Source organism: Dama dama, chromosome 19, assembly GCF_033118175.1.
Source record: "Dama dama isolate Ldn47 chromosome 19, ASM3311817v1, whole genome shotgun sequence".
In the NCBI taxonomy this organism is placed as follows: Eukaryota; Metazoa; Chordata; class Mammalia; order Artiodactyla; family Cervidae; genus Dama; species Dama dama.
Genome location: NC_083699.1, coordinates 59,660,208 through 59,931,413, shown reverse-complemented (window position 1 = coordinate 59,931,413; position 271,206 = coordinate 59,660,208). Strand labels below are relative to the sequence as shown.

At 39.1% G+C, this 271,206-nt stretch overlaps 5 protein-coding genes, 2 non-coding genes and 2 pseudogenes across 24 annotated transcripts; 6 read left to right on the top strand and 3 right to left on the bottom strand.

The window, feature by feature from the left end:
* Positions 1 to 12,483: 12,483 nt before the first annotated feature.
* Positions 12,484 to 12,590, bottom strand: LOC133074353 (U6 spliceosomal RNA). Its single transcript, XR_009697187.1, has one exon. It is a non-coding gene; the product is annotated as a U6 spliceosomal RNA (small nuclear RNA).
* A 15,445-nt stretch (positions 12,591 to 28,035) lies between these two features.
* On the top strand, positions 28,036 to 28,142 carry LOC133074350 (U6 spliceosomal RNA). The gene has a single exon (XR_009697184.1). It is a non-coding gene; the product is annotated as a U6 spliceosomal RNA (small nuclear RNA).
* A 4,795-nt stretch (positions 28,143 to 32,937) lies between these two features.
* On the top strand, positions 32,938 to 137,560 carry GRAMD1C (GRAM domain containing 1C). 10 transcript variants are annotated; one of them, XM_061167180.1, is made up of 18 exons: positions 32,939 to 33,086; positions 39,392 to 39,549; positions 59,069 to 59,153; positions 74,626 to 74,729; positions 75,311 to 75,406; positions 81,007 to 81,087; positions 100,149 to 100,267; positions 103,449 to 103,581; positions 108,201 to 108,360; positions 117,457 to 117,594; positions 123,258 to 123,376; positions 125,003 to 125,145; positions 125,917 to 126,020; positions 127,421 to 127,612; positions 129,080 to 129,137; positions 131,213 to 131,323; positions 131,726 to 131,831; positions 135,890 to 137,560. In XM_061167180.1, exons 7-18 carry the CDS (start codon positions 100,224 to 100,226, stop codon positions 135,959 to 135,961), a joined length of 1,380 nt encoding a protein of 459 aa, XP_061023163.1. In that variant the 5' UTR covers positions 32,939 to 33,086; positions 39,392 to 39,549; positions 59,069 to 59,153; positions 74,626 to 74,729; positions 75,311 to 75,406; positions 81,007 to 81,087; positions 100,149 to 100,223; the 3' UTR covers positions 135,962 to 137,560. The 10 variants fall into 10 exon arrangements, with proteins under 10 accessions (XP_061023170.1, XP_061023163.1, XP_061023165.1 ...); XM_061167182.1 differs by lacking the exon at positions 59,069 to 59,153; XM_061167181.1 differs by lacking the exon at positions 75,311 to 75,406.
* On the bottom strand, positions 60,601 to 61,821 carry LOC133073554 (high mobility group nucleosome-binding domain-containing protein 4). The gene has a single exon (XM_061167188.1). It carries the CDS (start codon positions 61,619 to 61,621, stop codon positions 61,349 to 61,351), a length of 273 nt encoding a protein of 90 aa, XP_061023171.1. The 5' UTR covers positions 61,622 to 61,821; the 3' UTR covers positions 60,601 to 61,348.
* LOC133073553 (elongation factor 1-alpha 1-like) lies at positions 65,584 to 67,369 on the top strand (annotated as a pseudogene).
* Positions 117,066 to 117,164, top strand: LOC133074286 (U6 spliceosomal RNA; annotated as a pseudogene).
* Positions 137,561 to 138,199: 639 nt separating the features above from the next.
* ZDHHC23 (zinc finger DHHC-type palmitoyltransferase 23) lies at positions 138,200 to 152,250 on the top strand. 5 transcript variants are annotated; one of them, XR_009697003.1, is made up of 6 exons: positions 138,200 to 138,460; positions 139,057 to 139,223; positions 143,286 to 143,996; positions 145,568 to 145,735; positions 146,278 to 146,543; positions 147,390 to 147,525. XR_009697003.1 is itself a non-coding variant. In XM_061167176.1 (5 exons), the coding sequence occupies exons 2-5, from the start codon at positions 139,069 to 139,071 to the stop codon at positions 147,655 to 147,657; spliced, it is 1,293 nt and encodes a 430-aa protein (XP_061023159.1). In that variant the 5' UTR covers positions 138,200 to 138,460; positions 139,057 to 139,068; the 3' UTR covers positions 147,658 to 152,250. The 5 variants fall into 5 exon arrangements, 3 of the variants coding, with proteins under 3 accessions (XP_061023159.1, XP_061023156.1, XP_061023157.1); XR_009697004.1 differs by lacking the exon at positions 147,390 to 147,525 and adding an exon at positions 146,701 to 147,382; XM_061167176.1 differs by lacking the exon at positions 146,278 to 146,543 and having other exon boundaries at positions 145,577 to 145,735; positions 147,390 to 152,250.
* Positions 152,251 to 153,717: 1,467 nt separating this feature from the next.
* On the bottom strand, positions 153,718 to 245,822 carry CCDC191 (coiled-coil domain containing 191). Of its 5 annotated transcripts, none has more exons than XM_061167168.1 (17): positions 245,686 to 245,822; positions 243,511 to 243,549; positions 237,745 to 237,886; positions 233,051 to 233,194; positions 229,609 to 229,787; positions 227,917 to 228,140; positions 224,767 to 224,917; positions 208,650 to 208,840; positions 200,849 to 201,095; positions 192,153 to 192,598; positions 191,269 to 191,375; positions 189,170 to 189,252; positions 187,010 to 187,111; positions 172,270 to 172,413; positions 167,713 to 167,865; positions 167,050 to 167,195; positions 153,718 to 155,241 (listed from the first exon to the last, which is right to left on the bottom strand). In XM_061167168.1, exons 1-17 carry the CDS (start codon positions 245,776 to 245,778, stop codon positions 155,097 to 155,099), a joined length of 2,736 nt encoding a protein of 911 aa, XP_061023151.1. In that variant the 5' UTR covers positions 245,779 to 245,822; the 3' UTR covers positions 153,718 to 155,096. The 5 variants fall into 5 exon arrangements, with proteins under 5 accessions (XP_061023151.1, XP_061023154.1, XP_061023155.1 ...); XM_061167171.1 differs by having other exon boundaries at positions 192,153 to 192,334; XM_061167172.1 differs by having other exon boundaries at positions 192,153 to 192,331.
* A 237-nt stretch (positions 245,823 to 246,059) lies between these two features.
* QTRT2 (queuine tRNA-ribosyltransferase accessory subunit 2) lies at positions 246,060 to 270,615 on the top strand. Its single transcript, XM_061167167.1, has 9 exons — positions 246,060 to 246,175; positions 251,615 to 251,836; positions 252,592 to 252,647; positions 254,300 to 254,376; positions 257,539 to 257,751; positions 261,913 to 262,112; positions 264,476 to 264,627; positions 266,717 to 266,834; positions 268,473 to 270,615. Exons 2-9 carry the CDS (start codon positions 251,637 to 251,639, stop codon positions 268,702 to 268,704), a joined length of 1,248 nt encoding a protein of 415 aa, XP_061023150.1. The 5' UTR covers positions 246,060 to 246,175; positions 251,615 to 251,636; the 3' UTR covers positions 268,705 to 270,615.
* Positions 270,616 to 271,206: the final 591 nt, after the last annotated feature.

The following is a 271,206-nucleotide window of genomic DNA, read 5'->3' as shown; positions in this document are numbered from 1 at the left end:
AGGGATCAAACCTGCATCTCAGCTGTGTCTCCTGCCTGGTAGGTTGATTCTTTATACCATTGAGCCACCCGGGAAGCCTGCAAAGAGACGTAGGTGCCAGCAGTTGGGAGATAAACTAGTGGGCACTGAAATGGTAGTCATGGCCAAGGAGATTCAGGCGGGGCAGTCCTAGCAACTACTTCAGGCCTCTTAAGAACCCAGGGGGAGAAAGATCATTCAATCAGTAACTGAAAAGCCATTGTTTTGCAACATAAAGCAGCGCCCTGTAAAACAGGACACTCTTGGAAAAAAGTGTTTAAAAGAGAATCTCTTCAAAAAGATGTTTATTAAAAAGCAGATAGTACACACACCAATTATAAATAGGCAGATATGGGGTTTAATGCTTCTGAAGGTAGAGCAGCTTCTTGGACAAAAGGGGATTTTCCAACCCCCTCATAATACAGAAGAGAAATGGAAGTCCAGAGAGGTTAACTGATTTGCTCTGCGTCACAGAAAAAGCTTCCCAGCGCTTACTCAAACTTACGTCCATCGAGTCGGTGATGCCATTCAACCATCTCAACCTCTGTCATCCACTTCTCCCGCCTTCAATCTTTCCCAACATCAGGGTCTTTTCCAATGAGTCAGTTCTTTCCATTAGCTGGTCAAAGTATTTCAGGATCGGTCCTTCCAATGAATATTCAGGACTTGTTTCCTTTAGGATTGACTGGTTGGATCTCCTTGCAGTCCAAGGGGCTCTCAAGAGTCTTATCCAACACCACAGTTCAAAAGCATCAATTCTTCCGTGCTCAGCTTTCTTTATATGTTCAACTCTCATATCCATATATGACTACTGGAAAAACTATAGCTTTGGCTAGACAGACCTTTGTTGGCAAAGTAATGTCTGCTTTTTACTATGCTGTCTAGATTGGTCATAGTTTTTCTTCCAAGGAGCAAGCATCTTTTAATTTCATGGCTGCAGTCACCATCTGCAGTGATTTTGGAGCTCCCCAGAAATGAAGTTTCTCACTGTTTCCACTGTTTGCCCATCTACTTGCCATGAAGTGATGGGACCAGATGCCATGATCTTTGTTTTCTGTATATTGAGTTTTAACCCAACTTTTTCACTCTCCTCTTTCACTTTCATCAAGAGGCTCTTTAGTTCTACGCTTTCTGCCATAAAGGTAGTGTCATCTGCATATTTGAGGTTATTGATATTTCTCCCAGCAATCTTGATTCCAGCTTGTGCTTCATCCAGCCTGACATTTCGTATGATGCATTTTGCATATAAGTTAAATAAGCAGGGTGACAATATACAGCCTTGACATACTCCTTTTCTGATTTGGAACCAGTCTGTTGTTCATGTCCATTTCTAACTGCTGATGCATACAGATTTCTCAAGAGGGAGGTCAGGTGGTCTGGTATTCCCATCTCTTTCAGCATTTTCCACAGTTTGTTGTGATCCATACAGTCAAAGGCTTTGGCGGAGTTAGTAAAGCAGAAATAAATGTTTTTCTGGAACTTACTTGCTTTTTCGATGATTCATTGGATGATCGATAGGATCATCAGGGAAAGAAAGGAACTAACTTAACAAACTTCCCAGGTAATTCTTCCCATGGTACAAGTTTGGGGCAACCAAGTATCTTTATTCAATATTTAGATATGAAAGGTAACACAGGAAATTTAAATAAATACCTTCTGACTATTAACAGTTCTACTGCAATCTCTACAGGAAGATTTTTCTGAACCATTTATCTTTTAACATGTCCATAGTTATTGCCCTTAAACAGTGCTCTCCTGATTTTTGTGTTTTCTGACTAATTTAGATTCAGAATTGTCTGGAAGTTTGACACAGTTTCCCTAAATCATGAAATTGGAGCAATAATAATTGTTAAACTCATGGATTTTAGACAGGATTCTGTTGTAGTGGTTTCAGGTATATATTGAATGGACTGCAATTTCTCTTCTCATTTCTTTCTATTCAGGAGATTTAAAAAAGGAGTCAAATCCTGTGACATATTTTAATTTTTTCCTTTACAAGCTTAATTTGTAAATAAAATGATAGAATATAATTTAGTTTCATGTTTTTGAAAAAATAGTACTTGTCCTGAGATTCAAAATTCCTTTTCCGTTAATCCATTACAATAACTTTTAGTTTGATTTTCACCCATCATCTGAACAACTCTTATACTGTTATAGCTTCCAAGTAGTACATCCAGCATTTACTAGATGACTTGAAATTGCTCTAAGAGTCTTGAACACCTTGTATAAAAGCCAGGTTATATTTCAGTCACACAAAATCATATTCATGGACTTTATTTTTTTTTTTCATTTATTTTTATTAGTTGGAGGCTAATTACTTCACAACATTGCAATGGGTTTTGTCATACATTGATATGAATCAGCCATGGAGTTACATGTATTCCCCATCCCGATCCCCCCTCCCACCTCCCTCTCCACCCGATTCCTCTGGGTCTTCCCAGTGCACCAGCCCCGAGCACTTGTCTCATGCATCCCACCTGGGCTGGTGATCTGTTTCACCATAGATAGTATACATGCTGTTCTCTCGAAACATCCCACCCTCGCCTTCTCCCACAGAGTCCAAAAGTCTGTTCTGTACATCTCTGTCTCTTTTTCTGTTTTGTGTATAGGGTTATCATTACCATCTTTCTAAATTCCATATATGTGTTAGTATGCTGTAATGTTCTTTATCTTTCTGGCTTACTTCACTCTGTATAATGGGCTCCAGTTTCATCCATCTTGTTAGAACTGATTCAAATGAGTTCTTTTTAATGGCTGAGTAATATTCCATGGTGTATATGTACCACAGCTTCCTTATCCATTCGTCTGTTGATGTGCATCTAGGTTGCTTCCATGTCCTGGCTATTATAAACAGTGCTGCGATGAACATTGGGGTGCACGTGTCTCTTTCAGATCTGGTTTCCTCAGTGTGTATGCCCAGAAGTGGTATTGCTGGGTCATATGGCAGTTCTGTTTCCAGTTAAGAAACCTCCACACTGTTCTCCATAGTGGCTGTACTAGTTTGCATTCCCACCAACACTGTAAGAGGGTTCCCTTTTCTCCACACCCTCTCCAGCATTTATTGTTTGTAGACGTTTGGATAGCAGCCATCCTGACTGGCGTGTAATGGTACCTCATTGTGGTTTTGATTTGCATTTCTCTAATAATGAGTGATGTTGAGCATCTTTTCATGTGTTTTTTTGGCCATCTGTATGTCTTCTTTGGAGAAATGTCTGTTTAGTTCTTTGGCCTATTTTTATTTTTTATTTTTATTATTATTATTATTATTTTTTTTCCAGTGGGTTTTGTCATACATTGATATGAATCAGCCATGGAATGGATTTACATGTATTCCCAATCCCGATCCCTCCTCCCACCTCCCTCTCCACCCGATTCCTCTGGGTCTTCCCAGTGCACCAGGCCGGAGCACTTGTCTCGTGCATCCCACCTGGGCTGGTGATCTGTTTCACCATAGATAGTATACATGCTGTTCTTTTGAAATATCCCACCCTCACATTCTCCCACAAAGTTCAAAAGTCTGTTCTATGTTTCTGTGTCTCTTTTTCTGTTCTGCATATAGGGTTATCGTTATCACCTTTCTAAATTCCATATACATGTGTCAGTATGCTGTAATGTTCTTTATCTTTCTGGCTTACTTCACTCTGTATAATGGGCTCCAGCTTCATCCATCTCATTAGGACTGGTTCAAATGAATTCTTTTTAATGGCTGAGTAATATTCCATGGTGTATATGTACCACAGCTTCCTTATCCATTCATCTGCTGATGGGCATCTAGGTTGCTTCCATGTCCTGGCTATTATAAACAGTGCTGCGATGAACATTGGGGTGCACGTGTCTCTTTCAGATCTGGTTTCCTCAGTGTGTATGCCCAGAAGTGGTATTGCTGGGTCATATGGCAGTTCTATTTCCAGTTTTTTAAGAAATCTCCACACTGTTTTCCATAGCGGCTGTACTAGTTTTCATTCCCACCAACAGTGTAAGAGGGTTCCCTTTTCTCCACACCCTCTCCAGCATTTATTGCTTGTAGACTTTTGGATAGCAGCCATCCTGGCTGGCGTGTAATGGTACCTCATTGTGGTTTTGATTTGCATTTCTCTAATAATGAGTGATGTTGAGCATCTTTTCATGTGTTTGTTAGCCATCTGTATGTCTTCTTTGGAGAAATGTCTGTTTAGTTCTTTGGCCCATTTTTTGATTGGGTCATTTATTTTTCTGGAATTGAGCTGCAGGAGTTGCTTGTGTATTTTTGAGATTAATCCTTTGTCTGTTGCTTCATTTGCTGTTATTTTCTCCCAATCTGAGGGCTGTCTTTTCACCTTACTTATAGTTTCCTTTGTTGTGCAAAAGCTTTTAAGTTTGATGAGGTCCCATTTGTTTATTTTTGCTTTTATTTCCAATATTCTGGGAGGTGGGTCATAGAGGATCCTGCTGTGATTCATGTCAGTGTTTTGCCTATGTTCTCCTCTAGGAGTTTTATAGTTTCTGGTCTTACATTTAGATCTTTAATCCATTTTGAGTTTATTTTTGTGTATGGTGTTAGAAAGTGTTCTAGTTTCATTCTTTTACAAGTGGTTGACCAGTTTTCCCAGCACCACTTGTTAAAGAGGTTGTCTTTTTTCCATTGTATATCCTTGCCTCCTTTGTCGAAGATAAGGTGTCCATAGGTTCGTGGATTTATCTCTGGGCTTTCTATTCTGTTCCATTGATCTATATTTCTGTCTTTGTGCCAGTACCATACTGTCTTGATGACTGTGGCTTTGTAGTAGAGTCTGAAGTCAGGCAGGTTGATTCCTCCAGTTCCATTCTTCTTTCTCAAGATTACTTTGGCCATTCGAGGTTTTTTGTATTTCCATACCAATTGTGAAATTATTTGTTCTAGTTCTGTGAAAAATACCGTTGGTAGGTTGATAGAGATTGCATTGAGTCTCTAGGTTGCTTTGGGTAGTATAGCCATTTTGACAATATTGACTCCTCCAATCCATGAACACGGTATGTTTCTCCATCTGTTTGTGTCCTCTTTGATTTCTTTCATCAGTGTTTTATAGTTTTCTATGTATAGGTCTTTTGTTTCTTTAGGTAGATATACTCCCTAAGTATTTTATTCTTTTTGTTGCAATGGTGAATGGTATTGTGTCCTTAATTTCTCTTTCTGTTTTCTCATTGTTAGTGTATAGGAATGCAAGGGATTTCTGTGTGTTAATTTAGTATCCTGCAACTTTACTATATTCGTTGATTAGCTCTAGTAATTTTCTGGTAGAGTCTTTAGGGTTTTCTATGTAGAGGATCATGTCATCTGCAAACAGCGAGAGTTTCACTTCTTCTTTTCCTATCTGGATTCCTTTTACTTCTTTTTCTGCTCTGATTGCTGTGGCCAAAACTTCCAAAACTATGTTGAATAGTAGTGGTGAGAGTGGGCACCCTTGTCTTCTTCCTGATTTCAGGGGAAATGCTTTCAATTTTTCACCATTGAGGGTGATGCTTGCTGTGGGTTTGTCATATATAGTTTTTATTATGTTGAGGTATGTTCCTTCTATTCCTGCTTTCTGGAGAGTTTTAATCATAAATGGGTGTTGAATTTTGTCAAAGGTTTCTCTGCATCTTTTGAGATAATCATATGGTTTTTATCTTTCAATTTGTTAATGTGGTTTATTACATTGATTGATTTGCAGATATTAAAGAATCCTTGCATTCCTGGGATAAAGCCCACTTGGTCATGGTGTATGATTTTTTTAATATGTTGTTGGATTCTGTTTGCTAGAATTTTGTTAAGGATTTTTGCATCTATGTTCATCAGTGATATTGGCCTGTAGTTTTCTTTTTTTGTGGCATCTTTGGTTTTGGAATTAGGGTGATGGTGGCCTCATAGAATGAGTTTGGAAGTTTACCTTCTGCAATTTTCTGGAAGAGTTTGAGTAAGATAGGTGTTAGCTCTTCTCTAAATTTTTGGTAGAATTCAGCTGCGAAGCCATCTGGTCCTGGGCTTTTGTTTGCTGGAAGATTTCTGATTACAGTTTCGATTTCCTTGCTTGTGATGGCTCTGTTAAGATCTTCTATTTCTTCCTGGTTCAGTTTTGGAAAGTTATAGTTTTCTAAGAATTTGTCCATTTCTTCCAAGTTGTCCATTTTATTGGCATAGAGCTGCTGGTAGTAGTCTCTTATGATCCTTTGTATTTCAGTGTTGTCTGTTGTGATCTCTCCATTTTCATTTCTAATTTTGTTAATTTGGTTCTTCTCTCTTTGTTTCTTAATGAGTCTTGCTAATAGTTTGTCAATTTTGTTTATTTTTTCAAAAAACCAGCTTTTAGCCTTGTTGATTTTTGCTATGGTCTCTTTAGTTTCTTTTGCATTTATTTCTGCCCTAATTTTAAAGATTTCTTTCCTTCTACTAACCCTGGGGTTCTTCATTTCTTCCTTCTCTAATTGCTTTAGGTGTAGAGTTAGGTTATTAATTTGACTTTTTTCTTGTTTCTTGAGGTAAGCCTGTAATGCTATGAACCTTCCCCTTAGCACTGCTTTTACAGTGTCCCATAGGTTTTGGGTTGTTGTGTTTTCATTTTCATTCATTTCTATGCATATTTTGATTTCTTCTATGATTTGTTGGTTATTCAGAAGCGTGTTATTTAGCCTCCATATGTTTGAATTTTTAACAATTTTTTTCCTGTAATTGAGATCTAATCTTACTGCACTATGGTCAGAGAAGATGACTGGAATGATTTCAGGTTTTTTGAATTTTCCAAGACCAGATTTATGGCCCAGGATGCGATCTATTCTGGAGAATGTTTCGTGTGCATTTGATTAAAAGGTGAAGTTGATTGTTTTGGGGTGAAATGTCCTATAGATATCAATTAGGTCTAGCTGGTCCATTGTGTCATTTAAGGTTTGTGTTTCCTTGTTAATTTTCTGTTTAGTTGATCTATCCATAGTTGTGAGTAGGGTATTAAAGTCTCCCACTATTATTGTGTTACTATTAATTTCCTCTTTCATACTCATTGCCGTACATATTGCGGTGCTCCTATGTTGGGTGCCTATATATTTATAATTGTTATATCTTCTTCTTGGATTGATCCTTTGATCATTATGTAGTGTCCTTCTTTGTCTCTTTTCACAGCCGTTATTTGAAAGTCTATTTTATCTGATATGAGTATTGTGACTCCTGCTTTCTTTTGTTCTCCGTTTGCGTGAAATATTTTTTTCCAGCCCTTCACTTTTAGTCTGTATGTGTCTCTTGTTTTGAGGTGGGTCTCTTGTAGACAGAATATATAGGGGTCTTGTTTTTGTATCCATTCAGCCAGTCTTTGTCTTTGGTTGGGGCATTCAACTCATTTACATTTAAGGTAATTATTGATAGGTGTGGTCCCGTTGCCATTTACTTTGTTGTTTTGGGTTCACGTTTATACAGCCTTTCTGCATTTCCTGTCTAGAGAAGATCCTTTAGCATTTGTTGAAGAGCTGGTTTGGTGGTGCTGAATTCTCTCAGCTTTTACTTGTCTGTAAAGCTTTTGAATCCTCCTTCATATCTGAATGAGATCCTTTCTGGGTACAGTAATCTAGGTTGTAGGGTATTCTCTTTCATTACTTTCAGTACGTCCTGCCATTCCCTTCTGGCCTGGAGGGTTTCTATTGATAGATCAGCTGTTATCCTTATGGGAATCTCTTTGTGTGTTACTTGTTGTTTCTCCCTTGCTGCTTTTAGTATTTGTTCTTTCTGTTTGAGCTTTGTTAATTTGATTAATATGTGTCTTGGGGTGTTTCGCCTTGGGTTTATCCTGTTTGGGACTCTCTGGGTTTCTTGGAATTGGGTGGCTATTTCCTTCCCCATTTTAGGGAAGTTTTCAGCTATTATCTCGAGTATTTTCTCATGGCCTTTCTTTTTGTCTTCTTCTGGGACTCCTATGATTTGAATGTTGGGACGTTTCACATTGTCCCAGAGGTCCCTGAGGTTCTCCTCATTTCTTTTGATTCTTTTTTCTTTTTTCCTCTCTGCTTCATTTATTTCCACCATTTTATCTTCTACCTCACTTATCCTATCTTCTGTCTCCATTATTCTACTCTTGGTTCCCTCCAGAGTGTTTTTTGTCTCATTTATTGCATTATTCATTTTTAATTGACTCTTTTTTATTTCTTCTAGGTCTTTATTAAACATTTCTTGCATCTTCTCAATCTTTGTCTCCAGGCTGTTTATCTGTAACTCCATTTTGTTTTCAAGATTTTGGATCATTTTTATTATCATTATTCTAAATTCTTTTTCAGGTAGATTCCCTATCTCCTCCTCTTTTGTTTGACTTGGTGGGCATTTTTCATGTTCCTTTACCTGTTGGGTATTTCTCTGCCTTTTCATCTTGTTTAGATTGCTGTGTCTGGAGTGGGCTTTCTGTATTCTGGAGGTCTGTGGTTGCTTTTTATTTTGGAGGTTTTACCCAGTGGGTGGGGTTGGATGATTGGCTTGTCAAGGTTTCCTGGTTAGGGAAGCTTGCGTCAGTGTTCTGGTGTATGGAACTAGATTTCTTCTCTCTGGAGTGCAATGGAGTGCCCAGTAATGAGTTTTGAGATGGGTCTATGTGTTAGGTGTGACCTTGGGCAGCCTGTATGTTGATGTTCAGGGCTATGTTCCTGCGTTGCTGGAGAATTTGCGTGGTATGTCTTGCTCTAAAACTTAATGGCTCTTGGGTGGTGGTTGGTTTCAGTGTAGGTATGGTGGCTTTTGGACGGTCTCTTATTACTTAATGTTCCATGTAGTCAGGAGTTTTCTGGTGTTCTCAGATTTTAGGCTTAAGTCTCCTGCCTCTGGATTTCAGTTTTATTCTTCCAGTAGTCTCAAGACTTCTCCAACTATACAGCACTGATAATAAAACTTCTAGGTTAATGGTGAAAACATTCTACCCCATGAGGGACACCCAGAGAGGTTCGCAGAGTTACATGAAGAAGAGGAGAGGGAGGTGGGAGATAGAGATGAGAAGTAGGAGAAAAAGGGGGACTCGAGAGAGACAGATCTACGCAGTTGTCTGTTCCCAGAGTGTTCTCCGTAGCCCAGACACCCACAAAGATTCACAGAATTGGATTGGGAAGAGAAGGGGAAAGGAGGAAATAGAGGTGTTCTGAGGTAGAAAACGGAGAGTCAAGACTGGGAGAGAATAATCAACACACTCCTGAATAAAAATGGGAACTGAACATTGGATTCTTAAATGTCCACAATTTATATCGTATACTGAAAAACAAAGATTAAAAATCTATAGTAGAGGTTAGCCTCTTAAAAATACAACATTAAAAACAAAAACCAAAACAAAAAAATTTTCAGAAATATATATGAAGATCGGTTTAAAAATAGGGCTTCTCTTTTTTTTTTTGCAAGGTTATAGTGAAATGAAAATGAAAATTAAGGAGTAGTAGAGGAGTAATAGAGGACTTTAAAAGGAAATAAGAGAAAAAGAAAAATAGAAAAAAGAAGAGAAAAAGGAAAAAAAACAAATTTTTTCCTAATTAAAAAAATCATAAAAATCTATGAAAATGAAAGTTAAGGAGTAATGGGGGAGTAATAGGGAATTTTAAAAGAAAATAAAAGAGAAAAAAATTTTTTTTTTTTTGTTTTTTTTTTTTAGTTTTTTTTTTGTTTTTTTTTTTTATTATTATTTTTTTCCAGTGGGTTTTGTCATACATTGATATGAATCAGCCATGGATTTACATGTATTCCCAATCCCGATCCCCCCTCCCACCTCCCTCTCCACCCGATTCCTCCGGGTCTTCCCAGTGCACCAGGCCGGAGCACTTGTCTCGTGCATCCCTCCTGGGCTGGTGATCTGTTTCACCATAGATAGTATACATGCTGTTCTTTTGAAATATCCCACCCTCACATTCTCCCACAAAGTTCAAAAGTCTGTTCTATGTTTCTGTGTCTCTTTTTCTGTTCTGCATATAGGGTTATCGTTATCACCTTTCTAAATTCCATATACATGTGTCAGTATGCTGTAATGTTCTTTATCTTTCTGGCTTACTTCACTCTGTATAATGGGCTCCAGCTTCATCCATCTCATTAGGACTGGTTCAAATGAATTCTTTTTAATGGCTGAGTAATATTCCATGGTGTATATGTACCACAGCTTCCTTATCCATTCATCTGCTGATGGGCATCTAGGTTGCTTCCATGTCCTGGCTATTATAAACAGTGCTGCGATGAACATTGGGGTGCACGTGTCTCTTTCAGATCTGGTTTCCTCAGTGTGTATGCCCAGAAGTGGGATTGCTGGGTCATATGGCAGTTCTATGTCCAGTTTTTTAAGAAATCTCCACACTGTTTTCCATAGCGGCTGTACTAGTTTGCATTCCCACCAACAGTGTAAGAGGGTTCCCTTTTCTCCACACCCTCTCCAGCATTTATTGCTTGTAGACTTTTGGATAGCAGCCATCCTGGCTGGCGTGTAATGGTACCTCATTGTGGTTTTGATTTGCATTTCTCTAATAATGAGTGATGTTGAGCATCTTTTCATGTGTTTGTTAGCCATCTGTATGTCTTCTTTGGAGAAGTGTCTGTTTAGTTCTTTGGCCCATTTTTTGATTGGGTCATTTATTTTTCTGGAATTGAGCTGCAGGAGTTGCTTGTATATTTTTGAGATTAATCCTTTGTCTGTTTCTTCATTTGCTATTATTTTCTCCCAATCTGAGGGCTGTCTTTTCACCTTACTTATAGTTTCCTTTGTAGTGCAAAAGCTTTTAAGTTTCATTAGGTCCCATTTGTTTAGTTTTGCTTTTATTTCCAATATTCTGGGAGGTGGGTCATAGAGGATCTTGCTTTGATTTATGTCGGAGAGTGTTTTGCCTATGTTCTCCTCTAGGAGTTTTATAGTTTCTGGTCTTACATTTAGATCTTTAATCCATTTTGAGTTTATTTTTGTGTATGGTGTTAGAAAGTGTTCTAGTTTCATTCTTTTACAAGTGGTTGACCAGTTTTCCCAGCACCACTTGTTAAAGAGGTTGTCTTTTTTCCATTGTATATCCTTGCCTCCTTTGTCAAAGATAAGGTGTCCATAGGTTCGTGGATTTATCTCTGGGCTTTCTATTCTGTTCCATTGATCTATATTTCTGTCTTTGTGCCAGTACCATACTGTCTTGATGACTGTGGCTTTGTAGTAGAGTCTGAAGTCAGGCAGGTTGATTCCTCCAGTTCCATTCTTCTTTCTCAAGATTACTTTGGCTATTCGAGGTTTTTTGTATTTCCATACAAATTGTGAAATTCTTTGGTCTAGTTCTGTGAAAAATACCGTTGGTAGCTTGATAGGGATTGCATTGAATCTATAGACTGCTTTGGGTAGAATAGCCATTTTGACAATATTAATTCTTCCAATCCATGAACACGGTATGTTTCTCCATCTGTTTGTGTCCTCTTTGATTTCTTTCATCAGTGTTTTATAGTTTTCTATGTATAGGTCCTTTGTTTCTTTAGGTAGATATACTCCTAAGTATTTTATTCTTTTTGTTGCAATGGTGAATGGTATTGTTTCCTTAATTTCTCTGTCTGTTTTTTCATTGTTAGTATATAGGAATGCAAGGGATTTCTGTGTGTTAATTTTATATCCTGCAACTTTACTATATTCATTGATTAGCTCTAGTAATTTTCTGGTAGAATCTTTAGGGTTTTCTATGTAGAGGATCATGTCATCTGCAAACAGTGAGAGTTTTACTTCTTCTTTTCCTATCTGGATTCCTTTTACTTCTTTTTCTGCTCTGATTGCTGTGGCCAGCACTTCCAACACTATGTTGAATAGTAGTGGTGAGAGTGGGCACCCTTGTCTTGTTCCTGATTTCAGGGGAAATGCCTTCAATTTTTCACCATTGAGGGTGATGCTTGCTGTGGGTTTGTCATATATAGCTTTTATTATGTTGAGGTATGTTCCTTCTATTCCTGCTTTTTGGAGAGTTTTAATCATAAATGAGTGTTGAATTTTGTCAAAGGCTTTCTCTGCATCTATTGAGATAATCATATGGTTTTTATCTTTCAATTTGTTAATGTGGTGTATTACATTGATTGATTTGCGGATATTAAAGAATCCTTGCATTCCTGGGATAAAGCCCACTTGGTCATGGTGTATGATTTTTTTAATATGTTGTTGGATTCTGTTTGCTAGAATTTTGTTAAGGATTTTTGCATCTATGTTCATCAGTGATATTGGCCTGTAGTTTTCTTTTTTTGTGGCATCTTTGTCTGGTTTTGGAATTAGGGTGATGGTGGCCTCATAGAATGAGTTTGGAAGCTTACCTTCTTCTGCAATTTTCTGGAAGAGTTTGAGTAAGATAGGTGTTAGCTCTTCTCTAAATTTTTGGTAGAATTCAGCTGTGAAGCCATCTGGTCCTGGGCTTTTGTTTGCTGGAAGATTTCTGATTACAGTTTCGATTTCCTTGCTTGTGATGGCTCTGTTAAGATCTTCTATTTCTTCCTGGTTCAGTTTTGGAAAGTTATACTTTTCTAAGAATTTGAAAAATATGGAACGCTTCACGAATTTGCGTGTCATCCTTGCGCATGGGCCATGCTAATCTTCTCTGTATCGTTCCAATTTTAGTATATGTGCTGCCGAAGCGAGCACAAAAGAGAAAAAATTTTAAAAAAAGGAAAAAGAATATTTTTAATTAAAAAAAAAAAAGTAAAAATATATCTAGGAATTTCTCTGGAGCTGTTGCAGTAAATGTGGGTTCGGTTCAGTTTCAGATAGCTCCTCGTTCCAGCTTACACTTGATATCTACAGGCCCCTTCCAGTGTAGTCGGTGTTTTCTACAGGGATTTTAATCTGTTGCCCTGGTCCCTTCTGAAGCGGTTCCCTTTGTTTATTTGGCTTCTGTTTGCTGGGCTCTTCAGTGCCTAATTTCCGCCCTGACACAGGCGGGCGGAGGTGGTCTCTTATTCAGGTCGCTAGTTCCGTCGTGCTGCGGGGACGGACTGGCACTGCTTTCCACGTCTATGCTGCTCAGGCTCCCGGCTGATCTATATGGAGCGTGCCCTGCTCTGCGTGCGGTTCCAGTCCTCGGGTGTTCCACAAAAGCGCGGACTTGGCTGCGCCTGCTTTTTGTGCCTTCCCCATCGGAGCGGCTCAGGCAGCCAGGAGCTTGACGGGCACACTCTCCCCGGGTGCGGCGCGCCTTCTCTGGACTTTATTTTTAAATTGCATGCTTTATTTCATAATCTTTATAAAGACCTTTTAACAGTCTTCCTAAAAAAACAATTTAGAACAATATTTTCTCAAGCATGGTATCGCAGTTTGGGTCCTTTCGAAATGGATGCTGAGCTAGAGATGGAGGTACAAGTTGCTTATTTAGAATCAAGAAAGGGAGGGTGCAAAGCCGCATTGGGCATAGGGGAAATCAAAGTACAAAGCAGGCTGGACATAGCCTTCGCCCCTCCAGTGAGAAAATTCTGGAGCAAATATTGCCAGTCAGAGTTGACATGCATCAGACTGAGAGAGCCAGGCCTTAGTGTACTCCATGTTTCTCCCGCTCCCTCTTACAGTCAGGTTCATGCTGCCCTGGAAGGACATGACCTGAGGTGACATGGCATCTGTAGACACAGCCTAGCAGGAGCTGACGGCTGGCAGCTGTCTGCTAACCACAGTCCTGGCAGCTGGGCATCAAGTCTTTCCTTGAAGGGGGATTGCATAGCACAGCACTATTTCTGTGTCCATGAGATGGGTGAATAATATACATTTTAAGGTATAGAAGCAAATATGTACTTCATACCCAAGATCAAGGATTTGTTTAGGGAGCAGGCCAAACTAGTAAAAAAATTTTTTGAAGTGAGTCATTTTTAAAGAAAAACATTAAGTACAGAAAAGTGCAGGCAATTAATAAGGTATAGCATGATCATGAAGGTAATCTTCAAACCAGAAGTTTTAGCAACACTGTTATAAGTGAATAGCCAGACTCTTTTAACACTTGTTAAAATGTCAGTGCTTACTAAATCCTTTTGAAAGGACCAATGTTAGCCTGATCCTATATAGAAATTCATTATCAAATGCAAAACTCTTCAGCAAGTGACTAATTCAAAAATAATAAAACATTGACATTTGAATCAAGTAACTTACCTAATTAAATAGAATGAACTGACAAGAACCATTTCAAATACATTTCTTCTAGCAGCATCTCTTGGTATCACTTTGGTTAAACTACTGCCCGGTAAGAAGTAATTTTGTGATAAACATAATTAAATAAGTCTCTAGTATTTATAGAGTTGCTCAAGTAAGAAATAGCACCATGTACTTCTCCAGCTATTTATATTTATATTTGAGGTGTCTTTTGGACTTCCCAAAGCAAATTTTGCATGTGCCACATTGCTTGTGTTTTACCCCAAACTCAGTGGGTAACTTATTTGAACTCTCCGTTGATTAGATTATAACTTAGTTACAATTCTTTGTCCATGCAAAGGGGGCCTATGTCATAGCAAGAATCACCTATATGATATCCTCAAAATGTATGTTCATGAGAAAATTAAATTAATCCCTAGAAACTGCAAACAGAAACCCAGGCTATAGAGTTTATATACTGGGCAGTAGGGGAAACATGCACCTTGATTTTACAGCAATTTGGATTGAAGTAAAAGCAATGTCCATTTAAATATTATGAAGTGAAAATTTTAAAATTACACTTCAATAAAATAACTTACCCCATAAACACAACAGAAGCAAAAAGGATAGGCTTGCTCTTTTGGAAAAGAATTCCTGAATTACAGCTATATAACTGGCTTCTCAGGTGGCACTAGTGGTAAAGAACCCGCCTGCCAATGCATCAGAAGCCAGAGACACAGGTTCGATCCCTGGGTTGGGAAGATCCCCTGGAGAAGGAAATGGCAAGCCATTCCAGTATTCTTGCCTGGAAAGTTCCATGAACAGAGGAGCCTGGTGAGCTACAGTCCATGGGGCCACAAAGAGTCGGACATGATTCAGTGATTGAGCAATAACAACAATATTAGATGACTTAATTTCTCACAGGATGTTTAACTAAATGCATGTACATGTAAATTTCTAAGCTTTGAAACATAAGCAGTTCTCATTTGTACTGAAACTTGCTCTCAACCAATAGTAGTTGCCACACATGGCAGTGCCTGGAAGGTGAAGCATTCTATGTCTGTGCTCCCACCACCCACACCCAGTGTTCCCATTACCCCACACCCGGTGCTCCCCACCACCCCACACCTGGTGGTCCCTACCTCCCCACACCCAGTGGTCCCTACCTCCCCACACCTGGTGCTCTCCACCACCTCACACCTGGTGGGCCCAAGCTAAGATGAGGGAATCAAAGGCCAATCTTCTTGCCTCAAAGTGACACAAGTCAGTGATGACATTCCTGCTCTAGCGCTCCCTGTGGGATCAGTATAAACTTCAGTTGCATCCACGTGTCCACTTCTTCACCTCTCCTTTCCTGCTTCCCTTACAATTTTCCCTGAGCAGTGCTCCCTCAGCAAGTCACTTGTACTGCAGTCTCTTTCTCAGGTTCAGCTTCTAGGGAATGGCACCAAACACATCACCTTCCCTTTCCTCCCTCTGGGCAATTTCCTCTTCCACAGAAATTCCCTCTGAGTAGAAATAACTACCATGATTTTTCCAGCCATGTTCACTACGGTCAAGCATTTTGTTCTGAGGCATTTTCACTGGAAAAGAAAAAAAAAACTCCATGGACTGGTGGTTCAGTGGTTAAGAATCCACCTTGCAATACAAGGGACACGGGTTTGATCCCTGGAGGGGGAACTAAGACCCCACATACTGAGGGACATCTAAGCCCATGCTCCATGACTACTGAGCCCATGAGCCACAATTAGAGAATCCATGCTCCTCAGTGAAAGATCCCGCGTGGCTCAGTGAAGATCCCATGGGGAACAACTAAGACCCAACACAGCCAAATAAATAATAAGTAAAATATTTTAAAAGTTCTTCACATTGTAGCTTTCATTTTGAGAGGATTGAGAATTCAAGTCCACATATTTTTCTTCTATGACCTTTTTCTGTTCTAGGATCTGAATCACATATAGATGCTGATCCCCAGGGGTTGGACTTACTTTAAAATGCACCTCTGTGTGGTCCAAGGCAAGATCCTCACTGATACTAGTATTCTCTTTTCTGTCACCAACAAATATAGCTACATGAAAATTACTACATATTTTACAGCTTATATACATTTAACATTGAGTTCTAATCACCATGAGCACAATTTGTATCTTTCATAGGCAGAATTAACACTTATCCATGAACTGTTATAATTCAATGCTAAATTATTAATGATCTCACTAGAGATTAAAAAATAGTGTTCCTGTGGCCTGTTAGATTCAATAAAATAGATAATATAGTTTCTGGTGGTGATTGTAGTTTAGTCACTAAGTCATGTCTGACTCTTGCGACCCCATGGACTGTAGCCCTCCAGGCTCCTCTGTCCGTGGAATTCTCCAGGCAAGAATACCGGAGTGGGTTGCCATTTCCTTCTCCAGGGGATCTTCCCAACCCAAGAACTGAATCCAGGTCTCCTGCATTGCAGGCAGATTCTTTACCAATTGAGCTTCAAGGGAAGTCCCCATGTCTAATTTCCGGGAGGAGGATTATATAAAGGAAAACATTGTCTCAACATGTTTAATGATCTCTGAATTTAATTACACTATCAATAGTCTATTAGAAAACATCTACTTGTATCTTTGTGAAAGCAAAGCATTACTAGTTAAAGTAGCAAGGCTAAAATTGTGAAGTTAGTAGATATCATTAGGGCAAAGGAATAGGAGAGGGGTGTGAGAGATGGCAGGTCAAATTTCAGTTCAGTTCAGTCACTCAGTCATGTCTGACTCTTTGCGATCCCATGGACTGCAGCACGACAGGCCTCCCTGTCCATCACCAACTCACAGAGTTTACTCAGACTCATGTGCATTGGGTCAGTGATGCCATCCAACCATCTCATTCTCTGTCATCCCCTTCTCCTCCCACCTTCAATCTTTCCCAGCATCAGGGTCTTTTCCAATGAGTCAGTTCTTTGCATCAGGTGGCCAAAGTACTGGAGTTTCAGCTTCAGCATCAGTCCTTCCAATGAATATTTGGGACTGATTTCCTCCAGGATTGGTTTGATCTTGCAGTCCAAGGGACTCTCAAGATTCTTCTCCAACACCATAGTTCAAAAGAGTATGAAAAGGCAAAAATGGTCAAATTTAGATGTGCTTTTTAATACCACAGGTTATAGTGCTCCATTAGATAATATAAGACACCCCATTTCAGGAATTGACTCAAAGTGGATTTAAATAATTCATGGTTTAATGAAATGAAATCTAGAAACCCAATACCTTTAGCAAATGACATAGGTGCTCTCTCAGCTTACTCTCCTCTTTTTATTCTAACACAAGCTTCTTCACATGTACCCTTAGATTTTGCCAGTCTCTAAAGTTGTACTGTCCAGTGGATTTTATGCTATTCTCCAAGGAAATGTTACCCTTTTCCCTATCTTGAGCCTCTTTTTATCTTTTGGGTCTTTCCTATTAGGCTAAAAATACATTCAGGTCACTCGCATCTTACAAAAACGATTCAAATCAAAACCAAAATCTTTTTGTCAATCCAACATTTAATGAGCATCATTTAAATAAAAATAGAATAGCTTTTAATTGTTTATTTTTATTAACTTAAAAATAGTATGGAATGTGTCATGCATACAGAAGAATATACAATATTTACTTGGACAATTTTAAAAATAGTATAAATATGTATGTACTCATTACTCTGGAGGAGGAAATGGCGACTCACTCCAGTATTCTTGCCCGGAAAATTCCATGGATAGAGGAGCCTTGCAGACCTCCCATCCATGAGGTCACAAAGAGTCAGACATGACTGAGCGACTGAGCACACACAGACCCATTACTCAGATTAAGAAATAGAACATTCAAGGAACATAGAAACTCTGTGCCTCTCCTCAGTTATATCCATCTTCCTCCCCACAATGATACACATCACTCTGAATTTTGTTAATCAATTACTTATCTTATTTGCATATTTACCATCGCCATATGTATTCCTACATACCATCCTTAGTTTTAAAAAAGAAGGGACATCCTTGGTGGTCCAGTGGTTAAGAATCCACTTTCCAGTGCAGGGGATGATTTGGGTTCAGTCCCTAATCAGGAAACTGAGGTCCATGTGCTGCAGGGCAAGCCCACTCTCTGCAACTACTGAGCCTGTGCACTCTGGATGCTCAAGGATGCACAGGGAATACAGCCAATATATTTTAATAATTCTAAAGTGAAAGCAATTTTCAAAATTGTATAAAAAAATTTTATGAGAACACATTCCATTAGTGTTTAGGAAGATCCAAGCACTTCCTAAAGATGCCACCTTAATATTACCATCACTTTTGGGATGATTCAACATATGAATTTGGCGGCGGGGGGGGGGGGGGACACATTCAAACCATAGTACTTGGCGATTTGAATATCCACTAAGATTATATGTTTATTTCCTGGCTTTTTAGTTCTTTGATCTCTCTGCCTTGATCTTATTGCCCACTCTTGGCAGCCACCCACTGTCATGCTCATATCAGAGAATTTTATCTCTATTGCAACTTGTCACGATCTGTTTCAAGGACTGTTCCTATCTATCCAACTCATCATCTTCCAATTTTTTTCTTTAAAAAATTTATTTGCTTGTCAAAATGTCTATGAATTTTGCCAGATGAGAAATGGGATGAGCTTCTTTCTGTCACAGTATTGTTTACATAAAACTTTTAAAATTGTAGCTGTTACCTGCAATCCTTCAAATACAATTAGATTTATCAATTTGCAATCCCAACACTTTTCATTGTCCTTCACACTCTTCAAACTTTGCTTCTCACCCAGGTTGGATTCCAGGGACAACCATTATTGCCATACACCTGTATACACACTCATCTCCCTTGCTCCTCTTGTGCTTTGGCATACTCACCTGGTAACAATCAACTCAAATCAACTGTAATTAAATTCAACTCTGCCCACCCTGTGCTTTCATTTATGCAACTGCAGGGGAAAAAATACACCTAAGCAGGATGCACTCCCTTTACACATTTATTTTTGACTGGCTTTAATAGTTTTTAATTATTTGAAATATGGAAAACTTCAAGAATAGTACAAAAGTTTCCCACATACCCTTGATCAGATTCTTCAAATATTCATGTTTCCATGATATCTCTGTTTGTTTCATGATTCTTTCTCCATATACAATTGTTTTCTGAATCATTTGAAAATGATCCAAATCTAAATACAGGAGTTGTTGCTGTTTAGTTGCTGTTGTTTAGTCACTAGTTGTTGCTGTTTAGTCACTCAGTCTTGTCTGACTCTTTGACACTCCATGGACTGTAGACGGACAGGCTCCTCAGTCCATGGGATTTCCCAGGCAAGAATACTGAAGTGGGTTGCTACTTCCTACTCCAGGAGATCAGTTAAACCTAAATAAATATTCATCAGTATATTTCCTAAAACAAAGACCTTTTCTTACCTCGTTCAATTCAGTTCAGTCGCTCAGTTGTTTCCTACTCTTTGCGACCCCATGGACCACAGCATGCTAGGCTTCCCTGTCCATCACCATCTCCTGGAGCTTACTCAAACTCATATCTATTGACTCGGCAATGCCATCCAACCATCTCATCCTCTGTTGTCTCCTCCTCCTCCCGCCTTCAATCTTTCCCAGCATCAGGGTCTTTTCCCATGAGTCAGTTCTTTTCATCAGCTGGCCAAAGTATTGGAGTTTCAGCTTCAACATCAGTCCTTCCAATGAACATCCAGGACTGATCTCCTTTAGGATGGACTGGTTGGATCTCCTTGCAGTCCAAGGGACTCCTAAGAGTCTTCTCCAACACCACAGTTCAAAAGCATCAATTCTTCGGTGCTCAGCTTTCTTTATAGTTCAACTCTTGCATCCATACACAACTACTGCAAAAACCATAGCCTTGACTAGATGGACCTTTGTTGGCAAAGTAATATCTCTGCTTTTTTACTATGCTGTATAAGTTTGTCACAGCTTTTCTTCCAAGGAGCAAGAGTCTTTGAATTTCATGACTGCAGTCACCATCTGCAGTGAATTTGGAGACCCAAAAAATAAAGTCTCTCAATTTTTCCAGTGTTTCCCCATCTAGAAATGATAGGACCAGATGCCATGATCTTCATTTTCTGAATGTTGAGCTTTAAGCCAACTTTTTCACTCTCCTCTTTCACTTTCATCAAGAGGCTCTTTAGTTCTTCTTCAATTTCTGCCATAAGGGTGGTGTCATCTGTATATCTGAGGTTATGATATTTCTCCTGGCAGTCTTGATTCCAGCTTGAGCTTCATCCAGCCTGGCAGTTTGCATGATGTACTCTGCATATAAGTTCAATAAGAAAGGTGACAATATACAGCCTTGACATATGCCTTTCCCAATTAGGAACCAGTCTGTTGTTCCATATCCAGTTCTAACTGTTGCTTCCTGACCTGCATACAGATTTCTCAAGAGGCAGGTCAAGTGGTCTGGTATTCCCATCTCTTTCAAAATTTTCCACAGTTTGTTGTGATCCACACAGTGAAAGGCTTTGGCATAGTCAATCAAGCAGAAATAGGTGTTTTTCTGGAACTCTCTTGCTTTTTCAATGATCCAGTGGATGTTGGCAATTTGATCTCTGGTTCTTCTGCTTTTTCTAAATCCAACTTGAACATCTGGAAGTTCATGGTTCATGTACTGTTGAAGTCTGGCTTAGAGAATTTTGAGTATTACTTTGCTAGCATGTGAGATGAGTGCAATTGTGCAGTAGTCTGAACATTCTTTGGCATTGCCTTTCTTTGGGATTGGAATGAAAACTGACCTTTTCCAGTCCTGTGGCCACTGCTGAGTTTTCCAGATTTGCTGGCATATTGAGTGCAGCACTTTCACAGCATCATCTTTTAGGATTTGAAATAGCTCAACTGGAATTCCATCACTTCCTCTAGCTTTGTTTGTAGTGATGTTTCCTAAGGCCCATTTGACTTTGCATTCTAGGATGTCTGGCTCTAGGTGAGTGGTCACACCATTAAGGTTATCTGGTTCGTGAAGATCTTTTTTGTACACTTCTTCTTGCTACCTCTTAATATCTTCTGCTTCTGTTAGGTCCATACCATTTCTGTCCTTTATTGTTCCCATCTGTGCATGAAATGTTCCCTTGGTATCTCTAATTTTCTTGAAGAGATCTCTAGTCTTTCCCGTTCTATTATTTTCCTCTATTTCTTTGCATTGATCACTGAGAAAGGTTTTCCTCTCTCTCCTTGCTATTCTTTGGAACTCTTCTTTCTTACCTAACCATATTCTTTCTTACCTAACCATAGTCTAATTATCAAAAACAGGAAATTAGCATTGAATAACTATCAATACTGTAATCTAATCTACAGACTGTATTCAAAGTTTTCCAGTTGTGTTCTTTATAACAACAAAAATTTTTTTATTTTTTGTTCAGAGTTCAGTCTAAGGTCACCCTCTGCATTCAATTATTATATGTTTTTTGCCTTCTTTAGACTGGGCAATATTTCAGTCTTTCTGTGCTTTTATGAGTTTGACATTTCTGAATATTTATGTAAGTTGTTTTATAGAATGTTATTCAAATTGATCTTGTCCGGTATTTCCTCATGATTAGATTCATAGCATACATTTCTGACATTATACACTGTGCTTTTGTTGTTTAGCAACATTTTTTTTTATCTTTCTGTATCAATACATAAGAATGTTATCATTGTGTCATTATTTCATCAAATGTTCTTTTTGTTCCTTTCTCTCTTTCCTCTCTCTTTCTGGGATTTCCATTATGTACAGACTGGTGCATTTAATGGTACAACACAGATCTCTCAGTTTCTGTTCATTTTTTGTTTTTTTTCTTTCTGTTCCTTAAACTGTATATTCTCAATTGAACTATCTTCAAGGTTGCTGATTCTTTTTTCTTCCTGTTATTGGATCTGGTAGCAAAATTTTCATTTCAGTTACTGTACTTTTCAATTCTGGACTTCCTACATGGTTCCTTTTGTAATGTCTTTATTGATATTCTCTGGTGAGAAATTGTTCTCATGGTTTCCATTTTTGTATATGGCTTCCTTTAGCTCTTCAAGCATATACAAAATGTTTGATGTAAAGTTTTGCCTGTCCAGTGTCTGAGCTTCATACAGACTAGTTTATCTTAATTTTTCCTTGTATATGACCATATTTTCTTGTTTCTTCTTACAAAAGTCCTGGAATTTTTTGTTGCAAACTGAACATTTTGTACATTATTATAATGTGGCAGCTCTGGTAATCAGATTGTCCCCTCCCCAGAGATTGTTGTTGCTGCTTGTTTTAGTTCTATTTGGTTTTTTGGTGACTTTTATGAATGAATTTTTTTATTCAGTAAAATACATATAACACAGTTCAATGGCAGTAAGTGCATTAAAATTGCTGTGGAGCCATCACTGCCATCCACCTTCATAAATTTTTCATCTTCCCAAACTGAAACTGTACCCATTAAAAAAAACAAGATCCCCATTTTGCCTTCTCCCCCTAAAACCACCATTCCACTCTCTGTCTCTATGAATTTGACTACTCTAGGAACAACATAAGTTGAACTAATTTTTGAAAGTGTGTATTCTTTATCATATGTGGGCATGAAATCTCTGTTCTGTTAGCTTAGTGGTCAGTTAGAGGTTGGACAGAGATTTCCTTAAATTCCAAGGGAAAAAAAAAAGTAAGAAAAGGAAACAATTTCCCAGTCTTTGCAGACAGATGGCATATGTGTTTTGGGCCTACCTTTAACACTCAGTTAGGCAATTTACAACTCTGCCTTAGCTTTCCCTCACTGCAAAGACAGAAGTGCAGCCCACAGTGAGAGCTTAGGACCTTAGGTCTTTTCTGTGCATGCTCCAAGCTCTGAAGTGTATGTGTGTGTGACTTTCTAGGTTCCCTGGAATTTGTGGGAGGTTTTAAAACTCTTATTCCCTAGCCTTTCCTCCAAAACTTCTCAGATTGTCCATTGTTTGCCTCAGCTGTTTTCCCTTGTCCCAAATGGCAGTGGTTAATACTCTATTTAGGGTTTCCCAGGTGGCTCAGTGGTAAAGAAGTTGCCTGCCAATGCAGGAAGTGCAAGAGACATGGGTTTGATCCCTGGGTCAGGAAAATCCTCTGGAGAAGGAAATGGCAACCCTCTCCAGTATTCTTGTGGGGAAAATCCCATGGACAGAGGAGACTGACAGGCCACAGTCCATGGGGTCACAAAGAGTCAGGCATGACTGAGCACACACACACAAACACACACACACATAATACACTATTTACCTTCGAATGTTTTCCATAAATCCTACCCTCTTCCCCTCTGTTTAGGCAGAGTCCTAGGAGAGTTCTGAGTTAGGTAAAATAAGGCAAATCCTTGCGTTGTTCCTTCAAGGAGCCACCAAGACAGGTCAAAACAAAATCCACATTTCTTTAATAAGTTCTGTGCAACTCCTCTAATAGTAGGGACCAGTTCTAGGGATGTGGGTTATTGTGAAGCAGGGGGTGGTACCTGAGGAGTAAATGAAGATAACACAAAGCTCTCTTACTGAGACTCAGCTGCTTTTTCTTAATTAAGCATTCCCCTGACTTGTAAACTTTCAGATGGATTCCAGAGTTCTGAATAAGTAGGTCCTGACAGTTTTTGCCAGCTTAATTGTTGCTTTTGTAAAGGTCAGACTTTCAGAATTCCCTACTCTGCCATTTTTGTTCGTGTTGCTCCTTCTCACTCTTTTTTTTTTTAATTAAAGTATAGTTGATAGGTATATAACATAGAAATCTTCCTCTCATTCTTAAAAAAAAATTCAGGCTAGAATTCCAATGGGTAGATGGACATAGTTTATTTATCCAGGCCATCACTGATGAATATTTATTTTCAATTTTTGATAATGAAAATAATTCTCCAGTGAATAACTGCATGTTTTTTCATGTATGCAATTAAATATATAGGAAAAAGCCCAGAAGTGGAATTGCTGTATCTGCATTTTGTGATTTTTACAGCTATTGCCAAAGTGTCATATTACTTTACACTGCCACCATGAGACTTCCTGTATGTCCAACAGATTAGTCAACAGCATGTGTTATCAAATGTTTATACTTTGTCAATCTAGCAGGTGAAAGTGATATTTCAGAGTGATTTCTTTTATTCTGAGAGAAATTGAGCACTTTTTAGTATTTTTTTAAAGAGGCACTAGTTACTCAGATGATAAAGAATCTCCCTCCTGCATGCAGGAGACCTGAATTCAATCCCTGGGTTGGGAAGTTCTTCTGGAGAAGGAAATGACAACCAACTCCAGTATTCTTGCCTGGAGAATTCCATGGACAGAGGAGCCTGGTGGGTTATAGTCCATAGGGTCACAAAGAGTTGGACACAACTGAGCATGCGGACATGACGATGGAATGACCTTGATTTTGTCTTGCTCTACCATGGGCTTCCCTGTTAGCTCAGCTGGCAAAGAATCCTCTTGCAATGCAGGAGACCCTGATTTTATTCCTGGTTCAGGAAGATCTGCTGGAGAAGGGATAAGCTACCCACTCCAGTATTCTTGGACTTCCCTGGTGGCTCAGATGGTAAAGAATCTGCCCATAATGCAGCAGACCTGGGTTTGATCCCTGGGTTGGAAAGATCCCCTGGAGAAGGGAACAGCTACCCACTCCAATATTCTGGCCAGGAGAATTCCATGGGCAGAGGAGCCTGGCAGGCTACATACACTTCATGGGATCACAAAGAATTGGACATGACTGAGTGACATTCATTCACCAAGGTTACAGAGTGGCTTTGTTTACCCCTTGTGTTGTATGAAATTTTTTAGCTTTGACAGAACATTGTGTATTGTCACCCTGCTTATTTAATTTATATGCAGAGTACATCATGAGAAACGCTGGGTTAGAAGAAGCACAAGCTGGAATCAAGATTGCCAGGAGAAATATCAATAACCTCAGATATGCAGATGACACCACCCTTATGGCAGAAAGTGAAGAACTAAAGAGCCTCTTGATGAAACTAAAAGAGGAGAGTGAAAAAGTTGGCTTAAAGCTCAACATTCAGAAAACTAAGATCATGGCATCTGGTCCCATCACTTCATGGAAAATAGATGGGGAAACAGTGGAAACAGTGTCAGACTTTATTTTTGGGGGCTCCAAAATCATTGCAGATGGTGATTGCAGCCATAAAATTAAAAGACGCTACTCCTTGGAAAGAAAGTTATGACCGACCTAGACAGTATATTAAAAAGCAGAGACATTACTTTGTTGACAAAGGTCTGTCTAGTCAAGGCTATGGTTTTTCCAGTAGTCATGTATGGATGTGAGAGTTGGACTCTAAAGAAAGCTGAGCTCTGAAGAATTGATGCTTTTGAACTGTGGTGTTGAAGACTCTTGAGAGTCCCTTGGGCTGCAAGGAGATCCAACCAGTCCATCCTAAAGGAGATCAGTCCTGGGTGTTTATTGGAAGGACTGATATTGAAGCCAAAACTCCAATACTTTGGCCACCTGATGCGAAGAGCTGACTCACTGGAAAAGACCCTGATGATGGGAAAGATTGAGGGCAGGAGGAGAAGGGGACAACAGAGGATGAGATGATTGGATGGCATCACTGACTCAATGGGTATGAGTTTGGGTAAACGCCGGGAGTTAGTGATGGACAGAGAAGTCTGGCATGCTGCAGTCCATGGGGTTGCAAAGAGACATGACTGAGCGACTGAATTGACTGAACATTGTGACCTGGCTATCAGTGCCAGGCTATCTCCTGGCTGTCAGGGCTGCCTTAATGCAATCAGTGGAAGTTCCACAAAGCCAGGAAGAGAGTCCTTATTAGAAACTGAATTCAGTGGGACCTTGGCCTTGGACTTTTAGCCTTCGGAACTGTGAGAAAATACATTTCTGTTGTTTAAAACACTCAATCTGGGCTATATTGTTATGGCAGCCTAGGCTAATATAGTATTGTTACTATCTCTGTGTATTAAATGAGGACATAGATAGCAAGAGATTAGATGAGCTGCTAATATACATGGTGGAGCCAAAATTTGAACCCAGACAATTTTTACTTCAGGGCCAGCCATTTGTTCTGCATGGCCAATGGAATCATTTACTCATATCCTTTGTTCATTTTACCTATGAAGGATCTTATTTTTTAAAATTAGTTTTATTGAATATTGATTAGATAGAATAATTGTGAGGCAGGAGGTAGATCCCCCCTGCCACCAGAGTAGATACTCCAAGACCTCAGTAGATACCTCAGGACAACTGAGGGAGGAGGCTGAGCCTTGTCCAGATAGAAGACAAGAGACCATATATTTCTCATTATTGAAGTCAGGAGACCTTCCCAACCACACAGGCACAGAAAGACTTCTTGGAAGTCAAAAAGGGAGTGATGCTAAGTGATACTAATTTCCCATAGGCCTCTTTGGTAGAATCTATCTTGGCTAAGAGAGGCATGTGAACATATGGGAGGACACTGAGATATACCAAATATGGTCTCTGAACCAGGCAGATCAATATGATTGGGCAGGGGCTTCCCTGGTGGGCTAGTGGTTAAGAATCCACCTTCCAATGTAGGGGACATGGGTTCAATCCCTGATCAGGGAATTAAGACCCCACATGCTATGGGGCACTAAGCCCATGCACTGTAACTAGAGAGCCCACACACTGCAACTACTGAGCCCACGCACTTTGGATTCCACAACAAAGATCCTGCATGCTGCAACTAAGACCCAACACAGGCAAATAAATAAATAAATATTTAAAAAGAAAAAAAGATTGGCCAAAGGAAACCTGGAAGAAATGCCCATAAAAGTGATTCAAACTACCATGAGAGTGCAACTCTCTGAGCCCACCCATGTGTCTATCCTCACGTAATGTACTCTTTTCCTTCTAATTAACACTTGACTTGTTGCGCTACTTTCCATCTTTGTGGGAATTCCTTTTTTGCAAAGCTGAAGAGCCAGGGCCTTGTTACTGACCACTAGTCTAGTGGCTAGGATCCAGCATTCTCACCACCGTGGCCAGACTGCAATCTCTGGCCAGGAACCGAAGTCCCATTTCAAGGAGTTGCACGCTGAGGCCGCTGTAGATCAATTACATGATAGAATACACACACACACACACACACACACACACACACACACATATGTGTAAGGTAACCAGAATGACTGTACAACAAACATTTTTATATCTCTGCAGTCTGAAGCTCCCTATGCACTTCCCTGATTCTAACCCCTCTCAAAGGGAAACTATTTCTCACTTTTTGCTTCTTTTTAGAGTTTTATTATATTTGTGTCCTTTAACTGTATTTACAGTGTACTGTTTGGTTTTAGATGATTTGAAATGTTATCAACTGAATCTTGCCATATTTTTCTGACTCACTTCTTTAACTCAACATTATGTTCTTGAGATTCATCCTTGTTGTGTGTTTTAATGTTTAATAAATTTCTATTCACATAAAGATACCAAGCTTTTAAAAAACATGTTTTTTTTTACCTTTGGAATTTTACATTTTAATGGATTCTGTTAATCTTTCTCTTATGATATCTTCTATATTATTTATTAATCTTGCTAATCTTTACCCTTGCAGAAATTTGATATTCACTTCTCTTCTTTTTCTTATACATTTCATTTTTTAAAAACAATACCATCCACTGTAAATTGGGTCTAAAACCTAAACAGTGATTCGTTCAGCACAACTTCATTCCTTTGCCAGATGATTTTCATCTTTTCAGCCTTTGCAAATAGTTTAAACTATTTAGTGGGGGCATCACTGTGAGGGGTTTCAGGACAAGAGCAGGGTGGGGACAGTGAAGGATGCAGTGACTGCCATGGCTGGCCAAGGGGTGTTAGGGAGAGATGGATGAGGGAGGGGTCTGTGCAGAGGACAGATTGACAGGTTTAATATTGCACATATTACATACAGGAGGTACGGCAACTAATTGTAACATGATTTGGGACTAGATTCTTTTTCTATAAAGGACATTATTGGGACAATCGGTAGAAGTTTAATGGCATGTGAGAATTAGAAGGTGGTAATACCATGTTAATTTCTCAATTTTGGTGCTCGTTTCGGCAGCACATATACTAAAATTGGAACAATACAGAGAAGATTAGCATGGCCCCTGCGCAAGGATGACATGCAAATTCATGAAGCGTTCCATATTTTTGGGCATACACACTGAGGAAACCAGATCTGAAAGAGACATGTGCACCCCAATGTTCATTGCAGCACTATTTATAATAGCCAGGACATGGAAGCAACCTAGATGCCCATCAGCAGACGAATGGATAAGGAAGCTGTGGTACATATACACCATGGAATATTACTCATCCATTAAAAAGAATTCATTTGAATCAGTTCTAATGAGATGGATGAAACTGGAGCCCATTATACAGAGTGAAGTAAGCCAGAAAGATAAAGACCAATACAGTATACTAATGCATATATATGGAATTTAGAAAGATGGTAACGATAACCCTATATGCAAAACAGAAAAAGAGACACAGATGTACAGAACAGACTTTTGGACTCTGTGGGAGAAGGCGAGGGTGGGATGTTTCAAGAGAACAGCATCGAAACATGTATATTATCTAGGGTGAAACAGATCACCAGCCCAGGCTGGATGCATGAGACAAGTGCTTGGGCCTGGTGCACTGGGAAGACCCAGAGGAATCAGGTGGAGAGGGAGGTGGGAGGGAGGATCGGGATGGGGAATACTTGTAAATCCATGGCTGATTCATGTCAATGTATGACAAAAACCACTACAATATTGTAAAGTAATTAGCCTCCAACTAATAAAAATAAATGAAAAAAAAATTTCTCAATTTTGTTTGTCATATTGGGACTATTTAGGAGAGTGTCCTTGTACAGTCACCAAAGTATTCTGAGTTGATAGTTGACTCTCAAATGGTTTAGGGAAAAGGTTACTGTAACATATTTGCAACTTTTATGTGAAATTGTTTCAAATTTTTTAAAAAATTAAATAGTTAAAAAATATATACTGATCACATTCATCTTACCATTAAAGTACCATTAAAAATACTGACACTATTAAACTCTCTCAATCCAAAGAAGAATTCTTGGTGTGGCTTCTAGTTCAAAGAATAGGCAGTAGTTTTTTCTTCAGCCTGTTCTTGTATATAGCATTGAAGGAAAACACAGCTTATGCAAAGTTTTGCAGGATAAGGATCAGGACCTGTCTTGATTATCTGATTAAGTAATTTGTCCTTTAGCATGTATAAAAGTGAAAAGTGAAAGTGTTAGTCACTCAGTCATGTCCAACTCTTTGTGACTCCATGGACTGTAGCCTGCCAGGCTTCTCTGTCCTTGGAATTTTTCAGGCAAGAAAACTGGAGTGGGTTGCCATGTCCTTCTCCAGGGGATCTTCCTGACCCAGGGGTTGAACCTGGTCTCCTGCATTGCAGACAGATTCTTTACCATCTGAGCCACCAAGGAAGCCTGTTAGCATGTATAATATAGTTTAAAAATACACTCAGCACCTGACATCTGACTTTTTGTGGGAAAAAAAAAAAGTCAACTTCCTTAACTTTACATTATGATTATTTCCAAATGTACAGAAATAGAAAAAGACTCACTGAACAGTGGTATACTTGCCACACTGATGTTGTTACCATTTTGCTATTTTGCTATCTATCTGTTGTCTCAGTCTATCTGGGTTGCTATAACAAAATAAAACAGACTGGGCGGCTTAAACAACAAACATTTATCTCTCAGGGTTGTGGAGTTCGGGAAGCTCAAGATCAAGACAACAGCAGATTCTGTGTCTGATGAGAGCCCACATTCTGCTCATAGACCGCCCTCTTCTCCCTGTATTTTCACATGGTGAAAGGGGATTAGGTGTCAGTCCATAAATTTGAGTGGACACATCCACTGTCTGGCATCTATCTTTGCTGAAGCATTTGAAATCAAGTGGTAGGTATCATGACATTTCACTCGGAAATACTTGAGTACAAATTTTCTATTAATAAAGATATTCTCCAACATAACCAAAAGTATTCAGTTAAGTTCAGTTCAGTCACTCAGTCGTGTCCGGCTCTTTGCAACCCCATGAACCGCAGCATGCCAGGCCTCCCTGTCCATCACCAACTCCGGAAGTCCACCCAAACCCATGTCCATTGTGTTGGTGATGCCATCCAGCCATCTCATCTTCTGTCGTCCCCTTCTCCTCCTGCCCTCAATCTTTTCCAGCATCAGGGTCTTTTCCAATGAGTCAGCTCTCCACATCAGGTGGCCAAAGTACTGGAGTTTCAGCTTCAACATCGGTCCTTCCAATGAACACCCAGGACTGATCTCCTTTAGGATGGACTAGTTGGATCTCCTTGCAGCCCAAGGGACTCTCAATCTTCTCCAACACCACAGTTCAAAAGCATCAATTCTTCGGTGCTCAGCTTTCTTTAGAGTCCAACTCTCACATCCATACATGACTATTGGAAAAACCATAGCCTTGACTAGACGGACCTTTGTTGGCAAATGTCTCTGTTTTTTAATATGCTGTCTAGTTTGGTCATAACTTTCCTTCCAAGGAGCAAGTGTCTTTTAATTTCATGGCTGCAGTCACCATCTGCAGTGATTTTGGAGCCCCCCAAAATAAAGTCTGACACTGTTTCCACTGTTTCCCCATCTATTTTCCATGAAGTGATGGGACCAGATGCCATGATCTTAGTTTTCTGAATGTTGAGCTTTAAGCCAACTTTTTCACTCTCCTCTTTCACTTTCATCAAGAGGCTCTTTAGTTCTTCTTCACTTTCTGCCGTAAGGGTGGTGTCATCTGCATATCTGAGGTTATTGATATTTCTTTGAGCAGTCTTGATTCCAGCTTGTGCTTCACCCAGCCCAGCGTTTCTCATGATGTACTCTGCATATAAGTTAAATAAGCAGGGTGGCAGTATGCAGCCTTGACGTACTCCTTTTCCTATTTGGAACCAGTCTGTTTTTCCATATCCAGTTCTAACTGTTGCTTCCTGACTTGCATACAGATTTCTCAAGAGGCAGGTCAGATGGTCTGGTATTCCCATCTCTTTTAGAATTTTCCACAGTTTGTTGTGATCCACACAGTGAAAGGCTTTGGCATAGTCAATCAAGCAGAAATAGATGTTTTTCTGGAACTCTCTTGCTTTTTCGATGATCCAGTAGATGTTGGCAATTTGATCTCTGGTTCCTCTGCCTTTTCTAAAACCAGCTTGAATATCTGGAAGTTCACAGTTCATGTATTGCTGAAGCCTGGCTTGGAGAATTTTGAGCATTACTCACTAGTGTGTGAGATGAGTACAATTGTGCAGTAGTTTTGGCATTCTTTGGCATTGCCTTTCTTTGAGATTGGAATGAAAACTGACCTTTTCCAGTCCTGTGGCCACTGCTGAGTTTCCCAAATTTGCTGACATCTTGAGTGCAGCACTTTCACAGCATCATCTTTTAGGATTTGAAACAGCTCAACTGAAATTCCATCACCTCCACTAGCTTTGTTCGTAGAGATGCTTCCTAAGGCCCACTTGGCTTCACATTCCAGGATGTCCGGCTCTAGGTGAGTGTGAATGATCACACCTTCGTGGTTATCTGAGTCGTGAAGATCTTTTTTGTACAGTTCTTCTGTGTATTCTTGCCACTCTTCTTAACCAAAAGTATTAATTATCCATAAATAAATATCAATAAATTTATCTGCATCATTCATTATTTTGTAACACTAGCTCTAATAAACATTTAGTATTCAGTATTTCTCAATTGTTCTAGAGTTCTAGTAATGTCTTTTATAACTTTTTTGGAACTAGGATCTGCAACAGTCAATATCTTTTTATCAATAACTTCTATCGATGATTTGAAGGAACCAGCCCTTGCAATGCAATTCCCTTTTTCGCACTCTGGAGCACAGTATGTAGGGTGAGAAGTAGAGTGGAGGCTTTGGGAGAAGTGACTTGTGCTAGAAGCCATGCCATGGTAGGCACAGGCCTTTGAGGTTGAGAGGTAGGTATGGGCAGGGACTCATCCTGATTGCTAGTAAATACAGGCATGCTTAGTTGCTCAGTCCTGTCTGACTCTTTGTGACCCCATGGACTGTAGCCCACCAGGCTACTGTATGCATGAGATTTCCCAGTCAAGAATACTGGAGTGGGTTGCCATTTCCTACTCCAGGGAGTCAAATCCACGTTTCCTGCTTGGTAGGCAGATTCCTTACCACTGTAGCCACCTGGAAAGCAATAAATAAACCATTCAAACATTTAAAAATTACATCTCCTCTTTAATACAGCCACCAACATCCGGCTTTAATTATCCGTGAGGTTGCCACCAACAGTGACCCCGGGAGAGGGTCCAAAACACTGCATTCATTTCCAGAATTAGGATGTTTCTGAAGTAAGGCTTTCTCACGGAATAAAGTGTTCAGTGTCACAAAACAGTTAATTGTCCTGACACACCTTAGCTGCAATGACTCACAGATGACGGTGAGTCCATACTGTGAAGTGAGGTAGTGAGACGCAGCAACAGACAGTCCAGTGTCCTGGACCTCGCATGGATTTGCCTCCAAAAAATAGCTTCTCCAGATCCAGTTCCCCTGAGCGCGTGGCCAACAAAAACCTTTGTGCGTTAACCCTTGATTCTCATACACGAGTCGGTAAACCAGTTTGGAAGAGGTCATCTCTCCCAAGCCAACTAGAATCTTCTTCCAAATGTCTCTGACGCGTCCCCATGGGGCACCTGTCAACACACTTTGAAGTCCTCTTGGGTATTTTTGTGGAAGAGAAAACACAGCCATGGTGTTTCTCAGCCACGCTTGGCAAAGTTTACGCCACCGTCACGCTCAAGACATCCAAACATTGACTCAGCCTGCAGGCTGAGTCAGTACATCCTGAGGGACGAGGGGGTGGGGTGGAGGCTGGGAGTCCTGAACGGCCTCCAGAGGGCGCCAGACACGCCGAGGAGACCCAAGGTGCCCCTCGGAGAGCTTGCGTGCGGGACTCCCGGGGCCGGGATCCCAGAGCGCGCTCCGGGAGAGGGCGTGGGGCGCGCGCGTGATCGGCCCTCCCCGCGGCGGGGCGCGCGTGCGCGGTACTCGGCGGCGGAGGGATCCGCGATGGAAGGCTCCCTGACTGTCCGCCTGGTAAGCGGCGCTGTTCTGGGACGAGTTCCCAAGCGAGGGCTTTACCCGGCAGTTCTCTTCGCGAAGGTTGTTAGAACCCTCTCGGATTGTGAAAAGTATTTCCTCTTTTTCCTTTTCTTTTTCTTCTTGCTCATTGGAGTAATTTGAAGAGTTGTTACCGAGGAAACGGTTTCCTGTGCTTCCCGGAGCCTTTCGCTCTGGGCGATGCGGGGGGAGGGTCTGTTTTTCTGGGGGCTAAGACTGGCTTCTCTGGGGCGTGGAGTGTGGCATTGGGTCTTGAAATGTCCTGTCCAAACCTCAGGCCCCGCTGTCGTGATTCTGACCCCGTATCAGATTGATCCAGCCTCACGCCGTCCCCTTAACTCTCAGCTCTTGATTAAAGGGCTCAGAACTCTAAATAGTTTAAATCACTGTGTGGTGTGAACCACGTTTTCGGTTTCAACTACCTTGGTTATTTGTTTACTACCTTATCTGATTAACGGAAGGATTTGCTGATTAATCTTAAGGGTGAAAGCCCACTTTTGTTGCAGGAGTACTTGCATTTCTGAACACTGTCCTCATTGCTTTTACGCTGGTTGTGTATGTATTTTACTTTAAGAGAATCGCAGTTAGAGCAGTACCTTTTAATCGAGACCATTTTACAGTTTACAAAACGGTAGAGGCATTCAAATAATTGTTGGATGAACAAATGAGTGGACTTGGTATTTCAACTGATTCTCAGAACGTTATGGTGAAATAGACCAGGTAAGATATTAATGAGCCCAAGCAGTAAGTCATTAAACTATGTTCTAGGTACTGCGTGTTTGGCATAAATGGTGAGCAACACAGACATGATCTCTGTTCTCAATGAGCTTATTGTCTAGACTACAGAGAGTTGTTGCCCCGACTGTAGAGTGGAGAAAGCAGATTTAGGGAAGTTAAGTGAAAGTGAAAGTGTTAGTCGCTCAGTCGTGTCCGACTCTTTGAGATCCCATGGACTGTAGCCGGCCAAGCTCCTCTGTCCATGGGATTTCACAGGCAAGAATACTGGAGTGGATTGCCGTTTCTTACTCCAGGGGATCCTCCCGACCCAGGGATCAAACCGGGGTCCCCTGCATTGCAGGCAGTTTCTTTACCATCTGAACCACCTGGGAATCTTAGCGAGGTTAACTGACTGCCAATGACCTCGCAGCTGATACCTTAGAGAGATAAGATTCTGTTGTGGCCACTCGGTAAAGCCAGAATGGACTCCTACTCAACATTTGATTTGGAGATGGAAAGTGATGAATACACACACACACACACACCCCACACACACCCCTTGAAGAGGTTTATTACTTATATATAAAGGCTTATTACTTAGTGAAGTACATAGTGGAGTACACAGTACATAGTGAAGAGGGAAGAACAGGACAGTCTTCTTAAGCAGATCCAAAGTGACTTGAAAGGACAAGCGAATGAGGCTGGCTCTGGGCTTTTTAGGGGGTGGGGTCAAGGGTTCCTGCGTGTGGACAGATTGTTGCTTTGTTTGACTCTGGCATCCACACCAAAGGAAAGGGCACCCAGACTTTTTTTTTCTTAACCAACTTGCCCATTTGAGAGACAGGGAGGAGAAGAAGGGGTGAAGTTTAAAACTGTCATCAGGCAAACATCAAAAAATTGAATGAGACTCATTATAATTTACACTTGATGTCTGACTGATGACTAAAATGTACCATTTTTCACTTAGTTGAATTTTGAACTTAAGTAAGCCATCCTGGCTCTTGTATGAGGCCTAGAGACTGAAGTCAGTAAGGAAAATAAAAGTGCCACTGAATACCTTGTTCAGGAGTCCAATGGTATGTATTTTGAGGAATAAAACAAGTACCTTGGCCACTGTTAGGAACGTCTGGAACTCTTGATGGGGATAAAGAGTGTTCTGGCGAGGCCTTTTATTGTGGCTTTATTATATGTACTGACACTTGTGACCTTGATTTATATTTTGAGTATCTGAAAACAAGAGAGTTCTTTATTCCAAGTGGTGCCACTGTTAGGCATGGCCCAAGAGTCTGTAAAAATGCACAGATAAAGCCAGTTGTTGGCCGAAGCATTCAGGGTTAAGATAACTGTGGGCATTTCAGTCAGTTTTGCTGACCGCTGGGTCCTTTCCTTCGTTAGGGACATCCTGGTTAAAGGATGAAAAGCAGTGGTCTCCAGTGGCCTCCAGCATGTGGAGGGATATTGATGCTGTCCACCAAACAGCAGGTTTGTCCATCAGACTAACAATAGGAGTTTAGTGTTGAGCTCCTACAGCTTTTCACTCAGTTGAATCCAAATTGGTCTCCAGGTATTCAAAGGGTGTGAGAGAGGGGTGACTTCTTCTTGTCTCATGACAAATGACAAAGGAGTGAGAACAGGGGAGGCCATGCCCGCCAGTAGGTGGGATATGTTGGAAGGCCCAGATGTGATTCTGTCCTGCAGCAAGGAGACCTTGGTGGCTGTGCTGAGCTTGAAAGATCCTGCTGCCGGGATGGGCAGCTCGATGTGGAGGGTAGGCTCAGAGCTTACAAGAGCCTCTGCTTCGAGGGGGGTCCAGTGTGCTATCAGTCATTGCTGTTCAAATGACTTATTGTGTAGGGGTAAGGAGATAATTTGTTGTATTAGAAGCCTGTGGACAACTTAGAGGCATTATGAGTGGCTCAGAGTCTCCAGGAGTCATGAAGAGAGGCTGCTAAAGTACCTAAAGTGAAGGATTCTTTGTATGTGTATTTATGTGCTTGTGTGTTGGTTTGGGGGAGGAAGTAGCACTACTGGGAGTGTCTATTGTATTATAATTTTGGCAACTTTCAGAATCTTTTTTGGGAGGGAGCCCTGTTCAGGGTGGACTGACCTGCAAGTAACAGCATAAACAGGCTTAAGTAGAATTTGTGAACAACTAATATATCACCTCCAGGATCCAAAAGGACCTAAAAGATGTTGGATTTGTGTGTGTGTGTTTTTTTAATTTAACTTATTTTATTCAAGTATATTTGATTTACAGTATTGTGTTAATTTCTGCTGTACAGCAAAGTGATTCAGTTACACATTTTTTATACTCTTTTCCATTATGATTTATCACAGGATATTGAATATAGTTCCCTGTTGAACTTGTTTTAATGTTGTTTCTTGACATTATCAGGGATGGAGTCGCCCTTAGTTTACCAAATAGTTTTCAGGAATTTAACCAAAGTAGCAGGCCTTATACTGAGTGTGGAGCAATGGCCCATCTTCTTTTCATAAGTATTTGTATGTCCTGAAGGAGTGTGTCAAAAGAATGCCCTTAGAGGAGAATGTAACATCAATCCTGTGCTCCTGGAGAGACCTGGATACAATTACCTGTAAAGGCTGTATGGAGTGGCAAGGCTTTTGAGATACCCTGTGTGTAGCCAGGTAAAGGTATATCGTGACCCTCTGAAGGTGAAGGCAAACTGTGACCAAGAGGTCACTGAACAGAGCATGCTTATCAAACTTACAGCCTCAGAATATTTATCAGTTTCTGATTGAATGGTGTCAGTAATTTTAATAGTATTGGACAGAGGCACCTTCATGGATAGGACCATGGTGTCAGAGACACACTCATCAACTGTGAGGCCCTATTCTTCACTCCATCTTTACCACGCCACACTGGGCTACTAAGTGGAGAAACAATAAAGATAATTACTTTCATTAATTGGGTCTTATATAATAAATCTCAATCTTTGAAGGCCTTGTTTTATTTTACATTGAACTATGTTAACTGTTTTAACTAGAGTTGAGGGTAGTACAGAGGGTCTCACCTTTATAAAAGCCATCTTGCAAGCTCCAAAGACTTGATTAAGATTTATTACTCATTGGATCAGAGCATCCTTTGCCACTGCATGATATTTTAGGACAGTGTGTTCCGTGATCAGGGAGAATTTAGGCAAGGTAGTTCTGGTAGTTAAGGTGAGACATACATATTTGTTGCCCATTTAATGTTGAGTATTTTCCTAAGATTATAGAGAGTAGCTTGTTTAGATTTAGTTCTTTAAGTCTTCAGGGATAACTCTAGTTTGAGCCCAGTATTGACTAAAGCCATGAATATTTGCCAGTCAGTGCATTTTAGCAGGTGTTGAAGTTCATTCAAAACCTATGCTGTAAATCCCACTCGTGGCCATATATCTGGAGAAAACTCTAATTCGAAAAGATACATGCACCCCAGGGTTCATAGCAGCACTATTTATAATAGCCAAGACACGGAAACATCTTAAATGTCCATTGACAGATAAATGGATAAGGAAGAGGTGGTACATGTACGCAATGTACTTCTCAGACATAGAAAAGAATGAAACAATGCCATTTGCAGCAACATGGATGTACCTAGAGATCATCATATTAAAGGAAATCAGACAGAAAAAGATAAAAATCATACAATATCACTTATATGTAGAATCTAAAAAAAATAAATGAATTTATTTACAAAACAGGAATAGACTTACAGAAATAGAAAACAACCTTATGGTTACCAAAGGGGAGAGCAGGGTGGGGAGGTAGGAAGAGATAAATTAGGAGGTTGGGATTAACATATGCATGCTGCCATATATAAAATTGATAAACAAAAAGGATCTACAGTATAGCACAGGGAACTTTATTCAGTATTTTATAATAGCCAATAATGGAAAAGCATCTGAAAAAGAATATAGATATATAACTGAATCATTTTGCCTTATACCTGAAACTGACACAGTAATGTAAAATAACTATGTTTCAATAAAAAATAGTTGTATATATTTAAAAACTCTGTGGTGTAGAATTTTGTTGTATAAATTATTTTAATACATTTTGGATTTCCAACTGAGTCAAATTGTGGACTTGTTTCAATTTTTTTGTTTACTTGTTTCTTCTTCCTGTATACAGCTGTGTTTCTCTCTTTCTCTTTTTTTGGTGGTTAGAGAATGTACGTTGGGTAGAGGAGGTCCTTTCTATCTTTTTATATTTATAAATTTCTTCCTCCAGAGAACCTCGAATCAGTATCACTAGGGTTTGGGGCTTCACCCCTGGCAGTGTTTACTTCATAGAATTTAGGAAACTCAAGCTTAAGTTTTTTATTTTTTAGGTCAGAGCTCAGGTTTGTTTTTTTTTTTTTTTTTTAAATAGAAATATAATTGCTTTACAGTGTTGTGTTAGTTTTGCTAGTTTCTGCTGTAGAACACCTGTGAATCAGCTCTATGTATACATGTATCCCCTCTCTCTTCTGCCTCCCTCCCACTCATGTAAGTTGAGTTTGAATTACCCTTTGCTGTGCTATGCAGGTTCTGTGAGTGCTTTTCACTGTAACCCGGAGGATCAGCATTTTTGTTCAAAGAGGCATAGGTGGTGGCTGCAGTAGTGGCCGTGGCATTTAAGAGTCCTGGTGAGCTCTGTGCTCTTATAATAGATGCCACTTCACCTCACTTTTCTCTCTTTTTTTAGCTCCATGGTGACTGCTTTCATGAGTGACCACCTCATGGGCCCATATCTTGCAATGGATGTAATCTTTTCCCTAAGCACTGAGGTGGTGCTGGTGGTTAAGAATCTGCCTGCCAATGCAGGAGACGCAGGAGACACTGGTTCAATCCCTGGGTTGGGAAGATACCCTGGAGTTGGAAATGGCAATCCACTCCAGTATTCTTGCCTGGAAAATCCCATGGACAGAGGGGCCTGGCAGGCTACAGTCCATGGGGTTGCAAAAGAGTAGGACATGGCTAGCATGTGCCCATAAGCACTCTATACATTGAGGCCAGTGCCTGGTTGAGATACCGGATTAATTTATTTTATTTCTTTCATTGTTTGTATAAATCAGAGTTAATTTACCAGGTTCCTTACCAATGGACAGTAAGAATGTTTCCACTTTCTTTGTATTAGAAACTTTGTTGACCTCATGTGCACATTAAATTGATGAATTGTAGTACATCTATACCCATTTTAAACCCAATTGCATTGCAAATTATTCTCCAAAGAGGTTGAACCAATGGTTACTCTCATTACATTGTATTTATTATTATTATTATTATTTACTGTCTAATTGTTACTCTAGCTGACTGAACTTCTAGAGGCTAAGGACTTTGTGTTTTAGTCATTTTTGAATCTCTAGTACAAACTAAATTACCTAATAAATAGTAGTGGTTGGAAAATATGTAATGTGTGTATAACTATATGAACTGCAGAAGCAAAAACATTAATTACTGTTTTCTAAAAGTTTAAATATTGTCCTTTTCACAATAATTTGTGTATTTTGAGCATTTATTGTTTTCTTTTTAAAATGAACATTTCTCAGTAAGTAATTTAAATTGTTTGATACTTGTTTCCAGGTAATAAACGAAAGGAATTCAAGTTTTGCCACTGGGTTAATGAAGAATTAGAGAAAATCATACTCCACTTGTGGATGAGAGTGATATAGTGTCAGCTAAAGAACAGGAGAACAGGGGCCAAATATATATAACTGGAGTGGTGACTGAAGCTTTTTATGGTAATTTATTTTCTTTCTTATATCTTCATTTTAACCTTAAATTCAAGATTTCTTTGTCTGTAGCAATTCTTATAACTTATAATATTTATAATATTTTCTTGTTCAGTTCAGTTCAGTCCAGTCGCTCAGTCGCATCCAACTCTTTGTGACCCCATGAATTGTAGCACGCCAGGCCTCCCTGTCCATCACCAACTCCCGGAGTTTGCTCAGACTCATGCCCATCTAGTCGGTGATGCCATCCAGCCATCTCATCCTCTGTCGTCCCCTTCTCCTCCTGCCCCCAATCCCCCCCAGCATCAGGGTCTTTTCCAATGAGTCAACTCTTCTCATGAGGTGGCCAAAGTATTGGAGTTTCAGCTTCAGCATCAGTCCTTCCAAGGAACACCCAGGGCTGATCTCCTTCAGGATGGACTGGTTGGATCTCCTTGCAGTCCAAGGGACTCTCAAGAGTCTTCTCCAATACCATAGATCAAAAGCATCAATTGTCTAAGTTGGTCATAACTTTCCTTCCAAGGAGTAAGCATCTGTTAATTTCATGGCTGCAATCACCATCTGCAGTGATTTTGGAGCCCCCCAAAATAAAGTCTGACACTATTTCCACTGTCTCCCTATCTATTTGCCATGAAGTGATGGGACCAGATGCCATGATCTTAGTTTTCTGAATGTTGAGCTTTAAGCCAACTTTTTCAACTCTCCTCTTTCACTTTCATCAAGAGGCTTTTTAGTTCATAAGGGTGGTGTCATCTGCATATGTGAGGTTATTGATATTTCTTCCGGCAATCTTGATTCTAGCTTGTGCTTCTTCCAGCCCGGCGTTTCTCATGATGTACTCTGCATATAAGTTAAATAAGCATGGTGACAATAACAGCCTTGACATACCGCTTTTCCTATTAGGAAAAAGTCTATTGTTCCATGTCCAGTCCTAACTGTTGCTTCCTTACCTGCATATAGGTTTCTCAAGAGGCAGGTCAGGTGGTCTGGTATTCCCATCTCTTTCAGAATTTTCCACAGTTTATTGTGATCCACACAGTCAAAGGCTTTGGCATAGTCAATCAAGCAGAAATAGATGTTTTTCTGGAACTGTCTTGCTTTTTCTGTGATCCAGTGGATGTTGGTAATTTGATCTCTGGTTCCTCTGCCTTTTCTAAAACCAGCTTGAACATCTGGAATTTTGCGGTTCACATATTGCTGAAGCCTGGCTTGGAGAATTTTGAACATTACGTTACTAACGTGTGAGATGAGTGCAATTGTGTAGTAGTTTGAGCATTCTTTGGGATTGCCTTACTTTGAGATTGGAATAAAAACTGACCTTTTCCAGTCCTGTGGCCACTGCTGAGTTTTCCAAATTTGCTGACATCTTGAGTGCAGCACTTTCACAGCATCATCTTTTAGGATTTGAAATAGCTCAACTGGAATTCCATCACATCCACTAGCTTTGTTCGTAGTGATGCTTCCTAAGGCCCACTTGGGTTGACATTCCAGGATGTCTGGCTCTAGGTGAGTGAACACACCATTGTGATTATCTGGGTCGTAAAGATCTTTTTTGTACAGTTCTTCTGTGTATTCTTGCCACCTCTTCTTAATATCTTCTGCTTCTGTTAGGTCCATACCATTTCTGTCCTTTATTGTGCCTATCTTTGCATGAAATGTTCCCTTGGTGTCTCTAATTTTCTTGAAGAGATCTCTAGTCTTTCCCATTCTGTTGTTTTCCTCTATTTCTTTGCATTGATTGCTGAGGAAGGCTTTCTTATCTCTCCTGGCTGTTCTTTGGAACTCTGCATTCAAATGGGAATATCTTTCCTTTTCTCCTTTGCTTTTTGCTTCTCTTCTTTTCACAGCTATTTGTAAGGCCTTCTCAGACAGCCATTTTGCCTTTTTGCATTTCTTTTCCATGGGGTGGTCTTGATCCCTGTCTCCTGTACAATGTCACGAACCTCCGTCCACAGTTCATCAGGCTCTCTGTCTATCAGATCTCGTCCCTTAAATCTATTTCTCACTTCCACTGTATATTCATAAGGGATTTGATTTAGGTCATACCTGAATGATCTAATGGTTTTCCCTACTTTCTTCAGTTTAAGTCTGAATTTGGCAATAAGGAGTTCATGATCTGAGCCACAGTCAGCTCCCGGTCTTGTTTTTGCTGACTGTACAGAGCTTCTCCATCTTTGGCTACAAAGAATATATAATCAATCTGATTTCGGTGTCGACCATCTGGTGATGTCCATGTGTAGAGTCTTCTCTTGTGTTTTTGGAAGAGGGTGTTTGCCATGACCAGTGTGTTCTCTTGGCAAAACTCTATTAGCCTTTGCCCTGCTTTATTCCATACTCCAAGGCCAAATTTGCCTGTTACTCCAGGTGTTTCTTGACTTGCTACTTTTGCATTCCAGTCCCCTATAATGAGAAGGACATCTTTTTTCGGTGTTAGTTCTAAAAGGTCTTGTAGGTCTTCATAGAACTGTTCAACTTCAACTTCTTCAGCGTTACTGGTTGGGGCATGGGCTTGGATTACCGTGATATTGAATGGTTTGCCCTGGAAATGAACAGAGATCATTCTGTCGTTTTTGAGATTGCATCCAAGTACTGCATTTTGGGTTCTTTTGTTGACCATGATGGCTACTCCATTTCTTCTAAGGGATTCCTGCCCACAGTAGTAGATATAATGGTCATCTGAGTTAAATTCACCCATTCTAGTCCATTTTAGTTCACTGATTCCTAGAATGTCGACATTCACTCTTGCCATCTCCTGTTTGACCACTTCCAATTTGCCTTGATTCATGGATCTAACATTCCAGGTTCGTGTGCAATATTGCTCTTTACAGCATCGGACCTTGCTTCTATCACCAGTCACATCCACAGCTGGGTATTGTTTTTACTTTGGCTCCATCCCTTCATTCTTTTTGGAGTTATTTCTCCACTGATCTCCAGTAGCATATTAGGCACCTACCAACCTGGGGAGTTCCTCTTTCAGTATCCTATCATTTTGCCTTCTCATACTGTTCATGGGGTTCTCAAGGCAAGAATACTGAAGTGGTTTGCCATTCCCTTCTCCAGTGGACCACATTCTGTCAGACCTCTCCACGACCCGACTGTCTTGGGTGGCCTCACACAGCATGGCTTAGTTTCGTTGAGTTAGACACGACTATGGTCCTGTGATCAGATTGGCTAGTTTTCTGTGATTATGGTTTTAGTGTGTCTGCCCTCTGATGCCCTCTTGCAACACCTACCGTCTTACTTGGGTTTCTCTTACCTTGGACGTGGGGTATCTCTTCACGGCTGCTCCACAAAGCGCAGCCACTGCTCCTTACCTTGGATGAGGGGTATCTTCTTACCGCTGCCCCTCCTGACCTTGAACGTGGAGCAGCTCCTCTCAGCCCTCCTGTGCCTGCGCAGAAGCTGCTCCTTGGAGGTGGGGTTGCTCCTCTCAGCCGCCCCTGACCTCGGGCATGGGGTAGCTCCTCTTGGGCGTGGTCCCTGACCTCCGGCGTGTGGTAGCTCTTTCTTGGCCAACATTTTAGATATTTAAGTTTTAATCTAGAGCCCCAAAGACATTTCTGATTATACTCTCCTTTGGCCACTAGAAGGCACTGTTGTCTGGTTTGATGGAGTTGGAAACTACCTGCTTCAGTTTCCCTGGGAGAAATCTACACCACAGAAATGGATTCCATTTACATTGTTGCTCCTTATATTGGCAAGAGACTAATATTACACAGAGATTATAGTTCTCAGTGTTACTGAGAAGCCAGCTATTTTACATAAATTTGATTGAAAGAATTGGTTCCTGAACCTAAAAGGAAGTTTAACAATGTTTGACCTGTAGTATATAATGATTTTAAGATAGGTTTTAAAACTAGAAGTTTCATATTCTGTTTGCACTGTGCTCACCTGGTTGCATATCCTGGATATGCTTCAAATTTCCCTACTGTAAAATGAGATTCCTTCTTCTTGATTAGGAGCACAGTCTTTTGTAAGAACAACATTTCTGTTACCATGTGAATGCTTGCAGCTATTATTTTAAAGGACTCATGCTAAATTTTATGACAGTTATGAGCCATTTGATACAATCTGGTATAATGCCACTGTAAGTGAAATTTATATAAGATTCTAAGGCATATGTAGTTCCAATAGTAGTTCATTAGAAAGCTCATCTCTTCACCAGGCATACTTGGGAGCAGAATTTCTCATAATTTCAGAGTAGACTAAAAAAGACATTAATAAGTATAAGGATCAGTTTAAGCACCATCATTCTGTTCATAATTAGCAGCTCATTTATTGAATGCTGTTGAATTTTAACATTAATAACACATTCTTCTTTCTTACTAGAAAACTTAAGATTTTTTGAACCATATCCCTAAGGAAACTATTTGGTTGCTAAGAAATATACAAATAAGTGCACATCCTAAAAAAGAATATGTCCTCTATGTTGATTGCATTGTTTTGATCACATTTTGAGAGAGTTTGACTGTTGTAGTATTTTTGTCTTCCTGCATTGTGTTTTATAGCTTACGTTATTGTTTGGAAAGCCTTTATAACTCCAAGGGCTAAATGGTTACTATGACAGACTTAAAGCATCAAAAAGGGTGAAGCAAGAAAAGAAAAAAGCGAACGAATGAGAGAATTTAGAGATAGAAGGAAAGAGAAAAATAGAATTTTGTTCTAAGCTTTACTACTCTGTAGTATATGGACCCAGCAGACTTGGCAACACTTGATTCGAAATGCAGAGTCACAGGCCCAACCTTGCACTTACTGGATGAGAATTGTCATTTTCACAAGATTTCCAGGTGATTTGTATGTACATTCAAGTTTTAGAAGCGCTGATTTAGTGCTGAATGTCCTCTTTGGCCCAATTTAAGTCTCTATGATGATTGTAAACACAATTTTTATATGAATTCACATGGAATAGATTTAGAGACAAATATAACATCTCAGAAATTTTACTGATCTTTCCAAAGATCACTCTTCCAGAAACCAGAACCACCATAACTTGAGAAGCAAACAAAATTCCAGCTGAGCTATTTAAAATCCTAAAAGTGCTACACTCAGTATGTCTGCAGATTTGGAAAACTCAGCAGTGGCCACAGGACTGGAAAAGATCAGTTTTGATTCCAGTCCCAAAGAAGGCCAGTGCCAAAGAATGTTCAAACTACCATACAATTGTACTCAGTTCACATGTTAGCAAGGTTATACTTAAAATCCTTCAAGCTAGGCTTCAGCGGTATGTTGAACTTCAGCGGTATGTTGAACTTCCAGATGTACAAGCTGGGTTTCGAAGAGGGAGAGGAACCAGAGATCAAATTGCCAACATTTATTGGATCATGAAGGCAAGGGAATTCCAGAAAAATATCTACTTCTGCTTCATTGACAATGCTAAAGCCTTTCACTGTGTGCATCACAATATACTGTGGAAAATTTGATCACCTTACCTGTCTCCTGAGAAGCCTGTCTGTGGGTCAAGAAGCAACAGTTAGAACTGGACATGGAACAGTGGACTGGTTCAAAATTGGGAAAGGAGTAAGACACGGCTGTATATTGCCACCTTGCTTATTTAACTTCTATGCTGAGCACATCATATGAAATGCCAGGCTGGAGGAATCACAAGCTGGAATCAAGATTGATGGGAGATACATCAACAACCTCAGATGATACAACTCTAAAGCCAGATAGGTAAGAGAAACTAAAGAGCCTCTTGATGAAGGTAAAAAAGTAGAGTGGAAAAGCTGGCTTAAAACTGAACTTTCTATCTGATCTTACTTGAAAAGTAAGATCATGGCATCTGGTCCCATCACTTCATGACAAACAGAAGTGGAAAAAATGGAAACAATGACAGATTTTATTTTCTTAGTCTCCAAAATCACTGGGGATGGTGACTGCAGCCATGAAATCAGAAGACGCTTGCTCCTTGGAAAGAAAGCTATGACAGACCTAGACAGTGTATTAAAAAGCAGAGACATCACTTTGCTGATGAAGATCCATATAGTCAAAATTAAGGTTTTTCCAGTCATGTATGGATTTGAGGGTGGACCAAAAGAAGATTGAGTGCCAAAGAATTGATGCTTTCGAACTGTGGTTCTGGAGAAGACTATCGAGAGAGTCCCCTGGACAGCATGGAGATCAAACCAGTCAATTCTAAAGGAAATCAACCCTGAATATTCGTTGAAAGGACTGATACTGAAGCTGAAGCTCCAATACTTTGGCCACCTGATATGAAGAGCCGACTTATTGGAAAAGACCCTGATGCTGGGAAAGACTGAAGACGAAAGGAGAAGGGGATGGCAGAGGATGAGATGGCTAGATAGCATTAGTGACTCAATGGACATGAATTTGAAGAAACTCCAGGAGATAGTAGAGGATGGAAGAGCCTAGTGTGCTACAGTCCATGGTCACAAAGAGTTGGACACAACTTAGTGACTAAACAACAAATGACATCTCAGAAGTTTTACTGACCTTTCCAAAGGTCACCTATCCAGAAACCAGAACTGTCAACAACTTAGAAGCAAATAGAAACAAAAAAGAACCTGAATAGCTAAATGAGAGTTCACACTGATGGATCTTGTAAGAGGAGAGTCCCTAAGCCTTCATATGGGATTTCTTTATTTTTGATTTTTTTTTAAAATAAGCCTAAATAAGAAGATTCCCACTGGGTAGTTGAATAGATTATTTGAGATCTGAATTATCTGGTGATAACATATGGACAGTAGCAAGAGATGACAGGAGCCACTCAAGGAGTTTAGGAACCTGAGCCTCTCAATGTGACAACCAAAGGCCTGTGCAGATCATTGACTCTAATATAGCACTGTAACTGTTAAAAATGAAGGTTAAGAAGTCTGGAAAATAAATAATACATTTTTTCCCCCCTCTGCCATTTTAAGTCCATATGCTTCCACCACTCACTTCATGTTGCCATTTTTATGTTCTCCTGGCAATAAAGTAGGGGTTGAATTGAAATGTGAAATCATTGGGTGGTGCTTTGGGTGGGATGGGGGTGGGGACTCTGAAGAGCTCCAGTCCTTTATGTCTCAGTGCAGAAAGAATTCAGTCAGAGGCAGAGTGATAGATAAGTGATTTATTAGACTAGGAACACTTGTGAGGCTTATAGGCAGGAGGGCGAGAGGGTGCCACCTGAGAACTTACTGGGCTACAGTTTTATAATCAGAGGAAAAGTGGGGAGGGGGAAAAGACCTTCTTTGTCATTCTTGAATGGATGTCATGCTTCCATCATCAGTTCCTCCCCCAGGTTGGGTAGGGGAGTTTTTTGGTCCCTATATGGTAAAGCTAGGTCAACAAATTATTGCTTCCTATTAATATGTGTGCAGAGAGCATGTCTTGACTTACTGAGTTCACTGAGCAGGATGTGGGTCTCCTGTTACCATTGTTTCATTGTTTGGGGCATGTCTCTTGCTTCCCTTGCATTGTTTTGTTGCCAAACAAGCCTGCTTGAGTTTGTGGTTAAGCACACCTGCTTTCCTGAGTAATCATTAACTTAAAGGGTCTCCCATGTTTTTTCTACTTACAATCCCCTAGCGGGATTAATGTTTTAATCACCTACTTTGTCCCTTTACTCTGTCCCTATCAGAATGAGTGCAGTAAGATGGCAAGGTTCACTGAGGGATCCAGAATTAACACAAGGAAGACCAACAGCATAACAGGAAAATATTCATGAGGCACATGACCTGGTAGTTAGCAAAGAATCAGAACAGTGTCTGAGCTTCCTCAGTGGCTCGGTTGTAAAGAATCTGCCTGCAGTACAGGAGATGCAGGAGACACAGGTTCAACCCCTGGGTCAGGAAGATCCCCTGGAGAAGGGAATGGCAACCCACTCCAGAATTCTTGCCTGGAGAATCCCGTGGACAGAGGAACCTAGCGGGCTACAGTCCATGGGGTTGCAAGGAGTCGGACATGACTGAAGTGACTGAGCACAAGCACAGAACTCTTTCACCAGAACATCTGAGCAATCTAGATTTGGGCCTTTTCACTTTGGGAAAGTTTCTACCGAAGAAGATTGTTCACTCTGTAAAGTTTTGGTTATGTAGAGAGTTAAGCCCCAGGAATCTGAAACATTCACTCATGTGGAATACCTCGTGTATTCTGGCCTGACTACCTGTGTTGATCTAACTGTAGTGAGTTTATGTTTAATTTTACCTTATTGAAAAAATTTTGGGGGGGGTTTTGGGGAAAGCTATGACGTGTGGTTTCTTAGTTTCCCAACCAGGGATCAAACCTGTGCCCCCTGCAGTAGAAACATGGCATTCTAACTAAAGTGAATTTAGAGAGTAACATGATACAATTAAACGGATTGGAGATCAGGAAGAAAACACCTAGGATGGAGTGTGTGCTCTGCCCCTGGTGATCTCACTGTGTAGTGCTCTTGACTATGTTGCTTAACCTGTTTGGCCTCAGGTGCTTCACTTGTAAAATTAGACATTGGGCCATAGCATTGCAGCTATGTCTTGAATCACGAAAGAGTGTGTGTTGAATCACGGAAGAGGGTTATGGCTAGCAAGCGCTCATAATTTACAGTCCTGAAAGAAAGTATGTTACATGGGGAACACCTTCTCTTAACATTGTCCCAGTGGTAAAAAAGACTGAAAAATTCTAAATAAGGAGACATACTATTTCTCACATTGGAAAATTGTTCTGATGCTTCCCCACACCTAAAGAAAAAACATTGTGAAAACAAGAGGCTACACAAAAGTGAACCAAAGTTTATTGTCCCCCCTTCCCACCCCCAGGTTGACTTCTTTTAGGCCCTATCTATCTGTTCTTATGCTGCTTAACAATCTGGCTAGTAAGTGTCTTTCTGATAGTAGGACTTTAAATTAAATCACCACAGCAATAGATACTGAAATCACCAGCTACCGATTTTTTATTTCCATCTTACAAACATAGGAATCCTAGTATGTGGGGGATGAGTTTTATCATTAATTTTTAATTCCTAATGTAACAGTAAAACTTATGTGAAATGAAGAAATTAAATTTAAAATGAAGTTAATAGCAAGTAAATATTTGTGCTTTGCTCTTTAACAGTTAGGAAAAATACATAGTGAAGGGCTTCCCTGGTGGTTCAGTGGTAAAGAATCTACCTGCCAGTGCAGCAGACATGGTTTCAATCCCTGGTCCAGGAAGATCTCACATGCCTCAGAGCAACAACTATGCCCACACACCACAACCATTGAGCCTGTGCTTTAGAGCCTGAGAGCCACAATTACTAAGCCCATGTGCCCTAGAACCCATGCTCTGCAATAAGAGAAGCCCCCAAAACGAGAAACCTGCACACTGCATCTAGAGAGTAGCCCTCACTCTCCACAACTAGAGAAAAGCCCACATAGCAGCGAAGACCCAGCATAGCCAAAAATAAGAGATAAATAAAATTATTTTTAAAAATTTTAAAAAATATAACAAAAGAAAAAAAAAAACCCAAATCAAAACCCTTATTTTCTTTCCTGACTAAAGTGATGATGTATTCCCCATGGGTTAGGTCCCAGAGGAAAAGCATACAGAGCTCTGCAACAAAAGCATTTATTTAGTAAAACCTCTTAGTGATGCAGAGCTCGCAGCTATTGGGAGTAGAAAAAGAGATTTTCTGTTATGTAGGTTTATAAGATGACATCCTTTACTGGATTTTTTTTAATACAAGTATTAACACTTTGGGTTAAGTAGTTACTATAATATTAAGCAGTCTTTTGTACCTTGGTATTTCATTACTATTAAGTTTACATTTAAAAATATTTGTCACTTGTATATGCATGCATGCTAAGCTGCTTCAGTTTTGTCCGACTCTTTGAGGCCCCACGGGCCAGGTCCCTCTGTCTGTGGGATTCTCTAGGCAAGAACACTAGAGTGGGTTGCTATGCCCTCTTCCAGGGGATCTTTCCGACCCAGGGATCAAACCTGTGTCTCTTTGTCTCCTGCATCACAGGTGGATTCTTTACCACTGAGCCACAGGGAAACCCATGTACAAATAAATAGTATGCCTATGTTTTAGTTAAAATATTTGGATTTGATTTTTTTTCTAGGTCATGGTCTAGTTTTTCTGATTGTACAGGAAATCAGAAGTCTTTCTTGTGTGCTTTGTCCTTGACTTATGGTGTGATCATAGTATTGTTATTCATAGGTGAACTTTTCCACTTGTAGGGGATGAAACTTGTCACAGTCCTGGTCTATAGGTACATCATGATGATTAATTAATGTTTCACTGTAAAAATTGTTTTAAAATGCCCAAGAGGATTAATTAGTATGTTTATAACATACTCTGGCAACTTTGGAGAAGAAGCTTCCTGTAATACGTTGTCCTTTACAACATACCTTGAATTTTTTTCAAGCTAAAAATGATATTTTGGGTTTTCACTTTGGAAATTGGTGAAAAGATTAAACTCATTTTCCAATTTCTGTTGCATTAAAATATATTTTAGGAAATTAAAAGTTTTAATTGAAGATATCATTTGAAATATCTATGTCTCTGAACACTTTTAGACTTAATTATAAAGAATAGGAACTAACACTTTCAGCAGTATGAAGAGAGGACTATCTAACTTAAAAGCTCTTTTGCTACAAAGTGCCTAGAAATTCTGGATGAAATGTTACAAACATATTTGTAATCAAATGCTTTTCTGGGCTCACAGGTAGCAAGGGAAATACCTAAGGGCTAAAGGAGAAGAGGGAACTGATTACCAGATTTGTGAGCACATGAATGTATGCCAAGGCAGCCCTGAGGAGTTCATTAGTCTCAGTAGCCAAAGGTTTAATGGCCACACCGGGTTAGGGGATGGTGCCTTGAATTTGTAGAAATTAAAACTGAGAACTCTTTATAAAGCCATGTCTCTTGAAGAGTTTTACCTTCTGTGGAAGGTCAGGTTGAAGACAAGGAAGCTTATCTGTCTAAACTTGGGCTTGGGTTGGTGGGAGAAACTGGGACTAACTATAGTTCATCTTTCATGAAGTTTTGGGACTTGGATTTAATACTTTATGAGTGAGCAGAAAGAAATTCAATAAATAGCATGTTAGTGCCTCCAAAACTTCATGTCAAACTACCAGAGTGAGCTTCTATGACCCTAGTCATTACATTATTTTAATTACATTATTTCTCTGATCAAGATGTTACTTAGTAATAAGTAGTAAAGTAGTAAAATGGCCTAACGATAGTCAGTAAAAATAAGGGTGTGGAGTATTGACATCTGGAAAAAAGTGTGTGAAAGTGTTAATCACTCAGTCATGTCCAACTCTTTGCAACCCTAAGGGCTGTAGCCCACCAGGCTTCTCTGTCCATGGCATTCTCCAGGCAAGATTACTGGAGTGGGTAGCCATTCCCTTCTCCAAGGGGTTCTTCCCGACCCAGGGATTGAACCCAGGTCTTCTGCATTGCAGACAGATTCTTTACTGTCTGAGCCACCAGGAAAGCCCATTGACATCTGAACCAGCATTATAAGTACTTTAAACATTTCCCCCTCTTACGTAGAATTAACACCTTCATTCTATCCCTACTAACTTTTCCTTTTTTTCCTCTTTTTTTTTTTTTTCCACTTGTAGTTTGAGATAAATACTATTTTTCCTTTAAAAATTGGTTTTTTTTTGGCTGCACCTCAGGGACCTTCATTCCCTGATCAGGGATTGAGCTCGTACCCTCTGCACTGGAAGGTGAAGTTTTAACCACTGGACCACCAGGAAAGTCCCAAGATAACTTTAGATTCACCTGGTTCTAAGAAATAATGAGAGACTCTGTATGCTTTAAAAAGTTTTCCCTAATGATAACATCCTGCAAAACTGTAGTACAGTGTCATAGCTAGCATATTGATAGTGATAAGGTCAAGTTATGGAACATTTCTATCACAATAAACATCTTTTTTTTTTAATAGATTACAACCCTTTTATAGACACAACCACTTTCTTTCTTCCCCTTGCCCCTACTTAACCCTTGGCAACCGCTAATCTGTTTTCCATTTCTGTAATTGTGTCATTTCAAGAATATTATATAAAGGGAATAGTACAGTTATGTAACATTTTATGTTGGCTGTTTTCACTCATCATATTTCCCTGGAGATCCATTCATTTTGTTTTCTCTACATTCTGTTCATTCCTTTTTAATGCTAAGTAACATTCCATGGTATGGATGAATTCACCATTCATCCATTGAAGAACACCTGGGCTATTTCCAGTTTTTTATTATGATAAATACAGCTGCTGTAAACATTGATGTACAGGTGTTTGTGTGAAAATAAGTTTTCCTCTGGGATATATGCCCAAGAGTGCAATTGCTGGGTTATCTAATAGTTGTATGTTTAGTTTTACAGAACTGCCAAGCTTTTCTAGAGTGCTATACCATTGTACATTCCCACTAGCAAAGTGTGAGAGATACAGTTTCTCTGCATTCTTGCCTCCTCACTGAGGGTTTTTATCATGAAAAAGGCCCTTTATGTAAATCTGAATTTTAGAATATAGCCATACCTTGTTTTATTGTGTTTTACTTATTTGCATTTCACAGATACTACATTTTTTACAAATTGAAGTTTTGTATGAACCCTGTGTTGAGCAAGCCTATCAGTATCATTTTTCCAATAACATTTACTCACTTGTGTTTCTGTGTCACAGTTTGGAACTTTTTCAATATTATATTTGTTATAGTGATCTGTGATCAATGATCTTTGATGTTACTATTTTAATTGTTTTGTGGTGAACTATAAGGAAAGTTATGACCAACCTAGATAGCATGTTAAAAAGCAGAGACATTACTTTGCCAACAAAGGTCCGTCTGGTCAAGGCTATGGTGTTTCCAGTGGTCATGTATGGATGTGACAGTTGGACTGTGAAGAAACCTGAGTGCTGGAAAATTGGTGCTTTTGAACTGTGGTGTTGGAGAAGACTCTTGAGAGTCCCTTGGACTGCAAGGAGATCCAACCAGTCCATCCTAAAGGAGATCAGTCCTGGGTGTTCATTGGAAGGACTGATGCTGAAGCTGAAACTCCAATACTTTGGCCACCTCGTGCGAAGAGTTGATTCTTTGGAAAAAACCCTGATGCTGGGGGGGATTGGGGGCAGGAGGAGAAGGGGACAACAGAGGATGAGATGGCTGGATGGCATCACCGACTAGATGGGCATGGGTTTGGGTAGACTCCGGCAGTTGGTGATGGACAGGGAGGCCTGGCGTGCTGCAATTCATGGGGTCGCAAAGAGTCAGACACGACTGAGCGACTGAACTGAACTGAACTGAACTAAGACAACCTCCTTGGTTGTGTGGCTTGTGGGATGTTAGTTCCTGGACCAGGGATTGAACCCACAACCTTGCCAGTGAAAGCTCGGAATTTTAACCACTGAACTGCAAGAGAATTCCCCAGCAGCAGGGTTTGAGAGGATTGACAGTAGCCTCTTGCACCAGGTTTTTTTTTTTTTTTAACCTTTGTCAGTCTTTTTAGAGGTTTTCCAGTTTCACTGATAATTTTTAAAAAATTATCTCTTTTTTCATTGATACTCTATTTGTTTTTGTTTTTCTGTTTCATCGATTTCTGTTCTATATGTAATCTTTATTATATATATACTTTTTTGCTCATGTTGGGTTTATTTTGCTCTTCCTCTTCTAAGTTTTTGAGTTGGACAATGAGATTATTACTTTTCCTCTTTCCTAATGTGTTGCATTTAGTGCTATAAATTTGTTTCTTAGCTTTCATTGTGACCCACAGATGCTGATACATTGTATTTTCATTTTCATTCAGTTCAGTATACTTTTTTATATCCCTTGAGGCTTTCTCTTTTATCCGTGGATTATTTAGATATGTGTTTTTTAGTGTCCAAATGTTTGGAGATTTTTGTGCTCTCTTCCTGTTATTGATCTGTGGATTGATTTCATTGTGGTCAAACACACTCTATATAATTTCACATCTCTTAATTTGTTGAGATATGGCTGAACATATAGTCTATCTTCGTTTATGTTCTAATACAGTGAAATGTGAACAAAATGATGTGTGTTGTTTCTAGAAGGGGGCCTTAGAGTTGGTACACTATTTGCCATCTTCCTGTCCTAGGATGGTGGAGCCCTTATTAGCATATGTCCCTATGTAAGGACAGTGTGGAGCTAAGGCTTTTGCCAACCCACATTGTTCATTTACATTTAAACAAGACATAAACTCTTGTTCTTGTAAGCACTGAGACTTTGGGGTTTGCTTTTTGATACAGTACAATCTAGTCTTTTATGACTAATGTACCAAATTAATTTACTCTTTATTTTTTCACTTTCTCTTATTCCAATCTGTTGCCAAAACTGCCTTAAAAATCCGCTTCTGAGATTATGGCGTGAGCCACAGATACTAACTGAGACTCTCCAGATCATTTTTGATTAGCTAGGTGTAAGCCATTAAGACTTTTGGACTGCAAGATGCTAGTTTATTGAATTTTACTGTGTTTGCATGTAGAAATATGCACCAAAACTATTTGAATTACTTAGAGTGAGAGGATTGTTATTTTTTTGAAAATAATGTTAGAGAAAGAGGAAATTGGGACCTTTAAGGACAGATACTTAGCATTCTGATTATAATTATACAGTTAATAGTACTATATTAATATACTTAAAAGTTGCTAAGAAACTAGATGTTAAATGTTCTCACCACAAAAAGAAATGATAATTATGGGATGTGATGGAGGTGTTAGCTAGTGCTACAGTGGTAATCATATTGCAGTATATAAGTGTATTAATTAATACATTGTATACCTTAAATTCATTCAAGTATATGAATAAATAAAACTGTATAAATTCATACAGTTAAATGTCAATTTTTTGATCTTTTTAAAATGGATAAGATTTTTTTTTAATGGATAAAGACTTAGTGTTTTCTTCCTAGAGTATGAACATTGCCTTCAGTGTAAAATAAAATGAAATAATTTTGAAATTATAATAGTTTTTCAAATTATGCAATTTATCTTATTAAATTTTTTTAACAAATAATTTTTATTGCAGTATAGTTGCTTTATAGTGTTATATTAGTTTCTGCTGTATAACAAAGAAAATCAGTTATACATATACATATATCATCTCTTTTTTAGATTTCCTTCACATTTAGGTCACCACAGAGCACTGAGTAGAGTTCCTTGGGTTATACAGTATGTTCTTGTTAGTTGTTTATTTTATACATAGTAATGTTTATTTGTCAATCCCATTCTCCCTGTTTATTTCACCCTCTTACCCCCTTGGTAACTATAAGATTGTTTTCTACATCTGTGACTCTATCTCTGCATTGCAAATAAGTTCATCTGTACCATTTCTCTAGATTCTACATATAAGTGGTATTATATGATATTAGTCTTTCTCTTTCTAACTTATCTCACTCTGTATGTCAACTTAAACTTTGAAATTTAATTTTTTGTGTAATTTCAATTTTTATAAATTTTAAGAGTTTTTAAAAATTTGAAAATAGAAAATTATACAAAGAAGAAAAGTGAAATTCCTTGTTTTCTTATCAACCAGAGAAAACTATTTTGAGATATTTGCTTCATTTTTCTCTATGTGTGTGTGTGAACTTTTTTTTCCTTTGGTATAATTGGCATTAGTATGTTTTGTTGTTCAGTTGGCAAGTCGTGTCTGACTGGCATGACTCCTCTATGCTCCGTTATCTCCTGGAGTTTGCTCAAATTCATGATCATTGAGTCAGTGATGCTATTAATGTCTAACCAAGTTATCATCTTCCATCCTCTTCTCCTTTGGCCTTCAGTCTTTCCCAGCATCAGGGCCTTTTTCAATGAGTCAGCTCTTCGCATCAGGTGGCCAAAGTATTGGAGTTTCACCTTCCGCATCAGTCCTTCCAATTAAATTCAGGGTTGATTTTCTTTAGAATTGACTGGTTTGATCTCCTTGCAGTCCAAGGGACTCTCCAGCACCACAGTTCAAAGGCATCAATTCTTCAGCACTCACTGTTCTTTATGGTCAGCTCTCGCATCCATACATGACTACTGGAAAAACCATAGCTTTGACCACATCGACTTTTGTCAGCAAAGTGATGTCTCTGCTTTAATACGCTGTCTGGGTTTTTCAGAGCTTTCCTTCCAAGGAGCAAGCATCTTTTAATTTCATGGCTGAATCACTGTCTGCAATGATTTTGGAGCCCAAGAAAATAAAATCTGTTATTGCTTCCACTGTTCCCCCATTTGGGGGACCCCAAATGGGACCCCACTTCAGGTCCCATGAAGTGATGGGACCTGATGTCATGATCTTAGTTTTTTGAATGTTGAGTTTTAAGCTAGCTTTTTCAGTCGCCTCTTTTACCCTCATCAAGAGGCTGTTTAGTTCCTCTTCCTCATGTATTGACTCTTTTATTGTTATGAACATATCTTAATCTCTAGTAATATTTCTTGCCTTAAAGTTTATTTCAGCTGATAGTGGTATAAGAACTCCAGTTTTCTTGTGATTACTGTTTGCATGATGTATATGTCCATTCTTTCACTTTCAGCCTCTTTGTGTTTTTGTATCTAGGTTGTGTGTCTCTTGTGGATAGAGTATAGTTGGGTCTATTTTTATCCAGTTTGACAATCTCCATGTTTAACTTATTTATATTTAATGTGTTTATAATATATATTTACATTTTAATTGGAAATTTACAAACTAATTGGAGATAACTTGGATTTACAAATGGCCATTTTGTTGTTTTCTCTGTATCTCATATATATTTTTGTTCCTCTGCTCCCCCTTTATGTGTCAAATAAATACTTTTTAGGATACCACTTCAGTTCCTCTTGATTTAAAAAATGTATTTGAGTGTTTTTAAAGGATTGCTTGAGGGATTACCATGTACATCATAACCGCTCACTGTACACTTCAGATTACTAACTTAATTCTGCTAAAATAGTGAATCTTTGTTCTATCCTAGCTCCATTATCTCTCCCCTGCCTTTATATATATATGTCTCATATGTGTTTTATATATATGATACATATATATGTTTGTTCTGTGTGTATATCAATTTTGCTTTAATGGGTCTAAGTCTGAATCTCTTGTCTTTATTTTATTTGGGATTCATTACTCTTCTTTGATTTGTACATTGTCCTCAAATTTTGAAAAATTTGACCAGTATTTACATATTCTTCTGCCTTCATTTTCCTTCTGATACTCTCACTTAATGTTGCCACAGAGGTCTCTGAGTCTCTTGTTTATTTTCTTCAAACTTTTTTGTTTCTGTTCTTCAAATTGGATAAGTTTTATTCATCTGTCTTTAGTTCACTGATTCTTTCTCTGCCATTTTGAAGCTTCTTTTTTTTTTATTTTGGTGATTATAGTTTTCAACTTCAGAATGTCAGGGTTTTTTTTTTAATTAAAAAAAGTTATTCATTAAGATTCTCTGTTGAGATTCTGTACTTGTTGATATGAGTCACTGTCATCATACTTTTCCTTAATTCTTTGAGCGTTGTTCTCATTAGTTCATTGAAGATATTTTAAATAATTGCTTTGATGTCTTTGCTAAATCCAGTATCTTGGAATCATGAAAGACTCTATTGCTTGCTTTTTCTCTTCTTAATATGAGTCACATTTTCCTATTTCTTTTTATGTTTCATATTTTTTTTGAAAATTGGAAACTTAGATAATGTATTGTAGCAGCTGTGGATTCTGATGGCATCCTTCCTGTCCCTAAAACTTGTCATTCCTGATTTTTGTTTAGAATTGCTCAGAGTAAATCTGTGAAATACATTTGTCCTGTGGTGTGTGGAAACAATGATCTTTGCTCAATTTATTATCATTGTTGTTGTTTTGTTTTTAAGGTTAGTTTCCTGTGTCACTCCTTGTATCAGTCAGAAATTGTGCTTAAATACAGAGAGCCATTAAGGCTTTCTGTTTCCACTGACAGATCTGTGTATAGATTGGGTAGTGCATTCAAAATTCAGGTCATTTTAAAATTTGTCCCTATTTTTATGTTCCCTTGAGACTTCTTGTATCTCCATCTAGGTGTCTTGCTGAAAGTATTACTTTTGTTTCGGGTTTGGAGGACTTGTTAACAAAAGTCACTTGTTACACACAATAAACAATTTCAATATTTAATTGAGGATTAGTTGACTTAATTTCAATATACAGTCATTAAAAGAAAAGAGAAATAGAAACAATAGTGAAAAGTACAGCACATACATCACCAAATTGGGCCAACCAATGTGCATGTGTGTGTGTTCAGTCGTGTCTGACTCTGTGACCCCATGGACTGAGCCTGCCTGGATCCTCTGTCCATGGGGTTTTCCAGGTAAGAGTACTGGAGTGAGTAGCCATTCCCTTCTCCAGGGGATCTTCCCAAACCAGGGATCAAACCCAGATCTCCTATACTGCAGGTGCATTCTTCACCAGGGAAGCCTGACCAACATGTAGACTTAAAAACAGCCCTAAGAAGTCCCATGTAACAGCTATTTGAAGTCCCAGTTGGGAAAAGGTCCTGGGCACTGCATCCACTCCATGGATGAGACCTCAAATTGCAGTTTCTGGGGTTCCCACTTATAATCCTAGACTGCAGACTGATATCATCAGTTTGCATGCAAAAATTCACCTCTGGTTTTACTTTAACATTTTTACAATGCTGTTTGTTTTATATTGTGAGTCATAGGATTTCGTCAGACCTCACTGCAGTTGGCCAGACCTCCAGGTACTCAAGAGTTCCAAGAACCACTCCCTTTCTTATCTAAAGTGCCACTTGACTCTCTGTTCTTGCAGGCAAGCACGGAATTTGGTTAGTGTCCAGGCAGGTTAGAAGCAAAGTCAGGGGCCTGCTATCCTGCTTCTGAAGCCTGAACAAGACTTCCTCCATATTAATTTCCCTGATACCAAGAGTGTGTGGATAGTTTGGGATTTCTCCAATCTCTCTTGCACATGCTTGTAGCCCCTGTTTATCTAGGATGACATGATGAGTGTATTAAGTTCATCTATGGCTGCCTCTCCTCTACAATCTCTCTGTTAAGTCCCCTACTAATCTGACAGTCTGCTTGTTCTTGTCCTAATAGAGATTTCAACCTCACACTTGCTTGGATAGCTTCAGAAATTTTCCCTTCACTTCTGGGATAGGTTTTCTGTTTTCCACTCTGAATCAACTCAGCCCTGCTCTGTCAGCCTCACTGCTAGTTTTCATGGCCTGTTCCACCTTTGCAGAACTACTACATTGACCTAAATTGTGGGGAAGAATGAGTAACGGGAGCAGGCACAAGAAAGAATGCCACAGACTTCTGATGTTCATACCCAGATTCAGTAGATTTTCCTGATGAAATATTTCTCATTTTATTGTATGCCTCTGGTCAATTTCTAGTCAATTCAGATGATTGTTTTTGACAGTTTTTCCCCCCCCATCTATATGTTGATTTTGCAGACTAGTTGCCAAAGTTCTTACTCCATCATCCTGGAAGCATCCTTTGCTTCTTTTTGGGTTTTTTTTTTTTGAAATATTTATTTTATGTGGTTTTTCATATAAAGACATAAGAATATTGCACAAAAAGGGTATAATTTTAAAGTCCATTTTAATTTTATTTTCTAAGATACTACAGCTCATTTATAATTAAACAGAAAATTAATTTTTTATTGTTGCAGATTTCAAGTTCCACCTATAAAGACAGGAATGAAGAGTATAAAAGATAGTTCGCACATCTACCTGATACAGAGAAACTGATAGCAGGTAAAAAATTAAAAAAAAAATCAAGAAGGTACAAAAACTCTTTTACTACATCATCAAAATAGAGTTGATGAGTAATAATATTCATAGAATATTTTAGCCTTTATGCTCAGCAGAAACTGTTTTTCAAGATAAACAGCCTCTTATCATCTGTCATGAGACAATATAAAATGAAGTTGTATAGATATGTGTGTCATTGACACTGTATCTGGATAGTACAGTTATAGGTGGCTTTACATTTCTACTTTGTCAATGTCTATACTTTCCAAATTTTATACAATGAACAGGTTTATTATAGCAGTGAAGAAAAATACTAAAATTGTGAATTTTTTAAAAAGCACATATACATACTGAAAAATACGGACAAAATATTAACCAAAATTACATACCTATACAAATTAACCAGAGACCCATCCAAAGGACCATCCCTCTAGATGGGTCCATCCTAAAGGAAATTAGTCCTGAAAATTCATTGGAAGGACTGATGCTAAAGCTGAAACTTCAATACTTTGGCCACTTGATATGAAGAACTGACTCCTTGGAAAAGACCCTGATGCTGGGAAAGATTGAAGGCAGGAGGAGAAGGGGATGAGAGGATTAGATGGTTGGATGGTATCACCGACTGTATGGACATGAGTTTGAGCAAGCTTCAGGAGTTGGTGATGGACAGGGAGGCCTGGTTGTGCTGCAGTCCAGGTGGTCGCAAAGAGTCGGACATGACTGAGCGACTGAACTGAACTGAACTGATACAAATTAAAATATATAATTGGGATCATTCTGTACAAATGGCTTTAACTTCTTAGATTTAACCACATATTAGATCACTGTCTTCTGAAACAGAGAATCTTTAACCTTTAATTTTAAAAAACAACTCACTGACATTTCAAATCCACAGTTTCATACTTTATAGGTTAGTTCAATTAATATTTCTTAGTACTCAGTCTGTGCCAGAGACCATGATGTTTCTGAAGAACTTGGAGTCTCGTGGAAAAACATCATATATAAAGAAATCACTATGATTCAGGTTATATGAACAGTTTTAGCAAGGTACAGAAGTATTACCTGGAAATAAAGATTTAGTGTACACCACAGTATCCTTCTAACTGATCTCTCTCCTAGTCTTACATGTCTTCATTCTATTCAGGGCTATAGGTATAGTGGTTTTTTCGAAGAAGCACATCTGATCAGTTTAAAACCCTTCATGAATGGTATTCCAATAACCTTAGAATAAAGCTTGACTGGCTTTCTATGTGCCTTTTGTTTATGTTAATTATCCTTTCATCTCTCTTCCTTTATCAAGTTCCCTTGAGTCTCTAGTCTTTTTTGAAGTCAGCTTTCTTTATGTATGTCATTTCCTTTTTTGGGGGCGCTTTTTTACTTCATTTTACCTAGAACTGTTTTCCCTTTTCTATACCTGGTTGTCTTTTATTTATATATATATATATATATATTTTTTTTTTTTTAACTTGTATCCAGCTTTATAAGAGACTTTTCAAAAATAGTTATTTCCAGCAGGACATGGGTGACATTCCATAACATCTTACAACTTTTCAAACTCCCCTCTCCAAAAAGTCAACAAAGTCTGTTGTTACAATAAACAGGAAAAATTTTCAAAAAGGGTGATTATTTCACATGAGGCATTTAAGAGATTTTCACAGGTCAACTCTGACATGGAGGAAAGGAACTAAAAACTCCAGGATTATAAATGAGATGATTCACAAACTACAAACAGGAATCCTGGTTCTTCTGAGTAACACCATCTTGATGTCATCACCAGAAAGCCTGAGTATTGTTACCCGATGCAGCTGATTCTACGGGTGTCAAGGCCGTATCATGACGCCTGGTTTCAGGAAGTCAAGAATGTGCTGATGACATCAAGAAAGGAGAAGACATGAAGTAATTTTTCTCCACACAGTAAGGCTTCTGAGCCATAGTGGCTGACATGTGTGAATGTCAGAGAATCTCTCCCGGGAACCAAGAATAATCTTCAAATACTTCTATTTCCCCCCATTTCAATCCAGCTTCTGAAACATTCTACTAGTGGTTATTTGCCCTTTCCACAAAAGACAACAATGAAGTATCTCATGTGCTAACAACATAACTTAAAAAAAAATCTACATTTTTATAAAAGTTGATTTAAAAATAGTATTTCAAACAGTAGAGTCACTAGAAGTACAGAGCTATCAAAAAGGTACACTTCATTTGGCATCCCCAGTGCCTTCTGCTTTCTGTGACTGGACTGTAGAGGCATCTCGGTTTTTCGCAGGGTTGTTCCCATCCTTGCCGACTTCTGCTTTCCCCTTTCTCCCTTTGGCCAGCTTCTCTCCCTTCTTTGCAGGGGCCTTTTTTGGCCTGGGCTCTGGTTTTGGAAGGGCAGGTTTAGCAGACAACCGTGCTGATCTCCTCTGTGGTTCATCCTTCACCTTCCCTTTGTCACCTTTAGCATCTCCTTTTGCCTTTCTCTTGGGCATGGTGGCAGCAGTGCTTGGCAGCCCAAGGGGTTCTTCTGTCTTTCTCACTGTTCCTAGAAAGATTTCCGAGTCTCGCGGCCGTCCGAGGGGCGCGGGACTCCCAGCTGCCGGCCTGCAGCGCCGGTGCCCGGGGCTGAGGCAGGGCCGTCGCAGACCGCAGGCTGGCGAAGAGACGCCCGGAGCTGGGCGCTGCCGGGAACAGGAAGCTTATTTATATATTTTAAAATACATATTAATGTATTATGTCTATTTGCATATAACTTTTGTTTATATATTTCTCATTTAGGCATGCCTTTACTGTAAATTTGACTGGGCTGGTACAGCTCTTATATTCATCTACTGCTCACCAGCGTAACAGCAGTAGTAGTAGTAGTTAAAATGTAGAAACACTGAGCCCCCCAAGTGACTCCTCACACCTTAGCTGTCCCGGCTTCTCTTGTAGGATTCCCAGGGCCTTCACATAATCCAGCAATGAAAGGTTTTATATCTGATATAGAAAGGTCCTGATCCAGCACTGTGGTTGGTGACCAGTGTTATTATTGTAAATATCACCTGTGGATAGATACCTCCAGTATGTACTCTTGTAGTGTCCTTCACACTCCTGAGTCCCTTGGACTGCAAGGAGATCAAACCAGTCAATCCCAAAGGAAATCAGTCCTGAATATTCATTGGGAGGATTGATGCTGAAGCTGAAACTCCAGTACTTTGGCTACCTGATGGGAAGAACTGACTCACTGGAAAAGATCCCGATGCTGGGAAAGGTCAGGGCAGGAGGAGAAGGGGACAACAGAGGATGAGATGGTTGGATGGCATCACTGACTTGATGGACAGGACTTTGAGCAAGCTCCAGGAGTTGGTGATGGACAGGGAAGTCTGGTGTTCTGCAGTCCATGGGATCACAAAGAGTCGGACACAACTGAACGACTGAACTGAACTATTTATATTACTGGGCTTCCAGGTGGTGCTAGTGGTAAAGAACCCACCTGCTAATGCAGGAGACATAAGACGTTAAATCCCTGGGTCGGGAAGATTCCCTGGAGAAGGGCACGACAACCCACTCCAGTATTCTTGCCTGGAGAATTCTATGGATAGAGGAGCCTGGTGGGCTACAGTCCATGGGGTCACAGAGAGTCGGACATGACTGTGACTAACACTTTCACTTTTATCTATATTATTTGCTATTGTAACCCTAGTACAGAGGTCAGTATTCAACATACTATAATGGGTACCCAGTGATTGAATGGATGGTTGATGGATAGAGAAATGAGGGAGTAAATGAATTATCAGTGTCACTTAAAATCAGCAGAATAGATGAGCTCAACCATGGATAACATATAGAGTTAAAGTAACACTAACAAAAGAATCATGGCATCAGTAGAAGAAGAAAATCCAGTAAAAATCAAATTTAGAAGGAAAGGTCAAATAATGTGTGAAGATCCAGAAGAAAGTAGTAGCACAGTATTTTTGCGTATAAAGAGTTGTTAAGAATCATTATAGTTTAACAGTGTGAAATACAGATGAACTAAGTGAAAATAACAATTTGTGAAGTTGATCTAAAGTAACTATATAGAGGAAATATTCAGTGTTAAATGAGCATTTTAAAAAATGAAAAGAAAGTAGAATCAATAACCTAAGATTACCCCTAACAAATCTATAAAAGATGAGGAAATTAAACCTAAAGCTACCAAAGGGAAAGAAATGATAAAGACTAGAGCATAAATTAATGAAATTGAAAACAGAGGAAAAAGAAGAGAAAATCAATGAAGCCAAAGCTGGTTCTCTGAAAAAATTGATAGGCCGAGAAATCTGGTTAACCAAGAGAAATGATAGGTGACATGTATTACCAATATCAGCAATGGAAGAGGGTTCATCACTGCTGATCCCCTGAATATTAAAAGGATAATAAAGAAATACTGTGAACAACTCTATGCCCATAATGCAATAATTTAGATAAAATAGACCAATTTCTTGAAAAACACAAACTGCCAAACCTCACACAAGAAGACACATATAGCTGGAATAGCTCTATACCTATTAAAGAAATTGAATTTGCAGTTAAGAACCTTCCATAAAAAGCTCAATGTAGACAGTGTCAGTGGTGAATTTTATCAACCATTTATGTAAGAAATAGTATCATTCCTTCCAGAAAATAAGAAGGATAACTTCTCAACTCATTTTATGAGACTAGTGTTACCAAAATACCAAAACCAGACAGAAACATTCTAGGAAGAGACCAATATCTGTCATGAACATAGAAATAGAGTTGAAACCAAATATTAGCATATGAGATTCAGCAATTTATAAGATTATGGATTATGACCAAGTGAGTTTCATTCCAGGAATTCATGGGCTGGTTCAGCATGTTAAAAAAAAGAAAAATCAATCAATATATTTTATCATCCTAGGCCAAATATGAAAAACCATATAATCATCTCAATAGATGCAGAAAAAGTATTTGACAGAATTCAACATTCTGTCATAACAAATCTCTCAACAAGTTAGAAATAGAACTTATTCTACTTCCTTAGAAGAAAGTATGAAAAACCTCTAACTAACATTGTACTTAATGATGAGAGACTGAATGTCTTCTACCTAAAATTAGAAACTAGGTAAAGATGTCTTCTCTCACTATTCTTACTCAACATTTTACTAGAAGTTTAAGTGTAGTTAGTGCAGCAGACTTCAAATAAAAGGCATATACATTAGGAGAATAGGAAATAGAAACTAACTTTATTGCCAATAGACATGATTATTCATTTAGAAAATCTCAGATAATCTACAAAAACTTCTGGATTTAATGAATGAATTTAGTGGTGTCTCGGTGGTAAAGAATCTGCCTGCCAGTGAAGGAGATGCAGATTTGATCCCTGGGTCGGGAAGATCCCCTGGAGAAGGAAAGGGGAACCACTCCAGTGTTCTTGCCTGGGAAATCCCATGGACAGAGGAACTTGGCAGGCTGCAGTCCATAGGGTCACAAAAGAGCTGGACACAACTTAGTGACTAAACAACGATAACAGAATTGAAAATCATTTGAAGATAAAAGAAACATGTATATACACTGGCAAAGAACAATTGGAATTCAAATTTTAAAAATAACATTTACATCAGAACTTCCCAATAATGAAGTAAGTAGGTGTAAATCTAACAAATATATAGGCTCTATATGCTAACAAATGTAACACATTAACAAAAGAAGTCTGAATAAATGTTTATAGATTAGAAGACTCAAAGTTGCTGAGGTCTCAGTTCTCTCAAATGAAAAATCCCAGAATACTTTTTCATAGATGAGGAAATAGATAAACTGATTTTAAAATTTGCATGGAAAAAACAAAGGATTTAGAACAGCCAAAATAATTCTGAACAAGAAGAACAAAGCTGGAAGACATACATTACTCAATTTCAAGACTTACTAGGAATCTACAGTAATCAAGACAGTCTGAGATTTGCCAAAGATAGACATTTAGATAAATGGAACAGAAAATAGCTCAGATATAAATTCATGCAAATATTGTGAACTCACTTTTGACAAAGGTGCAAATGCAAAGATAACTTAATGGAGAAAAGTTCATCTTCAACAAATGGTGCTGGAACAATTAGATGTCCATATGCAGAAAAATGAATAAACTTTGATGCAAAACTCACACTATTTACAGAATTTACCTCTAAATGGATCATAGAACTAAATGTAAAACTAGAATTTGTAGAAGAAAACATCTGGTTTTTTTTTTCCTAGAGGAAATCTCTGTTTGGATTTGATGATGAATCTTTAGATGTAACACCAATAGAATGATTCATACAAGAAAGAATCGATAAGTTGTACTTTATCAAAATTAAAATCTCTTGCTATGCAAAAGATACATTTTAGAGGGTGAAAATATAAGACACAAACAGGGAGAAAATAGTTGTTAATCACATATCTGATTAAAAAAACAAACACACACGTCTATCCACAATAGAAATTATTCTTAAAAGTTAACAGTAAGAACACAAACAACCCTATTAAAAAATGGGCAGATTAGCTTTTTCGCAATGGGTTTGCTGCCAGCACACAGGTGTCATGAAAACCACCATTAAACCTAAGCAAAAATGGGAAAGGAAAAGACCCACATCAACATTGTTGTCATTGGGCATGTAGATTCAGGGAAGTCTACCATGACTGATCTACAAATGTGGCGGGATTGATGAGAACAATTGAAAAGTTCAAGAAGGAGGCTACCAAGATGAAAAAGGGCTCCTTCAAGTATGCCTGGGTCTTGGACAAACTGGAAGCTGAACATGAGCGTGGTATCACCATTGATATCTCCCTGTGGAAATTTGAGACCAGCAAGTACTATGTTACCATTATTGATGCCCCAGGACACAGAGACTTCATCAAAAACATAATTACAGGCACATCCCAGGCTGACTGTGCTGTCCTGATTGCTGCTGCTGGTGTTGGTGAATTTGAAGCTGGTATCTCCAAGAACGGGCAGACCCGTGAGCATGCCCTTCTGGCTTACACTCTGGATGTGAAACAGCTAATTGTTGGGAGTTAACAAAATGGATTCCACTGAGCCACCCTACAGCCAGCAGAGATACAAGGAAATTGTTAAGGAAGTCAGCACCTACATTAAGAAAATTAGCTACAACCCTGACACAGTAGCATTTGTGCCAATTTCTGGCTGGAATGGTGACAACATACTGGAGCCAAGGGCTAACCTGCCATGGTTCAAGGATGTAAAGTCACTCGTAAGGATGGCAATGCCAGTGGAACCACCCTGCTTGAAGCTCTGGATTGCATCCTGCCGCCAACTCACCCAACTGACAAACCCTTGCGTTTGCCCCTCCAGGATGTCTATAAAATTGGTGGTATCAGTACTGTCCCTGTGGGTCAGATGGAGACTGGTGTTCTCAAACCTGGCATGGTGGTCACCTTTGCTCCAGTCAATGTAACAACTGAAGTGAAGTCTGTAGAAATGCACCATGAAGCATTGAGTGAAGCCCTTCCTGGGGACAGTGTGGGTTTCAATGTCAAAAACGTGTCTGTCAAAGATGTTTGTTGTGGCAGTGTGACTGTTGACAGCAAAAATGACCCACCAGTGGAAGCAGCTGGCTTCACAGCTCAGGTGATTATTTGGAACCATCCAGGCCAAATCAGTGCTGGATATGCACCTGTGCTGGATTGTCCCACAGCTCACATTGCTTGCAAATTTGCTGAGCTGAAGGAGAAAATTGATCGTCGTTCTGGGAGAAAGCTGGAAGATGGCCCTAAATTCTTGAAATGTGGTGATGCTGCCATCATTGATATGGTTCCTGGCAAGCCCATGTGTGTCGAGAGCTTCTCTGACTATCCTCCCCAGGGCCATTTTTCTGTGAGTGACATGAGACAGACAGTCGCTGTGGGTGTCATTAAAGCAGTGGACAAGAAGGCAGCTGGAGCTGGCAAGGTCACCAGGTCTGCCCAGATAGCTCAGAAGGCTAAATGAATATTATCCCCAATACCTGCCACCCCAGTATTAATCAGTGCTGGAAGAATGGTCTCAAAACTGTTTGTCTCAATTGGCCATTTAAATTTAGTAGTCAAAGACTGGTTAATGACAACAGTGCATCATAAAACCTTCAGAAGGAAAGGAGAATGTTTTTGTGGTCCATATGTTTTGTGTGTGGCAGTTTAAGTTATTTATTTTTAAAATCAGTACTTTTTAATGAAAACAACTTGACCAAAAATCTGTCACAGAATTTGATACCCATTAAAAAAAAGTTTAATGAGAAAAAAAGGGGGGGGGGGCTGATTCTTTACCAGAGGAGATACATGGATGGCAAATAAGCATATGAAAAATTGCACACTATCATAGGAAAATACAGATTAAAAGCACAGTTAAATAAATGACATATCTAATAGAATTGCTAAAATTAAACACTAAAACAATGGACAACACCAAGTGATGATGAGGCTTCAAAGATATAAGACTCCACTGTGTTGGAAGATGTGGGTGAGTTTGACTGACCTCTACCATAGAGAACTCACCAGTCAGTTACCTGATATTGGTCCCTGTTCTAGCTGTCACTCTTTGTGATTCTCAGTATGGAGTCTCCCTGGAGTGGCATAGCTTCAACCTTCTCGTGTATTTTTTGAGCTGAGACTTTCTCCACACTGTGGCTTATCCATTCGTGTCCAGTTTCTCTCTCTTAAAATTTATCAAAACTTCTAGTCAACCAATGTACCCACCCATTCTATCTACCCCTCAGCATTGCAAAAGGAACAGAACTAGACACTCGTGTCAACTTAGACCAGAAGTTCCATGGACTAGATTTGTTCTATGTACTATTCACACTTGTGAATATGATTGTTGCTTTGAATGTATTCTCTTGGGAGAACGTATACTTTTTATAGTGATGTCATTGCTCAAAACATTTTTTAATGTCTCTGATTAAATGAACAAGGTAGATTTTTACCCTAGAAAATGTTGCACTGGGGAAATATAATTAAAAACAAAATATCCTACCCACCCAGAAAACCTCTCTACAAAAGTAAAAGAGAAAGAAAACATTTAGTTTTATTATTGAATAAACATTGAATTAGAATGTGATGGACATCATAAGCAATCTGCAAAAGAGAGTGTGAAGGCAGAAAGAAATTTCCTCTTTTTATGTAGGCAGGCAGATACAACCATTACACATATTCTAAAGATAAGTAATAACTAGCCCTCAAGTTAGAAGACTGAACAGTGCCATATGTCATATCAGTTTATCCTAAATTCATCTGGTAATTGGGGCAGCTGTGTTAGCCAATTGGCTTTATCCAAAGGGAAAATAAACTCACTTCTTAAAGACAGGAGTTAGTTTGCAACTTGAATCAAGGCACCCATGGAAATAACCCACTCAGAGAAACTAGGAGATGGGGTCTTATCATCCCTGTTGTTTACATTTGAAAGAGATGGCTCCCAGGTCCTGGAGGAAACATCTGGGTTATAAAATTGGCAAGAAGCTTATTTTGCTTTTTAAAAGATTCACATCTCACAGGTGCAAAGAAAAAATTTACAAGATTTCTAAGGAAAATGCTCTAAAGAGAGGAGGGGGATCTCTTTCCCTTTTTTTTCACCAGAGAAAGTTAATTTTTTCTTTTTCAGTTTGCATCTGCCCTTACATTTTGCTCAGGTAAAAAGCAAAGGAAGAAAACAAAAACAAAAAGAAAATACCAGCTATGTAAAGTATAATAAAATGCGGATGGTTATCTTTTGTAGTTTATGTACTAAATTATAATAGAAAGCAATTCTAAAAATGTTGTTCCAAAGAGTCTTGCTTAAGCAATATCATCTTTCTTGGACTCCCAAAGAGGTAGGAGATATATGGGCTTCTGATTGGAAATTTACAATCAGCCACCCTTCTGCTTTCATTTCTTGAGATAAGAGATAGGTGGGCTTCAGTTGAGGAACTTACAACTAATAAAAACAGAGTAAATAGCCGGTGTTTGTCTCTTACCTCAAGGAAATAATCATGGCAAGGACAAAGTAAGGACAAAACCCTGTCTGATAAGGGAGACACTACGCGCACGGAGAAAGGCTCCTTGGAGTAAAAAGTCAGAAGATAATTCGAGGCCATAATGAGTCATGCTCCTTCCAGAAGCGTTCACTTGGCTAGGGTGTGCGTGTACACCCCAGGGAGGGTCCTGAGACAAATTAACCAGGAGGGACAAAGCAAGGTGATTGGCCTGAGGGAAGACGAAGACCTGGAAGACTGCCCCTTTATAAAGGATTTAAATTTACCAGAAGGCGCGACTTTATCTCTGAGCTAGTCCATGTGCCTTTCTGCGTGTACTTTTCAATAAACTTTTTACTTTACTCTTTTCCGCCTCCTTGCCTGAATTTTTTTTTTTCCAATAAACTTTTTACTTTACTCTTTTCCACCTCCTTGCCTGAATTTTTTTCAATAAACTTTTTGCTTTACTCTTTTCTGCCTCCTTGCCTGAATTCGTTCTTGACCAGGCAGGCAAGACTAGGGACCTTAGCCCTAACTTCTGGCTCCTGTGGCCCCGTGGTTAGGTCTTGGAAACTAGGAGCCTGCTTTCACCTACCTTTTGCTGCTACTTGCTGCAAGCTGCCGCTTATTGCTACTCGCATCTGAAATCAATTGCTGCTAGAAAAGAGTAGTTTGGGATGTGTATTTCCCGCCACTATTGTTTAAAAAACACATTCTCTTAATTCATCATCATCTCCCTTACAGAGCTATGCCGGGAGCCATTATGGGAGGTCCCGCCCGTGACGAGGTCATGAAGGAAATAGCGGGCAGGCAAGGCCGTCCGGGATCCCATCCAAGACGAGGTCATGAGGAAAATACCTGACAGGCAAAGCCATCTAGGATAAGGGACCCTCCAGGTTGGCCTCGGCTTCTACCCCACCCTGTATCCTCCCCCCTTTTCTGCTGTTGTTCTTATTTGTCCTGCTGCAGATTCTTGTGTTGCCTGCCGAGAGCTCTCCTGCTCCTCTTTCACTGAATAAAGACCAACTTAAAAGCTAATTAATAAATCTCCTGGACGCTGGTACCCTATGAAGAGGCCAGGGATGAAGGAAATGCTTCAATTCAAACCCTTTTGCTGGCATTCTGGCTTGTTTGATAAATGTGTGCTCTCATTGCACAAAATGCTCATGATTGTTCTAAACATCCTAAGCACAGTACACTAAGAAAAGAAACTATTAAGCATAGGTCCCTCTGCGGGGTGAGAAAAGCTCCACAAATATTATAGCCACAAATGTGCCTAATAAAAAGTAGTTTAGATAGAGATTAGCTGGTGACTTCTTGCAGGTAATTAACTTTTGAACTAAGAGCCTGTTTTGTGCCATATCTGCTGTTTTTGCAATCCTTTGCATTTCTGTTCTGTAAAAAATGCAATCCTATCTAGTTCCCATGGAGATGACACCTAATAGAAAGAAAATAGATTAACCACAAAAAAGACAGGGTTGACTACTGAAGTTGCTTAAAGTTGCACCAGGTGCAAGCCATAAATTGTCAACAGGCCTGAAAGCCAAAAGATATTATACATAGCGATTAACCATTAAAAAGGCACTAATAGGCACAGAGCCCTTTGGAGGGTGAGGAAGCCCTATTAAAAAATACAAAACATATTGTTTTAAAAGTGGTTATTGGATCAATGTTTGATTGATGTTAATGTGCTGAGGTTGTGCAGTGGAAACTATTGTTAATATAGTTGGAGATCTAGAAAAATAAAGAGTTTAGCCCTAGTGTAAAAACAATAAGATAATTGTTAATTTTAACCAGGAGTGCTAAACAGGGGCTGCCTCACCAGAGCCACAGAGTCTTTGTGTGCTAAACTTTTTAGATAAATTTAGCTGAGAATTTCTGCAAAAAGACTGACTTTCATGTTAACAGGATTGTATTTCTATTATGTTGCAACTTGCTGTACCATGAGACTGCCAATTTTCTGTTTTCTGCTAACCTCAAGGCCAGAAGATAATGTACAAAGAATCTATGGGAAAAGACTCTCATAAACAAAAAATATACAGAGCACACCTGGTTTCGTGAAGGACAAGCTGATATAATGTTAAACTAAGTCTGTATGCTTATCTGCCCCTTAGAAATGTACCGACTTAGGGTATAAAGGCTACGGTGAAAAATAAAACAACTGCCAGACTCTGCTGCATATCCTGGTCTGGTCTCTCTCTCTCCCCGGTGCTACGTGTCTCTCTCTCACCGACCGATGCCGTTCATCCTGAGGGTTCCCCTGGATCCTGCTGGGGCTGGACCCCGGCAGAGCTATGCCTAAATTCTTCTGTAAAATTAAATAGTACATAAATAGTACATCTTGTTTGTTTGAAAATGGGTGTACTATTATTGTGCAAGCTTACTCTGGGATTATATAGTGCTGATTCACTCCATCTGTATTCCTGTTAACACTTTTCACATATTTCCACTGTATCCTTTGTTATATTTTAGTTATTAAAGTAAATCTTTAGGCGCTGGAGCCATTCACTTGGCTGAAATTGATCATGTGAAAACTAGTAAGTTGATGTTAATACATGCATCAAAGTGACCTGTGCTCCTTGGTTAATTTACTTAACTTTATTCAAATTTTCCAGTAACCAATTATAAAGTTATAAAAGGGACTTCCCTAATGGCTCAGTGATAAAGAATCCACCTGCAGTGCAGGAGATGCAGGTTTGATTCCTGTGTCAGGAAGATCCTCTCAAGGAGGAAATGGCAGCCCACTGTAGTATTATTGCCTGGAAAATCCCATGGACAGAGGAGTCTGACAGGCTACAGTCCATGGAGTCACACAGAGTTGGACACAACTGAGCGCGCGCACACACACACACACACACACACACACACAGAGTTATGAATACATAAAACAATTTTTGACAAACATTATTCAATTGTAGATGAATCAGATTGTTAATATGACTCAAGTCAGGTAGAAGATTGCCTTCTGAAGTGCCGATTAGTGTTGTGGTTATAGGCTTGTTAATCAGTAGGGAAACTAGGAGGAAAAAAGGTAAAATCCCTTTGCTTTTTAAAAATTGTTTTGTCCATTTCTTGTCTGGGACTTATTGCTAGGAAGCCATCTTATAAAAAAAACAACTTTAGTGAGGTAAGAGTTTATTACAATAAAACATACCTCTTTTAGAGAGATTGTTTTTAAAGCCACTGAAAAAAACTTGTCAATCTATATCAAATAGTCTTCAGTTAAAATGTTAGCATAGCTTTGAATAGAGTTAATGTAAAATAGAGCAGCGGTTCTCAAATTGTGGTCCACAGACTAGCAACATTGACATCACCTGGGACCTTGCTGGATGTGCAGACACTTCCCCCAGCCCAGACATAGTTAATAGGAAACTTGGGGAGGGGCCTGGCTATCTATGTTGTGATTAATCTATCAGGTATGTCTTTTTTTTTTTTAATTAAAAAATTTTTTTTGAACTTTTTGTTTTATATTGGAGAGAATCCGACTGCAGTTCAGGAGACATGGGTTCAATCCCTGAGTTGGGAAGATCCCCTGGAGGAGGACATGGCAACCCCTCCAGTATTCTTGCCTAAGAAATCCCATGGACAGAGGAGTCTGGCAGGCTACAGCCCATGGAATCGCAAAAGAGTTGGATACAACTTAGCTACTAAACAAAAACAGCTGATTAATAATGTTGTGATAGTTTTAGGTGGACAGCAAAGGGACTCATCCATACATATACATGTGTCCATTCTCCCCACAAACTCCCTTTCCACAGACTGTCACATTATATTGAGCAGAGTTTCCTGTGCTATACAGTAGGACTTTGTTCTACCACATATTTCTGATCTGATATTTGAGAGGAACTGAATTAATGTTTCAGTGGTTTAGATAAAAATTTCAGAATACCTTAAGATGACCTTTAGCCCTATCCCTGTTTTAAAGATGCATACTAGTCAATGAGTAACTTAATCTGCTTAATTATTTACTAGGATTTTTTTCTTTTTTGGTTTGGTGGTGTCTCAGTTCTGTTTTGCTGGAGGAAGCACTGTGAAAGACTTGGGTTCCTTTGTTAAATTTTTAGTATTTGCTTAGAAATTTAACATGAGCAAATTTAAATATCTTGGGGTTCATAACCTCAATAACTTTTTCCTAAAATTACTAGTCACTTAATATCATTTTAAAATATATTAATTAAGCTAAATCTCCTCAAAGCAGCTCTTTATATTTTATATTATTAATAATTTAGCAATGCTGTTTACACTAGCCACAGAGCCATGTCTTAATCTTAGAGGCATGGTGTTAACTTACTCGTGAGTGAAGTGAAGTCGCTCAATTGTGTCCGACTCTTTGCAACCCTGTGGACCATAGCCTACCAGGCTTCTCTGTCCATGGGATTTCCCAGGCAAGAATACTGGAGTGGGTTGCCATTTCCTTAGGCAGTGGCATTTATCAGAGTCCTCTTGATTTTGCTGGATTTTAGAGCTAAGTTAGGACCAAATTTGAAGCTAAACTTAAAATGTATAAAATTTATAGTGTCATCCTTGCTCCCTCCCTCACCCTCATCCAACATCTAATTAGTTACCAATTCCATATCCGTGTGTGTGTGCAAAGTCGCTTCAATCATGTCTGACTCTTGGTGACCCTATAGACTGTAGCCTGCCAGGCTCGTCTGTCCATGGGATTCTCTAGGCACAAATACAGGAATGGGTTACCATGCCCTCCTCCAGGAGATCTTCTTGACCCAGGGATTGAACCCATATCTCTTGTGTCTCCTGCACTGGCGAGTGGGTTCTTTACCTCTAGTGCCATCTGGAAAGCCCCTGTCAGTACTACCCCTTAAATATCTCTGAACCTAACTACTTCTTTCTCTAGTACTGCCATCTTTTGGTCTGAGCCACCATCAGTTTCCCCCTGGATTTCCTAATGATTTATCTAAATCCATTGTCACAGTGTGAATTATTTGGTGTTTAATAACATACATCTGATTATGTTCCTTCCCCTTGATACTCACTGATGGCTTTTCATAAAGTCCACAGTCTGCCATGGCCTGTGAGACCTTACATGATCCAGCTTCTCTAGCAAGAGATCTATCTTTGTATAGTTGCTTAAAGGTATTGTTTCTTTCTACCACAGGGCCTTTGCACATCCTGTTCCCTCATGGTCCAGCTGACCCTTTATTGATCTTTAGATTTTGGTTTAAAAGTCACTTTTTCTGGAGAACTTTTCTATATATATTCTCCCCGCCCCATATCCCATACCTGTATGCTCCTTGTACGCTCTCAGCTTTCTCCACACTTTGGTCATTAGGCTTATTTTTCTATTTGTTTATTGTATACCTTCCTCACTAGACAGCATTCCACAAGGGCAAGTTTTATTTCTGATAACCCTAGTGACTAGCAAAAAATATCTGGTGTGTGGTGCTCAAAGTATAGAAAGAAGGGAATGAATGAATGAATGAACTAATGAACAAAGTGAGGACTTTCCATGGTTAAAGTTGTATGAGATTTGTGAAGTTGGCACAGTTTTTAGTTACTAAGCTGTTCCTTATTTCTTGTGTATGTAGATTATGCTTGTGCTCTTCAGAGGGACATTTTGCTTCAGGGACGACTCTACCTTTCAGAAAACTGGCTGTGTTTCTATAGCAACATCTTCAGATGGGAAACTACAGTAAGACATGTTTTCATTAGATTTGCTGATATAAGTAATTGCATAGACAGAAATGTGTATACAGTGCTCCTAAAAAGTGTACTTTAGATTTCAAAGTAAGTTGATATATATTTATCTATACTTGTATACATCCACATTTATTTATGTATAGTATAAGTGTGTAATATATTTTTCTTAATACACTGAGCTCCATTTGTATATATTTAATATAGTTGGGAAAGAGATTTCAGGTTGAAAAAAGCTTAAACACACCTCCTTTTGACTGCCAAAAGCATGTCTTATGTGACAGACTGAGTTTTGTTTGTGTCTCTGTGTGTTTTAACGTGGAACATAAACACTCGCATGTCTTTTTATACTTTATCCTAATATTAGATAATAGGAGCTGATGGAGGAAATTACTGAAGGAAAGAATGTCTGTTCACCATGTTTTCCTCTGAGAATGCAAACTTATGCTTATTAACTCCTGCAGGTTTTTAATCTGAATATTCCGGACCAGGTTGATGTAATACTTGATATTTTGTGTTGTGTATGTTTCTGAGAAATTTGTTTTGCAGTTTTTCATTATTTTTTTGTATGTTTAGATTTCTATTGCTTTAAAGAACATAACCTTCATAACCAAGGAGAAAACTGCTCGACTCATCCCAAATGCTGTCCATATCATTACAGAGGGTGAAAAGGTGAAAAACTACCTTTGCCTTATTACATAATGTGGAGAAAATTTGCCTCATACTGATCATCAGAGTTGGGAATATAAGCAGTTCTTGGAGTTAGGCGTATCTGATAGAGATACACTGTATTTAATACTAGATTTCTGTATACTTAAATACTGATTTTTTATTGACTTTAAATAACTGATCAGATTTTTTGTAGTTTATTATTTACAGAAAAGTTTCTCTCATGTTTTTCATTTCTTAATTATAAGAGGTAGGTGGGATAAACCTTGGCAAAACATCCTTATTATTTCTAAATACTCTAATAGTTCTATAATTGTTGTTTAGTCAATAATACCTTCACAGTATCAACTAATAAAAATGAACAGTTCTGGTGAACAGAGATTTGGTAACATATAAGTAAAGACATAATCATTACAACCCAATCATTACAACCCTTTTTTAGAATGGCAATTTGCTTTAGCTGCCTTCCTTTTTTATTATGCACCTACAATATCTATCAGTTCTTGGTATGAAGAATCTTTCTCTACTGACCTGGAAAATTAATTAAAAGCTCTGTATGTAACTTTAGAATTAAAATGCTGAGAAAGAAAAAGAAGAAAGGAAGGAAGAAAAAAGGAAAACATGGTAGGGGATGAAGGAGAAAAAGGAAGGAAGGAAACAGGGAAGGGAATGAAAGAGAAAAGAGGCAATAGAGCAGGGGACTTGGGAGATAAATAGATTGAATCATTATAATGATACTTTTTAATCTTGTTAAGTTTCTTTCACATGCACTTTTTGTTTTAAACAGTCTTATCATTACAAAATACTTCCAGGTACAGTACAAAGAACTTTTCCCCTGGAAACTATTTGAGAATAAATTGTCACTCTGAAGCCTTATCATCCCAGACATCACCCCAGATAGTCTAGCATGTATTTCCATCAAAGACATTCTCCTACCTAACCACTGCATGACCATCAAATTCAAGAATTTAGTATTGATCATTGTCGCTGCTGAGTTCTCAAACCTGTTTCAGTTTCCTCTATTATCCCAATAATATCCTTTATAGCAAATAGACCCAGTTCAGAAATGCATATTACATTTAGTTGTCAAGGTCTTTAATTTCCGTATTCTAAACTAATCTCTTGGTCTTTCCTTGACTTTTGTGCCCTTGATACTTCTAAAGATTATATTAATGGGTAAGATATTTTGTAGGATATCCCTCAGTTTTGTTTGTCTGGTATTTTCTTATGATTAAGTTTAAGTTTTGCAATTTTGACAGAAATAGCACAGAAGTTATTCTCTGTTCTTTCCATTGCATCCTCTCAGATGGTGGGGCTTCTTAAGTGGCACTTGTGGTAAAGAACCTGCCTGCCAGTGCAGGAGACAAAAGAGGCATGGGTTGGATCCCTAGGTCAGGAAAATCCCCTGGAGTAGGAAAAGACAACCCACTCTAGTATTTTTGCCTGGCAAATTCAATGGACAGAGGAGCCTGGTAGGCTATAGTCCATGGGCCACAATTGAGCAGCTGAACACACACACACACATGCCTTGCTGTTGATATTCTTGATCTTCACTTTGATCACTTAAATAAGGTGGTGTAAATAAGACTTTACTGTAAAGTTAGTCTGTTTTCCTTTGTAATTATGTTTTGTAGTAAGCTACTTTGAAACTAAGGAAATATACAATTCCTCATCAAATTCATTCATTTATTTACTCGTTATTCATTATTACTCGTATCAGTGTGACCTCATAATGTCTTATTTCAGTTAATAAGTTATAATCCACTGCTATCATTATTTATTTTGATACTCAAATTGTCCCAGGTTTGGTCAGTGGGAGCCCCTCAAGCTGGCTCTAGTATCCTTTTGACTGTTTTCAGCATTATTCGAGCATTTCATTGCTTTTTAGCACAAGATGTTACAGGCTTTCCCTGTTTCAGTCCTGGATTCATCCAGGGCATGAGAACAGTAGTCCTGGGTCCCAGGCTCTTGAGTGCAGACTCGGTAGTTGTGGTGTGTGGGCTTAGTTGCTCTGTGGCATGTGGGATCTCCCCAGATCAGGGATCAAACCTGTGTCTCCTGCATTAACAGGCAGATTCTTTACCACCGAGCCACCAGAGAAGCCCTAAAATAAACTTATTCTTAATTGTACAGTTAATATATCTGATGAGAAAAAATTATAAACTTCTCTATGGCAGAACAATCAAACTAAGTTAGAATTGAAACACACATAACACACCCCAGCATGTCCCCATTTGGGATGGGTCTCTGCCAGTGTGCAGTGTACATCTGTGTTACATGTTAACAAGACCTCCTGGGGCAGGAGGCTATAATCAACCTTTGAGAAGAATACACCTATTCTTCAGACACCAGTGTTGTAATTTTAAGATTAATATTTCTTTTTCCATCTCATACAGGGGTTCTCAGTGAGCTAAAGACTTGCTCTGTACATACACACTTGACCAAACATTTCTGATGAACTTTATCATTTAATCTGTTAATACGGTACATGATTCTTTGTCTAACTGCATCTCTAACTGCTGACTAGTGGAACAGTCCTCAGAAATTTCTGACTGTCTCTGGGTTATAATTTTCAGTTTGGCTTGAATAAATTTCTCTTTTTTTCTTGGCTTGATGGTTAATTGAATTTTTGTCCACGTATGTATATGTTTAATTATTTGACAGAGTCATCAAACAGTTCTGAAACTAACATCTTCCTTCCATGCTAATCTCATTGCCTTTTTAGAAGCAAACACTGTTATCAGTTTGGTATATATCTTTTCATGGCTTCCCTGGTGGCCCAGTGGTAAAGAACCTGCCTGCCAATGCAGGAGACTCATGTTTAATCCCTGGGTTGGGAAGATTCCCTGGAGAAGAAAATGGCAACCCATTCCAATATTCTTGCCTGGGAAATCCTGTGGACAGAGGAGCCTGGCGGGCTACAGTCCATGGGATCGCATATATCTTTTCATACCTTTCCTTTGTATTTACATGTATAAATGTATATATATAAGCATATATTTTTGCTTTGTTTTTAAAGTAAGTGCTATCCTATATTTGTTGTCCTTCAGTTCTCCTTTCTTAAAAAAGGACTTAACATTATCTCTTGGAGTCATAGGTTAGCACATATAGATTGGCCTATCTCTGTTTATTAATGTGCTGTATAATATTTTGTAGAATGGATTTACCATGGTTTCCTGGACTATTAGTTCATTTCTATTGTTTTATTACAAACAGTATTGTGGTGAACAGCCTGATCATGCTTGCTTAAGCTCATGTGTGGCTCTTTCTCACATAGGTAATGGAATTTCAGGGTCAAACATTTAAATTTCCATAATCATAACAACAACTAGCATTTGCCAAATATATAATACTTGTTCTAAATACTGTGTATTTTTACATTTATTTTCTCTTTGGTTCTCACAGAAATTTGCTACCGTAATTATTCTTATTGTGTATATGAGGAAGCTAAAGAAAAGTGACTCCAAGTCATAGAACTAAGTGGTAGAACCAAGATATGAACCCAGGCAGTTTAATTGCAGAGATCTTGGTCCTAACTACCTCACTATATTGATTCAGTGATCTCTTTTCCATCATCATGGGGGGAAAAACTACACTACTAAATATTTGTCTTACAGTGTGCTCTGTTGTATTAAGGAAGGTTAATTGTGGTACTATTAGTTGTTTTTGTTTCTAGTATATGTTCTGTGCCCCAGCAGCTTAGAGATATCATTATCCAGAACTCCTCACAAATTGAGGTTTCTGTTATTATTATTTTGGCCCCACTGCATGACTTGTGGGATCTCACTTCCCTGACCAGAGGCTGAACCCAGGCCATGGCTGTGAAAGCCTGAAATCCTAACTGCTAGGCCACCAGGGACCTCCCTAGGTTGTTATTGAAGCAAGATTTATTAATAGATTTTTAAAGTTGGATATCTAAAAAGTAATAAAATGAGGTGGTAATTTATATAAATTGTCCAGAAAGATGGGAGTGTTAAGGAACTAAGAATGTGGTTTTAGCATACAAGAGTGGATAAAGTTGTTAACAAAGTATCAAGTTTAAAAGGTGGAAATTGGTAAGCATAACACTGTGGTGAAAAACAGATGGACTAGAAGATTTTTCTTATAAGAAGAGGATATAGAGAGTAGTAAATAATGATCATTTATTTTTTATTTATTTATTTATTAAAGGTCACTTATTATATATGTGATTGTGGTTGGAAGAGTTCCTAGCTATATCCCTTTTATAAAAAGCTTTGCTTTTTGAAGAATATTATATAAACAAGGTTATTAATTGGAAAAATATTACTTTAAAATCTTTCTATGAAAAGTATAAACACCCCAAATATTATTTTGTTTGGCATTTTATTTAATAAATCAAACATGGAACTGAGCTTTCTCATTCCTAAAAATAACCAGTCAATCATGAAAAGTCACTAACTAGAGGAACAGAAGAGATGATATACTGAGATACTGTATTTAGTGCTGCCACTTGTTATATTTTCTCATAAAGCTTATTTTAAGGTGTGATTTTGCAAAAATCCATTATATACAGAAGAAGAGATAGGGCTAAAAGAAGACATGGAATAATAGATTGAAGCTACAGGTTTTCTTCTACAACATGCAAAGCAAATGAATGTTTGTTAACATGGATGTTTTATGATTATTTGACATTAGGTATTTATGGATTTTTTTAGAAGACTATGAAAGATAATATTTTATTTATTTTATTTTTTGATGATATTTTAAATTAGGATCCTTAAAATGAATCTATCGCTGACATCCACTTGCATTTTTTCTTATTCTTTATGTATATTTGGCTCAGATGGCTACCAGTCATATCTATTTGCAAAGTTTAGAATAAATAAAATTTTAACTTTTGTCTTAAGTTTATTTAGGTTGAGTTTAATAAACTACAATGAACATAAATAGCTACCCATTTCAAGCTCATTTCCCTAGTAAATACTGATAAAATGATTTTTCTCTAAGATCTAATTTTAAAAGACCCCTTGTTCATGCACCAGTTACCTTGTTTTCTCCAATTGTAAGAACTTCCTTGGTGACTCAGACAGTAAAGAATCTGCCTTTACCCGGTTTGATCCCTGGGTCCGGAAGATCCCCTGGAGAAGAGAATGGCTACCCACTCTAGTATGGGTTTCCCGGGTAGAGGATGGTAGAGGATCCGCCTGCAGTGCAAGAGCCGCAGATTACATCCCTGGGTTGGGAAGATCCCCTGGAGGAGGGCATGGCAACCCACTTCAGTACTCTTGCCTGGAGAATCCCATGGACAGAGGAGCCTGGCGGGCCACAGTCCACAGGGTCATAGAGTCGGACACAACTGAAGTGACTTAGCATAGCAGCACCCACTTCAGTATTCCTGTCTGGAGAATTCCACAGAAGACCCTGACAGGTCCATGGGGTCGCCAAGAGTCAGACGCATCTGACCAATTAACACACACACACTTCTACTCTAGTGAAAAGTTTAACAAAAATAGCATATAAAGTAGGCAATGGTGACCTGCTAGTTTGCTTTGACCATAGCAAGTGCCAGGAGACTGTTATGACAGATAGTTTCCCCTTTTTCTTCTGTAATAGTAAAATTGACCTATTATTTGTCTTTGCAGTTTTTCTTCACATCTTTTGCTGCCAGGGATAGAAGTTACCTCAGTATCTTTAGGTTGTGGCAGAATGTACTATTAGACAAGGTAAGTGTTCACACCAGAGATTGGTGCTTATTATAATACCAACCTCCCAGTGTGTGCCTAACCAGTGTTTGTGAGTTGAAAGCTCCTTTTTATTTTCCTGGGGTTAATTTTGACTAGACTATTCAAATCCAAGAAGAAACTTGAAGCAAAGCAAAATCCATAGTTACAAGTTAAGATGTTAATTGAAATCCCCAGGGTAACCACTGAGAAAATAACTTAAAAATAACTTACCATCCAAAATAAGGTAAATGAAACATAAAGGGAATGAAAATAGATAGTCAATAAAAGATACATTAGATTTATTATTTTTATTTATTTATTTATTTTTCCATTTATTTTTATTAGTTGGAGGACAATTGTATACCAACAAATTAATTAACTTAGATGAAAATGGGCAAATACCTTGAAAGTCACAAACTATTGAAACTGACTCAATCAGAAATAGAAAATCTGAATAGACCTATAACTAGGAAAGAGATTGAATTAATAATCAAAAATCTACTGACAGAGAAAAACTCAGGCCCAGTTGGCTTCATTGATTAATCTGTGAAATGTTACAGTAGAATTAACACCAATCTGTCACAAAATGTTCCAAAAAGGAGTTCCCAACTTACTCTATGAAGGCAGTATTATTACCGTGATACCAAAACCAGACAAAGAACATCACAAGAAAACTACAGACCAATATTTATGTTCATTGTGTCTATGAATGTGGAAACAAAAATCCTCAAGAAAATATTAGCAAGCCAAAATCAGCAACATAAAAAAAGATTATATACCATGATTTATTCAAGGTTGTTCAACACATGAACATCAATGTAATAAACCATTAGTGGAATAGAGGACAAAAACATGATCATGTCAATCAGTACAGAAAAAATTTTTGACAAAATACAACATCCTTTCATGATTAAAAAAACAAAACAAAACAAAACAAGCTAGGGCTAGCAAGGAATTTCATCAGTTGGATAAAGTTCATAGCCACATATTTACTGGTGAGAGACTAGTCGTTCCCCTTTAAGGTCAGGAATAAGACAAGGATGTCCTTTCTTGCCACTTCTATCCAATGTTGTATTGAAGGTTCTAGCCAGGAAAATTAGACAAGGAAAAAAAGTAAAAGACATCTACTTTAAAAATGAAGAAATAAAACTATGTCCATTGACAGATGACATGTTTTTCTATAAATAAAATCCCAAGAAAACCAATAAAAATGTGCTAGAGCCAATAAATAAATTCAGCAATTGTTGGAAGAAATTAAAGGCAACTTAAGTAACAGAAAAGAATCTCATGCTTATGGATTAGATAACTTAATATTGCTAAGATGACAATACTCCACAAATTAAGCTGCAGATTTAATACAATCCCTATCAGAATCCCAACTGGCATTTTTATAGAAATTGACAGGTGGATCCTAAAATTCACATGGACATGTAAGTTACCCAGAATAGCAAAAACAGTCTTGAAAAAGAAGAACAAAGTTAGATGAATTAGTCTGTTAGGTCTGCCATGTCAAAATGCCATCAACTGAACAGCTTAAATAACAGAAATTTATTTTCTTAGAGTTTTGGAACCCAAAGGCCCCCATCTTCAAATACCATTACATTAGGAGTTGGGGCTTCAACATATGGATTGTAGGTGGACACAATTCAGACTAGAGCAACCTCATTTAATTTTCTCCTTAAAATCTCTATATCCAAATATAGCCATATTAGGGGTTAGAGTTTCAACATGTGAATTTGGGGGAATACAATTAGGTTCATAACACTAGAAGACTTATGCTTCTTGATTTCAATGTTTACTACAAACCAGTAATCAAGGCAGTATGCCTACTGGCAAAAGTCTAGACATACAGATTAGTGGCATAGAATTGAGAATCTAGAAATCTTATCAGTCATAAATTGATTTTTGACAAGGGTGCCAAAACAATTCAGTGAGGAAAGAATAGTGCTGGATTCACCAAATGGTTTGCTGTTGTAATAACTAGATATCAACATGCAAAAGAGTGAACTTTAACCCCTACGTCATACCATATACAAAAATTAGCTCAAAATGGATCATAGGCTTAAATGCAGGTCTAAAAGTGTAACATTAGCAGAAGAAACTCTAGGTGTAAATAGTTATGACCTTTGGATTAGACAGTGGTTTCTTAGCTATGATATTGAAAGCTCAAGTGACAAGACTTCCCTGGTGGTCCAGTGGTGAAGGCTCCATGCTTCCAATGCAGAGGGCGTAGGTTTGATCCCTGGCCAGGGAGCTAATATCCCACATGCTGCACAGCCAAAAAGCTCAAGTGGCAAAAGAAAAAAAATAGATAAATTCAATTTCATCAAAATTAAAAGCTTTTGTGTTTGATGGGGCCCGTCATGAAAGGGAAAAGACAACTAACTCATAGATTGGGAGAAAATATGTGCAAATTATATATCTGAGGAGGTATTTGTATCCAGAATACATGAAGAACTCTTACAACTCAACAGGAAAAAGACAAATAGCCAAGTGAAAAATGGGCAAAGGTTTTGAGTAGTAATTTCTCCAAAAAACATATGCAAATGACCAAGTACATGCAAAGATGCTTAGGGTCATTAGCTATTAGAGAAACATACATCAAAACTACAATGAGTTATACCACTTCACACCCACTGGGATGGCTAAAATAAAAAGACAGACATTAACAAATGTTGAACATGTGGTTAAACTGGAGCCCTCATGCATTGCTGGTGGCATTGTAAAACTTTGAAATATTTGAAAAACAGTTTGGCAGTTCCTCAAAATGTTGAATATAGAGCTACCATATGACTCAGCAATTCCATTTCTGGGTTTATGCAAGAAAATTAAACGTATATGGTTCACACAGAAACTTGCAATCAAATATTCATAGCATTATTCATAGTGGCCAAAAATGGAAGTATCAACAGATGAAAGTATGCATAAAAATATACAAAATGTATATTCATACAATGGAATATTATTTAGCAATAAAAAATGAGTGAAGTATGGATACATGGTACAACATGGTAAACCTTGAAACATTATGCTATGTGAATGAAGCCAGTCCTAAATGAACACACATTATATGATTCTATTTTAATTAAATGTCCAGAACAGGCAAATTGATAGAAGTTGAAAATAAATTTGTTGCTAGGGAGAGGGAGGAATGTTGGGTGACTGCTAATGAATTTGGATATCTTTTCAGGTTGATGAAAATATTGTAAAGTTAGTAGTGATAGTTGTACAACTCAGGATATGCTAAATACTACTGATATGTATGCTTTTAGGAAAGTGAATGTAATGATATGTGAATTATGGCTTAGTAGAACTGTTGTTTTTTATTTTTTTTGACAGATATTTATTTCTCTATAGCCATTATTTTGCAATAACATTAAACATATTTTATTTTATATTGGAGAATATTTAATTTACAATGTTGTGTTTTGGGTATACTGCAAAGTGGTTTAATTATACATATACATATATCTTAGCTTCCCTGGTGACACAGATGGTAAAGAATCTGTCTGCAATGTGGGAGACCTGGGTTCAATCCCCGGGTTGGGAAGATCCCCTGGAGGAGCGCATGGCAACCTACTCCAGTCTTCCGGCCTGAAGAATCCCCATTGTCAGAGGTGCCTGGCGGGCTACAGTCCATGGGGTCGCAAAGAGTTGGACATGACTGAGTGACTACAGTGCAGCACATGGATATATTTGTTCTTTTTCAACTTCTTTTCCATATAGGTTATTGCAGAGTATTGAGTAGTGTGCTATATATAGCATGTCTTTGTTGATTATCTATTTTATATATAGTTATGTATATCTGTTAATCCCAAATTTCTAATTTATCCCCCCTGTGCCACCTTTCCCCTTTGTTAAACATGTTTGTTTTCTAAATCTGTGTGTCTGTTTCTGTTTTGTAAGTTCATTTGTATCATTTCCCTAGATTCCACATATAAGTGATATTATGTGATATTTGTCTTTGACTTCACTTAGTGTGATAATCTTTAGGTCCATCCATGTTGCTGCAAATGGCATTATTTCATTCTTTTTTATGCCTGAGTAACATTCCATTATATGTATGTACCACATCTTCTTTATCCATTCATCTGTTGATGGACATTTAGGTTGCTTCCATATCTTAGCTATTGTAAATAGTACTGCAGTGAACATTGGGGTGCATGTATATTTTCGAATTATGTTTTTCTCTGGATATATGCCCAGGAGTGGAATTGCTGTATCATATGGTAGCTCTATTTTTAGTTTTTTTTAAGGAAGCTCCATACTGTATGCTTTTAGAAAAGTGAATTTTATGATATGTAAATTACAGCTCAGTAAAGCTGTTATTTCAAAAAAAAAAATATGGCTTGAAGGAAGAGTAGAGATTTCCAGATTATAGGAAAGACTCCTTCTTTGCAGCAGGAGTTTAAACACCACTGTCAGAAACCTTACCTCCTTTCCTTACCACCATCCAGCTAAGCCCCTCACTAGAGTGCTCTTAGGATTGAATGGCTTCTAAATTTTCAGGCAGCTGCTGAGGTCTGGGTATTTCAAACAGTGCTCTGCTTGAATGCTCTCTCTTTCCCTGAATGCTGGGGGACTCAAAGTGACCTGGAAATCAGGAGATGGAGAGAGAGGAGAGAAGTGGGTAAGGGTGGGGATGGGGGATCTTGTGAAGCCCAGCCCCTCCTCCCTCCTTAAGTGAAAAGACAAGGTGGGCAGGGCAGCCTCAAGGCCAACCTCCTCCTACCTCCTTAAGTCTATTGTCGTTTGGGTATCCAGTCTCCCCAGAGCCCAATGCCCGTGCTTCTACATGGGAGATGCTTAAGGTGGTGGGCCCAAGGATGCTGGGTCCAGTAGTGCATGGCAACCACTTGGGGAGAGGACCAAGCAAATGCAGTAAGCCCTAAGCACCGGCAACTCCACTCTGCCCTTCCAGGTCATGATGCTGGAAGGCCCCACCTCACCTCCTGGGCTGCTCTTACTGGCAGGGGCTGAAAACTCCAGTATTTCCCTAGGGACATATTGTGCTTAATCCTGCCCCCCAAATACCAAGTGTTTTCCAAGTGCATTCCCTCATTCTAACAAGGAGCCTGAGACTGCTACTGCAGTTTGTGTTTGTTTTACCCTGGATCTGAGCGTCCTCTCCAAATCACTTTGTTTTTTTTTTCTTAATGTCTTTTTTTTTTTTTTTTTCATTTCTTTTATTAGTTGGAGGCTAATTACTTCACAACATTGCAGTGGGTTTTGTCATACATTGACATGAATCAGCCATGGAGTTACACGTATTCCCCATCCCGATCCCCCCTCCCACCTCCCTCTCCACCCGATTCCTCTGGGTCTTCCCAGTGCACCAGCCCCGAGCACTTGTCTCATGCATCCAACCTGGGCTGGTGATCTGTTTCACTATAGATAATATACATGCTGTTCTCTCGAAACATCCCACCCTCGCCTTCTCCCACAGAGTCCAAAAGTCTGTTCTGTACATCTGTGTCTCTTTTTCTGTTTTGCATATAGGGTTATCATTACCATCTTTCTAAATTCCATATATATGTGTTAGTATGCTGTAATGTTCTTTATCTTTCTGGCTTACTTCACTCTGTATAATGGGCTCCAGTTTCATCCATCTCATTAGAACTGATTCAAATGAATTCTTTTTAATGGCTGAGTAATATTCCATGGTGTATATGTACCACAGCTTCCTTATCCATTCATCTGCTGATGGGCATCTAGGTTACTTCTATGTCCTGGCTATTGTAAATTATAAGTAAGGTGAAAAGACAGCCCTCAGATTGGGAGAAAATAATAGCAAATGAAGCAACAGACAAAGGATTAATCTCCAAATCACTTTTGCACTTATCACATGCAAGTGAGTTGGGATCAGTTCAGTGCAGTTCAATTCAGTAGCTCAGTCATGTCTGACTCTTTGCGACCCCATGAATCGCAGCATGCCAGGCCTCCCTGTCCATCACCAGCTCCCGGAGTTTACTCAAACTCATGCCCATCGAGTCGGTGATGGCATCCAGCCATCTCATCCTCTCTCGTCCCCTTCTCCTCCTGCCCCCAATCCCTCCCAGCATCAGGGTCTTTTCCAATGAATCAACTCTTCGCATGAGGTGGCTGAAGTACTGGAGTTTCAGCTTCAGCATCAGTCCTTCCAATGAACACCCAGGACTGATCTCCTTTAGGATGGACTGGTTGGATCTCCTTGCAGTCCAAGGGACTCTCAAGAGTCTTCTCCAACACCACAGTTCAAAAGCATCAATTTTTCGGCGCTCAGGTTTCTTCACAGTCCAACTGTCACATCCATACATGACCACTGGAAAAACCATAGCCTTGACCAGACAGACCTTTGTTGGCAAAGTAATGTCTCTGCTTTTTAACATGCTATCTAGGTTGGTCATAACTTTCCTTCCAAGAAGTATACGTCTTTTAGTTTCATGGCTGCAGTCACCATTTGCAGTGATTTTGGAGCCCCCAAAAATAAAGTCTGACACTGTTTCCACTGTCTCCCCATCTATTTCCCATGAAGTGATGGGACCAGATGCCATGATCTTAGTTTTCTGAACGTTGAGCTTTAAGCCAACTTTTTCAACTCTCCTCTTTCACTTTCATCAAGAGGCTTTTTAGTTCTTAAGGGTGGTGTCATCTGCATATCTGAGGTTGTTGATATTTCTCCCAGCAATCTTGATTCCAGCTTGTGCTTCTTCCAGCCCAGCGTTTCTCATGATGTACTCTGCATATAAGTTAAATAAGCAGGGTGACAATATACAGCCTTGAAGTACTCCTTTTCCTGTTTGGAACCAGTCTGTTGTTCCATGTCCAGTTCTAACTGTTGCTTCCTGACCTGCATACAGGTTTCTCAAGAGGCAGGTCAGGTGGTCTGGTATTCCCATCTCTTTCAGAATTTTCCACAGTTTATTGTGATCCACACAGTTGAAGGCTTTGGCATAGTCAATCAAGCAGAAATAGATGTTTTTCTGGAACTCTCTTGCTTTTTCAGTGATCCAGCAGATATTGGCAATTTGATCTCTGGTTCCTCTGCCTTTTCTAAAACCAGCTTGAACATCTGGAAGTTCTTGGTTCACGTATTGCTGAAGTCTGGCTTGGAGAATTTTGAGCATACTAGCATGTGATACAAGTGCAATTGTGCAGTAGTTTGAGCATTCTTTGGCATTGCCTTTCTTTGGGATTGGAATGAAAACTGACCTTTTCCAGTCCTGTGGCCACTGCTGAGTTTTCCAAATTTGCTGACATCTTGAGTGCAGCACTTTCACAGCATCATCTTTCAGGATTTGAAATAGCTCAACTGGAATTCCATCACCTCCACTAGCTTTGTTCGTAGTGATGCTTCCTAAGGCCCACTTGGGTTCACATTCCAGGATGTCTGGCTCTAGGTGAGTGAACACACCATTGTGATTATCTGGGTCGTGAAAATCTTTTTTGTACAGTTCTTCTGTGTATTCTTGCCACCTCTTCTTAATATCTTCTGCTTCTGTTAGGTCCATACCATTTCTGTCCTTTATTGTGCCTATCTTTGCATGAAATGTTCCCTTGGTGTCTCTAATTTTCTTGAAGAGATCTCTAGTCTTTCCCATTCTGTTGTTTTCCTCTATTTCTTTGCATTGATTGCTGAGGAAGGCTTTCTTATCTCTCCTGGCTGTTCTTTGGAACTCTGCATTCAGATGGGAATATCTTTCCTTTTCTCCTTTGCTTTTTGCTTCTCTTCTTTTCACAGCTATTTGTAAGGCCTTCTCAGACAGCCATTTTGCCTTTTTGCATTTCTTTTCCATGGGGATGGTCTTGATCCCTGTCTCCTGTACAGTGTCAGGAACCTCCGTCCATAGTTCATCAGGCTTTCTATCAGATCTCGTCCCTTAAATCTATTTCTCACTTCCACTGTATGTTCATAAGGGATTTGATTTAGGTCATACCTGAATGGTCTAGTGATTTTCCCTACTTTCTTCAGTTTAAGTCTGAATTTGGCAATAAGGAATTCATGATCTGAGCCACAGTCAGCTCCTGGTCTTGTTTTTGCTGACTGTATGCATCCTCACAAAAACAAATACCTCCAGGGAAATGATAAAGTTCAGGCGTACAGAAGAGCTAGGAGAAACTGAGATCTGAAATTTAATGGTCAAAGGAAAAAAAAAAGCTCTTTGAAGTGGGTGAAAGAGAGGGACTTGCAGAATACTTCTGAGGCTGTCATAGCCAAGTAACATTTTGTCTATAGATTGAGAATAAAAACTAACCCTTTTTGAAAACTTCCTGATGTCTCCTGTGTTTTTGATGTATACATGAGGAGTATTACCATCTTTACTGTAGTTATATCTTTCAAATCTTTGCATTGCTTGGTTATCTTTAACATTGAACATGCAACTCTATTTCAAGTGGACCGTATACTCTCGTTTAAAATGATTTTTTTTTTTTGGCTATACCACATGACTTGTGGGATCTTAGTTCCCCAACCAGAAATTGAACTTGTACCCTAGCAGTGAAAGCACAGAGTCCTAACAGTGAGACTACCAGGAAATATCCCTGTACTCTCATTTTAATAAAGAGAATGGTTACTGTTTCTGGTCTATACTATGACAAAAATCAATGTTTATGCATGTATGTTAAATGCATGCAAACTTAATGAAAGTTGAAGGTGAGATCTCAGTTTTAAAACTGTCCTAATTGGATTTTAAAAGCTGTAGAATTCACCAAGAGAAGGAATTTGAGAAGAGAATCAACAGCAGAGCTACTCTTCCTGTACTTTCTTAGTGATCTTTGAAGAACAGTCCTTTTTAACATATTAATATCTGTAACAATAACGGTAACTCCCACTTAGGAAGTATTAGGTGCCAGGCATAGGGCTAGGTGCTTGATGTAGTCTTAGTGTTGTCCATAATTTTATGAGCCATAATTATCTTCTAGTTTTTCAAAGTGATAAGCCACATTAGTTAGATTCATTGATCTTTTGTAATCCTATATTTAAAAAGAGAAGGTAAAAATCCAAATCCATAAATTATACAGCCTAACTACAAAATTCTAGAAAAAAACAGAAGTAATTTGAAAAGCAAATTTTGTGTATATTCAAACTGCTTTTAGATAGTTAAGGTTCAGAATATTGTAGTCATATTTACTTGTAATTCAGGAATTTGAGAGCGAAATAAGTGTTATTTTTGCTTACTTTTGCCTAAGAAAGCCTTAAAGCATATTAATCTAGATAAAAGTTTACTCCATTAGGATCGATTAAAGCAACAGGATGATTTTCTCTTTGTGTGTGTATGTTATGTATGTGTATATTTAATTTCTCCAGTAAGATAAATCTACAAGAGGGGAAAAAAGCCTGAGGAAGATATGATGCCTTTGAGAAAGAATGTTTTTAAAAGTACATTTTTTCCCCATTCATACACTTCCTCTGATGCTTTCCTTCAGAAAGGGCAGTTTATTTCAGATATTTGACTTAGTTTACTTACTGTAAGTCTCCAATGTTTAGACTTATATCTAAAGTGTCACCATGTCATTCATGCTGTAGTTGATAGCGCTTCAGCTTAGTTCACAACCTTTGAATTTAACACCTTCTTGAAGACAGCACATTGAGTGGTTGGAATTTGTGGGGCCAGAAGACAGTGACAGCTCTCTTCTGGGATACAATTAGTGTTTTCTATATTTTTTAAAGAACCTCAGCCTTTCTCCCACTCTGATGCTGCTGCTAAGTCACTTCAGTTGTGTCTGACCCTGTGAGACCCCATAGACGGCAGCCCACCAGGCTCCCTGTCCCTGGGATTCTCAAAGCAAGAACACTGGAGTGGGTTGCCATTTCCTTCTCCAATGTGTAAAAGGGAAAAGTGAAAGTGAAGTCGCTCAGTCATGTCCAACTTGTAGTGACCCGATGGACTGCAGCCAACCAGGCTCCTCTGTCCATGGGATTTTCCAGGCAAGAGTACTGGAGTGGGGTGCCATTGCATTCCCCCACTCTAGTCCTCCACTATTTGGTTGAGGTTAAGCCGCTCTCCCTTCCATGTTTTGTGTTAGAGCCAGACCATCAAATCTAAAATTTTATGATCTGGCCTCAATCCACCACAACATCATTATTATTTTTATGTTTCTAGTGATAGTATCATATTGTTAGATTTAGGATTACTGATACTATTAATATAGGCAGGATGTGTACAGAAATCAAACTGTTCTTTTTGCACTGTTTTTCCTCTGAGAGACATGACAGTGACGTCTCTTGCCAGTGCATGGGGCTATTGGGAAACTCACTCTCCATGGAAATTTAAGAGTACATACTGAGATTGAGGTTTTGGTTATCAATAACCTCAGATATAGAGATGATACCACACTTACGGCAGGAAACGAAGAAGAACTAAAGAGCCTCTTGATGAAAGTGAAAGAGGAGAGTGAAAAAGTTGGCTTAAAACTCAACATTCAGAAAACTAAGATCATGGTATCTGGTCCCATCATTTCATGGCAAATAGATGGGGAAACAGTAGAAACAGTGAGAGACTTTATTTTCTTGGGCTTCAAAATCACTACAGATGGTGACTGCAGCCATGAAATTAAAAGACACTTGCTCCTTGGAAGAAAAGTTATGCCCAACCTAGACAGCATATTAAAAAGCAGAGACATTACTTTGCCAACAAAGGTCCATCTATTCAAAGCTTTGGTTTTTCCAATAGTTATGTATAGATGTGAGAGTTGCACTATAAGGAAAGCTGACACCGAGGAATTGATGCTTTTGAACTGTGGTGTTGGCAAAGACTGTTGAGAGTCCCTTGGATTGCAAGGAGATCAAACCAGTCCATCCTAAGGAAATCAGTCCTGAATATTCATTGAAGGACTGATGCTGAGGCTGAAACTCCAACACTTTGGCCACCTGATGCGAAGAACTGACTCACTGGAAAAGACCCTGTTGCCGGGAAAGATTGAAGGCAGGAGGAGAAGGGGACAATAGAGGATGAGATGGTTGGATGGCATCACTGACTCTATGGACATGAGTTTGAGTAAGCTCTGGGAGTTGGTAATGGACAGGGAAGCCGGGTGTGCTGTAGTCCATGGGGTCACAAAGAGTCGGACATGACTGAGTGACTAAACTGAACGGAACTAAGACTGAGTGTTTAAATCCAGGGCCTAATAGAGCAGAAATCTGCACTCATTTTAAATTCTAAGACTTGAAGAGACAGAATGGCTTTCAGGCTTATTCCCAAAGGCCAAAAGGAGGAGGAGCCATATGTCAGAATTAGGGATGAAGTGATGAGGATAGGTTTTCAATGTATGTGGACCCACCCTCTCCCAATTTTGATACAAGTCACTCCAACTTCTATTTTGGGAATCTGTAATTGAAGGATGACGGTTGGGGGAAAAGTGGTTTAAAACAGTTGATTGAGGGCTTCCCTGAAGGTTCAGTGGTAAAGAATCCGTCTGCCAATGCAGGAGACATGAGTTTGATCTCTGATCTGGGAAGTTCTCACATGCTGCAGAGTATCTAAGACTGTGTGCCACAACTATTGAGCCTATTGGTCTAGAGACTGGGAGCCACAACTACTGAGCCCAGATGCCGCAATTACTGAAGCTCGCACACCCTAGAGCCTCTGCTCCACAACAAGGGAAGCCACAGCAATTAGAAGCCTGTGGACTGCACCAAGAGTAGCCCCTGCTTGCAGCAACTAGAGAAAGCCTGAGCAGCAGTGAAGACCTAGCACAGCCAAAGATGAAAAAATTATTAAAAACAAACAAACAAAAAAACCAGTTGATTACTTATGTTAGTATCTATAAAAGAAAAATATGTTGATCTGAAAGGGACTTGGCCAGACTTAGGCCAAGGACTTAGGACTTAGGCCAGAAAAGCCAAGTCATAGAGGTAGACTTTGACCACTGGAGGAGCGAGACAGAGGTGACTCATCAGGCTTCACCAGCATCACAGGTAATTTTTCCCCTTAAAAATCGGCTGCCTTTGTCCTGACGTCATGCTTGTCATGCAGATTTCTGATTAGTAATCTGACTTCCAAGGTAATCAGACACCTGGATGGTAAGGATGAACGCCTTCTGAAGTCTAGAAAAGACTGTTCCCCTTCTGAGCATTAGTATATTTACTATGGAGTGTGTGTGTGCAGCTTGTGAGTGTGGCTGGTTTGAGTCAGATGCTCTGAGTGCAGAGCACTCAGGAAGTCAACAGTGCTGAGGCCATTCCCCAAATAGTGGTTAACTGAGCAAGTTAGTGTCATCTTTGAGAAGAGTGCCATCCAGCTTCCTCTTGCAGACTCTTCAGCCTTATCAAACCTCTTATTCCTCCTTATGCCCCTCTCCAGTGATTCTTTCTTTTGAAATTACTTGGAAATCTAGAAGTTTTCCAGTAGTGTTAGAAATCTAATAAGAGCAGTATTCAAACCTACCAGGAAAAAATAAATGTAAATTGCTAAGTATTTTAGTCACATAGTCTATATAGTATCCTGGCAGTGTAGAATTATTTGTCTATTGTTCCCTCTTTTTTACCTTTCTGGTTGGCAGAACTCCTCCATCTATTTTCCCTTGGTCAGTGAAGTATACCTCCTCCTGACCAGTCACCCAAGCCAGAAACCTGGTACATCCTTGTTTTCTTACCTCTTCTTTGCCAATGTGTCATGTCATCAAGAGCCTCATCATTTCTAGCTTGAACCATTACAGTAGTCTCCTAAATATCTCTTTAAACACTCTAATCTGTCCTTCAGGTTGTTACCAAAGAAGTTGTCCTTTTAAAAGTATATCTTTTAAAAACACACATCTGAAGTTGTTGCTTTTCTATGTGTAAACTAGTCAGTGGCCTTTTATGTTTAACATGGAATGTAGGCTCTTCATACCTGGCTGCTTCCCCCTCCCCTAGAGACTCTTTCCTTCTTCCTCTCTGTGTTACCCTCTCCCTGCCCTCTCCAGTTATGGTCAGCTGGCTTGCCAGATTGCGTCACTCCTCTGCACACTTGAATGTGACATACATAAGCTTGTCTTACTTGATATTTCAGCAGCATTTCACATCATAGTGCACTCCCTCTGTTTTGAAATACCCTTTTCCCTTGATTTCCGTGTCATTCTTTCTGAACTTTTTTCTGCCGCTCTTGTATTTTTATACTTTTTTCTGGGTACTCCTCTTCCACTCAGCCTTTGTATGTCGGACTTTCTTCAGGTCCAGGCTTAGGTTCTGTTTTCCCTCTTACACCTGCTGTGCTCTGCTCTGTATCTAGTCATTTACTATAAGGGATTTTTATACTCGGCAAAAGTATATAAAGATCATTTACAGTACAGTTAATGTATGTTTTTCTCATAGCTCTTTGGTTACCATGGTAGAGTAAAGATACTTATCTGGATTTAGGTCAGTGAGAACTGCCATAATGTGTCAAGAGCACTGGTTTTAGGGGAGTGGAAGCCCACCCCATAATGAGTTCTCTTCAGTTTGAGCAAATAGTATCTTCCAGTGTCACTTTGGTCCCTTATTCTGCTGTTGTATAAAATGATTAGATTTTAGCAACCCTACCTCACCACCAAGAGGTTAATCCTTGCAGTTCATCAAGTAGCCTTTGACTTGTCACACTCTTTACTAAACTAGCTGGAACAGCTAGGTAGAAATTAGGGCAAGATTTGATCTTTCATTTAGATGAAAATTTTTCTTCTGGGTAATAAATTAGAACTGGTAGTTGAGACTCGGCCTAGTGTTTACTATAGTCGAGGTCCCTGCCAGGAAATTATTCTGAATGAAGTTAAAAATATTTCTAAAGGAAAGAATTATTGAGTAATCAAGATGTAAATGTCTGAGTGATGGAAATGTGCTGCTTCTTGGAATTGCTCCACCTGAAAAGCTTGTTCCTGACATTCCATTTATAATACTGAAGAAGTGAAATCCTTGATAGTTGTAAAGGGTTAATGCAGGAGTCTCATGGGGATGTGACTTAGCAGTGAAGAAGTGGTATACGAAGAAGTGATGACATTGTCAGGATTGAACAGGAGGCATCAGCATGGAGAAGAGAATTTAACCCTTAGTATATTGAATATTTAACTTTAACAAAAATACTAAGATATTATTACAATAGGCATTTTACATAATAGAACATAAGCAAGATGTTTTCCTTTGCATTTTATTGTTTCTAATCGATGTGTAGAACAGAAGAAATTGGAAACTGTCCCTTTAATAAAACCTTGTTTACCTATCCTCTTCTAGTAGGAGTGGCTTAGGAACCTGTAGAGTGAGGTATGACTTCCAATTCTGCATTCTGACTGGTAGCCTAGAAAAGAGTGCTGGTGCTACAAACCAGGAAGTGACAAATAATGTGCTTATAGTAGAGCTTGTCTTTTATAAGGAAAATTCATAACAAAACTAGAGGATTAAAGTAGTGATTTTACATAGTTGTCATTAAATGTTTGGAACTCTACTGTAGAGAAACCTTGCAGTGTACTTAGAATACAAAGCTTTCAGGGCTAGAAATTGATCTGACTTTTGAGCCTTATCTGATTACTGCTTGATTCGTCTTTATTTTGTTCAAGAGTTCAGCAGGCTGAAGGGGGAGCCTTCCTCCCCATTGTTCCCAGGTAGGTGGTCAACCTTTGTTGATTGAAATTTTCTTTAAGTTTACTTAACCCAGGTTCTGCTGCTGATTATTGAAAGATTTATGAATATCAGTCTGGGTATATGTTTTGGTGTTTGACTATTCAACATGGCTGTAAATAATCATTTTTGTGACTTTGTGCCAACTTTGTAGAAAAAGTCATTTTTAACAAATTAGCAAATTAAGTGAGTGGCAAATTAAATGAGTTCTCTTTTGTTTTCTCTTAACCTTATATATTTGTATTGAATTAATAGATTAAAATATATTGAAGTTACTCTATTAACTTCCTGATAGTATTTAATAATGTATTTAAAACATTTATATATGTAGTCAAATAAAATTGTATTTTTATTGTTACTATTTTACTCATAAGTTTCATTTCTTTCAGTTTTAGGAAGCTGTCAGAGTGTATAGCTAATTGTTTATGTACTTGTTTTAGTTTGTTTTTGGAATATTTTGATACCTATTATTTCTGAAGAGTTTTTATAAAAGCTTAATCTTCCATAAGTATATTGAAATATTGCTTGTTTCTCTTTATAAAGTTAACCATGCATTTATGACACTGATAGTGTTTCAAAGACAACATATTTGGAACATATCAGTTATAATTATCAGAGCTAATTATCAGTATTAGCTAACTGCTATTGTAAAAAAAAAAAAGAAGCTATTCACAAATGGTTCTTCTGGAGTGGGAGTCAGACAGGTTGGGGTACCTTTAGGATCAAGCACAGTTGTTTCTTAACTTTCTCTACCACTAGTGATCCTTGTTATTTTTATTCTATGGACACTATGCTTCAAAAGACTTTTTATCCACTAAATAAGTAGTGTATATAAAATAAAAAAATGTTAGAACCTTGTTGTTTACTGTTTATTAGACATTCATTATTTCCAATGAGAGTTTCTTATCAGCCTGAGATAACCACTCTAGGTTAATAGAATTCAGCCCCAAACAAAGTAACCTGACATTTTACCCAGCTTGAATAACTTTATTGTAGGTAACTGTTTGGATATTTTTGACTTTTTGAAATACTGATAATGATATCTGAAGTTTCAACAGCTACTCTTATGAAATGCTAGTCATCTGGGAACTAGGAGTCTAAAGTGCAGAAATTTTGTTCTTAATGTCTTTGAGTTTCCATGAAATGATGAAGCTCATCTAGTGTAATGTAACAAAGATACCAAAGCTACTAGACAGAGAGGATAAACAGAGAGAAAATAAAAAAAGGAAATGTGATATTTGTTGTCGGGACTAGCTGGGAGGAATTCAAGATATCTGTATGTTTTGGCCCTGTAAAGTCTCTATCTTTATCCCTGCTACTTCCTCACTTAAAATTTTTACTCCAAGTAGTTTGATACAGTGTTTACTGACTCCAGAACAAATATTGCTTGTGTTTTTCATGTATTTATTCTATATTTTTATGTAGACTTCTGCTCCCCAATTTTTAAATTTCTCCATTTCCTCTATTTGTTGCATTCCTTCAGCTCAGCTGAAGACCCTTCTATAATGTGAAGCCTTTTCCGATCATCCTAAACCACACTAATGTTTCTTTCCTTTATACTTCTATATCATGTTGATTCCACCAGTTCTTTAGTACGTAATAGTGTTATAGTTTGTCCTATTTAACTTTTACATAAAAGTTTCCCATGTTTTTTCAACTATATTATAATACGTTGTTAGAGAACAAGTAGGATATCATTTTTATCCTTTTTAGTATCTAGTGCAGTAATATACATTTGGTGTGCTTTAGTCGCTAACTTGTGTCTGACTCTTTTGTGACCCCATGGACTGTAGACCACCAGGCTCCTCTCTTCATGGAATTTTTCAGGCAAGATTACTGGAGTGGGTTGTCATTTCCTTCTCCAGAGGATCTTCCCCAACCCAGGGATCAAACCTGCATCTCCCACATTGTGGGCAGATTCTTTACCATTTAGCCACCTGGGTTGTCCTATACATTTGGTAGGTTCTAAATAAATATCTGTTGAATGAATGAGAGAAGTAAAGAATCTTGCCAGCAATTGCTTCATGTAATGCTGCCTCCCTCTACCTTGCTTAATTATGTAATTAACCATCTATAATGTTTCTAAAAATCAGACCATTGATTTTCATATTGTTACTATTTTTGTTTTCCTTTGTAATACGTGAGTTTTTTATATTAGATTATTTAACCCTGATGGACTTAACAGAAACAGAAGATATTAAGAAGAGGTGACAAGAATACATGAAAAAGGTCTTAATGACCCATATAACCATGATGGTGTGGTCACTCACTAGAACCAGACATCCTAGAGTGTGAAGTCAAATGGGCCTTAGGAAGCATTACTAAGAACAAAGCTGGTGGAGGTGATGGAATTCCAGCTGAGCTATTTCAAATCCTAAAAGGTGATGTTGTGAAAGTGCTGCACTCAATATGCCAGCAACTTAGGAAAACTCAGCAGTGGCCACAGGACTGGGAAAGATCAGTTTTCATTCCAATCCCAAAGAAAGGCAATGCCAAAGAATTTCAAATTACCACACAATTTCATTTCACATACTAGCAAGGTAATGTTCAAAATCTTTCAACCTAGGCTTCAACAATATGTGAACCGAGAACTTCCAGATGTGCAAGCTGGATTTAGAAAAGGCAGAGGAACCAGAGATCAATTGCCAGCATCTGTTGGATCATAGAAAAAGCAAGGGAATTCCAGAAAAACATCTGCTTCTTTGTGCTAAAGACCGATGTGTGGATCACAACAAACTGTGGAAAATTCTTAAAGAGATCACCTTACTTGCCTCCTAAGAAACCTGTATGCAGGTCAAGAAGCAACAGTTAGAACCAGACATGAAACAATGGACTGGTTCCAAATTGGGAAAGGAGTATGGCAAGGCTGTATATTGTCACCCTCCTTATTTAACTTATATGCAGAGTACATCATGCAAAATGTTGGACTGGATGAAGTACAGGCTCGAATTAAGGTTGCCAGGAGAAATATCAATAACCTCAGATACACAGATGACACCATCCTAGTGGCAGAAAGCAAAGAACTAAAGAGCCTCATGATGAAGGTGAAAGATGAGAGTGAAAAGCTGGCTTAAAACTCAACATTCAAAAAACGATCATGCCATCCAGTCTCATTACTTCATAGCAAATAGGTGGGGAGACAGTGACAGACTTTATTTTCTTGGGCTCCAAAATCACTTTGGATGGTGACTGCAGCCATGAAATTAAAGACATTTGCTCCTTAGAAGAAAAGCTATGATGAACCTAGACAGTGTATTAAAGGAGAGGTCACTTTGCTGACAAAGGTCTGTCTAGTCAAAGCTATGGTTTTTCCAGTAGTCGTGTATGGATGTGAGAGTTGGACCATAAAAAAGGCTGAGCACTGAAGAATTGATGCTTTTGAACTGTGGTGTTGGAGAAGACTCTTGAGAGTCCCTTGGACTGCAGGGAGATCAAACCAGTCCATCCTAAAGGAAATCAACCCTGAATATTCTTGGAAGGACTGATGGTACCTTGAAGCTGAAACTCCAATACTTTGACCACCTGATGAGAAGAGCCAACTCATTGGAAAAGACCCTGATGCTGGAAAAGATTCAAGGCAGGAGAAGAAGGGAATAACAGGATGAGATGTTTGGATAGCATCACTGACTCAATGGACATGAGTTTGAGCAAACTCTGGGAGATGGTTAAGGACAGGAAAGCCTGGCATGCTGCGGTACATGGACTTGCAGAGAGTCAGACATGAATGAATGACTGAACAACAACCAATGATACTTACCAAGAAAGAACAAGTTGAACTTTATGGAAAATAAATAAAAATAAAGACTTCCCTGGTGGTCCATTGATTAGACTTCGCCTTCTAGTATAGCAGGTATGGGTTTAATCCCTAGTCGGAAAGCTAAGATCCTACATGCCTCACAGCCAAAAAACCAAAGCATAAAACAGAAGCACTATTGTAACAAATTCAATAAAGACTATAAAAATGGTCAACATTAAAAAAAAAACTTTAAATAAAGAAGGAAATATTCTAAATTCCAGACTTTTGCATTTTGCATTTTAGGAAAATATAATTTAAAATGTACTTATATATGAAGTTTCGCATATAGTTAAAATATTCAGATACATTATAAATTAAGGGGAGGGGATTCTGAATTGATTGGAATTCTGAATGGTGAACCACCACCCTGGTACACTGGTTGGATTGCAAAATTTAAATCACAGATTAGTAATTGCCAGAAACTATGAACAAATTATTTTATAAAAAGAGGATTTTAAATATCTTGCCTCCCTTTCACAGTAGTTATTATAGTACACATTTAAAAATCATCTACCTATTTCCAGTATCAACTCTGTCAGATACGTTCTGTTAGCTTACTTTTTATGGATGTAGAAAACTGACATCTAGAAGGTCAAAAAACTCCAAAACCATACATTAGTATCTGCACAGCTGGTCATTTTGACATCAGAATTCATGTTTTGAATTACTGTTTTATAATTTGTTATATTCCCAATGGTTAGGCTAATCTTTGTGTCATTCTAGAGCTTGACCAGACAGGAATTCTGGCAGCTGCTCCAAGAGAACTATGGCACTGAGGTAGGCTTAAATGCTGAAGAGATGGAGAACTTATCCCTGTCGATTGAGGATACTGTGCAGCCAAGGTACCAGAAAATGTTCTGAAATGTCAAGATTTATCAATCTTTAGTCAAAGCAGAAGTATTTTAGACTATTAATTCAGGCTTTCTGTTTCACCTTGGGTAAAATTTGCCTCTTGCTTCTCTGTAGTGGAATGAGTGAAAGATGAGGACAATGAATAATAGTTCATTAATTGATAAGCAAATACAGATCAGATGATGTAATGCTAGGTTTTTAACTGTCACCTAGAATTTGCATAAAGCATGGGGTTAGTAAACCTTTTTATTAAGGATATGGAGAAGTACCTACTAAGTACTTAGCTCATTTGTTGTTCAGCCGCTCAGTCGTGTCCGACTCTTTGTGACCCCATAGACTACAGCATGCCAGGCTTCCCTGTCCTTCACTATCTCTCAGAGTTTGCTCAAACTCAAGTCCATAGAGTCAGTGATGTCATCCAACCATCTCATCCTCTGTCATCCCCTTCGCCTCCTGCCTCCAATCTTTTCCAGCATCAGGGTCTTTTCTAATGAGTTGGCTCTTCGCATCAGGTGGCCAAGGCATTGGAGCCTCAGCTTTAGCATCAGTCCTTTCAAGGAATATTCCAGTGCATATCCAATGAATATTTCCTTTAGGATTGACTGGTTTGATCTCCTTGCTGTCCAAGGGACTCTTAAAAGTCTTCAGCACCACAGTTCAAAAGCATCAGTTCTTTGGTGCTCAGCCTTCTTTATGGTTTAACTCTTACATCCATACATGACTACTGGAAAAACCACAGCTTTGACTATATGGATCTTTGTCGGCAAAGTGACATCTCTGCTTTTTAATATACTACCTAACATATATGTAAACAATAAAGTAAATCATCTGGAAGATATTTTGAGGGTACAAAGGTAATATGACTTTTCTTCAAGGATACCCTAGCGTCGTGCTTGACTTGTAATTGGCACTCAATAAATATTTGAATTCATTGATGAAAAGAGCTTATAGCACTATGGAAAATGCAAATACTTTTAATAGAGGGTTGAAAATGATAAGGGCCAAAAAGAGCAATAGGTAATGTGGAAAAAATTCAGAGTAGAGAGAGACTATTTTTGACTGATGGGAATTCACTTGGAAGAGTGGACATTTTTATTAACCTGTCAAATAAAAGTGCACTTTGTCCAGTGGTAATTGAGATCAAAGCAATACAAATAACTCAGGATAATACATGAAAATTCTGCAGTAAGCATTATGCTAAGTCAAAGGAGCCAGTCACAAAAGATCATATATTGTATGATTCCACCTACATGACGTGGAGTCCAGAATCAGTAAATCCATGCAGATAGAGAGTAGGTTAGTAGTTGCTAGGAACTGGGGGAGAGGAAGAATGAAAGTGACTGTTAATGGGTATAGGATTTCCTTTGGGGTGATAAAAATGTTCTAAAATTAAAAAGTGGTGATGGCGATAAACAATTGTATTATACACTTTAAACTGGGTGAATTTTATAGTATTTGAATTAAAACTTAATGAAAAATTTGGTAAATTACTTATTTAAAAATTCTATAGCAAATAAGTCTTAAGATGGAAAGCTTTTGAAGTCTCAATGTGTGTACATATACAGATAGTCTTCTAGTTGTACTGATCCTATTTATATTGTGTCCGCTCAGCACTAATATTTTGCAGTCTTTTTTTTTTTTAACATGGGTTACACATGTATATTGTATTAGTTTTCTGTAAAGCTAAAAATTTCCATTGGACTACTCTCCTTGTAAAGTTTACTAGCCTCTCTCAGGTACTGGAGTTGGGTAGAAAAGCACTTGACATAATGCAGAAAGCCTTGGATGGTGGTAAAGAAGATCTGGATTCTAGTCTGAACTTTACCACCTAGTAGCTGAGCAAACTCAGGCAAATCACTTAGCCTTTCTGATCCTCAGTTTATTGATCTGTAAATGGAGGCAGTTAACCTAGGTGATCTCCGAGATCCCTGCCAACTGGAAAAGTTTCTAGTCTTTGAAGACAGAAAGAGTAAATATTTTTGATCTGCTGCTTTGTGCACTGTAACACAGTGTAACATCCATCTTTTCTTAGGTGACTGAGTGCTTTCTAAAAGAAGATGTGGCAGGATCCTCATTTGCTCTTCTACTCTTTTCCCATTCTTCCAACCTCTGAGAGAACTGTCTGCCTCACACCTTTCCAGACCTTTATTTCCTCTGCTCTTTCATCTTTTTTCTCTTCACTTTCAATCTTTCCTTCACTCTCCTTCCTCTTTTTTTATTTTTCCACAATCTACCTCCATCCTTAAAATCCTCAGCTACAGACACTCAGCTCATGGTTTCGTCTTCAGGAGCCGTTTTTCTTGTTCCCTCAAGGTGCTACCATTCTGTTGGCCAGGAGTAGACCTAAGTATTACTTGAGTGGAGTAGAATAGTATAGACTCTTCTTGCTTTTCTGTTTCTTTCTCAGGATAACTTGGCTTCAGATGTCAGGCTACTACTTTATTTTAGAAGAGCTTTACATCTAAATATAGTAATGATCAATTAGTAATACTAGTTGCTCAATAAAGTTGAGCACTGTAAATGAGATCCTTTTGTGCTCCTTTTATATTTCATACACTTTCCTTTTTTTTTTCCACTCCCTGAAAGAAGAAAAGCAAGTCCCAAGGCATTTATTGTAGTCTGTGTCCCTATGATCATTTGAAAAGCTTCTCCTTTAACCTTAGGAATTTTTGTTCTCAGGAATGAGGAGAATATGGGCTGATGGATGGGCTCTGTGCTCAGATGTCAGGAGGTTCCCCTTCTCAGAGAGATGTGCTATCTCAGTTGGAACTGAATCTGAAGGGAGGGGATGAGATCTAAAACTGTCTTTTGGTGCCATCTGGCATCCAACTCAAACACTTACCATCCTTTCGAAGCATCTTCATTTTTGTTCACAACTAAAACTTAAACAAGCAGGGTTCAATGTATTAGTTGCTGTTATGGCCAGTTGTACTTGGTTCATTTTTAAATAGTTTCTGAAGTTTATAAAATCTTACATAAGCATATTTTATTTTCAGCAGTGAGATCAGTGAGTTAAGAATATAACTTTGTTATAGGTAGAAGCTTATTTGTTACTTTAAAAAAATTGTCTTCAAAATGCTCTATAATAGAAAAGGACCTGAATGAGGAGACCAAGTCAGTTACTTGTGCAGAAGTAACCTTGTTTATGTTGCTATGTTCTGTTTCTTACAGAAGTCCAGGAAGAAGCAGCCTGGATGACTGTGGGGAGAGAGATGAAAAATTATCCAAGTCAATCAGTTTTACCCGTGAATCAATTAGTTGGGTTTCAGAGTCAGAGTCAATTGAAGGAAATTCACCAAAAGGGGTTGGTATATGATTCCCTTTTAAAATCTATCTGATATTGCCATGTTTTCATCATAATGGAAGATCAAATGAAAATACAGTATACAAAATGTTTAAACACTTTAGATGTGAGGCTGCTCTTTTCGGGCAAGAGTTTTAAGCCTTTAAATAGCAGAGGTTATATGGGAATAATATGTGTTTCTGTTCAGACCTGGATATGGTGCAGAGTTACCAGGCAGTTTCCTGAGCATCAGTCTGTAAGGAGGATGCGTGCATGCCAAGTCGTTTCAGTTGTGTCTGACTCTTTGCGACGCTATGGACTGTTGCCTGCCGGGCTCCTCTGCCCTTGGGATTCTCCAGGCAAGAATACTGAAGTGGGTATTCTTCAGCCATGCTGTCCTCCAGGAGATCTTCCCGACCCAGGGATCCAACCCACATCTCCTGCAGCTCCTGCATTGCAGGCGGATTCTTTACTGCTGAGCCACTGGGAAAGCCCCTATAAAGGGGATAGACATTTTTAAAAATAAATAAGGTGGAAAAATTCATAGCAGAATTGTTCTCAGAATAGATAGGGTATGTAATGGAAGGATCTGTTTTGAAGGGGAGATGAGAACCCTGAGCACCATGCTTGAGTAACCACAAATGCTTGTTAAACCGACTGCTAAATCAGACGTACGTGCTAAGTTGCTTCAGTCGTGGGGCACTCTTTCCAATGCTATGGACTGTAGCCCACCAGGCTCCTCTGTCCATGGGATTCTTCAGGCAAGAAATGGGTTGCCATTTCCTTCAGGGGATCTTCCAAGAGATCAAACCCGTGTCTCTTACATCTCCTGCATTGGCAGGTGGGTTCTTTACCACTAGCACCACCTGGGAAGCCCACTAAATCAGACATATCCAGTTAATTTTCATAGTTATTTAGCTAGTTAGGGCTTCCCTGATAGCTCAGTTGGTAAAGAATCTGCCTGCAATGCCGGAGACCCTGGTTTGATTCCTGGGTCGGGAAGATCCCCTGGAGAAGGGATAGGCTACCCACTCCAGTATTCTTGGGCTTCACTTGTGGCTCCGCTGGTAAAGAATCCACCTGCAATGCGGGAGACCTGGGTTCGATCCCTGGGCTGGGAAGATCCCCTGGAAAAGGGAAAGGCTACCACTCTAGTATTCTGGCCTGGAGAATTCCATGGGTCCATGGGGTCACAAAGAGTCGGACACGACTGAGCGAATTGCACTTTAGCTAGTTAGTCTCTTTGTTTATTTTTTCAAGTATTATTATAAGCCTATCAATTAAAAAAAAAGTTTTGGTGAGTTTCTATCAATCAAAGTCATTATTATTATTACTTTTTATACTCAGATTGTCCCCTCTGCCAATAGGCTCCTCTGTCCTTTTGAAATAATCAATAATTTTTGACAGCTTCCTTTCTTTCTGGTACAATAATGTGTCCCAAGCATTTTTTATATTTTCAGTCCCAGACTTAGTATCAGCTACTTGTCTAATGAGCTATAGATTTTAGTGAAGGATGGCACTTAGAAACCACATTCTAAGTGATGAGAGTGTGCAGCTTTTGTTCTTCTGATTGGTGATGCAAATTTTGGGCCAGTGCTGAATTTCTTATTTTAAATCAAAGCATTGGCTTCAAACTCTACCTCTGCCACTTTCTAACTGTATGACATTAAATAAATTAATTACTTAACCTCTCTATGCCTTTGTTTTCTCAACAATAAGATGAGGACACTAATACCCCATAGGAATTTTTAAGTAAGGACTAAATTAATTAATATATGTGAAGGTACATTGAATAGTCCTTGACATGTATCAAGTATTAATAACCATAACCTATTATAGTTGAATGGAGAAGGAAATGGCAACCCACTCCAGTATTCTTGCCTGGAGAATCCCATGGATGGTGAGCCTGGCGGGCTGCAGTCCATGGGGTCACAAAGTCAGACATGACTGAAGCAACTATGGGACGTGTTATAGTTGAAGATGAATCTGTGTGTGGCCAGTAATGGACCTCTTTTACCTTCTCTCATGGAGCTCCCAGCATCTGTTGTGAATAAATGTTGGGGAAACATTGAAATAGATTATGTAAAAGGCCAGCAAGTTTTCAGCTTGTTTCAGGTGACCATCATGCATCTATCTCAGTCTGATTTTGTACTGTGGATTTCATGTAAAACTCATTCATCAAGAGACACTTAGGAACTAACTACTTGTGTAAGGGAGATGATTCTGAATGCCAGTCCCCTTGTATGCTCTCACTGAGAAGAACAAGCCACTGAGTTTTGGGGTTTAACAGGACAGGGGATCTCTTGCAGTCCCCTTATCCCTTTATACAAATCTGACTTTGAGGCTGGGTTCTCAGAACTATTAATATTATTATTCCTTGAGTCCTTCCTACAGCCTCATTGACAATGTCTTCTGTTCTTGAGATAGTTAATCTGTTGGCCCTTCTAGTTTTGTTCCTAAAGGAAGTCATACTTTCTCTAAGAAAAAGAAGTGGATTTAGAGGAGTAATTTAATGTTTTAAGTTTGACTATACATTCATTGATGTTTAAGATAGATGTTTTCAGCTTATGGAATATAAGTAATCTAAAAGTTTGGTCCCTTTTTGCCTTTTACATTCAAGAGAAGGAGAAGTACAGTGAGATTCTCAGATATCAAACATCTTGTCACTTTGTTTCATTTTTACTTCCAACAAAGTTGGTAATAACAAAAAGTTAGAAATAGAATTTTCTAAGAATAAGTTTTTGTTAAGTTGTAAAATTAATAATCTCCAACAAAGTTGGTAATAACAAAAAGAAATAGAAATTCCTAAGAATAAGTTTTTAATAAGTTAAAAAATTAATAATCTCTTTAAAGATTTAGGAAATATAGAAAAGTATACAAAGAAGTGCAAATCATCTGGATGCTAACCATTCAAAAATAGTGATGTTGCTTTTCCTATAGGTATCTGTCCTTGTTTGTTACAGTAGGAACTAAATCTTAGTTAAAACAAGAAATTTGTGTGGAAACTTACTCTACTTAGCATCTATAGAGGTCCTGGGTCAGCTAATAAGCATGTTGCTTTGTAGTGCGGAACTCCTGAATAAATCAAGTCTTGATTTTAACAGTAATCTCTGATTGAAAAGTCAATCCTCTGACTTAGGATAGTGATACTTTAATAAATTGTGTCCTGGGTCCCGGTTGTTATTCTGCTTTCTTTTTTTTTCAAGTCATTTGGCTCTATAGATCAAACTTTTATTTATTTATTTTTAATTTATTTTTTATTTTTATTTTTTTCCATTTATTTTTATTTGTTGGAGGCTAATTACTTTACAGTATTGTAGTGGTTTTTGCCATACATTGACATGAATCAGCCATGGATTTACATGTGTTCCCCATCCCTATCCCCACTCCCACCACCCTCTCCATCCCATCCCTCTGGGTCTTCCCAGTGCACCAGCCCTGAGCACCCATCTCATGCATCCAACCTGGGCTGGTGATCTGTTTCACCCTTGATAGTATACTTGTTTCAATGCTGTTCTCTCTGAACATCCCACCCTCACCTTCTCCCACAGAGTCTAAAAGTCTGTTCTGTACATCTGTGTCTCTTTTTCTGTTTTGCATGTAGGGTTATCGTTACCATCTTTTTAAATTCCATATATATGTGTTAGTATACTGTATTGGTCTTTCTTTCTGGCTTACTTCACTCTGTATAATGGGCTCCAGTTTCATCCATCTCATTAGAAGTGATTCAAATGAATTCTTTTTAATGGCTGAGTAATATTATTCTGCTTTCTTAATGGTCAGTGGAAACCTCCTGGAGCTCCTCCTCCTTGGAGCTGCTTCTGTTGTTCAGTGCTGCTCTAAGATCTCACGGGGCAGAAGGTAGAACGATTATATGCTTTTGCTGTCTTTCATCTGCTTATACGCAGACAATGCAAGAAAGTACACTGCCATATGGTTTGTATATTCACACTGTTCTATTAAGCCTAATTACAATAGTCTTCTATTTGACTACTACTAACATAGTAATAGCATTCATACTTTAAGGCCTAATATTAAATTTATTACAGAAATTTATTTATAATATGACATATCTTTATTAAGCCATTTCCAGAAAGTATGGATAGCAGTATATATTGAATATATTTTACTGTACAACCCCTTAGTCCCTTAACAGTAAATCCAACTGTATTCTTATTGGTTTGCTTTAATCTTTCTCCTTTAATCTATTCTCCCTCACTGTACTCTGATGTGACTTTTATATCTCTATTTTCTTTCCCTTTTCCCTTTAGTTACTGGTCTTGAGAGATGGGTGAGTTCTCTTCCTTGAGTTGATGGGGCAGGTATTGTCTGGGGAAACTAATTGGGTTTGACTCCTTTCCTTGCACACCTCAAAGAACTGACCACTCCGTTATTTTTGTCCTTTTTCCCCTTTCCCTTCTACTTAAGTGATCCATATGTTGTTAACTGTGAGTTCTTTTTTATGATGTTCTTCATAAATGTATTGTTCATTAATGTATAAGAAGATGACTTTAGGATGATCTATATTATCTATCAATATTTTATGGACCAAATGTAATATAAACATAACAAGCAAAGCTCTCAAAGAGCAGCATTTCAAAATGTGTTTATTATTAAAGATCTCATTGTTTGTCTTTTAGGGGCTAGGGAAAGAGGAACCCCAAAATGAGAAACAGATCAAAAGTCCTTCACTAACTTCAGAAAAGAGGTTAAGTAGACAGTCATCAAAATCACTGGACTTGAATAAAAATGAGTATCTTTGTCTGGACAAAAGCAGCACTTCAGATTCTGTCGATGAAGGTAAAGACTTTCTTATAAATTTTAAGTAAAATTTCAGTTATATCTTTTAATGTTTACTTTTGTATTAAGTGTGTACAGATTGAGAATTGTTTTTTTGTACCAAATACAGTCTCACTCTATAAAGAACCAAAAAGGGATGGAAGTTGATAAGAAATAGGGGAAAGGGGCTGCTAAATCTAACCCATCACCACTTTTTAGAAGCCTGAAATTTGAAGATCTTCATCACATTTAGCCTATATTACCCCACGCATTGAGTCAGTGGAAATGGAGCAGTAGCAATGGAAAAGCAACTTTTTTTTTCTTTTTACCCATGACTTATTTGTATCTGAAATTTGTACCTCTTAATCTCACTCACCTGTTTATCTCCTTCCCCCACCTCCTTCCCTTCTGGCAACCACCTGTTTGTTCTCTATATCTATGGCTCTGTTCCTGTTATGTTTGTTCATTGTTTTGTTTTTTAGATTCCACATATAAGTGAAATCATACACTATATGTCTTTCTTTTTCTGGTTTATTTCACTAAGCATAATATCCTCTAGGTTCATCTGTGCCAAAAATGGCAAGATTTCATCCTTTTTTATGGATGAGTAATATTCCATGGCTCAGTGGTACAGAATCCACCTGCAATACAGGAGATGTGGGTTCTATCCCTGGATTGGGGAGATCCCCTGGACAAGGAAATGGCAACCCACTACAGTATTCTTGCCTGGAAAACCTCATGGACAGAGGAGCCTGGTGGGCTACAGTCCAGGGGGTCACAAAAGAGTCAGACACAACTTAGCAACTAAACAACAATATTCCATTATATATATATCTATACCACATCGTCTTTATCCCCTCTATCTGTTGATAGTCACTTAGGTTGCTTCCATATCTTTGCTATTGTAATAATGCTGCAGTGCACATAGTGGGGTACATATATCTTTTTGAATTAGTGTTTTCATTTTCATCAGATAAATACCTAGGAAAATACCTAGGAGTGAAATTACTGGATTTTATGGTAGTTCTATTTTTATTTTTTTGAGGAACTTACCTAGTATTTTCCATAGTGACTGCACTAGTTTACATCCCACCAACAGTGTACTGAGGTTCCTTTTTCTCCACATTCTCAACAATACTTGTTATTTGCTGTCTTCTTGGTAATAGCCATTCTGATGGTGTGAGATGGTACCTTGTTGTGGTTTTGATTTGCATTTCCCTGATGATTAATGATGCTGAGCATTCATGTGCCTGTTGGCCATCTGTATGTCTTCTTTGAAAAAATGTCTATTCAGGTCCTCTGCTCATTTCCTTTTTTAATCAGGTAATTTTCAGTTGTTGAGTTGTATGAGTCCTTTGTATATTTTGGATATTAACCCCTTATCAGATATATCATTTGCAAATATCTTCTGACATTCAGTAGGCAGCCTTTACATTTTGATTATAGTCTCCTTCACTGTGCAAAAGCTTTTTAGTTTGATTTGTTTATTTTTGCTTTTATTTATCTTACTAGAAGAGACATAAAAAATACTGCTAAGAAAGATGTCAAAGAACGTACTTGCTTATGTTTTCTTCTAGAAGTTTAATGGTTTCAGGTCTTACATTTAAGTTTAATACAGTTTGAGTTTTAAAAAATCATAATGAAAATCTGCATGGTGTAGTACTATAAATCTTAGTACTTTTTTTAACCACAAAAAGAGAGGGGAAAAGAGAGATTTCAAATGTAGTTGTTTGTTCAGTCACTTAGTTGTATCCGACTCTTTGCGACCCTATGTACTGAAGCACGCCAGGCTTCCCTGTCCTTCACCATCTCCTGGAGCTTGCTCAAACTCATGTCCGTTGAGTCAGTGATGTCATCCAACATCTCGTCCTCTGTTATCCCCTTCTTCTGCCTTCAATCTTTCCCAGCATCAGGGTCTTTTCTAATGGGTTGGCTCTTTGCATCAGGTGGCCAAAGTACTGGAGCTTCAGTTTCAGTATCAGTCCTTCTAATGAATATTCAGGACTGATTTCCTTTAGGATGGGCTGGTTTGGTCTCCTTGCAGTCCAAGGGACTCTCAAGAGTCTTCTGCAACACCACAGTTCAAAAGCATCAATTCTTCCTCATTCAGCCTTCTCTATGGTTCAACTCTCACATCCATACATGACTACAGGAAAAACCACAGCCTTGACTAGATGGACCTTTGTCGGCAAAGTAATGTCTCTGCTTTTTAATATGCTGTTTAGGTTTGTCATAACTTTTCTTCCAAGGAACAAGTGTCTTTTAATTTCATGGCTGCAGTCACAATCTGCAGTGATTTTGGAGCCCAAGAAAATAAAGTCTGTCACTATTTCCATTGTTTCCCCATCTATTTGCCATGAAGTGATGGGACTGGGTGCCTTGATCTTCATTTTTTGAATGTAGAGAACACAGTAAAAACAAAAATCAGTTGCTTAAGGGAAACTTTAGAGCAAATCATGTTCTCTTTACTTTCTTTAAGTTATAACCAATAACCTGGGGCTTGTCATGCTTATCAAGTCATGGAATTTCAAGGTCACTTCAAGCAGTTTTCTTTTTGTTTTTTTTTTTCAGCTGTAAGATTACTGACATTGAAGTCAGTGAAGTGAGGAGACAATAGGAAGGGTAGGGTAGTGGCTGACTGCTTTCAAATTTCAGGAAGCAGAGTAATGCCGGTGGAGTTTTGCTGTACTTTCTTTTGTACCAGCATGTTATATTACTATTCCTACCAGAGTGTTGGTGAAGGGGACAGTTGTGGTTTGGATCTGTCTGACATGACTGTATTTACTAGTCTATTTACTGTTCAGCTTAGACCTGGTTTGGAAACCCCTGAAGGCTGTTTACTAAATCCATGAAAACCAAAGTTAAATCCAAGTCAAATCTAAGTCAAATCCAAATCCAGTTCAAATCTAAAATCAAATCCAGATCCAAAACCAAAACAAATCCATGAAAACCAAATCCAAATCAGGTTCTACCTTGGCTTGTAAACACTGAAGTATCTTTGGTGAAAACTAAATCTACACTCTTAAAAACCTAAGTAAAAATAAACAGGCTCTTAAAAATTAAAATGTATTAAGAAGACAGTTGTGTTCTTTTGAAAAGATCAATGAGAGGAAGTTTTTTTGAAAGGATCAAGCACCAGGAATGACTAGACTCTCTTAGCGTCCTTACCATTTGTGCCTGGGAAATTCCATGGATGGAGGAGCCTGGCAGGCTACAGTCCATGGGGTTGCAAAAGAGTTGGACATGACTTAGCAACTAAACAACAATAGCATGTAGCTGTGTGAGTTAGGTATCCCTGCCTGGCCACCGCTCTAGCTGTAGGAAGATCTGCTCTGGCACTCAGTGGCCAGATACATAAGTGACATCAAAATGAGGATTTTTGTTTGTTTGTTTTTGCATCCAGAATATATTTTGAAAATTTTTACACTGATAGCAAAGACAGGCAAAGACACTACTAGAAAATTACAAATATCCTTTACAAATATTGACATCAAAATCCTGAACAAAATATGAGCAAACCAAAGCAGTACATTAAAAGGGTTATACACTATGACCAAGTGGGATTTATTCCTGAAATTTGAAAATGGGTCAACAGACAAAAATTAATCAGTGTGATTTGTCACCTTAATAGAATGAAAGAAAAAAAACCAAAATCATCATTTTATTATTGATGCAATAAAAGAACCAAATGAGGATTTTTTTCTTTTTCTTTCTCATCTGCTCTTTTATAAGAATGATCCTTTAAAAAAAAATCCTCATTCAGTTCCCATACAATTCACATTAATGATAAATTATGTAAAGAGTGACATTAAAACTCATATAAATTGTGTTTTTGTCTACAAATAAAGAAAGAATAATAGTGGTGTAGTTTCTGTATTGCATAGAAGCCCTGATCACCAGTTTTTAGAGAATGAAAGATAAAACAAATTGTGTCTCTTTAGTTACTCAACTAAACTCCAAATTACCTGCCTTTCTTGCATACCTACCTAATGCATTTTTTCACACGTATTCAAAATACTACCGATATCTGTTGTGTATGTGCTCAGTGGTTTCAGTTTTATTCATGCCAAGGTACTTCTTATATTTATATGTCTCAATTTTCCCACCATTTTCCATTGGCCACTTTCAAATTGTTATATTTGAAATAGTATTTATTCTTTATTGGAAATAGTAACCTGCTACTAAGTTGAGCAGTGTTCCTTTCTCCATTTGAAATACCACCTGCTAGCTTAATATGCTCCAGCAATGTGATTGATGGTGTTATTTAGATAGGAGGCTTAAAGTACCATGAATTTAATAAATAAATAATCCCAGGTGGAAATAGTTTATTTCATATCCTTACTTCCTTGAACAAATTTGCATACAAAAGGTATTATTGTTAATTTTTGGTAGTAATACCACAAGTTATGTTTTTATGAGTCATGATACAGAACATTTTATCTAACAGTAGAGTTTAAATGAAATATGAAGACATTGTATTGAAATACTTATGTGAATACAATTTATTTCCTTTGTAAATGTGAAATTTAAGGAAGGATACTTACTTTTGAAAAATAATAGTTCCCCAGCAATCCCACTTCTGGGCATACACACCAAGGAAACCAGATCTGAAAGAGACACATGCACCCCAATGTTCATTGCAGCTCTGTTTATAATAGCCAGGACATGGAAGCAACCTAGATGCCCATCAGTAGATGAATGGATAAGGAAGCTGTGGTACATATACACCATGGAATATTACTCAGCCATTAAAAAGAATTCATTTGAATCAGTTCTAATGAGGTGGATGAAACTGGAGCCCATTATACAGAGTGAAGTAAGCCAGAAAGATAAAGACCAATACAGTATACTAATGCATATATATGGAATTTAGAAAGATGGTAACGATAACCCAATATGGAAAACAGAAAAAGAGACACAGATGTACAGAACAGACTTTTGGACTCTATGGGAGAAGGCGAGGGTGGGATGTTTTGAGAGAACAGCGTCAAAACATGTATATTATCAAGGGTGAAACAGATCACCAGCCCAGGTTGGATGCGTGAGACAAGTGCTCGGGGCTGGTGCACTGGGAAGACCCAGAGGGATGGGGTGGGGAGGGAGGTGGGAGGGGGGATTGGGATGGGGAATACATGTAAATCCATGGCTGATTCATGTCAATGTATGACAAAAACCCACTACAATACTGTAAAGTAATTAGCCTCTAACCAATAAAAATAAATGGAAAAAAAAAATTGAGAAGGACCATAAAAAAAAAAAAGAAAGAAAAATAATAGTTCCAGGACTCCTTAGAGAAATGGCTGTTTTTAGGGTTACGGTGCACACTTCAGTTGTGTCTGACTCTTTGTGACCCTATGGACTGTAGCCCGCCAAGCTCCTCTGTCCAGGGGATTCTCCAAGCAAAAATACTGGAGTGGGTTGCCATGCCCTCCTCCAGGAGATCTTCCTGACCCAGGGATTGAACCCAGGTCTCTTATGTATCCTGCATTGGCAGGTGGGTTCTTTACCACTAGAGCCACCTGGGAAGAGCTAGGGTGGGGAATATACAAAATGAGCCCAGATATAGTGCAAGAATATAAAGAAGTGCTTGAAAAAGAAAAAAAGAGGCATATCGAAAGGTCATAGGCGTCAACCTGAAAGAGCTTCTAATGGCCAAACAAAAAATAAGTGTGAGCAGCAAAATAAATAATGATAGTAGCAGATTATAACCTAAAGTATAAACTGACTTTGTAAGTCCATCCTGATACCAATGGTTGAATAAATGTATGAATGGGGGAGAAAGCAGGAGTCTTCCTTACAGAGCTCCAAATAATATAGGTAAATAATATATGTAGATCTTTTCCCTTCCAGGAGGTGGAGCTGAATTCTCCTCCCCTTGAGATGGGCTGAACTTCTAAAGAATAGAATATGGAAAGAGGAAAATAATACCTTTGAAGTGGAAAAGCCTGCCAGATACCACCTTGACCAATTGATCAAGGTTAATATCACCATGCTGTTATGTGTACCCCCTGAGTTTGAGGAGAAGGGTACTTCACCTCTGTGGTATTCATCCCCCAAATCCAAACCCTGATCTAATTATGAAAAAAACCTCAGGTGAACCCAAATTGGGGGACATTCTACATAATACCTGTCCTGTATTTTCAAATATATTAGGTCATTGAAAAACAAGAAAAACGTAAGGGACTGTCATAGATTGGAGGAGACTAGGATGATAACAACTAAGTACAAACATGGTACCTTGGGCTAGATTCTTGTACAGAAAAAGACATTACTGGAAAAAATAAGAATAAAGTCTAGTTTAGTTAATTGTCCCTCTAAAATTATTAAAAAATATCATTGCAAAAAAAATGGCAACCCACTCCAGTACTCTTGCCTGGAAAATTCCATGGACTGAGGAGCCTGGTAGACTACAGTCCATGGGTTCACAAAGAGTTGGACACAATTGAGCAACTTCACTTACCATTTTTTTGTATTTTTCATAGTCACCTATTTCATTCAAAAATGGTTATATAGCACTTATGTGCCAAACTCGTAATGTACTTAGGTGTTTGAAATCAACATGATCCCTGCTCACATAGAACTTAGAGTCTAGTGCAGGAAAGAGGCCATAAAAAGGCACTAAGTCAGTAAAAATATAATTACAAGTCGGGATAAGTTCTGTGAAGGTGATGATCAGGATACATAGAATACCTACACTTGTTTGCTTTCTTGTGAATATGTGAATTATTTTTACAATGAACATGAAAGTTAAAGTGAAAGTCACTCAGTTGTGTCCAAGTCTTTGAGACCCCGTGGACTATACAACCCATGGAATTCTTCAGGTGAGAATACTGGAGTGGGTAGCCTTTCCCTTCTCCAGGGGATCTTCCCAACCCAGGGATCGAAGCAAGGTCTCTCTCATTGCAGGTGGATTCTTTACCAACTGAGCTACCTGGGAAGCCCAAGAATACTGAAGTGGGTACCCTATTCATTTTCCAGTGGATCTTCCCGACCCAGGAATCGAACCAGGGTCTCCTGCATTGCAGGCGGATTCTTTACCAACTGAGCTATCAGGGTAGTCATAATGAACATATATTACTTCTGTGTCAGAAAAAGCTATTTCTCAAGCCTAATTGGGAAGTTACCTCACAGAACCTTAGTAAATTGCCTAGTTCGAGTGATTAATTTCTATACCAAAGGAGCCATTACTTGAGATTGCAGGGCCTACCACGTGTATGCTTTTGTCTACACATAGTGTTGTTGCAGGAAGGAGGTAAATTGATATCTACCCACTATCCCTAACTTCTCTGCACCTATAACAAAACAGGGAGACAGACCATTTCATGAGGAGTAGCTGGAGTGAAGGCAGAGCTGAAGGGATTTTCCTTTCCTGCTTCTTAGACCTGCCTTTTACTTTGACTGCTTCCCATGGCTTAATGTGGACAGATGCTCAACACATAATTCTTAGAACTTGATTTGTGAGCTATGGGGAGCTTTTGTCACAGTTTTCATTCTGTAATGATGGGCATAATCTGTGAAATAATAAATAACCCCAGTCCTGAAATCATTAAAATTTCAATTGGATTGCTTTACTCTATTTCCTTTATTCTACCAGACTCCTGTTCCTGGATGTCCCCCGGCCCCTCCGTTTCCTTTAGATTCTTCTGAGTTAAGTTCCTTGCACTATAAAATAGGGTTAAGTTTGTGTGTTCTGGAGCTAGAGTGATTTCAGATTCCAGTTCAGTCACTGACTAGCCGTGGAGCTTCGGCAATTCTCTGAGTGCTACAGTTTCCTCATCTATACAGTGGAGATGAAGATGTGAATAGCTCTTGCTTCATAGGATTGCTGTGAGAATATGTGTAAATACTTCTAAGTTGCTTAGCACAATACCTGACATATGGTAACATCATAAATGCATGGGCTATTTCATGTAGTGTTTCCAGGGAATATGAGGAGAGGTAAGCAGGTGTTGCTTCTTTAGTTTCTACAAAGGAGTTTTCAACATTGCTGTCAGGTTCTTAGAAAAAATATAGTATTCCATTGGGCTTTATTTAACTTTGAAGAATACTTTTCAGAAGGATTTTTTTATTAATTAATTTATTTTTTACACATGTTTATTTTTTAAATTAATTTATTTTAATTGGAGGATAATTACTTTACAATATTGTGATGGTTTTTGCTGTACATCAGCATGAGTTTGTTGTAGGTATACATATGTCCCCTCCCTCTTGAGTTGCCCCCCACCACCCGCCGCATCCCGCCCTCTAGGGCATCTCAGAGCACCAGTTTGCCCTCCTGAGTCACCCACTGGCTCTCTGTTTTACATATGGTAGGGTATATGTTCTTCTCTCCATTTGTCCCACCCTCTCCTTCCCCACTGTTTCCACAAGTCTGTTCTCTATGGCTGTGTCTCCATTGCTTTCCTGCGAATAGGTTCATCAGTACCATCTTTCTAGATTCCATATATATGTGTTAATATATGATACTTATTTTTCTCTTTCAGAAGGATTTCTTTTAATGTGTGGTATTGAGAACAGATTGTAAATACAGTGATACTTGTCTTGGGGGAGTTAACTTTAAGTCAAGTTTGAAACATTATTCAGACTAGTAAGATAGTGAGTACTGCAGATATTAAAGCCGTTCATGTCCTAATATTTACTTAATATATATGCACATTCAGAAATAGGACCTGCTATGTATCCCTTGTCACTCTTGAAAGATTCCTTTTTTTAAAATATTTTTTTGAGTGCTTGGTTTGGCATCACACATATTGAAATTGGAATGATACAGAGGTTAGCGTGGCCGCTGCACATGGATGACACAGAAATTCATGAACTGTTCTTTTGAATGATATACGCCATTATGGGAGTTTGATATCATGCAAATTAAATATTTCTATATCTTGGTTTTTGACAACTGAACTATTGATCATATATAGTTTAATTACTATCTACTTTTATGTGTAGTTATGTATGCATATAACACCAATTTAGAGTTTTAATAGTGTCATGTAATATGCTGTGATCATTGTAATCACATTTAAGAGCCATTTTGTGCCCGAAAAAAACAAAATGAAACCTTGAAATTACCTTTCTTTGATTTCTTCCCTTTTTGTTCTGTGTTTTTTGTTTCCCCAGAAAACATTCTTGAGAAAGACCTTCATGGAAGACTTTATATCAACCGTGTGTTTCATATCAGTGCTGAAAGAATGTTTGAATTGCTGTTCACCAGTTCACACTTTATGCAGAGATTTTCTAATTCTAGAAATATAATAGGTTGGTCTTGTTTTCTTATCTAATGATAAATATGGGAGAATTTTATTATCCTTAGAGAGTTTATGTTGTCAAGTGGAAAAATTAGACAGGCTTCAATTTTATTTTGGTGATATAGAAACTAGTGTTTAGGTGTTTCGGGTAAAATCACGTGTAAATAGTATAATTTTTCAATTAGTCAGATGTTACTTACTATTAAGTTCAGACCCTTTAAGAACTAAAACTCCATTTATTTGTTAACATAGCAGTTCAACTGGGTTGAGCCCCATTTAAAAGGATTCCATTGTGGAATAGTTGGAGTCTGTGCATGTGTGCCAAGTTGCTTCTGTTGTGTCCGACTCTTTGAGATCCTATGGACTATAGCCTGCCAGGCTCCTTTGTCCATGGGATTCTCTAGGCAAGAATACTGGAGTGGGTTGCCATGCCCTCCTCCAGGGATCTTCCTGACCCAGGGATCAAACCTGCACCTCTGTGTCTCCTGCATTGGCAGATGGGTTCTTTACCACTAGTGCCACCTAGGAAGCCAATTGGATTCTAGTAGAGTATGAACTAGTATAGTCACTTTGCAAAATGATTTGGTGATGTCTACTAGATACATATAACCTTCAGAAATGGGTACCAGTGTACTCTGAAAGACATGTACTGCTGTATTCATAGCAGCATTAGTTAAAATGGTCCCCAAAATCAAAATAGCCCAAATATCCACCAGTAATAGAATGGATAAACAGATGTATGTTCACACAAAAGAATACTGTGTGGCGATGGAAAAAAAAAAACCTGCTGCTACTTCTAACAATATGTATAAATCTTATGGGTATACTGTAGTATTAAGTAAGAGAAGTCAGACACAAAATAGTACATGCTGTGATTTCTTTATTTAAAGTTCAAAATGAGGTAAAACTTATTTATGGACATAAAAGCAGCAGAGTAGCCAACTGCTGTGGGGACTGCTGTGGGTGGATAAAGACTGGAAGGGAGCTTCTGGGATGCTGGTAAAGTTCTCTATCTTGATTTGGGCAGTGGTACACATGTGTGTTTTTTCTGCAAATTCATGGAGACTTGAGGTTGCAATGCCTATGGTCTACCTTAATAAAAATATTCCAATTAGGAAGTTAGTTATAAAAAAGATTTTATTGATTATGTGTTAAAAGTTCTATTTTGGTAAACATCTCAAAGAAGCATATAGCCAACCTGAAATTGAATTTATCCTAAATATTTCAAGATATCTTAGAAACTTTGGGAGCATATGGTTTAACTTGCTATATAAAATTAGAAAACACCAGTGGCAGAGATCCATATGAGCTGAGTCATTTGACATAGTCAAAGAGAGTCAAGTTAAATATAATGTATAGTCTAACCATTTCATTAACCATTAGATGTTATTCCTTTATTTGAAACTTTTATGTAAACATAATTACATATTCATAGGTTATAACATTGATACAGACTAGATATAAAAAAGTAATTTTTTCTTATTATTCATAGTAGAGTAGCAAAGCAATTTCTGATTGATAGCTATTGTCTTGTGATTATATTAAATGTCCTGTTTTTAAAAATCATTAATTTTTTCCTGTTCTTCCAGTTTTAAAAATGTATAATACCTGAGGAATATAAATCTTTCTTTTCACTCAGTAGCTCATGTTTAACATTATATCTGTTCTGAATCTATTTTGTATCTTCTTGCTATTCATGTCTGCCTGGAGAATCTGCCATTCCAGAAGAGCTGGATATTTTATATCTCTTAATTTTCTAAGATGATGCCTGTTGATATTGCACTGCCATTTTTATGGCTGGAAAGACCCAGAGGAAACTAGCTATGTTATTCCACGCTGGTACAAAATGAAGTTTTTTTTTGTTTTAATCACGACTGCATTTGGTGTCTGATATCATATCTAGCTTCAGTATGGATGACTGTGTTTGCCATCTGATGCTATAAATGGCTTTGGCAAACAAAGGCTTCTGGCTTATCACAAGTATAAATAGTTATAGGCATGTTGCCCTTAGACCTAGAATTAGTCAGAAGGTTTGCCCCCAAAGAGATAATCTGCTTATGATTGCACACTATTCTATTGTCTTCTGAATTTGTTGTCTGGTAATCAAAGTTGCATTTCTTAAGAACAGGTTTCAAAGGCTTCTTTTTAAACTATTAAGAGTTTAATGGGAAAATATAGTATGGTCAGTTATTTGTGGATTTAACCTAATTTCAGCACTAAAACAGCTACTTCTGGATCTATTTTTTTATAATTAAAATTTATTTTAAATTATTAAGAATAATGATTATACTAATTATTCTTAATAGTTTTTAATAAAAATCATTTAATTTGAATTCTTTAAAATTCTTTAAAATAGGACACTATTTTTATAATGTAAAGCTCAGTTTTAAGTCTTTTTATTCAACTTTCTAATTTTGAAAAAATGAAAATCTTTAGAAGAGTTGCATGAATAGTATAATGAAACCTACCCATCACCTACATTCACCAGTCTTTTTTATTGTGGTATTATTTCTGCACATAACATAAAACTTACCATTTTAATAATTTTAAAGTGTACAATTCACTGGCATGAAGTATATTCACATTGTTGTGTACCCATCACCATCTCTGGAACTTTTCATCTTCCCCAAATTGAAACTCTGTCCCTGGTAAACAGTAACTCTCCATTTTCCCCTCTCCCCATCTCCTGATGAACACCATTCTACTTTCTGCCTCTATGAATTTCACTATGCTTTTGTTGTTGTTCAGTCACTCAGTTGTGTCTGACTCTTTGGGACCCCATGGACTGCAGCACGCCAGGCTTCCCTGTCCTTCACTGTCTCCCGGAGCTTGCTCAAACTCATGCCCATTGAGTTGGTAATGCCATCCAACCATCTCATCCTCTATCATCCCCTTCTCTTGCCTTCAATCTTTACCAGCATTAGGGTCTTTTCTAATGGGTCAGTTCTTTGTACCAGGTGGCCAAAGTATTAGAGCTTCAGCCTAAGCATCAGTCCCTCCAATGAATTTTCAGGATTGATTTCCTTTAGGATTGACTTGTTTGATCTCCTTGCAGTCCAAGGGACTCTCAAGAGTCTTCTCCAATATCACAGTTACTATGATAGCTACCTCATGTAAGTGGAACCATACAATATTTGTTTCTTTGTGACTGCTTATTTCACTTAGCATAATGTCTTCAAGGTTTATCCATATTGCAGTATGGATTTCATCTCATTCCTTTTAAAGAATAAATGCTAAGCCATTGTATGTTTATGCCGCATTTTGTATACCTACCCCTTTATCAGTGGAGTTTTGAGTTATTTCCACTTTTTAGTTATTGTGGATGCTGTTGCTGTGAACACTGATGTACAAGTATCTGTTTGAATCCCTGCTCTTGGTTCCTTTGGGTGATACCTAGAAGTAGAAATGGATCATAAGGTAATTCTATGTTTAATTTTTTGAAGAACTGCCATATTGTTTTCCACAGTGGCTGCATCATTTTACATTCCCACCAGCACTGCGTAAAGGTTCCAATTTCTCCATATCTAGCCAACCTCTTATTTTCAGGTTTTTGTGATTATAGTTATCCTAGTGGATGTGAAGATTCACCAATTTTAAAATTTTATTACATCAAAGGTTTCTTGAATTATTTATATTGCAATTTTTGCTTTTGATTACTTCAATTTATTGTATCAAAATGCCTCATATGTCTTTCTGTATACTGTTGCCATTTTTTCTGATAACTTCATCTGTTCTTTATATTATGATGAACTTTACTTAGGTATTGGGGGCTTGACTATCCCAAAATGTTGTAATGTTCTGGCACGTGATATTCAATAGGCTTGTTGGTAACACTGATGAAAATACAAGTGAGAGACTTTTATCTTTGTGGAATAGTGTGCAGTTTTAATGGCAGAATTCAATGATATCTTTAAATTTAGTCACTGGTTAACAGTGAACTATTTGTATAATTTTTCTGAAAGAGGCTGACATATGACCAAAGTGATATTTTACAAAGTATTTTATAATTAATTTTATATCTCTTGTACACCTAAATAAATCATTTTTTAAACAAATTCTGTATTATAGATCCCATGATTTGAGATGATGCCTGCTTAATTTACTTGCGAAATTTTTCTGCAAAAGATAAGCAACAGGCAGCTTCAGGATCCCTCATTAAATCCCTAGGCTTAGCTGACTGAAAGAAGTTAAATAAAATTGAGTATATAATAAAGCCTTGTTTCCTTTCCTTTGATGATGGGTAATAGGTTAGATAAAGGCTTCTGTTTTAGGATAATGATGCGCAGAAGCCAGATATACTAATTGCCTAAGTCCATTGTGCTATGTAGGGCTTCCCAGGTGGCTCAGAGTCTGCTTACAATGCAGGAGACCTGGGTTTGATCCCTGGGTCAGAAGGATCCCCTGGAGAAGGAAATGGCAACCCATTCCAGTATTCTTGCCTGAGGAATCCCATGGACAGAAGCACCTGGCAAGCTACAGTCCATGGGGTCACAAGGAGTCAGATATGACTTAACAACTAAATAACAACAACAGTTGTGCTAGGTGACTTAGTCAGATCTTTGAACAGAGTTCATAATGCTGTTACCTATATTTTCCTAGTGTTAGCTTGTTAAATGAACTTTGTTATATGGTGCTGTGTTCTAAAGATGTTCAGTTCAGTTCAGACGCTCAGTTGTGTCTGACACTTTGCAACCCTGTGGAATGCAGCATTCCAGGCTTCCCTGTCTATCACCAACTCCCGGAGCTTACTCAAACTCATGTTCATAGAGTTGGTGATGCCATCCAACCATCTCATCCTCTGTCATCCCCTTCTCCTCCCACCTTCAATCTTTCCCAGCATCAGGGTCTTTTCAAATGAGTCAGTTCTTTGTATCAGGTGGCCAAAGTATTGGAGATTCAGCTTCAGCATCAGTCCTTCTAATGAATATTCAGGACTGATTTCCTTTAGGATTGACTGGTTTGATCTGCTTGTAGTCCAAGGGACTCTCAAGAGTCTTCTCCAACACCACAGTATTTCTGTGCTAAGTATATTTTTGCTCATTGTGTTGTTGCTAAGCAAAAGAAAGAGAATTTTTACAAAATCTTGCATAAAGATAGATTTTTCTAGAGTTTTCTTCATATAGAAAAGGTTATATAGTTTATTTATATTCCATTGCCCCCTTCTTGATTAAAGATCTTGGCAGAGAAGCCATTAACATTGTATAATTTCTCATTGATGTGATTTCTCCACAAGTTGAGATCAGATCATATTGCTACATAAAGGACAAATGTCTTTCACGGTCTTGTCCTTGATGATGGGCGTGTTGAAATGTTCTGTCTCTGATAAGTGGACACCATTACTTCTTTTTGTAGGTACTGGGAACTTTAAAAAGAAGCCCACTGATGATACGCTTTTAATTTTATCTTCTAGAGAAAAGAAAAAATATTTTAATAGACAACAATTTAGAAGTAAATGGGTCAGAGATGAGGTGTATGTCACATGCAAGAAGAGTGCCTGATGTGACTTTACTCTTCTTTAATGTTAAATGAATAATACAGTTATAAGGAAGTTAGAACTGGTCACAAATAAAAATTTAAATAGTTCAAAAACTCTCTCTTTAATTCCATTACAAGCCGTACCCTTCAAATTTCTAGAACTAACTCTTTTAACTAACTCTTTTTTGCTGTGATTAGATGTAGTATCTACCCCTTGGAATGTGGAACCTGGAGGTGACCAGCTGAGAACCATGACTTACACTATAGTCCTTAACAATCCACTAACTGGAAAGTGTACCACGGCCACTGAAAAGCAGGTATGTCTATGCTGCCAGTGTTCCAAAAGAACCATGTGTGTAGAAAGAGAAAAGATGCCTGTCATAGGTCCTAGTCACCAATTACAAGACTGTTTACAGGTTAAAAGAGTTTAAGAGGCACATAAACAAATCAACCCAATCCTAATTCAGACAAGCCAACTGTAAAAAGGCTTTTCTGAGATTTAAGGAATTGTTCATTTCTATATTCTGTAATGATATAGTTGTTATATTTTAAAGCAAAGAGTATTTATCTTTTAAAGGGATATACTGAGGAATTTTAGGGAATCCGTTGGTGACTCAGTGGTAAAGAATCCACCTACAATGCAGAAGACGTGGTTTCGATACTTGTGTTGGGAAGATCCCCTGGAGAAGGAAATGGCAGTCCACTCCAGGATTCTTGCCTGGGAAATCCCAAGGACAGAGGAACCTGGCAGGCTACAGTCCATGGGGTCACAAGAATCAGACACAACTGACTAAACCACCACCACTACTGAGCAATTGATAAAGAAATATACTGATGTATTTTTGGATGAAATTATATTGGTGGTTAGGATATCTTTTAAAAGTAGCTAGGCAGAAGATGAAGGTGGAGGGAGGGAATGTGGGGAGAGATACAGATGAAACAGGACTGGCTGTGAGTTAATACTGAAGCTGGTTGATGAGCTGATGAGGGTTCATTGTGTAATGTTCATTTCTACTCTTGTGTATATTTGAACCTTTTCATAATAAGTGTTTTTTAAAAAACAGAACACTATTGGAATCTGATTTACAGGATCGTGTCAAGGGTTATGGCCAAATAACTAGATGGCTGCTATGACATATGAGTAAGAGAATGTTAGGTATTTAATGCTCTGTCTACTCTGTGACCAGCATGGCACTGTCATATACTGTGGTTTATGTTTGGCGAGTTTTGTTGAAGTACTGTATATCTGTATAGTAATCTGTTCTACAGAGTTAGAAAATATCTGTTAACATCTGAATTAGTTGTGCTATCATAGGTTTTGCCCATCAGTGTTCAAAAGAACTTAAAATTTTCTCTTCCAAAGATTTCCAAACATTTAAGAGAAGTTTTTTTTTGGTATTTGTGAGTCTTTGATAACTTTAGAGGATAAATAGAATAGGTAAGGTTAAAATGAGAAAGATTTGGCCAGCAACCACTTCAAAGCCTATTTAGGGAAAGCAGTGTTTTGTCTGGTTGTCCCTTTCCTTCATTTTTCTGGTGAAGAGTGGTTTTTATTAAACTTTAATGAATTTTAGGGTGGGGTCCTGGCTTTGTTTAATTGATTTTTGAATTGTTCCTCTACCAGGAACAATTGAAATTCTTAATAAACTGCTAACACAGATGAGAGATCATGTAGTTCCTTTCTCTTATGCATGCCTAAAATGAAGGTAAAAAAAATTATACAATGAAATAACAGAGAGGCAGCAAATACTATTTCTGCACATCCCTTCTTCTCAATTTGTAGATTACATAGCAATGTGGAGGCCCTTCTGGCTTTGTATATAGGCTCCTCATGTTTTTTTGTAATTTGTGAGAAGGAATTCTGGTATACATGTTCTTAAGTTGGCAGGGAATTTGATGTATTAAACATATACATGCAAAAAATTTTCATCTTATTTTGGCAGAGACTGTATAAAGAAAGTCGGGAAGCACAGTTTTATTTGGTAGATGCAGAAGTGCTCACACACGATGTCCCCTACCATGATTACTTCTATACTCTCAACAGATACTGTATCATCCGATCTTCAAAGCAGAAATGCCGACTGAGGTAAGCTACTGTAAACGAGTGTTTTAGTCAGGACAGGCTACATTGTATGCTGGCAACGTATCAATCCTGAAATCTTAGTTGCAGTTTTACACAACAAAACTTAATTTCTTGCTTTGCGTGTCCACTGGTGGTCAGCAGAAGGGTAGGAAGCCTCACTCAAGAACCCAGGCTGATGGGGCTTTGACATTTGGGGCTGCATAATCCAGAATATGTATCATTTCAGTTACTACCAGAAGAGAGAGAGCTATAGAGTTGTGCTCACAGTCCAGTGGCCAGAATGGTCCCAGGACCCTGTTTAATGGCAAGGGGGCTGGGAGATTTGAGGAGCGCGTGGTGGGCAGTAAACAGCTCTGTTGCAGTGATAGACCAGAAATGTCAGTGTGTTGAAGGTGGTGCTGGGCTCATCATGCACTTGCCCTAGTCTCAGCTAGTGTAGTGACTTTCAGCTAAGGTATGACCACTAGAGATTTTTTATACAAGGCATTTAGGAAATTTAATTTATTTTGAGCCTTTATTGCTATTTAAATAAAGAAAATTCAGAGTTTGAGAAAGCAAAGAAATAAAATGCCAAGTTGATGAAATTATTAGCAGCTCCCAGTAATTTTTTTAAAGAATTCATTTTCAGTGAACAATTTTTTTCTTTTTTTGTAGTCTTAGTGACTTTACATCCTTTTGGCTTTCCACTGAATTCATTCCTACGTTTAACTACAACGTTCATAATGTGATTAAATCTTGTAAATTAAATATTATTCTTTCTTCCTTATTCATTAGAGTTTCAACAGATTTGAAATACAAAAAACAACCGTGGGCTTTTGTCAAATCTTTAATTGAGAAGAATTCCTGGAGTTCGCTGGCAGATTATTTTAAACAGCTTGGTTTGTAAATTTCTTGATTTATCTATTTTTGTAAGGATGGCATTTATTAACAGAATGGGTGGATTCTTCAATTGGATTCATAGTAGGAACTGGTAGATGGCATTGGAATGACTCTTACTGAAGTGGTTCCAACTGTTACACTTAAAGTTTAAAAACTTCTAATTTTCACTGATCTACCAAACACTTATATAATGCTTATGATATGTCAGATGTTGCCCTATGTGTTTTATAAATATTAACTCATTGCAAACCTTTTTTTCCCCCATTTTACTAAAGAAGAAATATCAAAAGAGAGAGAGAGAGGTTAAGTGGCTTTTCCAGGATCACACAGTTAGGAGCTGTCACACTCCCTTCCTCTGCAAGGAGCCAAGGAAGCTGACTGCAGTGAGGGGCTGGGACTTGATCATAAACATGCACTGTGCTCACAAAGAAGGTCTGGAGAGTCCTCAGGCCCATACCTCCCTTACCGACGTAGCTCTCCTGGGTTTACGCAGGCCCACTTAGCCATGGGACCATGAACATGTATGGATTTGGTGGAGGTGGTGGAGGGGAAGTGATGTAGTTGTTCTGTTTGGATATTCCTTAAAATGTACATGAAGAAAAAGCATATATATATATGTATCATATATATATATGTATACACACACACACACACACACATACACACATACATGAATGTAATTAATTCAGTTAAAGAAAAGGTGGTGGCCAATAACCTTAGGGTAATTTAAGGCTTTACTAGCCAGTTTGCTGGTTATTTATTTTCCTTGCTTTCTCACTGGCTGTTTTATTATTAAACTGCAAATCACGAGTAAGGAAAGAGAAACTCAAAGATAAGTTTGGCTGGTAGATAATGAACGTCTAATGAAAAATCTGGTGAAGGGAAAGGTTAAAACAACTGAGAAAAACAAAGTTTTTAGATTGTTTGCAGACTTTCTTTACCAGTGCTTCCTTTTTTTGCAAGCTTTCATTGTAAATTAGAACTATTGTATGCTGCTGCTTCTTTTGAGATTGATGATCAAGTGCTATAATCTATCTTGGAAATCTTTCTAGGGACCCAATGTAAGTGGGTAGCATGTTGTTTCCATAACTGAAATCTTTACATTAATATTTAATATGGCACATGGCAAATCTGTTCTGATGGTTCCCATCATAAATTAATACAGTTCATTCTTCCTAGAATAATGAAGCCTCATTATGGGATCACTGTACACTCCATAACTTTTCATTAAGAGTAAAGTTTGAATCTATGCCATAAGAAACCTGAGTAATAGTTACCAAGGCTTAACTATTAAGTAAAACTATTAAGTAAAAGTTACCGAGGCTTAAAAAAAAAGCAAACTGAGAACAACAACCAACCTTTCTGTATCTTATAGCTGAGATTTCTCCACTATCTAAAGATTATTTTTTTTTAGAATCAGATTTGTTAATGGAAGAATCTGTGGTAAATCAGTCCATGGAAGACCCTGGAAAACTTACTGGCCTGCGAAGGAGAAGGCGAACATTCAACAGAACAGCAGAAACAGCTCCTAAACTTTCTTCTCAGCGTTCTTCTGGAGATATGAGTTTAGAGGCCAAAGGGGATATTACAGGTAGCTGTTATCTGGTAAACAAAGATGAAAGCTCTTTTTTTCTTTACAGGTTTACTTATATGAAGCAGAGTATGCCTCTTGTTTATGAGACAGGTCGGTTAGGAGGGCTGCTTTTCTCTTCTGATAATATTTGTCAAACTCAGTAATATATAAATATAAAGGAGCAGTTGCAAAATGGCAGGCGTGTGGCCAATAGAAGTACTGTACTGGACCTACATGGTATTTTAAAAACTGGACATTTTTATATAAAAACTCAGATCTGACAGCCCTGGGCCCACATGCCTTCAGAGCAGCAATCGATCAGTTGGAGCTTAGCAGTCCCTGCCTCATGTAACCGAGTGTGTACTTTTGCCAGGTCACCGGTCCCCATCACTGTCACCCACTGAGGGATGCTTCATTCGTTAATTTCCTGCCAGGCATTTATAGACATTTGATTTCTACCCTTGAATCCACTACAATGATTGTATGCTTTTAATCCTTATATACTGTCAGGGCCAGCTCAGTAAAATTGCAGAGATAGAATTTGACTTTTATTATCTCTGAATTTAATTTTGAAGACATCTTGTCTCTACTAACTGTAACACCCTCCCTCTCAGAAATAAGAAGCTGTTATACATCCTCAACCTTCTACATTATCAGATCCTCTTCTAAGGCTTATATTTTCAGTTCAGTTCAGTTCAGTCACTCAGTCGTGTCCGACTGTTTGTGACCCCATGGACTGCAGCACACCATTCTTCCCTGTTCATCACCAACTCCTGGAGCTTACTCAAACTCATGTTCATAGAGTCGGTGATGCCATCCAACCATCTCATCCTCTGTCGTCCCCTTCTCCTCCCACTTTCAATCTTTCCCAGCATCAGGGTCTTTTCAAATGAGTCAGTTCTTCACATCAAGTGGCCAAAGTATTGGAGTTTCAGCTTCAGCATCAGTCCTTCCATTCAGGACTGATATCCTTTAGGATGGACTGCTTGGATCTCCTCTCAAGAGTCTTCTCCAACACCTTAGTGTGAATATATTTTTCTACCATTTAAACCTAATGGCTATTTAATTTTGGGATTTGGCAACAAAATTTGGGCAACAGAGAACAGGGGAGGATGATTTCAAAAAAAATTTTTTTAAGGAGCGAAGCATTATATACATAGAACTAGCTCAAATATTATTTGCAGAGATGAAACTTAGAGATCATTCATGATATATTAGATTGCTTATTTAATTTTAGAACAAATTAATTTGTAATATAGGTCAAATTTGCAGAACTGATATAAGGTTTCTTTTTGTAGATTTGTTTACTATTACTTCGAATATCAGAAGTCAAAGAAGGGTGCAGGGAATTCACCCTAACTCACTGTGTCTTTACAAATAATTTTACAAATTTCTTCTCCAGTATTTTTCAAATGAAGTTAAACTTTTACCACTTGTAATCACAACCCTGAATCTCAGATAGCCTTCTGTTTTTGTAATTTGCAGGAAAGAAAAAGGAAATTGAAAGCTATAACACCATCCTTATTGTGGTGATGAGTATTTTGTAAGTATTTGTGTTGAGTGCTTATTTTGCTTGTGCCCTCACTTATCTTTTAATGGTTTTCAAAAAGATTTGAAAATATTTGTATATTATTGTATAGATATTACTACTATTTGACCAATTTTAGCCTACAGAAACAGTAATTTTATATGTTTCAGTCTGGTAGTTTTTGAATGATTTTCAGAAGAACTATTAAATTCGAGGGAATACCAAATACACATTCAGAAAATGTTTTTGTTTTTTAAATTAATTTGATTTGTTTCTACCATCATAGGTTTTTAGGGATATGCCATAAACTTAAAGGGAATATTGATATATGCAGGCTGGTAAAATCCCCCAAATGCTATTTTACTCTACTATATTAGACCAGTGGTCCTTATCCTTTACTATACGTAAGAATCACTTGCTAAACTACTGATTTCAGGGCTTCCCTGGTGGCCCAGGGGTTAGGACTCTGTGCTTCCAATGCAGGGGACTTGGGTTCAATCCCTGATCTGAGAGCTAAGATCCCACAAGTCATATGGCATGGCCAATAAATAAAATTTAAAACTAAATTAAAAAAAATATTAAACATAAATTTCTCAGCTCCAATACTACAGATTGAGTCAGTATGTCTTCAGTAGGGATCAAGAATCAGTAGTATTCTAAAACACACTGCATAGGTTATTCTGATGCAAGTAATCTGAGGATTGTAGGATGAGAAATACTGGAGTAATTAGTCTGAATCTCAGGGTATTCTTTTGGAATCTTCTCTGTCAGTCATGTTTAGACTCCCATTAGGGCTTCCCTGGGTGGCTCAGAGGTTAAAGCATCTGCCTGCAATACAGGAGACCCAGGTTCGATCCCTGGGTCGGGAAGATCCCCTGGGGAAGGAAATGGCAACCCACTCCAGTATTCTTGCCTGGAGAATCCCATGGACAGAGGAGCCTGGTGGGCTACAGTCCACGGGGTCGCAAAGAGTCGGACACAACTGAGTGACTTCACTTTCACTTTTCACTTTCTATCTCCATGGCTATACTTGGATCATGGGGTAGTCCATCAGATTTAATTGAATTAGTTCTGACTGGATGATACTCTCTCGATATATTTTTTGGAAAGAAATTCTTATATCAGCCTTTTTTTTCTAATTATAGACTTCAGAACATAGAAAATGTTTGTTGTACCTTCAAGTTTTATAAAAGCTTTTCATATTCTGCTTAAATTGATTTGCTGTGACAATTTTGAATAGTATATATTATCTGTGATCTTTTGTATCACTTTGCAGAAAATTTATAGTCAGATATTAAATGTTGATTTTTATGCCATTTCATAGATTTCATTTTTTCTCTACTACCTTAGTTTTCATCTTCAGGATGGGTAAAAGTGAATACTGTATATTTTAAGGCAAGTCAATATTTTAACAGGAAAAAATGAGATATGATGCCACCTATGTATTTGCATGTATATGTAATGAGATACATTCATTCACTTGACATGCTGTTGTGAATACCAACAAAGTAAGTGTATTTAACAAGTAGCATTTTACATATGATACCATTGATATCTGTTTGGGATTTGAAACTTTGTCTAAGTTGAACCAGAAGGAATTTTTGCTGAATGTGCATTTGTTTTTGCTTCCGCTGGAAATAAGAGGTACTTAACGATCTATCTAAGAGCAAATCCATATTGATCTTCATTTCCTTTCCGAAGTACAGTATTATGCATGTGTAATTGCTTAAGACAAAAGCACCCCAAAATAGATCTTGAAAGCTAACGTGGTAGATTTCTAGGCTGGTGGTTGCACATCAACACTGGTTAGGATTCCTGGCAGAGAGGAGAGACGTCAGGGACAATCCCAACCTGCTTATTTGAGGACTTCATTGTCACTAGTTACCTTCCAACTTTTCCTTCAACATCCACTTAATACTTAAAGTTATTATTTCATACAATAAAATAGGAATAATTAATTTAAATAATAACTAATTGGAAACTAGTCTGGGTAATATGCATTTTTGAAGCTTTTGCGTGTCTCTCCTGCATTAGCAATGCTTTAGGTCTGAATGAGAGTGGATTAACCAGGTCTGATTTTCTCTGTCTAGTTTGCTGTTGCTAGTTTTGCTGAATGTGATGCTGTTTCTGAAGTTGTCAAAGATAGAATATGCTGCTCAGTCCTTTTACCGTCTTCATCTCCAAGAAGAAAAATCTTTAAAGTAAGTTTTCCTTTCCACAACCTATTACTTGAATAATTCCTGTGCTGCAGAAAATGTAAGTCCAGTTTTAGAGAGTTTGGTCTGCCAACTTCTCTTTAGTCATACACTGTTTTGTTTTACCTGCAAATTTATGGGGCTAATGATTTCTGGAAAAGGCTAGAAGCCTTTCCCTTGATCTTTCAAAAAATTTTAAAATTATTTATTTGGCTGTGCCAGGTCTTAGTTGTAGCATGAAGGATATTTTAGTTGCTGCATGCAAACTCTTAGCTGTGGCATGTGGGATCTAGTTCCCCAACCTGGGATCAGACCTGGGCCCCTTGCATTGGAAGTGCAGAGTCTTAGCCACTGGACTGCCAGGGAAGTCCCTATTTCCTGATCTTTAAGATGGTATTTTTCTTTCAGTTTAGCCTCTGATTTGGTGTCAAGAGCGGAAGCTGTTCAAAAGAGCAAAGGCCAGGCCCATCGCTTAAAACGAGTGCTCCGGGACTCCATGGTGATGCTGGAACAGGTTGGTACCTCTGTGTGCCATGGTACTTGGTACTCATCCCAGTGATTCAGCTGCTTCTCTGGCTGTGAGAGAATATTCACTATACCGTTATTTGAATAAATCCCCCTTCTAGAGGCATCTAACCTTGCCAATTTCTGGATTATGCATTTTGTGTATATAGTTACTTTTATCAATACTTCTTTTAAAAAATGGAGATATACTATACTTACCATTGCATACCCTCCTTTTTTCAATTAGTAATATATTTGAAGGTGTCTCCATATCAGTATGTACACATCTACCTCATTCTTTTAATTGATCCTTCTATATAAGATTTCATGCTTAACATTAGCTCTTTAAAAAAAAATTAGCTCTTTTTATAGAAATGGTAGATATTATATACACTGTCCATTATTTTGTTTTTATCTATTAACCATGTATCATGGAGATACTTCTATATCAGCATATAAAGCACTTCTTCTTTTAATAGCATATAGAATTCAACTGTACATGTGTGGCATAATTATTTTACCAGTTCCCCATTGAAGAATAAATACATAAGTTATTTTGCTGTTTTCTATAAGCGTTCTCTCTTGTCATCAATATGTGCTGCTTGGTTCTATGAATCAAAATTTAGGATTACCTTTGAAAAATAAAGACTAATACTCCCATTATAATATAAGATTTGTGTACTTTTCAAGGCTCACTGACTCTTTGCACATGAGTTTGAGCAAACTCAGGGAGATAGTAAAGGACAGGGAAGCCTGGTGTGCCACAGTTCATGGGGTCGAAAGCAGTCGGATATGACTTAGTGACTGAACAACAACAAGGACTGAAATAAATATATTTTAGATAATAAGCAAATAACAACTTTTCAGAATTGAAAAGTAGAGATTTCTATAGTGCCTGTAATCAGGCATTGGCCTTCTGTTGGATAGGTTGTCTAACCTTAGCTTTTCTTTCCAGCTTTCCATCTTTTTGCCTTTTTATTCTACTTTCCAGAAATTTCCTTTTAATCTTCAAATTCTTCTACTGAGTTTTTCAGTTTTTGCTAATTTTTAATTTCAAATTTCTCTGAATTTTCTTTTTTTTTTAAATGAAATTGTGAACTTTTTAAGTGGCTATAGTATCTTTCTCTCTGATCATGTTACTGATAATTAAAAAAATATATATTTTTCTTCTTCTTTCATACCCGCTTTCCAGCAAGATCCTTTCCCCCTCTTTTGATTTCTGTCCTTAGGGTAGGGGATTACTTTAGATGTCTGTAGTCTTTTGCTGTCCGCCTGTGTGGATCCAAAGTTCTTAATGTGTGAGCTGGGCTGGTCTACCCTTAACTTCTCAGTAGATCTGGCTGGCCTGTTGGTTAAGAAATCCTCATGTCAGCATCTTTAGGTCTTTACTCTTGGACTGGTCAGTTTCCACAGAGGACTCTTTCAGTCTCCTCCCTGAAGGATTAAGGGCTGGCTGCCCGCATTTTAGGAGCTGACTGAGAGCAGAGGGATAGAGGGGGCAGGGCGATGGGACAATCCGAGAGCACAGTGTACATGTTACTGTGTAGTCCCTATTCTTGGTCAGTACTGTTGTCTTTACTGATGTTTTGGCATCCTCCTGGCCAGACTGCCAGAGATCGTCTGTTTATCCTCTCCAGAAAATAGGACTTCAGACTTCCGCCCAGGTAGTAGGAGAGGCCACATGTCCAAAAGTTCACCCAGTCATTCTTATTTCAGTTCCTCTTTATTCCCACTTCCAAAGGTGCCTGTCAATTCCTGAGGCTTTTGAGGATTCTTCAGGGTAGATTCGTTTGGTTCTCAACTTTCTTTACTGTTGGCTTGGGATTCAGCATTTTCAGGGCTGCCAAGTCGTCCTTCTTCCTTCCAGTCTCCAAAGTCATGTTGCTCTTGCCTTTCTGTTCCCCCCTCCCCCCAACCTCATGGATTTATGCCTTTAAAAAAAAATGCCTTTACTGTGCTTTTGGTGGGGTTGCAGGAGGGAGCAAAATTGGACGCATGTATTTAATCTACTTATTCCCTCTTCAGTGCGCACTGCCTTGATTTCTTCCACTGACACTGCCCAAGCTAAGCTCCCAGTAGCCTCTGACTTTTAAAGTTAATGTACCTTTTTTCTGAGTTTTCATCTTACAGTGCCTGCATTTGACAGAGCTGACCATCCCTTTCTTGAAATATATCTAATCTTCCCTTCTTTAGAACCATGAAAAAACCTAGCTTTATTATGAAATAGCTTACATACCATAACATTCACCTTTTAAAGAATTTTTAGTATAATCACAAGGTAGTGCAACCATCACCTCTATCTAATTGTTAAGTTGCTAAGTCGTGTCTGACTCTTTGCAACCCCATGGACTGTAGCACACCAGGATCCTCTGTCTTCCACTGTCTCCCAGAGTTTGCCCAGATTCATGTGCACTGAGTTGGTAATGCCATCTAACCATCTCACAGGCTTCCCTGTGGCTCAGTGGTAAAGAACCTGCCTGCCAATGCAGGAGACACAGGTTCGATCCCTGGGTTGGGAAGATCTCCTGGAGAAGGAAATGGCAACCCATTCCAGTATTCTTGCCTGGGGAATCCCATGGACAGAGGAGTTTTAGGGGAGATGGGGGGAGGGCTATAGTCCATGGGGTCGCAAAAGAGTTGAACATGACTTAGTGACTAAAGAACATCAGTAATAACAGACTTAAACACAATTATATCAATAATTATACTAATGAAAAGGGACTACTATCTAATTCCAGAGCATTTTTATCATCTCCCAAAGAAGCCCTGTAGTCATGAGCAGTCACTCCCATCCCTCACTCTCTCAGCTCCTGGTAATCACTAATCTACTTTCTGTTTTTATGGATTTGCCTATTCTGGACATTTCATATAAATGGAATCATATAATATATGGTCTTTCATGCCTGGCTTCTTTCACTTAGCATAGTGTAAAACTGCTGTTTGCTGGTTAAAACCATCTTCTCTACCTGACCTCATCCTGGCCCAGTACTGCAGGCTTTACATTAGAATCCCTTCCCTTCTCCTGTACTGCCCTTTAGGTTATCTCAGCTGCTTCCCTAACTTAGAATACCACACACACCAATGGCTCCCAAAGCATCTATCTCACCTTGACCTCTTCTCCAAGTCCAGACTCATACAGCCACTTGCTGACTTGGTGTCTTTACCTAGATGCTAACAGGTGCCCCAAACTGGTCGTGTCTAAAATAGAATCCAATTTTCATCCTGAGCCAAACTCAATTCTCTGCTAGTTGACATAATTTCAAAAAATGATACTATCATCTTCCAGTTGTTCCAGTGAAAAACTTTGTATCATATAGTGTGTAAGTGTATATTTATGGATGAGATTATTTGTTTTGGTTCTGAGTCTCTCACTAGTCTGTGAGTTCCATGAAGGCAGGAACAGTGCCTATTTGGTTCACCATTATATACCCAGGACTTAGCATAGTGCCCAGCATGTAACAGGTGAACAAAAAATATTTGTTGAAAGAATGAATTAAAAAATGACTACAAAAAAGAATAAGACATAATTATTGCTCTCAATAAGTTGTCTAGAATTTTATTAGAGATATCAGATGTCCATGTGTATGATAAAGACTACTTTAAAAAGTACAAAATTAAGCATCAAAGTAAGTAGTAATAATTTAGGAGTTTAGAGGCAGGATGATTAGGGGAAACAGTGGGAATGGCTCAGTTTTAGATAGGTGAAGATGAACATGAGCAGAGTAGCAAACAAAGGCCTGGAGTGGAACTTGAGTTGTTTAGGGGGTGGTGGGGAGACCACTGCAGCTTCAGAAACCATTTCAGAAAATAAGCTCTTCACTTTGGATCTTCTGATGAATGGACTTATTGATAGGTAGAGCACAAAGCAGTGTGTCATAGGAAGAAGTGCAGTACTGCAGCAAACTGGAAGAGCCCTTTCACACTGACAGATAACCTAAGGAATAAGGCATTTTATAATCAGTCTTTTATTTGGGGATCAGTATAGACAATTTTATTAAATGCAAACTTCTGGCATACAAATAATCAGAAAAATATAAACAATGTGATTTTGAAAATTTTTCTCTGCAGTTGAAGAGCTCACTTATTATGCTTCAGAGAACCTTTGATCTACTAAGTAAGAACAAGACTATCCAAAGCTAGTGATCTTAAGGACCAAAATGTAGAGATATGTGGAACCAAAAGACAACATCTTGAAGAAAACCAGAAGATGAAAGATCTGAATGGTCACAGGAACATTTCAATATTTTTCATTATTCATACATCTAATATGAACATTCTTTCTAATAACACTTATTGGAGAATTAGCCTCCGATGGCCTTAAGAATCCATCCTTTCAGTTCTTATACATAATTCTAAGCTGTGAATTTCTCCAATGAAGCGTGAAATATTTTGTGGATTTGAAGTTTTGTGACACAAAAAGAACTGAGTGGTATGGCCTCATTTTCACAGTGAGGTTTGAAGTTTGATGCTTTAAGTTTATCTGTTAGCACAGAATTAGTATGTATCCATTAGACTGTTTTCACAGGTAAACATTAAAGAGGATAAAGAAGACAACAGAAGAAACCTCTAAATCATTATTATCTTTTATCTTTTAAAACTTATTATTATCAGTTTTCAGGCATATATTATAACATAGCTTTGTGTACTGTAAATATTACAGTGTCTTCATTTGTTTAGCAAGTAAATTCAATAGTTGAACCTTTGAATCTGCATGTTGATGATTATCTGAAAGATTCTTCAGCCATGTTGTATATGAAGGAAGTAAGTGTTTCTTCAGGGGGCTGTCAGAGGTGCAGTTATCTTGCCTCTTCATACATCAAATGGCAGAAGAGTCCACTTCAGAAAAGGAAGCAGATAGTATACCAACCCTCAAAATGAAGAACTGTGCTCTGAGTTTTAAAAAGATTATGTTAAAACCTGGGCGTTTTAGTGTCAGAGCAAATACATACTTGAACTAAGCTTGGCTTCAGCTTAGCAAACTTTTATGATGGAAATGAGCCATCTGGTTGAAAATAATTTGTGGATTACTTTTCAGTAGCCACGTATGGCTTTATTTACTCATTCATGTGTGTGTGGCTATAGTCAGTTAGTTGTAAGCCAGACACAAAACTTTAACTCGTTAATGAAGACTTTGGGGGGCATTATCTCCCAATACAAGTGCACTGACAAGTTGTAAATCAGACATGAGCTTTGGCTCTTTCAAAGTTGTTAGGGATATGTGTCTTAATAGAAGTTATGTCTCTGGAACAAGAGAGGGACATTGCAGAATAATTTGTATATATTCTTACTGTTTGAATAACAATTGCCTTTAAATGTTTTTTTTTGCCCAGAGTCATTCAAGCCACATGGGATTGCTAAAGTCATTTTTGTGATGCTCACAGAGAAAGAAAAGTATTGACTGGATTAGAGGAGAACCAGGTTTCTCTGGGTGAATCCCAACTAACTTACCTACCAGTGTAGCTACCTGGAGGTTTTATGATGAGGATCTATGAGGTGTCTGACTATGAGCAAGAATGACTGGATTGTCATTCTAAAACTTGTTCTCTGTTAAGTTCACAAAAATGGTCAATGAGAAGCTGAATATATTTGTGATGTATCCTCAAAACTTGTACTTCATAAAATACCTCAAAAGAAAGTTACCAAAGTTGCTTTATAAATTATGACTAAATATGTGCAGAATTCAATTAACTGTATTCGAGCCTATGTAAATTGAGTATCAATAAAATCCAAAATGTCTAAGTCGTTTTTCTTCTTTTTCTGTCAAACTCTCCCCAGACTAGAAACCGTTTCAGTGAAAACATATACATGGGCCGGCACGCTTAAAAAAAAAATTGTGCAAAATTAAAACCCAAACAGGACTCTCATCTTAGGGCAGTTTTTATTTCTAATATGCAACCTGCTGGTCTAATGCAGACTGCGTGCCGGAAGTCATGAAAATGAACAAGTTGGATAATTAACAGATCAAGGACAGGGATGGGCCTTTAAGAGGTTAGCGAATTTGGGGGCGGTACGTCGGTAACAATTCGCGGTGGAGAGCTCCACCAACGCCTGTTGCTGTAGTCTCAGTGAGACTGGCCGAACCACGGCTCTCCTGTACTTCGGGAACCCTCCGGGCTCTGGGGTTTCCCGTATTTCCGCCTCCGCGCCTTCCGCGACACGAGGCACCCGCGGGGCCGGGCGGGGTCTGGGCGGCCGCCTCTGGGGCGGGGCGGAGGTGCGGGGCCAGCCCGGGGCCCGACCGCCTGAACCGGCTCCGGGAGCCCGAGCTCGGCTCCTGCGCTCCCACGGGCGCCCGGGCCGCGGGCCGGGGAGGGGCCTCGCTGGGGCAGGGGGAGCCTCCGCACGTGCGGGCGGGGATCCCCGGCGCCGGGGGCGGGGCACCCGGAAGCTCGCGGACCTGCGGCGCTGAACCCCGCCGGCCCGGGGGCGGCGGAAGCACAGCCCGGGCGGAGGCCGGCTGTGCTCACAGGTGGGCGGCAGCGGAGAGCGAAGCCGAGGTCCCCGAGACTCCAGTCATTGCGCCCGGAGCCCCGCGGAGCAGAGATCCCGGAGCCACGTCCGCGCCCCGGGAGAAGCCGACCCTGCTCCTCTCCGCCTCGGCCTCTTTGGCTGCAGCCGCACCTCGGCTCCGGGGCACAGGTAACTTCCCTCCCAAGGTCATTCTTCGGGCTGGGCGGCGTGGCGTTCTCGGTCCGCCCACGTTCTTGCGATTGACGGGCGGCAGAGGCGCGCCCAGCTGAGGAGAAGCGGTGCTGGACGGCGACCCCGAGCGTTGCCCGGGCTCCTCTCCCGAGCCGGGTCGTCGGCCCCAGCGGCTAGACGCTTTGTTTCCGCCCGCAGCCCCGAGGGTGTTTCCACCCGCACCCAGGCTTCGGGCAGGGACAGCTCGGCTCTCCCCAGCCCGCACCCGCAGGTGAGCGCAGCCACCCGCGCCCCGGCTGTCCCGGGCCGCGTAGTCGGCTGTCGTCATGGGAACCGCTGGTGCCCAGACGGCGCCGGTCCTGCATGGGGTACCTGGAGTTGAAGGCAGCTCGGAAGCGGCTAGAGCCCTAGAGCTCTGCGTCTTGCCAAAGACAGCCAGAAAATCCTGATGAAAAGGGAACCACCTCCCCCTCTTTCTCATTTTTTTAATTCTCAGGCGTTGGTGGTTAATCAGAGATAGACGTGGATGTGTTTACGAGATGTGAGTTGTATTCGTTCCACTTTCCTTTCTGAGGGCTTCGTGTGCCTTGTAGTGACAGGTGGAAATGAAGGGCAGTGTGAAGCCAGTGAAGAAAACCAAAGCGGAAGAACCTGAATTGGAGCCCCTGTGCTGCTGCGAGTACATAGATCGAAATGGGGAAAAGAACCACGTGGCTGCTTGCTTGTGTGATTGCCAAGATCTGGACGAAGGGTGTGATAGGTAAGCACTGTGTGTTTCTTGATACTGACCCCACCGGCCCTTTTGAGAACTACCGTGTATACTTGCAGCTTAGCCATCCGGAACGCTAGAATTTGCTCTTCGTTCTATTTCTACTTATCTCCAGTTGAAAGTTGTCTTCTGTGTCAAGCGTGAGGGCTTGGTAAAGATGACTTATTACTCAGTAGTGCACAACTGTCTGTTGAGCCCAGTTTATTAGGAATTATTATTTCTGACTTAAAGGGAGAAAATGGTGGAGAGAACAGGCAGATAAAGGAATAGTAGACAAGTTAAATTGTATAAAAAAATAAAATGCAGGCCAGTACAATCTGTAAGTTTAAAATGAACACATTAGTACCAGGAAGTTCCTACATTCTCAGTGGTCTCAGCATTCAGAGACTGACACCTTGGGACTGGCTTGCACTTGGCCACAAAGGGCCTTGAGGGTTGAAAAATCGGTCTCACCCTTCTTTCTGGGGAGGCGATCCAGCCAGAGGCATGATCCTACCCTGGATGGGTTGTTTTCAGCATGAGCAGCAGCACTGTCCTGATTGATGCTGTTTTACATTTGGCTTTTATTTTCACCATTATCCCAAGTGATGAAAATTAACTATCCAAAGAGCCAATTTCTAACATTACTGAAAAAATTTTGTACTAAATAGTAATAATCTGGTTTTTATCCATTTTATATTTATATTATATCCATTATATATTTAAAAACTGTTATCACATGGAAAGCATAGTGTGGGGAGGATAAGGATGGTGGAGACTTGCTTTTCCCATTGGCAATTACTTCTGGTTAAAAAAAAAAGTCATTGAAATGGCAAATTGCTGACTTACATCTTGGTGCGTTAATCTTGCCACAAGAGGCATTCCTGGGGACTACTGTAGTCTAGTATTCCATAACCCCTTTATAATTCTTCTTTGACAGTGTGTATAATGTCTTATTGTTGTTGTTTAGTGCTAAGTTGTGTCCAGCTCTTTTGCAACCCCATGGACTGTAGTCCCCCAGACTCCTGTGTCTATGGGATTTCCCAGGCAAGAATACTGGAGTAGGTTGTCATTTCCTTCTCGAGGGGATCTTTCTGATCTTGGGGTCAATCCCACGTCACCTGCATTGCAGGTGGATTCTTTACCACTGAGCCACATGTAAGGCCCTATATAATCTCTTACAGGTGCCTTTAAGTATAGGTTCTTTAGACTTAGGTAAAATCCATCCTGAGAAAATGGAGCACTTTGGACTAATGAATGGGGAAATGATGCCTTTTCCGTAACCTGCATCACTCAAAACCGCTGCTTTTCCATTAGCCTTCTAACTCTTCTTCCCTCCCAACCCTTAAGACCTGAGCTGTCCCTGAGTTCTCTTCTCTCCATACCCTTCTGTGGAGATGAGCTCCCAGCATTTCCATAAACCTGCTGCTCTGTATGCCTCCCATATAATTAGTTCCCATTCATTTCCAGGTCTAGCCCTATTCTTTAAAATTCTAAATTTCTAAAATTGATGTTATCCTTCCTTCAACTGTTCCTTTCCATAATAGCCTAAGTATGCAAAAAAGTCAACAATACCACCTGTCCACCAGGCTCCATCATTTGAGTCATACTAGTGTGATCTCTTTTCTCAGCTATTTGTAAGACAACCATTTTGCCTTTTTCTTGATCACTGTACAGTGTCAACGAACCTCCATCCATAGTTCTTCAGGTACTCTGTCTATCAGATCTAATCTCTTGAATCTATTTGTCACTTCCACAAATAGTGGAATTTGATTTCATAATCAAATTACATAAGGGATTTGATTTAGGTCATAGCTGGATGGTCTAGTGCCTTTCCCTACTTTCTTCAGTTTAAGTCTGAATTTTGCATAGGAGATCTCTTCAAGAAAGTTAGAGATACCAAGGGAACATTTCATGCAAAGTTGGGCACAATAAAGGACAGAAATGGTATGGACCTGACAGAAGCAGAAGATATTAAGAAGAGGTGGCAAGAATACACAGAGTAACTATATAAAAAAGGTCTTCATGACTCAGATAACCACGATGGTATAATCACTCACCTAGAGCCAGACATCCTGGAATGTGAACCCAAGTGGGCCTTAGGAAGCATCACTAGGAACAAAGCTAGTGGATGTGATAGAATTCCAGTTGAGCTATTTCAAATCCTAAAAGATGATGCTGTGAAAGTGCTGCACTCAATATGCCAGCAAATTTGGAAAACTCAGCAGGGGCCACAGGACTGGGAAAGGTCAGTTTTCATTCCAATCCTGAAGAAAGGCAATCCCAAAGAATGCTCAAACTACTGCACAATTGCACTCATTTCACATGCTAGCAAGTAATGCTCAAAATTTTTCAAGCCACATTTCAGCAATACATGAACCATGAACTTCCAAATGTTCAAGCTGGTTTTAGAAAAGGCAGAGGAACCAGAGATCAAATTGCCAACATCCACTGGATCATAGAAAAAGCAAGAGCGTTCCAGAAAAACATCTACTTCTGCTGTATTGACTACGCCTTTGACTGTGTGGATCACTACAGACTGTGGCAAATTCTTCAAGAGATGGGAATACCAGACCACCTGACCTGCCTCCTGAGAAATCTGTATGCAGGTCAAGAAGCAGCAGTTAGAACTGGACATGGAACAACAGACTGGTTCCAAATTGGGAAAGGAGTATGTACATCAAGCCTGTATATTGTCACCGGGCTTATTTAAGTTATATGCAGAGTACATCATGCGAAATGCTGGGCTGGATGAAGCACGAGCTGGAATCAAGATTGCTGGGAGAAATAACAATAACCTTAGATATGCAGATGACACCACACTTATGGCAGAAAGCGAAGAAGAACTAAAGAACCTCTTGATGCAAGTGAAAGAGGAGAGTGAAAAAGTTGGCTTAAAGCTCAACTTGCAGAAAACTAAGATCATGACATCCAGTCCTAATCACTTCATGGCATATAAATGGGGAAACAATGGAAGCAGTGAGAGACTTTATTTTCTTGGGCTCCAAAATCACTGCAGATGGTGAGTGCAGCCATGAAATTAAAAGATGCTTGCTCCTAGGAAGAAAACCTATGACCAACCTAGACAGCATATTAAAAAGCAGAGATATTACTTTGCCAACAAAGGTCCATCTAGTCAAAGCTTTTTTTCTCCAGTGGTCATGTACGGATGTGAGAGTTGGACTGTAAAGAAAGCTGAGTGCCAAACAATTGATGCTTTTGAACTGTGGTGTTGGAGAAGACTCTTGAGAGTCCCTTGGACTGCAAGGAGATCAAACCAGTCTGTGCTGTGCTCAAGTCTCTCCACAGAATGCCTCCTTGCCTTCCTCCCCACCCAGATGAATACTAGCCAGCATCAAGTTCCAGCACAGATTCCTTTTTCCCACAAAGACCCCTGTGATGATTCCACCCAGAAATGTGTCCTCTCTTCTGAGCGTCCCTTACAGTGTTTGGCATGTATAGTTCATTGGGCGATTTTATTATTTTGTCACTTGAAAGTGAAAGTGAAGTCACTCAGTCGTGTCTCTTTGCGACCCCGTGGACTATAGCCCACCAGGCTCCTCTGTCCATGGGATTCTCCAGGCAAGAATACTGGAGTGGGTTGCCATTTCTTTCTCCATGGGATTTTCCTGACCCAGGGATTGAATCCAGGTCTCCCGCATTGCAGGCAAATGCTTTAACCTCTGAGCCACCAGGGAAGCCCTATATTTTGTCACTTATCTAATAATATTTCTTGAATTCCCATGTTGTCTTCACAACTAGATTGTGAATGGTTTTTTTGAGATTTTTATGTCTTGACAGCTACCCAAGTCTGAACAGTACTTAGGTGGAATATGTTTATTCCCGTGTATTTGTCCCATGTAGAAATAGTTCTGTTAAATATTTAAACATTTTCTCATTTGAATTAAAAAATTATACATGAATCTGTAAGGCTCTTGTTTAATAGTAAAGAAGTTAAATCCTTGGCCTTTGGCATCTTTTATCATTTACCTTGCTGTCTGGCCTGCAGTGTGGGGGTGGTTTTTAATTCAACAAACATGTACCATGTGCCTTCTCTGTGCTCTTTCTGAATAGATGGATCACGTGTAAGTCCGTGCAGCCTGAGACCTGTGAAAAGATCATGGACACAATCTCAGACCGCCTCCGGATTCCTTGGCTTAGGGGAGCCAAGAAAGTTAACATTAGCCTCCTTCCCCCACTGTTCCTGCTGCCTGTCTTCCTCCGTGTGGCTTCCTGGCATTTCCTGCTGGGGGTGGTGGTTTTGACCTCCCTCCCCATGCTGGCTCTGTGGTACTACTACCTCACTCACAGAAGGAAAGAACAGACTCTGTTTTTCCTGAGCCTCGGACTGTTCTCCCTGGGCTACATGTACTACGTGTTCCTGCAGGAAGTGGTCCCCAAGGGGCGTGTGGGGCCCACTCAGCTGGCTCTTCTTACCTGCGGGTTATTGCTCATCCTCTTTGCCTTGTACAGAGCCAAGAAGAATCCAGGCTACCTCAGAAACCCAGCACACAGCGACAGGGCTCTAAGTGGCAGCCAGGTTGAATGCCTGAACAGAAAAGGGCCTGAGAAGACCAAGGGGTTCCCCAGCGCAGATCTGTCGGGCAGTCTCAACAACCGCGCACCCAAGGATGAGACTAAGGACTCCCCGAGGACATCGGCCGGAAGCCCGGCCAAAGGGAAGGAGGACTGGTGCACCAAGTGCCAGTTGGTGCGGCCAGCCCGGGCGTGGCACTGCCGGATCTGCGGCATCTGTGTGAGGAGGATGGATCATCACTGTGTCTGGTATGTTGGAAAGATCTGGAGGCTTGCGGAGTCTGCATAAGTTCACGTGAGACTCTTGCTGAGTGTGCTTTTCCTTTGTGCCATCCTCATTTCTCGCCTTCCCAGCTTTACACCTTGTAGATATTTGTGGACTCTATATGATGTTGCCACTTAGTCATCAGTTTTTCGAGCTTCACAAATTTAGTTCTTTTCAGTCATTTCCTGAAGGTGTTTTTTTTTTGGGGGGGGGGGGCTTTCTCTTCTTAGTTGTCCCTCATTTTCTCCTTTCTAAGAGACAGGTATCTACAGTTGAATGACATTTAAAAAAAGAATGTATTAGAAGTAGTATAGGTGCATCTCCCTCACAGAGCTCAGAACATGTTCCTGTACCTCTAGGTGACTCTTATCCTCTGTGTATTCTTCCTTCATTTAGATGTGCCAGTGATTTCTAGTCTACATTCTTGACTTAAGGCCCTGACAGATAATTCCCTATTTGGTTATTTGTGCAGAAGTGGGCTTTTGGGGGGCACTTCTCTGCTGCCCAGTGACAAATGAGGACACCTGAGGCCCGTAAGATGTGAAGTGTGACTTTTAAAGAAAATGTTGCAGCTTTACTGACTAAATCTTAAAAGGGGTGTGATTTATTCAGGTGTGAATGTTCTAAGTAGCTCGTTTGCAACTTTCTCGCTCTTGAGGCAGTCACAGTCAGTGAATTACTCTTTTTATGCCAAGGATTCTGGTCATGTTCCATTCTCCCCCTTAGAAGGGGGTGTGGAGAAGGGTGAGGGTGCTGACTGCCTGGATGGCACAGAAGCAGACCTTAAGTTCAGGGCTTGTGAACAGGGACAGCTGTTTTTCTGGGGCTTTGGGCTTTAGGAGTAAACAGGTATTTTCATTTTTAGGTTTTCCTCTTCTCTGTCTTCATCATTTATTCTCATGCATGCCTGTGTGTGTGCGTGCAGGGTGGTGGTGGTCCATTTGCAAGCGCTGGTTTGCAGAGGGCCTGATAGCCTCGCTTATGAGGTCTCTGCCCACTGGATTATCCTGATGTGCCCATCAGCATGCCCTGCAAACGGCCGTGACATGGAACTCTGTACGTGACAAGTGGTCTGCATACTATTGAGCTGTTCTCCAACCCCACACTGCGTTTCTAACCTCCTGGGACCTTTTATTAACATGTGTATTTAATAGGGATTTTTTTCTCACACTGTGTAATGCTTCTGATTTAGCATTTTTAAGTTATTATAACTCTGATACCATCTTATCCTTATGGCAGTGATGACAGTGTTAACACTGGGTAACAGACCTCACTTACCAATATCTAGAAAGATTTGTTAGCCATGTTTTACTTTTCATGTACTCTTATCCTTAAACGAATGAGATGATTTCACTTTGCAGAGATTAGAGAATGTAAGAGTACATCTCTCAGCAGACAAATTTTTAATTCCCTAAAAGTGAAAACAAGAGAACATATATTTTTTTAAATAACTGAAATGCATACTATCCCTGTATTAAATGCCTTCTTGTTTATTGAGTTACATAGAGAACTTTTAAAGACATGTTTGCTTTCTTCCCCCTTGTGCTGTTTTGAGGATAAATAGCTGTGTCGGAGAATCAAACCATCAAGCATTTATACTTGCCCTTTTGGTCTTCCTGCTCACCTCGGTGTATGGGATAACACTGACCTTGGACACCATCTGTACAGACAGAAGTGTCTTCACAGCTCTCTTCTATTGCCCTGGAGTATATGCAGATTACAGGTGAGATCTCCATACAGGGGCCCCCCCGGAAGAGGGAGTGGATTTGCAGTCAGCATAAGGGGCTGTGATCTGCGGCTGGGTGAGAAGTTCTCACCCAAAACATGGGACAGGTTCTAGAGATGCTGGGTAGCCCTAAAATTGCTAGTACACAACTGTGCAGCAGATATGTTCATTTTTCTCGGGTGATGTCAGAAGGAGTGCCGACCTTAAAAAGTGAGGATCAGGGGACGTTTCACTTCATTGCTGCTTTCTGGTGCTCTGTAGCCCAGACTTAATTTATTGCTTCTGACCCTTTTCTGAAATGCTTACAATCTCTGTAACCTTTCTTTTCTATTTAACCTCCATTGATTTTTTTTTTCTGTTCTTTTTTTTTTTTAAATCACCACTCGAGGATTATTGTAGTATCTAGGTCAAAATTTCCTCCAGTGTTTTTAGGTTGGGGCCCATTTGTAGTGTGAGGATTGCCATGTTTTAACAGAAGCTGGAATTTTTTTAGCTTTGGCCTAGCCCCCCCACCCCCCTCACCCAAAACTCTGCTTTAGGATGTTTATCACAGAAGCCACTAAGAATAGTAGTTACCGAAGAATTTCACAACCTATGAAGATTCTCAACATAAAGAAGAAAGGACAGTCTTAACCCGAGGAGGACTCCTCTATTTTAATACCCATGAATGTCTGGGTCTATAATAGCAAGGAGCAGAGCTGTCCATGGACTAGCACAGACAAGCGCCTGGACGGACAAAGCAGAGAGTGTCTTGAAAACAAAGAGTGAGAAGAAAGCAAAGGACCTTCAGGGTCCTTGTATGCTAGTAAGTGTGAGTTTTCTAGACCTTCTGTGGGCCTCATAAATGAAATGAAATGAACATAGTCCAGCTACTATATTCTCAGTGCTGTGGACCAACGATTCATGTCTCCTCCCTGGGTCTTAGTTTTCCTCATCTTTGTAGTGCTTTAATCATCCCTGAGGTCTCTTTCAGCTTAACAGTGAAGATTCTGAACCAGTTTCCAGCTAACTCATTTGCAAATGTTGACCGAAAATAACCAATTGGCAGACATCAGATGAGCTGGAAGTGGCTTTCTTGCCCTATGGGGTTTTGTTTGGTTCGAGGCAGTGGGATTTGAAATGTGGTTGTGCTCCTGATGCTCCTGCAGAGCTGACAAGGAAAGGGCTGCCTGTGCAGGGAGCTGTCCTGACTTGTGCTCAGCAACCTAAGAGAACAGAGATGAGTAACCTTAGCATTGCTCCTGGGTTCCCACCCACAGTTCCTTGAGGGACGTTTTCAGCAGTCTCACGGCGCCTTTATTTTCTTCTGCATTAAGAACAATTTAGGAATTACTCATTCAGCAAACAGATTTTGAATGGTGTTGTGTCAGGTATTGTGTTGGTTGTATGGGGGCTGCAAAACACACAAAACGGTCCTTGCTGTTCCTGCTTCACACCCTAGGAAAGGGGGCACCAGTAATGATAAAATAGGCCATCTTACTAGTCATAAATGAAGCAGGTTATTGGCATTCCAAGGGTGGGAAAGATGGGGTAATCAGGGAAGGTGCCTGAGTCCTTAAGAGTAAGTACTGTGTGTGTAAAATGTTACCATGGGGACGGCTTCCTCAATGTGAAGCGTCGGCTGCCCTAACCTGCCTTTTCCCGTTCCCAGCTCGGCTCTGTGCTTCACTTGCGTGTGGTACTCTGTGATCATCACGGGGAGCATGGCCTACATCTTCCTGATCCAGCTGATAAACATCAGCTACAACGTGACCGAGAGGGAGGTGCAGCAGGCCCTGCGACAGAAGACGGGGCGCCGGCTGCTCTGCGGGCTCATTGTGGACACAGGCCAGTACAATCGGGGCTTCCTGCGGAACTGGCACCAGTTCTCCACCTTGGGCGTGCACCCCTTCCACCACCCTGCCGAGGACATTGTCTGAAGTGCCTTCTGTATGGCTCCAGGGGTGAGGGGGTGGCTCCTCCCTCTGCTTCCTTGCGTCGGACACTTTGGTACACACACGATGCTCATGTTTATCCCTTGATTCCTACAGGCATTATAGGGCCATGCTCAGGTTTAGGCGCTGGACTGGGAAGAAATGAATTTTTCTGACTTCATAACTTAAAAGAGATTTTTATATCAAAGAGGTAAAAGTAGAGCCATTCCTTTCCAGTCACCTTACCAACGAACTAAGTCACCATAAGTTGTGGATTGCTAATGCACAAATGGATAGAAGCAGTTCCACCCATTACTGTGGGGGAAAGAGCCTTGGATTAGGAGAGTTTCTAGTCCCTCCTTCAATTCTGAATAGCCATGCGACCCTCAGTCAAGTCCCTTCGCCGAGTCTCAGGTTCATCTGTCAAGTCGGTACTGTTGCCTGCCCTGGCTACCTCACAGAGCGGTTGTTGGGGTGCGGGGGTCCCGTGAGGGATGAGGTATGTAGAAAACATGGAAAAACAACTAAAGCACCAGAGAGGTATGAGGTATTATTAGGAGAATCCTAAGACTGGAAAAAAATATTTGTAGGTTGGAATATTGAAGCTAGTATTATTAGAGTAATCCATTTTCAGCATTTCAGAGTGAAAAACAGATCCTCAAATACCATGTTGGACAGTTAGGGGAATTTCTCTTTCTGAAGTATTAGATGTTAACTACTCACAGATGACCAGATGGATTTATGCTATCATCTGATATTGAAAGGACAGTTGATGATTTTAAGCATAATTATTACTAGTATAATGTACAGTGGTCATGAGTTTAGGTGATGCATTCTTATATTTATCTTACTTCTTATGTATTTATTCTGTTTGGATTTACTCCAGATAACTCCAGTAGGCATCCATGTTTTTTTCTTCCCATGTTTTGCCTGATCAGGTGCTTGCACACTTGTGACAATGACTGGACAAGAACAGACACTCCTATGGGAAACAGTTCACTCTCTTCCTGGGTAGGGTGGCTGGTTATACCAAGGGCTTGACGTTTTTGTTCACGTAAGTAATACAGATACTGTCAGTAACAGCACTAAGTTGCAAAAACCAGTCTTTTGGCATTCACATTGTTCTGGCATGAGCTCTTTTTGAGTGACTGATTGATGTCTTCCCACTTAACTTGCACCTTCTTCTCATTCACCTTTCCCAAGATAAAAGTGTCTCACTGGGAGAGAAGAAACAGGGTATATGTGGTTTCCACTAATTAATAGATTACTGTTCTTCCCTAGTTCTTCCTAAATTGTTTCTTTAATCATATTTCAAAATGGAAAATGTATAAAGGATTAACTATTTGGCATGGGCCCATTCTGCCATAGAATTAAGATGAGGCAACTGATTTCACGTGGGGAAAATACAACTCTTGAAATACTTGGTTTTGTACCTGTACTTCTTTGTAGAACCCCAAAGAATTCATGAGTCCTTAAATTTGCCTTGGCTTATAGCTTAACATAGGAAAAATATTGCCAGCTTTTTCAGTCTTTCTGTGTGTGCTGCTGTAGCAAGAGGTTTATAAAGGTCGAGAGGAAATATTGCTACTTCTACAACTCTGCCCTCTGCAGCTGGCACCACCCCTAGCCCTGCCATTAATCAAGGCTCTCCTCAAGACACACACCACATTTTTATACAAGCTTGTCATTGCTTTCCCCAGAGATGGACTGTTTAATGAACGATGGACTCCATATTACATTGATGATGAGCCAAAGAGCAAGTCTGGGGATGTTAGCAGTCTGTGGTTTGTACAGTAATGCCCTATCCCTGGCCCAGAATCAGGCATTCATTTGGAATTCATTGGATTTGATATAACTAATTCCTTTGTGTATGGGTTGGAGATAAGAGAGAGTAATAATGTCAAGGACAGCACACGTGGCCAGAAATCTCTGATTGTAGTCTCTTGAATGCCAGATTCATAGCCAACTCAGATTGCTTAGCAATTGATAATAATAAAATTCACAGAAATGTTAGGATAGTCCGTAATCTTGGCCTCTGGCCAAATCTTTAGCAGCAACGAAAATACATTGTGCTGAAGATGTGCCTGTGCTCAGAGGCTCAGTTGTGTCCCTTTTGTGACCCCATGACTGTAGCCCCCCAGGCTCCTCTGTCCATGGGATCCTCCTGGCAAGAATACTGGAGTGGGATGCCATTTCTTCCACCAGGGGATATCCCCGACCCAAGGCTCACATCTGTGTCTCTTACATCTCCTGCATTGGCAAGGAGATTTTTTACCACTGGTGCCACCTGGGAAGCCCCCGGCTGAAGATAAAGATGAAGATGGTCTTTACTCAAAAGACCAAACTCATTTGGGAGAATGAAGAATGATCACCATCTTTATAACACACCCCCAATAGGGTTACCTGGATGGGCAATTCACTGTTTCCCCTCACTCAGATAAGGACTTTTTTTGCATATTATTTTGGCTGATTGGAATTAAGGTGCTTGTTTGAAGTTGAGAACTTCATGATTGGCAGTTTACAGAAGAAAGCACAAACCTTTGCAAAGCTCAGTGGTTTTGTGGAGGTAAAAGCCTATTGAAGTATTTGCACTAAAAGGAGCAACAGCCAAGGGACTATCTGTGAGCAGTTTCTGTAGACTCTGGGACGTCCTTTAGCTGTACTCTTGGACTTTCAAGCCTTTTTACCATCTGGAACCATATGAGGGATTTTGTTCTTTTAAAGGACAAGGCCTCTGTGAATGAATGAGCCCCAGAGAAAGGTGGTGGTGACTGTGGGGAATTGCCCAGCAAACCTGAAGCCCACAGTTTCTTGGCCGTAGGAGCAGGCTTGCCCCAATATAGTGCAGACAAGTGGGTCTCCCCCTTTCACCCCATGTCCTCAGCCTCTGTTAAACATACTGGATGTGGAGTTTACTAAATGATCTACTGTGATCCGACCACTTACATTATGGTCATGCCACTGTGCCCTCTTCCTGGGGAAGAGAAAGGGGTCCACTTGGAAGATCAGAGGGAGAAACCATTAAGGATCAGGACTGCATAAAGGGAGAAAATCCTTCAATACTTAAAAACGTTTCTTATGGTACCCAAAGAATACTTTGTGGTTATTGCTGGTCACACCTGAAGCAAGCTGACCATCTGTTGACAATGCCTTTTTGGTAGGTTTCTCTGATGCTGCTGAAGTCAAGCCTTAAGTGTGTTTTGGGGATGCTGGGTTGCTCTTCTCATGTCAGCCACCCGTGTGTGTGTGTTTAGGATCCTATAAATCTTTGCTTTCCAAGTAGTGGTGGTTTCCTTTGGTGAATGAAGTACTTGTCTTCCACTGTACCATCTGCCTAGCAGAAAGACTGCTACAGACTTTTTCTTATGCAGTAGTCCTTGGTACTTGTAAAATTTTTAGCAAGGAAAAATTTTCTATACAAGAATCTTCCACTGCCAGAAGACACAACGCTGTTAAGTTTCTCTGTAAGAGTGACCATCTGCTTAATAGACTATTTCCTTTGGGTAGGATGTTAGCTTTTTTAATTATAAAATTCAACTTATATAAGCAAAAATATGACATCTTGAAGCACAGTTTTAACCAGGATGTTTAAAAATTGTTTTGTGAGGTTTAAGGTCTCTTTAAATTAGGTAAGTAGGTTTATATGACAACTTCATTTTAGCCATATATTGGTATCCTGTATTTTAAAAAGCATTTCCTCAAATAAGAAATGGATAATGGAGACTTTTGCTTGAGGCACCTGTTTGGAAAATGGTTTTCTCATCAGAAGCTTGAAAAGTATGCCATTTTGTATTAAACATTACAAAGGTGATGCAGGCTGTGAGTGAGAACTAAGCTTCACTTAATGCTGAAGAAAATTCAGTATGTTCTTCCGGATGTTTGTTGTGACTAATACAAACTTTTTGCAAAATCAGCTACATTTAATCCTGTTTCTAATGGATAGTTATTCCCACTTCAGTTGGCACAAAGCTTTTCACTGTAGTATCAGCAGCAGGTCAAAAACTGGTTGAACAGAGACCTTTAGGGGTTGTGACTATTTCTATCGGGCCTGTGACTTGTCACTACTCTAACCTTCCTGATGGCATCTTTTACTTATAGAAAAATCATACTTTTAAGAGCAAAGCTTTAAAACCACAGCTAGTCTGTTCTAGTTATGGATGCAACTAAAATCCGCTGTTTCTTCAGATGGTGCCACTAACAAGATGCTGTGTTACAGAACTCACAAACTCATCCTGTTGTGATCCTATGGTCTGCGTGATTTTGACGGTTTGAGTTGTTAGGGCTTCTGAGACTTTTCATATGATTACATTTCTGGGTCTGATGTTAGACTAGAGGAAGCCCAGGAAAATTTATTTAATATTAAATTTCATATTTAATGTAACTCAGCAACGTTAGAGGGGATTTCTGAAGCCAACTCTGGAGGCTGTGGGCTAAACGTTTTGCACTGTTTTTATACTTGTATTCATATCCTCTTACCACCTCAGACTCAGACACAAGGCCTTTTAAGTGGAGGTTTAAAAAATGACTGCCATTCATGTAAAATAATGTACTGTGACCAAGTTGTTTAAAGGGAAAATAAAGTGCTTTCTTTAAGGAAAATAGTTGATGCTTCTTGGTTTGTCTCCTGAACTCTTGAGCTTTAAGAAAAGCCTGCACTAGAGCTGGGCTGCCTCTCTGGCTACCTGGTTCTCTGCATGCTGTGGAGGGAAACTGCCCCCAGCCCTCAATTGTTCTTTTCCTTGTGGTTACTTTTCCCCTTGTGTAGGCTGGGGATACTGCTTACTTGGGCATTTTACTAGCAACAATGTTTCATTTTGGTTTTGACTGGGCAGCATGTGCAAATTTAGTCCCCCAGGGATCAAACCTGCCTCCCCATACCCCCTCCACTGGAGCTTGGAGTCTTAACCACTGGACCGCCAAGGAAGTCCAGCAATAACATTTTAAATTGTTATCTTTTTTTTTTAATTGGAAGCTAATTACTTTACAATTTTGTAGTGGTTTTTGCCATACATTGACATGAATCAGCCATGGGTGTACATGTGTCCACCATCCTAAATCCACCCCCACCTCCCTCCCCATCCCATCCCTCAGGGTCATCCCAGTGCACGGGCCCTGAGTGCCTTGTCTCATGCATTGAACATGGACTGGCGATCTGTTTCACATATGGTAATATACATGTTTCAATGCTATTCTCTCAAACCATCCCACCCTCACCTTCTCCCAGAGTCCAAACGGCGTCTGTCCTTTATATTAGAACTGATTAAAATGCATTCTTTTTAATAGCTGAGTAATACTCCATTGTGTATATGTACCACAGCTTTCTTATCCATTTGTCTGCCGAGGGACATCTAGATTGCTTCCATATCCTGCCTATTGTAACACAGTGCTGCGATGGACACTGGGCTACACGTCTCTTTCAATTCTGGTTTCCTCAGTGTATATGCCCAGCAGTGGGATTGCTGGGTCATATGGCAGTTCTATTTCCAGTTTTTTAAGGAATCTTCACACTTTTCTCCATAGTGGCTGTACTGGTTTGCATTCCCACCAACAGTGTAAGAGAGTTCCCTTTTCTCCGCACCCTCTGCAGCATTTAAATTTTATCTTTACGATACAGCAGCAAGAAAATTGTTAGGTCATTTACTAAGTTATTTTCCTGTGTCTCTTCAGAAGGTTCTATAGGTAGGTAAAAAGTCCTTGCTGAAACAATCAGAATGTGGGCTGCTGAAGACTCAAGTTCTACTGATGCTTGAGGTGAAATAAAAGTAAAATAAAGCTTAAGAGAGAAAACTTAAGCTTTCTGCAATTTATTTAGACCCCTGGCAGGTTTATTTGAGGGATCCACTCTTCCTTATCTACTGGCTTGGCATTAAAACAAAATTGGTATTTTATCTGACTGCTAATACCAGCCAATGTGCTAAAGATAAGTGAAAACAGATTGTGATTTAGACAGGAAGAGGTTAACTATGAGTTGCTTTTAGTCCCATTTCTTTAGCAGCCATTTTAGTAGCCTTTAATAGCAATCATATTAAAGGAAAAGATAAGTGAGAATAGGGACACTGGAAGAAATAAAGCTCAATATAGTGTTTTTTATTTTTGTATCTGAGTAAATCATAACACATCTTCCATAGAAGAAGGATATGTCATTTTGTAGGTGGTGTAGCTAGATATCCTTTCTAGGAAGTAAGAGACAATAACAGGATTTATTGAACAACACACAGAATTTTCATTGTCAACTCAAATTTTAAGCTTACCAAATAGTTGTAGTTACCTCAGGGCTGCAAGAGACTGTCTCATTTTACTGTGTGCATTTACTGCCTGAATTTGTTGTTATAAGCATGTACTTTGTAATGAAAACTTTTCTTTCTAGCAGGTGACTCTTTCAGACGATTCACAGGAGTATTGGGTCAGTTTTTACATTCTTTAGCACCTTAAAGATTAAAACATTCTTTGAATTCAAGATAAGTACCCTGATGCTGGGAAAGACTGAAGACAGAAGAAGAAGAGGGCAACAGAGGATGAGATGGTTGGATGGCATCACTGATTCAATGGACATGAACTTGGGCAAACTCTGGGAGATGGCTGGGAAGCCTGGGGTGCTGCAGTCCATAGGGTCGCAAAGAGTTGGACACTACTCAGCAACTGAACAACAACCTTGATACATAGATCAAGCTGAGCTGAGGATTAGAAGACAGATCGAATGTATTATTTCAAGTTGGAAGCGTGAGCTGACATTTTAACAGATTGCTGGACGGCCTTTGATAGTCTTTGCTTTTGGACTTCTCTTCACATTATAAAAGTGCACTGAGGAGAAGTATCTTTGGTGCCCCGGTTTCTCTGAAATCAGGACACACTGCTACCCTTTGCAGCGGCTTCCCAGAGTGCCTTTTGATTCACAGTTTTCCATCAGGTGGGCAAAATTGACAGGGTCTGGCAGAATGCCTGTTGCTGACGCTAAGGGACTAGATGACGCCCTCCTTTTCTAAGTACTCACTACTTTTAATTTCTATTCAGTTAAAGTTACATTTGTCAACAATTCACATTAAGCTATAAGGACACATTTTCCTGCACAGTCTTAGGCAAACAAACACTGTCCTTTTTAAAGTTTATGATACTGAAAATATATAGGGTACATCTGAACAGCAGAGCCCAAGACTGTTCCTTTGGATGGTTCTGCTGTGATAAATGCTTTACTGGACTGATTAGCAATCCAAGAGAAATCAAAGAAGGAAGTATACATTCACAAAATAATTTCTTTGATCCAAAAAGCATGTGACAGAATATGAGCCAGATATTTGCACGTATATGTGGGTGGGTGGAGGTAATCCACACACGGACTGATGAGACTCCCATTGTAGGCACTGCACTGCGCCCATGTGGGTTGTGGCCCTCTGTCCACCACAGACTCTTTACCCAAGGGCTGAGCATCTGATTGCTGTACAGCCGAGTCACAGCAGTGTGAACATCTGGAAGTCTGGAAGAATTTCAGCGACCTTCCTACGGAGCTGCTCTCGCCTTTCTTCTTTTTCTCTTTCCTCTTTTGTAAATTTTGCAAACTTCTTCCATGTCTGAAACATGATCCAGAGAATCCTCCTTTAAGAATAAAAAGAGAAAAAGTGATATACTGAGGAAAAGTTAACTTTCCATCAAACTGTGCTGAAAATTTTTTAAAAATCACCTTTATTGTGAATACAATGTTATAGGAAAGGTATGGAAGTCACAATTGGGATTCAGACAGTATGAACTCGGTGAAGAAAATGAAGCAACAGAAGAGGGTGGAAGTAACTGACAGGTTATTCTTCTCTTCTGTCAGGTGGTCAGGGGAGCCCTCTGTGAGAAGATGACATCTTAGCCGAGCACCCGGTGGCCTCTTGAGTCACAGGCCAGGGGACACACTCCTCAGGGTGTCTGACCCCAGCCTGCACCTTACGGCTGAGGTGGGACTAGAGGAGCAAGGGCTTGAGCAGCCAAGGTGCTTGTGGTGGAGATACTGGGAAACTGCGTGCGGCCTGTGCAGCACACGCCAGTTACAAGCATCGAGGTCCTGGTGCTTGGACATATGGTTTAAAAAGCCCACTGAGATTTAAAAAACCTTACCTCCAACGACGTTCTTGAATTTTAGTTGAGGATAAAAACACCCTTGGGTCAGGATCTGAAAACATGGTCCAGAGACTCACATGTTGAAGCGGGGGTGTCTATTGTCATAGGGAGGCAGGCGATGGCCTGTTAGGATAGCCTGACTATGGGATTCCTTAGTGCCCACTCCAGCTTTGCCCCAGGGATAGAAAGGTAGCCCAGTCTCTGCCCAAATAGGGTTTAACCTGGCGAACAGATCACCTCAGTGCTGCAGGGAGCTACGGTGGTGGAGATCCTGCAGGGTACTTACTGCCTGGTCTGGTGGTGAGGAGCATCAGAAGGTTTTGAAAGAGATGATGTCTGAATTTTTAAAAATTTGATATATGACTGTTTTGTTTGTATTTTTATGGCAGTTGAGGTAAAGTGACAATTTAAGTAGTAACTGCTTTTATTTACATTGTAATATTACATTCTGAATATAAAGTGGTATTTGTTAACTGAATGCTAATTGCTCATAATCTCCAGAACTTTTTTCCATGTTATTTTTCTTTATATTAATAGATTCCTACAAGATACTGGGTGTGATTCCTGTGCTGTACAGTAAATACTTGTTGCCTTTCTATTTTATGTACAGTAGATTGTGTCTGTTAATCTCATACTCCTAATTTGCCCCTTCTCCCTTCTTTTTCTACTTTGGTAACCATAAGTTTGTTTCCTGTGTCTGTAAGTCTGTTTCTGTTTTGTGCATACTTTCATTTGTATTATTTTAGATGCCACATAAAAGTGATATCATATAGTATCTGTTTTTCTCTGATTTAATTCACTTAGTATGATACTCTCTAGGTTCATCCATGTTGCTGCAAGTGTCAATATTTCACTCTTTTTCAATGGCTAGTTAATATTCCATTGTGTGAATGAAATATTCAGCCATCTTCTTAAGCCAGTTATCTGTTGATGGACACTTGGTTTGCTTCTATGTCTTGGCTATTGTAAATTGCTACTGTGAACTTTGGAGTGCATGTATCTTTTTGAATTAAAATTTTCATTTTTTCTGGATATATACCCAGGTGTGGGATTGTAGGATCATATGGTAGCTTTAGTTTTGAGAGGGTAACAGGTAGGAAGGCTAGGGGTCCTCAAGTAGAGGAAATAAACTGCAAGTGGCAGACTTTTTTTTTTTTTTTCTTTATGCAAAATTAAAAGGTTTCTTTTCAATTCTGTGTTGTCATGGCAACACCTGGTTCTGCCTTTTCTCAAACCTTGAGTTAATCAATACATTTTTCTTATGGAAATATTTTTCTTAAGCTATGTTAATAAGTTATGTATTTGCCTTGGAATCTGCCTTTCTTCAAGTGGGTTAGGCCTAAAGACTCAAACCTTGAACCTGTAATGGCTCAACAAACCAGAATGTCTTACTCATGGAAATGTTCTCTTAAGCTATGTTAATGAAACTATATATTTGCTTGGAAACCTGCCTTTCATTTAAGATTCATGTCAATTGTTTTAAGGTGGGGGATGACTCACCTTGTGCCAATGATATCTCAAAATGCATCTTGTGGGAAAGGGCCCTGATGCACCTCTCTCAGTTTTGAGGTGATTCTTTATCTGGTCAGCAACTTGCTAACAGATATATAACTCCTTGCTAAAAACTAACAAGGGGGGCACTCTTTCTGTCCCCTTCTGAAGTCTGTGTCAGAAGCTTCCTCTATTCCTTTATACTTTAATAAAACTTTATTACACAAAACCTTCGAGTGATCAAGCCTCCTCTCCTCCAGAGGTCATGAATCCCCCTGTAGCTCATGGCTCACAGCTGCAGCCTTTCAGTTTCACAAGGAACCTCCATCCTTCCGTAGTGGATGCACCAATTTACAAGCCCCATCAACAGTGTACAAGGTTTCCTCCACAGCCTCTCCAGCATGTATTATTCATAGACTTTTTGATGATAGTCATTCTGACTAGTGTGAGGTGATACCCTGTAGCTTTGATTTGCATTTCTGTAATAAATGAGTATTTCTTTTTGTGCCTGTTGGCCACCTGTATGTCTTCTTTGGAAAAGTGTCTCTTTAAGTCTTCTGCCCACTTTTTGATTGGGTTGTTTGTTTTTCTATATTGAGTTGTACGAGCTGTTTATATTGGATGTTAACCCCTAGTTGGTCAAATCATTTCAAACATTTTCTCCCATTTTGTAGGTTTTTTTTGTTTTGTTGACAGTTTCCTTTGCTTTTGCAAAAGCTTTTAAGTTTGATTAGTTCCGATTGATTAAATTTTGCTTTTATTTCTTTGGCCTTGGGAAACATTGCTATGATTTATGTCAAAGAATGTTTTTACTATGTTCACTTGTCTTAAAGTCTTTAAACCATTTTATTTATGTATATGGTGTGGGGGAATGTTCTAATTTCATTGATTTACATGTAGCTGTCTAGCTTTCCCAACACCACTTGTTGAAGAGACTTTTTTTTTCCTCCATTGTATATTCTTGCCCCTTTTATCACAGATTAATTGACCACAGGTGCATGGGTTTATTTCTGGTCTATTTTGTTCCATTGATTTGTAAATCTGTTTTGTTTGTTTTGATTACTGTAGCTTTGTAGTATTGTCTGAAGGCCGGAAGGGGTTGCATCTCCAACTTTGTTCTTTTTTCTCAGAACTGCTTTAGCAATTCTGGGTGTTTTGTTGTTCCATATCAATTTTAGGATTATGCTACTTCTGTGAAAAGTATCATGAGTATTTTGATAGGGAACACATTAAATCTGTAGATTTCTTTGGGTAGTATGGCCATTTCAACAATATTCTTCCAATCCAAGAGCACAGGATATCTTTCCATTTCCTGAGTCATCTTGAATTTCCTTTGTCAATGTTTTATACATTTCTGCATATAGGTCTTTCACCTCCTTGTATGTTTGGTCCTAGGTATATTATTTTTTAGATGAGATTTTAAACAGGATAGTTTTTAAACTTTCTGGTATTTCACTATTAGTGTAAAGAAATGCAACAGACTTCTGTTGTATCATTTTTTTTTCTCCTATTACTTTGCTGAATTTATTTATTCTAATAGTTTTTGTTTAGAGACTTTGGGTTCTCTGCAGTGACAGTTTTACCTCTCCCCTTCAAATCTGGATACTTTTATTTTTTTGTCTGATTGCTGTGCCTAGGACTTCAAATTTGATATTGAAAAGTGGTAAGAGTGAGCATCCTTGTCTTGTTCCTGAACTTAGTGGGAAGGTTTTCATTTTTTCAGCACCGAGTATTGTGTTGGCTGTGGATTTGTTGTAAATGACCTTTATTATGTTGAGATATGTTCCCTCTGTACCCACTTTGGTGAAAGTTTTATCATGAATGGATGTTGAATTTTGTCAAATGCTTTTTCTACATCTATTGAGATGATCACATGGTTTTTGTCTTTCCTTTTGTTAATGTGGTGTATCACACTGATTTGTATATTGCTAAACCAGTCTTGTGATCCTGGAATGAATCCAACTTGTAAATTTGTCTGATATGAGTATTGCTACCCCACTTTGTTGTTTCTATTTGATCCCCTTATTTTCAGTCTGTGTGTGTCTTTTGCCCTAAAGTGAGTCTCTTTTTAGGCAGCATATTGCAGGTTTTTGTTTTTTAAATCCAGCCTGCACTCTATGTTTTTTGATTAGAGCATTTTGTCCATCAACATTTAAAGTAATTATTGATTGGTGTATACTTATTGCCATTTTTAATCCTTGTTCTCCAGTTGTTTTTTTAGTTCTTGTTTTTCTTTTTTGTGGTTTAATGATTTTCTTTTATAATATGCTTGATTCCTTTCTTTTTTGTTTTTGTGACTCTATTGTGTTTTTTGTTTGTGGTTATCATGGAGGTCAATTATGTTGGCTGAGAAATATATCTACCTGTTTTAAACTAATAGTCATTTAAATTCAAACACATTCTAAAAGATCTATATTTTTATACTCTCCTCACCCACGTTTTGTGATTTTTATGTCTTACATCTTCATGTTTATCCTTTTACTGTTTATTGTAGTTATAATCTCTTTAAAATTTTTTCATTGTTTTTTAATCTATGTACTGGCTTATTTAAGTGATCTTCAATCCTTAACTATATATTTGCTCTTCCTATTGGGAATTTCCCTTTTCTGTGAATTCTTTCCATTTAGAGAAGACCTTTCAACATTTCTTTTAGGTTAGGTTTGGTATTGCTGAATTCTTTTACTGTTTGCCTGTCTGAGAAATTCTTATCTCTTATTCTGTTCTAAATGTTAATCTTGCTGGGCAGAGTATCCTAGTTTGCAGGTTTTTCTCTTTCAGAACTTTGAATATATCATGCCACTTTCTTCTGGCCTGCAGAGTTTCTGCAGAGAAATCAGTTGATAGCTTTATGGGTTTTTTTTTTTTTTTATAACTGTTTTTTTTTCTTGCTGCCTTTAGAATCCTAAACTCTGCTATTTTAATTATTATATGTCTTGGTGTGGGTCTCTTTGGGTTTATTCTGTTTGGGACCTTTTGTGCTTCCTGTACCTGAATATCTTTTTCCTTCTTTAGGTTTGGGAAGTTTTCAGGCATCATTTCTTCAAATAAATTTTTGATCCCTTTCTCTTTTCACTTTCTGAAACCCCTGTTATGTGTAGGTTGGCACATTTTATATTATCCCATAGATCTCATATGTTGTGTTCATCTTTTTTTCATTTGTCTGTTTGCTATTCTGATTGGGTGATTTCCATTATTCTATCTTCCAGATTACCTATTCTGTTATTCATTGCTTCCAGATTGCTTTTTATCTTGGAAATTGAATTCTCTCTCTTTGATTGGTTCATTTTTTTTTTTTTAAGTTTCTAGTTCCTTGTTATAGTTCTGTGTTTATACTGATAATCTTTCTTAATTTGGTTAGCATTTTTATTACTATCAATACCTTTCTGAACTCAAGGTCTGGTAGAGTGGTGAGCTCTGTTTTATTATTTGTTCTTTTAGGAGACTTCTCTTGCTCTTTTAATTGGGAGTAGTTCCTCTTCCTTTTCAGTTACATTTTCTGTCTCTATGTATTTAGTTATCCATTGTGGTGTTGAAGGAGTATTTCTATATGAGAGATCCCTGTGTAGACTGTGTGTGTCCAGTGTTTTTGGTGAGAGAGCTGGTTTTGATATGAAAGCCAGCCACATCTGTCCTCAGGGTGTGCCAGCCATTGTCACCTTGATGGAGGTGTGGTTTTGATCTAAATCTGGTGCAAGGGCAGGACTTACTTTCTGCTCTGTGGCAGTCACTACCCTGTCAGGCTACCAGTCGCTGGAATAGAAGCTCTGAGGATCAGGTTCCATTCCCCTTGAGTGCGTGCCCTGCCCCAGAGGAGGGGAGTGCTGGAGTAAGTGGGGCTCATGCACTTACAGGGCACTAATCCACCACCTCAGTAGGTGACCTGGGCCTCACTCAGATGCAGGCCGAGGTCTCTTTCCCCATTGTCTTTGTCCCAGATCTGGTGCAAGCTGTAGTGTGGAGTGGGTGGGGCTGGTGCATTTGCTAGGCTGGAGCTGAGGTTCAGGGCATTGTGGTTGCAGGAATTGAGGTATCTGGGCTGCTTCTGTGACAGCCTTCTCCCAGGACCTGTCTGCCCCAGACCCAGTGCTAACCTGTGGTGTGGAGTGGGTGGGAGTTGGGGTGCTCCTGTGGCATCACTGGAGTGAGCTCTGACAGTGGTCACCACCACCCCACTTGGATCACATCCCTCTGGGCTGTCCCTAGATGAGCCTCCTCCCTGGGCCTGGTTGACTCCCATGCAATGCAGGGGTGTTCACCCCATTTGGATTAGTGAGTCTGGCAAGGCAGCAGCTGCCAATGCAAGGCTTTCTCTGCCCTGGTTGTTGGCAAGCCAACTTATGTGCACTCCTTGTGAGTAGAGTTAGGGTTCTCCAGCCCTTCTATTTGTTCCAGTGATTCTCTCAGCAGCCAAAGGGGCTTGTCTCCCCCGCACAGAACCCCAGGACTGGCATGCCCAAACTGCAGCTCAGCCTACTCACTCCCCAGGGCAAGGGTCTGCCCATATGAACCTTCTCTTCCTTTTAGATCTGCCCCCAGGGGCCCAGGTCCTGACCCAGTGCCTTTCTCCTGTACTACCCTGTTAAGTAAGATCTTTCTTGCAACTTTGGTTGTACAGAGTTCTTCTGATGGTTTCTGTTAGTTTTCTGTGAGAACTGTTCCATGTGTAGACATATTTTTGATGTGCTTATGGGGAGAAGTGAGCTCTATATCCTCCTACTCTGCCATCTTGATCCACCCTGAACTGAATTTTTATCAGGCAAAGAAAAGGCCTTCCTAGAAGAGGGCATGTCTTGAGTAAAGGCAGAGGCAAGAATAGCTAAGTTTATATTTTCAAAAATAGTGGCATGTTGCTGCTGCTACTGCTAAGTCACTTCAGTCACGTCCGACTCTGTATGACCCCAAAGACGTCAGCCCACCAGGCTCCCCCATCCCTGGGATTCTCCAGGCAAGAACACTGGAGTGGGTTGTCATTTCCTTCTCCAAAGCATGAAAGTGAAAAGTGAAAGTGAAGTCGCTCAGTTGTGTCCAAGTCTTAGTGACCCCATGGACTGCAGCCTACAAGGCTCCTCCATCCATGGGATTTGCCAGGTAAGAGTACTGGAGTGAATTGCCACTGCCTTCTCCAAAGTAGTGGCATCAGTTCAGTTCAGTCGCTCAGTCGTGTCCGACTCTTTGCGACCCCATGAATCGCAGCATGCCAGGCCTCCCTGTCCATCACCAACTCCTGGAGTTTACTCAAACTCATGCCCATCGAGTCGGTGATGCCATCCAGCTATCTCATCCTCTGTCGTCCCCTTCTCCTCCTGCCCCCAATCCCTCCCAGCATCATGGTCTTTTCCAATGAGTCAGCTCATCGCATGAGGTGGCCAAAGTACTGGAATTTCAGCTTCAGCATCAGTCTTTCCAATGAACACCCAGGACTGATCTCCTTTAGGATGGACTGGTTGGATCTCCTTGCAGTCCAAGCGACTCTCAAGAGTCTTCTCCAACACCATAGTTCAAAAGCATCAATTTTTCGGTGCTCAGCTTTCTTCACAGTCCAACTGTCACATCCATACATGACCACTGGAAAAACCATAGCCTTGACCAGACGGACCTTTGTTGGCAAAGTAATGTCTCTGCTTTTTAACATGCTATCTAGGTTGGTCAAAACTTTCCTTCCAAGGAGTAAGCCATCTTTTAATTTCATGGCTGCAGTCACCATCTGCAGTGATTTTGGAGCCCAGAAAAATAAAGTCTGACACTGTTTCCACTGTCTCCCCATCTATTTCCCATGAGGTGATGGGACCAGATGCCATGATCTTAGTTTTCTGAATGTTAAGATTTAAGCCAACCTTTTCACTCTCCTTTTTCACTTTCATCAAGAGGCTCTTTAGTTCCTCTTCACTTTCTGCCATAAGGGTGGTGTCATCTGCATATCTGAGGTTATTGATATTTCTCCCGGCAATCTTGACTCCAGCTTGTGCTTCTTCCAGCCCAGAGTTTCTCATGAAGTACTCTGCATAGAAGTTAAATAAGCAAGGTGACAATATACAGCCTTGAAGTACTCCTTTTTCTGTTTGGAACCAGTCTGTTGTTCCATGTCCGGTTCTAACTTTTGCTTCCTGACCTGCATACAGGTTTCTCAAGAGGCAGGTCAGGTGGTCTGGTATTCCCATCTCTTTCAGAATTTTCCACAGTTTATTGTGATCCACACAGTTGAAGGCTTTGGCCTAGTCAATCAAGCAGAAATAGATATTTTTCTGGAACTCTCTTGCTTTTTCGATGATCCAGCGGATATTGGCAATTTGATATCTGGTTCCTCTGCCTTTTCTAAAACCAGCTTGAACATCTGAAAGTTCTTGGTTCACGTATTGCTGAAGCCTGGCTTGGAGAATTTTGAGTAGTGGCATAAATGGGGCTTATTCTGGCTTCTTGACCTTCTAATGAAGACCCCCCCTAGAATGCATTTCAGCTCCCATTAATTTCATGGCTGATAGTTGATATTTCTGATAATGTTGATTTTTGTTTGTTTGGTGGAGGTATTACTGTTCAGTTAAAAAAGGCTTCAAGGAGTGCAGCTGCTTCATTTTATTTCTTCTTTCATCCATCTAGCATCCATTTTGACCATTGATAGCTTTCTGTACTTGGCTCCATTGACCCTATATCCCACTCTCACCTGCTTTTCACACCTTTTTTCTGGCAACACTCCCATTTTCTGACTTCTGCATTTTAGCTACTACTGTTCTATCCTAACAACTCTGCCCCTTGGGGGAATTTTCTGCCTACATTTATCTTCCTTCCTCTGAACTCCTAAAGCACATGGTCACATTCACTTGTTTTGTGCTTATTTATAGTCTTACCTGCCTACCCATCTATATCTGTCTACCTCTATCTACCTTCCTACATCCATTCACCTGAGTTCCTTGACAAACATTCATAAACTCCTCGACAGTTTGTGTGAAGTTGTATGTAATGTGCATATGTGCATTTTTTAGAGAGCAGGTCTGTGACTTTCATTACTGCCTCACAGGGGCCTTTGATTCCAAAGTGGATAAGAACTACAGTATCAAGGCAATACCAGAAAAATAAGAAGTACTGGTTCAGTTGAGAAGAACTGGCCAAGTGCATAGCTAAGCTCTAAATGCAGATCTACACAAAAACTACTGATAATGAGAGACTCATGTCTGGAGACATCTCTTAGTCCTGCCATGTATAAAATATCAGATTTGTTAACATTATAAATCTACCCAATTACAAATTATATATACCTAGAAGTGATACAGATATGCAGAATTAAACCTCATGGTCTTATTAGGAATCATCTTTCTCAGTAGTACTGAGATTTTTCATCCACAGCTTTTCTGTACAATATTCTTTCATTCAAATAAAGTTGAATTAAGAACTCAATATCAATTTTGAAGTGTTAAAAGTTCCTTTTAAAAGATCTGTGACTAAATGTTAGTGTTACTCTGGCAATAAAACATCCATTCATGTACCAAAAATCTATCATGCAACCATGTACTAGGCTTTGTCATGCTGAGGATACAGTTGCAAGCAAGATGTGATGGGGACTGAAAGATGATAAACACGTAAACAGTAAATGACAATTTCAGGGTCTTCAGTGCTGTGAAGAAAATAAGGCAGGTTACTGGAGAGAAACAAATGCAGGCAGTTGGCGTGCATTTGAGAGGAAACCCGACTGGTGAGGAGTTCTGGGTCATGCGAGAGCTGTGAAGCAGATGTGAGTGTTTGTCCACGGAACGCTGAGGGAGACTAGTGGGGCTGGACTGTGTGAACAAGGTGCAGAGCAGGAAGAGATGAAGTCACTGCAGTACTTTTACACCAAGTGGATGCTGGCTGAGATTCTTGTTGACTGTGTGGATTCACGCACTGATGTTGTTACTTTACACTCTGAATAGGACCACTATCTTACTATCGTATTTTAGTTTACAAATGAGATTGAATTAGAAAAGCGGGGAAGAAGACTGACTTAGCAAGAAGAGAATGATTTACAGTCAGAAAACCTCAAACCTGATTTGGAGTCCAGGCTCCACCATCTGTTATTTGGGCAATTCATCGACCGAGTGCAACTTCAGTTTCTTTACCTGAAAATGCAAATCCCGACATACCACCACCCCCCTCCACTCATCAGGTGAAATGGCGTGTGTGAAAGCCCTCTCACTGCCCCCATGTTGCATCAGGCAGCTGCCTCGGTGAATCTCTCAGTCTGTTTTTGGCAGCTGAGAAACAGAAAACAAAGATTTGGACAAAAAGGGTATTTAATAATAATGTATTAACAAAAACAAGAAAGACAGCTATGATTTTGGGTCAGCAGTGCATTAACTGCATTAACTGAAGTCCTTTGTTACCTTGTTTAGTCCTCACAACAACCCCATAAGATGGTCTGCAGTTATCCTCATTTTATAAAAGAGGTTATAGGGAGGTGGAGTGGAGGTTTATAGGGAGGTTCAAATGTGAGCGTTTATTCAGAGGCAGGCCCTCTGAATACCCTCATTCATTGCCTATTTATTTTAGACAAAATTAGAATCAACTTACTTATGTTTTCCCAGCCCACAGATTTTAGTACTTGTAAATTAAACAAGGTTTTGCTGGAGGTGGGCACCCCACTGGCAACACAATAGAAACACATTAAAAGAGAGAAAAAAAAAAAAAGATACACACGCACACCACATACACACAAATGAAAACAAAGCAACCAAAAATGAATCGATACAGTGGGAAAAGGGACAAACACCTTCACAACAGTCTTCACACTTCAGAACCTGAAGGTGAAACTCGACATTAACTGTAAGAAATGACATTAAATCACCAATAAAGGACAAATCATTGGCTTACTTTCCAAGGGAAGTACCTAATGAAGTTTAGAATATTTTTATCCAAAATGCTTAAGACAGAAAACAAATAATGTACTTAGTAGTAGTGTTAGTCGCTTAGTCGTGCGGCCCCATGGACTGTAACCCACCAGGCTCCTCTGTCCATGGGATTCTCCAGGCAAGAATACTGGTGCGGGTAGCCATTTCCTTCTCCAGAGGATCCTCCCGACCAAACCCAGGTCTCCTTCATTGCAGGCAGATTCTTTACCATCTCAGTTACAGGGAAGTCCTAGTGTACTTATATGGAATAGTTTATTTCCCAAAGACACTGAATTAAATAAGTCATCACTGTATTATAAATATTAACATGACATATAGTATGATTCTACTAATATAAAGCTCCAAGTCTTGAAGACTTCACACTTAGGAGGTAAAAATAAAAGAAGTGCAAGTAAGTGTTTATCATAAAGGTCCGGAGAGTAGTTTACCTCTGTGAGGAGACAATGGGACCTGTCACTAGGGAGGAGCCCGTGGGGACTTGTGGGGTCAACAGTGTCCTACTTCTCAACCTCAGGGGCGGTAACAGTGGTGATAGTGTCATCCACTTTCTAGTGCGCATGAAGCTGCACTGGTATGATTTAGCACCTTTCTATATTTGCATTGTATTTCACAATAAAGAATATTTGAAAAAAGGAAAGATAAAACTATATGACAAAGAATACAGGACCTCTGCTTATGTGCCTTTTCATGTATTTCACATTATTTTCTGACCCATCCTGTGAGAAAGGGAGGCAGGCATCCTTTTCCCCCTCCTCTTCATTTTAAAGAGGGGGACCCTGGAGTTCCAGGGGGTTACTCTCGTCTTCACCCATAAAGTCAGGGGGCGAGCTGGGGCTGCCAACCCTGCCGGGTATCTCTAAGTGGTCAGCTCTTCTAGCCTCTGCCCCAGGCAGTTGTGAAATTGTGAATGAATTTTCAGAGATGAAAACCTCACCTGTCACTGTGCTCCACCGCAATCTTGTGCTTGTTCTTAGAATCGACCCTGGCTTCCCTGACCATGTCACTCCAGGCCCTGAAAATCTTCTTCTGAAGAAAATGTATGCACAGTTTTCTTACTTCTTCATCTAGATCAATCAGGTGCTGGGGATGAAGACAGGGGGAAAAGTGAGGCATATAATATCATAGACAAAAAATTTGAGCAAATAGTACAAAAGAGAAAGAATCCAAACAAACAAAGGACACTGGAGGCACAAGGATGGTGTGGCAGCCAAGGCCATATCCTGTCAGGGGTTAAAAAGATAGCAATGGAATCAGAGCGGGAGAGACCCTTCTAAGACTGAGGGGGCAGGTTGCTAGTAAAATCACTTGAGCAATAATGGGACAAGAAACAGATTAGTATAAAAACAAAAGCTGATGTAGTGACACATTACAGTTTAAAGGGATCTCTCTGTGTGAAAAGAAATGTGCTTAAGGTTTTATACTAACAAAAAACTGACTTGACATTTTCAAATTCATTTCAAAGCAATGGACTGAACTGCCTCTTCTATATTATTCTTGAAAAAAACATAATGAGTGTTGACATCTGGAGTACACCTACTTTTCTTGCATAGGGTTGGGCAGAGACATGTATTTAAAACTCTCTTCCTTGTGGCCTTACCTGTATCCAGCTCCGGATGACTCTCCTAAGCAATATTTGTGAATAAAATTGATCAGCCTGGGCCATCTTCTTAGCCAGGCTTTCCTGACTCCACTGGAACCAGGTCAGCAGGCATTTCCTCTGTAGGGTCAAAGAGTGATGCTCTTTGGCCACCTGGACAATGTTTTAAATGAGAAAAGAAAATGATCTCTTATATCTTAAATCATTTAAGGAAATACACATCACCTTGGCAAGTAATGCTGTAAACCCCACATAGGCAGTTACTCTCTTAAGGACATTCATGTATGTCCTAAAAACTTTGACTGTATTATGTGGGGATTTTAGATTCACAGAATGCATAGCCTTTCAATGCTGACTCCCTGAAGACCACAATGACTGTCTGGTTATTAAGGAAATGGAATAAACAACCTCCAAAACCATTAGGTCACTTGCACTGAGTTTTGAACTGGGTGGCTGGCAACAGTCTGTTTTGATCTCTAGGAGCTTGGGCAGCAACTGCATAGCAAACCTCCCTTTATTATGTACTTAACCACTGTCTAATTGAGGAAGTGCAAATACTTTCAATTTGTTTTGTAGAAGGAGCTGTCACTAGCATTGAACTTTAGACATTGAAATTTATCAGTAAACCACAGAATCATTTGATAGAAAAATAACATGATGAATAATTTAATGTCTTACCAACTTATTCAGAGTATCATTCTATCAAAATAAACATACAACTCTGACTTTATAGATTTTAAAAAGTAACTGTTCCATTGTTTCAAGAGGTCAGAGGAAAAAGCCCTTCTCTCTTAGTCCTCCCCAGAAAGCTGGGCAATTTTTCTAAACCTCATCTCACCACTGAGCATTTGAATGTGACTGACCTGAATGAGTCCCTTGGCAGTCACATATACTGGCCAAAATGACCATCACAGGAGGTCTCTGTGGCACCTGGGAGCCAAAAGGCAAGAGGAGCCAGAAACACACTGTCTCCTACCCGCCCTTAGAGGAAAACACAAGAGAACCAGGGAGAAAAAGATAGTCAGAAGATGCCTTTAAAATTCTAAAAGTGGTTATTGGAACAAATGGAATACAGTACATGTGACTTGTAGGGAAAATGCTAAATAACTCTTCTGAAAACAACACAAAAATGCAGTATAAAGAAGCCAGTAACTGTTTAACTGGATCCTCTTTCATTCTCAATTTTTTCTATCCTTTCCTGGAAGTCAGCTCTGATGGATGAAGCAGCTACTGCTTCCTCTTACTATTCTCCAGCACTGTTACTTCTTTTTCTTTCTTTTTAAACTTTCAGCTGGTGGTTGATATCTACATATCCCTCTGATTCCTACACAGCACAGAAGACATGCCGGAACTGGGCAGGGGTTTTGGAGGAAGGGGTTGCTGAGTTCCCTCCTAGCTTTGTGACCAATGTGCTGTGTGACCTTAAGCAAGTGAGTTTTCCTTTCTAAGGCTCAGTTTCTTTACAAATTGAAAGAGATGGGAGAGGATTACTAGTATTTTAACATTCTATTATCCTGTGTGGTAGGCTGAACAGTGGCTCTCAGGATGGCCACAGGCTAATCCCTGGAACCTGCAGATATGTTACCTTACAAGGTAAAAGGGATTTTGCAAATGTGATTAAGTGAAGGATCTTAAGATGGGGAGATGGTCCTGGATTATATGGCAGAGCTCTAAATGTAATCACAAGAGTTCTTGTAAGAGCAAGGCAGGAGGAACAGCATCAATATGAGATGTGACATCAAAGTAAGGGATCAAGAGAGAATTGAGGAAGGGGCTATGGACAATGAAATGCAAGCAGCCCAGTAGAAGCTGAAAAAAGCCAGAAGACAAGAGTCTCTCCCGGAACCTCCAGGAGGAACTTGTCCTACTGACACTTTGACTTCAGCCCAGGAAGTCTGATTTTGGACTTCTGACTTAAACAGAAATTTAAGATAACAAAATTTGTGTTTTAAGATACTGTTTGTGGTAATTTGTTACAACAGTATAGGAAACTAACACACTTGTTCAATACAGTCTAGAGAGGTGGTTCTCAAAATGTGGTGCTCAGACTACTTGGATCAGAATCTCCCGGGCTACTTTTTTTTTCTTTAAAAAATTTTTTTTTGGCCATGGCACATGGGATCATAGTTCCTTGACCAGGGATTGAACCCATGTCCCTTGCGCTGGAAGGTGGAGTCTTAACCACTGGGTCACCAGGGAAGGCCCTGGACTACTTTTTAAAAATGCAGATTCCCTGACATACCACCCCCACCACCCCAGCCAACAATGCAGAGCTACTGAGAACACCTGTGGGTGGGAACAGGAACATGCATTTTTACAAGCTTTCCAGATGGTTTTATGAATAGGAAAGTTTGGAAATGCTGGATTCATATCTGTGTTTCCCTGGTTTTATTTTAATTAGGTTTTTCTATATTTAAAGCCTATGCTGTCATTTTGAATTCAGACTCTGGTTTCTTTTTACATTCTTATAAATAAATTTTTAAAAACTTAATTTGGGGGACTTTCTTGGTGGTCCAGTGGCTGACTTCAAACGCCCAATGCAGGGTTCCATCCCTGGTCAGGGAACTAGATTCAGCATGCCTCAACTAAAGATCCTGCATGCCACAACAAAGACCCTGCATGTGGCAGCAAAGATCCCTTGCAGTAATGCAACTACAACCTGCTGCAGCCAAATAGATACTAAAAAAAATTTGGTTATTCACCCATAATAATGGATTATTCACCCATTTTATCTTGGGTCATTCACCCAAGATAAAATTCACCCATATTTTCTTCGTAAATTTTATACCTTTGATTTTTTTCAATCAAGAACATGGCCCAAAAAAGAAGAGCTGATAAGAATATAAGAGTGAGTTATTATACTCCCTGTCTGCTTTTTGTGTATTAATAATTAAAAACAAAAAAATAGACAAAAGCCAGATAAAATAAAAGTAGGAGCATGCAAATGGATAGCAAACTATTTGATATGACTAATCTTTGTGGTAGTATATTACAAGAAGCAAACTTCCATTCAAATTTCATTTCCACATTCATTTACTCAGTAGATTAAGGCTTAGCCCTCCCATATCATTATCAGGAAAATAATGTAAAGAATCTGCCTGCAATGTGGGAGACCTGGGTTCGATCCCTGGGTTGGGAAGATCCCCTGAAGGCAAAGGCTACCCACTCCAGTATTCTGGCCTAGAGAATTCCATGGACTGCACAGTCCATGGGGTTGCAAAGAGTCGGACATGACTGAGTGACTTTTCACTTTGGGGCACAGATGGGGCAAAGCCTCCAATAGGAGAGCTCCTCATGCCCTCAGGCCTGACCACCATAAATTGTCCTCATTAGCTGGTTTGGGATACTCAGTAGTTCCAGAACACTAAGAGGCATTAAGAGGCAGAGGACAAAAAATCGGGGACATAGAAAAACAGTATGGAGGGCATTTACAAAAGATTAAAAAGGAAAAGAAAGTGTGAAAATAGAAGAGAACAAAGAGAATGAAGGGTGAACAGATTGGCTAGGGGAGGAAAAAGAGTAACCTGAGTCACATTCACAAAGGTATAACTTGCAAGGTTTCTTATGATGTAGGACATTATTGTTCATCTTTAATCCTAGTTTTCAAAACCAAAAATATTAGCCTTACTTTTCAGTATTCACTTGGCCAAATGTATAAACAAGAGGGGTCATAACTAGTATGCATTACTGACCTTATTATGAAATAGAATTCTACAGATAACATTTTATCTATTTTGAGCTTTTGATTATTTAGTTAAATGCTCTGTTCTGTGCACTGGATAAATTTGAATTTCAGTGGTATTTGATTTCATTTATCTCTGTATGATAGAATGGACTACTGTTCCTGATAACAGGATTAGACACCCATAGCTTGCTTGTGATTTCATCCTGTCTCCCAATGGAGTAGATAGAGACCCTTTCTCCCCTCAGTGACCCTGAGTTTGGCCCTATGACTTTCCGTGGCCAATGGAATGTTAGTGGACATGATACAAGCCCAGGTTTCATAAGCGTTTACATAATTGGGTTTGGCTTTTGTACTTGACATTTGCCAGGTGAAAGCTTCCCCTGAAAAACCGCTGGAGCCAGTAAGAGAGGCTGTGGAGAGACCTGAACTCAACCTAAACTTTAGTGGGAAATAAATACTTGGATTGTAAGCCACAGAATTTTAGGGCCATTTGTTAGGCAGCTTTATTGCAGCAGAAATCTGATTGGTATACCTTATGGTAATGATTTTTCCTTTATTACATAGCTAACTATACACTGCTGTTTTAGCTACACACTGCTAAAATTGAGAGAAGCCTCTATTCATCCTGCCTTGGAGGTCTCTAATAAAAAATGAACTCTAGTTCTTTCTAACGTATTCAGTTACAGAAGTCTTTACCTACCTTGGAAGACCAAATTCAAACTGTTACCTGAAACAAACAAATATCCACACTCAATTCATTTATCTTTCTGACTTTTAAATCTCCAAACAACCTCCAAGGCCTAATTGAGTGTTTATTTGAAAGTGCACCTGTTGGTTTTGGGCGGGAGGTGGGTAAGAGTGTGACACTATACCTGGAGGTTTTGCATGCTCTGCATTCTTAGCCTCTTCCAAGGCTCCAGACCTTTCTTTCTTAGCAATACCCTTTCATAGTGTTCTTTGGCTATTGCTTCCAGCTGCTGGTTCCTCTTAATTCTCTTCTGCTTCTCTAGTTCTTTCTGGGAAAAAAAAAAGAAAAAAAGTAAAAATGCCAAGGAGGAACCAAAATGGTGAGATAGGAGGCTACTAAACTTCCTTCCTCCCTTGGATGCATTGAATGTATAGCTACATATGGAGCAGTTCCCTCTGAAAGAAATCCAGAAACTAGCTGTGTGACTTTTCCACATCAAGCAAATGAGAAAATACCCACACTGACACATCAACAATACTGACAGGAAAGACTGGGACACAGTCTCACCATAAACTCCATCCCTGGCTCAGTGCCATATAATCAGGATCCACAGGGATTCCTCAGCGTCTCCATGAAGAATGAAGGGTCTGGACTGCACATCTAGCATCCTGATTTTAAAGATAACCATTCAAGCAAGGGATGGGCCTCCAAAACACCTAGCTCTGAAAGCCAATTAAGGCTTGTGTCCATGAGACACACAAGACTATACAAACAAAGAAACAGGTCTTAATGGATATGAGGTACTCACTATGGCTATGCTCCTACGATCAGTTCTGAGAAATCAGGCAAAAAAAGCCTATCACCCAGTCTTTCCCTGAAAGGAATGTGACTGCATATTTTACAAGCTGCTGCTTGAGGGTTCAGATTCTAATTTAGCTTGCATCTAGGAGCTGGCTGAAATCCTTCCTAAAGGCTGAGAGAGCCTTTAGGTAGTTCCTCTGCTTTCTCCCTCTGGCTCATTCCAAAGGTAAAACCAGATTGCTAGCATCTCTCTGAAGGGAGCTTATATACATGTTGGCTTATACACATGTTTTACACACTAACTTCAGTTATTGTCACCTGAGAGGGATGGGCCCCTGGGCTTGTGATAGAATCACAAGTCCCACAGGACTATGGCAAACAAGCAGGTTTTAAATAGGCACAAAAGAACTCCAGCCCCATTGCCTTGGCCACCCAGCCCCAGGGCTATATACCTGGGCTCAGTGAAAGGGTGCAGGAAAGACACACATCTCCCAGTTTCTCCCTGGAAGGGGCTTAACTATATATATACTTAACTATACTATACTTAACTTATACTATATATATATACTTAACTATATATATATATACACTCAGCACAGGTGCTGCTTGAGGGTACAGCTTTTAATCTGTGTGCATCAAGTTACTGACTGAAATCCTTTCTTTGGGGACACTGATAGGTCTTGACACATGCTCAAACAGGCAGAGCTACTGAAGACAAAGACAGTGGCTTTGACAATCACAAAGGTTTGAGAGACAACCAGGAATCTGGGCCAGGCTGACTGATGAGTTCATCTTCTTGGGACCATTCTGTCAAGACTAGGAGAGATGACTGTTTAATGCACAGAAACCCACACAGAGAGTCAAGAAAAATAAAGAAACAGAGAACTATGTTCCAAACAAAAGAGCAAGATAAACTTCCAGAAACCAATCTTAATGAAATGGAGGTAAGTGATTTACCCAATAGTGAAGTCACTCAGTCATGTCCGACTCTTTGCGATCCCATGGACTGTTGCCTACCAGGCTCCTCCATCCATTGGATTTTCCAGGCAAGAATACTAGAGTGGCTTGCCATTTCCTTCTCTAGGAGATCTTCCCGACCCAGGGATTGAACCCAGGTCTCCCGCATTGTAGGCAGACGCTTTACCATCTGAACCATTATGGAAGCCCAGTTTACCCAAAAGTGTTTTCAAAATAATGGTGATAAGGATGCTAACTGACGTCAGGAGAGCAATGCACAAAGTGAGGATTTCAACAGAGATAGAAAATATTTAAAAGTACCAAACATAAATCACACAGCTGAAGAATACAATAATTAAACTAAAAAATTCAACAAAGGAGTTCAACTAGACTAGAAAACTGAAGGAAAAAAGATTCAGCCAGCTTACAGACAGAACAGTGGAATTCATCCAATCAGAGAAACAAAAAGAAAAAATAATAAGAAAAAGTGAAAATAGCTTAAGGGACTAATGGGCTATCATCAAAGGGAGAATATATATATTATAGGAGTCCCAGAAAGAGAAAAGGGCACAAAGCTTATTTGGAGAAATACTGGCTGAAAACTTCCCTAACCTTGATGAAACAGATATACAGGTTCAGGAAGCCCAAAAAGTATCAAATAAGATGAACCTAAAGAGACACACACAAAGACACTTTAAATTGTCCAAAATTAAAGACAAAGAATCTTAAAAACACTAGAGAAAAGTAACTTATATATAGTACAAAACCATCAGTGGATTTTTCAGCAGAAACCTTGCAGGCCAGAGAAGTGGGATGTTATATTCAAGTGATGAAAGAAAAAATTGCCAATTAAGAATATTCTACCCAGGAACAGTGTTCTCTAATCAGTAATATGAAAATACATTAAAGTATAAACCTACTAATAAAGGTAAATATATTGTTAAATTCAGAATACTCAGTATTGTAATGGTGATTCACTTAAAACTCTAGTACAAGATAAAATAATTAAAAACAACTAAATAATTTGATACATAATATAAAAAGATGTAAATTGTGACAGTAACACAAATATGGTGGCAGAAGTGTAAAAATGTAGAGTTTTTCTATGCATTCAAAGTTATCAGCTTAAAATAGACTGTTATGACTACAAAATGTTTTATATAAGCCTTATGGTAACCACAAAGCATAAACTTAGAGTAAATATACAAAATATAAATCACAGCACAATACATATAATCAAAAGAATTCAAGAGAGGAAGAAAGGGAAAAAAAAGAAAGTACAAAAAAGCTAGAAAATAATTAACAAAATGGCAAAATAGCAAGCCAACACCTATTAATAATTACTTTAAATGCACATAGATTAAATCCTTCATTCAAAAAACACAGAGTAGCTGAATGGACAAGACCTGACTATATGCTTTCAATGAGAGGCTCACTCCAGCTTTAAGGACACACACAGACTGAAAGTGATGGGATGGAGAAGATATTCTATGCAAACAGGTAGTTTGGATTTAACAATATATTTACCTGTATTAGTAGGTCATAAAAGAAATCAAAAGGAAAATTAAATAAAGAATCTGATAAAATGAAAATGGAAACACAACATACCTGAACTTACGGGATGCAGCAAAAGCAGTTCTACTAGGTAAGTTTAAAGTCTTACATTAAGAAAAAAGATCTCAAATAAACAACCTGACTATACACCTCAAGGAACTAGAAGAACAAACTAAGCCCAAAGTTAGTGGTAGGAAGAAAATAAAGATTAAAACAGAAATAAATGAAATAGAGACTAGAAAGATGATTTAAAAGATCACAGAAGCTAAGAACTGTTAAAAAAAACAAACAAAACCCCCCAGACAAACCATTAGGTAGACTAAGGGAAAAAAAGACAAAGTCAGAAATGAAAGACATTACTACAGAAAACTGAGAAATACTAAGAATAATAAAAAGCTACTATAAACAATTAAATGCCAACAAGTTAGATAACATAAGAAGAAATGGATAGATTCCTAGAAACATGCAACCTACTATGACTGAATCATAAAGAATTAGAAAACTGAACAGACTAATTACTGGTAGAGAGACTGAATCAGTAATCAAAAATCTTGGATTTGACACCAAAAGCAAAGTCAACAAAAGCCAAAATAAATAAGCAGGACTACATCAAACTAAAAAGCTTCTGTACAGGAAGGGAAACCAACAACAAAATGAAAACACAACCTATGGAATGGGAGAAAATATTTGCAACCACATATCCAGTAAAGGGTTAATATCCAAAATATATAAGGAACTCCTATAACTCAAAAGCAAAAAAGAAAAAAAAAACACAACAAAAAACTCATTTGAAAAAATGGGTAAAGGATCTGAACAGACTATTTTCCAAAGAAGACACACCCAAGTGGCCAACAGGTATGTGTAAAAGTGCTCAATATCACTAATCATCAGGGGTATACAAATCAAAACCACAATAAGCTATCACCTCACACCTGTTAGGATGGCAATTAACAAAAAGACAAGGGATAACAAATGCTAGTGAGGATGTGGAAAAAAGGGAACCCTTGTACACTGTGGAGGAATGTAAACTAGTACAGCCACTAAGGAAAACAGTATGGAGGTTCCTCAATAAATTACAAATGAACTACCATATTACCCAGCAATCCTACTTCTGAGTATATATCCAATGGGAAACAAAATCACTACCTCAAAGATATATGTGTAGTCCTGTATTTATTGAAGCATTATTCACAATAGCCAAGGAATGGAAACAAAGTAGGTATCCAGTGACACATGATAAAAAAATTTACTATTGATACTCACAATGGAATATTACTCAGACTTAAAAAAGAAGGAAATACTATCATTACTGACAATATTGATAAATTCTGAGGGCATTATGCTCAGTAAAATAAGCAGGACTGAGACAAACACTGAGTGGTATCACTTATGTGTGGCATCTTAAAAAAAAAAAGTTGAACTTACAGAAACAGAGAGAGAAATGCCAGTGCTTTTTGAGGTAGGAGAAATAGGCAAGGCCCAGAAAAAGGGTACAAATTTTCAGTTACAAGATGAATAAGGTCTGAGAACCTAATGTGTAACAAGGTAACTATAGTTGATAATATTCTCACAATTTTGAAATTTACTAAGTGAGAAGAATGTAAGTGTTCTTACACACATGCACAATAAATATGTAAGGTGATGGACATATTAATTAACCCAGTGGGAATCCCATATTGTATGTACATTTTAGTAACTTACAATTTTGTCAATTATACCTCAATAAAACTGAACAAAAAGTAAAGATGCAATGACCTGAAAACACATGAATTTCATTTCAACAAATCACTAATTACTTTAATTTGAATATGTAACCACCAAATAGCATGTTAATCATGGTAACAGAACTCTGGAGCATTAAAAAAAAAAGGAAGCAACTCTGCCAAGAAGGGGAGAAAAAGTTCCTCATGAGTCCTACAGGAATCAGAGCTATGCATATCCTTTGAATTATTCAGGATTGTTCACAGAAATGATTTACATCTCACCAAGTTACTAGAAAGTAAAACATTCAGTTAAGAGAGAAATCACTATTTCCTCCTTATTATTATGGAAAACAGCAATATAGCCCCTTCATTTAGATCATGGGGTAGAAATTTATATATGAATAACTTCAAATTTAAAGATACTCCATTAAAAGTACAGTGGCGGCTGTTATGAAAGTCACAGGAGTAAAAGCAAAGACTTCACACTTTCTTCACAGTAGTCAGTTTCAGCAGTAAAAACTAAAAAAAACTCTTAATTTAAGCTTCTTTGTCTTCATTTCCTACAATTTCACTTCAAGAAAATGGTTGTAGTGAATTGGCTGATTCTGACAAACTACTTAATAGTCTTGAGTCTTCTCTGAGGGGGAAAAAAAAGAGAGAAGGCACTGGAACATTTCTAATATGGGAGAGATATTTGCTCTGATCTTCCAAGCCAAACTACTTGTATCTGTACACATTTCTCACCGAAAAGGAAATGTCCATATTCTCCAAAGAATTAAGCCAAAATTACCCTCATAATCTTTATTACAGACACTTTATATATTGAATTGAATGGACAGAAACAAAAATTATTTTAAGAATCTTCTTATGACCAACAAGGGCTTCCCTGATAGCTCAATTGGTAAAGAATCTGCCTGCAATGCAGGAGACTCGGGTTTGATTCCTGGGTTGGGAAGATCCCCTGGAGAAGGAAATGGCAACCCACTCCAGTATTGCTGCCTGGAGAATCCCATGGACAAAGGAGCCTGGTGGGCTAACAGTCCATGGGGTCACAAGAATCAAACATGACTTAGTGACTAAAGCACCACCAAGACCAACAAGAGAGAGCCAAGAGTTAAGCGGGGAGGAAAACAAAAGGTGGCCATTTTCACATCCACTGAAATGTCCCTCTAGCATCAAGGCAGCAGTTGCAAATTGCAGACAGGTATCTAACACAGTCTCTGGAGAAGCCCTTGGCCTTGGCTAATCCTATGCATATGCACACCAGTTATCTTCAGTTATAATACAACTCTATGGCTGGTGTTGTAGGATCTTAAGCAAAGCCATTTTCAGGTGGTTTGTGGGGGGAAATGGCCTATTTAACTAATTAACTAATTTTTATTGGAGTATTGTTGATTTACAATGTTGTGTTAGTTTCAGGTGTACAGCAAAGTGAATCAGTTATACATATACATATATTCACGCTTTTTAAGATTCTCTTCCCATACTGGCCATTACAGAGTATCAAGTAAAGTTCTCTGTGCTACACAGCAGGTCCTTATTAGTTATCTATTTTACATTATAGTAGTGTGTATATGTCAGTCCCAATCTCCTAACTTATCCCTTTCCCCAAATTCCTAATTTATTTATCCCACTCACCTTTCCTCTTTGGTAACTGTAAGTTTGTTTTCTATTTCTGAAACTCTATTTCGTAGATAAGTTCATTTGTACCCTTTTCTTAGATTCCACATATAAGCAATATCATATGATATTTATCTTTCTGTGTCTAACTTACTTTACTCAATATGACAAACTCTAGGTCCACCTATGTTGCTATAAATGGCATTATTTTGTTCTTTTATTTTACGACTGAGTTATATTCCACACCATATATGTACCACATCTTGTTTATCTAGTTCTCTGTTGATGGACATTTCGGTTGCTTCCATTATTGTAAATTATTGTAAATTTATTGTAAATAGTGCTGATTTTTGTAAATAGTGCTACAATGATCACTGGGCTGTATATATCTTTTCCAACTAGGGTTTTCAACTTTTTTGGATAAATACCCAGGAGTGGGATTGCTGGATCATACAGTAGCTCTATTTTTAGTTTTAAGGAACTTCCACACTGTTCTCCATAGTGACTGCACCAATTTACATTCCCACCAACATTGTAGGAGGGTTCCCTTTTCTCCACACTGTCTCCAGCATTTATTTGTTTGTAAATTAAAAAAAAATTCCACTTTTCCATGGAAAAGTAGAAAAACGTTGAATAAACCAGAGATCTTCTTGAGCCAAAATTCTGTTTTCATATATAGCAATTTAGATGTGTATTTCCTGCCTTGATTAAGGATTCCTCAATACAGTTGATTGTGTTTTACTATTATTACTATATTTTCCACTTACTTGTATATAAAATGTCCATAATGCCTGCATCTAAGATTTACTGGGAGGATAACATGAAACGAAAGTGTCTGCCTTGAGATGACGCTTATACTGGGGGGGGCGGGGGGCGCGGCGGAGGGTGATCTATGCACCTAAGGTTTTACAGAGCATACTTCACTCAGGCTAAAAAGGAACACAAAATCAGGGTATCTTTCTGATTTAAATTACTCAACAAACAACATGAAACAAATGAGTCATTTGTTTCATGTTGTTTGTTGGGTATCCTCTTTGCACAAGATTGCAAAGAGTCAGGCACAATTGTAAGCATGCTTGCATACACACACACACAAATGAAAACTGAGTGTTAGTTACTGAGTCATTTCCAACTCTTTGTGACGCCGTGGACTGTACCCCGCCAGGGTCCTCTATCCATGGAATTCTCCAGGCATGAATACTGGAGTAGGTTGCCATTCCCTTCTCCAGGGGATCTTCCTGACCCAGGGATCAAACCTGGATTTCCCACATAAGCAAGCAGATTCATTACTGTCTGAACCACCGAGGAAGCACATATATGTATGTATGTATATATACATATATATATATATTTCCATCACTACTGCTTTGAAAGAAAGACAAGGAATTACAGCAAGGTTAAGAAGAATAACAGAGTGCCTGATGAACTTTTGACACCATTCTCACACCTTGCCTTCGATCCTTTATAAGTCACCCTTTCATTGTGCTCTGGGACGTATTCCCACTTAGGCACTCCTGTAATTTATGGTCTTTGCTCTACTGTATCATGATTTTTTATCTCACTACTAGACCATTCCCATAAATATGCAAATATGTACTGGTACCGCCCATCTTTTAACAAAATAACACAAAAAAGACCAATCACCAACAGAAAACAAAAGTTCTTCTTTGACCCCATGTGACCTCTACCACATGCATGGTCTCTATTGCCTCACCACCTATTCTTTCGTCAACTTCCTGAAATGGGGCTCCCTTCCCAGCAGTCCACTAAAAGCACTCTTGTCTATGTCATGAGCAATCTCCATGTTGCCAAATAAAAGTTTGTCTGTCCTCTTTTTAACTGCACCCAGCAGCATTTAGCCCAGTTAACTACCATCACTTTCTTCTAGAAATACTTTTTTTCTCTCAGCTTTTCAATAAACAATTCTCTTGCTATTCTTTCTACCTCACTAGCTCATCCTCTTGAGTAGTTATTCATATACTCTCAGACATGATCCTGGATTTTTGCATTTCTTCTCTCTCCACATAATATCCCAAGTTGATTTCATTCATGTCTAGAGCATTAAAACACTGACATGTTTTTGATGGCCAGATTCCTTACTGTAATCTTGATATCCAAGCTTACATATTCAAGTGCCTATATAATGTTTTCATTTCGATGTCTAGTAGGTGTCTCATATTTAACCTGCCCCTTGTGGACCTTCGGGCTTCCCGGTGGCTCAGATGGTAAAGAATCTGCCTGCAATGCAGGAGACCTGGGTTTGATCCCTGGGTTGGGAATATCCCTGGGGAAGGGAATGGCAACCCACTCCGGTATTCCTTCCTGGAGAATTCCAAGGACAGAGGAGCCTGGCAGGCTACAGTCCATGGGATCACAAAAATTCGGACATGACTGAGCGACTAACACTTTGGACCTCCCAGAGGCCGCCTTAGAACAAGACTCAGTTTCCCCCTCAGTCAGTCTCTCCCATTAGGAAGCTTCCATAAGCCTCCTATCCTTCTCCATCAGAGAGCAGATAGACTGAAAACCACAATCACAGTAAACTAATCATCTGATCACATGGACCACAGCCTGGTCTAACTCAATGAAACTATCAGCCATGCCATGTAGGGCCACCCGATATGGACAGATCATGGTGGAGAGTTCTGACAAAACGTGGTCCACTGGAGAAGGGAATGGCAAACCACTTCAGTATTCTTGCCGTGAGTGAAGAAGGAATTCATAGGGCCTGGACTCCATCTTAGGCCTGTTCATGCTGATCATGCTCGGTCATCTCTCCAATGGACTCTGAACTCTGTGTTTAGTGTCTATGGAAACGACAACAGAAGGATAAGACCCCCCTCTGGACTGGGGAATCTTGAAGATGGTATCCAGGTTACTCATCGCCTAAGAGAACACATACACTAATCACCCCTTCCTCCAGACAGGCCATAAATTTCTCTGTACCTGTCGGAGTGTAACCTCGTGCTTATTGATTATTGGCTAATTGTTTAACTGTCTGAGCACACAGCACGTGAGTGATGGGGTTATTGGGATTGTATTTACCCTTCCTTAGTTTATGTAAGTCTCAAGGAATTTAGGGTGGTGGGTTTGGACATGTACACACGGGGTATAAAAAATTTTCACAAATGCTGGTCGGGGTCCTTGGCTAAGAGGAGACTTTGCCTTGGGCCCGCCGGTGTAATAAACTGCACTCCACTATCTGCATTGTCCTTCTGAGTGAGTTTGTTTCCCAGAATGTGTGGCTACAACATGAGAACCCTATGAACAGTATGAAAAGGCAAAAAGATAGGACACTGAAAGATGAACTCCCCAGGTTGGTAGGTGCCCAATATGCTACTGGAGATCAGTGGAGAAATAACTTCAGAAAGAATGAAGAGACAGAGCCAAAGCAAAAACAACACCCAGTTGTGGATGTGACTGATGATGGAAGTAAAGTCTGATGCTCTAAAGAGCAATACTGCAAAGGAACCTGAAATGTTAGGTCCATGAATCAAGGCAAAGTGGAAGTGGTCATACGGGAGATGGCAAGAGTGAACATAGACATTTTGGGAATCTGCAAACAAAAATGGACTGGAATGGGTGAATTTAACTCATATGGCCACTATATCTACTACTGTGGGCAAGAATCCCTTAGAAGAAATGGAGTAGCCATCATAGTCAACAAAAGAGTCTCAAAAGCAGTACTTAGATGCAATCTCAAAAACGACAAAATGATCTCTGTTCGTTTCTAAGGCAAACCCTACACATCACAGTAATCCAAGTCTATGCCCCAACCAGTAACGCTGAAGAAGCTGAACAGTTCTGTGAAGACCTACAAGACCTTCTAGAACTAACACCCAGAACACATGTCCTTTTCATCTTAGAGGACTAGAATGCAAAAATAGGAAGTCAAGAAATAACTGGAGTAATGGGCAAATTTGGCCTTGGAGTACAGAATGAAGCAGGGCAAAGGCTAACAGAGTTTTGCCAAGAGAACGCACTGTCATAGCAAACACCCTCTTCCAACAACACAAGAGGAGACTCTACAAATGGACATCACCAGATGATCAATACTGAAATCAGACAGATTATATTCTTTGCAGCCAAAGATGAAGAAGCTCTACACAGTAAGAAAAAACAAGACTGGGAGCTGACTGTGGCTCAGATCATGAACTCCTTATTGCCAAATTCAGATTTAAATTCAAGAAAGTAGGGAAAACCACTAGACCATTCAAATATGACCTAAATCAAATCCCTTATGATTATACAGTGGAAGTGACAGACAGATTCAAGGGATTAGATCTGTTAGACAGAGTGCCTGAAGAACTATGGATGGAGGTTCGTGACATTGTACAAGAGACAGGGATCAAGACCATCCCCATGGAAAAGAAATGCAAAAAGGCAAAATGGTTGTCTGAGGCCTTACAAATAGCTGTGAAAAGAAGAGAAGTGAAAGGCAAAGGAGAAAGGCAAAGATATACCATTTGAATGCAGAGTTCCAGAGAATAGCAAGGAGAGATAAAAAAGCCTCCCTCAGTGATCAATGCAAAGAAATAGAGAAAAACAATAGGATGGGAAAGACTAGAGATCTCTTCAAGAAAATTAGAAACACAAAGGGAACATTTCATGCAAAGATGGGTACAATAAAGGACAGAAATGGTATGAACCTAACAGAAGCAGAAGATATTAAGAAGAGGTGGCAGGAATACACAGAAGAACTATACAAAAAAGATCTTCACAACACAGGTAATCACAATGGTGTGATCACTCACCTAGAGCCAGACATCCTGGAATGCTGGAAAACTCAGGAGTGGCCACAGGACTGGAAAAGTTCAGTTTTCATTCCAATCCCAAAGAAAGGCAATGCCAAAGAATGCTCAAAGTACCGCACAACTGTACTCATCTCACACGCTAGTAACGTAATGCTCAAAATTCTCCAAGCCAGGTTTCAACAGTACATGAACCATGAACTTCCAGATGTTCAGCTGGATTTAGAAAAGGAGAGGAATCAGAGATCAAATTGCCAACATCCATTGGATCATCGAAAAAGCAAGAGAGTTCCAGAAAAACATCTACTTCTACTTTATTGACTATGCCAAAGCCTTTGACTATGTGGATCACAACAAACTGGAAAATTCTTAAAGAGATGGGAATACCAGACCACCTGACCTGCCTCCTGAGAAATCTGTATGCAGGTCAAAAAGCAACAGAACTGGACATGGAACAACAGACTGGTTCCAAATTGGGAAACGAGTTCATCAAGGCTGTATATTGTCATCCTGCTTTGTTAACTGATACGAAGAATACATCATGAGAAACGATGGGCTGGATGAAGCACAGACTGCTGGAAGCACAAGAAATATCAATGACCTCAGATATGCAGATAACACCACACTTATGGCAGAAAGTGAAGAAGAACTAAAGAGCCTCTTGATCAAAGTGAAAGAGGAGAGTGAAAAAGTTGGCTTACAACTCAACATTCAGAAAACTAAGATCATGGCATCTGGTCCCACTCACTTCATGGCAAATAGATGGGGAAACAATGGGAACAGTGGCTGACTTTATTTTTTTGGGCTCCAAAATCACTGCAGATGGTGACTGCAGCCATGAAAAGACACTTGCTCCTTGGAAGAAAAGTTATGACCACCCTAGACGGCATATTAAAAAGCAGAGACATTGCTTTGCCAACAAAGGTCCATATAGTCAAAGCTCTGGTTTTTCCAGTGGTCATGTATGGATGTGAGAGTTGGACTGTAAAGAAAGCTGAGCGCCCAGGAATTGATGCTTTTGAACTGTGGTCTTGGAGAAGACTCTTGAGAGTCCCTTGGACAGCAAGGAACTCCACCAGACTTTCACAGGGAAGATCAAGGGAGAGTTCAGATAAAGTCCCCATCATGGGTCTAGCTGGGGCAGAGGAACAGCAACCTCTGGAAAATCTGCCCAGACTCTTCTTCTGGCCTTCACCTGCAAGCAGCACCACCTGAAGGCATTAGGCTGAGGCTGCTGCCACTGGGGGAGGGGAACTCTGACCAGAGTAACCTCCTTATCTCATTTAAGTGTAGAAGGAACCTCACAAAGCGAAGTGCTATAAGATCACAGACAGAGACAGTGGAGACTGAAAGAAGGGAGCACAGGGGCAAGGAAAATCTCTGACCCTAGAGTAAGAGCCAAAATTCTTCTGAATGGCCAATACTGTGCACTCCAAAGAGTGAGATTCATCACAACATTAGAGAATGCTCCACTCATCCTCAGCACACCGGTGTGCTAGCAAACCTCATAATGACAGTGGAGTACAACTGGAGGACTGCCAAGAGACAGGTTTCCTCAGGGAACCACACAAAGGGAAGACCTAGAGCCAAAAGAGGGGACAAAAAAATAGTCACTAGAAAAAACTGAAGTCTATGGTGCTCATAGCAACAACAAACTTCAAACGTAGACTGACTCCTGGCTAGATTAACACAAATCTCCACACTAAAGGCCCATTTACCTCAGTTTCCATTGCCCTGTACATGTCTGGCTTTCAACAACAACAAAAAATAAAGACATTAAAAAATAAGAAATTAACACAGTCTGAAAAGATAAAGCCATCATCAGAACAAAACCCACATATCACAAAGATGTTGGAACTATCAGAGACGGAATTTTAAATAACTTATGATAAGCTCTAAGGGTAGGACTAGTATACTTATAAGAAGAGACACCAGAGAACTTACATACTGTCACTCTCCCCTTCTGTGTACATGCGCCAAGGAAAGGACATGGGACGATACACTGAGAAGGTGGTCTTCTGCTGCCAGGAAGAGAGCTCTCATCAGAAACCAACCATGCTAGCACCCTGATCTTCAACATCCAGCCTCCTAGACTGTGAGAAAATTAAGTTTTCTCATGTAAGCCACCTGCTCTGTGGTGTTTTGTCATGGCAGTCCGACCATCCTTAGGTTTACTGAATGCCTTCTTCACTATCGTGATTTCCACACAGCATTGCTTCTGATCACGGAACTCACTTGACAGCAAAAGAAGTGGAGCAATGGACCCATACACATGGAATTTACTGGTCTTACCACCACCCTGAAGCAGCTTGCTCGCCAGAATGGTGTTATGACCTTTGGAAGACCGAGTTGCAACACCAGTTAGGTGGCAGTACCTTGCAGGTCTAGGGTAAGGATCTCCAGAAGGCTGTCTATACTCTGAATCAGCATCCAATATATGGTACTGTTTCTCCAGGAAGCTAGGGGTGGAAGTGGGAGTGGCACCATTCACTAGGAAAATTTCTGGCTTCCTTTTCTTACAAATAAATGTTCTGTTGGCCTAGAGATCTTGGTTCCAAATGGGGGAATGCTTCCATAAGGAGATACACAGTGATTCCACTGAACTGAAAACAATGCCACCTAGGCCTTGTGGGTTCCTCAAGCCTCTGAATCAAAAGGTAAATAAGGAAGTGCTGGCTGGGGTGACTGACCCTGGTCACTAAGGGGGAATTGGTACTACTCCTCAATGGAGGTGAAGAAGAATATGACTGGAATACAGGAGAACCCTTAGGGTATCTTTTAGTATTATCATGCCCTGTGATAAGGTGAAAGGAAAACTACAACCCAATCCATGCCGGACTACTAACAGGCCAAACCCTTCGAGAATGAAGGTTCAGGTCACCCCATAACTAGCAGAGATGCTCACTGAGGACAAAGGGGTAGTGGCTAGTGGAAGAAGGTAACTATAAATACCAACTACATCCACTTGACTGGTTACAGAAATGAAGATTGGAATTGTCATAAGTATTCCCTTCTTATTTTGCTGTGAGTATGTTTGTGCGTATACGTATCTTGTTCTATTTCCACTCTTATTCTCTAATCATGTAACAAAAGATGTACTGACTTTGTGTCATGGTATTTCAGTACTGTTAATTTTATATTATAGCATTTAAGTTAGGGGATAGAAAGGAGAAGGATAAACATCATTCAAGGACTTTACTTCCTCTTCTGGGAAAGGGGTTAATTCATTTTCAGTTGCATGCAGGATAGAACTTTCTGGCCAACCCAATACTTTGAAGGAAATATACTCAGAATCCATAAAGGGGATCTCACCTAACCCTGGTTAGAAAGGAGGGTGGGGCAAGGCAGGAAAGGCTAATTGGGTTAAGTTAAGATCTGAGGAGTGAGCAGGTTGTTATTAAGTAAGGTAGAAAAGAGGGTGGAGGTGAGAGAAGAGTGTTCTAGACAGAAATTCTGGGGAGGGAAGGTGCATAGGACTATAAGATCACACACAGCAGGCTTCATGGGATAGGTGGCTGACCAAACAGAAACTACTAACCATTTTCTTCAGTCTCTTCTCTTCTCTTTTTTTCTCAAGCTGAGCCTCCTTTTCTTCTGCCTCCCTCTTCTGACGCTCCTCCTCTTGGGCCTTTAACTGGGCCTGATCAAGATTAGAATTTGTAAAAATCAGACCCTCAATTTGCACAGAAATAAGATTGTTTATGTTGAGGAAAGTCCACTATCTACCAAAGTGCTCACCCAGTCTCTGGAAGAAGCCTGCACTATGTATTAAAAGTAGAAAACCCAAGTAACAGGTGGTCAGTTGTATAACTTAACTGTTTCTCCAGAGGGATTCTCTTCTACTTGGGAAGATGAGGCTGAACATGAATGAGAGCATTAACTTTTCACCATAAAATGATTACTCTTTAGTTCTTATTTCATTTATGAAATACTAAGTCCAAACTATACACAGTATAAGAAAAAATTTTCTTCCATTTCACCAAAACAAACAAAACTGTTAGAACTATTTATTTTTTCTTGCATGCTCAGTCGCTTTAGTTGTGTCCGAACCTTTGTGACCCTATGGACTGTAGCCTGCAAGGCTCCTCTGTCCATGGAATTCTCCAGGCAATAATACTGGAGTGGATTGCCATTCCCTTCTCCAGGGAATCTTCCCGACCCAGGGATTCAACCTGGGTTGCCTGCATCGCAGGCGGATTCTTTACTGCTGAGCCACCAGGGAAGCCCCTACAAAATTTCCTTTTGGCAGTCCAGATCAAGACTTTGGAAGGTTAAGAATTTCCCACCTTTAAACTATAAGCAAGGTGAAAAGACAGCCTTCAGAATGGGAGAAAATAATAGCAAACAAAGCAACTGACAAAGAATTAATCTAAAAATATACAAGCAGCTCCTGCAGCTCAATTCCAGAAAAATAAACAACCCAATCAAAAAATGGGTCAAAGAACTAAAGAAACATTTCTCCAAAGAAGACATACAGATGGCTAACAAACACATGAAAAGATGCTCAACATCACTCATTATCAGAGAAATGCAAATCAAAACCACAATGAGGTACCATCTCAGGCCAGTCAGAATGGCTGCTATCAAAAAGTCTATAAACAATAAATGCTGGAGAGGGGGTGGAGAAAAAGGAACCCTCTTACACTGTTGGTGGGAATGCAAACTAGTACAGTCACTATGGAGAACAATGTGGAGGTTCCTTAAAAAACTGGAAATAGAACCTCCATACAACCTAGCAATCCCACTGCTGGGCATATACATTGAGGAAACCAGAATTGAGAGACACGTGTACCCCAGTGTTCATCACAGCACTGTGTACAATAGCCAGGGCATGGAAGCAACCTAGATGTCCACTGGCAGACGAATGGATAAGAAAGCTGTGGTACATATACACAATGGAATATTACTCAGCTATTAAAAAGAATGTATTTGAATCCGTTCTAATGAGGTGGATGAAACTGCAGCGTATTATACAGAGTAAAGTAAGTCAGAAAGAAAGACACCAATACAATATACTAACACATATATATGGAATTTAGAAAGATGCTAACGATGACCCTATATCCGAGACGGCAAAAGAGACACAGATGTAAAGAAAAGTCTTTTTGACTCTGTGGGAGAAGGCAAGGGTGGGATGATTTGAGAGGGTAGTGTTGAAACATGTTGTTATCATATGTGAAGTGAATCGCCGGTCCAGGATCAATGCATGAGACAGAGTGCTCAGGGCTGGTGCACTGGGATGACCCTGGGGGATGGGATGGGGAGGGAGGTGGGAGGGGTGTTCTGGATGGGGAACACACGTGTGCCCATGGCTGATTCATGTTGATGTATGGCAAAAACCACTATAATACTGTAAAGTAATTAGCCTCCAATTAAAAAAAAAATTACCCACCTTTGTAAACTTATCAGGTTGAACATTCACCCGTTACACATCAGTCTTGGTTATGTGTAAATCTCCTAATTTGCTAGCTCTATCAACTTTCAAAACATTTCATTGTTGCTATACTAATGATGCTGATGCTCCTTCTCTTCATTTTCCTGAAACTATTACAGAGTTCAGGCCAGGAGGCAAAAAGCCATATCCAAAGTTGGTGTTATGCTACTGTCTTAGTGGCCTTAAACAACCTAGGTTTCAGTTTTTAATGAAGGCCTATACAGATCCTTTTTCTTGCCTCAGTTTGCATTCTTGATTTATTACCAATTTCTCCTCTTCTTGTTTTTTCTTCTTCTCTGCCAAGATCCGCCTACGTTCAGCTCGCTGAACTGCTCTCTCTTCCATGGCTAGAAAACAGTAAGAGTTCCAAAAAATATAAGGAACACTGGAAAAGAAATGTCTCCATTTTATGGTAAAATTTAGTGTTCAAGTTTTCTTTTCTATATTTCACAATGCCAAATATATATATATATACACACACACACACACATATATATATGTGTATATATATGTGCATAAAATTTATATAAAAATACAATTACAGAAATTGTAATTATACAGCATGTATAGGTATATACACACATACACACACATCCTACAGGTTAAGGACTGACAATCCCATCCTTGGCCATGATGAACAATTTTCAGATTATGTTTTTGTTCACATTTCTATTAGAATTGTTCACTGGTTGAAATAAGATAATGTGTCTTGAAGAAACTTTTAGTACATGAAATCCAGAAACCAGAATTTTAATTTGGCAATTCCTTTAATGAATGTCAAGAACTTTAATTACATCTAACAAATATTTTGAGAACAGAATCACTCCTCAAATACCATTGAATTTGCTACTTTCTCCTAGGTTACTATGTATGTCTGTATATGTGACAACAACAACAAACAAACTGAGGTTTGGGGTCATGATGACCACATTTTAAACTAGTTTTAGGGCCGGGATATCCAGATGGGCAGGAAATGGAATTGTACTAGGCATCTGAAGAACTGGCATCTGAACGAATTTAAGTGTCAGACTCCTGTTCTTGACAGTTTATTAAATATCGATCCAAAAGAAGCAAATGTGCAAGATGGCCTGATAATATGACTGTCACCAGCTGAGGTTTCATGCAGAGGAGCATGGGTGGGAGGAGTATCAAGTTCTGCTCCCCTAACTCAGCCAATGGTTACTTTAGGTTCCTTGTGCTGTGTTACAGAGAAGAAAATTGAAGTCCAAGTTTCAAGAATTAAAAAAAAAAACCCAGCAGGCTATTTCTTATAGATATAAAGTGTTGGCTTTGCTGGAAAAAGAATAGTGTGGCACACAGATGGCAGGAATGAGACTGTCTTTAAGGAGGCAGAAATAAGATTAGAGGATTAAAGTGAGAGCCCCAAGAGGCAGAGCCTGTGGTAATATGCCCTTTTTTCATCTTTTCTAGAGCTAGTCATTAAAGATTACCTGAAAATAGCCAGGTGTTCCAAAACATGCTAACTCTTTGATCAAATAATAATTTCTTAAAAATAATCAAACCAAACTGGGCACTTCCTGATCATCCTTAATGATGGACAAAGAGATCATAAACTGCTAACTTGGCAGAGAGTCAATGCACAGATGGCTGATTTTTTTCATTAACAGGAAGGGACTGCAGGTACAGTGTACTTCTGTGACATCACTTCCTGTCAGGGCAGCATTCCTACCAAAGGTAAAAAGTCAGATTTACAAGCCACAATAAAATTGTCAAAGTGTCTACCACTTCACACAAACATATGTTCAGTGCATGACTAAGGACAGAGTAAAAACAACTAGCAGTTTCACTAGGTGAGTTCTAAGGAATGCTTCTCTTTCCATAGTATGGTTTGGTTTAAATAATGATTCCTATGCACATCAAAAATGTTATTAAAATGTCTGGTTTATAGATTTCATTCTAGAAGCCTGTCATCAAGGCACAGTTCATTATAAAATGATGTAATAACTTGATGTAGATTACTGTAAACTGATCTGTATTTTAATGTTAAAAAGTACAATGACAGGTGACCTTGGGTGTTTATTCTTAGAAGCTACTCAGAATTTCTTTGTGAACTGTCCCATTTTAAAAACACAATCCAAATCTCAAATTACAAAAAAATGATTAAACCTTTCAGCAATGTTTTGTTTTTGTACTGGCCAGGAGGACCAGAAAGTTTGGCAGGAGGGGTAGGGAAAAAGTCATGGTGTTCTCTGGTGTATCTACTTGTCACGTATCTACCCATCTTAGACTTTGACCAGGTTCTGCTAAGTCTCAAAACCCAACAGTTGCCAGATTCAGTCCCAACATATCCTACTCCAGGAGGAAAGATAACCATAACCCAGGTCCCACCGAGATAGCCCTGCCTTTCAGTATGGGATGGGGCGCCATCAACTGCCTTGTATTCCTTCTGGGTCCAGCAAGAGAATTTCGGGAGTCACTACCTTCAGTCCCAAGGGAAGCAACAGGTGAACTGGGGGGAAAAAAAAGGGAAAAGAATTCAGACCAATCACTAATTTCAGAACTCAAAGTCTTTTATAAACTTTAATTAATCCTTATTCTCTGAAATAACTATGTATTATTATACCCATTCAATAAATTGGTATAATGAGGCATGGAAAGGTTGAGTGATTGGCCTGAGTCTATGATGTGAGTCAGGTGCTCTGACTCCCAACCCAGTGCTTCAGATCAATACATACTGCCCACTTCTTACCCTACCATTTATCACATATACTGAGTATGTCACAAGCATGTCTAAAACCATTTTAAAGAGCTTTTGAGAAATTTGGACTATTATTCTAGGTTCAAAGATGTTTATCTCTAACAACTACAGACTTAAGCTAGGTAAATAGCCATCCCTTAGGGCTGCTCCATTTAGACCTGATATTGTCTGACCTGGCTTCTCAGCCCTAAACATAATCAGGAATCCAGAAATCGAGTTAGAGCAAGTAAGCATTTTCCTCTTTTACTGGTAGAGTGACAGAGCTCCTCAGACAAAGGCAGCTACAATACAGTTGCTAACTGTATACAACTGGATCCTTATAGGCAGCCACTTGCCTTAAATACCTTTTGGTATCTCTCACATACCAATCACAACGTATGGGGCCTCTCTGCTTTGCACATGCACAATAAGCAATTATGGAGTGTGGATGCTGGGTAAAATTCAGGAACCTTTTGACTACAAAGTAAAAAAAAAACAAAAAAACAAAAAACAAAGACTCCAGAGAGTGTTCCAACACAATGAACATACTTTGGAAGCACCTGACAGATTCCTTCCCATTCATCTTCTCCCGGGTTTGACAGCTGGCAGCTCTGTGGGTGTGTAAGCCCTGCTGCCCGCTGAGCCTCTGCCAGCCGCTGGTTTTCCTTCAGCTCCAGAATTGTTTTCTGCTGTTTCTGAAGTTTCTTCTTCTGCTTTTCAATCAGCTGCTGCTGGAAGATATGGCGGTTGCAGAAATGACTCATGCAAACAGGTTCTGCTTTCCGGCTGCTGGTTCTGAACTTCTTTTTGTTACCAGGCTGTTGGGAGGGCTCATCACCTGGGCCCTTGTGTGGCTTACTGTCAGACGTATCTGGAGGGGCCTTTTGGAGGGGAACCTGCAAGATGCTCTTTGTTGGTCTTCCTAGGTAGTAGCTGGGCAGACAACCACTACTCCCCGAGGGAGGCTTTTCCCACAAAGCAGGGACAGCAGCCACCTGAGAGATAAGGAATATGTTGTATCTCATCCATTTAAAGGACTGTGCTGATGAGCTCTATCTCCCCCCAGTCAGCGCCGCTCTGTTCAATGGCACAACTGCCCTGACCCCAGTCACGGCTGCTATGGGCTTCTGCCCGGCTATCTCAGAGGCTGCCAGTCTTAGCCTTGTGAGTCACTCTTAGAATGTGTACTGTTGCTCACCACAGAACCTGGTGGGACAGTGGGTACAATCACAGAAACTATTGCCATGGCCAGGATATTTGTGATCAGAAAAATATGCTCTTAGAAATATCTAATTTGGATAGTTCATTTAGAAATTGGGCATGATTACTACAGATATACATCCCGGGAATTTAATTTGCATGAACTGACCCTGAATTTTGCAGGAAATGGGCTTCCCTGGTGGCTCAGATGGTAAAGAATCTGCCTGCAATGCAGGAGATCCAGGTTCGATTCCTGGGTTGGGAAGATCCCCTGGAGAAGGGAATAGCTACCCACTTCAGTATTCTTGCCTGGAGAATTCCATGGACAGAGGAGCCTGGTGGGCTGCAGTCCATGGAGTCGCAAATAATCAGACCCGACTGAGCAACTAACACTTTCACTTTACAAGAAATTGAAAATATTATGGCAAAGTACATATTCTTTCTCAAGAATGCTTGACAACTAAAGAAAAACTTTACAAATCAATAATAGCTCTTTAATAATAACAGCTCTTTAATGACAGTTCTTCCAATGTCTCTCTTGCCACTAATAAATTAATCACAGGGTATTTATCTATTTCAGGATCAAGGCCTGGATTAAACCATACTGTCTCCAGCTATTCCAAAGAGTTCATTTGTGGGAAGTGTTTGCAAGCCCACTGGGCAAATACCTACATTATATAAGACTAATGCTACCTAATATTTTGTATTAGCATAAGGCTTAATAGTTTTTAAGGCTTTATCACATAAATCTCATTTAACAGATTAAGGTGTTGTACTCAATTATAAATTCTATACAGATGGGAAAGAAACAGACTCATTAGTCAGAAAAAGTTAAGCTGGTTAAAATGATGTCACAGTTAAAATGTTTCTTCTAGAATAGTTTGATTCCATGGTCTAAGGTCTGATCAGTTTTTGATTCTGTCATCCACAGTGGTGTTAGGAGAAAAATACTATAAACTATCTTGTATCATAGAAGCTTCTAGCTCCATCAGGGTGCCATACTTGGGAACTCATAGATAATTTTCATGATGATGGAAATATTTTCCACAGACTCAGCAAAAGCGAAAGATGTAATATATGGAAACTCTGAAATGTTAAAATACTTTAAAAAATAGCCTTCTATTTCAGAAATGTCAGTGGACCTTTATTCATGAGAACACCTGCTTAAGCAATTTAGTGTCAAGCAGGGTATGTGTTTTAGGTCCTTTTAAACTTTGTGGTATTGATGCATTATTAACCCAGCAAGACTATAAAAGCCTTGAGTACAGCAACAAGATTTCTTTTGGATCATGGTAACTTTTAAGGTGAAAATAAGAGAATGAAAGAAAATCTTAATGGTACAGATTGTACCATTAAACATTTTTGTTTAATGGTACAGATTGTACCACTGTACCATTAAACAGGACTTTTCTGTTTCTCTAATTGAGCCCAATTAGAGAAAATCTCCTCTATTAGCTAACTGATAATTTCAAAAAATTTCAAGGTGTAAGATATGTGTTCATAGTACATATGTCCCTCTGACGGTATAATTACTGAGCATCTAAGTATAGATTTTATATATTCATTTGTTCATGTTACACTGTCTACTCTGGGCAAGATCGGAATTTATCTAGTAATCTATAGAGTGTATTATAGCCTTTTATTTTCATTTGTTCTACTTTTTACAACTTTATCTTTTCTTGATAAAATCTTTTATCTTGACTTCAGAGATCTGAAGACTTTTTTCTTGAGTCTAAATTATATACACATGTAGCAATTTTTCTGCAGGTAACAAAGGACTTTCTGCTGACTTCTTCCATTTGAAGATAACAGTGGAACTTTGTGATGTAAAAGGCTTCACATAGCTATTTACATAGAAGATTCTCTTGGGTCTCAATGGAAACAAAATTATCTAACTAACATCAAGGCTAAGCTGCCTAAGGGAAGGGACCAAAATGTTACATAAATCCAAAAAAGCACCCTCATGACCCTCCTCTGCAGAGAGAGACTAAGCTTAAGTTAAAACCTGCCTACTTGCTGGCAGTAATCACAATAAAAAGCAAGGCTGGGGATCATGCAGTGGTCAATTTAACTTCACACGTTTGACTTTAGTACTCAACAGCATTATGCAGAAGGGTGCAGGGGCCAGGTTGGAGGTAAGGGGGCAGAGGTCCTTTTCCGAATGACAATTAACATCCAAATGCAATTAAGAAAGAAAAAACTGAGAGGATTGACTTTATAAAAACTTATACTTAGAGGATGAACTTATGGTTCATCAGGGAGGAAGGTTTGAGGGAGGGATATATTGAGAGTTTGAGATTAACAAATACACACTGCTACATTTAAACAGATAACCAACAAGGACCTACTGTATAGAACATGGAACTCGGCTCAATATCTTGTAAAACCTAATGGGAAAAGAATTTGAAAAAGAATAGATACATGTATATGTATAACTGAATCACTTTGCTGTACACCTGAAAATAACACAATATTGTTAATCAATGATACTCCAATATAAAATAAAAAAAAAAAAAACACGAGTTCAACAGGTTACCCGACAGATTAATTATTGTATACTTAGAACACAGAATTTAAAATAAATGTACAACCAGAAAAAATATTCAAATATGACAGACTAATTAAAAAATAAAATGATATTTAACTGTATACAGTACCAAACTCCACAAATAAATCAAGACAAATAACAAAATGAAAAAAATTGCAAAATAAATGATAATAAAAGCATCAGTAGTCTTAAAAACATAGAGTCCCTATAAATAACAAAAAGATACATAATCAAGGACAAAAATGGACAAAATGTATGATGAGACAAATCACTATTAACTTTTCTATACTCATTTTCTGGAGAAGGCAATGGCACCCCACTCCAGTGCTCTGGCCTGGAAAATCCCATGGACAGAGGAGCCTGGTAGGCTGCAGTCCATGGGGTCACTAAGAGTCGGACACAACTGAGCGACTTCACTTTCACTTTTCACTTTCATACATTGGAGAAGGAAATGGCAACCCACTCCAGTGTTCTTGCCTGGAGAATCCCAGGGCAGGTGGAGCCTGGTGGGCTGCCATCTATGGGGTCGCACAGAGTCGGACACGACTGAAGCGACTTAGCAGCAGCAGCATGCTCATTATCAGATACATATATATATATATAAATGGTCAATATAAAAAATGCTTAACCTCACTAGTAATAAAAAATGCAAATGTTGAAGTAACAGTAACATGAAAAATATTTTACCTGTCAACTTGGCAAAAATAAAAAATATGGTATCAAACAGGAAAACAGATACTTCTTTGAAACAACCTTCCTGGAAGGGCCATTTGGTAAAAGTCTTTAAAATGTGCATTCTATTTTTAAGTATTTATCCAAAGTGAAGGCTTATGGATGTGTGCAAAGACTTAGCTACTTGTTCATGAAGGCTTTGTTTATAAAAGTGGTAAACTAGAAACAAGTTAAATGCCTAGCAACAGAGAAGAGTCTAGCCTGTGGTTCATGATAGAGTTTCATGCAGTCATTAAACACAATGGCACAGAATGACAGTCCTTAACCAGGGCTTATTCATCAAGTTCACCCATGGAACTTCAAAAAAAAACCATGGTACCCACACCCAGAAATTCTGACTTTGTAGGTCTGAGTCTGTGTTATACTCTCAGTTGGAAACTACTGTTGTAGAAGTAGATTTGGTGACACAGAAAACTCTCATTACATTGTGGAAAATAATTTTAGAAAAACAGATCACATTATTATAAATAGAAAAGTATATTCTCACCAAAGTGGGTATAGAAGAACATATCTCAACATAATAAAAGTCATTTATGATAAACAGCCAATATAATACTCAACTGTGTAAAGTTGAGAGCCTCCCCACTAAATTCAGGAATAAGACAAGGATGTCCACTCTCACCATTGCTATTCAACATAATATTGGAAAGCACACAGCAATCAACAAGAAAGAGAAATAAAAGGTATTCAAATTGTAAGAGAAGAGGTAAAACTGTCACTGTTTGCAGAAGACATGATTCTCTATTCAGAAAACCATAAAGACTTTGTATACAAACTATTAGAACTAATAAATGAATCCAGTAAGGTAACTTCCCTGGTGGTCCAGTGGTTAGGACTCCACACTTCCACTACACAGGGCACAGGTTCCATCTTTGGTCAAGGGATGCACACATCCCTACTGTGCAGTGGAGTCAAAAAAAAAAAAAAAAAAAAAACACCAAGGAATTCAGTAAAGTGGCAAGATATAAGATTAATATATTTAAATCTGCTGCATTGCTTTATACTAACAATGAAATATCAGAAAGAGAAAGCAAAAAAAAAAATTCCATTTAAAACTGCATCACATTGGCACAATACTGAAAATCAATTATACTTCGGTAATACATGAATAAATAAATAAAACTGCATTAAAAAGAGATCTAGAAATAAGCTTAACCAAGGAAGTGAAAGGCCTGAAAACTATATGCTGAAAACTACAAAATACCGATAAAAGAAACTGAAGATGATTCAAAAAAACAGGAAGATATCCCATGCTCTTGAATTGGAAGAATTAATATTATTAAAATGGCCATGCTACCCAAAGAAATCTACAGATTAAATGCAATCCCTATCAAAATATTCATGACATTTTCCACAGAACTATAACAAATAACCCTAAAATTTATATGGAATCATGAAAGAACCAGAATTGCCAAAGCAGTCTTGAGGAAAAAGGATCAAGTTGAAGGCACAGCCCTTCCAGACCTCAGACTACACTACAAAGCTACAGTAATTAAAACAGCATGGTACCAGCACAAAAACAGACATACAGGACAATGCAACAGAATATAGAGCTCAGAAATAAACTCACACACCTATAGCAGATTAATCTCTAACCAAGGAGGTAAGAGTATACAAAGGAAAAAAGTCTCTTCAGCAAGTGGTACTGGGAAAGCTGGACAGTCTCATGTAAATCAGTGAAATTAGAATATTTCTTCACACCACATATAAAAATAAACTCAAAAAAAAAAAAAACTCAAAATGGTTTAAAGACCTAAATATAAGACACAACATCATAAAACTCCAGATGAGAACATAGGCAAATTGGACATAAATCATAGCTGCATTATCTTAGATTGGGCTCCCAAAACAAAAGAAATAAAAGCAAAAGTGATCCTACTCAAACTAAAAAGCTTTTTACACAGCAAAGGAAACCATCAACAAAACAAAAAGACAGTCTACTAAATGGAAGAAGATATTTGCAAACAATGCAACTGACAAGGGGTTAATATCCAAAATATACAACAGTGCATACACCTCAATATCAAAAAAGCAAACAACCCAATAAAAAGTTGGCAAAAGACCTAAACAGACATTTTTCCAAAGACGACATACAGATGACCAACAAGCACATGAAAGATGCTCAACATCACTAATTATCAGAGAAATGCAAATCAAAGCCACAATGAGGTATCACCTCATACTGGTCAAAGTGGCCATCATCAAAAAGTCTACAAATAATAAATGCTGAAGAGGGTGTGAAGAAAAGGGAATCCTCTCACACTATTGGTGGGAATGTAAATTGGTGCATCCACTGTAGAAAACAGTACAGAGTTCCCTTAAAAAACTAACATAGCAATCCTATTTACAATCGCCAAGACCTGGAAACAACTCAAGTGCCCATCAACAGACAATTGGTTTAAGAAATGTGATGTATAAATAAAGCAGAAGATTCAGTTCAGTTCAGTTCAGTTTAGTCGCTCAGTCGTGTCCGACTCTTTGTGACCCCATGAATTGCAGCTCGCCAGGCCTCCCTGTCCATCACAAACTCCCGGAGTTTACTCAAACTCATGCCCATCGAGTCGGTGATGCCATCCAGCCATCTCATCCTCTGTCGTCCCCTTCTCCTCCTGCCCCCAATCCCTCCTAGCATCAGGGTCTTTTCCAATGAGTTAACTCTTTGCATGAGGTGGCCAAAGTATTGGAGTTTCAACTTCACCATCATTCCTTCCAATGAACACTCAGGACTTATCTCCTTCAGGATGGACTGGTTGGATCTCCTTGCAGTCCAAGGGACTCTCAAGAGTCTTCTCCAACACCACAGTTCAAAAGCATCAATATTTTGGCGCTCAGCTTTCTTCACAGTCCAACTGTCACATCCATACATGACCACCGGAAAAACCATAGCCTTGACCAGACGGACCTTTGTTGGCAAAGTAATGTCTCTGCTTTTTAATATGCTATCTAGCTTGGTCATAACTTTCCTTCCAAGGAGTAAGCGACTTTTAATTTCATGGCTGCAGTCACCATCTGCAGTGATTTTGGAGCAAGAAAAATAAAGTCTGACATTGTTTCCACTGTCTCCCCATCTATTTCCCATGAGGTGATGGGACCAGCAGAAGATTACTCAGCCATAAATAAGAATGAAATATTGCCATTTGCAGCAACATGGACCTAGATAATATCATACTAACTGAAGTCAGACAGAGAAAGACAAATATTATGTGATATCATTTATGTATAGAGTCTAAAAAACAATACAAATGAATGTATACACAAAACAGAAACAGATTCATAGACAAAGAAAACAAACTTATGGTTACCAAAGAGGAAAGGGGAAGGGAAGAGATAAATTAGGAGTAGGGGATTAACGGATACAAACTACTATGTATAAAAGAGATATCAACAAGGGCACAAGGAACTATATGCAATTATCTTACAATAACCTATAATGGAAAATAATCTGAAAAATATGTACATATAACTGAATCACTTGTGTTATATACCTGACACTAATAAAATATTGTAAATCAACTAGGCCTTCCTTTTCCTGTATTATGGCAAATTAGATATCCTCAGTGACTTGACTGAAGAAAATTTAAAAGCTAAATAGCATTAAAGAGGAAAATCTGCATATTCTTGAATAGAGAAAAGACCAGGCTATATACTTCAACATGTTATTGGTGTGTGTTGCATCCTCAGTCATGTCTGATTCTTTATGACCCCATGGACTGTAGCCTGCCAGGCTCCTCTGTCCACGGAATTTTTCAGGCAAGAATATTGGAGTGGGTTGCCAATTCCTCCTCCAGGGGATCTTCCTGACCCAGGGATCAAACCTGTGTCTCCTGCATCTCACACAATGGCAGGCAGGTTTTTACCACTAGCGCCACCTGGCAAGTGGTTATCTCTAAATGATGGAATTATTGCCTATTTTTTTCTTTTTCCTATTTTTTACTTTTCCTCTGTGAATCCGTTTCTGTTTTATATATACATTCATTTCTTTTTCCTTTTTGTCGTTTTCTTCTGGCAATTGCTACAGTTAATACATGTGAATTCTTATTAGGAAAATTAAACCTTCCCCTCTTATAAATCACAAGCTCATTTACAAAAGAAATGTCTGACAATCAAATAAGAGGTTCAATAATTCTAAACAATGCTTTATACATCTGTTCTTGGATGGAATCTTTCTCTTAGTTGTTTTAAATTCCCTGTCTATATTACATCTCTACCAAATTTCAACTATTCCAAAGTTTATACGTGATTATAAAAGAAGACTCATTTCAAGAAAGTCAATGCTGACTGAAAGGCAACCTTTGTGCACTGCAGCAGCTCTCTCTTTTAGATGGCCCAGGCCAGGAAATCTGACAACAGCAAACATAGTCCAGGCTGTGCTGTGCTGTGTTTAGTCACTCAGTCATGTCCAACTCTTTGCAACCCCATGGACTGTAGCCCGACAGGCTCCTCTGTCCATGGGGATTCTCCAGGCAAAAATACAGGAGTGAGTTGCCATGCCCTCCTCCAGGGGATCTTACCAACCCAGGGATCGAACCTAGTCTCCCACACTACAGGCAGAGGCTTTACCACTGAGCTACCAGGGAAGCCCAAGAATCCTGGAGTGGGTAGCCTATCCCTTCTCCAGGGGAACTTCCCGACCTAGGAACTGAACTAGGGTGTCCTGCAATGCAGGTGGACTCCTTACCAACTGAATAGTCCAGGCTATACAAAGACAAAGCTAAATCCCAGTATGTAATAAGCAGGAAGACTAAGCAAAGGAAAAATATCTTACCTCTCCATTTCTAGGTGGATCCTCCATAGCTGTTGCCTCCTCAAGCAGACTGATGCTTGATGAAATGTTTGCACTGAGTTTCCCTAGTGATGCTGCCTCCAGCAGCTCATTCATTTTCTTCCTGGTTTCCTCCTTTGTTATGGCCAGTTCTCTCTTTAGGATCTCTACATGATGCCAATGCTGCCATTCGGTAAAATGGTGTTGGAGAACTTGTTTCCGGTTATACTCAGCGGCCAGTTGTTGTTTTCTAAGCAACAAAGCACTTCCATTAAAAAAGAAGCCATTTACTGCTTTTAGTTGATCATATAAATAAAATACAAGTCCAAAGGAGTTCTAGGAATGATACATCATAGCTCCAGTTTATTCTTTTATATAAGCTCAAAGGAGTCATTTTATAAAATTCCCCAGTGCAAAGGTTGTGCTCAAAGAAGGCACTGGCACCTCAAGGCACTGCCTCAGAAGAAAGAGGGACTGTTCCATTCTGTCACACCAAAAAGACTTACTAAATTTTTTTTATTACCATAACATAGTTTCTGAGAGCTTCTGGAGGGGAAGGAGCAGAAAGAATAGGTATTCGGGTAACTACCTTAAAAAAATATGAATGCATGAGGGAGATATTCAACTATACTTGCACATCTAAGGAAGACAGGTTTGGGAGAAAGAGAAAGGGATGAAACTTAACAAGTGAATTGTCAATAATTAGTTAAGTATAAGACATAAAAATCAACATGAACTTATACGGGTGGACCTTGGGGAAGGACTTGGTCAGGGAAAGGATCTCTGAAGAGAAGGACTCGTTTACCAAAGCCATAAACTGCATGAAGGAAGGACCCCCTTGTGCAGACACTTGTTAACACTAGAAGTATGCGAAGGGGATACACGAGGCACCTGCTCCCACAGAGCTCACTCACAGTCTAGCAGGGGTCTGGTTCACTCTCTTCCTAAGGAAGAGCTAGCTCCTTTTGATTTCTGAAAACTTCATGATGTTAGGGGACAGGACTGAGTGGAGTTGGGAACTGCCAGCTACATTTCCCTCTAAAGGGGCTCTCAATTTGGAGACATTTTGGTGATAGTCAGGTGACAATTCAAGCATAGAGGTCTCTGAGATCAGTCTATAAGTGGATGATTATTGTCTCCGAAGAAGGGAGCTATAGAGCTTGGAACTTATGTCACAACCACAGTCCATTTTGAGATTTAAAATCTAATATTGTTTACATACCTACTTAATTTTACCTTGTAAAGGTGACTTGAATAAGTTCTCTACAACACTATTTGCATATCCACTTCTGTTAAACATATATAACACTTAACCCTCCTCGTGGACTTTTTGGGGTCATATAAAAAAAGTCTTAATGTTTTAAGCCAATGAATCAGAAGAACATTTCTACAGTTCTTAAATGCTTAAAGTGACTTTTAAATCTTCTGTGATTGACACCTACATTAAGAAAAATGTGTTACACTATGACTTCAATATAAGCTTATGTGTGTATGAAACAAAGTATATATAATTGAAACAAGAGTTTCCTCAAAGGATATTTACCCTTACTACCAGAGATACTCTAATGTTTCTTTTCTAATCTATTCTATTTTTTAAAAAACATAACTTGTCTAGAAGCGGATTTTAGGAACCATTAATGAGTTAAAACCCTTAGTTTGAAAGACTACTCGAGAGTCACAGAATTTAACATATGTCAGAGGAGTTGGGTGAAATACCCAATTAGTGAGAGTAATGTTGATTGAAATAATAGAATTTAGTATAAATGCTAACAGCAATTCTGCCAATAGCATATTTCATTATATATAATTGTTTCTTTCTAATGCAATGATAGATAAAAAATACTTGGTGATTGACTGATGGTTTTTATAGTAAAAATACAATATGGTAATAAACATTTATATATAACATTTTACTTTGATAGAAAAAAAGAAAGGCTCTGAGACTGAATGACCTTGAAATAAAAATTAAAAAAAAAATAAGACTAATAAATTGGGTAGCAATGCAGGTAAGAACAAAGCTCAAAAAATTTCAATGTCTAAATAATAAAACAAACAAAACACCCTATGGCATTTTACTCAAGTGAGTGGAAATCATAAATTTCCACAGGCTAGAAGATGTACGTGCTCTGTCTAATTAATGTAAAATTTGATTTACATCAATCTGGGCATGAAGGAGAAGTGTAAAGTTTACCTGATATGTTAATTTCATGTTTTTATAGCATAAACAGCTAAAAGCTGCACTGGACTCTTGACTGTCAAGGAGAGGGGTTATTTGGATAGTATGAAAAGGCAAAGAGAAAAATACTTCTGGAAATATAACAAAAGACTAAAGAGTTAAAAAAAAAAAAGTGGGTTGAAAAATCCATGTTTATTACAGTGTTTAGAGTTTTCCCTATAGTGATAATGCAGGGATTTGAGGATGTACTTGGGTTTGTAGGAATGGTAGGAACACAGAAGCTAGGGGTTCAGAGACAAGGCTGCTTCTGCTCTTGCTCCCTTGTGGTTCCCTTCAGCAGAGTGACATTTCTGCAGACAAGTCCATTTTTATACTTTTAAAATGATGATACTAAAGGCATAAATATTTCTGAAACTGAAAAATCACTTAAATTTCTTAAAAGATCAGCCAGATGTGATTTACTTGGGCATGCTAACCCAAAGAAATGGTTCCACAGTTCCCAAATACACATAAAATGAAGAAGTCCTTTATGGATCCTGTCCCAATATGTTTCCAAGGTGAAATCAGGGAATTTCTGACAAGAGTATATAAATTGATCATTATAATTATATAAGAAATGCAAAGAAAGGCTGTCTCTAAAGAACTAAGTATATAAAATGTAATAGGTCCAAATAGAAATTTAAATATGAACCAGGCTGCTCAGAATCAACACCTCAAATGCTACGTAGCTGTTGATCTAAAACACAGTAGTCAGAAGAACACTAACTAGATAGGGAACCCTGGGCAAGCAACTGAAAGTGTCTCAAATTCCTCTTCAAAAGTGGTATCACTCTAACAACAACAAGCCCTATACTGCCCATTGCACAGGAGTCTGTTTTTAAAGATGTAATTAAATTTTAAAAAGAACCTGGAAATATAGAACAAACGCATGTGTAAGGTAACAGCACTATCTAAGGACAAGACTATTAGATATCTAAAAAGTGAGTGTCTTGAATTTTTTAAAAGGAAGTAAGAGATGATAAATAAATAACCATATGCTAGTGATCCGATAAAGAGTGCTGAAATCTGATGCAGAACACAAAAATAGCAATGATGCAAACAGCTACATTTGGGATGAGCGGGTTCAGCAGGAACAGGAATACATAAGCTAATGCATTCCGAAATGCATCAGGTAGCCCCCTCCAGGGAAAACATGGAAGATAACACAGTTCTGCTTTAAAGAGATTTAAAGTGAGCCAGCTAGGGCAAGTCTGGCTGGTCCTCCTGCCTCTCTGGCAGACATACTAGGAACTTTACCAGCTTCGGATGCCACACAATTTCTAGTCTCTCAAATGGATACTGAGATGAACATGAAGGGAAGGGCAGTGGGCCATGATTAACAGAGATGCTTCATAAATGATTGCCTGCTGCTGCTGCTAAGTTGCTTCAGTCGTGTCTCTGTGCAACCCCATAGACGGCAGCCCACCAGGCTCCCCCATCCCTGGGATTCTCCAGGCAAGAATACTGGAGTGGGTTGCCATTTCCTTCTCCAGACTGCCCTATAGCACGCTGAAATCAGGAGTGTCAGAAATGGGGAGTACCTGACAGTCTCTTGTCAGTTCTGCCTCCCCACCCCTAGCTAGCCTGGCGGGTTCACCCCAGCCTGTTCTCACACAAGCTGAGCATGTACTGGCTTACCAGTTTTCCCCTAAACTGAAAAATGCTCTCTTCTACTTAGTCATGATCTGTCTCTCTCAAAAGATGGGACCCAAGAGTTCTTATTTTTAAAAAACTGCTTGGGGGATTATAATGGATGATAGCCAAGTCTACGTCACTCCTAAGTTTTTTTTTATCTTATTGTGCCTTCTGTTGCAATTATTTTTAGCATATGGGTAAATTTTTAACTTCCCCACTTAGATTGAAAACTCCTAAAAGGCAAGAATGTTCAATGCTCTTTTTAGTTCCTCTACTTAAGAAAAAGTCTAGTATACAGTAAGCATCAGTAAAGCTGAACAAGTTGATGAATACATGCTATCAGACAGAACAAATGAATGAGTGAATGAATAAATGTCATGGTTTGAAGGATGACAAAGGGCCTGCCACTGTACCCCTCAATCATTTTGGGCACTGTTTCCAGACACTGCCTATTAAAGTGTCAGTTTCCTAGGAGGGATAACATCAAATTGAGGAGTACAGAGACAGAGTATGAAGGGCTAGAGGGACACAGGGAAGAGATGAAAGCCTGGTCCAGGAAAGGCCCAAAGCACTTGTTCAAGAGAAGGCAGGGTTGAGGATACTGTGGAGGTTAGTAAGGGAAGGACAGAGATGCTTCCCAGGAAAGAACTGAGGAGTCAGGAAAGTAGGCTCAGGAAGGGTGGGGAGAGGATGCTGAAAACAAGCCCTGCTTCTTCCGTGTGTCTGGGCTAGCTGTAAACGGAAGGAATATGGTGGAGAGGAGGAATGGAAGATCTGGAGCCAACTTTCAAAAGGGAATATGCTAAAGAAATTAAGTCCAATACCATCACGGCCAAGGGTCTAACTTAGGTAATACAACGAAATGGTGGCACACAATGCTGAGTGACTAAATCCCTAGTTAAGAGTTTGGGAATATCTGTCAATGTTCCAACTGTATTAAAATATTGTACTGACATTCTATATACACCAAAACTACTTTTAAAAGAAAAAAGATAGACAAAAATTCCTATTAGGGAATTTCTAAGAAAATTTAGAAAATAAACCTTTAGAAAAAGGTGTATCTTTCAGGAGAAATACATGGATGAGTGAGACTCTGAGCACAGGCTCAGTAAGAAAAGAAGGTGGCTAAATCAGGAATGAGAAGAGACGGATTTGTTGTTGCTCCAGAGAGAAAGTGGGAAGAACAGAAAGGAAAGAAGGCAGAGAAAGAAGCCCCAAATGCTGGGCCCCACAAGGGGGACAGGCCAGTAAGAGGAAAGCCCAAGTGGCAAAAGAAAATGTGGATTCAAGAGCTGGAGCCTAAGGACACAGTTGACATCTGAGAAACAGACACAACATATGATTTTCATGTCCAGGTGAAAGGGATGAAGAACCAACGATGTCCTGTCAATCTGGTAAGAGTTTAATTTCTATAATGAGTAACCCATGTACAATAAATGCACTCTATCCTTTGATCTCACTATTTAGGAAAAAAATGCTTGAAAATGTATGGAGTTAAATTACAAAAGAGGAAGCAACCAAGTTCTTCATTCATCCACTGACTCACCTATTATTCATCAATCATGTGTTTAGTGTTCACAGAGAAACTGGGAGACTCTGATGAGCATGGCAAAGGGGATCCTGGCTCTCCTGACACCCTGAGTCCCACTGACACTTCTTGGTTTCTGCTTGTAGTAGCTACCTTTGAGCTTTTTTCTTCACCTCTAATATCCCAACCTTCTTTGCACAAAATCACCCCAAAATTTCCCAAAACCATCTCTAGAATGAAGAACAACATGCAGAGAGCCAGGGATTTGTAGGAAAGCAACATGAAGGACAGTGTGGCTCCTTTTCTGTGTTTCTAGATTGACTTGTTATTTGTTAATTACTGCTCTTGTTTCACATCTACAACCATCTAGAGTCAACGGCAATATACCTGAAAAACATGACTGTCTGAGGGAGCCATCACCTAGATTTTCTTTAGGTAGAAGCAGCATAGTATAGGAAAAAGCACCTGACTCGGCATCAAAAGGACCAGGCTCTAGTCTTGGGTGGGCTACTTGAAGCTTTATGACCTTGACAGAGTTGTTCATCCTTTCTGTGCCTTACTTTTGCAATCTGTAAAATGAGGGTCTGGATCAGATACTCCTTGAGGCATCTTCCTACTCTAAGAGTTTCTTGCTCTAAAAGTTTATAGTAAAAAAATAATATATAAGTTAAATATTTTCTAACTCTGACAGTTTAAAAAAAATGTAGTATCCGTTCTGAGCATTTAAAAATAGACACTTGAAAATAATTCACAGATATGAGACAAGAAGTTCTAAGAAGATCTTTAAAAAAATTGGCACATAATGCTATTATGAAATCCCCATTTAGTGCATTTATATTTAAATAGCTTAATTGGAATGGAATCTCAAGTTCTTCAGATTTGTCTTCTAGAGGTTTCTTCTTCTGGCATGTAAATTTCATAGACCACTCTGAACTTTAACATCTTAGTTTCCACTCCTGTTATGCCCTCCCTCAGGATGTTTCCCCTTTGCAACACCTCTAATTTCCTTTCCTTTTTCATCCAACAAATCCACCCAATTCTTTGGTCAATCACTGGGTCCTCAACATTTAGAAGTAAATTGTAAAATGCTCCTCCCCCATACTGAAGATATTCCCTCAGCATACTGTAGGAAAGGAAAATTGTCTAAGTCACCATCCTGCTTAAAAACCTTCAGGAATTCACCTTTATTTACCAAAGAATGCCTAAACTCCTTGACTTACCATTTAAGGCCTTTCACAGGTTGATGAACTTGACAACCACATGCTTGATGATTTCCAGCCACATTTCATGCCATCATCTCACTCCCTACTTCTACCTAGGAACATCCTACTAACTGCATGCAGAATCCAACTTAAGACCCATCTTCTTGATAAAGCCCTTCCTGATATTCTGTAGGAGCCTCTTCAATTACTTCCCTCTAGTAGGTTCTCAACAGCCAAAGGAGATACATTACAAAGTATATAATGCTAGTCCACACCTGTATTATTTCTAGATTTCATCTTCCCCACAAAACTGAGTTCTTAGAGGACAAGGGGTCATGTGTCAGGCTCCTACGTACCCACCCCAAGGCCTGATGCTGTCACGGGGATGTACAACTCCAGCAATGATACTCCCTTCTATCAATACATGACGATGCTTTCACATACCATTCATCCAATTTTCCACCCAGAATGAGCAACAGAATCACTGATTGAGAAGTGATTAAACCTAAGACCATGAACGGGTCCCTCCAGCTTTCCTCACCAATAAACAAATGGTTCCTGCCACATCTATGATTTTGGTTTAAGAATGCAAAGTTGAGCTTGGAAATCAAAAGAAGAAAATATATTTAAAGTTGATAGAGCAAAAGAAAGTTTTCTTTGAGGACAAATTTGGTGTCATTCACAAGTCTAAGAGGGAACTGATATAAAGGTGTCAAAAACCTCTAAATAAGGTGTGGGGAAGTGGGAGAAATCATTCTTGCATGTTTGCCCTCCCAAGTGGATATTCGTTCCCTATGTCCGTAATTAACATTCTATGTGAGGACAGTGATTTCTATCAATGAAAATTACTAGCACATAAGCTAAAATCTGTCTCCTAAATTGTAAGATGGTCCAGGATACAATGCTACTATGTCAAAGGACAAGGGAAAAAGCATAATACTAGCTTCCTTTAAAAAAAGAAAAGCATGTACATTTGTATATTTTAATCCAAATTTTTTTGCTTATAATGTTCAGTTAAAATTTCCCAGTTTGGGATGTAACAGAGAAAAACAGTGATATATTTTAAATGTAAATGAGATGATTACAGTGAACAGCATTTTTAGGGCTTATATTTGGGTTCTTCAGGAGAAAAGATGTCTTACATAAACATAGAAACATAAATATATGTCCTGCATATACATTTTCATGGCATATAATTCATGGTATTAATACAAATAATAGTACCTGTTTTCTTCTCTAAGGTAATTTTCTATGGCTTGAGTCTCCCGCCCCAACTTCTGGGATCTCGTGTAGTCTCTCCAGGCCCGCAGGACCTTCAGTTGCAACTTCCAGTCGGACAGGGTCCCAGCTTTCCCCAGCTTAATCCTATGATCAAGAATCAGCTTGTGCCAGGCAGAGAAATACCGTTTTTGACACTGCAATGGAAACATTGGAAAATCAGTGCTAGGGTTTCTAATATCTACTGATGGGAAGCCTCTCCTCAGATTTCCCCCTCACACTTTTTCTAACAAATCTAGGAACTTGATGGAAGGGGAACAGACAATTGCTTTATGCCAATAATGATGAGAAACATTCAAGTCTTGCAGCTAAGGCACTATCAGCCTCATGACTTAAGCTATTACTAAAATATTTAACTCTCGTTGTAAGGCACCAGTCCTACGTAGAGCTGGAGTAGCTGTCACAACTAAGATCTAAGTTAAGAGGCCTATTTGGGAGACTTGAAAGGTCTGCTTCCAACAGATCTCCTGTGCCAGACTGTCTTGGGGCTTAAATGCCAACCGGGAACACCACTGATGTCCTACACAAATGAACACAGGAGATCCCATAGCATGGAATGCAGTTTCTGGTGCCTCAGAACAAGACAGCTAAAAATGGCTTCAGCTGAGCTACCACTGACCATGTCGGGCTTTTGGTGAGTACTCCAAGAGAAACTAGATACCCGGGCTGCTTGCAATCTTCCACTACATGTATCTGACAACAAATCAGACAAGGTCTACTGACCCTAAGGATGTCCCCAGAGGAGTACTTATGGTCCCAGGCTAAGACCTACATCTTCTATTTTCACATTTTATGCTCCCACTTCATCAAATTACTTTTAGTTCTTGGCCTTATACCAACCACACTGTTTTTGGACTTTCCCACTTATATTAATTTTTCTGTCCTTTTATGCCCTCTCTTTGCCTGATGACTTCAGGGGTCACCTCTCTCAGGAAGCCCTCCTATTACCAATCACTCTCCCCACATCTAAGTACTCTTCCCCTGGGTTGCCAGGGCAACCTATGCTTTCTTCAGTCAAAGCAGTCCTCATACAATATTATAGTCACCTGATACCAGTCTTCACAAGACTGTGAGCCTCCAGAGGAGGACCTGGCAGACCTGAGAGTACACCACATGTGCATGCTCAGTTGCTCAGTCAGGTGTGACTCTGTGATGCCATGGACTGTAGCCCGCCAGGCTCCTCTGTTCATGGAGTTCTCCAGGTAAGAATACTGGAGTGGGTAGCCATGCCCTTCTCCAGAGGATCTTCCCAACTCAAGGATCAAATCCAGGTCTCCTGCATTGGAGGTGAATTCTTTACTGTCTGAGCCCTCAGGGAAGCCCCCGTACCACATGTGGGGGGCACTACATAGAAAGTAACTGCATAGAAAGTGACTCTGGGAGGTCCAAGAGATGCCTAGCGACCAGCGTTGAGAACTTGGTGGCCATACCAGGGTTGGCCCCATTTATTGCCTCTTTCTCTTTAAAAATACTTATCCTTCACTGTTTCAACATTTAGTAAGCACCAACCATGTTTGAATTTTGGGATTCTGAACAAGTTTTTTTAAGATATAATCTCTGCATTTGTAAGGTTATAAGGAGAGAGGGTATATAACTTAACGACCAATAACATAGGCAAGCATAGGCTGGAATTCCTAGAATAGCTCATTTGGCCTGAAATGTCTTCCACAAAAGAAACCAATTACATTCTCATTTAGACAAACTACAAAATCTTCTTTTTTATAATTTTCCATTAGAAGAAACCACGAAAGTCTTTAAAAAGTCCTTGTTCCTTCTCCATTATGTCAAAGGAGGACAGATTTTCTAGACTTTCACCTCAGATCCCATGGAAAGAAAAGCGGGAAGGATGGAGAAAGAAAGAGAAAAGGGAGGAAGGACAGAATAAATGAAGGGAAATTCTCTGAACATAAGATACAGTTTTAGTCATAACAAGGAAAAGATGCATAGCTGCCTGTTGAGGGGGTATGGCTTTTTTATTATTGTTTGCTTATCTATCCCAAAAAATACAGCATGAAAAAAATAGTGTTAACTTGTGCATTGTAGTCTAAAGAAAATATATCTTTTTGCCAGATTCATTTAAGAGATTCTTCTTAACAGACTTGATGAAATATTCTATATATAGGTAACTATCACTAATTTTGACTCTTGGAATACTTCTAACGATGAAATAGTACAAACATAATCCACCTTGATGATAATAGCACTATTAAGAATGTCCTTGGATTTCCACATTCTTTCTCTCTATAAAATTCAAAGCATTTCACATGTACTATTTTATTAACTCATAGACCATCATTACAAAATAGACTGCAGATATTATGATTTACCTTACCAAGCCAAACTTCAAATTGAAAAGGGATAATGGCTAAATTCACAATGTGAAGAGTTTGTGTATACCCAAGGCTAAAATGAAAACATTCAGGCATCCTGATTACCCTAATATACCAGGCAAAAATTCTCTTAAAGAGGAAGAACAAATTATTTGCTTTTTTTATACTGAAAGAGAAAGAATTTGATACATCACTTAGCTCAGCAGAAAAGCACTGCTGGAAACATGTGAATTTAAGAGGGGGAAAATTTGAGTTTGTAAACACCACAGTCAATATATTAATATTTCTTTAAAAATACTTAAGTTTAGACTTTGAGAGCAAAATGATCAGTTTTGAAGGTCTATAATTCAGTTTCACTACATAGAAGTTAATAGTAGCAAAGTGACATACTCATACAGTAACTGCTTTCTTGAAATCACCTTACCATTGGTTTTTATCCCTGCCTACTCAAAAGAGCAATCCAGCAATCCCATTTAAATTAAAAAAAAAAAGTATGAATCAAAAGTCACTTAGTTATTATTGATTCACAGTTACCATTATTTAGACAAACAGGAGTCCCATCAATGTGCTTGGAGGAAAATATTTGAGAGAGGAAAAAATTCTTGGTTCTGTCTGCTCTGGGACAAGATGCTAGCACTCTGTTCTTACTGAGAACAGACAAGAAGTGACACAGCTGACAGTCACCATCTATTTACCCTTCCTATTATGTTCCCCCAAGCAGAGTCCCCACAGTGCTCAGGCCTGCTTCTCCTTTACTGTTCTCTACTCTGGAACTACAGAAGGGCTCTATCCCTTTGCTCTTTGAAATAAGAACTATTACTTAAAATCAAAGTTAGTTAGAAGAGGAACACATTCTGCTTAAGCATGAGAACCATGTTTGAACAAGGCAGACAACTAGTCTTACCTCCCTCTGTTTCTTACCTAGCTCATTTATTTCTGCACCATGATTTTATTTCTAATAGATTCTCAAATAGTCATTCGCTCTTTTACTAACTTCTAACATCTCTTTTTCACAGTTGTGGTGATAATTAAGACTTGTTACAGGTAAATAAAATGCTGAAAATCACCGTGGGAAGAACTGCTCCTAAGTACATATCTACCTGCACTGCAGGCAGATTCTTTACCGACTGAGCTACCAGGGAAGCCCAATGTTTAAAATAAAATACTACAAAGTGAGTTCAAAACTGGGAAAGGAGTACATCAAGGCTGTATATTGTCACCCTGCTTATTTAACTTATATGCAGAGTACATCATGCGAAATGCCGGGCTGGATGAATCACAAGCAGGAATCAAGATTGCTGGAAGAAATATCAACAACTTCAGATATGCAGGTAATACCACTCTAATGGCAGAAAGTGAAGAAGAACTAAAGAATCTCTTGATGAGGGTAAAAGAGAGTGAAAAAGCTGGCTTAAAACTCAACATTCAAAAAACTAAGATCATGGTATCTGGTCCCATTGCTTCATGGCAAATATATGGGGAAAAAGTGGAAACAATGGCAGATTTTATTTTCTTGGGCACAAAAATCACTGTGGACAGTGACTGAAGCCATGAAATTAACAGATACTTGCTCCCTGGAAGAAAAGCAAATCTAGACAGTGTATTAAAAAGCAAAGAAATAATAACGCCACAAAGGTCTGTCTAGTCAAAGCTATGGTTTTTCCAGTAGTCATGTATGGATGTGAGAATTGGACCATAAAGAAGGCTGAGTGCCAAAGAACTGATGCTTTTGAACTGTGGTGTTGGAGAAGACTCTTGAGAGTCCCGTGATCAGCAAGGAAATCAAGCCAGACACCCCTAAAGGAGGTCAACCCTGAATATTCATTGGAAGGGCTAGTGCTGAAGAAGAAGCTCCAATACTTTGGCCATATGATGCCAAAAGCTGACTCACTGGAAAAGACCCTGATCCTGGAAAAGACTCAGGGCAGGAGGAGAAGTGGGCAATAGAGGATGAGATGGTTGGATGGCATCACTTACTCAATGGACATGAGTTTGAGCACACTCTGGGAGATAGTGAAGGACAGGGAAACCTGGCATGCTGCAGTCCATGGGGTTGCAAAGAGGTGGACATGACTGAGCAACTGAACAACAACTACAAAGTGAAACTTAGGAAGTTTTTAAGTGAAATGCTTTTCTTCTTTCAAAATCTTCCACAAAATATCATTTGGTCATTACGGATTCCACTCAAGAGAAGAAATGACAGCTCACTCTGCTAAATTTATTACCTGCACTGGAGTTGCCCTCCTTTTGCTGGCAAGAAAAGCTCTTCCCTGAAGTGTAATCACACTACTGTCACTGGGAATGATTGACGTTAGGTGGAACAGCAATTTGCTATCTAATCTTCATTGTAATTCTAACCCTGTCACTAGAGATGCTTGTTCTGATTAATGAAGTGGGTAACTCATCAGAATTCCTCTGCTATTTCCCTTTTGTCAGAAAGCTCAGTGATAATTGCATCAAAATTCTCAGTCATGGAAAAATAAACAATGAATTGTAAAGAGGACAAAAATGTCAACACGTTTACAATTTATTTTTGCCGAATGGAACTAACTGTGGTGCAACTAGTGGTCTAGGGCAGCCAGCCAAGGCCCGAAGGTTAGAAACAAAGGGCTCAGCTGACTCCTGGCTGCTGCCAGGCCCAAAGAAACAGACATCCTAATACTACACAAGAAAGCAATCCTCCATGTCTCTTTTCCTTTTGGAAGACCACTATCTTGAGGCAGAGGACCCCACAGACACTAAAAAGTGCCTGAAAGGTGGAGAGGAGGATCTTTCAATTTATTCATATGGTGTATCACATTGACTGATTTGCATATATTGAAGAAACATTGAATCCCTGGGATAAACCCCATTTGATCATTAAAAGGTATATGATCCTTTTAACGTGTTGTTGAATCTTGATACAGCACTGAAAAACTGTCCCCTATATCCCATCTTACTTCTGATTTGAGAAAATCATTGTGCCCCACCCCCAACCCCTGAACACATACACGCCTATAACTACATAAATACATCAATGAAAAGATCAGTTTTCAGCACTCAGTGCTAAGACCTGGATTTGCTGTTGGGTTTCATGGAAAAGCCTAAACTTTGACAACCAGTGCTATGTGAAATGCTCACACTGGCTACAGACAAAAGGTACTTTTGTTATGGACTGAAAGCTGTGATGTCATTTTAGTTCTGCATTTAATTTTTTTCCCCTTCACTTTTAAACTTCAAAAAAAGAAAAAAACCCACTTTATTACAGAAATTTGACAAACATATCCAAAAGTAGAATACAAGAATAAACCTCCTCAGTCAGCCTCAAAAATTATGCTAATCTTGTTTCATTTCTCCTCCACTCACTTTTCTTTCCTGGAGTATTTAAAAATAAATTCCAGACATCAGACATTGTATCATTTCACCCACAAATGCATCAATATGTATTACTAACACAAGGACATTTTGTAAATTCTTCTTAATTCTTCTAAGAAGTTTCGATCAATAATACTGCTGCAATTATCTAACTCAGTAGAATTTCAGAAAGCAATTGCTTAGTCGCATCATATTACATTTTTAACCAATAAAACACTCTGGGATCTTTAAAGAATGACATAGTATAGTCCATAACCTGACTCTTCACTAGGATAGGGTTCCTTTCCCAACAAAGTCTGGACCAATTTTCATAACCTCATGTCTTTAGAGAAGGCCAAACTACTACTCCCCATCATCTTCTCTTTCATCCCCTTCTAGACCTTCTTCCCTCTTCTACCAATCTCTACTCCCTGCCCATTCTCCCCACCCTAGCACCACTGTCTCCCCCTACCCCCCCACCTCTGGCAAATATAACCAAAAGTACAGTTTACCTAGAATATATTAGACAAATGCTGGGTCCACCTCTAGTGTTGTCTGACAGAAAGACACTGATGTGATGTCATTTGTCCTCACCCATATGGCTCTTAAGATACTTATAAATATTCTCCTGAAATGTCTAGTGTTCAGGGGAAAAAGATATTCTACTCTGTATAATTTAGAGAATGGGCTTCATTTATGCCAAAGACTCTTTTCTTAACTTTTTTAAAAGCAGAATCTAATCAGCACTTTTTAAAAGATTAAAAAAACAAAACAAAACACACATACTTCTGAATTGGAACCTCTTGGATCAAAATGGCATTTTGAAAAGCAAAACACCATTGCAATGTTTTGGTAAATTGGTAAAATTTGTAAATTTTACCAAAATTGGTAAATTTGGTAAATTGGCTCTGTCTCCCTGTCCCTTCTGTGAGAGGTGAGAGTAGGAAGAGTACAGTAACAACTAAACACATAACCTCTTTACCAATACCAACAAAATTTTATTTAGAAATTTTCCACTGAGTGGCTATATAAAGTAATACATAACGCTTCAAAGTTGTCCTAAAATGCACACCACATGCTATCCTTGGTAATGAGAGGAAAGTTACATGAAATCCAATATTCTTCATGTGTGTGCCCAACACTTCTCTTACATTGCAGTTTTATATGTAAAGAGGCTTTTCTTTCATTTCCTTCTCCAAACATAAGACAACATTATCGAGAGGAGAACAGCAATTGCTATGTTTCAGCTCAGAAATGGTTGTGTTTCAGTGTTATGTAGGCAGTCCTGCAAAACTAAGATCTCTGGGAAGGAATCATGATGTATAAATGAGGTTCTTACCTACATTGTACAGGAGGCAGTTATCAAGACCATCCCCAAGAAAAAGAAATGCAAAAAGGCTAAGTGGTTGTCTGAGGAGGCCTTACAAATAGTTGTGAAAGGAGAAGCAAAAGGCAAGAGAGAAAAGGAAAGATATGCCCGTTTGAATGGAGAATTCCAAAGAATAGCAAGGAGAGATAAGAGAGCATTCCTCAGTGATCAATGCAAAGAAATAGAGGAAAACATTAAATGGGAAAGACTAGAGATTTCTTCAAGAAAATTAAGACATACCATGAAATTTACATTTCATGCAAAGAGGGGCACAATAAAGGACAGAAATGGTATGGACCTAACAGAAGCAGAAGATATTAAGAAGAGGTGGCAAGAATACACAGAAGAACTATACAAAAAAGATCTTCATGACCCAGATAATCAGGATGGCATGATTATCACACCACCTAGAGCCAGATCACCCACCTAGAGATAGACATCCTGGAATGCGAAGTCAAGTGGGCCCTAGGAAGCATCACTAGGAACAAAGCTAGTGGAGGTGATAGAATTCCAGTTGAGCTATTTCAAATCCTAAAAGATGATGCTGTGAAAGTGCTGCACTCAATATGCCAGCAAATTTGGGAAACTCAGCAGTGGCCACAGGACTGAAAAAGGTCAGTTTTCATTCCAATCCCAAAGAAAGGCAATGCCAAAGAATGCTCAAACTACTGCACAATTGCACTCGTATCACATGCTAGTATGCTTAAAATTCTCCAAGCCAGGCTTCAACAGTACATGAACCGTGAACTTCCAGATGTTCAAGTTGGATTTAGAAAAAGCAGAGGAACCAGAGATCACATTGCCAACATCCACTGGATCACTGAAAAAGCAAGAGAGTTCCAGAAAAACATCTACTTCTGCTTTGTTGACTATGCCAAAGCCTTTGACTATGTGGATCACAACAAACTGTGGAAAATTCTTAAAGAGATGGGAATACCAGACCACCTGACCTGCCTCTTGAGAAATCTGTATGCAGGTCAGGAAGCAACAGTTAGAAATGGACATGGAACAACAGACTGGTTCCAAATTGGGAAAGGAGTACGTCAGGCTGTATCTTGTCTCCCTGCTTATTTAACTTATGTGCAGACTACATCATGAGAAATGCTGGACTGGATGAAGCACAAGCTGGAATCAAGATTGCCGTGAGAAATATCAATAACCTCAGATATGCAGATGACACCACCCTTATGGCAGAAAGTGAAGAAGAACTAAAGAGCCTCTTGATGAAAATGAAAGAGGAGAGTGAAAAAGTTGGCTTAAAACTCAACATTCAGAAAACAAAGATCATGGCATCTCGCCCCATCACTTCATGGCAAATAGATAGGGAAACTGTGACAGTCTTTTATCTTTTGGGGCTCCAAAATCACTGCGGATGGTGACTGCAGCCATGAAATTAAAAGACGCTTACTCCTTGGAAGGAAAGTTATGACCAACTTAGACAGCATATTAAAAAGCAGAGACATTACTTTGCCAACAGAGGTCCATCTAGTCAAAGCTATGGTTTTTCCAGTAGTCATGTATGGATGTGAGAGTTGGACTATAAAGAAAGCTGACCTCTGAAGAATTGACGCTTTTGAACTGTGGTATTGGAGCAGACTCTTGAGAGTCCCTTGGGCTGCAAGGAGATCCAACCAGTCTATCCTAAAGGAGATCAGTCCTGGGTGTTCATTGGAAGGACTGATGTTGAAGCTGAAACTGCAATACTTTGACCACCTGATGCAAAGAGCTGACTCATTGGAAAAGACCCTGATGCTGGGAAAGATTGAGGGCAGGAGAAGAAGGGGACAACAGAGGATGAGATGGTTGGATGGCATCACTGACTCAATGGACATGAGTATGAGTAAGCTCCAGGAATTGATGATGGACAGGGAAGCCTGGCATGCTGCAGTCCATGGGGTCACAAAGAGTCAGACATGAGTAAGTGATTGAACTGAAGTGAACTCATGTCACAACCATAACATTGATGATGCCTCCTTTAGGTCATTATTATCTTATCCTCTAACAGAGATACTTAAATAAACAAACCAAAACCCTTCCCCCTAGATTTAAGATTTAGTGAGTGTTACCCCATCCTTCTTTGTTTTCTTCAACTTTTATATGCAGGAAGGATCATAGATTTGCTTATCTGAAGAAAACATAAAATGCATTTCAGAAGAGGGTGAGAATTAAGAAGGGCACTTGCTAAACAGTGTAAGAATTTCATAGTTAATCCCTTGTTTCTGCTAATTAGCAATGACATGTGGATTGCTGAATCTCCCCAAGAGATTTCACTGCCAGATCAAAGAGAAAGTAGGGTAGGGTAGAAGTAGAAAGTTTCTATATAAAAATAAGTGTTTTGATAACATAAAAAGACCTGACACTAAAACGGGTGGGAAAGGGGTGTATGAACAGTGCTACACCTGAGTTTGTGTATTGGTAAGACAGCCTGCTCTGTTTCTCTCAGAGTCTTCTACTAAATAATGTGGCCCAAATGTGATGTTAAGAAATTGTCTGGGGAAACAAATAGAAGCCAGAGTCAAAGCACAAAGAATATAGGGGTTAAAAGAGCCTGAACTAGAGCAACCCTGAGAAACAGATTCTTTGAAGTCTTCCTGCAAATTACTTAGCTTGCTGTTGAGTTTGTGCTAGTGAACCATTTGGAGGGTGCTGACAAGAGCTTCCTGCTATCTCTCTGCTCGCTGCTAGCCAGGTAGGCATTTTACCCCTTTTTATACTGTGCTCATATTTAGGCTGCTGAGTATCCAAGTTTCATTACCCAAGGGCAGCTTTACACTCCTTCAGAGCCAGGCTAGGAACATGGATTGGGACCAACATAATGAGACCAGAGGACCTGCTAACTCTGGTGGGGCTTACCAGGGGCCGTCCTGTTTCCAGTCAAGTCTATGTAAAAGCCTGAGGAGTCTGGTCAGTGGGTTTTCCCCCATGTCTCAATTTTACCTACATCCACTGGAACAATCGAAATTAAGAGGTTCACTGACAATAAAGCACATGAATAACATAATCATATGAAAGGGGAAGGGGAAGAAAAGAACCAATCTAGGTAACTTTGGAAAACAATTTTGGCTGAATAAGGCTGAAAACAAAAATAGCTGTATAAATATACACAGTAGCTAGTAAATTTGTTTCCACAGAAGTATAGGTTACCAATTCTAAAACTACTTCTATAGTATACTAGGACTAAAATAGTTTTAAATAATTTAAAATAAAATAATTAAAAAATAAAAGAGTTTAAAATAACTGATGCTTTTGAATTGTAGTGCTAGAGAAGACTCCTAAGAGTCCCTTGGATTGCACAGAGGTCAAACCAGTAAATCCTAAAGGAAATCAACCTCGAATATTCATTGGAAGGACTGCTGCTAAAGCTGAAGCTCCAATACTTTGGCCATCTGACGTGAAGAGCCAACTTATTGGAAAAGAACCTGATGCTGAGAAAAATTGAGGGCAGGAGGAGAAGAGGGCGACAGAGGATGAGATGGTTGGATGGCATCCCTGACTCAACGGACATGAGTTTGAATAAACTCCGAGAGATAGTGAAGGACAGGAAAGCCTGACATGCTGCAGTCTATGGGTTTGCAAAGAGTCAGAGGTGACTCAGTGACTGAATGACAACAACAAGGGTTACATAAATATATTTTAGATAATAAGTTCCAGGTATAAACAAGCAAGGGGGAAGGCTACACTAAAACCTATGATGCTGGATTAGGGTTGACATTATTACAATTATTTTAATATACAGACAGATAGACACAGAAAAAGTTACAAATAAGGAAGGGAAGACGAGTATGACCTCTGTGCTGTTGCACCAGAACTGGATACTTCAGTAAGAACTAGTGGATTTTAACGTGCATACATATAGACAGACACAGAAAAAAATATAATGTGCGTATATGTGTAGGTTAGTGTATGTGCATCGATTTCCCAAATCTGTCTGCCAAGAGGGCCCAGAAAACATGATATCCCAGTAGCAGTGAGCACAGCTAGTAACCAGATCTTGGTTTCTAAATATTCTCCAACAAATGGAAGTAGGGTTCCAAGTAGAAGTGGTTGGTTCCAGAGTTAGGGCAGGGAAAGTATAACATGAGCTTGGAATATCCTATGGTATCAGAAAGGATTTTGAAAGGGCAAAGGAATCACCAGAAAGAGTTCCCAATGGCCAAGATTAGAACAATCTGAAAAACAAAGTAAACAATAACATTAGAATATAATCCAAAGGATCACATAAATATCCTCAAGTCCATACTGATACAGATAGGTAACTGAATAAATGAGTAAATAAATAAATGGGGAAGAAGAGACAGTTCTTCCTTCTAGAAAAATCTAAATGAATAAATGGAGAAAAGATGAGGGAAATACAAAAGCATCCTTAGACAACTACCACATAAATTACTGTTATAGGGAAGTTACAATGAATGCTAAAATCAGTAAGTGAAAGTTTAAGGATAAACAGAATACTTGCATAGTTTCACAATATTTTCTCTAAGATAAGAATTACAAAGGAAAAAATAGTAACTTTACAGTGGAGAAACCCAGCAGACACAAACTTAAGTGATTGAGATTAACATCAACAGTAATAAGACATATTAACATTATGTGGAGTTCCCTGGCAGTCCAGGAGTTAGGACTACATGCTCTCACTGCTGAGGGCCTGGGTTCAATCCATATTGAAGAACTAAGATCCCACAAGTGGCATGGCACAGCCAAAAACAAAAACAAAGATTACGTGCCCCTGATATTATACAAGATAGTTCCAGAAAAACATCTATTTCTGCTTTATTGACTATGCCAAAGCCTTTGACTGTGTGGATCACAATAAACTGTGGAATATTCTGAAAGAGATGGGAATACCAGACCACCTGACCTGCCTCTTGAGAAACCTGTATGCAGGTCAGGAAGCAAAAGTTAGAACTGGACATGGAACAACCGACTGGTTCCAAATAGGAAAAGGAGTACTTCAAGTCTGTATATTGTCACCCTGCTTACTTAACTTATGTGCAGAGTACATCATGAGAAATGCTGAGCTGGAAGAGGCACAAGCTGGAATCCAGAGATGCTGGTAGAAATATCAATAACCTCAGATACACAGATGACACCACCGTTATGGCAAAAAGTGAAGAAGAACTAAAGAGCCTCTTGATGAAAATGAAAGAGGAGAGTGAAAAAGTTGGCTTGAAGCTCAACTTTCAGAAAACAAAGATCATGGCATCTCGCCCCATCACTTCATGGCAAACAGATAGGGAAACAGTGGCTGACTTTATTTTTTGGGGCTCCAAAATCACTGCAGATGGTGATTGCAGCCATGAAATTAAAAGATGCTTACTCCTTGGAAGGAAAGTTATGACCAACTTAGACAGCATATTAAAAAGCAGAGACATTACTTTGCCAACAGAGATTCATCTAGTCAAAGCTATGGTTTTTCCAGTAGTCATGTATGGATGTGAGAGTTGGACTATAAAGAAAGCTGAGCTCTGAAGAATTGATGCTTTTGAACTGTGGTGTTGGAGAAGACTCTTGAGAGTCCCTTGGGCTGCAAGGAGATCCAACCAGTCTATCCTAAAGGAGATCAGTCCTGGGTGTTCATTGGAAGGACTGATGTTGAAGCTGAAACTCCAGTACTTTGACCACCTGATGCGAAGAGCTGAGTCATTTGAAAAGACCCTGATGCTGGGAAAGATTGAGGGCAGGAGAAGAAGGGGACAACAGAGGATGAGATGGTTGGATGGCATCACTGACTCAATGGACATGAGTTTGGGTGAACTCTGGGAGATGGTGACGGACAGGGAGGCCTGGCATGCTGTGGTTCATGGGGTCGCAAAGAGTCAGACATGACTGAGCGACTGAACTGAACTGAACTGATATTATACTGAGAGCGGCCCAGCAACATTTCGTATTGTGTTATCACCAATAATGCATAATCTCAATCTAAGCAGAGCTTCAGAAAACCTCAAATTGAGAGGCGTTCTACAAAATATCTGACCAATACTTTAAAAAATGTCAAAGTCATAAAAGACAAGGGAAGTCTGGAGAATGACCACAAACAGGAGGAGACTAAGGAGACACAGCAAACAACTGCAGCATGAAATTACAAGTGAAGTCCTGAAGCAGAAAAAGGACATTGGTGGAAAAATAGGTGACATTCTAATAAGTCTTGCTAATTGTACTTAATGGCATTTTACCAATGTCAATTTCCTAGTTTTGATAATTGTACTATGGTTACATAAGATGTTAACATTGAGGAAATCTGGGTGAAGGGTATTCAGGAAGTCCATGTACTATTTTTTGCAATTTTTCTGCATGTCTAAAGTTATTTCAAAATAAAGACTCAAAAATATATGTTCAAATCAAGCAGAGTCTGTGGCAAAGTATAGACAATTTATTGTCTCATTTTTAAATCTACCATCTGACTCTTTTAAAGTTGAGTAATTTGTTTCAGTAGGCTACTAATTTTGTAAAACTCTTTATATGTATCTAGAATTCATACCTAACACTTCTTTAGGAAACATATACAGTCAGCCCTCTGTATCCCCAAGCAATACAGCTGTGGATTCAACCAACTGTGGATAGAAAATATTTGGGAAAAAAAATTCCAGAAAGTTTCAAAAAGCAAAACTTGATTTGCCATGCTGGAAACTATTTACATAGCAGTGACATTGTATTTACAACTATTTACATAGCATTTATACTGTATTAGGTGTTGACCTGGAACAAACAGACTGCCAAGTATTATTCCAGCAAACTCTGGGTTTATTCGGAATCAGTAGAAAACTGTAAATTCGGGATCTGTACCCATGGTGAGCCATGTTCAAGTTCTTTCATAGCAAGGGGAGAAGAACTCTTACAGAGGGGAAGATTATGTTGGGAGGGCTGTAGTAAGCAGTCAAAGTGAAAGTGTTAGTCATTCAGCTGTGTCTGACTCTGTACGACACTATGGACTATAGCCTACCAGGCTCCTCTGTTCATGGGATTTCCCAAGCAAGAATATTGGAATGAGTAGCCTTTCTCTTCTCCAGGGGATCTTTCTGACCCAGGGATCAAACCCCAGTAGTAAGCAGAGTTCATGGCTTTTCATTGGCTCAGTTCTTGCCAGCAAATAGTTATCTTCTTTGGGCTCTGCTATTGTCACAGGGCATGAAAGCTCCCCCTGCTGGTCTCCTGGACCCTACTTAATTCAGGTTTCTGTTTATTTTTTACATAGGTGTTCTAAGTAATCCAGAGATGATTTAAAGCACACAGGAGTATGTGAATAGTGTATATGCTGCTGCTGCTAAGTCACTTCAGTCGTGTCCAACTCTGTGCGACCCCATAGAGGGCAGCCCACCAGGCTCCCCCGTCCCTGGGATTCTCCAGGCAAGAACATTGGAGTGGGTTGCCATTTCCTTCTCTAAGATTACAGGATAATACCACACTATTTTGTACAAGGGATTAGAGCATCTATAGATTTTGGTATATACTTGGGGTCCTGGACCAAACCCCCTGTGAATACCAATGGATGCACTGTATCACTTCTTGCATAGTTGGACTTGGATAAAATTAAAAAATAATCTTATGGGAAACACACATCTTATCCATCTCTCACTGGCTGGAACAAAGCATGGCCCTTTGCCCTTATGTTCTCTCAAGATAGCCCCCTCTACACTTAGTTACTTTCCAATTTGCTTTCAGAAATCTGAACTGTTACTGCAGGAGGACATATTAACTCCATTCGTCTCATGGAGGACACAGCATCGAACAGTCTTTGCCAATCTTTCCCAAAATGTTAATCCTAACTCTTAATACCTCCTCCTACCATGCTTTTCTCTACCTATTCCTAAAGCCAAAACTCTGGCCAAACTCTTGTTGTTCTATGTTTGAATAGTTATGACTTCTTGCCTGACAGTCCAAAATTCTGCCATCAAACATGTGTAGCTATTTTTTTTTTAAAGAATTGCTTTGACTACTCTATTTTCCCCCTCATGTCTTAGTTATCCATGTCATTTCCAAATGCCTGTTATTGATTTCTGGGGCTTTTTTAGTCTATCCTAGGGCTTCCAAGTGACTCAGTAGTAAAGAATCTGCCTGCTAAGCAGGAGACACAGGTTCAATCCCTGGATAGAGAATAACCCCTGGAGAAGGAAATGGCAACCCAATCCAGTATTCTTGCCTGGGCAATTCCATGGATAGAGGAGCCTGGCGGGCCACAGTCCACAAGGTCGGACATGACTTAGTGACTAAACAACAATTATCAAGCTCCTGCAATCTCTTCCTGACATTCTTTTCACTTGTTAAATCCATTCATTTGTACATTCATTCCATTAACTTTCACTGAATTTCATCAACACCCAAGGCCGTGGGGTGGCTGTTGTTGGAGACATAAAATATAGGTATTTGTCTTTTCTCATCAGACCTCATTTAAAAATGTTCCAAGGAATTCTTTTTACCTGAAACATTGTAAGCCCCAAATTTATATTGCCTTTGATCCTACTTCACTGAAAGATATTTCTGTCTAAATAGCTTGGGGAGGATGCGCAGTAATCAATAAAAAATTGGTCAGTTAATTTTTACAAAAAGTGGAACTAAAGAAAATGATAGAAGAGCAAAATAAAATGCATGCCATTAAAAGCAGAAGCACCAATATATTAGCTGTTTAGGATCTGAGATACCAAAAGGCAAGTAACTTTCTGAATAATTCTTCTGAATAAAAACAGAACATAGTGGTCTGTAAGACTGTCAAAGTGGAAGCCATGCTTGCAAACTGCCAGAGATCTACATTAGTACTTACACACTATTCCAAAAAGAGTAGTTTAGAAAGACATCCCAAATTCATACCCCAATTTCTCAGGATCACACAGATTATGTAAGAATAGCCCCTGAATAAGATATCGAAATGCTCCCTTAAGTGCTAAGTCAGTTGGGTAGCACCGAGCAAATGGTGTGGACAGTTCTGGTATTTGTAACAAGGCTCAGTTGGGCTTAGAGTTACACTGTCACATCTCTGATGGAGCCCTTTGTCATTTATGCTGCTGAATGCTGAATAAAGAGATGTTATAATTCCTACCTGGTGATTTTCCTTGAAAGTTTGTATTAATAACTCTTTCAGCTTCTTCTTTCTTTCTTTTGCCATTTTTTCTTCATCCAGAAGAATAGGAACACTTTGAAACATGCCTTTCTCTGGAATTTTTGGAGAATTTTCTTGCTTCTTCTTCTCTCTATTAACAACAATTAAAAATTACATGTATGAACAATAGACTTAATTAGAATCTATCACAGTGGAATGAACACTGAATTTTCCATCAGAAGGTAGGGAATTTTAGATCTGGGCCTAAAATTACAGAGTGAGTTTTCTGAGCTAGTTTATTCTTTTATAAAATACAGTTAAAAGAAATAACATTGTTATAATGTATTCTGCAAAGTAGAAAACCTTATGGATATTTTAGTAAAGTATTTTCATTGAGTTTAACATTGAATAATACCTTGATCAAAATTTGAGAGATAACAACCATTAGCTATCCTCTGATATAGACATGAGTTCTCTCTCTTCTCACAAGGGGAGATTAAATAGGACCCTCAGGTAAGAAAGGAGTGAGATTTTTATCATAAGGCTTTTACAAGGTTTCTAGGAAGAAAAATAAAAGAATCAGGTGTTACTGAATAAGGAGAGAATGGAATTTATATTAATTTAAAAATAGCTGAAAAGAGGAAAAATAGAACATAATAACAAAGAAGAAAAGGACTTCAGGGAAGTTAACAAGAATCTCTTAGTAACTTTGTTGCTCAAATTTCTGGTTCTCTCTTGCTCACCCACCTATCTTTTCTTTCTCCTTCAGGTAATCCCTTTACCCTCACCAATCCAAGCCAGCTCTTAACCACTGGCTTCTTACTGGAGTGTATTAAACTGTACAGGTATGTGTAAGTGTATAAGGTATATATTTTATCAGTGATGTAGTGGAGATAGCATCTGCCAGGAAACAGGATTCATAGGCTCTGCCACAAACCAGCTGTGAAAACTCTGGAGAGTCACCTAGTCTCTCTGAATTTCACTTTACAGTTGTGGAAACTCAAATTGAGAGAGGGATGCCAGAATAATCTAAAGATATTTATTCATTAATTATCATATATCCTATGGGAGCACACAGTTATATCTTATTACTGGGGACACAAACCATCACTTGGTTAAGGTAGCTTTTCCAGTGTAAAGTTGCTATTTTTCCCTTTGTAATTAATAAACCTCTTAGAGAAGACACTTTTGAAACTATTCAACGGAACAGATTTAGGCTACTTTACAAATAAATTAGAAAGCCCTGCCAACAATAACATTTTACTGACTTTCCCAACTTACTAATGCCATAACAGTGTTATATTAGATAGTTACAGGCAGATCACAGTGGGCATTAAAAGAAATACAGTTCTAATACCAATACCAAGGATCTAATTTTTAAAAGTAACATCAAAATATGTATCTGTTATGAAAGCAGTATCTGCTCGCTGTGAAAAATTGGAGAGGTATAAAGGACAACCATATTTCTACCCAGGCAACATTTCCATAGTGTAATGGTCAGCACGTTCGCCTTACATATTTCTACCAAGAAAAAAACACTGATAACAAGTCAGTGCTATTTCATTGTACAACTAGTGTTTATTAATTTCTCCAATATTTAATACTATAAATAATGTTATTTTCACTATCTTTGTGTATAAATATTTGGATTTCTGATTATTAGAGTAGTTTTCCTAGGACTGGAATTTCCAGGTCAAGTGATAATAACATTTTTCATGACTCGTATAGTTTATTGCCAAATTGCTTTCTGGAACGTTTAAATCAGTTTGTCCACCTAGAAGGACTGCATGTTCCCTGTCTCACTATATCCGTGGATAAGCTTCTAACTTTTTAGAGAAATGTCTGGTGAGTGAACGTCTGTGGAGTGCCCACTGTGAGCAGAACTTCTGGCTACCATCAAATACAAATTGTTTTCACAATTTATTTTAGGTCAGCCTAGATTTGTCAGGGCTTGAGAGGAATCTGAAGAGCAAGGTTGACCTTAGCAAGAACTCACTAAAATACTGGTGATTGCTTTCTAAAAGGAACGGCATCTGGAGGAGGCCTGAGCCTGGCACTTGAAAGAATGAAACGCACACCCAGTGCTGAGCTGTTTTAAATTGGGTGGGATGACAGCAATCAGGAACACAGCGGGGAAAGTTGCATAGGTGGATGGGGGTGGAAGGGATTATCTAATAGGTATTCCTGGCCTCTCAGTTTGAGTATTCAAGCACTTCGGGCACGTTGTCCTTAGGCTTCTGCAGTTTATGCATCAGTGCTGTTTCTCAGAATAAATATGTTAGTGATTTCATTTATGAAGCTATTCTCTGCCTGAAGACATACAACAGTACTATATCCTGTGAGGACTATTTTGATTTTCCTCTTTTGTCAGATATTTTTTTTTCTTTATCAGTGGCAATAAGGCCACGGGGACTCTCTGTGTGATTATCCGAAGATGGGACACTGAGGCAATTCACAACAAAATGAGGCAAAATTAGTAAATGTGCATAAGGAAACATTTTCAACCTTAAAAACACTCAGGTACACAAACAGATGCAAACTAACCAACAGGATACCTATTAGAAGTGTAAAAATATTGAAAAGTGATGACCTCCCCCAATGCTGAGTGCAACCCACTGCCAGCAATCATGTTAATAAGTACAACCCATTGGGAAATGAATTTGGCAATGTTTCAAGAGTCATAAAAGTCTACACCATTTAACTCAGTAATTACACACTTAAGAACATAATTCAAAAGAATGAAAACACTCTACACTTAAGGATGCTCACTGAACTACGTACTGGTGAAAAATCTGAAATTAGCTGAAATGCTTACCAGTATGAGGAGTGGAGGTCATTACATAAATTATGGTATAGAACTCAATGGAGTAAAATACAGACCTTAGGACTCCAGGCAATGTGGTAATTACAACAAGCAGAAAGACAAATTAAATGTATTTTATGGTTGCAATTAAGTACCTAAAGGAACCAAGACCAGGAGGAAACATGGAAAAATAAAAATAGCTAACTTGTTAAGATGGTGGAATAGTGGGTGATTTCTCTTTTGTGTTTTGTTATTGCATTGTTGGTACATTTTAAAGAACTTTAGAGTACTTCCAAAATGACTGCTTAAACAAAAAAACTTCACACTGCTTATCACAGCTGGCTTACATTTTCCATGCTTCTTCCACTGTGCGTCGCCTCTCAATTATCTCCCTCCGCAGCTTTACCATCTCCCTTTGAATCTCCTCCTCCTCTTTCTTGGCCTCTAGAGCCTTCCTTTTCTTCTCTTCTTGCACCAGATACTGAGCCTCTAAGAAGGCCGATTTTTTCAGGGTCTTTTCAATTCTCTGGCGCTCCAGTTCTTTCTCACGTCTTAAGCGATTTTCTTTTACCTTCAAGAGAATACATCAAGGTTGAGATGCAGCCTTTCAAGTAGAAAGGGATATGCAAAACCTAAGAACACATTTTGAAGTTCAGAATACAACTACTTTGAAACATGCTGGCCCAGAACCCCACTGTTTATCAGAAAAAGAGGGGAAGTTAATTTGTTTACTGGGTAATGGCCAAGACAAAGTTTTAAACGAAGTCAGGAAAGACGACCCCAGACAATTTGGGAATTATCTGCAGCATGAAAAAATTGAAATCGAATGGGTTGCATGCCAAGTTCTGGATTCTTGTTTAGTAATGATTTCCTATCCGTAAGATCTTCCAAGGTGTACATTACTGTTATTTATTTAGGCTCTGTCTAAATTATAATGCTAATTATAATTTAAGAAAGGATAGGGTATTTTTGATAGGCTACTTTGTAAAGGCTAGAACAGTGATTTACTGACTTCAGAAACATCATGACCTTTTATTCAATTCTACCTTTATTTAAATTTATCAGTGATTCTGGATCATATTTGGAAATCAAAATCATGAACTTCACAGACATTTCTGAATAAGCACAATGATTTTTTTTTTTCAAATTCATTAATTCTTTAGAGGCTTAACTAGCTATGAATTAAAGAGTGGTCCTTTCCTTCCTGTTTCACTTAAACTTTACCCGTATCTTATTCTCCATTTGTGATAAGACTTCTAGCTAATGGCTCTTAATGAGCCATTTCCCCATCTTTCATCATAAATCTAAACCAGGCTCATACTTCTATCCCAGTTTCTCTAACATCCTTAGTGCTGCTTCAGCATAACTTATGGTTTAAAGTAATCAGAAATTCAGTATTACAAAAGGACAGCATACACATATACAGACATTAATTCTAGTCTGGTCTTAGTTCTGGACATGTGGAAAAGACTTGGCCATTCTGATTTCCTGAAGCTCCTCTACAAAGTGTTGAGATTAATCTTTTCCCTATAACCTACTATTTCCTTTGGAGAAAAGAAAGTTCCCATATGCCTTTCTAATTCAAAACAGATGAACTAGATTTAATTCCCTTCCAAATTATAATCACAAAATGAGTAAATTTTTCCGCCATCTAGAAAAGAATTATCATTATAACATTCACCAGAATATCTGTGATATTAATATCTTCACATTGCAATTCAAAAACCAAATTCGAGCAAAACCCAATCTACATATTTATAATACGAAGTACCACATCCAAGCTAATAAAGCTTAGCTCACCACTCTCTTGGTCAAAATAAACTAGTCCTCTTTTTGGTTTTCTTAAATTGTTTCCTATCCTCAGTTTATGAGCATTATTTTTCTTCTGAAGTTCTTATATTTTATTTTTATTCTTTCTAACCAAACCACAGATGGCACCCTTTTTCACAATAAAGCCTAAGTCTTTATTTAAGCTTATTAAATGTGTTACACCAAGATTGCTTCCTGTTATCCATTTTAATTTTGCTTTTCCCTCCCACCTGCTTATGTCTCATCTCCATCGTAAGACGAGGATCCTTCTGCCGCTTCTTGTCTTGCTTTTCATTCATTCCAAGATCTTCCAATATCCCAGAATCCACCACGTCTTTATGGAGCAGATGGTCTATAAATTTTTGAACAGTGGTACTCTCATCTTCTTCCTCCAAATAACCACATAAATCTGGGGGAAACAGAACAACAACAAAAAAGGGAAAATCAAAAGAAATTTTTTAAATTTAACTTTAGTATAATTTCCATATTTATATAAATAATCCTGGTATAATAAAAATACAAAGCTGTGAGTTCAATAAATAGTAACTGATAATGCCAATTGGATGACTACAACCCTCAGCAGCTACCTTCATCTAAGAGGAAAAAACCTCCGCTCATGAGGAACTGCCTTCACCCACGTCACTAACAACTCCCTCGCTGCCAAATTTAAAAGATATTACTTTTACATTTGTATTTCAAGGATTTAAACATCCTTGATGACTCCAGTGCTCTTTTTAAAAAGGCTTTACTGAGGTATAAATAACATACAATAAACTTATAAATATTTAAAGTCTACAGTAAGTTTTGACATATATAGATACCAGTAAACATCATTACAATCAAAATAATGAATTTATCTGTCAGCTGCAAAAGGGTCCTCATGCTGATCTGCAATCTCTTCCACTAAGTTCTTCCCATGCTCTTTGCCATATCCCAAAGATAACCCCAGCCCTACTTTCTGCCAAAAGATTAGTTTATGTTTTCCAGAATTTGGTATCAATTAAATTATATACTATGTATTCTTTTTGGTCATGCTTTTTTAAACTCAGTATAATTATTCTGAGGTTCATTCATGTTGTTATATCAATAGTATATCCCTTTTTACTGCTGAGTAGTATTCCACTGTATGGACATACCACCATCAATTCATTTTTCTCATCTGGAATAGACATTTGGATTGTTTTCAGATTTTGGCTATTACAAATAAAGATGTTATGAACATTTGTGTACAAGTCTTTGTACAAATATATGCTTTCTTTTCTCTTGGGAAAATGCCTAGGAGTGGAATAGTTGGATCATATGATAAGTACATGCTTAACTTTTTAAGAAATTGTCAAACCATTTTCCAAAGTGGTTATACAATTTCTCATTCTTACCAGCAGTGTAGGAGTGCTCCAGTTTCTCCACATCCCTACCAAAACTTGGTATGATCAGCTTTTTAATTAAGCCATTTTAATAGTTTCATAGTCATTACTGATTGTAATTTTAATTTGCTTTTTCCTAATGCCTAGTGATACTAAATATTTTTATTACTGATGTTCTATTCAATTCTATGCATTATCAAAAATGGGGTACTAAAGTCACCAAGTGTTATTTCTGAATGATCTATTTCTCCCTTTAATTTTGTCAGTTTGTGCTTCACTTACTTTGGGGCTCTATTTCTAGGTATATATATGTTTATCTTTGTTATGTTTTCTTGATGGATTGACCCTTTTATTACTACAGAATGCCCTTCCTTGTCTTGAGTAACAATTTTTTTATCTTGAGCTTATTTTTTCTGAGATTAGTAAGCTACTGTCACTCCTTTATGGTTATTGTTTGCATAGTACATCTTTTTCCATCCTTTTACTTTCAACCTATTTGTGTCTTTGACTCTAGACTGTGTCTCTTGGAACAGCATATAGTAAGGTAATAATTATAAGTTCATTCTGTCAGTCTACATCTTTTGATTGGAATGTTTAATCCATTTACATGTAATATAATTTTTGATAAAGTAAGATTTATGTTTGCCATTTTGGCATTTGTTTTCTGTATGTGTCATGTGTATAAATGCCTTTTTTCAGGTTGAAGAATTTACCTTTTATTACTAGATTGCTGAGTTTTAATCAGGAATTGATTTTGCCAAGTATTTTTTCTTTACCTATTGAAATAATAATGTTAGTTAATAGTTTTGATAAACTTTTTTTTTTAATGGCTAGGTAATATTTTTATTCAATGTTTTGATCCCCCAAAAAAGTAACACTACAAGCATAAGATGAGTGAGGCCTGGTACAGTACTAGAAAGTAATAACAAATCTGAGTAAAGATATAACTAGATCTATTAGCACCATATGAAAGAAAGTAGCAGTTTCTTTAAATTTCAGACACACTTTAGAATAAATACTACGTACTAAAATGCTTCATTCTAATAACAACATCACTAAACTAGAAAAATATATAAAAGTGGCAATCAGTATATCTGAAGCAATGTAATATAAAGAACTTCTGAGAGTACTGGTGCTATTTAATCTAGGAACACTGACTTATATGAAGGTTCAGATATGATTACAACTCCCACAGAAAAAGAGAAGACTATTCTTGAGAGAGAGAGAAAATGATATCAATATTTTCTGTTACACTAAAGAGTAAAAGTTGAGGATAATATCCTAATTTTTCCTAAAAAAGAGAGAATTTATGAAGATTAGAACCTCAAAACAGCTGAAAGGGCTCTTCCCAGAGTGCAGGCCCTCTATCCTGGAAGTGTTCAGGCAGAGATTATATTATCCCATGTAAGGGACACTTTGGAAGAACCTCTGTCTGAGGGGGTGAAGAGAATAAATCAGATTAGATGATCCTGAGGAGTCGCTTAACTTTAAAAGCTCAGGACTTTATGACTGTAGAGTCCTAAACAAGGGAAATGCTAAAAGATGAGTTCACCAGGGGTGCCTGAGTCATGCAAGGGGAGCTGCCATCGCCATCACTATGCCTACACTTATGCTTAGAGAAAATATCTTAGACTCTTGGAGTACTACTGAGGAATCCTCACAAGCTAGCTATTTACCTTGTATGATACTAGCTCTGTATACAAGTAATAACCTTCCTTATAAAGAGATTTGAAACATTTTGTAAATACAAAATGGTATGCCAATGTTTAAATATGGTAAAACACTGAAACAGCCATCAAAGTAAATGGTCATCCAATAATATATGGAAAGAGGCATTCTTAATCAGCATTAATTGCTGTTATAATCATGGTGGTTTAGTTACTAAGTCGTGTCTGACTCTTGCAATGCCATGGACTGTAGCCCGCCACACTCCTCTGTCCATGAGATTCTCCAGGCAAGAATAGTGCAGTGGGCTGCCATTTCCTTTCCAGGGGATCTTCCCAACCCAGGAATTGAATCCAGGTCTCCTGCATTGCAGGCAGATTCTTTACCAACTGAGCTACAAGGGAAGCCCAAGCATAAGAAGAATTACAAATAATGTAATATTTTAATTTTTAAAAATCACCATGAATTTACTGACATATAGATAAGTAACTTAAAGTGAATCAAGAAAACTTAAAACCAATTACAAAACTAAGCAAAACACAGAAAAGTCAAATAACATATTATTTATTATTCAGAACAATTAAAAAGATTTCTTGGAACCATCATTGATGTTAAAGCTTAGGACAATCAGGTAAGTTCTTACCATCAAACCTGTCATATTTCAAATGTCCATTGGCTTCTGGCACAGGAGGGACACTGGACACAGTGTCTTTAGCATCACTGTCCCCATCACTTGCTAGTTCTTGCTTAAGTTTGGTGTCTAACCAGGCACTGACCAATTCCTGAGCTATCAATAAGACAAAAACATCTTTTTAATATTTCAGTTACTTCAGAGACTTTCTTCATTTGCTATCTTCATTCATTCAATAAATGTTACTTGAGCATTATCATGTGTCAAGTACTGCTCTAGATACTGGGAGTATAGCAGTGAACAAAACAGGAAAAATGAAACCTACCACCTTGAAGCTTACATTCTAACTGGGAAGAGAGACAATGAACAAGTAAGTCAGAAAGACAGAGCAGGAGAAGGAGAAATGGTGTACAAGAAATGGAAGGCGGGTGTTGATAGTTTTAAATTAATTGGGTGGTCAAAGAAGGCCTCACTGGGAAGACATTTGAGCAAAGAAGGGAAGGAGGTGAGGGAGTGAGCCATATGGCTATGTAAGGGAACATGATTCCATGCAGAGAAAAAAACAAGTGCAAATCCCTAAGGCTGGAGAGTGTTTAGGGTACTGGAGAAATAGCATGAAGGTGGAATGGCTGGAGGAATGAGTGAAGTGAGGGTTGTTGGAGATGAGGTGGAAGAAGTATCACAGGAATCAGGGTTGGAGCAGTAGTTTTAGATCCAGGGTGAACTTGCCTCCCTGTGAACATCTGGCAGTAACTGGAGCCATTTTTGCTTATTACAACTTATATGCAGAGTACATCATGAGAAATGCTGGGCTGGATGAAGCACAAGCTAGACTCAAGATTGCCATGAGAAATATCAATAACCTCAGATATGCAGATGACACCACCCTTATGGCACAAAGTGAAGAAGAACTAAAGAGCCTCTTGATGAAAGTGAAAGAGGAGAGTGAAAAAGTTGGCTTACAACTCAAAAGTCAGGAAACTAAGATCATGGCATCTGGTCCCATCACTTCATGGCAAATAGATAGGAAACAGTGGAAACAGTGACAGACTTTATTTTCTTGGGCTCCAAAATCACTGCAGATGGTGATTGCAGCCATGAAATAAAAAGACGCTTGCTCCTTGGAAGAAAAGTTATGACCAACCTAGACAGCATATTAAAAAGCAGAGACATTACTTTGCCAACAAAGGTCTGTCTAGTCAAGGCTATGGTTTTTCCAGTAGTCATGTATGGATGTGAGAGATGGACTATAGAGAAAGCTGAGCACCAAAGAATTGATGCTTTTTCAACTGTGGTGTTGGAGAAGACTCTTGAGAGTCCCTTGGATTGCAAGGAGATCCAACCAGTCCATCCTAAAGGAAATCAGTCCTGAATATTCATTGGAAGGGCTGATGCAGAAGCTGAAACTCCAATAATCTGGCCACCTGATGTGAAGAACTGACTTATTTGAAAAGACTCTGATGCTGAGAAAGATTGAAGGTGGGAGCAGAAGGGGACTACAGAGGATGAGATGGTGAGATGGCATCACCAACTCAATGAGCATGAGTTTGAATAAACACTGGGAGCTGGTGATGGACAGGGAGGCCTGGCATGTTGCAGTCCATGGGATCGCAAAGAGTCAGACATGACTGAGTGACTGAACTGAACTGACAACTGGGAGAGGCCAGGGATGCTAATGAATACCCTACAGTGCACAGTACAGCCCCAACACAAAAATTACCTGGCCCAAAATATCAACAGTGCTAAGGTTGAAAACCCTTTTTTCCTATGTCTTGACATCATTCGATGTACTTGGGCTTTTACTCTGTATGTAATGGGAAGTCACAGAAGGTTTTTAAGCAAAGAGGTGACATATTTTAAGAGCAGCACTCTGACTGCTAGGTTACAATAGACTGTAGGGGGACAAGCACAAAAGCAGGAGACACCAGTTGGGACACAAATATCCAGGAGAGAGGTGATGGTGCCTAGACCTGAAGTGGTAGTATTAAACATGCTCAGATTCTAGAAAATAATGTTTTGAGGTGAAGGTGACATGATTTGCTGATGGACTGAATTTGGGATATGAGAGAAAGAAACCTATACATTTTTTGGCCTAAGCAACTACAGGATGAAGATGTCATTTACCAAGACAGGGAACAAAAAGGGAGCAGTAGATCTGAATGGGAGATGAGGAATTCAGCTTTAGATGAGTTAGGTATGAGATGCTTATGAGATGTTCAAATAGGGATTCAAGAAGGTATTGGCTATATTATCTGGGTTGCAAGGGACAGAACCAAGCTGAAGAAATAAACGTAGGTGTTGTCAGCATACAGATACTATGTAGAGACAGAAGAGGATGAGATTGCCAAAGGAGGAAGGTGGATAGAGAACTGGTGCAAGGACTAAGCCCCGAGGAACTCTAGCTTCTAAGGGTTGAACAGCTAAGGCAGAACCAGGCAAGCCAACTAGGAATGAGAGACCCAAATTGAGGGAGGAGAAAAACTGGAGGGTGATATTTTAGAAACCAACTTCCATTTGCATTTCTTTCTTAGTGACATCCAGAAAATCTTCTTAAATGTAGGGGCATGAGAGAAAATTTAGCATTAACTTCATTATCATTACAATACAGCTCTTGCAGAGAGGGTAAGGGGATCTTCAAAGAAGAAAAATGTCCATTTTAGCATTCTTCATCATGGTTATTATCATTATTGCACACCTTTAAGGGAAGGGAGTGCTTCCAAATATTAAATGATGCTAAAAGACATTTAACATAGAAAGGAAGGCATGAAATGTAAAGTAGAAAAAAATGAATCAAAGTGGTAGAAACTAAGTGTATAACGTATACTAGCAACAGACACTACTGGCTTTCAGAGGAAAGTAGAGAAGTGGAGCAGAACATTTATATATACAATAATCTTTGTGTAAAATAATTTGCATCTACTAAACGCCATTCATTAGTAAGGAGAGATTTACAATGAAGTGCTCCAAAAAGACAATGAAAGAGAAGGAGACTCTTGGAGGGTTCAACTGTAGGAACACTTCATGTTGGATCAGAGGCTTGAAGCCCACCGTAAAGTAGAGTTTCTCAAAGTGTGTTCCCCAGATCACTAGTTCTTACTGAATATTAACAGACGGTTGATGAGAGGGGCAAAAAAAGGATATAAACCTTTGAAAACCATGTTTTATTCATCCACTAATAGTCTCTAAAGTTTCTCAGGATATTAACATGTATTTCAAGATAAAAAAAGTCCAGGTCTAAGAAGCTTGGGAAATGGGGTAAGTAAACTTTTTTTTTTTAAATGCAGGACTTCTTGGAAATCTTGAGTGACTAAAGTATATTGTGTATTTCTATTGGTGATGTAGGAGAATGCATAGGGTAAGACATAGCTTTGCCAATTTCTGAATATATCTCCTTTTGCCCTCTCCAGTACCACCAACTACCCAAGACCAATTGCCATTAGAGCACACACAGACCACTGTAACAGTCTCTCACTAGTCTCCTTTTTCCCGCCCTATAATTCAGTCTTCATATATTAAGAAAAGATCCTACTGTACCTCTGGTTAAAGCCCTTCAAAGATGTTAAAATAATAATTAATAAAAAAAAACCTCTTCAATGATATCTGCTCATACTCAGAATAAACTCTAAATTCTTTTCCCAGGCCTAGAAGGCCCTTCTGCAAGTTTTCTCCATTGGGAAGCTCCAGCAACACTGGTCTTCCTTCAGTCCCTCAAGCACACCAAACCTGTACTTTAACTCTTAATGTGACCTTTCCCAATGCCCGGGATGCTCTTCCGCCATCACAGCTCGCATGGCTCTTTCTTGTTATTTAGGTCCAAACTCGGATGACTTATCACTATCTGACTTTTTGTTTTTCATTTTCTTTATTCCCATTCTAGAATGCATACTCCATGAAAGCAAGAACTTCACCCTTTGTTCATAACTTGCTCTTCCAAAGCCTAAAATAGTACCTGGCACAGAGTAATAATTTATTTTTATTTATTTATTTATTTAAACATTTTATTTTATTTATTTTTCCATTTATTTTTATTAGTTGGAGGCTAATTACTTTACAATATTGTAGTGGTTTTTGCCATACATTGACATGAATCAGCCATGGATTTCCATGTGTTCCTTACCAGAGTAACAATTTAATGTATAGGTTGAATAAATGAAGAAATAATCTGAAAAACTGGAGACATAAATAATTCAAATGAAAACTGGCTTCCAGGATATGGCACTCTGACTTTCCTCCTACCTCAAGGGCCTCTCCTTTCCAGTCATCTTTGCTGGTCCCTCTTGATCTCTTCATCCCCAAACAGTGGAGTTCCCTAGGGCATCAGTAACTACAATACTGATTCCAGAGGAGTAAACACTTTCTCCTTTCCTAAGGAACAAAGCTGATTTATAAACTTGTGATCAATTTATCTGGATGATACCAGATCAAGTTAACAAGCTGCCCTTGCTACTACAAGATCAGTATCTTATACTTACTAGATAACTGTGTTATGTCAAAACTGCCTCTGGATGTGGTTCTATTTCAAGAGACAGAACAGGCCTTAAATATAACCTTACTTGAAATACTGGAAGTAATTCCAGAGTAAATTAGCTTTAGGAAAGTAGAAGCAAACAAAAATTAAGAACAAGAGAAAGAAATACTTTCGTTCTGTACTCTGAAATTCATTATGAGTTATGCTTTAGTAAGTTGTACTTCCAATGTATTCTTACCTTCTGTGTACACTTCTTCATGATCTTCTATTTGCTCAGGTGTTTCCAAATCTACAAGTTGGCCCCAAAGCCTTCTGGATAAATCTGAATTTCCAGCAGAAAATACTTGAGAAACTGCAAATTCAGAAGCTTTCTCTACTCTCTTTAAAAGAAAAAAAAAAAAAAAATCCACCAAGATGACAACTTTCTTCAGGGTTAGAAGATTTCTCTCCTATTCAAGATTCTGATTTTCTACCAACTACCAAGATACTTTCTTTTTTCCATTCTAAAAGATACTTTGAGGTTTAAACATCCACCCCAAATAATTTCACTCATTAAACATGAAATTAATTGCAGCATTTTACCAAGTTTTAACAGGTGTTTATGAAGTTTATATTTGAACAAAAGGGTGTTTAAGCTTTAGATGACTTTTGTTTAGAGCATTAGTCATGGGATCCTGACACCTGGATATTTAAAAAAGTATACAATAGCTTATTATTAATAGTTTCCATGCCACTAGTACTTGCATATGAATGTGAACCAGAAGCAGGTAGCTACACTTCAAATTCCTACACCTGAAAGAAACTTCCCATATATATATCAGGCAAACTAATAAAATTGGGATAAAGGGTCACTGAACTGTAGTAATTCAGAATGTTAACTCAACAGTGAAAATCTAGTAAAAACATGGCCAAATTCACAGAAATGGGGGACGGGTTGGCAGAGGTGGGCAAACTCTTGACATTTTGGTTTACCTGCATGCTCAAAACTTGTCATAGGCTTGATCTTTTAAATTTTTAAGGATTTCATATGCTAAGTCTGAATTAGAAGCAGAGGAATAAAGTTGAAACATCAAGGTAACTTGAAAAAGAGGTCAAAATAGAACATATGGGATAAAATATGAATCAGAATAAAAATGGTCTAACTAGGCAGAGAGTCAAGAAAGTATCCTTGACCTTCATGAGGTCACTCTGGAGAGATGTGTTCTCTTTCAGAGCCTCCAACATGCCCAAGTCAATGCTGTTGTTATATATCCTTTACTTAAGGGTCACGATATGCTTGGTACCTAGTCCTTCCTTTTAAGGTCCTTAAATTCTAAGGCAGAGAGATAAATTTCACATATACTGTATGTGTCTGCATGTGTATACATACATAGACACATATTTGTAAATAATGTACAAATAAATAGATCAACTCTAATTTTTTAAAACCAAGATCCACAAACAAAATATAAAGAACAAAAACAGGGCTGTAGATGTAGTTCTTCAGGCTGTGGGTGAAAGAAATAACTTTCCATGACACATCATCTCACCTGAGTTGGAATCTGCAGATTCTTAGGACAAAGAGAGCTTGGAGACAGGAGAAGGAAGATTGATTTTGGTACTAAAGAAGGGCAGAGTCTGGTACTGACAAGTCAGGGAGTAAAGAGAAATGTGTGCTTGGCTCTAAGAAAGAAAATGTTTGGGCTATCACTTAAAATGAAGCTTTGGGGGAAAAAATGCTAGATGATAGTAAGGATTAGAAATAATCTCTGTAATTCCTTGTTTTAAAACATTACATCCTTACCATTTTTTTTTTTTCAATTTAAATACATAAGAGACTGGAGAGGTCTCATGTGTCTATTTAGCAACTTTTTTTTTTTTTTAAAACAAGTTGATTAAAGGCTAACTCTGTTCCCAGGACTGTGGACAATAAGGGGGAAACAAAACTAAAAGCTTCTGTTACCAGAGTTCACTTTAGTTTTGGTTACATGTGCCATGTGTGCAATAAACAACTTAAGAACAGTCTTAGAGCAAAACAAGGTGATTAAAACAACTGAACATCTTCAAAAGTTTCTTATTCATTGACTATGCTATAGGGATGTAAATTGTAAAGGAACTATCTCGGTGAGTCCTATGAACATATAAATGTTTAACATGTGTTCCTTATGTCCCATGGCACACACTGATTTCATTACCCACTACAGACCCTGTGTAGCCTGTTGCCATTGATGCAGAAATGGCAGCTCTATAATGCACTCCTTCATTTCCTCAAGGCTGGCAGGTACATACACAAGTTTCTTGACAAACTCCCATGTGCAAACTGCATATCCATATATAATAGTCTTCTGAGTAATGTATTTTTTGAAAGTGACCAATTCTTTCTTAATCACTGTTGCTGTTGTTCAGTTGCTAAGTCATGTCCGACTCTTTGCAATTCCATGGACTACAGCATGCCAGGCTTCCCTGTCCTTCACCATCTCCAGGAACTTGCTCAAACTCATGTCCACTTAATCACTCTGCATACAAGTAAATGCTTGACACTGTATCTGTGTGTATGAATACCAACATAACTCCAAGGAAAGGAGTATAGTATATAGGATTATGAGGGTAAGGGGAGTGAGGGGTAGTTGTTCACTGAGAGAGGTGTCTCAAGCTGAGATTTAAGGGAAAGATGTGGACTGGCCTCCTAGAGAGAGGGTATTCTGAGCTGGAGATCATCATTTAAAAAAAGCAAAAGACTTACCTGATAGAGAGGAAGGAGACTGGCCTGATAGGAGTCATGCAGTATAAGAGTAAAAGGGCTGTTACAGGGAGATTGATATTCCAGGGAGATTGACAGAGGCCCCCCTAGAATTTACTGCTTCTTCCCTGGTGACTCAGATGGTAAAGAATATGCCTGCAATGCAGGAGACCTGGTTTCTATCCTGGGATTGGGAAGATCTCCTGGAGAAGCAAATGGCAATCCACTCCAGTACTCTTGCCTGGTAAATTCCATGGACAGAGGAGCCTGGTGGGTTATAGTCTGTAAGGTCGCAGAGAGTCACGACTGAACAACTAACACTTACTTACATGACAGCATGAAGAACTACCGAAGGTTCCAAGAGTAGAGAACTGACACAGTGGAAATGTTTAGAAAGCTCAAAGTAGCCAAATACACTGGAGTAAGAAGATGAGTCATTCTATCAAATCAGGATGAAGCTGAATTGTAAGTTGAGATGGACTGTTGCATTTGAGTGACCAGCACCAAGATTCACATTTCTACCAAGCATCTGCCTGATTCTAAGTGACTTTAATGTCCCTGAGAGTGACTTACCAACATTTCAGCCTCAAAGTTTGCTTGATATCTTGTATGCCAACAGCTTTCTCCTCAACTGCATTTAGCAACTCAATGACATGGTCATCCCCAACCATGTCACAAAATTTTCCATTGTTCAAATCAAATGCTGATAACCCCCTCTCCCCACATCACTCCTATTCATCTCCATTTTTGACTCCTCCTAATCCATACAGTGGTGTTGCACCTAACCAAGCCCCCTATAGTCACCATACACCCCCTCCTTCTCCCAACCTATGAATCCTTTACAGGGTCCCCTCCCTTTCCTACTCTGTGTGGATATTCACCTACTATCTTACATAAGCCTCAAATGTTTTGTTCCTTGCCTCTCCAATGAAAACCTTCAAGCCTGAATGAAACTGATCTACGAGTTCTTGGTATCACAAAAAATAGTGGTTCCCTGCTTTAGCCAAGTTCCAGTTCTACTGAGTGATCTTTGTTTTCTGTCCTGAGGGAAGTCCTTTTACCATCTTCACCACGTTCCATGTCCTTCCCATACATGTCCCACTCTTCCATTTTGAACGAGTGGCCCACTCAAGTGGATTTGGAAGTCTTAGTCTAGAGTTGTAACCGTTTAAGGTATACTCAGAGTTTGATAATATTAGGGAACAGACAAGAAGACAGAGAAGCAAACAGAAAGGTCTTAAGAGAAACCAGAGGAAACAGTGTCACAAAATGATAATGGAGGAGAGAATTTCTAGCATAAAGAAGTGATAACTGTATAAAATAACCTTAAAAAGCTAAAAGGACAAGGAAGAGACCACTGTATTTAGTCAGGAAGTCATTTATGACAACTTTCTGTGAGTGGTAAGAACTAGAAACTGAAGGAAAATAATTGTGGACACAAGAGGACAATAAGAACACAAAAGCAAGGAGGCTAGGCTGTATTAGACTATACTAGTCCAGTCCAAAGACACTGGAAAAGAAAATGACTGCGGGATGAAGTGAAGACGAACTGATTTTTTTCAAGACAGGGATGATTTGAGGGTATAATGGAGAAAGAGCTACTGCAGAAGTTTTAGAGGAATGATAAAAATCTAACCAAGTAAAGCTAGCTGATAATTGCATGAAAGAGGAAAACGGTACAGAGCAGAATTTTATCTATTTTACTTAAATCTTCCCCTCTGGAGGAGATGGTAACTAAACACACAATCAAGCCCAGGAAAGGTTTGATACTGCAACTTTCAACTCTGACACACAAGCTGAGCTTGACGTAGTCTGGGGAGTGGACTTCCCCAAGGTTAGCCTCCACCATGGTGGACCCATCTTATTGTCTCCTAAGTCAGGCCTTCTGCAGGAGCCAGCAAGCTTCCCTGGCCCCATCTGTACGAGCACTCCACCCCAGGGACTTCAACCACATCCTTAATTCTCCTAACAATTTCAAGTAAGTTGTTTAGCCCCCACTGAACTATAAACTGGGCTTCCCAGGTGGTGCAGTGGTAAAGACTCTGCCTGCATTGCAGGAGACACAGGAGACTCGGGTTTGATCCCTAGGTCAGGAAGATCCCCTGGAGTAGGAAATGGCAAGCCATTTCAGTATTCTTGCCTGGAAAATTCCATGGAAAGAGGAGCCTGGCAGGCTACAGTCCAAGGGGTTGCAAAGAGCTGGACACGGCTGAAGTGACTGAGCATGCACACAGCACAGACTATAAACTCTGAAAAGGCAGAAACTGTACCTGCCCCATGCACTGTTATACCTCCAGCGCCCAACACAGTGGGCTAGTACTTAGTAGGAACTTAATAAATACTGGCTAAATATTTATAATTATTAGAAACTTAATAAATATGGTTAACCATGAAAAAATGGTTAACAATGATTATAATCGGGCCTAGGTCCCATCTGGCCTGGAGCTCATAATGGCTGTCAATTTAGATAAGTAACAGCTCTTCAAAATACTAACAGGCAGAAGGATATTTTCCCAGGAAAATACTGCATGATTTTGAAACATGTGGTGCACAAATGAGTTGAGTGTGGCAAGTTGCCAAAATGACACTTGGAGGCACCTGAAGCGGTATAACAGTACTTTCAAATAGTACTTGGTACTGAAACATACATCTCAAGCCTAGAAGAGACCTCAGAGGTTATCCAATCCAATCAGCTCCCCCACCTGACTAAATGCTCAAATATATTCCTCAACAGTCCTAACACTGAGTGACCATTTAGAATCCACTTGAATACCTCCAGTGAGAGAAAATCCACCTCTTTACAAAAGTGCCCACTCCATTTTTGGGTTGCTCCCATCATTAGAAGATTCTCACTTGTGATGCATGCACAGTTTTTATCTACTGAATTGGTCTCACAGGTCAATGTAGCTACAGCAGTATGTTCTTTCCAATTATCTGGGGAAGTCCACAATGTCCTCTCCTAAGGCATGTCCTCTCCTAAGGCTTCTCTTCCCCTGTCCTTTAATCCTCTTCATATGATCCTTGTGGCATTTGAAAGGGATGTTATCTGGTCATTCATGCTTTTATGAGAAGCAACAAAATCATGAAAATGTACTAGAGTATAAAACTAAGACTATACACACACACACACACACACACACACACACACACACACACAGACAGACACACACTCCCATGGGAATGAAAACAGCAAAATATATGCAAAATGGAGACCTATTAGTATTCCTATTCCACATGATTATGTGTGACTCTTAATTCTCTATCTTAATTATGAAATATCCTTACCTTAATCCAGTGTTCCACACTGTCAGGGTCAAACACAGGCTGTAGATAATATATACAGAATATTAGTGCATTTATCTATCAATTTTGCCATTTTAATCTGTCCTTCTAATTAAAGCATGTGGGAAAATGTTCCTTAGTCTGTCCCCAAAGCATCATTAGGAAGTTCAGCAACAAAAAAACACAGAATGCCAGCAGCAGAAAAAACATGAAGCCTTTTCTGGAACACCTTCTGACAGTTTCCACCTCTTACCGAGGTCCAGCTCCAGATTCTGATTTAACTGGTCTGGGGTAAGGCCCACGTGTACTTTTTTAAAGCTCCCCAGGGTTAAGAGCCAAGATAGAGGAATATTGCATATAATATTCCTTATAAAAACCCAAATAAGTACTGATTAGTCAGATTATTCAAGTGCCGTGAAAGTAAATCTGCTTGGAGAAAGGTATGTGCCTTTCCTTAGGCCTCTCTTTTCAGGAATAACCTGTATTTACCGAAAGCAGGGATAATGTTTGGTCCAATAAGAACTCGGGGGTGGAGTAAGGGATAACCAATCATCTACTGTTTTACAGAGCAGAAAATGAAGCTGAAATCACATAAATTTCTACTCAGGTCAATCAGATATTAATCTGAAATTAGAAATCAGATCTGCAGAACAACTTCTTCACTTTTTGTAACTCTCAGAAGTTTGCAGAATTCCTTCCAATAGTCACTTAACAAAGAGAGGTATTTGCTTTGCTAATAATTCAGGTGGGTTTTTAAATAAAAAAGGGAATATCTAGACTAGCATACTGACACATCGAGGAGGGAAAGGTATAATACTATCTTCACTTACATAACACTTCCCCTTCAAAGCACCTTACAAATAACTAATTAATGCAGCTGTACTGCTGAATAATTTTGTAGCTGAAACAAAGAAACAGCTGATCCTATTCAACCACAACTGAGCCCCAAGCAGCTCAATTGTGTTTTTACCTTTCTATCCTATAGGCAGTAGCAATGAGCATCAGCAGCAAAAATTTTTCCTTTTGGGATCCCAAAATTGTCCCCAGTTTTTACCTTTCATCATCAAGTTTATAATCATAACCTATTCTGGATCCAATCTATTATAGAACCTACACAATAGAAGCAGGCATTGTTTCCAAGTCAAATGCTCCAATCTGAACCCTCCAGCATCTGGGGCAAGATATTTACTAAGTAGAGTATGTCTAGTGCATTATTTAGCTGGTATATTTAGAATAGCCTTCAAGCACAATTGCCTAGTGGCCTCAGAAAGGCCATATGTCTACACAATAGTTTTTAAGGAGGTGTAAATTATGGGTGAAAACAGCTGTGAAGCTGCTCTGGTGCTGAAAGCTAAGATTTCCATTTGGTACTCCCATTTATTTACATGTAAACATTTCTTTCTTTTTTTTTTTTAATGAGTAGTTTGGTATTTATTTAAAACATTTATTTCTGTGACGTTAAAAGTAGTCTGTGAAAAGCACACACCGTGTCACTGGGACTTTGCACTTGTCATTTACACGTTTCAAGTTTACAGTGGGGTTCTCAGTTTTCCATCTCTTTGGATGCTAGGGCACAAAAAAGGTGACAAATATAAAGAACATCTATTTTTTGATTGCTGCTTGAGTTTAAAGATTTTCAAGTGAATTAAGTATTGATATATTCAACATCCACTTGCATTCCTGAGTTCATTTTACAGACTTTATGTAAAACTAGGAGAGGGAATATGAGATAGAGGATTTAAGGTGAAAATCTTATCCCTTCAATAAAGAACAGGTTCCCATGACTTGCAAAACATCAAGAAAAAAAAAAAAAAAAAGAAGAAGAAGAAGAAGAAAAAGAAATGAAACCTTGCGGGGACTTCCCTGAAGGAATACCTCTGGAATTCTCTTCACTGGGATGGGTACTATTAAAGATTCTCCGGTTTTTGAGAAAAGCGTTAGATTGAAACGGTTCTTTCACGACGCTGCCCATCAAAGCCGTAAGGCAACCAATCCCCCAAATCCCTAGGCCCCCTTCATTAGGGCAATGCAGACACAGGGTCGGTCCTGACTAGGACCGGCCAGGTAAGGATGCCCCTGAGGGAAGAGGAAAGAAGCGCAGGCAGCGCTGTAGCTGTCCTCAGGGATGGTCCCCGCCCCCCCGCCTCTCCCCACGAGCTCCCGATAGGAATGGATCACCTTGGTGGGATTCGGCTTCCTTGTAAACTGTTTCCAGCGATTCAGCCCCGTCCTCTTCCTGGAGGAGGACTTGTCCTGGGGCGCCAGCAACATTTTCCAAGTTCAGGCACGGACTAAGGCCAAAGCTGAAACAACCACTCCTTTGCCTAGGCTGCCTCCGAGTCTCCGTGGGAGTTGTAGTTCCTCTGCTCACAAGGGAGGTAGGCGTGGGGCGCAGCCGAACCACCACTCCCAGGAGGCTTTGCCCAGGCGCAACGAGCCCGTTCAGTTACCCATGGCAACGGTAGCGGTTCCTCCGCCTCCCAATCACCAGTGTTCGCTTTGCAGTTACCTTTGCCTTTTCCTGGCGCCCCGTGATGACGCAGTGTTCCCTGATTGGCTCTGGCATCGGAGGCGGTGGTGCGGGAAGAGAATTTTGCGAGCTGGACACGTGGTAGCAAAGGAGAGAAACTAGGGAGTTTCAAGTTCCCTGAAGTTGGGAGCTTTGCACGTAAGTACCTCCCTTCCCTACTTCGAATGAGTGGGGGCTGCTGTGAGAGAGTCGCGTCACGTCGCGTCTCGATCCTTCCAGGTTGTGTTGCAGTAACTCTGATTGTCCTCCCGCCATGTCTTTCATTTTCGGGGTCTCCTGGTGGGTCCTGGCTCCTGTAAATCCAGATTCTCCCAAATCGTGTGGCCTCACCTCATCTCAGAGAGAAAAGTGTCTCCTTTCAACAGGAAGGAAGGGTCTGTTTAAGGGTCAAGTTCCCATGCGGAAGTTTTTCTAGATTGTCCAGGATGCTTGGAAGGGTTGGACCGATCTCGAACACCTGAGCTAAGCACTCCTCGAAGTCTGGGATCCCTGGAGATGGCCCATGGAGTGAAGCTAAATCCGTCGTTATTGACTGAGCCTAGGTGTTCCCGGGAACTGTCCATTCTGGGATATGTAGGTTCATAAGGCAGAGTAGAGATTTAGATCGGCAGCTTTGGACCCAGTCATTTTGTAGTCGTATGACCTTAAGAAACATGTCTAATAACTCTCGGACCCTCGGTTTACTCAAATGGGAGCAATAGTACCTAAATCATTAAGAGTGTGGTACCCAGTAAAAATCAGTGTATGCAGAGACCTCTACTTGGAAACGTAAACTAGACTTGAGATTTGTGAAAGATCAGAGAAGCTTTGCCCTCAGACTACTGCACCAATCATAGGACCTGCTCTGTAACGAGTTTTCATTGAAAGGGTGATGGTTGATTAAATTGTGCTACATCCAAGCTATGCAATATCATAAAGTAGTTAGCTTCAACGGGTAAATTAAGCTCAGTGAATGCCACCAATAACACTATAGCAAAATGGAAAATATGACTGAAAATTATGTCTTAACATTACAGTTAGTATGTAAGCATTGCATATGTTTATGGACAAGAGGAGACTTCTAACAGACTACCAGCCTATTAAAATACAGGTTCAAAAGGCTCTTAGTTAGCTCAGTGCACCATATTGTTTAGAAGTCCTTCACACTTTTTCATATGCACGTACAGACAGTGTAGAGTGTGTATTTGTGTGTATATTTATACATATATATATATATGCAATTTTTCTTTTGCAAACAATATGTTCGCCTAAGCTTGCTCTTTTCCCTCAACATATTGAAGTCATCTTCCCATGACAGTCTGTAGAGAATCCATTAAGAAACATTAAAAAAAAAAATCCCTTCTTTCATAAGGGAATAGAGGGAGGGGAGAAATATGTGACAGTGGAGGTGTTAAGACAGGTACAGTGCTGCCACAGGTGCAGGGAATCTTGGTTAGCCCTTGTAAAGGCATGACTACTTATCCTTAAAGTGATTAAGAGTTTTTCCACTAACCATTATTTCCAAATGGCTCTTCTAATGGTTAAGACTTAACCAGGAAGTGAAGTGTGGATGTTTGTATACCAAGAAAAGCATAACCCCAGATATCTTAGAAGAGACTTATAACAAGTGAAAAGGAAAAGGGCCAAATAAAAACCATTTAATACTTTGGAGACTGTTGGTTTGTTTCTTGAGAACTTTGCTTGGAGTAGTAGATTATTTCACTCCAAAAACATATTTTAAAACTATGTGTATGTGTGTATATATTATATTTACATTACTCTGTAATAAAAGCTTTTTGTGTTTGAGCTGCTAGAAAAGAGGTGCAATTATAAAAATACTAACCACAAATTGACCAGTAATTAGGAGAGGAAAGCTGGGTTCAAAGCAGGACAAAGTTGCATGTTATTTTTTAAATATTGATTTCCAGGTAAAATACATTCTGATGCTTTCTTCGTATTTCTTAATATTTGCATTCATCCTCACAATACAGAGAATCACCACTAGCAGTTTATCTATTGGAATACTTTTCTGTAAACCCAATTGTCTGCTTTACCTCGCTTACTTTTTCCTTTGATGCTGTGTCCATTCACTGTTTAGGGTAGGACTCTTAAGAAACCCTAAACAGCAGAATGTGAGTGCATTCCATCAGAGTCCCATACTGTGGAGAAAACCAAGTGCGTATTTCTGTCTAGCTGACCTAGTGAGTTCAGGACAGTAAGCTGAGGACTTTGAATTTCATCTTTAAAGGTTTGGAGATTAAACTTTACATCATATCACAGGAGAACCCATCTCTGCATCTAAGAGCACATGCATCTAAGAGCACAGTGGCTGATGTCTGCTAGAACTAACACAGACCTGTAATAACTGACCTTGGGTGAAGGATGAAGGAAGCTGTTTCTTTGATTGAAGAAAGAGTGGCAAAAGGAGATATGTATATACAAACATTGTGTTACTCTCACTTCAAAGATGTAATCAAAAGCAAAGGCCTCCTGGCAGAGACCTGGTTTCTAGATTCTGATTAATCTCACTTAGCCTCAGAGTCATGGTTGTGGAACAGCAGAGGGGATCATCAAGTTCATGATGAGCTCTCCGTTCAGCGTCTCTGGTAGTAATGGTCAGACTTAACTATTCTCAGCATTTCTAAAGTCTAATGGCAATCATTCATTACCTGGGGTGTTAAACAGAGGTTTGCTAAAGAGTTGTGGATTGTTTTTATCTGAAATTGAGTTAGCTTGACATGGAAAAGCACATTGTCTTATGCTTGTCAGCAGCTTTGTCAGTCCGATTTATTAATAAACTGGAAGAATGAAAGGGTTTGATGAAGAGAAGTAATAATAAAAATTGGTAGCCTTCTAGTCTAAAACTTCATTTTTTCAAACATGCTAGTTTTATCCAATGAAGGCTGTTTCCACTTTTATATGGTCAACTCATGTATATACATTAAACTCTTGACAAAGCTTAAACACTTAGATGAGACAGAATTTTTGGAGTAAGTGGAGGAACCAGCAAATTCTTCTCTTTAGGCCTTTCTGAAAATATGTGGGACAGTGCAGTTTCTTACATTCTCAGATGTGTGTGAGTAGTAAGTGCTAAGTTCTTGCAGTGTTAGTAACCTTGGTCCAGTAAATTTTCATTAGTTCTTATTTTTGTCTCAAAAACCTATTGTTCCTTGTTGGTTGATTCTAATAGAATAATAAGGTTGATTAATTAACCTTAAAGTGAATTTCTCACCTTCATGCTTCCCCCTGCTTTAATTCTCTAGAACTTAGATTGCAAAATACATTCTTTAACTTTGCTATAAATGGTTTCAGAGCTCTGTTAGTTTCAAAACTATTTTTATCACTTGAAATTAGAAGATTATGTGTATTATTTGATAAATCAATAAGAAATACGATTTTGTAAACTGATGACTTGTATTTTCAGTGTTACATTCTTATTAGCCTGTAAATATATTTAATTTTTTGGTATAAACTTCCTTTTAAGTTTTAATATGTAGTAACACATTTTTATAAAAAGTAGCTTTTATATTACCTTTTGTTAAAGCATAACTTTTTTCCCTTGAAAGTGGCTTAGTCATGTCCAACATTTTGTGACCCCATGGACTGTAGCCCACCATGGAATTCTCCAGGCAAGAATACTGGCATGGGCTGCCATTTTCTCCTCCAAGGGATCTTCCTAACCTAGAGATTGAATCTGCATCTCCTACATTGCAGGCAGATTCTTTACCATCTGAGCCACAACGGAAGCTCTCTAATACTCTCTATTTGTGTGGGTTCCAATGAGACTTTTTTTTTTAGTTTTTTTTTTTTTTTTTTTTTTTGATGTGGACCATTTCTAAAGTCTTCATTAAATTTGATACAATATTCTTGTTTTATGTTTTTGGGTTTTTTGGCTTCGAGGCATGTGAGATCATAGCTTCCTGACCAGGGATTGAACCCAAATCATCTGCTTTGGAAGGCAAAGTCTTAACCACTGGACTACCAGGGAAATCCCCAGAGTTATTTTTATGTCTGTATTTGTGATAACTTGAAATAATGAAGGTTGAGTCATAGAAAATTGACCAGCCTTTCCTGAAATACTCATATCTTAAAAAAAAAAATTTTTTTAATTGGAGGGTAATTATTTTATAATATTGTGTTGGTTTCTGCCAAACACAATTCATGTTTAACATGAAATCACTTATTGAACCATATAGAAAGCAGTTATTCTTATTTCCAAATTCCACAAGGATTAATTACTTTATTTCAATGTAAGAATTTATGGCTCCCAAGAAAGGAATATTTGCATTTCTGAATATCTTTTAACTCATGATAGATAATGCCTTATTTGGTAAAACATCTTTTAAACAATGGTTGACTTTCAGTGTGATTTAATATCGTGCTTAAGGGGATAGGATCTAAGGTTGGAACCATTCAGAGAGCCATGTTAATTTATCTATTAATAAAACTGGGTCTTGCCTAACCTGCAAAAATTTAAGAGGATATAGTGCTTGCTGTAGAGACACTGGTATTTCAGAATGCTGGATATCCAGTGACAGTTTGCAGAATGATCTGCCATGCCTGGTTACCAAGTTTTACAGGGCATTTAAGGAATTGGAGCCTGGGATTTGCTTTACTGAATAATAAGACAATCCAACAAAGTAATTGACAATGTTTTCTGATTTTTTTCCCCCCTGTGTATCTGTGGAATTTAGAAAGTGTATCTTTTTTTTTTAATCAAATATTTTTCCTTTCCAATTGTAAAAGCAACTTTGCTTGTGAATTGCATCGATGTGCCACAGTTTCTCACCTCTATTTTTAAAAGCACAAGGTTGGAAAATAATCCCACTTCTCAGACATAATCTCTGTTTATTTGTTCATATATATTCTTCCATGAATGCATGCTCAGTTGTGCCTGACTCTTTGCGACCCCGTGGACTATAGCCTGCCAGGCTCCTTTGTCCATGGGATTTTTCAGGCAAGAATACTTGAGTGGGTTGCCATTTCCTTCTCCAGGGGATCTTCCTGACCCAGGGCTCAAACTCGAGCGTCCTGAACCTCCTGCATTGGCAGGCAGAGTCTTTACCACTGAGCCACCTGTGAAGCCTATATATTCTTCCATATGTTTTAATAAACAGCGGAATGCTGCTTTGGAACCTGTTTTCTTCATTTAATTACGTGTTAGGAAGATTTACTATGTTGCCTAGTATCCTCTCAAATCAGAGAAAGAAAAAATAGGTCAAAACAGTATTTCTTAAGCAGTGTGACCTTTCTGTATACACATTTTCAAAGCTGAGAGTAAGCCTTGGCTTCAGAATGCTCTTCCCATGATTAGTCTTTACTTCCGTCCTTCCATTTGTTTGGTTTTCATCAGCTGAGACGAAACTTCCCTGATTGAATTTAAATATGGTTGATGTCATCATATTGCTCTGTGACTTTGGGAAAGGTACCTTATTCTCTCTGTCATTTCCTATCCCCCTATTCCTGATATCTAAAAAAATTCTAGACTGGGAAGTATATGAAACATGATATTTATTTTTCTGTAAGTTGCTTTCTTTCAAAAATGTTTAGCCTTTGGCCGTCATGGAACTTCTGAATGTAATGTTCTTTTCTTATCAGGACTTAGAGGAATCCCTTTAAGATGAAGCTAAATCTTACCAAGGTGGTTAATGGCTGTCGCCTCGGAAAAATAAAAAACCTTGGCAAAACAGGGAACCACACCATGGACATCCCAGGCTGCCTTCTATACACCAAGGCTGGCTCCGCCCCTCACCTGACCCATCACACGCTGCATAAAATCCACGGGGTTCCTGCCATGGCTCAGCTTACACTATCTTCACTGTAAGTATGAGACCTGATCAACATGTCAACTTTAGCAGCAGCTTGGTTACCTTACTAAGTTGAAGTAAAGAGAAAGACTTTTTTTGCTTCTGTATACAAAATGTGTAGGCTTTTTATAGTGAAATCAGAAGAGAGATATCAAATATTATACATCATCTGACCATAACATGGAAGGCACAGGCTGGACCTACATGTTAGAGCTGCTTCGCTTTTCCATACCGCCTGCCTGGCCGCTCCCAGGGGTGATGGTGCCCATAATGCCCCATCAGGGCTAAACTTGGGACCGCAGGGCTGTCTTCATGCACCAGCCTCAGAGTTTCCTGTCTCTGCACATGTACTTGCCAATTCTACTCTAGAGTAACAGAACTAATAGAGTGAGGTCATTTTGTGTCATGTACATACTGACCTTATCCCTAATTGAAAAATCTGCTATTTGATCAAATAACTCTGCAAGATTGTATTAGTAACAGTCATTTTAAAGGAACAAGGGGAAGAAGAAAATCTAGATATTCTGAAGCCCTTGATCTTTGCTAGGTTCTCTTTCTCACAGAGCCACTTGCAACTTAAAGACCTTTGTCCTGGCTAATAAACTCAACCTAATGAGTGGGGACTCCTGAATATGTGTACTTGGTGTTTTGAGACTACACTTACTGTCATGTGGCTCATTTGGCTGAGGAGAGGAGGCTTCAGTTGTTGCATAGAGTATCTGTAGAATGATTCATTATTATGTTACATATTTTTCTTTTTTCTTATAGGGCAGAACATCATGAAGTCTTGGCAGAATATAAGGAAGGAGCTGGAAAGTTTATAGGTAAAAGTTAATCAAGTTATTTGCGTGTGCCTTCTGGTGTATTAATTTGGAGGTTGAAGATGCTTTTTGTCTTTTGACTCTTCATGTATACGGTTACTCAACCATGAATATAATATGCATTTATTGAGCATCTAAGAATAGGCATTGGGGATTCAAAGATGAGTAGGAAACCATTAACTGCCCTAATGAAACTCAGAGCCTAGTTGGCATTAAGATAAACAGATAGTTCTAATAGAGTGTGGTGACTGCATTTGCAGGATCGGGAGTAGGTACATGTATAGTGAGAACCTAGAGGGAGGAACATATAACCTGCTGTAGAGTCCATGTGAACGGAGGTCAGAATAGAGATCTCGTGGGTCAAGGAGGAGTAGGAGTAAGCAAGGTTAGGAGGCGGGTGTAGTGGTGGTGGTCGACAGGTTTGGGCTGACGCTCTAGGAGGAGAGCAGAGACCTAGAGGTGAGGGACTGCATGGAACACACCTAAGACCCAAAGCAGGCTTGTCATGTTTGAGCCTAAAACACAGCAGAGGATGAAGAGTTTATATTCACCTATATTCTGATATGTTAATATTGTCTTCTGTTCCAGAAATAGGATTTTAAATGCCAGTATATATGTCCATTTATTTATAGGAAAAGCTTAGCAGTGATAGCCAGAGAACCAACTCTTCTCCAAACAGTTTTCTTCTGAAGCTTTTCCTCAGTGTCTGGGACTCACTTAAGTGACTGAAAATCCATTTCCATTGGTTATTCAGTCTTGCTGTTTCTGAGGGAGACTGCATGATGACTTGGTTGTCACAATGGCCTGTAATCTCCGTAGAGGAATTTATATAATACCATTTCCCTTGATCTGAGACCAATTTTAAAAACTGGCTTTAAAATATCCAAGCATATAATTAAGTGAAAATAGCTAATATAAGCTTTCTAGAGATAATTATAATAATTGAAATTGTAGAAAATAAGGTGGAGAACTGCAGAGATTTTTGTTGTTTGCTTTATATTTTTGGTCTTCAGCAAAATCCTGTTTTTTTCCTATGAAAATGTGGCATATGAAATTTAGGTACATATAATTACTGAACATTTTTTTTAAATGAATGTCTTTTTGATTAAAAAAACCTAAGAAACTGTCATCTTGAGTCAGTGAAACTTACTGAAAAGGAGATCCATTTGCATTGTCCTATCATTTTTCTATAATTCTGTCCCTAGGGACCCATGATGTAGGCTCCATTTATTATTAATAATGTTACCTGTTGACTGTATAATTTCATCTTTCCAGTAGCAAGTTCACCTTGGATGGTACCTTATTGAGAATGAACTTAATGTTATTTTCTTCAGAGTAAATCAAGTAGGGTCAATATTTCATTAATCACTTTTCATTGTATCATGCTTCTGGTTATACATTTCCTTTGTAGCAACTCAGTGTCATTAGACATGAATGTTTAATTCTTCTTTTGGGTTTGTAGGTTTCAAAATAATCTTCATTCATGTTGACAGGCCTCCTACAATTCTAAGGTTGGGTGTGGGCAATTTACTCTGTTTTAGCATTACTTTATCTGCCCTGCTGGATATGAAGCCACATTATGAAGCTGCTCTCAGTTACAGCACTGTGTCATTGCTGATGGAAGTGCTTTCAGGGGTTCTTTTTTGTTTATACAGGCATGCCAGAATCGCTCTTGTACTGTTCCCTGCATGATCCAGTCAGCCCTTGCCCAGCTGGTTATGTAACAAATAAGGTATGTTCTCAGAAGGTCCTTCAAGGCTGAAGCTTTGTCTCAGGAAGTCAGCCCATTGGATCCCTCAGATGCCAGGATTCCACTGCCTGGGATGCTGACCCATTCCAGATCCCTTTATGCCTTCTCTTTGTTTGTATGACTATAGTGGGATGGTGTGGTTTATAGGGCAGCCCACGGATGAGTTAAGGTAAGGAATGTATCCTCAGCTTTTTTACTGTTACCAAAAATTTGGGAGGAGAGAAAGGTCAAGTACATGCCCAAAAAAGAAATTGCTATAATGGTAGACAAAAAAATAGTCTTTTGGTACCGTGCTTTATTTGCAGTTTTAACAACCTCAGGAAAAGTAGGGGAAGTTGCTGATGAGTGTTATCACATGTATAACTATATATAGTAGAACTTCAGTATAATATTGCTGTTTAGAACAGAATTTGAAAAATCTGGGTCCATAGCCAGAGATTTTAGCTAGTCAAAAACAGTATCTAGAGGACTTCATTAAAAGTTTTAATCTGAGATACGGCCCCACTGCATTGTCCCAGAGGACAATGTTATGGAAAGACTTCAGTATATACTGCTACTTCACAAACATAGTTACTCTTTTCTTCACCCACTTTATTGATATCAACAATGTCTATTAATCTTACCTAGGATACCTTTTTTTAAATTTGTCTTCTGTTTTACACTTCTTTCTATTTTGTAATTTGAATTCAAAAGGAAATATTTTGACCTCGATTATTCCATTTATAAGGGAGAACGGATTCATTCAAACAGTGTTATGCAGGATGAAAAAGATTGTATGTGGTCCTCCAATTACATACATCTGTTCTAAGAAGAGAGACGCTGTAGGGGAAGCAGTAACCAAGGGAACATACAGAGATTCTTGTGTACTGTGAGATTTATGTCTTTGCATATAATTCTGTATCTAACTATGTCTAATGAGTGAACATTCATAATGTGTGAGGCCCAGACTGCGTATGGACCTAACAAAAGTAGAAGATATTAAAAAGAGGTGGCAAGATCTTCACAACCCAGATAATCATGATGGTGTGATCACTTCTGGAATGTGATGTCAAGTGGGCCTTAGGAAGCATCACTACAAACAACACTAGTGGAGGTGATGGAATTCCAGTTGAGCTATTTCAAACCCTAAAGATGATGCTGTGAGAGTGTTTCACTCAATATGCCAGCAAATTTGGAAAATTCAGCAGTGGCCACAGGACTGGAAAAGGTCAGTTTTCATTCCAATCCCAAAGAATGCTCAAGCTGCTGCACAGTTGCACTCATCTCACTCGCTAGTAACGTAATACTCAAAATTCTGCAAGCCAGGCTTCAACATTACGTGAACTGTGAACTTCCAGATGTTCAAGTTGGTTTTAGAAAATGCAGAGGAACCAGAGATCAAATTGCCAACATTCGTTGAATCATCGAAAAAGCACAAGAGTTCCAGAAAAACATCTATTTCTGCTTTATTGACTATGCCAAAGCTTTTGATTGTGTGGATCACAATAAACTATGGAAAATTCTGAAAGAGATGGGTATACCAGACCACCTGACCTGCCTCCTGAGAAATCTGTATGCAGGTCAGGAAGCAACAGTTAGAACTGAACATGGAACAGACTGGTTCCAAATAGGAAAATGAGTACGTCAAAGCTGTGTATGGTCACCGTACTTATTTAACTTATATGCAGAGTACATCGTGAAAAACGCTGGGCTGGATGAAGCACAGGCTGGAATCAAGATTGCCGGGAGACATATCAATAACCTCATATATGCAGCTGACACCAGCCTTATGGCAGAAAGTGAAGAAGAACTAAAGAACTTCTTGATGAAAGTGAAGGAGGAGAGTGAAAAAGTTGGCTTAAAGCTTAACATTCAGAAAACAAAGATCATGGCAGCCGGTCCCATCACTTCATGGCAAATAGAGAAACAGTGGAAAGAGTGGCTGACTTTATTTTGGGGGGCTCCAAAATCACTGCAGATGGTGACTGCAGCCATGAAATTAAAAGACGCTTACTCCTTGGAAGAAAGGTTATGACCAACCTAGACAGCATATTAAAAAGCAGAGACATTACTTTGCCAACAGAGGTCCATCTAGTCAAGGCTATGGTTTCTCCAGTAGTCATGTATGGATGTGAGAGTTGGACTATAAAGAAACCTGAGTGCCGAAGAATTGATGCTTTTTGAACTGTGTTGTTGGAGACTCTTGAAAGTCCCTTGAACTGCAAGGAGATCCACCCAGTCCATCCTAAAGGAAACCAGTCCTGAATATTCATTGGAAGGACTGATATTGAAGCTGAAACTCCAATATTTTGGCCACCTGATGCAAAGAACCGACTCATTTGAAAAGACCCTGGTGCTGGGAAAGATTGAAGGCAGGAGGAGAAGGGGACGACAGAGGATGAGATGGTTGGATGGCATCACTGACTCAGTGGGCATGAGTTTGAGTAAACACTGGTAGTTGGTGATGGACAGGGAAGCCTGGCATGCTGCAGTCCATGGGGTCGCAAAGAGTCGGACACGACTGAGCAACTGAACTGAACTGAGCGGAAACATTCTGTGTGAGGCCCAGATTGTGTTTGGGGCACAACTGTGATATTAGATACTTGGTTCAGACAAATATACAATGGTGTGATAAAGGCTATCTTTTTTATGAAAGAAATAAATACAAATTGCTGATAGAGCTTATAAGAGTGAGCAATTGATTTTGCCTAGTAAAGTTTGGGGAACATAGTAGAGAAGATGGCATCTAAACTCTTACGTCTTGAATAGTATTTTACCAGGCAAAGAAGTAGGGGAAGGCCATCTCAATCAAAAGGAACAGTGTGTTGAAAGACAAAAAAATCAGTCTGTGGTGTAGTCAGAAACAGCATGGAGTGGAAGAGAGAGAAAGACTGGGATTCTGGAAAAGTAGTCACAGAATTCTTGGGCGATAACTGAGAAGTTGGCTTGAATGGACATTGAAGGACACTATGAGCTCTCAGGTCCTTAGAAAATTTGGAATATGGTATGGGAAACCTCTTTACCCACCATGTCTAGAAGATTGAATTGCCACCATCTCTCCAGCTGTAAAGAAGAATTGAATTCAGAATTGCTTTAATCATTTTATTATTTTCTTTTTATTTGCATGTTACTCTTGCTAATTCGTCTCACCTTGTTCCGTGGCAGTCAGTGTCGGTGTGGGGTGTTGGAGGACGAGTAGAAATGACTGCCTCCAAGTTCATGGCCATTCAGCAGGCCCTTCAGCCAGACTGGTTCCAGTGCCTTTCGGATGGAGAGGCAACTTGCGATGAAGCAACTTCCATAAAAAGAGCCAGAAAGTCTGTTGACCGATCACTTCTCTTCCTGGATAATTGTCTGAAGCTACAGGAAGAGTCAGAGGTAAAGCCATACCACTCACCAGGCCTTTCTCCTGGTACTCTAGCTAATTTACATTCCGTGATACCGCCCTTTCTGCCCCTCCTCCTGTTTCTTGCTCTTTACTTCTTGGTCTCTTTTATTCTCCTGATTTTTGCTTCTTCTCTGAATGTTTTATTGCTCTTTAGGATGTCTTAGGCTCTCTTTTTATCCCACACTATATGTTCTCTCTGGGAAGCTCCCCTTAGTTTTAATTGCTGAAAATTCTAAAATTGTGTGTATGATCAAGATCACTCTCCTTAGCTTCAGAGTTACACAGCCACAGGCCTTTGCTATGTTCTCTCACTAGACTGTTCCTCTCATGCACCTCAGACCCAGGTAACAAACTCAGTATCTCCTCTCCTCACACCTGCTCTTCCTCTGGCTCTCCTTCAGCACTGTTCTCCCTGTGTGACAGTCCCCAGTTCCTCTGCCCAGAGATTTGAGTCTTTCAAGACCCTTTTTAGTATCGAGTTAATATTCAGTTGTTCACTCCACCCTGACTCCAGTTCCCTACGTATGTCTGGAAAGTGCCCCTTCCGGCTCTATATCCTGAAGGCATAGTAACCTCATCATCTCGTGAGCTGGGGAAGATGAAGCTGTCGCAGTGAATAAGGGACCTTGATAGCAGAGTTATAAAGCTGGAAAGGAAGGCATTCATTAGGAGAGAGCAGAGGAAGTGGGAGAATAGGAGATAGCGATCAGAGGAGAGACTTTTAGTGTCTGGTCGTTTGTGTAGAGGAATCCTGAGCCACTAGCAGGCCCCACTGTGGCAAAGCACATGGAGTTTGAGAAAGATCATTATTTTGAGTTTGCTAATAAAAAATGTACTTTGGCTAATCAACTTAATATACATGAACTAATTAGAGGAAGCTTACTTGTCATTCTCTTAGAACTCTCAGTATCTGAGTAAGGGTTCAGAGTGGGGACATTGCTGCGGCTCTGAATTGTTAGCTCTGCTAACAGTTATTTGCTAGCAGTTGTTTTCGGCCAGTAATTATCCTTGTAGGATGAGTAAATGTTTGGATGAGTAGAAAGGAGGACAGGGAGATGACAGAGTGTGATTATTAGAAAGGCCAGATGAGCCTCAAATCCCTCTTGTGTGTTGTCAGCCACACCATTTCACATTATTCTTGGGGGCTGGGCAAATGCTCGGGTCCCTCTCTGTACCCCTTATGCTGTTGTCTTGATATGATTATTGATAGTGCCCTCTTTTACTCTTAAGTGTGTTCTATTTTAGACAATACAGTTATACTTTTTTTAAATTTACTTATTTATTTGGCTGTATCGGGTCTTAGTTGTTTTGCACATGGGATCTTTGGTTGTGGTACGTGAGCTTTCTAATTGTGGTGTTCAGGCTTAGTTGCCTGGCAGCAAATGGGGTCTTACTTCCCTGGCCAGGGATTGAACCTGTGTCTCCTGCATTGAAGGGTGGATTCTTAACCTCTGGACCACCAGGCAAGTCCCTAGTGGTTACACTTCTTATACCCATGAAAACGAGTTCCTAGATGGGGCTGTGCCAATGAAAATGAGTTCCTAGATGGGGCTGTGCCAATAACGTAAAGGAACAGGCCTGTGTAACTGTCTACTTTGTATGTCTGCAAGCATCTTTTCCTCTGTCTGTGATTTTTTCCTCTTATCCATTGAATCCTCTTATTCTGAATGCCCTTAAGCATTGAAGCTCCTCAAGATTCTGTCGTCAGCTTTCCTTCCTTCTGCATGTATTCCCGAGGCCAGGGATGGTAAATAAGTTTCATCTCAAGGTGCTCAGAGCAGTGCACAGTGCAGCAGGGTGAGGAGAGTCTCTTGGCTGTGTCTAGCGTGGCAGCAGGCAAGGGGAGTGGCAGGCCTGTGCCAAGCACCTCCTGCTGTCTAGCCTGGGCAGTCGCACCAGTATATACATTGCCCTAACTTTTATTCCGTATCTTCAGTGGCTGATACCTCAAACTCAGAATGCGCAAAACAGAATAATCATCTTCCCTAACCCTCCACTGGTGTCCTAGGATGTCCTGTCTTGGCTCTTCTCATCATCTCCCTGGACATCTGAAATAGGAGCCAGGAGTCATCCTATTTTTGTCCACATCCTTTCCCCAGGAAACTCAGCAGTCAGGTTGTGTTGAGTTGTTGATTGTTCTTCCTGACGAGGTTGCAGATCCTCTCTCTCCTGTTCACTCCATCGCTACTGCCTCAGTCAAGATCCTCTTTGTCTTCCCCAATGATTCAAGTCATCTCTACTCCATCCTTTAACCACACTCACCCTCAGTTCACTCTCCACACAGGAGCTTAAGTCTTCTTTCTGGAGGAATAGTCTGATTATGTTCCTCCCGCTTAAATCAAGAAGCAGGATGAATATAGCCTTTTAGCCTCTTTATAGCCTTCCAGGCTCCCTTCCCACCCACTTCTTCTATCGAAAGCCACTGTTGATTGGTATTTTTCCTTGTAAACCTTATTTTTTATAGTTACATACACATAATTATTACATATATGCATGCCTCTGGTTTTTATTACATGAATATGATCATCTTTTCAGGAATTTGCTTGTTTTTATTTAGCAATGTCTTGAAATTATTTTCCTGTTAGTGTATATATTACTATACGTTATGCTTTCTTTTTAAAACAACTGTGTAGGAAGCCATACTATGAACATATTATACTTTACCTAAGCCTCTACTCTATTGATGGATGTTTAGCCTGATTCCAGTTTTTCATTATTCTAAACATCTTTGTTTCATATGCACCAAAAATAAACTTTGGTGCATATAAATAAATGTATTTGTAGGTGATATTCTTAGAAGTGGAATTTTAGAATGTATAAAGATAAAAGTATTGACATTTTGGTAAGTGTTGTATGTTTGCCCTAGCAAGAGGCTGAACTAATTTTTATTCTCTGTAGTTGTCAGGGTATGTAAGTGCCATTTCTCTAACCCTTTTACCTCCACTATGTTGCTTTTTATCTTTTGACTTTTCTGTCAGTGTGATGGGCAAAAATGGTATCTAATTATTTCCAGGTTTCATTTCCTTGTGAGATTTAGTAAGCTCTCCGGATGTGTTTTTCTGAAGTTCATATTCACATATTTGCCTAGATGTCTGTAGGGCTGTCCTTTGCTTAGAGGATTTGTTGGAGCTTTGTCCATGGTGTAGACATTTAGCTATCCCTCCAAAGAGTAAGTTCCCCTTTACCTTTGTTGATAGTATATTTCACTAGGGATTTTTTTAATGTTTCTGTGTTCAATTATGTCTGCCTTTTCCTTTTCCTTCCAAAGCTTTATCTTGCTTTGGAAGGCCTACCTTATCCCAAGAGTATAAAAATACTTAATCTGTTTTTCTAATACTGTATAACTATATCTTTTATGCTTAGATCTTTAGGGCTATCGGGAATTTATTTTTGAGAATGGTGTACAGTACTAATTTTTGTTTTATCTTTTTCCAAATGGGCAGTCAGTTGTCCCAGCCAGTGTCACAGTTCCTAGTATTATTTATAACTAAGAGATTTTTTTTTCCCCCCCAAACTTTAAACTTTTTATTTTGTATTGGGGTATAGCTAATTAACAATGTTGTGATAGTTTCAGGTGAACAGCATAGGGACTCAGCCATACATATATATGTATCCATTCTCTCCCAAACCCCACTCCCACCCAGGCTGGCACATAACATTGAGCAGAGTTCTATGGGCTATACAGTAGGACCTCACTGGTTATCTATTTTAAAGTTAGCAGTGTATACGTGACCTTCCCAAAGTCCCTAACTATCCCTTGCCCTGGCAACTGTAAGTTTGTTTTCAAGGTCTGTGAGTCCTAAGAGACTTAGAAGTAGCCTAGAGTAGACCAGGAGAACCATTTCTGCAAATGAAAGCTGTTGCTTTTGTTCTTTTCCTCTTGTACCTGCCTGGTGTGTGTTTAAGCTAAAGCATGACTGCCTATGTTGATTGTCTCAGTTTCTCTTCAGTCTTTTCTTACCTCGTTAAATGGCTTTCAGATTGTGTTCTTTGGAACCCTAAAGGTTCTCAGGAAGGAGAGTGTGCCATCCCCCTGCATGCTTCAACTGAGATTTCATCTCTCCAGGGGGCTTCTGCTAACTAATGCTCATTTAAACAGAGGTCTCCACTACTGGAAACAGTTAAAAATGTTCAATCCTTTCTCACCTTAGGTCCTCCAGAAAAGTTCGATCATTGGAGTGATCGAAGGTGGAGACGTGATGGAGGAGAGGCTGAGGTCGGCTCGAGAAACAGCCAAGCGGCCTGTTGGCGGCTTCCTTCTGGATGGCTTTCAGGGGAATCCAGCAACCCTGGAGACTAGACTGCACTTGCTGTCATCAGTCACTGCAGAGCTGCCGGAAGACAAACCAAGGCTAGTGTTCAGGAGGATGCAGGCCAAGCCTGGTGGGCTGCAGAATGTGCAGTGTAGTATGCAGTCTCTACATGGGCGTGTCTTTTGATGTTTTGATTATGTTCTTTCTGGGCTGAGTCTGCTTGGGGGAGTTTCCATCAAGACCGTCTTGCCTTTGATTTTAGAATGTGGGCCAGAGAACGGTGCCATGTGAGTTAGTTTGTTTGATTCTTATAAGTGAGGGCAAGTGTTATATTATTCCCCCTCATTCTTGTGCCAAATATAAATAACATTCTTTATCCATTATAACCTGGGGACAAGTAGAAAGTCACATGGAACTCTGGCCTTAATCACAGAAAGCTGAGGACAGATCTGGGATCCCCAGTGGAATGAAGACGGGTTCTATCAATAAGGACCTTTAAGAGGTTCTTAGATTTGAGGCAGGTAGTGAGGAGGAGTATTTTTTGAAATCAAGGGAACTGGCAACCTGAGTGGGGCTGGCTGTTTCCATCCATCGCAGGATTTGCTATGTGCTGGAGAGAAGAGTGATCCGCAAGATTTTAAGGCAAAAAAATCCGTAAGTTTCTGCGTACAGCTGATGTCTTACCAGACTATCCACATTTTTTATTTTTTTTTAAAAGACTGTAGTCTTTTATCCCAGTTGGTATGAATATTCATGCTTTTTTTTTTTCCTGGAGCTACATTAAGAGGTTTGATTATGGGGTAATTCTTACACCCCTCGGGCTGATGAGTAATATTATGTGTGCTAAGCTTAATCACTCAAGTTGTGTCAACTCTTTGCAATCCTATGGACTGTAGCCCGCCACGCTCCTCTGTCCATGGGATTCTTCAGGCAAAAATACTGGAGTGGGTTGCCATGCCCCCCTCCAGGGGATCTTCCCAACTCAGGGATCAAACCCAGGTCTCCCGCATTGCAGGCAGATTCTTTACCTGCAATGGTCTGAGCCACATGGGACACCCTGAGTGATATATATATGTATATAATTTTACTACTTTTAAAAAAAAAGTCCAGGTATAACGTGTAGTTAAGTATATGGATTTTAGGCATGCCCTGATGAATTTTTATTCCTGTATATGCTTGTAAACACCAGCCAGAACAAGATATTTCCAGCACCCCAGCCAGCATTCTCCCCACCCTCGCCCCAGTTTTATCCTAGTCCTCTGTGTTCGTTGCTTTCCCTCCTGTGCTTATTTCATTTGGGTGCAGATGACAATTCAGCACTAGTATTTCTAGTCATTTTCTGGACTTCTTTTGAATTAAATGCTCACAGATGTCTGTTACTGGATTTGAAAGCTGGGATTGTTTTTCTTTCTCTTAAGTGTGTAGAAATGCCAGCTTCAGTTGGAGAGGAGTTCTAAAAACATGACATTACTTGAAGGAAACTGTAGTCAGAAAAACCAGCATATATTTAAGGGTTCTGGTTGTTTAATATTACATAAGCCTTTTTTTGGACTTCTTTTAGAAATCAGGGAGTCTATAAGCTTTTCTCTGCCAGTTTATAAAAGGGACTATGAGTAAAAAAACAAACATAAAAAATAGCAGCCAGCCAGCCCTGATCTATTGCATTTCCCCATCTTGTTTTAGTGGCAAAACCTAGTTGAATATTATTAACACTCTCAGAATGCATTACCTATTGCCTCTAGAAATACCATCTCATTCCACCATGCAGACATTTTGTTAATGGAGAAAATATAGAAGAAGCATAAAGAAAGCTAACTAGTTTCTTGGATCCTGTGGGCAGAGTTGAAATTTCGAGAGTAAGAATTGCTTTGTAAATGGAGCTATGAAGAATACAGTAGGTAAAGATGTCTTTCTTGAGCCAACAATGAAAAAGAATTATAAGCAAAGTACAGTTAAAACATGGAAGAGTATTTGAAGAAAATAAAGCACACAGCTTTACACTAAAAAAAAAACAATCATATGCAGTGGATAGAAAGGCTACAGAATTAAGTCCAAGACTCTGGAGATTGTTTCAGAAGGGATGAGGGAGAAAGAAAACTAACCCTTACTAGCTTCTCTTTGGAGTCAGAAACTACACTCTGCTTTTTCAAGTACATCATTCATTCTCACAGTCAGTCTATGAGATGTGTATTCTTGCTTTTGTTTTTAAAATTTGGAAAACTAAAACTCAGAGAGGTTAAGAAACCTTCCCAAAGTAACACAGCAAGTAAATGAATGGCAGAGTTGAGATTCCAGTCCAGGTTTCTGCTGCCAAAGCTCTGTGGTCTTTCCACTGCACCTCTTTATCTGCTGCCTGCCATGCTAACCATGATTTTCATTATTATTACTGTTAATGCCTTCTGGAAAGACTGATTTCACTCCTGGCGTTGTCCTCATGTCACTGTATGTATTATTTTCACAGGCTCATCTGTGGTGTTAGCCGGCCAGATGAGGTGCTCGAGTGTATTGAAAGAGGAGTGGACTTATTTGAGAGTTTTTTCCCTTATCAAGTGACAGAGCGGGGATGTGCCCTGACTTTCAGCTTTGATTACCAGCCGAATCCTGAAGAGACATGTAGGTCTTTTGAAGTTAATCTCTGTGTCACCCTTAAATTCTTTCTATTTCCTATCGGCTTTTGGCTTGAGTCACAAACCAGAAATATGTGCATACTGTAAAGCCAGCCTTTTATAAAACTACGTCTTTGTTTTTTATCTGTACACCCTGGCATGTTGGCACACAGAACCAGGCACTTAATACTACACACATAGCTCATCAATATTCGGAAGTGATTTTTGTAGGGAGCAGAACCAAGAAAAACAAAACCTCTTCTATTAATAGCCAGAAAAAAAGAACATTCAGAGTGAATGAATAGTGATGAAAATCTAAGAAAAGAAAACCTTTGAACTGCTTGGTAAAAGTTAATTCATTTTTTCACAAAGGAGTTCTTCTCTGTCTTTTGCAGACGTCATGCTAAAATACAGGGAGTCTCACCCTCTCTGATCTTAGTGTTACTTTGCTTTTTTTTCATACTGAGATGTGAAAGCTGTTTTCCTCTGCTAATGTTGCTTTGAAGCACTGCCATTTGCTTTTATTGTTTAGTTATTCAGAAGTCAAGAAAATCAGTTTCAGATTCTAATGTTTAGCTGGCAATAAAAAAGGAACCAGGATATAGACTTAGGGTTGGGGTCCCTTGAAGTGTCTCTGCAGTGTTTCAGGAGAGTGTTGTGGGCCCGTTTGCCCTCTGGCCTTCAGAGTGTGCTTTCCTTTCCCGCCTGCTGCTCCCCTTAAATTTGAGTAGGGTCAGAGACTTCTTTAAAGGCTCCTTTTATTCCCCATAAGTGATGAAAATTTCATTCAGGATTTGTTACACTTCTGTAACACAACTTAAGCAATAATCTAAGTGGAATTACTTCTGGAAACAAAATCAATCAAGTTGATCAAATTCTTAAGCAGAGGAGACCAGGTTTACTATCTCTTAGACAGACTAGAACATATGTATATAGATAGGTGTACCATAAACACTTTATAAATGTTCATGACTTCATTTACAAGTGAAATTATTTCTGCCAGCACATAGGTGATTGTTAGTCATTCTGTACTGTGAATACGCAAAGCTCTACAGAGAACCTGGTATTGAGTTCTTTGGAACAAACAAGTTCCTTTTGGGCCAGAGAAAGCCAGATTTCTTCATGATTGGAAAAACTGAGTTTAAACATTTTTATGAAAGTATTATTATGAATCATATTTGTGTATGTGCATACTAAATTGGGGCTTTTTGCCAATTACAAAGTGAAAATTCCACAAGAATTAGTTGCCTGATGTAGGCAGTAATTTCCCCAGTGACAAGGACTTTCCAAAAGCCAGGGTTTTATTATGGTTTTCCACATCAGCATGCCAATAATGGCAGCAAAATTAGAATAGCCGTGGGCTCAATGCTTAGGTTACATCGCTTTTTCCTTTCACCTGGGCGAATTTACCTTCCTAGGACCATCTGCCCATTTTCCTTGGGCCTAACATTGTTATTACTCATTCCCAGAAATACTTCTCTACTTGCACTCTGGCTGGCTCTTTGCATAGTAACTAGTGTTTCTCTTGCAATTCCAGCAATGTTCTTACTTAAAGCAAAGAGTTCAAGGGAACAACTCAAATTCGCATTTAATTCTGGATTAACTGAGTTCCCTGGAGGGCCAGAGTCTCCATATAGAATACATAAATTAAAACCATATTCTACTTTTAATCTGTAATATAGGCAGTTACAAAGCCCAGTGAATTTGCATGTACATTATGATAAGACATGACTCCCAACACACAGGCACACACATTTATTCTTTCCCTCCCCCTCTGTCTTACACACACACACACACACGAACATACACACACCCAGCTGGTTTTTAAGAAATCCTTCCTTGAGAGTAAGATTATAAGATATACACTTGTAACCATGTTTTGCTAGACATAGTTGAATGTCCAGGTTTTGATACTATAGATTACAGGTCAGTGATCACCTTGTTACATGTTCCTTTTTTAAATGTGTGTGCATTTCCTTAAGTTAAATTCTAAAGAGTGGAATTACAGGGTCAAAGGACCTGAAATAAAAAAAATTCTCCCAGTGGCCCCTCTTTATCTGATCTTCATTCAAGACTTCTTTTTGGTTTGTCCTCAGTATTACAACAAGATGGAACACAGGAAGAAATAAAATATGTGGATCAAACAAAGAAAAGTAAAACAACCAGTTGCAACCGAGAAATGACATCATTTGAAATTAATCTGAAGGAAAAAAAGTAAGGATTGTTTTTTTAAATTTGATTTCTGTCTTTTTAATTTCAGTCTGTTTTAAAAGTTTTATGTAACTGTTCCCTTCTCAGTTTATGAGTTCATAAAATATTTATAGTTGGACATTGTTTGGGCCTTCTCAAGTTCATTGCCAGCAGAACTCTTTTTTTCTGTAGATGAATTTGTGTACTTTGTCTTGTCAGAAAACTGAGGCTTGATAACTAATGTTTTAGAAGAGCTGTCAGGAGGATTAGACCAAATCCATTGTTTGGTGTTTCTTATGATTACTTTAAATAATGACAGTGTAAAATAAGAATTTCAAGATAAAATACAAAAAGATTTTTAAATTTTAAGGAATTTAAGCCATCTTGGTTATATACAAATTATAAATCTTAAGTAAAGTATTTGCCTCTATAAAGACTAAACTAAGATATCTTGTAACTTTGTGTTTGGCCAAAAGTGGAAATTATCAGTGAACAAGTGAGTAGTTTTTCTGGAACTTGGTATACTTATTTTGATGCTGGGGTATTTTTGGTCTTATGTAAAGGGACATTTTAGGGACTCAGACTTATTTATTACTATCTAGTAATAGTACAGACTTGAAAATTTATGAAAGAATGTGAAATTCCTAGTTCTTCTTTCTGTAGTGACTTCTCGATTGTAGGTCTGAAATGCTGACATTTACCATGTTTGACTTATTGAAAAATAACCAAGGAGGTTCATTTCTGTTTTTAAAAAGCTAGGGTGATATAAATGGTTACTACTAAAATTCCCTTTACATTGTAGATATCATTGGGAACTGCTATATTTATCAGCAATAGACTTGAAGCTTTGGAGATTTGGCATTCAGATTGTGGTTCTGCTCATGACTGTGTGACTTTGGTCAAGTCACTTAACTTCCTTTAAATAGCTGATAAAAGATAGTGCATATAGTGCTTAGCATGTGCCTGTCTGTGTCCTTTACTATATTAAATCATCTAATTCTTGTAACAGCTCTATAGGTAAGCACTAATAAGGCATTGTTATTACCTGATTACATTTCAGATGAGAAAACAGACCCAGGGGGAGGTTAAGTGACTTTCCAGAGTTGTAAAGCAGGAAACAAGCCCAGTCATTGTAGCTCCAGAGCCTTCCCTTTTTGTCCCCTTGGCCAGTCTTCATTGGTAAAGTGACAGGAAAGATATATGTCTCCACGGGTGGTTGCAGAGATTAAATGAGACAGAATATATAGAAGTTTTTTTTAAACTGCAAAAAGCTATGCAAGTAAAAGGTCATACCGTCTCTTCTAATATTATAGTTCTGATGGCAAGTGGGAGAAGAGTGTCATTCATCAGAACCGCGTCTCCTCACATTTTTGTGTGCCTTTACAGTGTGACTAACCATGCTCAGCAGGAGGCAGCGAGCATGTGACTCTGCTGCTGCTCCTTGGTAAGCCTTGGTCTAGGAGGCTGTATCCATCAGAGCCGGACTTCTGAATCTCCTGGCCCCCTGCGCTCTCCATTACCTTTTGACTACATTGCCCTCTTCAGCAGGTGCCTGGCACTACATTTGCTAGTCGTGTTACTAACTGTTGGTTATGTGCCAATAGAATAGGTGGTCTGGGTTCTCAGTTTCTTGTGGAATATCATTGTAACTTCCTTCCTCAGGTACCAGGAGGACTTCAGTCCTCTCGTGAGAGGGTGTTCCTGTTATTGCTGTAAGAACCACACTCGTGCGTACGTCCACCATCTGCTGGTGACGAACGAGCTATTGGCTGGTGTCCTGCTTATGATGCACAACTTTGAACACTACTTTGGATTTTTCCACTCCATCCGGGAAGCACTGAAAAGTGACAGACTGGCTCAGTTGAAAGAGCTCATCCGCCAGCAAGCCTCCTGAGACGTGGCACCCAGTCTGACTCTTCACGTCGAGCCTGCACCACAGTTGTGATGTGGGAAGAAGAGAGCCAGAAATGATCGTAACTTTTAACTTTAATCACTTATATTTGAGAATGAAGTCTACTTAAAGTAGGAACATCTGTACTGAGCTCTGCCCACATGAGGCTAAAGAGACTTCTTATGACTGAAATGACCTAGATTGATCAGAAGAAACTGAAACATGACCTTTCATATTTCTACACTCTTTTAGTCAATTGAGATTTGTTTAGTCAAAGATAAGCTTTAGATATAAGAGGACAGCCTTGAAGTGGGGATGATGAAAATCTGAGGGTTCACTGAATTGGATTGGAACTTGAAGGGAGATGATTGGTCATAAGTCATATGACCTCTGTGGATATGTGCCTGCTGACCAAGAGGAATCTAGCTGATTCAAGAGTTTTCTTCATTTTAATCCTAATATTCTCAGGGGCCTCTTTTGGATTCTTCTGCCTCCCAAGCTGTCCTGGCAGTGCAGTCAACCAGAAATGACTCTTGTGACTTCACCAGGCTCACATCTCCATGGAATGTGGAGCTCTCACATTGCTCCAATGACCAGTTGACACAGGGCACACTCTTCATTTGACCATATGGTCTTTCTGTGACTTGCCTCCCTAAAGTCACCACAGTTGCCTATGTGGAGCTGAAAGTGCATTGCAGCTTTCATCTGGTCATACAGATCCACTGTGGTCTGCCTTTCAGGCTCATTCATAGTCGAGCCACTTAACTGAAGTTCCATCACTTGGGGAGATTCAGTCACCTGAATCTCCCTGACGGGAGCCCTGGCCTGGCTGTTAGGGGATTGGGTTTAAGTTACTCAGCTGTAACACTTGGGCATATATCACTTAACCTCCCCATTCCTGTTTCCTTCTCAATAATGGGGAGAGGCATAGTGAAGAGTGCTAGATGAATGTCTAAGATTCCATCCAGCTCTTAATATTTGGGGAACAAGAAGTTTTAGATTAGAACCATAGCTTTACATGTATCCTTGTTTATTGATCACTATTGGCTTGATTTAAAATACAGTGGTATCAGGAGTTAGGCAACAGTAGAGATATTTGAGAGCCTAAAAAGAGGTTTGGCCCATGGATTTTAAAGTGGTTGGTAAATTGTCATCCGCAGGTCGTGAGGCTAGGAGGGCCTTCCCTGATCACATCTCCTTCTCTGAATTTTTTATGCCCTTGTCAAAGGAATGACATTCATGTTGATGATATGACAGGTGATTTTTATTTAGAAGTGCTTTTCTATATTTGTCAAGTTTCCTGTAAAAATACACATACGTGTGTGTTTCACACATAGTTTTTATAAAAACAACAGAACCAAAAAGATGCCTTTGTTTTGTTTGTAGGGGTATAAAATATTTGTTTTATATTCTTATGCTGTATTTTTCTCTTTGTTCATTTTAGTGGGCATTACTGAACATTGTTTTTGATTATTATGTGGTTACTATATTTTTATATGTTGGGCGCCCATCTATATGGTCTTCTTTTATTAGTGGTTTAAGAATGTATATGAATTCCAAAGTTCATGAATTTCAGAATTCACAGACACTTCCTGTAACCTCTCCTCCAATGAATGGCAAGGGTACTTACAAAAGACAGAATTTCTATTCTCAAGAATCTTCTTGTTTTGAAATATATTGGATTGGACTTGTTCATATGTTTATAGTCCTGTTCAATGTCAAGCCCATTGTTGGAGGAGTATTAATAAATATCCTAGAATCCATATAAAATTTATGAGCTTTATTTGTATTCAAAATGCTGAAAATTCTACCCAACTTTGTCCATTTCTCTGGGTCTTTTTCTTATTAGCACATTTGAAAGAATATTTCTTTCCTTTGAACTGATTAAAGTCAATAACCAATAAACATTTTTAATTAAAAAAATACTAATCTGGTTTCTTATAAATAGTGATGCATCTGTTAAACAAAACATTAATTTCCATGGTACCAGAAATGTTCTCCATTAGAAAAGAATTTTTCTACATTGATTCCATGTGTAGTCATTGTTTTTAAGTGTACTCACACTAAATGCAGAATCCAGGAAAGAGATTCAGGGATGCACCTGTCTTTTTACATAATCAGAGGCCTAAGGCTATGCTAGCACATAATAAAAATAATAGTAATAGCCACAGTCTATGGAGTATTTTACTGTGCCAGGCACCTTAGTAAATGCTTTTCACACATATCTCATTGACTCTTACAGCATGGCTGTGTGGTGCTGATATTATTCCTAGCTTGAGTTTCAGGAAGGTTGAGTTGTCTGCCTGAGGCCTACCAGAAATTTCTGGAAGGTTGAGTGGTTTGCCAAAAGTCTGCCACTAGTCAGCTCCCAGGTTGGACTTGGCTCCATCTGACTAAAACTCAAGTTAACCATTGCACTAGCCTCTTCCTGGTGGCTTGCTCCTGAGTTGAAGGGGCTACAAGAAGGACTGAAGAGAGGAGCCTTCTGGCCCAGGGGGCTTCTGG

Bases quoted from the DNA above. Each gene is read 5' to 3' on its own strand.
- GRAMD1C (XM_061167177.1), top strand. The intron at 125,146-125,916 runs GTAAGCTACTGT...CTTATTCATTAG, and splicing joins AAGCAGAAATGCCGACTGAG to AGTTTCAACAGATTTGAAAT. The intron at 131,832-135,889 runs GTTGGTACCTCT...TTTTCTCTGCAG, and splicing joins CCATGGTGATGCTGGAACAG to TTGAAGAGCTCACTTATTAT.
- LOC133073554 (XM_061167188.1), bottom strand. From the start codon at position 61,621: ATGCCCAAGAGAAAGGCAAAAGGAGATGCTAAAGGTGACAAAGGGAAG.
- ZDHHC23 (XM_061167173.1), top strand. From the start codon at position 139,069: ATGAAGGGCAGTGTGAAGCCAGTGAAGAAAACCAAAGCGGAAGAACCT. The intron at 143,997-145,567 runs GTATGTTGGAAA...TGCTGTTTTGAG, and splicing joins ATGGATCATCACTGTGTCTG to GATAAATAGCTGTGTCGGAG. The intron at 145,736-147,389 runs GTGAGATCTCCA...TCCCGTTCCCAG, and splicing joins GGAGTATATGCAGATTACAG to CTCGGCTCTGTGCTTCACTT.
- CCDC191 (XM_061167168.1), bottom strand. From the start codon at position 245,778: ATGTTGCTGGCGCCCCAGGACAAGTCCTCCTCCAGGAAGAGGACGGGG. The intron at 243,550-245,685 runs GTGATCCATTCC...TATTATCTACAG, and splicing joins GGAAGCCGAATCCCACCAAG to CCTGTGTTTGACCCTGACAG. The intron at 167,866-172,269 runs GTATAGTGTCAC...AACATTGTCCAG, and splicing joins AGAGCATGCAAAACCTCCAG to GTGGCCAAAGAGCATCACTC.
- QTRT2 (XM_061167167.1), top strand. From the start codon at position 251,637: ATGAAGCTAAATCTTACCAAGGTGGTTAATGGCTGTCGCCTCGGAAAA. The intron at 252,648-254,299 runs GTAAAAGTTAAT...TTGTTTATACAG, and splicing joins AGGAGCTGGAAAGTTTATAG to GCATGCCAGAATCGCTCTTG. The intron at 262,113-264,475 runs GCTAGTGTTCAG...TTATTTTCACAG, and splicing joins CTGCCGGAAGACAAACCAAG to GCTCATCTGTGGTGTTAGCC.